The sequence below is a fragment of the Anser brachyrhynchus genome (assembly GCF_964034855.1).
Source record: "Anser brachyrhynchus genome assembly, chromosome: 1".
Classification (NCBI taxonomy): domain Eukaryota; kingdom Metazoa; phylum Chordata; class Aves; order Anseriformes; family Anatidae; genus Anser; species Anser brachyrhynchus.
Window position 1 is genome coordinate 34,278,626 of NC_137694.1, and position 251,739 is coordinate 34,530,364.

Below are 251,739 nucleotides of genomic sequence, written 5' to 3' on the forward strand. Positions count from 1 at the left end.
AGGAGGCTACCTCAGAGCCTGACTTCTAAAGCTGCCAACTTTTGAGGACTTCCTTGAATGACATATCCTGTAAAAGCCACAGGCATGAGCAACTTTGAGGTCAGGCAACAGTCAGAAATCCTCTTCAGAAAAAATATAAGGATACCTTTACTCTTATTACAACATCAGTTTTTTGGTTGCCTTCTCTGAATCCTGTCACTCTGAACTGAGTGCTCCAGTGCTACAATCAATCCTTTTTGTTTCCCCTCCCCTTTTTCCTCCTGAACTAGCTGCTGTGAGCCACTCTCATGACAAGACTCTCTTCCTTGCTGCTCTCTCCTGCCAAGTCAGTTGGCAGACGAGAAGAAGGAGAGGAAAGGAGACGATGTTCCCACACTTGCAGCCCCACAGGGCTGGGGCCAGCCATGGCAAGAGCTCCGCCAGCGTCGGAGACCAGCCCTCTCACACCCACCTTCCCGCAGCGTTGCCAAAATGCTTCAGTGCAGAGCCAACGTCCTGGGGAGAAGGCAGAGAAGCATCTAAATTATTTCCTTCAGAAAATATCCAAGAGGTTTAACTGCTGCAAATCAATTCTGATTGCCACCGGGTGGATTTCAGATGGAAATCTGCTCAGCTTTCTGCCAGTCTCTCTGCCTCCCAGATCCCAAGGCAACCCTGCCAGGGCTGCCAGAAACTCCCACCTCCTGGGATGCCTACCTGGCACATGGCCAAAGAAGTCCCTTTGACTCTGGCTTCCAGATTCCCCCGTTCTCCGGTTCCCAAGGCATTACAGCTCCTGTGCCGCCCGCTAGAAAAGCATCCCGCTGATGGACCACAAGGGAGACAAAAAAAACAAATGCATTGTAATTTACACCTTCCCAAATGGGATTTTCTTTTTTTCTTCCCTCTTCAATCTTCTCACTTGAATCTGAATGAAAATACAGTTAGAAATGAAAATTTCCCAGGGGCTGGAGATTCCAGATTTTGCACAGATTAAGTCAAAAGCTTGGTTTGGGGAAGGTACCGTAAAATATTCATTAGGTTAGCTACTGATCAGTTTGGCAGATGGAATGGTGCCATTTCCACAGGGAAGGAAATGCTGTGGAAAGACTAGAGAGACAGCCAAGAAAAACAAGAACAGGAGAGGCAGGAGGGTGGGGAATTAGAGGACAAATTCAAGGTGAGAGGAAGATGTAGTCTTTGAACAGTATTATGAACTAAAAAAAAAATACGTTTTATTATTGTTGTTATTGTTCTTATCTTTCACTTCCCACTACAGATCTTTTTTTTTGTTGTTACAAAAATAATAATAAAATTAAATTAAAATTAAAAACTTAAATAACTTTAAGATAGGTTTACAAGTTTTACTACAATGAACCAGCTCTAATTAAAGTCCCAGGGTGATGTTGAATGAGTCAATACAATCCTGAATAATAAATATATTAAAAAAAATAGATATTTGGGTGCTATTCAAAGACAATGGCCTTGATTGCTGCATGAGCCTTCTCTTGCTATCATTGGAAGAGATACAACAGGAGATCCGTGTTATTCTTGCATGTTTAGTTTATATCCTGCCTCCTGGATAATAATTGGTGATAGAATCCTGCCTTTCTGTGAAGTAATTTTAACTTTGCTTACATAAATAAAAGCATTTTAAAAATGCTTTTAAACAAAGACTTCATTTGTGATTGAAAACACAGGTGTGAAAAATGAGGCTGTTTAAATTTAAAAATCTATCTTTGTGCAGTCTTGGGGCCAAATTACAAACTGATTTACATTCTCTCCTAACCCTATGTCAGGAAACCACTTATAATTTGTGCAACTGTTTTTTTGTTTTGTTTTGTTTTGTTTTGTTTCTTTTCTCCCTCTGAGTAGCTCCAAGTGCTGTCTCTGATGATGTCACCCTCATCCTAGTTCTCCATCTGCAGAGTTCCAGGCAGAAAGAAACAGATTCAAAACAAATAGAGAAAATAAAATGTTCAGGCTTTCTTCATTCAGCAAAAATCAACATTGAGAAGGCTGGAGGGGCCTGGAGAAGAAAATATATATACATATATATATATATTTCTTGGAACATTTTTTAGTGTTTTCTGGTATAATGTATATAAATCATTTTAAATGTTCTCAGTACACAACACAGCTAAGCGTTTATTTCCAAGTAAAGCTAAATAGAAAACTAATTCAATCAGTTCAGCTTAAGGTACTTACAGCTCTTTGAAATGGTTTTGGAAACCTGAAAGTTGGCCAGACCCAGAATTTGAAAACTTAAAGGAAGTTTGATCAATTTCAGCAGAGCTGCACATATTTACACCAAATGAAGATCTGACCTACAGCAGCACCTAGCATGTTTTCTGAAACATTTTGCAAAGAAAGGTAGAAAGGTCTGGATTTCTCTAAGTAACTGTTCCCTTTTCTTGGCTTAATATTGCTCACATGTTTTCTCACTTAAACTTTGCCTCATTTGGCTTTGTGCTTTTTTTTTTTTTTTATGTAGCGTTTGAAACCATTTCTAAGAGAAAAATGCAGCTGTTAGCAAGATTTCCTAAAATGTACATGGAACTAATTTTCCAAGCATTTCTCTCAAGGACTCTGATGTATGTACAGAAGATATTCTGCCAAAATGACTTTCAGTATAACCAAATGAAGAAGGAGAAAATGACTTCTAGTAGTTCACATACTTGCCTTAAATAAAAGCTTGAAACCAGCAAGATTCCTTTACAGAAAGTCAGCGAATTTCTAGAGAATGAAAATTAAAATAAACTAATCAAAAATAAAAGGGTGCAGTAATGTAACATCTAGAACTGTATAAATATCATCACCACAGAACTTGATTTTATACATTGTCTCTCTTCATCAAGTTTTCAAAGGCACGAATAGTCAAGACTATAGAGTCCTCAACATATGACTCAATAAGAGTAAACAAGAAGGTCACAAAGTGCCATCTCCTCATCCTGCATGGCTGCACAATGCAAAGACATCAAAAAAAAAAATTGGTCTGGTGGGGAGGAGGTTCTCAAATAAAGGGGAAAATTCAGCTTGTGTTTTCTTCCTGTCACATTTTCTTCTCTTAGACACTGGTGCTGCAATGTTATTCACTCACACCTCCATACAGATAACAATATAAGCCTCAGTTATCACAGATGAAATTAAATAGCCAAATTATTAGGGGAAATAGACATATTTTTAAACAATACCCTTTGATAGAGACAATGTCATGCAATTAAATTTTGAAACCCCAGTCTACTCTTGGCTATGAACTGGATCAATAAAACTTAGGAATGTCTTAAACTTTCCAGGACAGATTTTTTGTTGTTCTTTTTCTGCATTGTAATTTACATCTGTTAACATTTCAAGCAAGTGAAAAGGGGAATTTAGACAGGAAGGCTCTAGTCCTTTCTTTGGATTAGTGACAGTCACACCCCAAAGTAAAAAATTGTGGAGAATCTACTGCTAATCCCAGCTGTAAAATATATTTAAGACATTGTCTGGCCTCTGTAACTGATATATATAAACACTTCATGAATTTTAATATGTTTATCCTCATAACAACATAGAAAGGAAAGTGTTATTATTCCCATTTTATCAATGAATAATTGAGGGCACAGATCATATCAACAGAAAGTCAATTCGCTGTTAAACTGCTGCCAAAAGACACAGTCCTATTCTACCTTCTGCACCAGCTCACTTTTTCTGCTTCTTCTCTTATTTAAGTCTAAGTGAGTAAGTCCCTTAGGCAGCTAAATCTGCAGGAAGCCTACCCAGAAAAGTAGGAAGGCTCAAGAAATTCTTTCAAATTAATCTAGTCAATAGATTACTTTAACACCATCCTAAATGCATTTCACCCAATGACAAGAAACTGTTTCAAAATCAAGAAACAAATTTCAGCTTGCCTCGAAATGAATGGGTCATTTGTGACTGAGCAAAAAATTAAACTTGAACTCTCACCATGCCACTTTTCTGATGGCTTGGTTCCCTGCTCTTGCTGTATCTGAACTGGAAACGTTTGATGGATTTAAAGGGAAGGCAAAAGATGATAATGAAAATCAGAATTATAAGAGTGATTATACTTCATTACAAGCAGGAACAATCCCACTTATCTCAGAAGTTAGACTGCAATTATAGTTTCATGATACTGGCACTCAAAAAAAGAGACCAGTTCATGGACTTCCTGCTTCCTTCCTGCCTCTGGAGACCTCTTCTCAATAGCTCTTTACTCTTCATTTTTACCAGTGCAACTGTTTGAGAGGTCATGCAGTAAATGGAATCAATGAAATGATCCAGATTAAAAAAGACCTTTTTCTATTTTGGAGGTCAGGAAAAGGTTACTTTTAAATGACTGCATTTACTGCATAGTCCACAGTCATCTGTGTCAAAATAACCTGGAGGGAGGAAGAATAGCAACACTGATCAGGTTGGGAGTTAGAAAGCAGTGGTACGGAAACTGTGTAAGTCATACTTCCATTAAAAACAGAATATTGTTAAATGATGGCTTTATACTACCAGAGGCAGACATGGTCAGAAGCACTTTTGGACTGTTTTAGATGACTGAAAGACTACATATTAACAAAAATCTTATATGTGTATTACATGTGAGTGCATCTAGTAATAAATCAGAATGATTGTTAGTAATAATGGTAAGTGCATTATAAATATAAAACTAAAATGCAGGGAAATGCTCTAAGAGATTATTGAACAAATAAAAATACTTAATTAGCCAACAATATAGACAGGAGCCAGAACATATTTGCTGTTAGATGGTGATCACATGCTAATAATGGTTTCCCAGTATTATTCTTGCTGTTCTGCTTACAGCGTTTCTAAATGACAACAGCTGGATGGCTGCTTAAATACAACAGAGAACAAGTCACAACATGCCACTCTCTTTTAAACATATCACAGAACACTCAGGTAGTTAAAGTATAAATTAATATTATGTACATTAGAGGAAAAGTCTGTACAAATTGTTTTCATGAATTAAATATGACTATATTACAAACCACTGATCCAAAGTTGTAACAATAAAATGAGATCAAAATGTATTAGAGCAAAAGCAACAACATTCATAGGTAATTAATATGATTCTGACTGAACAATCAAAAAAGTTTTAAGAAACTGTTTATTGAATGTTTGGAATATGCATTTATTATGTTTAGCTGAAACTTAAGCATAAGAAAACTCTGGTTTCTTCCTTCTCTAAGACGTAAGTTAGAAACATTTTATGGCTATCAGCGCTCCCTTACAAAAAAAAAATAAAAAAAACTACTTCGTGTTATCTCAAAAAGCAGTATATACTGTATTGTGTGGTTGGGAACAAGTAGTGGGTGTAGGGAGTGACGTAAGATTTTTTTATTGCCAGAAAGCAAATATTTCATTAATCTTCATCCTGAAGTTCATTTCTCTTCATTGAGAAAACTGTGATAAAACCTCTTAGAATCTCATTCCCATGAAATTTTACATCCTGATCTTGAATTTTTGTTAGTTGCTTTGTTATTAAAAAATGAAAAGAAAACAAAAAAAACACACAACAGAAACAAAGATTTATTTTAGGGATAAAGATTTCACTGAGCAGAATTGTTCACTGAGCATAGAACTGCAGTGGTTCAAGATGTTATTACTGTTTAGTGGTCTGTTGCAGTTCCTCTACTGGATGCTACTGGCCCATTAATAAAAAAACAAATTAATTGTAAAGAGCAAAAATGCACCTCTACTAGGGTTAACAAGGTTCATTCTTCCTCTTCTACTTAAAACTCAGTTCAGCCTCTTTATTATAAATGTTCTATTTTCCAAACAGTAGAGCAGAGGGCATTTTAACAGCATCAAATGAAAACAAGAACATCTTGAGTCTGAAAGAAATTACTTGGAAACAAAAATTTTGCTTTGGTTACCCTATAAGAGGGATCATTTATAAAATAGGCCTGGGTTATTTATGGCAGGTCTGAGAGGAGGCAGGTATTCAGATTACAAAAGGAAGTCATTTGGAAAACCATTATATTTATAGATATGTGTCCTCCTTAGAAGTGTCAATGCAGAGAGAGAACTGGCAGGGCTCTTGATTGGATTGTTTAAAACTTACGAATGCTTTGTCCATCAGGAAATAAATGTCATGCTCCCTGATTATTTTTTACAAAGAGTTTGAAACAGATTTCTAGACTTCTAATTGCACGGATTTTAACAGGTTACAGTCATATAAATGTATATTAGTGATTTTTTTTTTTTTACAAAAAAAAAAAAAGACCTTTTCAGGGAGACAGAAAAATCTAAAGCATTAGCTTTTGCATGGAATTTAAATCCATTCAATTCAGTAGTATCTGTGACAGGTGTGTGGTAAATCTGCAGTGCTGTAAGCCAGGCAAAATTTAAGGAAAATATATAATGATTAGATGAACTGGTAAAATTGAAAAGAAAAAAAAAAAAAAACTTTAGCAGAAAATTAATCACCTGGTAACTGATAAAGGATTTGTGTGTTCAACAGTTTGTCCATTTCTTCTACCTGTATCTCTTTGTCTCACAAACAAAAATATATCTTCTTCACAAATGCCTTCAGACAAAAGCTATTAACAACACATAGCAGCAGGTTAAACACGTTGTTCTGTGGTAAAGGGAAGATATTTAGTCTTCCTTGTCAGAAGACTTTGGAGGTATTGATGGAGATGGGGATGGATTCTGCAAGCCTCCTTTACCTGGCAAATAATTTAAAGTTTACCTGGCAAATAATTCCACATATTATCTCCAACTTTGTTTCTTAATTTTCCCATGTCCTGTTTAGTTCAATGAATTATTTTATTTTATTTTAATTTTATTTTATTTTTCAGTGATGTACAATCTACCTTAGGAAGATGAATTCATATCTCATTAGTTTAGACAACTGCAATACAGGAAACAGTATCTGATTTAGTCATTTGTGCTCCTTTTATAACAGAAGGAGTAAAATAGACTTTTACAGCAGATGAGTTATTTGATGTATTTTAGATGTCCACTTTGAAATTATATGAATGCCTTGAGATGCAGATGTCTGCCTTTGGGAGACTATCTGCTCACTGCTGAGACAATCCTACTCACTGCCTCCAGATGCTGACTTCATCTTTTCTTAAGCATACACCAAAGTAGTTTCTGAATTCACAGAATCACAGAATCATCTAGGTCTGTAATATACTCCCACAATGACATCCCCTTTATTTGTTCGCCCCTTAATCCTTATCCAGAGGCTCTCAACCTTGCCATTGCCAACTTGAAGTTCCACACAGTCCAGCCCCTGCTTCACGTACATCGCCACCCCCCCACTTTGCCTACCCTGCGTGTCCCTCCTGAAGAGCCTGTAACCATCTATTGCAGCACACCAGACACAGGACTCATCCCACCAGGTTTCACTTATGCCAATGATGTCATAGCTGTGGGACTGGACCAAGACTTCTAGCTCATCCATTTTATTCCTCATACTGCGTGCATTTGTGTAGAAGCACTTCAAATGTGCCTCCCTGCACGCAGCACCTTGTGGAGCAGACTGAAGGACCTCACTAGCACACAGTCCCTCTGATTCTAGCGCACCATCCCTTAGCTTATCACCGGCAGGCCTGGTTTTATCCCTTTCCCCCTTTGACTCTAGTTTAAAGCCCCATCTGTCAGTCCTGCTAACTCCTGAGCAAAAATCCTTTTCCCCCTCTGAGAGAGGTGCATCCCATCTGGTGCCAGCAGGCCTCGTGTCACATAGACCTTCCCATGATCAAAAAACCCAAAGTTCTGCTGGTTGCACCAGTCCCGAAGCCACGTATTAATGTGACGAGTCTGCTTGTCAACATCTATCCCCCCTATCAGAGGCAAACACAATCTGATGTCAACATCAGATCCCCCCAAGGACAGAGGCAAACACAACCTGTGCCCCTGAACCTTTAAACTATTCGCCCTAAAGCCCTAAAGTCCCTTTTGATCGCTCTCGGACTTCTCCTTGCTACCTCGTCATTACCAGCCTGAAAGACCAGTAGCGGGTAGTAGTTGCTGGGCCGTACCAGGCAAGTGACTTTCTTAGCAACGTCTCTCACCCGAGCCCCAGGGAGGCAGCAGACTTCCCTGTGGGTTGGGTCTGATCGGCATATCGGGCCCTCTGTCCCTTTCAAAAGGGAGTCCCCCATGACAATAACCCTTCTTTCTTTCTTGACAGAAGATGTAGTGATGCAGGGGGTAGGTTGCCTTGCCTTAGGCACCCTCTCCAACTGGGATGGGCTTTCGTCTGCATCGTTGTTTTGACTGTCATGTTCTAGAGGTTCATACCTGTTACATAAGGGTAGATGGGAAGGTGAGGTGGGCAGGGACCGGGCTCGCCTGCCACCCCGAGTAGGAACCTGCTTCCATTCCCCCCTCTTGCCCTAGGTCCCCTTCTACTGCCTGGTGGGATGAGCGAACTTTTGTCTTCTGCGTAGCAGGAGACACTTGTGTGTGCTGTGGCAGGCTCGTGAGTCTGTCTCAGAGAGAGTAGAGTACACTAACACCAGTCAGTTTCTGTCTCTCATTCCCTTATGCTCCTGAGCCTGCTCACCTCCTCCTGAAGCTCTGCTACCTGGCTGAGCAGCTCTTCAACCTGGTCACACCTCCCACAGGCATAACCCCCCGCTGCTGCTGTCAGACACTGACAGAAGACTCAGGCACACCCTGCAGCCCAAGACCTGGACGGCCGGGTGTTTCCCTGAGCCCTCTGTCTGAGCAGCCACATCAGTAACCGGGACTGTGGCAAGAGATGCGGAGGCCATGGCTTTCTGCCGGGTGGATACCATGGCTGGGCTCCTCACGAGCAGGTTACAAGCACCGTTGGGAAAAGACCGCTACAAAAGAGCGGCGACCGGCCCTCCCCGCTCGCCCTGCCTGCGCGCCCTACTGCCGCTCCCCGCCCTGTTTGCTCGTCCTGGCCGCCGCGCTCCCTAAGGGCTGCTTTTGAACGGCCGGGGAGGGGGCGCTGCTGGCTCCGCCTACGCCTCGTCAGCCTCTCTCGCGGGGGCTGCCGAGGACTGACGGCTCCCTCAGCTGCTTTGAGTGGCCTCGATGCCGAAAAAAAGCCCTGCCTGTCTCGATCCCCCGCCCCGCCGCAAAACACGTCTGCCCCGGGGCCGATGGCCTCGGCGAGTGGCTGCGAAATGGCGGCGAGGCCCCATTTAAAGGGCATGGCGCTGAGCCTGCTGGCTCTGCCTACGCCTCGTCAGCCTCCCTGCGGGGGCTGCAGGGCCTTGGCGGCTCCCTCGGCTGCTTCGAATGGCCTCGATGCCGAAAAAAAGCCCTGCCCTCCTCGAACACGTCTGCCCCGGAGCCGATCGCCTCAGCGAGTGTTGTCCTCTAGTTTGGAATATTTTTCTCTATAGCCGAAAGCAGTGTCTCAGATGCCAAATGCCTCAGTTAGGAAGGATGAAGGGGAGTCCACCCATATTTTAGCTTATATGTCAAAATCATTATTTTTTAGATCAAGGTTTTCTTTATTTGTTGTTTGTTTGTTTTTGATGCTCTGATGCAGCTTTTTTATATGCTTTTGGTGCAGACTGAACAGTCCTGACAGTTCAACGAAATTAAAGTAGAATAAGTAAAAATAGGATTTTATTAGTTTACATTTACCAGGTTAGGTTGTCTACTGGCATATTCTGAGGCAGCTTCGCTATTTGAGCTAAATCAATATACGTCCACTGAGGTATGAACTTACATTTTTAATAAACTATCTTGTTTTGTTTTTGAGAGAAATTGGAAATAATTGTAATAAAAACAGATGACATGAAAGTACATATTCGTATGTATAGTCAATTGTTATTTTAGTAGAATCTGCCTTCAACAAAGCATGTAAAAAATAAAATCTGGCCAACTGAAACACTGTGAATTCCTGGTTAGAAGATGAGATGCACAGCTCCTTTATCATATGGCCAGATGCAGGAGCGGTTATGAAGATCAATATGTCCCTGATATGTCCTTGCTCCATAACTTCTGGACTAAATCAATTACTGCTCTCAGCCTCCATGGAAATTCAGTATAAATATGTTTTGTTTGTTTGGTTTTTTGTTCGTTTTTCCCTTGGTCTTGGAAGAAAGTGTACCTGTGAAATTGAAATAGACCATGAAAAACCAAGTGTTAATGATTTCTGAATACTTTGTCAAAATGTTACCTGAAAATCACTCTAAAACTTAAAGCACAGAAAACTTGTACCTAGATGGCAGCTGTCAGCCTTAGAAATAAGTTTCATTCATATCATCTCTGTGAATGACATTTTTCTGCACAGCTTTTAAGATGCCATCTGCATTTTTGACTCCAATCTTCATCATTCAGAAACTTCTTATCTTTTTTTTTTTTTTTGGAAATAACCTCCTGTTTTTTCCTACTTTATCTGCCATAATTGTCAAAGTTTTTACCAATACTTTAAATAGATGTACACTGTTATTTTTATGGTAGATAAAATCAGAAAGAATAGACTTAAGTTGGTGATTCAGGAAATTAAAAAGCGCAGGAAGAACTAGCTGATCTTTTGTAGTCCTTCCTAGATCTAGATTTTTTCAACAGTGGTGTGTGGCCAAAGCTAAACCAAGACAGCTTGACCATGACAGAATTTATACCCTCAGAAGAAAAAAAATCCATCTTTCTGCAAAATAAATCATTTTAACAATGCAAGAACTGGCTGCTGGTCATTTGTTCAGTAGGTTTCCTTGTTCTCAGATACGCTGATTTTCAGGGGGACAAACTCCAGAAGAAATGTACGCTAATTTTCAGGGGACAAACTCCAGAAGAAATGTTTATGTGGACCTAGAATTGACGCCTTCCAACTGAGTCCATATATAATATAGGACAGTTGTGCACTTTTACCCCCAAAAAAGTAGTTTAGTGGAGACTTTGCATCAACTCTATTGCTCCATCTCTATGTTCTCTACAGTACAAGAGAGTACCCATCATCCTCAGGAACTGGTAGCATATATTTCGCTCTTTTCCCACCTTAAGACTGTAGCTGTGTGCTACCCACGCACAGTCTTTTAGGCAGGAGAGGGAATAGCAGTTTGCTGTCAACCTTTTTCTCTCCTCTCTGATGATTTGACAAGTCCATATAGGGGAAGAAAACGTTACCTTAATCTCCCTACAGCTCTCTGCATGTGGCACCATTCTGAACATAGAGAAACTCGTGTGTATTTGCAGGCACAAAAAGCTATGAACATTTTTTTTTCATTTGTGCTTTCTTTATAAAGCTTACTACCAGGGGCACTTCTCAGCTTCCAGCCGTGCATTGGGTTCTCCTGAAGGAAATTTTAAGGATATCTATCCTTTTCCTTTTTTCCCTTTCCCTTTCCCTTTTCCTTTCTTCTTTCTTTTTCTTTCTTCCTTTTTTCTTCCTTGTTTTTTTTTTTAAGCATGTGTAGAATTAAAGCGAGTTGCTGAAGGCTGACTGTTTTATTTCACATTTTAAATTTAAACTGAGTCATAGGTTAACCACATTTCCACATCTGTGAATTGTTTTTCTTGGATTTAGTTTATATCTTTAATAAGTGTTAGAGCAAATGTGCTAAGGAAATACTTTCCAGTTTTACTATTTTTATGTCATTATAGTGAACTTAGTTTCAATTTTTGTTTTGAAGTCCATATTATTTTCTTAACAAGTTCCTTTGAAAACAAAAACTTCAGTTTTACGGATTGAATTTTTTTTAAGTTTGGTAGTAATTAATGAATTCACACGCAGGTGGGCATAGAAAGTTAGCAGATCCCATGGTTTATTTTTAATGTGGTTAGAATTGTGTTTCTTATGCTCTTTCCAAGGTTGAGAGTGAAAGTGTTGGGATGATCTCATCCACAGAGAGGTGTATCTACATGCTCCCTTTCACAGGTGCAGCAACAGAAATCCTACCCGCTCAGTAACCGATAACCCATCCTGTTTGCTCAGTATATTGCAGGCTTGTTTCTCCAATGTGGGTGAGTACTGGAATTATCTCAAAAGCAACACCAAGATTTCTTTATTTTATTTTTTTAAAGTTAACAGACAACCCCAAAACATTGAGATATTGCTCCAAAGTTTCATTTAATATCTCCAGGAGGTTCCACACGGATGACAAAATTTGACACTTCCCAGTGACAATTTAACTTACTTTTATATTTTTATGTAATATAATATCATGTAGCTCATGGCTGTGCCATTTCAGGCTTACTTATTGTCCTGGTTCCAGTTAGGACAGAGTTAATTTTTCCTCATAGTAGCTGGTAGGGTGCTATGTTTTGGATTAGGATGAGAAGAGCGCTGATAACATGCTGATGTTTTAATTGTTGCAGAGCAGTGTTTACACCAGGCCAAGGACTTTTCGGCTTCTCGCTCTGTCCTGCCAGCGAGCAGGCTGGGGGTGCAGCAGGAGCTGGGAGGGGACAGACCCAGGACAGCTGACCCAAACTGGCCAAAGGGGTATTCCATACCATCTGACGTCATGCTAAACAATATATAGGGGTGGCTGGCCGGGGTGGGGGGCCGGCTGCTCGGGGATAGGCTGGGCATCGGTCAGCGGGTGGTGAGCAATTGCATTGTGCATCACTTGTTTTCTTACACATTATTATTATTAATACTATTATCATTATCACTATTATTATTATTATTGTTATTATTATATTCCTGTCTTAATAAACTGTCTTTATCTCAACTCACCGGCTTCACTTTCCCGTTTCTCTCCCCCATCCCAGAGAGGGAGAGGGGAGGGTAAGCGAACGGCTGTGTGGTGTTTAGCTGCCAGCCGGGTTAAACCACAACACTTATGACTGTATATTCAAGAAAAAGTTTGTTTTCAGTGTAAGTTGAAATGTACCAAATAACACCTCAGTGAGATGTTTCTAAGTTATGGATCATACTCAGATGAAAGTGATATATCTTCCTTACCTTGATCATATCCCTTCTAGTTAAAGCCTCATTAAGGATCATAGAATCATAGAATGGCTTGTGTTGGAAGAGTTAGGGTTAGGGGTAAGGGTAGGGGTTGGGGTTAGGATTGGGGTTAGGGTTAGGTTAAGTGTTAGGGTTAGGGCTAGGGTAAGGGTTAGGGTTAGTTACGGTTAGGGTTAGGATTAGGGTTCGGGGTGGGGTTAGGGATAGGGATAGGGTTTGGTTTAGGGTTAGGGTTAGGGTTCATGTTAGGGTTAGGGTAAGGGTTAGGGTTAATGTTAGGGTTAGGTTTAGGGTTAGGGTAAGGGTTAGGGCTGTGGTTTTGGTTGGGTTTAGGGTTACTGTTGGGGGTGCATTTAGGCATAGGGTTTAGTTTAGGTTTAGGTTTGGGTTAGTGTTCGTGTTTGGTTTGTGTTAGATTTAGGGTTAGGGAAAGAGTTAGGATTAAGGTTAGGTTCTGGGTGAGTGTTCGGGTTGTGGTAGGTGTTAGGGTTAGTTTTTCAGTTAGGGTTAGTTACACTTATAGTTAGGATTGGGGGTGGGGTTAAGGTTAGGGATAGGGTTTGGTTTAGGTTTCGGGTTGGGTTAGAGTTAGGGTTTGGTTTGGGGTTAGGGTTAGTGTTAGTATAACAGAGACAACATAACTTACTTTTATTTTTTTATGTAATATAATACCATGTAGTTCATGTTTGTGCCATTTCAGGCTTACTTATGACTGTATATTCAAGAAACAGTTTGTTTTCAGTGTAAATTGAAATGTACCAAATAACACCTCTGGGTGATGTTTCTAAGTTATGGATCATACTCAGATGAAAGTGATATATCTTCCTTACCTTGATCATATCCCTTCTAGTTAAAGCCTCATTAAGGATCAAAGAATCATAGAATGGCTTGGGTTAGGGTTAGGGTTAGGGTTAGGGTTGGGGTTGGCATTGGGGTTGGGGTTGGGGTTGGGGTTGGGTTTGGGGTTAGGGTTAGGGTTAGAGTTAGGGTTAGGGTTAGTTACAGTTAGGTTTAGGGTTGGGAGTGGGGTTAGGGTTAGGGATAGGGTTGGGTTTGGGTTAGGGTTAGGGTTTGGGGTTAGTTTTAGGGTTAGGGTTAGGATTAGTGTTATGGTTAGGGTGTGTTTCAGCATTAGTTACCATTAGGGTTGGTGTTAGGTTTGGGGTTAGGGTTCGGGTTTGGATTAGGGTTACGGTAAGGGTTAGGGTTGGGGTTGGGTTTAGGGTTAGGGGTAGGGTTGGGGTTGGGTTAGTGTTGGGGTTAGATTTAGATTTAGGGGTAAAGTTTCTGTTGGGGTTGGGCTTTGGGTTGTGGTTAGGGTGTGAGTTAGGGTTAGTTACGGTTAGGGTTAGGGTTAGGCTTGGGGTTGGGGTTAGGGTTAGGTTAAGGGATAGGGTTGGGGTTAGGGTTAGTGTTAGGGTTTGTTACGGTTAACGTTACGGTTGGAGTGGGGTTAGGGTCTGCGATAGGTTTTGATTGAGGTTTCGGGTTGGGTTAGGGTTATGTTTGTGGTTAGTGTTAGGATTAGTGTTAGTATTCAGGTTCAGTTTTGGTTTAGGGTTAGGGTTGGGTGTAGTTTTATGGTTAGGATTAGGGTTAGGGTTGCAGGTAGGTGTAGCATTGTGTTTAGGGATAAGGTTAGGGTTAGGGTTATTTCCGTAGGCACACAAGTAGAATTGTGTTGGTGTATTACCTAATTCATGCAGGTATGATGCTGTATATATATTCTTCCTTTTAATCAAGGGAAAGCTGAATTAGAAAATTTTCTTCCCAGTTTCACCTCTTGTCATCTACGATGCTCCTCCCAGTATTTTTGGGGAATACCTTAGAGAAGAACCAAAAGCAAAGTTAGACAGAGCCAACTGAAGAAGCCAGAGTAAATACTCAAGAGATGCACAAATGTTACAACTCAGAAACACAGATTTAGATCTCCATATTCAAGGCTTCTTTGTTCTTGCTAGAGCTCTCTCTTTCTCTGATATCTAGCAAAGGCTTAACCATTGAATTCCACTTCTAGATGCTGAATCACAGTACCACCCTAGAACTTTATCTGTGAGAAACAATATAGTACTTACCTAATCACATAGAGCTCAAAAGGTCAAAAGATGGTTTATATTAGTTTAATTTCAATTTTTATGTTTTTGCTTAAGGACAAAGGTAATATGATTTTGGCAGAGAACCATTATCTTAAATCTGCTAGCAAGCTGGAGGGGAAAAAACTTCAATAAATACTGCATTTTAAAATATGAAATAATATGAATAATAGCACATTAAATTTCTGTGTGCCCTGTTTACAGGAATAGGTAGGAGGGAATTAATCAAAGGGTATTGTGATCAACTGCACTTCATTAAAACATCTACTGCATAAACGTATTGGCCTACCTGTTCACCTGCGTCTTATCAACTGAAAGTTTGTATGCAGTGAAGGGGTGGGAAGGGGTGGGAGGGGAAGGGTAGGGGGTGGAAGTGGAAGCAGAAATTGTGTGATGGAAAATTGTTTCTGCATGAAATGTACACGCCAAAACACCTGATGATGAGCGGATCATCACCCCAGCACTACAGAGAGATTTATGAGACTTTTAAATACAGCTTTGCTCCAGGCCCTTAATTAGCACTCATTTCTGTCTGAAAGTAGAACTAAAATCTAATTAAACTTTGCATTTTAAAAGGTTTTACATTGAAAGCACAGAGCAACTGCAAGAGCAATTTTATGTATTGCCCTTGCAACAACCACAGTAAGTACATGCCAAAGTAAGGAACTAAAGTTCTGTTTCCTTTATGCAATGCTTCTTTCATCCATGTGCTCACACATACAGAAGACCCATCTAGGTTCCTCAGTATGGCTGTATTCTTGAAATAGAGGAAGTACAGATTCACCTGAACTCTAATTTCAAACATGGTTTCTGATGTCCACCTATTGTTATATAGCATTTACTTGCCATGATTTATTTTACTTAACTCAATCTGTCTGAAAACTTACTGTCTATACTGTCTAGCTTAGTTTGTTGTTGTTTTTGGTTTGAGTTCTCTTTATAGTCAACAAAAAGAGGCACCTCTGAATGGTAATTCATGCTGCTTATGTTAGACCCCTCTTTAGGACAACAACAATCTCATCATGGAGGTGCCAGTCTTCCTCTATTCACTAAAATGAAAGCTTAACGCAGCCTGCTTAGATTAAATTCCTCAGCCTTTGAGCTGATTAAGTTGAATCCCCAGGCATGAATTATGCACTTTCATATTTCTATCTGTATGTTGGGATAATATGGGGAGATAGTCTATAACAAATAAGTCTGGACATTTCCAAGGCTAGCAATTGTTTTCCAGAGGATCTTACTTTACAGTTAACTTTTTCCATGTGTTTTTCATTGGAAAAAGATTTTTCACCTGAGTCAGAGAAATCTTTAAAGGTTCTCAGTAAGAGGAGGTATTTGAGTTGTGAAGGTCTGCATGAAGGAATAGAAAATTTGGGTATCAGGCTGGATACAAATGAAGGGCCATAATTTGGGGTGCTAGGTTGAAAGCTTCAGGTGGTGATGGCCTAGGAGGGAAGTAGTTAGAAAAAAACAATTATTTCTGCATATAAATTTATATCTGTTCTTTTTGGTAGTAATTAGGTCTGAAATACGTAGGAGAACATATGAGGGCAGGTTAGTTTCTGCTGCCTAAAGATGTTGAAGACGTGAAAATGAAGCTTACTTTGGGATAATGAAAATTAAAAGGGTGTAAGCAGAAGAGGCAAGGCTCAGCTGTTCTCTTGAGTCTTCTGGACACTGGTTGACCTAAATATTCCCTGCTGTCCAGTATAACTTCTGCAGATACTGTTCTGAATTTCCATTGGTACAACAAGAAAGTGTTGAGGGGAAGGCAAACTGTTTGCCATCAATCAGCATTGTTTTCATTTAAATCAGTGATGAAAGAAGGGGAGAAACTTTCAGGCCTTGATTCTACTTATAAGATCTGCTAGATTAGTTGCATATTTAACAAGTAAGAAGGAAATTTCAAAAGGAGATACCACTGGTGTATGACCTTACTCTTCGAAAAATAGGCTTAGATAGTAGTATGAAATAATAATCCTCTAAAAACCTGAAATATATTTTTCCATGTAAAACTGTACCCATACCGATTTTTAAAGTTCCCATTGAAACACAGAGGCATTAGCACAGAAATTTTTCTATCCTTGGAGAGTTTTACTTGAATTGAGATGTACTTCTTGGAATGACTTCTCTAACTCACAACAGTGCATTTTCTGTAAATAAATAAATAAATAAATTTCCAGCCAAGACAAAGCATGGTCATTACATTGAGTATATGCAATGATCATTGGAGTGAGAGTCACATTAGGACAGGTGAATTCATTGCATCTACCTTTCAACACTTATGAGACGGATACCTAATATAAGCTGGTTGTTTAGTCTCTCCATTGGAGTTGTCCCACTCATCCTTTCTCACTCTCTGTCCCCCTCTGTTGACTGTGGAAATGACTATTTTAAAACTAGTTATATAACATATAGGCAGCTAACATACATGTAATGTGTTTCCGAGTCTGTGTATTTCCCTAGCCAACTGCAGACAAACTCACAACCTTAGAAATATTCTTAGTAAATAATACTAAGAATAAATACATTAGAGAATAATTGCCACACACCTTTTCATGATTTTGCAGCTTTCTTTTTCCTGTTTGTTTGTTTTAATCCTCCTAAACGGTCTGAACATGAAGTTCAATGTTTTATTATTTTAAATAAGATGACATAATTATTTAGAAGATTCTTTAGATAATAAACCTGTTTTCTTATACCTTTCAGGGTATTGTGTTACATTACTTTTTACTTTAGAACAGAATAAAGAAATTCTAGACAATATCACAATATGTAGCTGTGACAAAATTCCTATTTTATTTCTGGTGAAAAATGATTAGATCATTCTGCACTTTAAAAAAATTCAGTGATAAATTTTGTTGAGAGTCATACATCTTCCCGAAATGTTTATGCTTTACTAAAACAGACATCCTTCATCAAGAAGAGATTTTTTATTCCAACCAAATCTACCTGTAAACAAACGGGCTTTGTCTAAAAAGAATTTGACAAGAAAAAGAGGGGTTTGTTTAAGCAGTATGCAAAAATTTGGATGATTTCAATTAAATTGCCAAAACTAACACAGATTTGTGCATCCTTAGATGAGTCCCTAATTCAGATCCATAACAGCACTCTGTTGGTCTTCCAAACAATAGTACAAAATTCAAATTTGTAATGTAAAGATCCTTGGTGATTTAGATGATTTTGGAAATGTTTTTAAAGCATCAGGTAAGTGGGCTAATATGATATGCTAACATCCTTTTGTGAATTTGTGCAGATTAACATTGGTTGCAATAATAAAGCCACCAGAGCACAGGCTTCGACACATAAAGACAGCCAGAATACTTACTCTGGCCCTGGAAACTGTGTGCTCTAATTATGAGCTCATTGAAAAAGTGTATTGTCCCAGCTCAACTCTTGTTGCTTTCTGACCTGATTAAATGAATCTTTCACCAAGTAGCAACACATCTTCACATAAAAAATATCACACATCTTCATGCTTGGGGAAGTGTTTCCTATCTGTGCAGCTGTGAGCCTGTACAGGGCATGGGTTTGGTAACACTGACGGCACTTCTCTGCCCTCCCTTTCCTTCTCCAGAGCACACTGCTTTCCTCTCAGCAGTATGAATGTCATCTCTGCTGTCCTGGTTTTGGCTGGGACAGAGTAATTTTCTTCATAGCATCTGGTACAATGCTGTTTTTTGGATTTTCAGTGAAAATAGTGTTGATAACACACCAATGCTCAGTTGTTGCCTAGCAGTGCTCATGTGATGTCGTGCTCAGCAATAAAGCTAGGAGAAAGAAAGAGGAGCGGGAGATGTTTGGAGTGATGGCATTTGTCTTCCCAAGAAACAGTTCTGCAAGATGAGCCCCACTTTCCTGGAAATGGCCGAACATCTGCCTGCCAGTGGGAAGCAGTGAATGAATTTCTTGTTTTGCTTTGCTTGCATGTACAGCTTTTGCTTTTCCTAAAGTGTCTTAATCTCAACCCATGAGTTCTTGCACTTTTACCTCTCCAACACTATTTTTATCATAAAAACAAAACAAAATTTTCTCTCAAGAATCAGAAATTGTGGTGGGAGTAAGCAAGCAGCTGTATAGTGCTTAGCTGCCCACGGAGGTTAAACAACAGCAGGTTTTTTTTTTTTTTTGAGCTTTTATTGCTGAGCATGATGCCATGTGACATGGGATATCCCACTGGTCTGTCTGGGCCAGCTGTCCTGGCTGTGTCCCCTCCCAGCTCCTTGTGCACCCCCGGCCTCCTCACTGGCAGGGCAGCACAAGAAGCAGAAAAGTCCTTGGCTCTGTGTAAGCCCTGCTCAGCAACAGTAAAGGATCGGTGTGTTTTCAACACATCACAAATCCAAAACACAGCACCATTCAAGCTACTATGAAGAAAATTAACTCTATCCCAGCCCAAACCAGGGCATCTACCCAGGAGGAACAAATGGTCCTTAATATCATGACTCCATTTGCCCAGATCCAAGGGCCTAACTTGGCCAGTGACTCCATCTTGCAAGAAGCACAAGGTGACTCTGCTGGGCCCAGTTCCCCCAGTAGCATGGTGACTGGCCAGGAAGGCTCCAGGAAGTGTTCATGTGTGGAAGCAAGTCAGCAAAACCAACACAGTCTGGCAGTCTGGGGATGCAGACCATGAAATAGTCTCTTTAGGGAGTGCTCACCTGATGCAACCAGAAAATGGGTCAAACAGCCTGAATAGCATAAAGTATGTAAAAAAGTTCTATGTAATAATTATATTCTAATAATGTAATAATTATATTCTAATAAAGTTCTTATGATTTGGAGTAAATGTCTCTGCATATCAGCTAATTTCCAAATATCAAGGAAGTCTTTCATTGACATTTACCTCAGGTCTACCACAGGGTCCAAGTATTCACACGAGCACTTACAAGGGGGCATTTGACACCAGAACCTGTCAGACAGCATTACCTGTTCATTTGCCCTGTCTTTAGCAAAACACCATAATGAAAACTTTTCTTCTGTTTCACGTGTTTAATATTTATGGTGGATTGCTACAAGCTATAATGAAAATTCATTTTCACAATCAGTTTGAACCTGCTTATTTCAGCTTTTCTGAAAGGCAACAAGATGGAGAGATGAGACATATCTTGCACAGGAAGGTAAAAAAAAAAAAAAAAAAGGAGGACAACTAAGAGAGAAAAAAATGGAAGTGTTCTGCAGATAAAAACAATATGAGAGAAAGATTGATTTTTTTCTCTGAAATAAGACGTCCCCAAAGCACTCTCATTTATTTGTCTAATGGCAAGGTAGGCCCCTTGCTACCTTTCCTTTATATGTCACCTGTGCACATCCACAGGGACCTGTCAGCTTGATTAAAACACATCAATTAGTTTCAACAGGCTTTGAATCAACCCCTGCACTGCTTATGGGCTCTATTTCTCTTTCAGATCGGTGTGAAAAAGCCTCTTGCCAGTAGGGGGTGGATCTGTCCTGGAAACAAGGACAGACCAAGAATGCATCTTAATGCACCAGACACCACCCTGTTTTAATCATTATATTTATTTATAACAGTATAATAGGGAAAGTGCCAAGACATTATCTAATACACTGATGGTGCCTCAACAACTTTTCATCTTAGCCTGGGAACCATTAGGATATTCTGCTGCATAAATAACACAGTGAATTAAGTCTTCTCTGTGTATCAGCACCATATGTTAGTAACAAACATATTTATAATGTTTATTTGAATAGCTTCAAAAGGGGATATTAAAACAGATCAGTCGAATTGTAAACACTATTAAAACACTTTCTAAACTTTATCTCAAAAGCCTCTTAGTAGATGGCGAAATATGCTGGTGAGAAATTGAAAAAGTAGTGGGGAAAATGACATTTTTACAATGAACTTTGAATTTCTAACTACTTTAATTAGCTATGTGAATTAGTTGATCTCAGTAACCTGCATGCTTACAATTCTCCCTTAGATTAATAACAGTAAACGCTGGGCTGTGTTATTAGCCCACGGTCTTTCATCAGTAAAAACTTACGTTACAGGAAGCTGCACCACTGACATTTATAAGTTTCTGTGTGATGTATTAGAGTTAACATAAATACAGCTGATAGTAGCAGTTGCGTGGTCACAAATTAGACTAGTAAACAAAAGTAAGTATTTCCATGGCTATATTCGAGAAAAAGTAGCAAGTTAGTGAATTATTCTATGCAAGTTCACATTTCATAGAAAAATGTTTGTGAGTTCAATCCAAGAGACAATCTAATCTTTCCAGTCTTCCTGTTTGTTAGAAATACTGCCATCAGCATTTTTTTTCTCTTTTTCAAAGAAACACCATTCTTATATGAACCTGGCATCAAAGAACTAGTCAAGTACATTTTTGTGTACACTGTTTCCTTTAAATGCATTCTTCAATTAAACTTAGTAGTTGTTAAGACAGCAATGGGACTACCCAGTGGGAAAGAATATTTAGCCATCTGCAACACAGGGAGATGCTGATTTTTTGTATCTGTATCCAGCCAGGTTAGTCAGCAGAAAATCTGGCTGCACAATGAAAACATTTTCAAAGGTTTCCACAATGGGCTAGAAATAAATGCCAGACATCTGTACATCCTGAGTTAGTCTTCTAAAAGAAAAAAAACATTGATGCCAAAGTTTTGATTTAATGCAAGGAAACAAGGAAAATACTATATTGGCTGGGATTCACTTGCCTAAACATAGGCATCCAGTGTCATTTAAATTGTGTTAAGAGATTCAAGAGATGTGTGTGTGGCTGGTATATATGTTATAGGATATATGGAGATCTTTTCCACAAAATCAGTTTGAGATATGACAGGATACCACAGAGCATCCAAAATGACATTACATTCCTTTGCATAGGCAAGTTAATTCTATCCATACTTACAAAAGTCTCAGTTGCCATTAAGAGCAGTAAAAGGTCTAGGTAGGTTCAACAATTCCTTTCTGCTTACATCCTGGAGACGTACCTACTTCCTTGGCTATTTCCTGCAATTTCAGTCAGTCTGAGAAATTGGGATCTTCCTGGATAGTGAATAATCCCCTCACACAAGTGAATGGTCTAGCTATCTGTCCCAAATTCTAAAAATTAGGTTTTAGAATGAGAAACGTTTCTGGCTACGGGACTGCTAGTAAAGGAGCCCAGGAATAGTTTTATAGGCTGAGCACTTGCTTACATGTAGAAATGAACTCACTAACTCTACTGTTTCACTGCACCTCACACAAGTCATACATCAGCAAAGTTCTTTAAAACAGCTGAGCCTTTCTGCAGATTCCAATCTCCTACAATGCAGCTTGTGTACCAAAATGGTGAGCCAGCAGTGAAATAATTCAGCTAGATTTGGCAATCTTGAATGAAGTTGCACAAGTACAGTATTTTCCACCAACTCTCTGAAATTTCATGGTGTATAGGTAGATGCACACTGACTATTTCAGTATGTGCGGTTGGAACTAGGCTGCTGTGTTGTATGGACCTGGCTCTTAGTACCAATAATATGGCTTAGAAGCCAAACTTCTGAAGTCAGTGCAAAATTAGGATAACAGAAAAAATCATTTGGCCATATAAACCTCACAAACAAGAAGTCTGAAAGGCATTAGGAGAATATAATATTGCAAAGCCATATACTCCAAAAGGTAGAAAATACCAGAATTTATCTGGTAGTGACCACATACCACTCTAATTTCTTTTTCTTTAGGTATATGCATTACAGTATGGTGTGTGATTGTATTCTACCATGTCACAGAGAATGAGCAGTTTCAGTGCACAGGACAGCATAGTCTGAATAAGAAGAAGACCACTAGACAGCAACTCAGGCAGTAGGCACTGCTTCTCAGAGACTAGAAAATAAAAAGCAGTATACGGCTTTGTTTCAGTCTATTGGCTTGCTACATTCCTGGGGAATATATATATATATATTTAATACGCTATATGAGCTATGAAGGTGGAGTTGAAATGAAGTCAGTCACCCGCTGTATGGGGTAAGGGGTCACTGATCAGTGCTTGCAACTTGTCTCCTGACAAGCCCGTTATTGTACCACATACGTACTACCTTCAAATGTCTGTAAAAGGTCAGCTGTGTGCTCTGTCAAAGATCACAGAATCACAGAATCACAGAATGGCTGAGGTTGGAAGGGACCTCTGAAGATGATCTAGTCCAACCCCCCTGCCGAGCAGGATCACCTAGAGCACGTTGTGCAGGATGGCATCCAGGCGGGTTTTGAATATCTCCAGAGAAGGAGACTTCACAACCTCTGTGGGCAACCTGTTCCAGTTACTGTCACCCTCACAGTAAAGAAACGCCCTCTCATATTCAGCCATGTTAAGATGGGTTAAGATTAGTTTGAGTACTTTTTTTTAGTATTTTAGTTTCTGAGCAAGAAAAGCTAATACAAAATATTGTGGTTTCTATAGCATTTCATGTGGGCTTTGATCCATATTTCTCTTGTTGCAAAGAGTTTGCTGCTTTCAGAATAGCTCATATCTTATTTCTCTAACCAACAGAAGAATACTTCTGAATGTATTAAAGTCTAAACTAGCCTCTGAATTCTGACTCTCCTCTCCGCTCTCCCTTAGAGCAGCAGGAGTACATCTGCAAATGGCATTCTTGCTTCAGTGGCATTTGGTTAAGGGCTTCGACCAAACAACAGTAAGAACAAACATCCGTATTAATTTGAGATCCAGGAGTCTGCAGACTGAGACCTGAGATTCTGAGCTGTGCTGCCTACTTCTGACACTTAGCTGTGAATTCCTGCCTGACTTTTGGATCGTAGGATGGATCAGGGCAGGCTGGGTTGGAAGGGGTCTAAGTTCCTGAATTTGGCTCTTCCCATGTGCTGTTGGACAAGAGGGAGATTATGCTGCGACTACACTGGAATTATTCACTTAGCATGACAGGATCAAGTTGTTGTTTAGAAATAACCTTTCATGTATTAAACATTTTAACATGCCAGAAGGAAGAATTAGCTCATGGTCATCCTCCAAGATGCAGGAATAGCACTAGTCTTGACTTTGTTACTTTCTTCAGCATTACAGACCCTCACGCACTTTGGTCTGATTACCAAGAGAGCCTTGTTGAAGTCCACAGAGTACATAGCAAATCTCTACAATGGTAAACTGTATGCTAAATACTGCTCTTAAATGTGATATTATTTTAATATTTTTTTCATTATATTGTTTGAAGCGGAGCCGCTGAGTCTGCCTGATGAAGTCTGCCAATTTTTAAACATGGACTGAAATTTGAAATGCTTATTTTATTAAGGCAAAAAAATGCCAACATTGAAAATTTAATTATTAATTTAAAAAATGTTTTAGTTATTTTGCCTCAAAAAAAACACAAGTCTTCATTTCATAGATTTAGAAATGTATGTAACTTATGTTGATTGATTCTTTAAGCATGTAAGTGTGTTTCTGTAATAAAATCTTTAAGTGATTAGAGACAGAGTATCCAGTAAACATATTATATCCACAAACAAGATGAATATATGTGCTATTTAACCCATATTAACCCACTGTGTGAAAACATTTAACAGCTGCCTGCTCTTCGCTTTTGTTCTTCAGACAATTTAATGGAAATTATTTCCTCCTGCTAGATTCTTTGCTATACAGACTTTTTCCATTATACATTTTTCTGCCATTGCACTTTAAAAGGAATCTTTTTACCAGTACTTATTGACATTTAACGGCAGGCAAGCCACCACAAGTTCAAGTCTCAGAATGACCTCATTACTTAATTTTGGCTTCATTCTGCTTCCATATTTGAGGTTGGAAAAAAAGACAAGTGAATAAAGGACTCAGCTCCATTCAGTATGGATCACCATGACCTTGAAAGCTGTATTTTTCCCCTTTGTGTCCAACACCCATACTTTTCAGAAAAAATTAGACTGCTTTACTGACTTTGCTTGTTGTTTCTTCACCAAGACACTTGACTATCTCTATCTCTTTGTCACATTTTTTGCCACATTTAGGTCTACTGTTGTGACACTATGAATCAAATTTCTTCAGTAAAGCCTTAATGATCCTGGCAATTATATCGTAGGTTATACTACTGACAAGGCATATTCATTTAAACAACTTAAATATTTTAAGGGATCTCACAGAACTTTGCTACTGCCTGAAAGGCATTACTTATCTAATGATATAGAGCATATATTTTCATTATAACCACTTGAAGTTCTGGCTTACCATGAGAAATCTTCACTGAGGGTTAAGTGCAACCCATTACCTCAGCTCATTGCTATTCTTAACTCAGGATATGCCTAATGGAAGTCAAAGAAGTGATATACCCTTAGACTTTGTTATACATTTTCTTCTCAGTTCATCCAGACTTTGGCTAAAAAAACAAACACACAAAGAAAAACAAAAACAACAACAACAAAATGAGTGCACAGGTAGTATGTTGTAACTGATGCAGGTGAGAAAGATGGGTTTACAAGAAGCATCAGCCACTTTCATTTGAAATGTATATCTGTATAAAAAAAAAAAAAAAAAAGCTATTTTCAGCTGGATCCAACAGCGCTTACCATACCAACATATGTGGGTTAGTTCCTGCTGTGCTAACTTTCATGCCATACAGAATAGCCATACCAGGGCAGCCTCCCGTTCAAGTTTTGGTTGTAGAGAGAAATGGGCATCCCAGAGTGGGACTGACAACAGCAAGAAGCAGAGGAAGCACCCACCAGGAAGAAAACAGTAAAGAAATCTGTGCGTAGAGCTGTGTCACTAAGAACATATGCCAGAATTTCTCTAGGACTTGTCTACACAGGAGGCACCTTGGGACTCAGTCCAGCATTCTCTCTTGAGGTAAATCCTTGTCTGCTTCTTCCCATAAAATCAAACAGAACTTTTCTCAATTTAATGGAATAGCTAATGGATATCAACAGTGGATATTGGTAATCTGATTACATGAACCTTTTCATCAGCTTGAGGAGAGTCTGATTTACAATTCTCACCTTACCAAAAGGTACCATTTCTATTCTGGTAAGTCATGCTCTTCTTCCTCCAACTAAAAGCCTACTGCCGTGCAGTGAACTTGACAGTTACTGAGTTAAAAAGAAGGAATGGGGAGCACCTTGACCCAGCTTTCCATAATGGTGGCTGTTGGTTCTTCCACAAGAAAGTATAAAGACAGAAATAATACTGACGGTGTAGATCAGAAGCCAGGTTTTCCACCTGCCGACTCAATACTTTAGAGCAGCAAACTAGGAGAAGCAATCATATTCCAGTGTTTCTTTTCTGCCAGGACCATAGTCATTGGCTCAAGATATTTCACCTAACTGATTTAATTAGCTTGACAAGCCCTTACATTTTAGGCTTTGCAATCTTTTTACCCGCAGAACAAAAACCCAGAGTAAGATACCAACATTGGTGGAAATTTTATAAGAACTAACATTCTTTGGAAATCTAACCAGCTGAATGTGTCTGATACAGAACTGCACATTATAAGGGACACTAGAGGCAAAATCACCTTCAAAGTGCATTTAGCTTGTGCAGCGTGCAGTAAATATAATCCACAATTATGCTTCCATTTTTATCAAACACACAAGAATAACTTGCCAAAAACATATTTTTAAAGGTCTTTGCATGATTCTCTCATGGCTAATATATTCTTGACAACTGAGGGAAAAAAGGTATTTAAGTAGACATGGAAATTCAACTAGAAATGAAGAAGGTAATTTAGAACTCCAATCACAATTCCCTTTTGGGAGGAAAATTAAATGTTAGCCTGCTGAACTCAGAATTTTTGATTGATTAAAAAAAAAAAGAGAGGAAGAGAGAGAGAATTTCCTTATTTTCATGATTGATCCATTAGCTTGTTATTATGTTTTGTTGTTGTTTGTTTGTTTGTTTTTTACTTCTGAAGGTTTCTTCTCTCATTTCCAGCTCCTCCGTGAAGAACACCAGGTCCAGTGTTCCTGAGCTGTGCTGGAGACAGTTCAGCCTCATATAGCTGCTAATAGCTGTTTCTGTACCAATTTCTTCTGCTTCCTAACCTGGGAATTGATCCTTAATTCAAATGCAGAATAATATCCCTCGAAAGAATTTGGGGTAATCCTTGCTGCTTTCTCGCTTGGAGCCCTACAGTGGCTCCATTTCCTGTCAGGAAAAGGCTGATATTCAAAGGTCAGAACACTCCTGCCTTCTTTCTTTTGCTTCTGTTTCCCATATTAAAATAAATTGAAACCTTTTTCTTGTTTTGAGTTTATGATGTTGCCTGTGAATAAAGAATTTTGTTAAAAGAATTAGGAATGAGTAAGTGTTGAACTGTATGCTGAGACATGCTTTCTACCTTCCTCAAACTTGCAAAGAGCAATACTTAACCAGTTTGTTCTTTCTGGTCAGTCATTTTAATGATGTAAACAAGCGTTTCATATATGGAATGAGAAACAATGGGCCTACAATTTTGGCTCCTATAGTGTTGGCAAAGTCCAAAATTCATGGGTAATGATATCAAGTTTAAGTTTATGGACATCAACCCAAACTTGTTACTAGTTGATCGTAATTATGCTCTCACACGAATAATCCAGATGGTTCTTTGTTGTTTGCATAATTGCAGACTAAATTGTTGTCAGACACTGAAAATCTTTTGAAGTGCTCTTTTTTATCCAAACAATAAATCAAGATCAGGAATATAGAAAGCAGTAATCTGGGAAAACATATTCTATGAAAAATAACAAACGAAAAGATACTTGGAAAAGACAATTTCTAGTTGCTGAAAAAGCTCATGAATTGATGTTTAGATAATGGTTTAAGTTTCTTACTGATGGATGGATTTTTCTTTAAGGAATCCTCCCTACTTCAGTCTTTGAAACAGGTTGGGGCATTTCTACAGCTCATTGTCCATTCTAGATGCAAAGAGCGTACCAACACCACACCAGAGGGAAATTGACCTCAGGTTGCAGAAGTCCCTAGATGCAAGTATATCACAAATCGCAGAGTAGGAAAATTTCATCCAGAAATAAAGTACCAGACAAGTAGTAAAGGCACAAATCTGTCGTCCATGCCAGACGGGAAAGGCAACTAGGCAACTAAGCAAACTCTGAAACTTCAATCTATATGGGGTCCTGGGCCTTGGTTGGGGTGGAGGAAGGCCCAAGAGAAGGGTTCCCGCAGGGCCCTGACAACCCCAAGGACCATGGTCATAGAATAAAGCTGATGAAATTAAATGTCATGGCTATTAAATGACCTCACCAGCAATGCCCCAGACACAGTCATACTTCTACAGTACTAAGAAAAGCAGATCAGGATCCATAAAAGCACATTCAATGCACGTCGAAGTCTCTTTCAATAGCATTACTGTCCCTAGACTCCTGAACAATATTTGTAGTGCTGCAGCCACTCCACCAGCAAACTGGGCTCTGGAGAGTAGGTACTTCGTGCTGGCAAAACGCACTGCAAAATCAGCATGTCACACTCGTCACAGCGTTGCTGTAACAGAGACCTCTTCCTCTGGTGTTGCCTCTGCAGACACAGTAAATCATTTTCCCTGGCTACTGTTCATGAGAATGTAGCCAAGGGAAAACTTTAAGATGTTATGGGGGTGACAATTCCTGGCAAAGATAAGTTACAGTACAGTAGAAAGAGCCAAGGAGCTGCTTTATACTCTGTTCTGAACAATGATGGATATTCTGCACTAAGTTGCATTTAAGGAATACTTTAAGAGCTGAAGGAAAAGAAAGCATTTGCTATTTTCTCTTTTTATTCTATTTACTCTTTCGTCTTTTGAAAGTCTCTCCAAATTAAAATTAATGTATAACATGTATGAATTCTGTCCAGCACATATGTTATATGGCACAGAAAATCTTACTTTGTATGCATATTTCTTCCATTAGAATTAGATGATTTTTTTTTCTTTCCACAGTACCACATTGTTTTCAGTCTGATTTAAAGCTCCAGAAATGTTCAAGCAATTAGCAAAAGAGGACTTTTACTTCTTATTAGCTCATTACATTTGCATTTGTATAGGGGCTCTGGAGATACAAAACCACAACATACCTATTCTTACCAGGCAGTTAAGGATAAGGTAGAGGCCCCTTTTTGGAAGACCTAGCTATTATGATTCACCTTCTTAAGCATGTAACCTACTTTTCCTGTGCTCATCACGATGCATTGTACTCGCTTAGATCTAGAAGTCCCTTTCCCAGTTATTACTCTAGAACTGGTTGTCAGTAGTTTGACAGTACAGTCACAACTAAAGTCAAACTGTAAGAGTAGCACCCAAAATAGACATAGGGGAGAAAAAGTAAATGAGAGAAAATGCAATAAATTACTGACATATCTTCTATATGGCAACTAAGAAGTTAGTGAAGCAATTCAGTGGCTTTATTTTCAAGTATATTTTCTACCAAGCACCTCATCTCTTGAGCACCATCCAAATCAAGCATTCCAAACAGCCTAACTTGATTTCTCCGTAGCAGGACCTCTTCTCCTATTTTGATTTACTTTAGAACTAAAAAAAAATGCAGTTAAATCTTGGTTACTTGAAATTCAATAATGCAAAATCATTCCTTGCCTGAAACAGATTTCCACTGCCTGAATATAGCAGTGAACTGCTAAAGCTTTGTTTACCTGAACTTATGAAAATAACCAAGGTCACTGATAGTTCTAATACTAGCATAAGAAACATCTAGAAAAATGAATTTTAATAACAAAAACACTTAACAGTTTTTCCCAAATTCTCTGAAACAAAGTTCCACAGTTATTGCTAACTCCACACTTTGTCACTCACCCAGTCTTTGATATGGCAGGTGAAAATTTAATAGCTCATATTAAAAAACCTCTTTCTGATATTTTGGTGCCACTCACCTTACTTTGCACTTAACATCAAGAAGAAGAGTGTGTGGACTTTAAAATTTATCCAGCACAGAGTGAAAAATGTGATAAAAAGTCTTCTAGAGACTTCAAGTTCTTAAAGTAATTTACCTGTCCTTGAACAAACTGACTGTAAACCCTCACTTGGAGATTACATTACACAGATAAATTACCTTACATCACATGAACCCAGGGTTTTTGTCTGTTATAGGTTTGTGTATTGGTTTTTCTGTTTTAATAAAATCAATCACTTCTATCTGATTTCAGAAAATGGTAGCAACCCACCTGTGCTGGGAAATATCTGTACAATCACAGAGAGGAAGAAAAATGATCAAACAATAATTTAAGCTAGATATTGGTTTATTTAATTACTATTGATATAAAGAGAAACATGTTAGTTTTGTCACAAAAATCACAACTTGCTCAACTATCTGTACATTCATGAGTCTCAAAGAAAAAAATAAAAGTGAAAATAAAGCCACAGTAACAATTCTTCCAGCAAGCAGCTGTCAAAATGTGGGATAAAAATATGGACCTTAGTTTTGCAGAATAAGACTATATCCATTTTTAAAGATTATTTTGGGGATTTCTTTTTCTTTTATTTTATTTTTCCTCCTTTTTTTTCTGTAAATCGGATTAGTTGCTGTTTTCTTTACTATGTTGCCTTAATTCTAAAGCTCATTAAGCTAATTTTTATATTTTCAATTTACTTCCTAAATTTTCAACTGTGGAGTCACTGAAAGGGAATTAAAGAGAAAGGCAGTTGGTGAGTTTGTGCATTTTTTTTCTTGTTTTTCACTTTCTTGATGATCTGATGCAACTGCCCTCCCTTGGGTATTTGTCTCACAAATATCAGAAAAAGAATAAAAGAATAATCCTTTTTCTTTCCCTTTCAATCTCTCAAGAAATTGAATCAGCAAGCCCTAAATACTTAATAACTTTTTGATATCTCTATCAATCATTAAAAAATAAATAAAAAAATAAAAGAACAAAACACCACAAGCCCTCATGCTCACTTGTCACTGACAGTTTTGCCACTGCTGTCAAAAAAGGTAGGCTTGACTAACAATTACTCAAGGAAGTACAAATATAAATTTTGCTTTCTATTTCTTTCTTAGTCCATGTTGAATACACTTTCACCAGTTGTGTGGAAAACTCCTACAAATTTAATCTAATTCCCTAACCTCTAAGAAAATACCTTTGTTTGTCTTTATACTCGTATCTTCAGTAAGAGTACTATTGTATTCTTATATTCATAGTAAACATAGTATATAAGAGTACATATATATATAATATAGTGAATATGAAATAACCAGCATAACATGAACACATGGAACATGCTAATTCTAGTGACAAAAAGTGCCTGAAACTTACTCCCTCAACAAAAAGTCATTGTAACTGTTAGAATCATGTGACTCTTACCTAACATTTTCATGTTTACGTATCTTCTTTAACTTAATCGTATAGACTGATGAGATCAGTGGAGAGGCCAGTGGAGAGAAGCAGAACATGATTCATTCCTTTTTTTCAAATTTATTTTGTTTTGAAGAATCATGCTTTGAGAGTATTTATAAGACAGAAAGGCAGACTTTCACAGGAGTCTAGATAATCAGATAGACTCCTTTTTTATTTTATTTTATTTTATTTGTTTTTCAAAGGATTAACCTTAGGTGACATGGACTCTACCTTGCTTTTTTGAGTAACTCTTTGAAGCTTTTCTCGAGCATCCAGAATCATTCTAGAACCAATCATTATAGAGAGAGACAGATGGACAGAGATCTTTAGAATGTTTTTCTTTCTCTGTAGCAAGAAATATTTTGAACTATTTTCAACAGCTGAAATTTCTGTCACAACAGTGACCTAAGACAGAGGTTGTGTCCTTCTTGTTGACTTGTGTTTGAAATTTTTTTATGACATGGTTTCTAAATGTCTACAAACTCTGGGACCTGAACATGGTGTCACAGGCAGTGGTTTTGAGATTATTATAATTTTTTTAAGTCTATTGGATTATTGGAGTGATTGAGATTTACAAACAGGAAGATATTACATATTAGTCTTGAGGGACCAAATAAGTGCTCAGCCTAATCAGGACATGTATAAATATAAGTATGTATAGATATCAATTAAAGCCTGCTGGTTTTGTTGGCATTATCTTGTCAGAAGTTGTTTTTCATAGATACAATGTTTTTTTATCTACTGGAGAAGAAGGAAAGGACAAGAAAAACAGAAAACATGGAAGAGAAAGTCAAGGCTGGTATGACACATTATGGTCTCTGTTAAGTGGTCATGGTGAAAGATCAGAGACCAGAATCAAAACTTACAGGAAGCAGAAAAGTGGAACTGTAAAGGGCATTAGAAGTCAGTATTGGCGATATGAGTTCAGAAACCTTGAGAAAGAATGAAAATATAAGGAAAACAAATAGAAATGCCGGAAAGGTGATGAATTTAAGATGAAACCATATGCTGCATGTTCACTCTTTTACTCGTTAACAGGCAAGGAAAGAACAAGCAATAGAAATGGTCTTGTGAAGAAAGTAGAAAGCACCGAGCTGAGCCATTTTATGTGCAGTAAGTCAGAAGGATTTAGCAACAGACAGAATGTGGCAATGCCTGACTTGATTACTGGCTTGAATAAATCTAGTACGTTTGCTGGGGATTGCAGGATTGCACCCATAATCACAGGTTTCACCATCAGGATTACAGTCTAGAAACTGCTTCTCCAAATTAGTCTTACATTTATGTGGTCATGTTTGTTTTGGCACTGCAATATGTATACAGTGTACTACACATTGCTGTCTTTAATACTTTTTAACAAATACATTATTTGCGGCTTTTTGGAAACATTATTCTAATTGAGCCCAATTCTCAAACTGAACACTTCTTTATTATAAGCATATTTAGCTCTATGATTTATCTGTGCTGTAATTGTGTTGATGAAGGACAACTTCACTGTGTGGCAAAGGACAATGAAATTTTCATTTTGAATTCATTGATTTATTTCTGTTATTCTTCCAGGCATTTCATTTAGCCATTAAGACATTTGTTGTCTATTTTGTAGCTCTTGCACTTCATATTGATGCTGATATGTGCAATATTGTTGCATATTATAATTCTTACTAAATTATTATTTTTTTAATTGCAACTGGTAATAGGTAGAATATTGTCCATTCTACTTATAACTAATGAGCAAAGAAAATATGTTAAAACATGTATTTAGTACATAACCTGAAGTTCATCTTTGGTCTAAGTCTAATCTGTAGTTAATAAATGATGGTACATATGTTATGAAAACAGTAAAATATGCATTCAAAACCAGCTAGTATGTTCTTGTCTTGTCTTTTGTCTTGTTTCCCCTTTTCTTCCATCTATTCTGTTATAAAATATGTTGTTATGGATATGTACATATTTTTAATAGCTTGAGTGCATATAGCAGCTGATTCCCAATTAGAGTAGCTCTCATTTGTTCTGCTTTGCCATACCTTCACCTTTTTTCCTGACTTCTCCTGAACAGCACCCTTCTCATTCTCTGCCTTTTCTCACTTCCCTAGAATCATGATCTGGTCCATGTTACACCATTTTGTTTAACTGAATTGGCTCCCAGTGAAACCAGGTAAAAAGCAAAAATAGCTCATGAAAGCAGCAGAATAAATCCAGCAAGAGAGAGCAAAAGTAATCATCTTGGTCAGATGAGAGCTGGGAAGAGGATGTCATGTTCAAGTTAATGTTAGCTAACATATTCATAATTATTTATACAAGCTTTTACACTGAAAAACACATAGAGAATATTAATCATGTTGGAACCAGAAATTTAGGAGACTTAGTTAAAAGTTTATATATTTTTTATTTTTTTTTTTTTTTTACAATCCAAGAATAATTGCCCGAACCACTGATCCCTTCTCTTTTAAAGATGTCAGAAGATGGCAGGTTTGTCCTATTAAGGAAGAAGAAAGGAGTAAAAATATTAGAATGATTTAGTGAAATAGGAGAAAAAAAAATACCTTATTTTTCTCTATTAATAACACCTACACAACTTGTAATTTTTGCCATCTCAGACATACCAGATCTTGTAGGTAACGTTTTCTAGAGCATACATACATACATGAACTATGACTTGAGCACTGTAAAAAATATAAATCCCATGAGCTGACTGAAAGGGTCTCTAATCTGTTATTACTATTTTCAACAATTCTAGGAAGACTGGATGAATTCCAGAAACTGTACGAAAATTAACTTTGCACCAATATTTAAAAGGGATAAACAAGCTGACCTGCCTAAAGATACTCTGTCAGCTTTATCTTGATCTTAAAGAAAGTAGTAGAACAGATTGTGAAAGAATGCATTGTTAAATAATAAAATAATGTTAGTGCCACTCAGAACAGTCTTCTGGAAAATAAATTTTGTGAAACTAGTGGAATATTTCTTTCATTGTTTCCTTTTTTTTTTCTTTTTTTTTTTTTTCGGTTAGATTACAAATTGAAATTACAAGTTGACAAAGATACTAATATTAGAGTATATGATTAAACTTCAGTAAAGCCTTTGACTTTGTATATCAGGACATTTTAATTAAGAGTATATAATGCTACAGCGTTAACACAGTGAACAGTACATATATTATCCATTAGCTAAGTGACAGATGTCAGGGAAATCATCATCAAGCAGGTGTGCTTTTAGTGTGATCCCATAGGTAATGCATTGGTAATATATTTTAATGAGTTTTTATCAATGACCTGGAAGACAACATAAAAACATCATTAACAAAGTTTGCAGATATCAGGAAGAGTTAGAGCTTGGCATATAACAAAGAAATGTTTCTGACAAAGGGCAAACTTGATTGCTTAATAAACTAGAAGCTTATAAACAGCATGTGTTTTGATATGAACAAGCGAAAAAATCAAGTGAGAGAGAGAATAAGGAATAAAGGACATAAACCATACTAACAGGAGAGGAGATGTTAACATGGGAAACAGTAATTCTGGAAAGATCCAGGGTCATGGTCTTGCTCTAAATGGATTCATGTGAGATTCTGTTTGAAAAGGCTAAGATGACCCTTGAATTTAGTAACAGGGGGATTCTGGGAAAGTGTAAAGAGTCAATATCACTTTTGTACTTGTCCCAAAGTAAACATTACTGGAATACTCAATCAAATTCCTATGCTTGTAGTTCAAGAAAGATTGATAGAGTGCAGAGATGATTTGTAAGGATAATTAGTTTATAAGATATAACTTATAAATATATAATAAACAAAACAAAGTAAAATAAGATATAATTAAATGAAATAAATCCAGACATCTTAATCACTTTAACAAAGATAAAATGAAGGTATGAGTTGATCTTAGTGTACATATGCCTATGCGAGGAAGAAAAGTATTTAAAAGGGTTAGTCTATCAGTCATGGTCCATCTTCAGTAAGGTCTAATTCAGCCTAGCCCTATGTCCTGTGTCACAGGTCAAGGTAGTTAGCCACAGTGGTCCTTTCTGAGCATGTAATCTATGACTCATGTACAACTGCTCGTTTCAGACAAGCAGAATTACAAGTTGGATTTGAATAATTTGAAGTAAGGTTATATATGGCTACATTGCTGAGACAGACTTCTGTAAGAGATTGTATCTTAAACAACTTATCTTGACTGAGATAGGACTTACCAAGAAAGAATGAAAACTGAACCATTTGTTAGATTATGGAAATAATTCTTCTTAGTTATGGATTCCATACCTCAAATATATAGTGCAAAGGATTAAGCTCTTTATTTTTTTTCTTGAAACAGAAAAATATCCATGAAAGAGATAAAGAGATACAATGTTCATTTCTGGTTTTAATCAAACTCACTTTTTTTTTTTTTTTTTAAGTTAAGCCTTTAAGATAATTAGGGTTGAGAAAAGCAGTTCAGTTAACATATGAAATGAACCACACTCTGTCCCAGATGCTAACCAAACATGAATGACCATGTGAAGACTGAGGTTAGGGAGAATGCTCCCTTAGTTTAAAGAGGAGAAGTTATTCATATTATTAGTTCTAATCTGGAGAAAAAATAAAAAATAAAAAAATAACAATCAGCTACTTCCTAAACTACAAGTACAGCTGCAAGCAGATATACAGAGGGAACTTCAGAGAGAAGAAAAATGCAACACCACTTCTGCAACAACAGAAAATTACCTAGTTATATTACTCAAAAAGCTGTGATCCCCATGTCAAAGAGGGTACATATTGATTTTAAAAATGTTGCAGTGCACAAAAAGGAACAAGGGGAGGAAGGAAAATATCACCATCAGTGCTTGCTCAGTTATAGGGCACTGCTTAACATATTGCTTTACTTAACACACTTTGCTTTACAGTTAGAAAAACTAAAACATAGTGAACCAAGCTAAAACATGGTTGACTAAACTCATTTCTTTCAGCTGCCTGACCTGTATAAGTAGAGAACCAGTCAGAGATCCCTGCAGAAGAAAGTGCCACATCTACAGAGAGTTGAAGATGAGGCTCTCACAGAGGTGAGGAGAGACCAAAGCAAGAAGCAGCTGATAAGCGTTCAGACTTTTGAATGCCTTATCCAAGCCTCTCTGGTCTGGAAGCATGACTGGAAATAACTCAAACAGAATTTCTTGAAAGATTTCCAGAAGTACTTGGTTTTGGCTGGGTCAGTAGTACAGCAAGAATAGAGAATAGCCTTTCTGGGATATTTTGGTATTGCTGTTTCCTGTCTCAGACACAAACAGAACATTTGGTCTTTTTCTTTCTCCTCTCTTCTCTTCCTGCTTTCCTGACTTCCTTTCTGTCTCCCTTTCTCTTTCACAATTTACTTTCAACATTTCCACACAGTTTAGGCTGTGGTTCAGTTAGAGGTTAGGACAAAAGATGGGAACAATCCCACAGCTTTGGCCAGAACAATCACCAAGTGCCCTACATGCTTCCTGAAGAAGACTGCTATACACCAAAGCCCAGGGTTCTGCAGAGAAACTGAGAAATAAGAACATTTTGTACGGTATGGAAATGGGAAATTAATGGAAATTATCATTCAGGAAAAAAATATTTCTCTTTCTCTTTATTAGCACTATATATACAGAGAAGCATATGTACGCATATGTGTACACACATGCAGCCAGATTCTCTCCCCAGCTATGCGTGCACTGTTCCCATTGAAGCACGGAAGCCACACACATGCATCTGAGGGCAAAATGTGGATCCAACAGCTGCTTTTTTTAATGTAGCCACATTAATTACAGAGCTCATTGACCAATGCGTACAACTGAAACTCTGACCACACTGAGCAGAAGATCAGCCTTGCTGTGCCGCTTCTGAGAAACAGGCAGCGGTATCTAAGGGAAACACCCCAATTTTGAAGATTCTCATCTGTTTGTTCCTGCATTGCACATTAGCATCAGTACCCCTCCCTTCTTCACCAAAGACTCCTTGCTAGGTATGTGGCCACACACAAAGCCTGCCTGGCAGCCAAGGAGCTCATAAACCAAGCACTGTAATCTACTCTGCTGGCAGTACGTAGCACTATGGTCGCAACTGGGATAGTGTTGTTGCTGACTTGGCCAGACTTTCATTAGCTGTTTCTGTTAACTTTTCCAGGGTTGGCTGCCACAAGGCCTTCCCAGCTGTCGTCTTTCACTGGCTTGGTTCAAAAGCCCCAGTGACTTGCGTACATAGAGAATGGGTTTACTTCATTCTGGTATACACATGCACATACACCCAGCTGCGTTTATTGAGCTGGAAGTGGTCTCTCCATACATATACTCATTGACAGTTCAGCAAATGAAAATCAGTTTCCAACACCTGATAATAAAAAATAAAATATTTAAATGATAAAATGATAAAAATTATGGGCTTTGTGTTACTGCAAGGACCAGACAATAGGCAGAAAGACTATAATGAAAAACCCATGACATATAATGACTGTAATAAGTGTTCTGTATTTCTGGGTATTGTATGAGGCCTTAGGAAATGGTCACCTGAAAAAAAGGCAATGTGTTTTTTTGGCATAGAAAAGAATCTGACATCATATACCATATACTAGGTTCTAGCAGTACCTTTGGTGTCTTTGACAAAAAACATGCATCTTGGCCAGAAATTCTAGTGGAATTACAGCAGGACTGAGCTTTGCTCTCTGTGATTCATTAACTCTTTGTTTTCCTCTTCCTTTGTTTTAATGTTGAACAAAAAAAAAAAAAAAAAAAAAAAAGGCTCATTCTTTAGCTGCATCCCATCCTTAAATATAAAGGAAATACAAATTACTCTTTCCCCAAGAACCTACACCACTGCACAGCAGCAGAAGAGTTACTTTCTAACAATGCATTGCTAACTTTACTTTGTTTGCCCAATGCTGAATTACACAGTTCGAAAGGGGAAGCCAAGGTGAAAGTGCCTTTAGAATACAAAAGTAATTATGCTGGCTGATTTCTTTACAGAGACAATTAAGAGTCAGAAAGGCTGACTACATTTTACCAGCTGGAAATCCTGCCCTACAAGGTCAGAAAGTGGTAATGCTGCTAGCATCAAGAGGAATGAGACAGCAAGGTAAAGCATTGCCACCTCAAAAGTACACCTCATCAAGGGACATCTGCAGCTAATAACAGCTTTTGGGAGTAGTTAATTCAATAGTGCACTAGCTGATTTTGATTTTTCTTCCTGGAAGTATTTTATAGACTTATCATTTCTCCTGCATCAGAGATTTTCAACCTTTTTTGATTTATTGATGTTAAGAAATAACCATCCAGTATGTACAGACTCTGCCATGGGAGATTCTGTAGCCTCATATTGATTTTTTTTGCTCTGTTTTGTAAATTAAAAATAAAGTCTCATAATGTAACATGAAATTAAAAACAAAAACAAAAGCACACAGAAACAGTGGCATTCTAGTAAGGAAAGAAGCTGAGGTTTTCTCAGGAAGGAGAAGCACAATTAAGAAACAAAGAAAATGGTAAAATGATATAGGAGCCTATGAAGTACTTACAGCAGAGTTATTTCCATCTATTTGATGTAGACCTTGTATTTCAGATGCTCATTTAGCCCTCACCTTTAGTCTCCGCTCTTTCATGGGTGAGATTTGCTCGTTCACTTCTGTTCTTTCTGTTAACAGAACGTCATCCCTTGAACTCGGCTTTGTGTAGCGAAGGTTCTCTGATTTCTTTTTGCCTTCTTAATATAGCACTCAGACAGTGATAAGTACACTTGTATGCTTCATCTCTTCACACCTCCTTCACTGTTCTTTAGACAAGGTATTTGTCAATTCGAAAAGACAATGGGGAAAAAAAAAAAAAGAAAGAAAAAGAAAAAAGAACACTGAAAGACCATCTGTTGGGCAAATGGGTTTCGCAAAGCACCTTCCTTTTGCTGATATCCATTAAATAAAATGGAGATTTGTTTAAATAATGTTACTTTTTAAATATTTCTTAAATGTTTTCTCAGGTATGTAACAACACAGGTTTGTTAAAGACACAGTTCCCAAAATGTTAAGTGCCAAGATATGAGAACCTTTGTTCTGAGACTGTAATCTTTAGCACTAAAAACCCGATAATGAAGTGATGTTTGGTCCCTGATAGAGCTCTGTAAATTCTGAATAAATAGATAAATAAATAAATATAATTTCGTATTATTTTAAGAAAACATTTTAAAATATTTCAGTAATGACTCTTGTTAAGGAAAGGGTATTTTCAAGTGATGCATATAGATATCTTGAGTGTATACAGAAATACCAAGAAAATTCACTTAAAAAACAACGTCAGCAAGCTTTTTAATTTTGTTAGAGGAGGTCAGGTTAAAAATAGCAAGATGTGTGCAGATAAATTATTTTGCTTGTCTTTTTACTTTTTTTTTTTTTCTCCCCACAGAATATATTTCTGTTGCAGTGTTTTTACATGTATGTAAACATCCTCTACTACAGTTTGCATAAGTCTTCTGAAGACATGGCTACACTTCAGCAGAAAAAGGCATGTAGAAATACCCACGTTAACTTTAAATCAACTACCTTAGAGACTTGGAACATAGTAGTTTCTTTATTGGCATCAAAAACTATGGGAAAAAGCCCACATCACTGTCTTCCAATGCACAAATTAACTCATTTAGGACTAGTTCCTGTAGTTCCCTGCCTTCTCTGAGTCTAACTTTATTGAGTTCAATGGTTCAATGGACAACCTTTGAAGAATAACTTCCTATGGCTCAGTCCAAGTTTGTTCTATTTAATTTAGATTCAGAATGTGTGAAGCTTGGACTGTATCAAATACCTTGATGCAGAAGACAGCACATGTCACTTTTAATAGGACAAAAGGGAGGATGCTGTCTGCCTTGCAACCTGGTCAAGATACTGCAGGAGCAGATGGCAAAGAGATTTGCTGTACTATCTGCTCTAATCTCAGTTCCCAACAGTGATGGATTTATATTATACTTCTTTATGTTTTTACTACCTTAACTGCTTCTTTTATTTAGAAATTCCACATCTGGACGGACTTCAGGGATTTTCAGCTCAATATTTTAAATATTATTATTTTAGTTAAGTGAATTCTAATTCAACAGTTGAAATGGTCAGGATCAATACAAGTAACTCTTGACATTTCTCAGCAATTGACAATGTTCTCTTCACCTACTGATTTACAGCTCTAAGTCCGTATCTAAGATACACGCACATGTACATATATAAATACATTAGCTATTATTTTTGACTCCATTATAAAAAAAAAGGTATTTTTTCTTTGAAATCATTTTTATATCTTGCTACCTTTATTCATAATCTTCATTGATTCACTTAAATATTTGATATTTGGTATACTCAAATATATCATTAAATCTCATATTTGTATTGAAGCATACTGGTCAGTATTTGATTTTTATCCACTGCAGAGTTGTTAAAGATCCTGAATATAAAACATGTGCACCAGTTTCAGCATGAGGCATGTCATGTCTTGAAACACAACTCTATCAAAACATCAAAAATAGTGTAATACTCCAGCTTCAATAAGATCATCAGTGGGATTCATCTCAGTGAACTTTTAAGCATTGACGCAGCGGCCAACAGTATCATCTTAGATACTCAGCCAGATTCTTTTTACTGTTGTTGGAGAGAAAAAAAAAAAAAAAAAGCATTACTAAATCACATTTGATCTGATTAATTTTAAACCTGTTCCTCAGGATGAGAAGAGATGCTTTCTATGAGCAGCTGCTTCTTACAGCATTCTGCAAAAGGAGAAAGGAATATGCTGTTAGGTACAGTTTTCTACAGTACAGATATCTATCTACACTGGAGAGATTTTAAAAGCTAGCATTGTTGTCTTTGACCGTGACAGCCTCTTTTGAAATACAGCCCTTCAGAGAGAGACATACTGAACTCTTATGTACATACTGCATGTTGTTAAGTTTAATTACTGATTTTCCCAGTGATTTCCTTCAATTCACCAAACCCACCTCTTGTCCATACTTTTCCCTTATGAATAATGCAGATCACATCCCTCTTTCTTCTTCTCATGAAAAATACAAAAACAAAAACCAACCAACCACCACCAACAAAAAATATGACTATATCTCCATATGCAAGGACTAAAGGTAAGAAAACTATGTATAGTGAATTTTGTTTAGTAGAGGTGTTCTAGTAATACATGTAGGATAAATAACTAGATAGATAGATGAATGAACTTGATGCATCTATTACTCTTCTTCGAGCATAATCTATTGTTAGTATAGCATTGACTTCTGATAATAGTGTTTGCTGCCCGAGTAAGATAGGAGCTGAAAAAGAAAATAAGTTAATTAGATTTATGTTCTGAAGGCCAATTGCCAGCTCAAAATGTGTTATGCCAGTACCCAATGGTATGTGAAATGCTTGATGTTAATTGAACAGAAACTTAGTCCAAAGACCTTTGCCTGTATCTTTTCCAAGGTGCAGAACTAAACTATTCAGACCAAAATGAAAAAGGAAAATAGATCATAAAGGAATTACAATCCCAAAGGTAGTTTACTGAGGCTCAGATGTTCTTGGCAGCACTACAAATGATGCATATATGATCAGCAAAAAGCATAGAAAATATGCAAAAGATAATGACATATTTTACTATTATGTTTGTTTTTCTTCTATTTTGTTCATTATATACAAAATTAGAGGTGGGAGCCCCAGCCAGAAAGCAATAGCTCAGTACAAAGTAAAACATAAAGAATATCCAAATAGCTGGCTAAAATAAACCAGGAAAACAAGAAGATGAGCTGCAACAACACAGAAGAGAGGCCTAGGTAAAAAAATAAAATAAAATAAAATAAAATAAAATAAAATAAAATAAAATAAAATAAAATAAAATAAAATAAAATAAAATAAAATAAAATAAAATAAAATAAAATAAAATAAACAATAATAAAATGGAAGGGAGGAAGGAAGGAAGGAAGGAAGGAAGGAAGGAAGGAAGGAAGGAAGGAAGGAAGGAAGGAAGGAAGGAAGGAAGGAAGGAAGGAAGGAAGGAAGGAAGGAAGGAAGGAAGGAAGGAAGGAAGGAAGGAAGGAAGGAAGTCCTCATCTTTCCTTGGCTGTCATCAGTGATGACAAAGATTGTGAAAATGGATTTGAGAAAAGAAAAAAAAAAAGAAAGAAAGAAAGAATGTTTGTATTTCGGTGGTTAATTCTCATGTCAGCCTCAGGAGAAATTCCTAACAAAAGTCTCTAGAATACTGTAACTTCACTGCAGTCCTGCTGGTTCCCTCCTTCACTTGATTGCTCAGGTGTCCCTGCTATATCAACACTACCTGCTGAACACACTGTCAAGTCATGTCTAGGAACTGAAGCCAGGTTCATGTGTAGGATGAGAATTTCACCTCCTGTGTGGCAGCTGCTAGATGGTGGCTCCTGGTAAAGGTTACAAGGCAGCACATCACAGATTCTGAATACTGTATAGCATAATTTGACAGTGGAGATAACTAGGGTTAGGTAGAGATAGTAAAATCTCTTTGAGAGTTGAGAAGTCCTGCCTGTTCACTGGACATTTCTGTGGGCAGCTGATGACCGGGAGGAGCTTGGAAGGAAAGTAGCTTTTCCTGAAAGTACCTTGAAGAATGAGCTTCTTGGTGTCTCCTCTTTCTACTCAGATGCCAGTTTGAGTAATGACCCCAAAACAGACTATCCATATTATATCTTTAACCAAGCACTATTTGGCAGTCTTCTAGCCAGAATTTTGAAGTTGTTAAGGAAACAGAATTTTCATCCTTAAAAACAAAACTTACATGAAGCCTACAAAATTCTCTTCTACTTTTAGAAAAAGAATGTCTTTAAAAGGGGGGGAAAAATATCCAACAGTTCTAACTTATTGTTTCAGTGAGTACTTTATACTTCTCTTTCCAAGAACGTTCTGCTCTCTCTGTAAATTCACCTTACCATTTCTGTGGGTTGTGAGGGAGGATTTTGTGTGTACAGGAGCCTCATACAGCACTGTTCATGTCAGGAAGCTTTAGAGTTTTGATTCCAAGGAGATATCTTGATAGCCATGCTTTTGATAAAGGCCTGAAGACAGGCTTTTGCACAAATTAATTAATAAAAAGCTGAAAACAAGCATTGCTTTGCCTTATTCCTGTGAGCCCCTGAAAAATAACAGCTTCAAGAGCTATCATTCAGATGAACCCAGGAAATACACAGCACAGTAAGCACTCAGGTACTTTTCATTGTCTACACTTCTACTTTGTCTTCTGAGTTTCTCTCCCTATTTCAAAGCATGAGTGCCATCCAGCATATTAAATAGGGAGTGAAAATAATGCAATCATGCTATTTTTAATGCCTTTTGTATCTTAGAGAATCATTTTAATCTGTCTTTTTGTTATTCATTCCCCTCAGCTGGATTATGTTACAGTGAAATTCTGCGCACTCCCCTCTGTATTCAAATCCAGCCTATCCCAATACAGAGAAAGAAAGAAGATTCTTGGGGTTTCTGGCTCTGACTTTCTACATGACCTTGGACAACTCAGCACACAGTTGACTAATTTATTTTTCCCACCATCACAAATTTTAAAGACTTTTTTTTTTTCTCTGATGTGTTGATATCATGAACTGAAATTATGTTATTGCCAGAAAGCCTGTCACAGGAATTTGGCAAAGCAGCGGAAATGCATGAGACTGAATTGTTATAAAAATCCCTTAAAACAGCATTGGGGGCTATTCCAGTTTAGGGAAGATTGTTTTACCAGTTCTCATCACATCCCTACTATGCATATAAGGAGGGAACATTGTTCTCCAGAATTGACAAAGTCACAAACCATAAATTCACTAACATAAACAGATAAAATGTTAAAGCTTTTTAAAACTCGTATCTCAATATAGATTGCACTTGTAGCTTTCTTTTATCAGCTCAGCACTTTCCACATATACACACAAAATTAAGGTGATTGTTAAAGACTTACAGGTTAAAACCATAAATTAAAAAAAAAAAAGTCAGTAGATAACAGTAATGTATCCCATCTTTTTCTTTTATCAGCCAAGTGCAAAACATTGGAACAGCCATTGAACATGGGTTTAATTGAATCACAGTTGCTTAAGCAGTCTCAAGAGGTGATAAGTGAAAAAGTGTTATGCATGAAAGAAATAGGTTTCTGCAAGCCGGAAAAGCAATATGGCATGAGCCTAGTAATAAATTGTAGGTTATCTACTAACACCAAATTGCTACCAATGAAAATTATCTGTGAACATTTTAACAAGGAAGAGTAAATAAAATAGAAGATTTTACAACAAGCATGATTTAGTTGTTTTTTTTTTTTTTTTTTAATTAGTGTCAGATTACCTGGAGATCTGGTCAAATTATTTACTGAAGATGATAGTTCAGTGAATCCATTGTATTTCATCTTGAATAATTGTTTCCTGGTAGATTGCTGCTTAGATGTTTTTATGGCTGCTTTCCAAATTTTCGGGTTATGAACTTTGCTTTTCTGTAAATTTATTTTTCTTCTGCAAAAATTTTTGCAAATTTTAAAAGTATTGAAATTCAAAACTCAAGCTAGTACATTTGCTTTCCTAAATCACATGGTACTCATTATGTAAAGTCATTGAATCTGACTAAAAGTTTATAAGTTTACCTGCAAAAATCTTTTCTATACTTTAAGGTATTTTATTCTTTGACTTAGTTTCTGGATTAAATCCTGACCTCTCTAAAGCTAGTTGATTACAGCAAGAGCAAGGCATCGTATTACATATCTTACAAATAATTTAGAAATGCAATTGAATAAAACAGGAACACTTTGGAAATATCCAGAAAAGGATGGCAGCAGGTAAATCTGGCAATATTCCCCATTTGTGATCTCACATTGCCATTTATCCACCAAAACATGAAGCATTAAGGATCCAGCATATCTGGCCAAGAGTATCATAAGTATCCAAAGTGGCCAAAATATCAGAAGTAATTCAATTCTGATGGAATTGAATAGGAAAGCATTCCAAAAATATCCCTGTGATCCCCAGGATGCTGTAGAAATACTATACAAGTCAGAACATGACTTCTCCTTTGATCTGGAGATTCTTCCTTCCTTCCTTCCTTCCTTTCTTTCTTCTTTCTTTCTTTTCTTTCTTTCTTTCTTTCTTTCTTTCTTTCTTTCTTTCTTTCTTTCTTTCTTTCTTTCTCTTTCTTTCTTTCTTTCTTTCTTCTTTCTTCTTCTTTCTTTCTTTCTTTCTTTTTCTCTTTCTTTCTTTCTTTCTCTTTCTCTCTCTCTCTTTCTCTCTTTCTCTCTTTCTCTCTTTCTCTCTTTCTCTCTTTCTCTCTTTCTCTCTCTTTTTTCTTTCTTTCTTTCTTTCTTTCTTTCTTTCTGTCTTTCTGTCTTTCTGTCTTTCTGTCTTTCTGTCTTTCTCTCTCTCTCTCTCTCTTCTCTCTCCTCCTTCCTTCCTTCTTCCTTCTTTCCTTCCTTCCTTCCTTCTTCCTTCCTTCCTTCCTTCCTTCCTTCTTCTCTCTTTCCTTCTTTCCTTTCCTTTCCTTTCCTTTCACTTTCTTCCTTTCCTTTTCCTTTCCTTTCCTTTCCTTTCCTTTCCTTTCCTTTCCTTTCCTTTCCTTTCCTTTCTCTTCCTTTCCTTTCCTTTCCTTTCCTTTCCTTTCCTTTCCTTTCCTTTCCTTTCCTTTCCTTTCCTTTTCCTTTCCTTTTCCTTTCCTTTCCTTTCCTTTCCTTTCCTTCTTCCTTTCCTTTCCTTTCCTTTCCTTTTTCCTTTCCTTTCCTTTCCTTTCCTTCCTCCTTCCCTTCCCTTCCCTTCCCTTCCCTTCCTTCCCTTCCCTTCCCTTCCCTTCCCTTCCCTTCCCTTCCCTTCCCTTCCCTTCCCTTCCCTTCCCTTCCCCTTCCCTTCCCTTCCTTCCTCCTTCCCTTCCTTCCCTTCCCTTCCCTTCCTTCCCTTCCCTTCCTTTCCTTTCCCTAAAATATATATATATATATATATATACGTTTTAATCTCTATTTTCATTCTGTATCTTGAGACTCACCTTATCCTTTGTTTACGTATCTGGGTGGTGTATTAAATTTTTAAGAATTTCCTCAGAGAAATGTATATTTACTATTCAGACTTACAAAATAAATACTTACATAATGCAACATTTTATAACAAAACAGTAAATTAAATATAATACTCCTCCATGTTCCTTGGACCCACCTCTCAGGATTCATAACCAGAGTGAATATATTAGGTCTTTGGGGAGCATGAGATAAAAACTGTGCCTGTTTTCACATTTATGTATTTATAAAAAGTTTGTAGTTCCATTCAATTTAATGATGAATAGCTAGTTGTTATAACCTCATGTGTAAAAATATAACATTTCTGAATGTGTGTGTGTTAGTGATAGTCTCTCCATCACATGTGGAAAAAGCAAGGCAAAGCAAAATCATAGGCATGATTCTTGCTAACGCAGGTTGTTTCCCTCGATCCTATCCATCCTCCCCAAGTATACTTCGTTGTATTTGATGAAACACAGGCACTTCCAGAAGGCTACCTGGTCCTGATGTGATCAGCCAGCCTCTGCAAGGCAAGGATGGCCATGCTTCCCTTAAAGCACTCTGATCACGTTTCAAGAGTGATAAGATGAATTTTAAAAAAATAAAATAAAATTTTCATTCTTGATCTGTACAATTTCTTTTATCTCTAGGTGGTTTTGTGTGCTCAGCTAACAAGGGACTTGAATGATCTTTTCAATTTAGGAAGTATTAATAAGAGATACAAATCATTCTGTTGTAAGAAAACTGATTCTTTTTAGATGACAACCTGGAAGGACAATACCCTCAATACCCTTCACCAAATACACAAAACTAAACAGGGAAACCAAACTCAAAAGTTGAAAGTAAACACCTATTAAGTACTAATTAACTTATTAATTAAGATTAATCAGCCAGCTGCAGAGCAAAGCCAACTACCTTGTGTATGAAATTATGATGAGTGTGAGGAAAACAGAAATATGAGATATCTGGTGCACAAAGGTGGACCTCAGGTTTGAAATAACCGGGAGCTGGGGAATGCTCTGCAGGCAGATGTGGAGCTGCCTCTTCTTTTCAAAGGAATGACCCTTTCAAAGAATGACTTGCTTTTGCCTGCTTATATTAGAATACAAATATCCGAGCATGGCAAAGTGGTAACCATTTCCACTTGAGGTTTATAACCCAGATGATTATAATATCGGAGAAAAGATCATGCTTATCTTATAAATACGTATCCATATATTTATGAATCTCAGATGAAGGTGAAAAGGAGATAAATATGAAAAACAAGACCACTAGGCTTTGAAGGTACTTTATCTCTGTGTATATATGTTGAAAAAAAAAATCCTTTTTTTCCAAACAAAACTAGGACTCAGGCTAATGCATCTCTCAAGCCATAAGCAGTATGTACTAATTTCAGGGCTTTTTCAACTGTCTACCACCTGTCTGGGAATTTGTTTCACCCAGTTTTGCCATCTAACAGTTAAACACCTGCTCTCTGTGGTCTCTATGGAGGTTCCCTATGAAGAGAGAGAGACTGATCAGTCACATCTCCTCCTGGAAATGTTGTTTCTGGGAATTGTCAAGGAGCATACCAATGATTCCTTCTTTGCCTCCAGGAAAGGCTGGATGGTTACAAAGATGTCTTACTTTTAGGTGATGGAAGCACCATGAGGTAACTTCCAACAACCGGCAAGTTTAGGGTCAGAAATGTCATCCAGCCATATATTACTTGTATGGAGATAAAGGTTCCTGCACCTCTGGATTGTCTGCAGTACAAGTGTTTTGTTACATTCCTGAACTGAGATGCAGGAGTTACTGCAACAACAACTTTGGACATGTAGGTGGTCTGAATATGAATTTATTTAATTTATTATGTTCTGGGAAAAGTTAAAGCTTCTCTTGTTTTTCTTTCAGTGCCTTCTCCTACATACACTGTTTCAGGTTTAAGGCTAGAATATTAAAATGGTACAGTGTAATTAAAATTATACACGTGTTTTAAAGAACTAACATATTCAGTGTGAATAGAATGGAGATCAGACAAGTTCAAGTGTCAGAGTATGTTATTACTTTTCATTAAAATTCAGGTTTCTGAGAAATGACACATTTTGAACATTGATTCAATTGATTTATTTCCATCACTTATTGGTGCCAATTAATTGCTGGCTGTATTAATGAGAAATTAGATCATTTTAATAGAAAGATCTAAACCCAGTGTTCCATTGCGCTGTTACAAGCCCTTCCAGTAGTTCTGTACTTAACTGTTAGAACACTAAAATAATCTTAATGGGAATATTATCACTGACTTCAAACAAGGCCAGCTGGTACTCAGTTGTAACAGAACTGGCCTCAGAACAAGAAAATATTTTTTCATGATTCTGCTCAACAGAAATTCATTTTTTTTTTTTACTTCCTTTGACTATCCCAGTTCTTGAAGATCTGCGGTTTTGTTAGGGTTGTACTATAAGTTTTGTGGACTCCAGAAGGGTGGTTTAATTAAACATAAAGGATACACTTAAAGATTAAATTTTTTTGTTCTTCTACTAAAGGTGCTTCAATATTTAACTCAATTTTCAAAATAAAGGTAATTGTTCATAATTGCCATTGTTGATTTATCCTTGGTTGGATGGGTTTAGAAGAAGGTGATGCCAGAAATGGATGCTAAATTGATTAAGGGAAAGTAAGCCATATTCAAAGGTAAATACAGAAGTTTGCCTTCTTTGCCCCTTTAGCCCTTTCATTCCTTTAGAGAAGGGATACACTTACTTGCTGATTCCAGATGTAATTCGAGGCTGGAGGCCTGTCTTTTGGTCATCTAAAATGAAGTGGGAAGAATCCCAGCCCTAACTACTACCTGCAAGAGTTAAAACCTCCACCAAAGTCATCAGGCTTCACAGTGTGGGCTCTTCACGGTGCACATGAGGAAATACAGATCTTTCAGGGCTGGGTGGTGAAGATGCCCAACATACAACTCTGTCATAAAAGACAATGAAAGTATTCTTCATAACAACCTATGGCAGAACAGTTTGATTTCATTTCATTCAACAGAGTTCAAAATGCGTAGAGTAGTCCCTCTTCTTTGAGACAGTAAGACAAAAGTCCAAATTTCCAGTCTCCTTCCCTCCACCCCAACCTCCAGCCTACAGGGACAGCTGCAGGGAGGAGCCAGCCAGATTCCTCTTGCTGTTTTGTTTGGACTTTCTTGGGATTTTTTGGTAGCTGATCATCCTCATTCCTCCCAGCCCATGAACAATTATACTGCCCAGTTTTTATATTCCTCCCACACACACTCCTCCCTGGATATTTTCTTTCTCTTCTCATATATTTCCTCTTGACAGTTATTGAGTCTTCCCACCATAACCTCCTGACAAAAATGAGCCATCACACAGGACCACTCCTATATTTTAGCCCTTGCCATCTCTGTGCAGGCTGGAGGTCTGCTCAAGGAGGAACCTTGCCAAGTGGGAGCTAGCCTGGTGTGGCTCCTTGGCACTGACCAGGAACAGCAACAGTAACAAGCAGCTACTGCTTAAAGGGAAAATCAACTCTTTTGGGTCACCTTTTTGACCAGTTCTTTTTCAGTTGTGCAGGGCATACATTTAGGTATGCTATTTTGCAAAATGCAGGGTAGTTATAATTTTTGCGCATAGACTGATTTTGAAGCATGCTGAGAATAAAATCATGAATGTTCCCTTAAATCAAACATTTTGCTGGCTACGAGGACTTTAGGTTTAAGTATGCTCTGTTTGGGAAATGCTGGTATAAATACTGATAACTTTACAAGAGTAGATAACAGAAAAAAAAAAAAAGAAGAAAAAAAACTTACTGTTCGTATTTCTAATTTAGTTGATTTATTATGAAAACTTTACAGTTTAATAATCCTTCTTGGTTCACAACCCTATTACACATTAGTAGGTAGATTATATCTGAAATAAATTTAAGTAGTGAAAATACAGTATTCATACATCACCATATCTAAGAAATTGCGTGTTTCCAGGCAGCTGAAGACAGAAAGCACATGAAGATATTGAAAAGGTTAAATACTCTTGTTTAACTTTAGTAATACCATCTGATTTTAAAGACTACAGCTTTGAAAAAAAAAAAAAAAAAAACATTCTTTTAACACCAGTTTTGCATGCAGATCTGTTAGTCACGATATCTGTGGACTATAGATGTTATTGTGTACTGTAACTTGGTGTTTTGTTCTAAATCATGTTTCTGTAGTGATGATTGAAATAATAGCTAAGAAAGAGGTTCTTAGGCTGAGCTTATTATTTGATTGTTAAGCAATAATATTTTCTGGCAGTGATTGTAAGAGAGGTGATATTCATAGAATCAGTGTTCTTAGAGCACAGCAGAAACAGCTCATCAAATTCTAAGGTATCTCAGTGTTTCACCCTCAGCTATTGTGTAACAACTCTGGAGTAGTCCTGCGCACGTGAATTCAAATGGAACAGCCAGAAACTACTTATTTTGGGCAGAAGGATTGTCTGACTCCTTGATAGGCTCAGCACACGTTCAGGTGAAGGCCAGCTCCTGCAGGAAAGGCAGAAGAAAGGGCATGCTCAGGGAGCCCGGACGGGGCCACCTCCTCAGCACAGGCCACTCAAGCAGATGAGCCATATTCCTAAATATAACCATACCTTGAAGTGGCCTAAAAGGATGTGGGATTAGAAGCTGATTAACTTGGACAAGGAGGAAACTGCCAAACGTCTTGCTTCTGGGACTTGATCCCGCAAGGAAACAGGAAAGAAAAAGATGTTTGGATAAGGCATATCCCAACCCTTGTGGGGCACTGCAGACCATCGGGATAGAGCTCCAGCTCACTGCTGGTTGCTCTTGAAGATAATCAGGGGTGGCTTGGCTCAGCCCTTGGAGAAGCAGCTGCTCTCAGTGGGTTACTGGAAAGGTTCTTTTGTCGCTACTTGAATCAATGCCATGAAGCCTGGCATGGCTCACCAGGGCTGGCTCCTACCATGGCTGCAGCAGCCTGCTTGCTTCAATTTGCACTTAATTCTCACTGAAACTTAGTTAGCAAGATTATTTTGATTTTAATGAAGGGATTTCTTTTCTAATTTGGTACAAGTAGCTGAATTAAATCATGGATGCGGTGAAACACCCAGGGAACTCTTTAGGAAGAATGAGTACGTGAGAACCTCCACTGCCCACCCTCCCCACATACACGTGTGTACACACACACACACTTTATTTATGACTTTGTTTCCACCTGCGCTGACATGGCTGGGAATTTACAACGACATTGAAAATGTTACAAGCAGTAACCTCATGAATTCCACATTTTACTGAGCTGCATTATTATGGAACATTTGTCACCCAGCCAAATGCTATGTCAGCCCCATAATTGATTTACAGCAACATCTGTAAGAACATTTGAAGAAGAGGAGGCAACTAATGTGCACACTTGAATTCAGTCTTTCAGTGAAACTAATGATGGTAGGAGATTCACAAACAAACAGAAAACACTAGAAATAAACAACATGTTTAAAAATGTATATGCTAAACGTTACAAGAAATAAAAAAATGCATTACTTTTCAGACAGAAGAATAACCACAGCTGTTCTAGGCATGTTTTAACTTAGCTATATAAAACACCTGGCCCTAAAAATGCAGACCTTTTTTTTTTTTTTTTTTTTTTCCCTGAGGAAAATTTGAAGCTTAAACAGGAAGCCCACATAGGCTCAAAACTCCTTTGTGAAAGACCTCATTAAAAGAAAATATATATAAAAAAAAAATCCGCCAAATTTATATAATAGTCATTTTGTAATTGCTATGAACTATATGAACAAATCTCTGCTTTTCTATTTTAGAATGTTTTGTGAGGAGGAAAGAGGTCCAACACTACTGGAGAGTTGGAAAGGTTGGGTTGGAAGGAGGAGTGCCTTTCCCTGATCACTCTTCCCAGCCTCTGTGCCTAAAATAATTTTTCTGTTTTCTTATCAAACATTTCTTCTATAAAGATAGTAAAGAAAACAGGGAAGACAGTTGATAATATTTAGGAATGCTGGATATGATTTCCATCATCCTGCAATACAGTGATACTTAACGAAAAAAAAAAAAAAAAAAGGTTGATCAAATGTCATAGACTTTAGAAAGTTTGCCCAGAATCATTGCAGGAGGGAGACCTGTGTGATACAGCCTCTTGTTTGCACTTCACTTTAATGGGAGTGCTGATGTGGGCAGTGCTCATGCAGCTCCTGAATGCTGCTAAATGCTGCTGGGGGTTTGCTGCAGCAAGACAAGCAGGGGTGGTGATGTGTCCAGAGAGGCCACCTGGTGCTGGGAGTAAAACCATGCTAGGTTACACAGGAAGATCAGGTACTACCTTTCTGCAATTCTCCAGACGTATGGAGACTGAAAATAATTCTAATCGCACAGAAAAATATTAAGCCTGACTCTACGGCCATAGAAACTTGTTGAGTCAGAACTGTTAGGAAGAAATCAGGACAAGAAACATGCTCTAGCAGCAAAGAGAATCAATCCACAGGGACCTGCCGAAGTCAGATCAAATGGATTTGGAAAGAGGGATGTGTAGTGGGGAAAAAACAGGTGACAGCTCTGCCCACAGAAGCACTGCACCTGCACTGTGCTGTGCCGATAACCTGCAGGGCTCTGTGTTCTGTACGGAAAGGTGAGAGCTTCTTAGGAATTTAAAAATAAAAATAATTTTGCAACAGCAAGTAATTTCAAAGTGAAAAGTCAAAGCATTTCCATTTTCCAGAACTTTTTTCATGCTCTGATTTAATCAATTTAGCAAAAAGAGTTCTGTGGCTCAGTGTCACAGAGTTTCTCTTTTCAATTTCATCCCTTTTTCTAAAGAAAAAAAAAAACTTACTTTTTTGAGTGAAAATGCTATTTCTTATGAAATTGCTACAGTGTGCTGGTAGGTGAAAGAAGCAGAGTTGTTACAAGCTACAGAGCAATAAACAAACACATTTTTAAAATGAGGCACTTCAGAACCTTCGTTCACATTAAAGCATAATTTTATTCATTAAGTTAATACAGCTTTCTGATTAGTCATATTTTCCATCATTGCCATCATTTTACTACTCTACCTACTGTGTGGTCACAGTTATGTGAAATTTAATTCATCCTAAGTACTATTTTACACATAGGTTTTGTCCTCGTGCCAAAATCCGCAAGCAGATTAACTTTTCCCTGCTTACAGCAAATACCTGCGAAGCCGCTGCGAGTGCCCCTGACACTTTCCATTCTTCAGCTTACACAGAGGGCTGTGTGAGCTAATTATGATGAGGGCCATGCTTCCCCTTTCCTGAGGGAAGGTTAATAGCAGAAAGAAGTTTACGCTAATAAAGAATACGATCAGTGCGTGGCAGAAGCCAGGCTCTGGGCAGTTGGCTGCTGTAGCACTGATGCTCTCTAAATGCTGCTGGCATACAAACCCACAGCAGGTAGCAGTACAAGTACACCGTGTTTTAAGCCAGCAGAGGAACTAGTTTCAGTTATAAGAGCTGGCTTGTTTATGTCTTCTACCACTTACTCAAGCAGTAGCTTCTTCATAGCTGCAGTAGTGACCCCCAGCTGTACAAAGTTACTGATCAATAGTCTTCTTGGGAGATGTGTTACACTTATTATGCGGTACCAGTGGACCAAGTTCTTTTTTGTGCTGGCTCTCTGGTTTTCAGCTTTGTCAGTCAATAGTTCACAATATCTTTCTGCTTGTAGTCAGGTAAGCCACGAGCAGAGTGAGGGAACTCTTGATACAAAATGAAGGAATAGGTCTTCCTGGTTATTTGTAAGAGTATAAAATCAAAATGAGATTGAAAAGCAGAATCAAAAACTCCTAACCTGTCTGGAAAAGGTGTGCATCTCTCTTCATATGCAATTCTCCCTTCCATCTGGAGGGCCTTTTGTCACCAGCCATTCTGCCATATGTGGACTAAGCATCAGAAAAGGTTCTCACCAAGTATCTCCAGCTCAAACATATTCTGTGTCCTGCAGAAAATGATATAGTTGCCCTGTTCAATAGCTGACAGAGCAGCTCTAGCTTCTTGATAAACATATTGAACTCTGTTTTGAGGGAATGAATGGTAAAATCTGCATAAATTATTCCCTTGGAATAAAAGGATTATTCAAAACCACTTCATGATACAACAGGAACATGTATTCCTCTCCTACATTCACTGTAGATCTCTGTAGATCTGACTTACAGCACTGTGGCATGCCAACACATTGGCGGCAGGGCAGAATTAGATACTACTGTGAGCACCTACAAAAATGAGCATAAAACCCCACCACTGTTGATGAATGGAGGATGGGACCCTGAATTCTCCATGTTATAGTAATGCAAACTTGAAGACAGAAGCATAAACAAAACCTGAACATCAATGTCCATTCCTCCGTTACAGTCTTTTTCAGTAGTTTCTAAAATAAGCAGACTGGACACCAGGATTAGAGCCAAAGGTAGTTTCTTTAACTATATAGGAACTTATGTTTTTGCATGCTTTTGCTTCAAATGAAGCCAAAGCCTCACTGTTTGAGGAGACGTTCAGTTGGACTCAATGATCTTTCTAGGTCCCTTCCAAATGAAATCATTCTTTCTATTTTATATTGCTTCAAATGGCTGTATAATCAACACCTGAATTTTGATTATCCAGCAGTGGACCCAGAACATAAATCACAGCTTCTACATGCACATCGACAAAGGAAGAGCTGACAATAATTAAGGTGGATTATACATTGCTATGGCAAACAAGGGGCTCTTCAGACCATGCTGCATACAAGTCTTTCAGAGTAATAGCATCACAGCCTACACAATCTCAAAGCCTGATTTATATTCAGGTGATCTGATTACCTTGGTCAAGCAAGTAAAATCCTAATTTCCAGTGTGAAAAATTCACATTTGAAATTTGCAGGGCTTAAAGTTATTCACCATCCATTTCAGAACATAGTTTATACAGGTGTTCGGACTGCAAGGTCCTGTATTGCATTTGTTGGTGAAGAGCCCACAGTCAACAATCAAGCTGAATGGATATAACAAGCAAGCGCTTTGAAGTGACTGTACTGATGTCTGTGGAAAACTGAAGTACTGTAACTGAAGTCTATAACCTAGAATAATTTGTGCTTCTGTTCTCTGTTGTGTGGGAAATAAAATCCTGGAGTTGAGTCACAATGCCTAAATTTGTTTTACAAGCAGTGAACTTAAATTACTACCGATTTTACTTTCAGGTCCTGTTATTCCATGACATTCTTTAGACACATTGACCATCAGTCAGTGGACCCCACGGAGCACATGACTCTGGGAAACTATGCATTGCACCAGCAATATTTAGTCTCGAACACACACACACAGAGGGAATAACAAATGGATCGTGTTTCTTGTGGACCAGAAAAGGAGAATTTAGATGCAGTAAGACATAACTCTCCAGATGACACGCCCTTTGGTACATAGCTGCCTTTGGCATTTTAGAGCACAGAGAATTAGTAGAACTAAATACACAAAAAGTAGTGTAAAGAATAAGGAAATGCATGCATTATATTATAAATATTTTATATTCTATCTCTTCAATTATGCATTTACTGCATATTCAGACAAAAAGTTTTCTAAAGCTGTGACTAGCCTGCCTCCCCATGCTTCCTCTTGTCTCCTCAGCACTGCTGACTTCTTGCCTTGAACTACACTGTGCTCTGTAAACCGAATACATTTGCCCTAGCTTGCAACCACAGTGACAGGGCAAGACAAGAAAATGGAAACAGAGTAGTGTGGGTTATCAAAGAGGGTCCCTGAAGGACATGCAAGCAGTACTGAACTGCAGAAGAAAAGGCAGCCTGGGAAATTGGAGAGACCTCCTGTATCTTTCAGTAAGATAGGATAGGACCATATCCTGTGTCAGTGGAACAACTGAGTCCTAATCCTTAGGCACAACCACCCTCATAAGCACTTTTTGCCACACATAACTGCACAAAGACACTATATGGCTTTAGTTCCCAGGTGTAATACTTCCACAAAATATAATAAAGGAAGGTATCTGGTAAGCTCCTCTTCTAAGTAAAACTGTATGTACAAGAAGTGCACCTTGTAGTACATGGATTTCCTCTCTTCACTAAAGAGACTGCGGCTCTCCCCATCACTTTTCAGATAAAGAAATTTCATACAGCTACTTAATAAAAATATTAAATTAGTCAGACACATTCTCTGCAATAAGAGTTTGCATAGCTTCTGAACCGAAGGCTGGATGCTACAATTTTGAACATATAAAACCTTAAGAAACTCTACAGTAATTCAGGACACAATGCTGTGGCTTAGATTTTTTTTTTTTCTGTAGTCAACTCTAAATGGATCGTGACAGTGCCACAATGAAAACTAGTTAGGCCCAAACTTTCTTCTGAACAGTATGGCTGCTTTTCTAATTGTGGACTCATTAGATTTGTTTAGTTAGGAAATGCTTGCTCCAGAGAGATTCCAGTAAACAGATCATTCCAGTTCTCTCTTTAAAGTGATTATTCAGAGCTTGCAGAAATCTATACCTCATCAATTGTTTGTATGAGTTTATTGGGTAGAACATTTTGTGTAATATATTAAGAGCATACTGCCCCTAAAGAGCATTTTACAGGTATTATGTGACAAAATTTCAGTTACTGCTGGTGAAAAAGCTGCAAAATGTCTGTTCTGTCATTCAGCAACACTTCTCATTCTAAGGCTCTTCTAAGATTCAGTGTAAGCTTTATTCAGTGTTGGCTGCAATTTATTTTCCTATCACATCAGCTTATGATTTAGCTTTCAGCTGTGTAAACACCAATCTACCAGCTCCCTAACCTCTGGATCTTCAGAGGAAAGAGAATGAAGGTAACACTTCCCAGTTTTTAAAAACAGATGTTTGGTTATATCAACAGTTTTTAAAAGAACTAGTAAGTCATCACAGCTATCTTGCAGTTTACAATTACCACTGTATTTAAGCACAATAAACATGAAAACTCAAACTAGCAAAATGACTTATGAGCATTCATTCCTGAGTATTTAAGGCATCAAATAAAATTGCAGTCATTTGTATTTTTAGGCTGCTAAAAGAAATCTGATGGGAAGGGTCTAAAATTCAAGCATTGACCCTGAACCTCTACTTGGGTACAGGGATCCACGTCCCTGGAAAATCAGGATCTTTATACTCTCTAACATAAAGTCCAAAAAGAAAGTATTTAAGGGGGAAGATGAAAGAGGGATAAACAAGTGACACTGTCTCCGTTCCCAACCTTACCCTGGCTACATAAAACAAACTTAAAGCTTGTTTTTCATGATGGACCTTTAACATGGAGTCATAAGTATAAACATTAATGCTGAAATGAAAGATGTGCTTACTTTTTAAAACTTTTTTTTTTAGATATGTCAAAAAGCAAAGCAAACACGCACCCCTCCAGCTCTCCTCCCCTTAAAAAAAAAAAAAAAAAAAAAAAACTGGGATCAGTGGTGGGAAGAAATGATCTTGAGTTACTGACTGAATCAAATTTAAGATTTCTTGCCTTATTGACTTACAGCTTTGTGCTTAACTTGGGAAAAATTAATCTCTTTCAAAATGCACTTAATTATAATCAAATACCCATGTCAACGTATGTCACCACATCAGCACATCTGGCAGCAATGAAGACAAATTAACAATAAGAGTCAGAAAATCTGGCAATATGATAAACTAAGGCACGCAAAATCCATTCTCTCCACTTAGACCACCAGTGACTAAGGATGGATTAACTTCCTGTCTCTAATACTGGCGCCTAAATTAAAGGAAAATTGCATCGCAATCTGGGTACCAGGTTTCTGGCTGCAAACAACAAAAAGCCCTTAGCTCAGCTACACTAGGCAGTGAAACCTTTGCTCTAGCTTTAGCTATGTCTGTGATGGTCTCCTCTAACAGCTGCTTTTAATTTAGTTTAAAAGAAGTGATTTGGCAACCATGTAAGTTTGCACCTTCAAAGCAGATAGATTTAAAAAGCCAGTGTCCTGTAATATTAAACATTTTGGAGTCTCGCTGTTTTAATGCAGTGATGACAACAGGATTCACAGCTTTTTTAAATAGTAGGCATCTGTAAATAGAAATCCAAAATAGAGTGTTTTCACTTAGTTTTAATTACCTTTTTAGAGTAAGCAACCTCTTTCTCTGACTTCGTATAAAGGCATTGGGTTCATTACTGCAAATTTAATCCAGCAACAATTTACAATTGCTCAACTTGACTGAGCAATTGAATGAAGCACAGATCCCATCTATAACCAGAAAAGGGCTGTTGAATAAGGAACAGAAGCATGAGTTAAACCAAAGAAAACATTATCTTGTACTTGGATTACCTTTTCATGTTGGGCATGGAAGTGGTAGCAGAAGCAAAAAATAGGGAGAAAGGGTATGGGAAAGCAAAGACTCAGACATGCACTGCGTATTTGGCAAACATTTAACAGTACACCACTTAGAAAAGAGTGATGGTACCAGGCAGACTTCCAGCACCTTTCCTCTTTTTTTTTTTTCTTCTAAGTAGCTTGACATGGATTTGTGCGTATCCTCCACCAGATGCATGCACGCTAGCTGCAGGCACAAGCAGACAGTGTTACAGTCTTGTGTGCATGAAAACTGAGAATGTGTGCATACATAGTTGATTGTGGGAATGCAGAAAGTGGAAGATTTGCATATTTATTTTGGCACAAATAGATTGAAGCTATCTTACCAGCCACCAGGAATTGTGGCAGGACCACACCCACTCTTAGAAGCTGAACACATTTAACACAGTAAATCCAGAAACACAAGTTTCAGGCAAATCAAGGTGAAAACATGCAACAGAAGGTACCTACAGATGCAATACTCCTTTTCTCTATCTACAAACACAATTCACACTCCTCATTCTTCATACAGTAATGTATGGTCAGAGACCACATGGCAGCATAGTTTATTAAAAGTAATGTGCAAATAAGATGCATGATACCTGCAAACAGCATGGAGTTTCCATTTATAAAAAAAGGTACAAGTAACAGTACAAAATTAGAATGCTTACTACTCATTTCAATAAAATGAAGTCTGACATAGAAATACATATGCTGTATTATTTACACCATTAATTTACAAGATATTATTTGCATAAAACAAAGCTATAAAATAATTAGAAATATAGTATTTTTTTTATAAGGAATGCTTTCCCTGTATAAAAACTTAGAGCATTTTGGCAATTTTGTTTTATTTGAATAAAAATGCATTTATTTGTTCTGAGTTCATAGCATCATGTGGTTTCTTTCTTCCCTTCTTCCTTTCCTTATTCCCTTTTTAAATAACATTCCACACTGAGGTAGTAGTATGTCAAAGTATTTCTTTGGTTCCAGAAATCAATGGCAGGTCCGAAAGGAGCTATGTATCCAAATCACAGGATTGAAAAGTAGAAGTCCTGAAGTTTTCAAAGCACTGTTTGTAAGTATAAATGTTATCTTCTCCTCTAGAAACTGTCCTTTCCTTTCCATCTTCATCTGCCTCTGAATCAAAGTCCAATGAGGCATGAGGATTATTATGGGAGGTTTTTGGTTGGCGACTTGCTGGCTGTCTACGACTTGAAAGAGAGTCCAGCTGAGGCCTCCATAAAGGCTTTCCAAATGTTCCTGAAAGATAGCAAATGTGTAAGTACAGAAATACTGATGCAGACGGATTTGTGTTTCACTGAGGGCTTCACATTAGAATGAAAGCCAAGGACTGACACAAGCAAAAGTTCACAAAGGTGAGATTTTACGTAACTATTATTCTTCCTGTTAAAAGAAAACCTAAGTGTGATCACAGCTATATGGCAAGATTCTGCCACCTGAGACATTATAAACATTTCCAACGTAAATGGCTTGACAGCCACACATGACATAACTTCATTACCTTTGTTTTCATGACTACTCCCATGCCTGTTTTCTTTGGGGAAGGGCAGAGACCAAACTATAAACAAATCACAAGACCTGTTCTAATGCAGAACTGTTCTAAGTCAGAACAGTCACTCTGTCCTGTGGCTGTGTGTCCTGTGAAGTGGCTCACTTCAGTGAGCCAATGACACATGAAATCTGCAATGCAGTTCAGCACAAATTAAAAGAATAATTAGAATATGGTTATACAACACCCACCACTGTGCAATCTGAATGCTAAAACAGTCTTTCTTCTGGCTAACATTTCCTATTAGTAATAAAGGTCCTGTCAGCCAAACTATGCTTTCATTCGCACCTGTTCGTTTCTCTGCCTGCAACTGGCTAGAACAAATATAAACCACAGGAGAATGTGGCATTTTAGTTGAACGTCTATTTATAAATATCTGTATTCACTAGCCAGAAAATAATCGGTGTTCCCCTCACTCTTCACTATTGGTGAGGTGCTAGTGTTAACACAAGAAGGGCTTTCTCTGATGCCCTGATACAGCTGACACAAAGTGTAGTATCTGTGATACTTGAAACACTTTCTGAGGAGAATGTGTTACAGGCTCATTTTTGAAGCCATACTTCTAGTTTTGGCTGTTTGCTAAAAGCAAAAGTTTCAACTAAAATTGTAATTTGAGATGTTACTAAAAATGGATTTGGACAAGATCCGTATTTGTATCAATGATTTGCCAAGCAATTTTGCTCCTAATACAACATAAAAGGCTGTGCCTCAGCACCAAAGCCACAAATGAACCAGCTGTCTTCAAAAAAAAAAAATGCAAGCTGTGAACTTTCTGCCTCACACATCAGCAGTGATGTTAATACCAACTGCCTTTCTTCATTGTGATTGTAGGGGCAAAAAGGGGGCTGGATTTGAAGACAATAATGCTGAAAGAAGCAAGTCCAAACCTAAAGGCAGGAAAAGTATCAAGATCTCTTCCGCATCCATCTCCAGGATCTAACCACAGGCTCTTCTGAGTCAAGAGTTCTAATGACAATTAATGTCCAAGACAGTGATAATGCAACTTGGGTTGGAAGTAGCTGAGAAAACTGACAAGTAAGCAGCTCTGCGTAGGTTTTTAGGGCAGAAAGGGGAGTATGAACCCTCAAGGCTGTATCCTCTCACAGCAGAGCCACTTTCTTTCTGCAGGAGACGTGTGGTAAAGCCCTATCTGCACAGTCCTACCACTGCAACAGTGGCAGGCAGCCAGGAGGCTGTGTGCAGTCCCAGGGCCTCTGCCAGATGTTGTGGCATCTGCAATGTTTTATGTTCTGAACATCTGGCTTTTGAAGGGGTAAAGCTTCAGAACTTCTACCTCCTTCCCTACCCCTGGAGGACAAAGAGCCCAGTGATAGACATTCCCACAGGTTCCCTCGCCTCAGCAGGCAGATCCAGGCCCTGAACAAGTCTGCTGACACACGAGTCAGGAAAGAGTCAACAGTATCTGAGTGCACTTGGCACTCAGATACCACAGGCATGAAAGCAGTACGTGTGTTTATATGCATTTTAAATAAGCCAACCAAACCAACCCAAAAAATTAGTGAGCTTCAAAATTAAAGCAACCGTTTTCCCCTTCAGGAATTCTTCTGTCATTCACACCAAGAAAAAAGAAGAGACAGGAGGGGTGGACAGAGCGTTTTTCTACAGTGCCGTACTTTGAACAGTAAATAGTTGTGGCTGACAGCGTTACCATATATCCTCATACAGTAGAGTCAGTCTCCTCACCTGCCCCAGCCCTCCTGTGCACCTTTTGCCTGGTAGGCAAAACTTCTGGTATGCCTGAAGTTTGAGAAGATGTACCTAAGAACCCTAGCGTTTATGGAAATCTGCCAGCTACGTTAAGATAAAAATCACACCGCTGAAGAGATGTGTAAATGTGAGCTATTAAGACCTTCTGGTAATCTAAAATCTGCTCATTACGCAGTTTTACTGCAATCAGTTTTCTGTTCCCGAGCTTCAAACGTTCACTTTGCTGTACCTAACGCTCCTTAGGAGAGGGTTACACCCAGGGGTGAATCACCTCACTGGGCTACCACGTCTGTGGTACAAGTCCATGTATCTGAGGACTTCTTTGATGCAGGTCAATTCTGCTTCTGAATAAGCCCCGAGCCGTGCTCTGTGTAACACAGAAGAGGGCCCATATCCTGCCTAACCCCCAGTCCGATCCAGAGGGCACACCCAGTTCGGGAGCATCCAACTGTCCTGGTGCACTGCCGTGGAGATACAGCTTATACATACAGTTCTGTATCTCATCGTGTTGGGCATGCCTTAAAAATAGACACTGCCATATCATAAATTACTTGGGAAGGAAGGGGGGAAGACACAAGAACACATGCAAAACGTCAAGTACAACTCTCCAACTGCCTTTCTTCAGCTACTTCCCATCTCTCCTCTCCTCCTTTCAATAGTACTTGTATTCCACATGCTGTATTATCTTACTGAATTCACTGACACCTGCTGAAAGAAACCCAAACAACATTGAACAAAACCATTTATTCACAACACTAGTTATATGAACAAAACACTGTTAAAGAGTTACTTATTGTAGGAGGGGGAAACAAAAAGCTGAGAAATCAGATTTGTTTAGTGTTGCAAATAGGCAATGGCAGACAATAAGGACACCAACAGCTTGAGTAAAAACAGTGAGAAACATACCCATGAAAGTGCTGTTACTGGTAATAGATGAGGGTTCCAAACTTCTGTTTAAATCACATTTGTCTGAGTTAAGACTTCTGCTTTTTAGTCCAGTTCCTTCATTTTGAGTATAAATGGAGGTCATCAATTTGCTATTTGTAGCCTGCATTCCAACAATGCCTACACATTGGTCAAAGGGATCTTCCAGCGGAGGAGAGTATTGATAACATTCCTTTCTCTTTAAATATCCAGACTCATATGGGTCCAGGCTTACTGTTCTTTGGTCAGGGCTGCAACCTAAAGAAGACGACAAATTGTTTTTATATAGATTTATCATCACGTAAAATTGAATTAGAATTTTTTTTTTCTAACTTACTTGTGCTGCAGGCTTCAAAGGCCTCAGAACCACATGTGTTTCCTTTTAAATACAAAGTCCCTGAAGTCCCCAGATAGTGGCATAGGAATGGATCTGCAACACCCTCCATGTCTGTTTCACTGCCGTTATCTAGGTGGCAAATACCTTAAAAATATAATCGATATTTCAGCATATGGTCTTTTATTAAGCTTCAATTTATGCTTTTTTGAGTAAATTCCGCTAAAAACCTCGTCTTTTCAATTAAATTTCACAGTATATTCAGAGCTTGCTTAAGCTTAACCTAACCTTTTGATGAAAAGGCTAATTCTAGAAAGCATTCAACTAATTAGCTTGACTGAGAACATGTCACACTTTGCTTCATTATATGATCAGAACCAAGGACTTGTTTCCTCTAAAGTACTGGAAGCCAGGCTCATTTTCCGTTGCATAGCAGAGCGCACTGCTCCTTTTGGAGCAGACAGAGGTAATGAGAAATTTATGGGTGGAAAAGTCAGAGGGAGTCACTGGCTGCTCAAACAGCTCTTCTGACTTTCAGCTTAGCAGCACCTGAAAGCTATGGACTTGCTCCATGGTCCTTGCTCTGCAAAGAGGCAGCTCCTCTCGCTACCTCACAACTGCAGGACTTTCTCACGACTGCTCCATTGACATCAGCCCCAGCTGCTGACGGCATCTCCATTCTTAACTCCTTCCCAGTAAGATGTATTTTCCTCCCAAACTGAGGTTTGTTTTGGATTCTTAGGGGCCAAATATGTAAAAATACTGCAGCTTTAAATCTGCACTCACCTTAAATTGTTTATTGACTTTGACCCTAACAACTTTTCTAACAGGAAACTTTATCAGTTATATTATACTAAAGTTACTCTGGTATTAGCACCCATCTGTACATTGCATTATAAGCATCCTTTTCAAGCTACATCAGAGGAAGACACAATTCTTTTTGGACACTCTTGTTTTGGAAATGTGATCATCAGTTTAAAGTTACCCTTGAGACTACAGAAAAAGATTTAAGCAAAGCCATAGTGTCATTTGGATGCACAGAACCAAGTTTCTGCAATTAGCTTGTTGATGCAATCACATGCAATAAATCTTATGCCCTCTCTTCAACTTTAGTGAAGATGTTTCACTAGTGCTATTTCAATAAATTAGAAAGACAATAGCCAAACTGTAGCTACTCAATTGAACTGGAAAATCTGCTTTACATTTCATACCTACCATTACTGTCCCTCTGCTGTAAGAAATACCCTCCCACAGAAGAGGTGAGAAACTGATGATGACTGCCATTTTCAGATGAACCATATCCATCCTGCCTTTCAGCCAGCGTGCCCTGGGATGACAGGTAACTTGGAATGTCAGCAGGCAAATTTGTTTCATCTGTGGTGAAGCAAAACATGCACAAAAGGCATCAGCATACTTCAGGGTTTGTAGAGCATTTTTAAATTTGTCAGCACAGTGCTGAAAGTAACAAGCAATTTATTCTTCTGAATGAGTAAAAGCACATAGATGTTCCTACAAGAAAGCCATTGGAAAGTAACCACAAACTTTTTTTTTTTTCTCTTCCAAGGCTAACCTTCAGTTTACACACCTGTATTTGTGATGCTGCAATCTTCATTTCTCCTTCTGGTGTGGTAGATGATGACCACCCACACCAAGGAAGTGCCCACCACGCAGCAAACCACAGCTATGATCACAATGCCAACCGTGGCCCATCCATCATCATCAAGTGATGGAGCGATGTTTTGAGGAGAATCACAGGTGGGAGTAGGAATTACGTTAAGACGAATGTTGCCTCGTTCTGTTCCAAGTGTATTAGACATTTCACAAGTGTACTTCCCAGCATCTTCTACATCTGTATCTACAATAATCAGTAACTGATTGCTTGCAGCAAAGAAATGTCTTTCTGTTACCACGAGAGGGCTGTCATCCTTAGTCCAGTTCAGTCGGGGTGGAGGGCTACCACCAGCAATACACTGCAAGACTGCAGTTTCACCTTTTGTTACAGTTCGATCCAGCAAAGGCCGCAAAAACGATGGTGTTTCTGAAAAGAAAGAATAGGCTTTATATGACCTTGAAAGAATGGGAATATGCTCCTTTCCTTCACAGCTCAAGAGGAAAAGCTAAATTAAATGCATCAGTAAGGCCTAATGAAGCCTACTGTCGTTCTCAGAGAAAACACTTTCAAGGAATTTGAACTAAGAGCCTGCAGTTTGCTTGTTAGTTGATCAGATTTAGATGCTTGCTTTCCTTACTAAGATAAAAGGCCGAATCACACACACTTAAGAGTGTAAAGAAAAAGGTCAAAGATGGTTAACAAAACATCAGGAAATTAAAAGTTAAAAAAAATTCCTATCTGTAAAGAAAGACATCAGCCCATTTTTCTTTTTCGACGTATTAAAGTTGTTTCATCTACACCTGAGAAATGAAGCATAACTATCCTTTATTACTGTGCATTATAATAGTGACTGTGTGCTGGAATACATATTTCTAATCTATAATTAGGTGTCAATACATAATATTTCAGAATATTATAATTACTATTCAGCACTTTGAAAATAATGCTATTTTTAGTCAGCATATGATTTTAAAACTGCTCAGCAATAGTTCTGATCTTCAAGAAGATTTATGTCATTAAGGATTGCCAATTTTTTACCTAGTACTGTTAACGTTGCATTAGCTGAAATGCTTCCAGCAGTGTTTTGAGCTGTACAGCTATAAACGCCTGTGTCCTCGATTTTCACATCAACAATAAAGAATACGTCATCTTCAGGCATGACATGCATACGCCTCTTGCGTGCTGCAGGAAAATCTGTTCCACCATCTTTCTGCCAAGCAATCTGGGGGACAGGATGCCCAACTGCAGCACATTCCAAACGTGCCATTGCCCCAGCACGAATAGTTAAGTCCATGGGAATCTTCGTAAACGAAGGCAGCACTAAAGGAAAATTAGTGATACCAAAATGAATAAAAAATCATATATGAAAGACAGATTTATTTTTTAGCACAGCGTATTCATTATTTTAACACTCTTCTTAGGCCTAAAAATGCACTAAAACCCATACAACCTGAATTTATCAATAGACAGCTAACAGAAAAGGAGGGAGATATGAAGTCTGCAAGACTACCAAGATCAAAATCTAATTTCTGCTAACAGCTTCCTTCATGACCTTGCCACAGAAACTGTCTTTAAACAGTATAGACTTACCCCCTGTGAAGAAAAGATTAGTATTTAGATTAGTATTTTCCTGTTGTGTTGCACAGACTTTGTCACATTTACTAAAAATTTGGTTTGTTTTTTTTCGCTATACTAGTTCAGCACAGTGGGGCCAGATGTAAAACTGGACGGTGATCCTGGAACCAGATACATTTCAAGAAGAAATCTCAGCTTATTAAGGGATCTTCTAAAAGATGCAGATGATGAGAATGGAAAGAAATATGTTTACATATCTTGATTAAAATGATTATACTTCAAATCCACAAGCAACAAGTAACATACTTACTGTTTACTGTAAGTTTGGCTTTAACAGAGTAGGATGAACCAAAGTGATTTGAAATAACACACTGGTATTTCCCTTCATTGCTGAATTCAACGTTGCGTAGCCGAAGGATGGTAGTATACTCCATCACTTCACCACCCTGTGCCCGGAGGTGTGCATAATTCTCCATTTCAGCATCATGCAGTAATTCATTGTCTTTCTTCCATGCAAAAGTCATTGGGGAATCACTACTGCTGGCTGCCGAACATACAAAACTCAAATTGGAGCCTTTAATTGCTGACTGGGTTTCTGGCTGGACAGTTATCTGCGGCTTAGGAAAATCATCTGCACAGAGGGGAGAAGGGAGAAAAACAAAAGGTAACACTGAGGAAGAGAAAAATATATGTGAGCCCTGAGGACTCTTTTTAGAAAGAGTTTGTACGACTTGTTTTTATAGGTTTGAGAGAAGAGTCAAATAAGTATTTATAAAATGGATACACAATGCTTTCATTTTAAGTTTTGTCAGCCTTAGGGCATTTAAAGATGCCATATTTATGATTTTTTTTGTGCCAAGTCATCTCTTATTGAAGAGAAAGCACATTTAAAAGCAGACTGCATGTACAGTTTGTTCAACAGAAGCACTGAAAAGAACTACCCCTTGATATCTGTAAGAACTATTCCAAATGTCAGTCATGAAGCCTACCCTTCATCTTTACAACGCCTGAGGTTGCTATGATTTTTTCTTTATTGAAAGCATAGTTCTATCAGAAACAGCAAGTTAAAAGTCCAGGGTTTTCCCCAAACCCATACACACAAAAAAAATCACGTACAAAAGTAATTTTTCAAATTATTTGCAGCTGTTTGGTACACCTTGCAAATGCAGCAGTGCTGAATCCCTTAAGAAGACACCACACAAAAATATCAAGCGGTTATTTTCTGGAGGTCCTTTCACTGTAAGTTACCCTAACAAGACTGTTACTTCACATGGTTAGTCGCCTTCTGAACTAGTTATTTTGTCAAATGCATGTAGACTGCGTGTACAAAAGGAGTAGGCAATTAAATGCTTGGTCTCCCAGAAGCAGAAAGCTTAGAGTATTCCCAGCTCTCATGATGTCTCCTACCTACCGACAAAGGCTCAAGCCCAAACTTTGCATGTACTGAAGGAAAAGCCTTCCTGAATCCAAACTCAGGCCACTTAGTTTTACCTCCTTCATATCCGTGTATTAAGTCCTCCAAGACCGATTATAGCGTTTGCAAGAACAGTTGATACTTGCATTGACTTTGCCCAAAGATAACTAAGAAAACATAGTATATACTTAAATGAGCCACATGAAACGATAGCAGGACATATTTCACTCTGTTTCAGTTGTATTATCAATGGAATAACAACATACTTTAATGTGGCAATTATTTGGGGGAAGCTGTGAGAAAGTCACTCAAATAAGCAGATATTACAGAATACAAAAGAACGTCTCAGGATAAAACCAGCAAACCTGTTTTTTTTTTCAGTACAGCATGTTTATTTGAGTACATGTATCACACAAACACATAGATACACAGACGTATCACAAACATAGAGACACACACACACTCTCACTTTTGAGGAATATATTTCTTACTTTATAGAAGCCACTTGACTATTACATAATGGAAAACGATTCCTCGCCTAGGCTATACTCTTTTAGCAACATTATGTTAAACTGAATTAATTCAGGTCACAAAAGCATCTCTTCTACTTTTCTTCCACAGGTATCTTTGGTACAGAAATGTTTCATGATTTGTTTCAGCTTGAAATACATGCTTTTAGAAAACTTAAATTATATGGATTTCCTACTTTTTTAGCTTCACAGAAGCTTGTCTAACATGTGCCTTCCTTTAACAAATACAGGGTGACTCCCTCCTGTCTCCTGTTTTCGAAAGTGTAACTTCACATGGTTTGAAGAATTTATACACTTACACAAATAATATGTAATAGATTATTTATTTTAGTTTCAGATAAGGCATAATCTGTTCCTCCTGAAAATTCTATAAAAGCAGAAGTGATCATTTTAAACTTATAAGGCAAGGTATGCATGTATATCCAAAGGTCTAATGATAGCACACTTTTAAAGTTTTAATAAAGCAAGCAGTGAAACACCCACTGATTTCATTAACAGGTTCTAGTTACTTCTGCATCAGTTACTTTATGTGTTAAATGTATATACTTACTCTTAATACATCCCTTTTTGTCAACACATTTTAAATGTTTTAAAATTAATTCATTACAAATGGCATTCAGCAGCTAAAAGAAAGATCACTGTCCCCTGTGGTTTAACAAATAAGAGATATATATTTAAATCCCCCAACTGAATATATTGCCTGAGTTTCTCACAAATAATGATATATTATTCATATGTACTTCATTAGCTATCGAACAATCAGTAATTTCCTGCACTATGTCAACTTCTACTTTTCAGCACTAGCTAAATTATGCACCATCTACTCATTATTTAACATTAATATATTAAAACATTTGACTGCTAACATGAAGGGATAAATTTTTTTACGTGTTATTTTATATTCAGTGCCTGCTTTGCCACTGAAAACAGGATATGATTAAAAACAGTAAAAATTAAGCAATCCAGTTTGCAACAAAATGAAAGTTATTGAGAAGACAAATATGACAACTGTTGTCTCCAAAGAATATAAAGTTTGAATTGCTTTATTAAGAGAAAAATCAAATGCGCACAACAAAAAAATATGACATCCTGTTAGCTTTCAATTTCCTGTGATTTTCCAAGTTCTCACTTAACGTGTAAGAGTACTCAAATACACTTGCATCTTTGCTCTGAACTCCTAGTGTATGTTCACTATTCTCCCTCACGTACATCAAGGTGATAATGAATGCTACTAAACACATGAAGAGAGATGTTATTTTAAGGCAAATGCTATCACCTCAAATTCTCACGCTGTAAAGTAAGAATATTTTATTAGCATTCACTATCTGGCATAATGAAATACAAAATATTAGTAGCACAACTGTGGAAATTGGATGTTTCAAAATACAGTTGAAATACAAACAACAACTTGGTGATCCCAAACATTTTTAAAGTAGACTTCAAGCACACACAAAACAAGGTCAGAATATGTCTATTTTACCTTCAAATTTTCTCAGCTTTGGAATAACATCAAATCTGATGAAGTATGAAAGTAATTTACAAATAAACAGAACCACAAACAGCATCTTAAGTTTGCCAAAATACGTCTCACTTAAAAATGATAGTTATTTAAACAATATAAATCCTTTAAATCTAGAAGCATATACATTTACCACCACAAACTGTTGAGCTTTCGCTTGCATACTATGCTATGTACTATATAAGCTGTACATGAAACAAAAGTCAGAAAAATGTCAGTTCCCATCTTGTAGAAAGCCACAAACTTTTTTTCTACATCAAAGTTTGGGAACATAGAAGAAAATGTTAACAAATATTAAACCCTTTCCATTTTACTAGTGAAATAAAAACATATCAGAGAAACCACAACAAAAAAATCAATTCATTCAGCAAAATTTTTTTCTATGAAATGAGGAGTAGAGAATAGACTCACCACAGACAAATCCATCAAGGCTGACAGCAAAAATACTTCTCCCTTTTAGCAGCTGAGGATGGGCACAACTGGCATTTACAAAGCTCTGAAAGTTGTTCTCTGATAACCACTGTGGTAGCCATTTTAACTGGCAGTCACACAAGAGACTCGATGTGTTTAAGTGCCTAAGAAAAAGCAATTCCATTCAAAGATAGTTTGCCTTTTTTTCTTTTAAACAGATCCTTATGAACACAAGTCAGTAACAAAGCTAAGCTTCAACCTAAATACATACATTATACGAGAAAGACACCAATACTATTTAGTTCAAATCTGATGACAGTATTGTCAGGACTTCTATATTTTACAAAGCAGACATGTTATCCTCAACTCCTTGTTTCTGCTACATACATGATTCCAGGCAATTAGGCATATTTCTAGTGTCCCAGGTACAAAACTACCATCAGCAGTGGAAGACACAGAATGGGCACTTAGGACAACAGTCCAGAAGGCTCTCTGAAAGCTAACATCAAAAAAAATCTGAGACAATTCCCTCATTTTCCATTTTAGTCAAAATTTACCTTGGGGAAGGATGGTTAAAAAGAGAAGCGTGGTGATGAAGAATAGTCAGTGGTGCAATAACAAGTGTAAGAATGATTAGCAGCTTACCTAACTTATGTGAATAGCTACATTCATAAAGAAAAAAATAAAAGAATAAGCCAAAGGTATATTCTGTGTATATACAGTCAATAGGTGAAGTAGGAAGAGTTTCAGTTTTGGCTGAAAATTTAGAATCACCTTTTCAAAAAAATAATTAAAAAACAGTCAGTAATGAAACTCTTATCAAAGTTGGCAATATTACCTACTCTTGGAGAAAAAGGAAAAGTAATTTATGGATCCAGTGAGAAAAATAACTTTAAAGGTAAATGGAGACATACTAATTAGCATAAAAATTCTTGAATTTTTCTTGAAAAGGAAGAAGCCCTGTGCTATCTTTTCACCCTAACAGTGCAGAGATAAAAATCCAGGGATGGCAGCTGACCATTTCACATCTAAATGAAACAGGTCATATTTCACTGAAGTTCTAAGGGCATTCTTGTTTTTCTTAGGAGGCAGCAAAAGCACAGCAGTTTTAGCTACCCTGATGCACAGGATACGTCATATTGTTTTCAAATTTACTCTCTAGAGGCCTTAGAATAGAACAACTAGATGGGAATTTTTATTAAATAATTTTACTTCTGGGAAAGTAAACAGACACCTGTAGACACCTGCCTACATCTTGTTCAACATAACGGAGGTGTACTACATGTTTCAGGAGAAGTAGAGAAAAAACAGCAACTTCTGAGTAGTTACTTCACTGAAGTGTTCTTGGACTGGTATCTTGTAGCATCTTACATCTCCTGGAGTAGTGTTTTAGCCTGTCATTCCATCACATCTGATCACTCTTCAAATCATCTCTATCAAAACCTGTCAGTCCTGGGCTCCCACAGCTTCTCTTTTGCCAAATCTAGCAATTGCCCTGCAACTGGCTGGCTGAGTTCAGCAAACTAATCAAGTAATACAACCAGATCCAAACTAAGGAAGTGGAAAGGCAGAAAATGGCTGGCTATGTGTAGGAACATGGCTGCTGCTTTCTACAGCTATGCCAGAATATGGGTCAAACTGAACTTTAAATGAATCAAATATGTATGGTTTCTTGATACCCTCTCTACTGAGCCCAACACGGTAATACTGGAGAACACAAGTGAGAAGCTCCAAGTACTCAAAATAAGAGCTGTATCTTTTTGCTATTCTTTAGTTTGTTGTTGCACTACACAATAGAGAAACTCAGAACAACAGATCTGACTACAGAAGACAGATAAGAATAGAGGAGAAATAAGGAAGTATTAACTGTGCTCAAAACACCAGGAACAATGACTAAATTTTTCTCTTCAGCAAAATGCAGCTATAAAATCTAATGCCCCAATCAAGAGAAAAAGAGGAAAAATAAAAGCTCACTAAAAAAAAATACATTCTTCCCATTGACCGCTTCACAACTTTTGTGAAGATCTGTCCCTTTGCTACTACAGGATAGAAGGACCCAATTATAAGCACTGACAACCAGGTCTTTACAAAAGAATTACGTTACTTCATTTCACTGGTCCAGTAAGCTTCAGCTCAACGATAGCATTGCTGATGTTATAGCACATTACATCAAAGTCTCCCTTACCTAATATCTATTAGAGATCAGCCAATTTAAAATTAGGACCCCAGACACCAAATGTAGCAGAAAATGAACATTTCCTACCCTACGCTATCTTACTTAAATACACTCATCACTTAAAAAGTAAAAAGTAAGAAAACTTTGACACCTTCAGAGATGTTAAAACGAGAGTTTATCACTGCATCAGGCAACATCTCACAAGGCTCTTATTTATGTATTTATATGGATATACACATTTAATAGAGGTGACATTTTTGGACAGAAACTTACAGTTCTTTGAGTTTCTTCATTTGTGAGAATGCATTTCCTTGAACTGACATAATTGCATTGTTACTTAGATCTCTACAAAAAAAAAAAAAAGTAAAAATCATTAGGGGAGGAAAGAGTAATTTATTAAATTGAATGTATTTAGCATGATGACTCCAGGAATAGTTTGCTACATTACTGATATACAAATGATTCCCTAGCTCAAAAACCAAAGCAATAATATTGAAGAGTTTTATAGCATGCTTAATACACATAACACTTTCTGCATTAATACCAAAGCTCATATTCAGCAGATTTCCAAATTAGAAGAACCCTCTTAAGAATACTCCATCATCCAGGGTAAGAGTGTTCCATTCAAAGTTATGAGTAAAGCTTGTCAGTCCTATTGTTGTTTCAATTAGTATCAAAATTCATTTTTTTCCAATGTTGGCTTAAATGTGAATTTCTACTACTTACAGGTGTTCAAGTGCATCCAAGCCAGAAAATGCTTTCTTCGTAATGGATCTAATCCTGTTTCCTTGCAGTACCCTGAAAAATATTAAGAATATAATGCAAAAAAAGATGGGAGCATTTTTGGAGCTAAACAATTGCATTTGTAGCATTTGCTTCTAAACTTGGACTAATAATCACCATTCAATCTTCCCCAATGCAGGCAAATGTCTCACCCTTAAAATATACCCATTTATTGTACTTGAATCAACATCTCAATCTTACAATGATTTTAAAATATGTTAAAAGTATAGAATTCAGTGATGTGGATTACTTAAATGTATACACATAAGCATCTTTTTTTTTTTTTTCTAGATGTGCATTTGCAAATTATATCTTTTCTGCATGGAAGCCTTTTCCATTGGATGCTGCATTACTTTACCAAAGACTATTCCTATCACTATGCCTCTGTAATATTTGATAATACACTTATCACTTCCTGTATTATAGGATACCCTCATTCTTTCTAAAAGGTTTCTATCAATAGAACCACATTTAAAATCTGAATGCATATTTCAGATTAATTTGACTTGAAAAGTCTGAAAGTTCTGTTTATAGAAAGGAATATTTTATAGCAAACAAAATGCTAAGGGAGAAAAATCATCTCAGCTATGGAAAATATAACATCATGTTGGACTGGCCTCTTGAAACAGGCATAATATAAGCTAATATAAGCTAATATTTTTTTTAAGGAATCAGACAAAATATTGTAGCAGTACTCACAGCTTCGTAAGTTTATCCAGACCAGAGAAGGCACCATTCATATCTTCAATAGTCCATGATATTTCATTGTTTTTCAGATCCCTGTTTAAAGGGAAAGGGTGTAGGGAGAGAAATCAAACCACAAGAGCTATTAGGAAGAACAAGGTATGCTCTTAAGCATATTATTTAAAACGGTTTCTAAAATAGCTGTCTGGTAGCACAACCCCCCCCTTCCCCATTAGCTACTTCATAGCTACTTCATTCTATGTATTTACTTACTTACTTTTATATATATATATATATTTATTTATTTATTTTTTAACTGGGAGACTTTGAGAACTATCAGTTATGTCTTTTTCCACTGAGAATTAGAAAGATCACAAAAACAAAGGTTTGAGAACTGTCAGAAAACAAACCCACATTCCCCCATTCCCCTGCAAGGTTTTTCAGATACAGGACTATCACAGAAGGAACATCAGAGGGAGGGATCAACTGTTGCCCCCTTTGAATGAAAACACATTTGCGCCTTTGTAAGTTCATAACATTAACACACAGAGAACACAGAGATTTATTAATAAGTCAATCATTTTTATATCCTGTAATGTCCACAGTAGTAGTTAAATTATCTATGAAGCACAAAGATTAGAGAGATTTGTGAAAAGATGGTGTCTCAGCAAAGAATCAACAGGGTAGAGCTACAGGAGAACAAGTCTAGGAGAAGTCTACCACCTAATTCCTACCATGTAAATGTAGGCAACTGACAAATCTCTGACTTCCTCTTTTTATGACCCATATCTCTCCACATACTTAAAAAAAAGAAACAACAACAAAAAAACATAGCATACACCAAATGTCTAAGGAATGAATATACCTCTGAATGTTAACAACTATTTCAAAGCCTAGAGGGAACAGTAACTATTTCATTCATCTAGGTAACAGATGAATTGGTGATACAGAATTGGAAGAATCTAATGAAGTAGAATATTTTTAATTAATTTACTTCTTTATTCTCCTTCCTTTAAAAAAAGCTATTTCAAAAAAAAAAAGATCAAATGCTAAAACAATTGCTCAATCAGTATAAGCATCAACATAAGCAGTGTTGAGTTGTGTCATCCTAATTCTACCACGATGGAAAACTTTGATCCAGTTAAGACACAACTGTGACCCAGATCCCAAAAGCTGTGGGTAGCAGTGCTGCCTGCTGCCTTTGAATTTGCCTTTACCCTAACAATGCCACAGGAAGTTTGTCTTATAATTACCAGCATCCATTGTGCACAACCTGAAAGAAAGAAGTCTTCCCTTTCACAACTACTCTGAAAAGAATAACTTACTGAAAGAAAAATGCTTACCTAGGAAAATATGCTTACCTAGGAAAATTAAGAAAAAGTTTGTGCATATTTTCATTAAAAAACACACAAAAACAAAACAACCAAACCCTTCTGTGCACTGTTTTTTTTTTTAATCTGTTTGTTTCCTTTTCATTTTGTTTGTTTGTTTGTTTTTACATCAAAAATCAAGTCTGTCAACTTACAAAGTCTGTAGACTGGAAAGTCCCCGGAAGGCACAATCAGCAATGTAGTTTACTTTGTTGTTTCCAATATATAGTCCAACCAGCACGCTTAAGCCAACAAAGCTTGAATCATCTAACCTTGCTAAGTGATTGAACGTCAAATCTCTGCAAGTTCAAGGAAAAATGGACTTTAATGTTCATGTTGCAGTACTTATTACTCAGTTCAACCCAGGTGATTTTTTCAGGCAGGGATAATGTTCTTTCCCTTACAACTATCACAAAATCCACTACACTATTTTTGACCATACAGCTTATGTAGCGTTTCTGATTATTCACAAATTACTGCAGGATGAATTTCTTTTATTTGAAAATGAGTGTGTTACAGCTTTCATACAACTGCCACAGTGAAATGAAGCAGTCATGGCTGGCTTCAATTTCTTCCAACAAAATGTAACTGTCTTACACACAAAAAAGTTGCTGTCACCTTGGAAACTTTGTTATGAAAAATTCACAGATCAGTGGTAAGAAGCTCATGCTTTGGCATGCACCCAGGTTTCAAAACTGGAATAGAATAAAAGCTACTCACAGCTCACTGAGTTTTTGGCAAAATTCCCAGGCATCAGGACTGATCCTGCTGATGGCATTTTGGCTGAGATGGAGCTGCTGCAGCATCAGCAAGCCGTAAAGCCAGCCTTTGGTCACCTCTGTTAAGTTGTTATGGTCCAGCTGCCTGTACACACACAAACAGACAGAAGTCCTAAGACTCAGAAACTCAGTGCTGTGCGTGCTTTGCCATGGGTCCACATCTGACTTCATGACACCAGCTAGATAGCTGTAGGCTCTGTTTACATTTAGAGTTGTATGCATGCATTCAGAATATGTTATTTTATACGCGTAGTGATTAATACTAGCTGCTTTTCAAACCACACCAGAACAGTTTATTTCAAAAACATCTTTAAATCTTAGCAAGCAATTCTGTTCTTTATGTGCTATTCTGCTTAATATGTTATCAGCACAATCTATGAAAGTTGGTACTTACAAGACTTCCATGTTGGTTAATCCCCAGAAAGCACCATCCATGAGCCTAGTAACACCATTTCTCTGTATTTTTAATGACTTCAAAGCTGGAAGTCCTTGGAAAGTAAGTCCATCTATTTTTTTAATTTTGTTGCGATTCAGCTCCCTGCATCGATAAATTTTACAGTTACAGCAGAGTAAGTTTACCTGCATACCAACAACCTTTCCTGCCTCCTTGGAAACAAAGCTTATTTAAATACATGTCTTGCACATAAAACAACAGAAACAAGATGCAATAAAAATCGAACATGTTACTGTAATAGGTTGTGTTTAACTATTTTAATACCGTTCTACCTTTCTGATACTGAGAACAAGTACTTGATAGGTCCTTGATGTTCAGATATAAAGAGTACTTGTAGATGTAGAATGTCATGATTAATCCTCTTCTCAAAAGTGAAAGTAAGTTCCCAGTGTCTATCCAGGAGTAGAGTTGTAAATTTGGGCTTGTAATTGCAATCAATAATCCAACCTACACAGAATTAAATACGCTGCACAATTTTTCTCACTCTTAATCTGGAGTCAAGCATTCTTCCCTCACTCTCCACAACTAGTTATGGACAGTTGCTTCCCTCTTTCCCAGTGGTTTTGGCACTCACCCTGACACCACTATACACACACCACTTTTAAGTCAGAGACGGGGACGTAAATGTACCCAAGTTAGTTATAAGTCATAACTAGCTGGAGAACTAGCTGCAGTGACGGTAGCACTCTGTATTTTCCATTTTCCTGCTCTTCACAACGTTTTCTTGGTTTTGGTCCTTTTCAGCCACAACACCTGCACCAACCCCAAGCAGATATCTGAGCTACATGAAAAAGGAAATCCACCCCTGTGCAATCACAGAGAACATTAACTACTTTTATAATGGTGAATTTTAAACTAGCTACTCTTTGCCAAATTAACAGGTTTTTTTGTGATTCTTTTTTTCTTAGCAGCAATTGATATATGAAGAGACAGGACTGTACAATACTAAGAAAAGGCCCTCATATAGTAGTGAGTGATCGTTTGCCTCTTCAAGATAGTCTTTGATCTATCGACCTGCATCCCATCAAACCAAGAAGAATCCTCTTCTTCCCTCCAGGACATGAAGACCTCAATAATTCTCTCTATATACTTATCATTATACAGTTACTATACAGTTATTTTATTATATAACTATATTATTACACAGCTATTTTGCAGAGTCTCAGTCCTGGAATAATTCAACTTTCCTCTCATGTATATAGAAGCTCTCTCTGATAACAAATACCCAATATAAAACCCTACTCTGTGTCTGACTGTCCATAAGCTGTAAAGAACATTCAGTAAGAATAGCCTTCAGCTCTTCCCGGCTCCTCCTCTGAATACCTCTTTCAGGTGATAATATACTTTTTCTGCCTTCATTGCAAATTAGCTACCTGAGATAACTAGGTCTGCCTACTGACTGAATTGTGAATGAGTAGAAGTTTTGGAAGTAAGAACATTACCAACTTACAACATTTCAGTTGAATCTGAACATCAGAAGTTCTACTGAGATCATTATCATATCATGAGCTTTTCAGGACTGTTTTCACACACTTCTTCAGAAGCTTAAGTCAAACAAAACTTTAACTTTAAAAAAAAATTTGACTGTGTCTTTCCTGGGTGCAAATGCAGTCACAGTTTCCAGTTTTGTCAAGCATCCTAACAATTCACCGTTCTTGTGACCTTTTACTTTCAAACTTATTATAAACTAACAGAGTTTATAATTTTCAACTCTTGACTATCTTATATGGAAAATAATAATTCAGGATTTAACAAAGCACAGTTCTAGCTCATCCTCGTCAACTTACTGCATTCAGGTTTTCGAAAAATGGAAAAAAAAGTTTCCCCAGCCTCTTTCATATTCAATAGATTTATCTGTTATTTATTAAGTAAAATATTAATAGAGAGCGTTATATCAGTGAAATTGACGGAGGTCTATTTGCTCGAGCATATTGCTTATTGTCCTACTTTCTGAAAGCAAATTAATTCCCTCCATTTAACCATAATGGTTGGACTTGATGATCTTAAAGGTCTTTTCCAACCTAAATGATCCTACAATTCTAAATGTTTCTATAAAAATACAAACAGACTGATGTAGTGAATGAAATAAGCTTATTTCACTTACTATTTTTCCAATGTTTTCTTACGAAAATACTGCTATTACCCTTTCTCCATTTTGTCTCACCTTTTTTTTTTCTTTTAATAGGCAAAAACAATTTTAACACAAAGACTATTCACATCTCACCAATATATAAGACTAGTTTTGTTCAGTACAAAGCTGTGGTTAGCAAGGGTTGTAGTAATATGTTTTCTGTGTCTGTCTCACTCTGCATCTGGTTAAATTAAAGGCTAAAGTTCAAGCACTGCCAGTGCTTTGGAAAATCTGAAAACAATTAGCCAATTGTAGGTTGCACTTACAGGTGCTGCAGATGGGAGAGTTTAAACATCTTTTGAGGGATTGCTGAAATTTTGTTCCTGTTCAGTTTCAATACTTGAAGTGTGGTAGACAAATTGTCAAAGGTACCAGGCTCCAGGGAGGTTATTCGGTTACTGTTAATGTACCTGTTGAAACAATGTCTAGAAGGTTAAATTTACAGGTATTTAATTTTTTAATATCTAGTAGTGAAACACAAAGCTCTTACACTACCTATTCCACGATAAATGAAATTTCATTAATCAGAGCTCTTGACAACTTAATCCACAGTCAAATAGTATTTCACCACCAATATTTTTGCTCCACTCTGCAAGAGTGTATTATTGGCAGAAGATAACATGTTGCCAAAATATATTATGTTGCAACCCCATTACTTTATTCTCAGCATAGCTTTGGCTTTGCTGCATTACTATAAAAAGCATTAACATGAATTCAAAGAGTCCATAAGACCCCATGTAACTCAAGACTTGACCAGCCCCCACAACTTAAGTTCACTTTGCTACATAATTATTTTTCTCTCTCCAGACACATCTATTTGTTTCATCTTAAGATAACGACCTTCACTATGGACTAGAACACTTCATGCACCAACAGATGTATTCGAATTTGCAACTGATAGTAAGATCAGTGCGTGAAAGTAGGAATATTTAGTGGGTATCTAATTAAAAAATATTTAGTGCCTCAAAATACAGCCAAAAATTTCTATCAAGTTTTTTTTGAAAGTAACCTGAAAAGAAAAAATGCAATACTAGGTTTTACTTACAGATACTTGAGCTGTAAAGAAGGAAATGAAGATATCTTTAGCTCTGATATGTTGTTGTTGCTCAAATCCAAAGTTTCTAGACTCTGAAATGGCTTCAGATGTTCAGATAAAATGTTGGCAATCTTGTTACTGGTCCTGAAATTTAAGGACAGTAGTTGAAAATCTCTTGTCATTTCCAGAGTAAAACTTGTTAACTATGCACCACTTACAAAAGTTGGTATTTAATTTCCCTGGTTGTTCTCTAAGCAGACCATTAATTTCTAGTCATCCCAAATTCCAAACCAGAATGGTATAAATAAATGTGTTCATCAACAGTTCTTAAAATATATTCCCAGGAAACTGGATGTAAAATGTACTTTCATCCAATTACTGCATTTCACAACTTTTAAAACAAGACATGAAACTTTATGATCACTTATTTCTGAACTATGCAGAAATATCTGGTATTTGCACTGAACAATATGTCACAATATTGCAATGAAATTAGATTACGTTTTTTTTTAACCAAACTAACATCACAGTAGCCATATATTCTCCTTCTTTGTTCTGAAAATTCCTACAGCATGAAAATCAGTCTGAATTTCCATAAAAATAGAACTAGATGAGATGAATGACAGCATGCCCCCCCCCCCCCGAAAGACATTCTACAATTTTGCAAATAGACCTAGTATTTCATCCTGCAATTTCTTCTAGTGTTAGCAAAGAATAAAATTTGTGCTTCTCACAGCTCTTCACAGAGGGTCTGGACTTCATGTCTGGTCAGGCTTCAGCAAAGCATCACACCCAATTCCACAACAAAAACTGCAACTACTTAAAGACATGGGTATCCTGGTCTACTATAAGGAACACGCCTACTTTTACTTCCAATAAAATGTACTTTTTCCAGCAATCCTGTTTTGTGTTCATACACAGCAACTACCAGGCTTTTCGTTCCAGTTGCATAATGTGCAGAATTGTATGCATACATCAGCAACGTGAACAGGGTTACTCGTTTGGGGTTAATGGTACATAGAGGAAAAGTAATCATGATTAATTAAGCGAGCATAACCCAAAATGATCCTTGTTACCTTGTAAGTTCAAGTCAGTTCTGGCTGCAGTACACTCTGTACCTAGTATAATGAATGACCAAAATTTAGGCACTCTCCCCAGCTTCTAGAGATCACAGGCGAATGCAATTTCAGGTTAAATTATCAACAAAAACATTGATTCTGGAAAGTGCCTTTATTGGAAATAATTGCTCTGGATCAAATAGTAAGCCACACATTTAGGATAGCATGGACAATCCTCACATATGCAAGGGAGGGATTACTACTTAAGACAAAAAAATCCTGACTCAAAAATTAAACCATAAGTTAGATTAATGGGCCTTCTGACCACATGTGGGAATGGGTAAGTGATCTTGCAGCCCCTCCAATGCTGCCCTTGTATCGTGTTTCATTCCTCAGGCTGTCTGGTAGAGCTACCCTTTTTTTTTTTTTCTTTTAGCTTTTTTTTTTTTAACTCTTAACTGAAAGTATTTATAATAAATGGAAACAAATTACTTTAATAAAAAACAACAAACACCACCACCATGTGTCAGTTCCACTGGCCAAATGAGACTGTGAGCTAGATAACAGGTCATAGAGAGTTGCCTTTATGCATTAGTTTGTTTATAAGGTAATTACTAACAAGGTATTAAAACTGCCAATTACTTGAGTGACGAATAAAATTTTCCTTGCAGTAAAAGTGTGCTCCAGCAGAAGCCAGCAATTTCCTGAACTGCACGCCTCCTAAATTGCAGTGTGAAAGTGTTCAGTTATAGACATGGCTTACACAGTGCTGTCTTTGTGTCAGCATTGCTTCATAAAACAGAAATTCCTTACAGCTGGCAGGATAATAGCCCCTGTATTACAAAGTTTAGTTGGACCTAATGGAACTGAATAAAACTCTTATACAGCCTTCAGATTAGCACTTAAACTAACTGGCAAATTACCTGACACAGGCCAGGTTACAACAAAAATAAACAAAACAAAACAAAAAATACAGCTTATTTGTTTCAGGGAATGTTCTTTATCAGTGATGACAAGGTCATATCATGAGGAAAAAGTAACTTATTTTGTTCACCGAAACAGAGCTACACATCAAAGTTCTTGTCCATCTCACAGTGAAAATCCAATGAGCCCCCACTGTACCCCACTAGTAAAAAATACTAAAATGCAAAATATCTAAGTGCTTCACTGCTTATTGCCCCCGCCTGTTTTCTCTTGAAAAAAATTCAAACACCCTAATTCACACTTAGGAGATTACCCAGCACTGAACACATCCAAGGCAGTTCTACCTTAAGGTCCAACTTTAGTTAAAATGAGAATTTAATTCTAATTTAATTTTTCTTCACAACATCATTTAAGTAAATCAAATAAAATTTGTATCAGCTTCCTCATCAGTGCCAAATAAATGTCAAAATTAGTCAAGAAGGACATGTTTGAAAATGCAAGCATGTTTAATTGTCACAACACAACCAAACAGTATCCTCCTGTCTTGTCACAATGATGTACATATTTGCTCACCCTACAAAAAATTTCCAGTGAAATTTCCAGTTGCTGTAACTACTGTGCTCAGACAAAAGGAGCTGCACATACTGCACTGGTTTCATTTTTCAGATCCTCAAGGGAAGATGAGAGCAGACAGAGATCCCCCTCCAACAAGCAAACCAGTGCACCAAGTTCTCACGGAAGCATGCCTGTGGCAGTCAGATCAGTTTCTTCATATGCACAAGAAACAACAACATGCTGCAACTTCCTCACAACTTTTCCTGATTCTGACGAAGAGGCAGGAGCACTGAGGAATACAGACAAAACCACCAACATACCTGCATGAATTTGGATATATGTCTCGACATTTGAGTGTCTACACTCCAACTTCCAGGAGAAAAAAATAAGTGCATGCAGACTGATTTAATTATTTTCACACAAGTCCATGTGAATAGCATCTTAAGACAGAATATCAGTTTTTCATTAGGGATATGAGAAACCCTAGCTTTTCCTCTCTGCATTCATGACTTTAGCCATACCACTAGGCCAAAACATTTATAACAGCCCTATCAATCATGATCTCAAGATTCATTCCATATAAACAACAGCTACAACACATTTGACATATTGACTTGTACTTTCCTTGCCTCTAGGGAAATATAAAGCAAGACAGCAACTGCTGTATCCATTTTGTTAAGGATCTAGTTAACACTACTTCAACACAGTTCTTATTTGCTGAAAAAAAAATTAAGATCTGAGATAGTATGACTAAGTATCTTTTGATAAAGATTGTCAAAATCCAATGTGTTCTATTTCAGCGAACTATGTAAGCCTACAAATGAGACTGCTCGTTGCTCTCACTCTATAACATGGAAGCTGCAACTCTGAAATAGATTAAGACCTGAAGCCCTATCTTTTCTTTCTAAACAAAACCTCAGCACAAATATATATATATATTTTAATATATATTTATATTTATACATTTATTTATATATATTTATATATATTCATATGTATATATCACATATATATATATATATATATATATATTCCTGCACTTCCTGCTCAACCATACCTTTCTTCCAGGTAGATCTTGACCTGCTGTGTTCTGAGAATCTCTTAGACTTCTTATCCTACACCACGATCCTGACAAGGAGCAAGTGTGTGAGTCTGGAGGTGGAGCAAACTGGTAAAACTGCAATTGTCTAGAACAATAATTTTGGAGAGCTGTGTCTATGCAGTCTGTTTTCCAAAGTTGTTAGGTGTAAAACAACTCTGTTTTAACACCTTTATAATTCTGGACTAAGACGTCTTAACTCCTGCCCCCCAACTAATCCCTGGCTGAAAGGATATATTAAATTTGCCTTAGGAACATGCAAATGCAATGATGCTGGAGTCTCTTGTTAAAGACTAAGAGCATATATAAAGAGAAAAAAAATGTTCTGCTAGGACTAGATATGTCTTTCTGAACATTGCTGAAGCCAAGACACTGGGGTTCATAGATGTTTAGTTTGACGATCTTGTGTTTACACAGCTTCCAAACTACATCTGGCTTGGAGGCAGCCATGTCAGCACAGGCAAAGCAGACATGACTGTCCACATCCGAGCACGTACAGGGTGGTCTCCATTACATTACAGCACAAAGCCTCCTTTTTCACATTTCTTTAAATCTTTGTGGTTGCTCCAACCTGTCTTCCTTCAATTCACCCACTGATGTCACACAACTGCTGTCACATCTATTGCTTCCTTCACTTTTTTTCCCCCAAACTCCTCCAGACTTTCGGAGCTCTCACAAGAAACAATGATGTGAAGACAATGAGTGGAAGAAAACTTAGCCAAAAGATAAAAAATAATCTTCTACTACTTCATCTTGTAAAGATGAAAGATCAAGATTGTAATAAACTTCCTTAGAAAGTGCTGGAAGATTCATGTTTTGTGGCTTTTAGAATGAGGTTGGAAAACTTTAAGGAACGCATACCACAAAAAAAGTCTCAGTAACTCTCCTACAAGAAGAAAGAGAGAGAAAAGATTAAATTTTTCGTCTGATTTCTACACAGTTGACTAATAAAATTAGCTAGAACTTAATGAACAATTGCATTACTTATAATATCATAGTTATAATTTCAAGCTTAACACTCCCCTTACAAAAATTTCCTGATGTGAGTGAATGGGACTACAAACTTCTCATCATCAGATATCCGATTAATTGCATTGAATTAAGACCCTTCATTTTTTAAAATCTTTGCAACAGTTAGAAATGGTGAAAAAAAGGTTTCACGTGAAATATTTCTGAGATGATGATGCCAGAAATAGAGCCAGGAGCTGGCTCACTTCCAGTCCTACTTTTAAGTCTACAAGTCTGCCGTCCAGTTGACGCACAGGCTCCACATGTTCCTTGAAGCAAGCAGGTCTTTCTTCTGAAGGCCTCCTTCATTCCACATTCCTTGTCTGTCATTGTTCTTTCATGTCAGATGTCTGCAAGTCTCTGGTCTTATTTTTTTGTGCTTTTTCTGGTATGTAGTCATAGCTTTATAGGATAAAACCAAAACTCAGAAGCCTATTGATTCCCTGTGCCAAACTTGATACCAAAGGTTTACTAATTCCCAAACCAAATTGAGAAAAGGGGTAGAGAAAGATGCAGAATGAAACTGCTCTGGGATTCAGAGATGATTTCATCATCAAAAAGAAAACAGAAGCAAATACAAACTTCCAAACACTTGATACTTCACAGCAGTTCTCTCCTGATTCCAGTCATAATATCAGTACATAATGAAAGTTTCCTTCCAAACTCTTCTCTTGATACACTGGACTCTTCCCATTCCACTTCTTGGCCTTTCCAAAATAACCATGTTACTTAGCATGTGATAGCCAAATGAATGCATAAGCTCATCACTTTATTTTAATGAAGGTAAACAAAAGCAATGAAAACACAGCTATTACAGCAGGAGCTGACAACAGAAATAATAACCCATTGCAGACTCGCTGCACTCCATGATTGTTAATTAATGCTAAAATCTTACACAGCTCTAAGTATGACCTAGATTAAACCCAGCGTAACACCCTCCAATGTTATAAATCACATTCTTAATCTGATTTATGGGCTCATTAAGAAAAACATCTATCCTTTACTTTCAGAGACTATTCTCCCTTTCGCAGAGTGCAGACTGAAGCGTAGGCACTTCAGATTGGGTGCCCTTCTAGGTCTACCCCAAATCTCAACTGTTGAGGGACCTTCTCCTTGTCTACTTCTATTTCATTCAAGGCACTGAGTCACCACATACCACTCTTTCTTGCAATAACCATCTACCACATCTCTATGATATAAACCCACTACTTACGCTTGGCATCTCAGTTCATTCCAACTTTTCATGGTAAAATTTCCTGCCATTCTTCCATTTTGTCACATGAGAATAGCGTTCTGTTTTTCTGATCCATTATTCTTTTTAATTCATCTTTTTCTTTAACGCTGTTTATCAGAAAATCATGCCAGTTTTTCCACTGCAAATAGCTCATAAAATTTGCATTCTTTTCCATTCTCATTGCAAAAGCATTCGTCTAGGCTCTCACTACTTTATATTTCTGCTACAGCAAACTCTGGGTTTCTAGATTCTTCTTCCCTTTCCCATCATTCAATCTAATTGCTGTCATAAAAATCTAGTTTCCATGTCTGCAGGTCTGACTAAGACAGGTTCCTTTTCAAATTCTTTCATTTACTTCCTCTTAGTCTCCACACCAAATGTCAAAGACTGCAAAAACTAATTCCAGTAAGTTTCTTTGCTCTAGCTTTTTGCTCACAACTTCAGCCCAAGTCACACATGGTTTACCACCACTCTCATTTTTGGGACTTCCTCCAAGTTGCCTTATGCCTGAAGCCCAGTCTGGCATTCCTCTATCCTTTTTTTCAATCCTTCTTCAAAACAAACTCTTCCAGGCAGCATCCAAATCTTAATCCTTCCCATAATAAAGTGGTAACTGAAGAGATGACAAGGATGTAAAATATTTGACCAAAATTTTCTTAATATTGGGAGCCAGACTTCAGTTCAGTATGCTAGATTTATAAACACACAATACCACTTTCTCTGGCAAGCATAGAAGGGAAAGGCATCCACTCCTACTGAATGCAAGCTTTCATTTTCAAGACTTGCATCTAAACTTCTTTCTTGTGACTGCAGCTTTCTAAATATGAACTGAGATAGCATTCTTCTGGGTTGCACATACAGCTGCCTTTCTCAGCCTACTGCAAAATGGCAGTCAGATTTGTCATTCCTACTCTTATTCCAAATAATCCTGCAAACAAGGACTATGAAAAAATATGTCTTTACTGAAGGCACTTTGCAAAAACTTTCCTTACTGAGATACTGCCAGTGAAAATTATCACTCTTATTTCCACATTGCCAGTTGAGCAGATGTATAAACTATTTTACATATTTGCTTCAGCTAATTGAATTCTACTTCTCAAAATGACTGTTTGAAGCATGATCTGAAATGCCAATATTTAGATATACATTTCCTTATTTTAAACGGAAAAGGGCACACAATATTGCCCAGGGAAGTGGTGGAGTCACTGTCACTGGGGGGTGTTTAAGGAAAGGTTGGATGTGGTGCTTAGGGACATGGATTAGCAGGTGACATTGCTAGTAGGATGATGGTTGGACCAAATGATCTTGAAGGTCTTTTCCAACCTTAATGATTCTATGATTAAAATAAGATCACTTCTGAATAGTACAAAGGATTAATCACCATTTTTTCCAGTAACTACATTTGTGCATAAAATTAGATAGGTATTTTTGCTGCACGTTGATTAATCAAACTAGGATGAGATAGCACACATATTAAGAATGAAAAACAGTGATCAGTACATGTTCAAGTACTGCCCCCCCCCAAAAAATTGGGTGCAACACCCTCTTCTTCTCATGGTATAAAAAGAATGGAAGAAAACAGGAAGATGCCAAAAATACAGATGAATTTACAAATCTTTCATCATAGTTCACCATCTTATTTAGCAAAGATCTGTGAGAAGCCACTTTCAACTTAAGAGTTAGTTTAGTTACTTGTAAGAGTGAAAAAGAAAACTCAGATACGTAGTCTGAAAATGTTAAGTGGTACGGAACACTCCCATTTTTATTACTTATTTACTGTAAGAACCTGACATTGCAATACCATAAGCTACACAAAGTAAAGGTTTGTAACACAACGGAGTTAGCTCTGCCTCCACTGCCTGAAAGCATAAGGCTTTACCAATCTCAGGGAACAACCATGTTGTAACTGGAGCAAAGTGTGCTGTCCACAGAGGAAATTTTACTGACGACTGAAATCATGATTAATGAGCAACTAAGCAAGATAAAGGGAAGAAGCTAATATAGTAAGACACAAAGATAAAGCTAGGGTATTGAGATAATATAGCTTTAAAATTTCAGAGCTTGTTTATGCAACCTAGTATATTAAACTTGCAGATCTTCTGCAGTAAGTTCACCGCAGCCTCTGCACAGATTAGATGAGCAACAAGCAGAACCAGCCTTTCAGAGCAAACACCAGTCTGCACCTGAAAAAACTTTCTAGGCATTCCCTGTTGCCTTTTTTTTTTTTAAACTTTGTTTTGTTGTTTTTGGTCACTAAAAAAAGCAAAACAACCTTTTTTTCTTCAAATCTTTGTTCTTGACTTAGATAACTTTGCTGATTTATTTTCCGTTTAAACATGATGACCTGGCACTTTTTCAATATAACAAGTGACTTTTAGCTTTGCTTTTCAGAAGTGCTCCTTGAACACCAAAGGCTTGAAATTAAAAATTGAATAATCAGTCATTTTAGAGTGGCTGATAAGAAAACTACATTTAAAGTTGGAATAACTTTGCTTACTATGAAAACCTGTGACCCCTACAGTTAACTGACTGCCTACTTCCTAGTCCTTTGGGCCCATTTTATCTCCTGACCAATATTTTAATTTTTTTGGTCATTTACTTTTTAAGCATCCAGGATATAAAACTTCATGTGTCTTCAGAGCATTTAAACTCAGCATATACCAACAAAACGATGTTACAAACTGAATGCTGTACAAAGTCTACTGAAAACCAACCCATGGATTCAGTCTACCACCTAACAGACAAGTGTACACATTTCAAGAAACCTCATATTTCAAGATACTGTCAATGTTTTTATCATCTTAGAACTCGAAACTGAACAGCCATGTGGTTCCTTGTTTCAACTGCCCTTAAGGCTTCCCGTGCAGATTGGTTTGAAGAATCCTCCCAGGTAGCAGAAAAAAAAAAAAAAACCATCTACAGTATTGCATATTCTATACGCCTCTTTTTAGGTATTAGTGTAAAACTTCAAAAAATACTGTTTAATCATTGTTCCTTTTGTTCTGCATCATGAACTTTGTATTTTCTACTATGGCTTACTAAAACTATTTATGTTCTAGATTAATATGATCAGTTTTTACAACATAAACTACAAGAATACTTCTATCTAAATCACCTGTTCCACATATATTAGTGCTTTTAAATCAAAAACAAAATCTGTTCATCAAGATGGAAAATCTCTTGATTATTTAAAACATTTCATTTAATGCTAGCCTAATGTCAGAATTTCCCTATACACGTGTTGTGGCTTAACCCAGTCGACAGCTAAGCACCACACAGCCACGGACAACACAATAGAGACTTTGGCATGTACGTCTTTTCAAGTTCCTATTGCTGAGATGATTATCACACAGCATAACCTGGGTGTAGGTAATAAGAAACATGCTTTTATAAAATATTAATTCTAGTTCTTATATTTTGATAAGAACAATAAAATTTATTTGGGGAGGCAGAATTCTCTAATGCTTGAAGTTAGTCCATCTCTCTGAAGTCACTGACTGCTGTCTTCCATTTTCCAAATCACTCAAAATACAGTACATTGACGATGCTGGATGATGTTCACAATTTTTTTTTATTATTTATTTTTATTTTTTTTTAAGTTCCACATGTGAAGGAGCATGAATTTACCACTGAAACTGTATATCCTTAAACAAAATCTTAAACAATGTTATAGAATTTGCAAACCAGTGGGTGTTCTTCCTTCTTCACAAAGCATAAATCCATAAACTAAAAATCTTCAGAAGGTATTAACTGGACTCTGCAGACAAATGATAGTTGGCAGTTAAATGCCATACAGGACTTTCATATAAGGAGGGTGTACTTATTTTACTCAGTTTCAATCAATATCTTCAGCTTTAGTTGCACTGCTTTGCCCTTAGGTTAAATCACAACCCAAAGCATCTTTAAATGCCCTTCGTCGCTGACTGTTGGGAGATTCCCAATTATTCTGAATGTAACCCAATTTAATTCCAAGTTATCTTTTATTAATCCAAATAATTTCTTGAGCTCTTAACATACCACGACAACATATGCTAGACCTACAGGCGTTTTTTGTATGACATACATTATGCTTATGCATGCATACACAAAGATGACAACACTGAACAAAGCCTCAACCTTGCATGAAATCATACCTTGATTCTGGTATGTAGTAACAGCATTACGTATTTCAAATTAATCAAAGTTGAAGGATAAAAGTCACACTCAAACAACATTTGTTTGTTTTACTTATGTGGGTTAAATATCTCTTCCCAAAAGTGGAATCAAGACTTCTTCAGTGCTTGGAGAAGGCATCAAGTCTACTATAATAAGCTCAGATCCTGTGTGCTAGCATGTTTTTTTTGTTTGTTTGTTTTTTCTCTCCAGGGAATCGTGAAAGAGCTTATCTATACTATAGAGACACTATGGAAAAGTTCTGGTAAGAACTTTTGAACATTACTAGCTTACAACCAAAGCAGTCGTGCTGAAACATACTTGATTTTAGTATATACTACCTTTATACCAGTACATATAATGGACATCTGAAATAAAAAAAAATAATAAAAAAATCACTTCCACTCTTCAGAGTATGAATGTAAGGAATCTGGATTCAAACTAGGTTCAAAACTTTACAGCAATGACAGACCTAAGAGGCAAGGTTTTCTTCCCACGTATCAATGTCATGAATTCTAGCAGGTTTTCATGATCAATAGGACAGGACTAGTATATCTTGGTTAAGGAATACCATTAGAATAGGAAACTACTTGAGAATTTTGCTTATTTTCCTAGAACTAGAATATCTGTGTCTGTTAGAGGAACGGGCACTAAAGAGATCCACCTATCCAGAAATAATGGAGAATAACTCATTTATTCTCCTGTAAGTACAGAATTTTCAAATCTGACTCCCTGCCCATGGCGGGGGGGGGTGGAACTAGATGATCTTTAAGGTCCCTTCTAACCCGAGCCATTCTATGATTCAGAACAATTTCTATATCAATTTAACCAATTTTAAAAGCACTTCAGGAATGCAAATTAGGAAACATCTAACATATTTCAGGTTCTATAGGTAAGTATGGCTACATTAATACAGCTACATTACTGTGGATGGCATCCATACTCTATATATTTGTGGTAATCAGTTAGCAAATCTAGTATTCTCTCTAAAACCTGGTGTTGACCAGCACTTGGAGCGACCTAGCAGCTACTGTTCTGACTGGGGAGCTGGAAGTCCATGGAAGCAAATGGCTCAACTTCTCTCTTTCTGCCTTCTCTGCCAGAAGATAGTGAAAGGCTTGGTGTCTAGGCAGAAAGAAAGCCTGACATTTCAGTTTCAAATAATTGACTTAAATGGTCAATCATGCTGAAAGATGTTATCAGACTTTTACAAGTAACAATCACTGTAAAACAGGCAATGCCTAAGTACATTTGCTAGATGTTTCAAAAGGAACCTAATTTCAGACACCTAAAAAGTAGTTTAAAGTAGATACCTGGATGGGCTTTAGTGGACAAGTCATCTGAACTTAGAAAAGACTTCAGGAAGAGCAGTTTTCTCCATTCATTCTGAAGAGGATCTACAGCTCCCAACTCATCCTTACCGTGTTGAACTCTCAGGAATTTAGGATAGGGAAGATAAGTCCTACTTTTTGCTCTGTCCAGCAGATATTACATCTATTAATGTCCGAGAAACCATGACAGCTTCACAGCCAAAGGCCTCCAGAACAGATTTAGCTCTAAGTACCACCCATTTAGTTCACAAGAGTTTCCAGATTCCCAGAAGGCTCAGCAGCTCTCCTATGAAGTTTGATATGATACATATTCATCACATTTTATCTATGCGATGAGTATGTTAGATGCACCTCCAGCCATATAATGAGCCTACCTCCATTTGCTTGTATATTCCTTCACACAGACATATGGTCTTTCCAGGGAAGTGGTGGGGGTGTGCGTGCCCAATACCTTGTTCAACTCTCAGTTGGCATCCATACAAAACGAGATGTTGGCATCAATGTTTAATATTACCAACAGACTTTGACCATGAGACTGGGAACATCTATTGCTCCAGGTATGTTTACCCTGCATAATTCAGCAGTATGAAAATATCTGAGCTAGATAAATATCAATTAGATAGCTAGAAATGAGGTAGCTCCAGAAATAGAAACTACACTAACATGATAATCCACTCATGCTTGTTGATACTGCTAAAAGAATTCAGACATTCAGCACTGTATGGAGATACCTGCAGAATCATTCACTGTAGACATACCATGAGTGCAATCCCTTCTGCAAGGCAAAAAAATTCTTGCAGAACAGGTAAAATTAAGTCTCCACTGTTGAGTTGACAAGTACTTGGAAGAATTTTATCCGCTTCATAGAAGAAAGTTTCTTGACCAGTAAAGATTTTGGCCAGAAAGGAAGGCACCACTTTCACAGCATTCCTTGAGGACTCCTTGGAAGGAACAGCTGGCTTTTCACTGACAGTAATGTATGGACTTATATGTATCTTATAAGGAACATAATCAAATCAAATTTCAGAAGACTAACCACCTCTTTTCCACTACTAGGTGAAGCGGGAACAAAGACTCAGCAAAGAAACAGTGCTTTGTTTTGGAAAGGTTCCACAAGCTCCTTTCATTTTTAAAGTTGAAAACTGCAGAAAGTCATCAGAAGTATATTTCAAGCAGTTATTCTTTGAAGAGCATAAAAATTATATTCTAATTGTTCCCTATGCGTTTCCTTCGCTTGAATTAGGTATCATATTAACTCAGTTTGATACAACCCCTCCCATAACTGAATACATTTTTTTTAAACCTCTAAAAAAAGTATTAGAAACATTTGCAGATTTATGAAACTGGTTTATTACAGGTATTTTTATGCCAGACAACTGCTGCATACTTATTCTTCTTTACTTATACCCTTTTTTGTAAAATGAGACTTACCATCTTTCTACAGGAATAATTTTTAACCTGTAAGAAGTTTGAAAAAGAAACCTTTGCTAAATGAACAAAATGCTTTATTTTTTATTTTTATTATAAATGCTCTAATTATCCATGCCATATGCAAGCGTATGTAGAAAGAACAAGCAATTGTTTTTAACTATTACATACTGACAGTTGTTAGTCAATGTAAAACTTTAATGTGGTTGAAATAGTTCTTTAAGTACTTAATCTCAATGAATCTTTACAGTGGTCATACAACTGGTATTAAATCTCAGCTTGGGCATACCTATATTCTCTCAAAACCATACAGAAGTAATTGAAACTAGAATAAGAACAAGCTATCACCCAGCCAGACCAACTTTAACCGCACTGGTTGTATGAAAACAACTTTTAGAATCTTCCCCTCCCCCCTTGTATGTGTCATAGTACAGAAAACAGATCTAATAAAGTTTGTTGTTTTTTTTTTTCCATGTTTTACCACCTGGGCAAAAGAACCAAGCTAGTAACCTATGGATATGGAACAACCAATCCAGCAGCACCTGATTTTCATTCTCTCAGAGGAAAACAAAAATCTTTGCACAGCTTCAGAAGGGTGATTTTAGGTTCATCTAAACTAGTTAAGTTTCTATGAAAAGGACTAGAGGTGATGTTAAGACAAATTCTCAAGTTTGTATTCATCACAAGTAAGGCAAGACAGTATAAAACTTTATTAAGTTAATATTTCCAACCTTGTGGTGGTAAAAAGAACCTTAACAAGGTAAAAAAAAATAAACAGAAATACATTCTTTAGATCAATGAAATGCTTAAACTACAGAATGCTATGCCAGTGTAAAAATAACGTCAACACTAATGCAAAATTGAAATAGATGATATGCTTAAATTCAATAGTTATTTGTCAGACACCATCTGCTTTTTCTTTCATTCTTTTCTGATTCTGATCTGTAAGAAACCACATCAGTATCAAATGTCACTTAGTTCTTATTCAAACAGAGCAGTCCAGACACAGCGGCTGCACCAGCTGACTTAGCTGACCTGGGCCTAGAGTAAAAACAAACCCCTATAAATCACCAGATGTAAGCAATTGAATAGTGATCAATTTAATTAGCTGAACAGCTTTCTGAAGTTTACTGTATTGTTTTAACCCTTCAGGCTTCTTCAAAAAAGGTAACTTGCAATTTGTATTCATGAGTGGGATTTGGCCAGAGGGCTACATATTACTAGGCTTAAACACTTTAGATTCCCATTGATAAAACTCAAACCCCACACATGAAAACACGTTGGCTTTTTTTCTCCACTTAACAGTAGGATACAAACTTCTTTTTTAAGCATTACCCTCAACATTTTGGAGAAATTAGAACACAAGAAAAACAATTGAACTTATTTCAGGTGAAATGCTCAGGAATAAGATTTCCTCTAAAATCAGGAAATTTGGTTTGGGGTCCTATTTACCTTTTACAATTTTATGCCTGTATGATAGATACCACATCAGGTAACCTATTATTTTTTTCAAACGAAGCAATGAACGTGTACATAATTGTGTCACAACCGTATGTATTAACCACAACTGGAAAAATTTTATGCCACACATTAAAATGTCTTTCTGCGACCATTTTTAAGACATTGACACAACATCTTCTAACCTAGATATTTGTCCTAAAGCTGTGTGTCAAGGGGATTTCCCCACACTGCCCACTGAAATTAATGGATTTCTGCCATGATTTAACGCAACTGGGATTTCAGCCAAGACGTGTAATAATAGAGTGTAACTCTTGTTTTAAAGTCTGCATTGTATGAGTTTACGTAACATTTACTAATGTTTGTTCAGTGCCTAGCACAACAGGGCTGAGGCTTCTGGGCACTACCACAACATAAATTTATTCTAATGCAGTCTTTGTATCTGAGGGAAGCATAAAAACTACAAGGATTAAGCTCAATTATACACATTTTAAACAACCTGCTAAATAATATGACATAATCAACTTCCTAACCACAAGCCGCTCTATTTCCAATTATTTTACTTTAATCTCTGCAATGCACATATTTCCACTAACCCTACAGAGTTAGCTCCACTAAGCAGGGACAAGAGATAGATCTACTTACAAAGACAGAAGAGTTATATTTGCAGATACTGGCCCCAAATTTGGAATCATCTCCAGTTCATTGTTGTTCAACTTCCTATTAATATTTAAAAAATTGAGAGTTAGCTTTAACGTAAATCAGAAGTATATACATTGGATTTATTAAATTGCTGGTGTCAACCCAAAATTTGAAATTAATTCCAGTTTCACTTAATGTAAAATATCAGAACATAACTGTCAACCTATTATCCCAAGTTATTGATATCCCAGTGATACAATTAACATATACAAACCACTTAAAAAAAAAAAAAAGGCAAACTGACTTACACTTCCCGAAGACTATGGAGGTGATCCAAGAAACTGGTCTTGATTGAAGATAATTTGTTGTGACTTAAGTCCCTATGAGGTTACAAAAATAAACAACCTGTCAGTTTTGCCATGAAATATTGCATAAAGCAAGACAATTACAATTGAAAATATGTTATCATTTGTTTCCAAGTACATAAAAAGTTATGTTTTATGTTAGTAGAACTAGAATAGAAACGCATTTAACTTTACAAGGTATATAAGTGCTAACAGCTTGATCACTGCCGACAGTGTCAAAGAATTTCCTGAACCATTTAAAAGAATTGCTCATTTTGTGTTCTGTGTGTGCCTGCGTGTCTATGTATCAAAGACACATGAAAAAACACCTCAAAATGTTGACTTATACACATCAAAAAACCCTCTCTTCCCAGCAAAATATCTGGCTAAAGCAACCTGTTGGCTACAAGGAAAATTCATAAAAACTCATTGCCATTTCAACCTTGAGTCAATTATTATACTTGCACCATCTACTCTCCTCACTTGCTTCTGCAAAGCAACTCACAAATCTTCAGTACATAGTGAGGACTGTACATAAATCTCAGTTCCATTTTCATGCTTTCACACAATTCAGGGCTCTATTCTTACATAACCAAATTCAGTTGGGACCTTAAACAAGAAAATATATACAGGAAGGCCTAACTCTATCTTGAATTTTAAGATGTCTCTGCACTATTCACATTATCATCGCCTTACTTGCCCTTGAAGTAGCTCGAGCTCAGCTTGTGCCACTCCACACTGAAGATCCCAAAATACAAATTGATGCAGTTTTACGAGAGCCCATGTTAGAGCCTTTGCAAACAACAGTGTTTGCTGTTAAACAGGCTAGGGTACTAAGAGTGCAACACACCTTCTTGACCATTGTCAGGAAATTATCTTCCCTACAGACATGTAGGGAATTCTTCACCATATGGCCTCTTGACCATTTGAAAACCATCATAAAACAGAGTCCTAAGAAACATTTGCTGTGGTCTCAGAAGTACTGGAAACATCACAGATATAAAAGAATGGCTATACAGTAGAAGACAGAAAAGTTAACTACAGAAATTCAAACTTGCAAGTCTATAGAGATCTGCACAAGCAGTACAAGATTTACATCTGGCCATGTTACCACTGCTAGCCCTGCTTGAAGACCTCCCTCTTTTTAGTCATCCATTCCCACAACCTGCAAGTTCCTGCTCCCATACTACAGCCTGTCATTACCTTATCTGCACTGATAGAGCTGTCTGCAAAGTGCTTGCTGTACATCGTAACACTCAGTTTTTAACACAAGCCAGGAAACAAAAGTTTCACTATTCTGAAGGAGTTCTTAACCTCACTTCAGTGAGACCCTCAAAGAATTGCATCAGCACACTTTTTCCCTGTGCTAATTGAGCACTGCATCTGGAGCACTCAGCAACACGCCTGGTTGTGATAAAACTGGAAAGGGCTTGGAAATGAGGGTGCTGAGCATCACTAGAAGGGCCTGGAAGTCAATGCCTAGGCCAATACCAAGACAGATCCTCATCAGACCATGTAGAAGTGAAGCATATTTCCATTTGATTCTTGAGTAAACTCCCGTAATCCATACTTTTTCTGAAGAATATAATTCAGTACATGGTCACCTACACTAAGCACGCCAGGCACAGGTTTGTGACTGTCACAGACGTGTCTGTTCTCCTTCTATAGTCTTCAAAGTAATGATTCCTGATAACCAGCATATCCATGCTGCACATGGATCAAAACTGGCTTAAATCAAGCCAGCTTTACAGTTTGTGCTAGGCGTGCTATACAACTAAGCCCTGAGCAACTGTGGATCTACAGAATGGGTTTCTCTTCACCCAATACCACAGGTCCTTGGACACAGAGGAGAAGTCCTGAGACCCAGCCAGCCACTTATGCTTCTTAAACTGTGCAGGGGGACAGCACAACCATGCTTTAGCCTCTCCCGTTTGCTGCTTTACACAGTACTTTTCCAGTGTTGCCAGGACTAAGTATCTGCTTTACAAGACTCTTAAACAGCATCTTCCCTGCTACGCACAGGATACAGGCAGCCACCCCCACCCACCCCAGTCCTCACCTGCAGCACCAGCACAGCCCCAGCAGGAGGCTCAGTGACTGCCCACCGAAACCCCAGCACAAGGGAGGACTCAGGTCACCAAGCAAAGGACAGGCAATGTCACCCGTCCCCCCCTTTTTGAACCATACTAAGTTAAAAAAAAAAATTACACTCAACAACCCCCAGCATTACAAACCATCCCGGCCACATGCACACATTACCAAGGGTACCCCAGCACTCAGCCACTCAGTGCAGCAACGGATCAGGCCCAGAGGGCCGGGGTGCAGCCGCCCCAGCCTGACTCTGTCGGGCACAGGGAGGAGATGAACGTCACCTTTCCCCAGTTGGGGCACTTCAGGAATGCACACAGGGCAGAGCTGCAGGTGTGTAAGCGATTTTTCAGCACAAACAAAGTGGGGCAGGTGCCGGGGGGAGCCACCTAGAGAAGAGGCACACCCTTCACCGCATTCAGGTGGCCACGGAAGGATGTCTTCTGCGATGCAGCTCTGGACTCACACACCTAAAATACACCTGTGTCTTCTTCTTCCAGGTGTCTAAAACCCTCAAGATTTTCCTCTTAAAAAAAGGGAAAACCAATATAGTGTTAAACGTTTTCAAAAAAGCCACAAATGTTAGTTTCATCACTATGATTTTGAGTTCTCCTGTAAATGAGGTTAACCACACTTGAGTTAGAGGACTGCATCTTTCACTGCTTAAAAGTCTAGTGCAAACATTTGTCTGGCCATAGACTTGAGAAAAATCCATTTGTTTAACATTTGAACACATCAGCTGTACAGGTTTGATATTCTCATACTGCCTTCTTACATGTAAATACTGAAAAAATACTCTGTTACAAAAGATCTAGGTTGTAACAGCGATGGGAATCTAACTTGTTCCTTTAAAGCAGCCAAAGCAGAGACAATTTTTACCCTTAAACTTAACTCGGTATTTGGCTTTAGACTGTACGGATTATAAGAACTATGCAAATAAACAGCCAAAATTCAGTGAAGCCATGGCTGTTAGTGCCTAATTTGTTACTGCTCTTCATACTTTAGACAAGACTTCGGGATCAGTAATTATTTCAACAAAGAGCTTTCAACATTAGTGCTAAAAACCTGCATTTCTTCATTTCATCTAAAAACCCTGCAAAAGGTTTATTTAAAACGTTTGCCTAAAGGACCCACCAGACAGTAACAGACGTGAGTAGATTTGTTCTGCTGGAGTTATAACATGTTTAAAAAAAAAAGAAAAAAATCTGGCAGAGTCCTTAAACTATAAAAATCCTGCAATTACAACCACTGCTGTGCATGATCACCACACTGGAGCCAGACACTTTCACTCATAGCTCAAGCTCACATCCATCTGGAGTCTATCAAGGCAACCGTGAGCGTAACAACTTGCACTAGGTTTCAAACTATTCTTTCGTGTTTGCCTTTTAACACTAAAGATTTTAACACTCTCAGATTTTCCATGTAGCACCTACTTTAAAAAACACATCCATACAAATTCTTATTCCTGGTTTACTCACAACAGGTTGTCAAACACAAACTGCACCCAAAAAAAAGCCAAAGCAAAACGGTAACAACAAACTCCAGACAATACTGAACTTCGTGTTTCACATAGCTGTATACATGTTTGTCTACCAATTGTTGCATAAAGTATGAATTGATGTATTTTTGTAAATATTATTTCAGTACTGCTGACATGAGAAGCTTCAGGAAAAAAAAAAAAAGCCTTGCAAGTTACATTTGTAAGTTAAATCAGAAAGGCTGAAAGTGAACCAAGAGTTAGAACATTAGTAAAAGACATGTATTATAAGTGAAGCTGAAGCCTAAAGAAGTTTCTGAGACTTACAAACAATGGATCTGAGGCATTTTTAAAATATAAAACTCTAGCATCCCTGTCCAAAGCTACAAGTGCATTTCAATTCAATGCATTTCTCCATGTGCCTTAAAACACATACAAGGAAAAGATTTGAAAATGAATCAGTATTTTTCCCTTGCTTAGAAATGAACACTGACAAAGTACTAAGATTATTACCACGCATTTTCCATTTCTGAATTTTCCTTGTCTGTTGAAACCACATTACAAGTGAGGAGAAAACCTCCTCCGTGATTTCTTCTACTTCTAGAATTTCAAGAGCCATTACAGATGTAATAGTGAATACCCTCAGAAACTATATTTTTATTAAGAAATTCTTTATAACAATAAAAAAAATGTATGCTTGTTCTTCACCTCAGATTCTAATGAAAGTGATCAAGCTTTTAAGGGATTCTACCTACTTTAAAAAGAATGCCACAGTTTGAGGCCCTTTAAGAACCTGTTTAATGAAAGAAAATATTTTCTATACGTCATTCCTTTCATATGAACACCTTTCACAACTCAGTTTCTGCATTCAAAAACTAAAACATAACTCTGAACATCAATCTTTATATGATAAAAAACGGAAAGGAAGGCCTAATGCATAAAGGGAGAGGGTGAGTGTTTCTTCACATATTTTATAAATATAACTTTTAGACTAACTTAATTTACAACACTTAGTTACAATTATCATCTTCTTCCTTAGAGAACTCCGAAACCTGAGCCCCAAGTCAAATTTTAAAATGCAAATCCAGCAACAGCTTCTTAATCAGTCCCACTGGGGCCTATAGAGCTGCTAATTCAGCAGAAATCAGGAGAGCTGAAAAACAAAAAGCCAGGCTGTAGCTGTTTTAAGACACTGATCCAAAGTGACTCATAAATCAGCTTGCTATGTTCAAGTTTTAGTCTGGAAAATATTGAAAAACAGCTGTGAAAACCATACGGCCCTTTTTTCTGGCAATTCTGGTAAAGAACTAGAGGATTTATAAAATGTAAATACTAAAGATGTAATACAAACACAAGTGAAAGCCATCTTTCAGATTTTCCCTTCTGTCTTGCTGACAGTTTTTAGCATTCCTAGGTGAACCTGGCAAGGCATACTCGACAATGCCTCTGAGAATTTGCAAACATTGAGGACACTGGCCAGTGTTCAAACTCTCTTCCTCCCTCCACTTCTGGCTATGAAACATCAGCAGCTCTAACACAGCAAAACGTTCTCTCCATCTCGGGACACACATACTAGAAGTAAATTGAAATCTGACTTTAAAACCATTTGTACACAAAGTCACTACAAATATTTATCTGTGGATTGTTATCATCTGTGAAGGCCGCATTACAAAAGATGGTATTTACGGCTAAAGTCACAGCAAAGCTGGCAATTATACCCTGTTTACACCCCATTTCATAAAGCCATTTATGTAGAAAGCAGTAGTCTCACATTTGCTATGAAAACGGGGAACATAACTCAGTATTCAGGTTCATCTCCTGATTTCCCCCTTCACCCACTAGAATGTCACACAGCATTTTCCACATCATAAACTCTTGGTTTATTTCACCAGAGGTTATGAATACAAAAGGAAGGGGAGATTCAAACAGAGCTTGCTTCAAAAGCCGACTTCATCAGATGTACTTTCTGTCTGGATGTGTAGACAGCTGGTCAGAGGAAGGTGTTAAGCCCAACATGGGCCTACACCTTTTCAAGCACAAGAGCTTTCACTACTCTGCCTGGGAGACCTTGTCTGCCTGTGCTGAGAACATGGTGTAAGAGTTGTTTTCTGAGGAGTATTGGAAATAATGCAATTAAACTACTAGCCTTTGGCTATAAATGCTATGGACTCCCATGGAAAACACAGTCACCATATACCAATAAAATTCATAAACAGTCTTTTACAATTTGTAAATGCATAGTTTGTTGCAACAATAATCCAGGCTATTCAAACCTTTTTTGCGTATGTAAAAAAGAAGAGCGTTATAACTGTACACATTGTGCAATCAAAGCTCCAAGCAGCTGAGTAGCTGGAGGTAACAGACAACGCCACGCTCCCCCTGGTCCCCTTATTCAGAAGAGGGGAAGGAAGAAAGAGCAGGGTACTTCTAAGGCATTTGACACAAACAAAAACCACAAAAGCAGCCAGACCACATGGCTTGGTGACACCTACAAAGATGTACTCCTGTGAGTTTAAGACCAAGTGACACAGCTGTCCAATGAGTAATCACAGCGGGGTTTCTTACAACAGACCAAAGCTTATTTATACAAGTGGAACTTATTTTCTCACACTTTTAAAGGAATGTGAACTTACATAAGGACAATTTACACTACCAAGGGAATTCTAATTAGAAAAACCTCCCTTGTGCTAACAAAAAAGCTCTGCAATGTGTTTTATTGTCTCTCGGTAAAGTAAGTGGAATAGACAAATTTAATTACTGCTAATGCAAAATACTTTTTAAAACAGCTCTACAAATGAAAGTTCTGTGATTTTTCCATTTGCTTTTTGTTTAGTGACCGTCACATCTGAATTTTATCTTAGCAGCACTAAACTAGACTGAGCTATGAAATTAAGCTGTGAAGCTTAGCTTAGTATCAAAAATACCTTAAGTTTTGTCAGAAAACTTCAGTTTTTAGTTTAACTCAGTTACGTTAGGTAACTGAAATAGTTCAAAAGAACAGGAGGGATGAAATTTAATAAGAAGCAAAACCAGTTGTTGAATGTAAAGCAGATCCGGTATTTGATTCATATGCTTCAAACACATAAGCCAAAAGGAAAAAAAAAAAAGTTTCTTTCCCCTCACACTTTCCTACGCTGCTCATGGAAATATTCACCTCCTGGAGTCATTCGTATGTTCAGTTCCATATGGTGTCAATACAGCCATCCACATTTCATGAGTAAAGCAGCATGACCTCCAGACGAGGCAATTGAACAGAATTAGCCACAGCTAATTGAAAGTCTTCCTGTTTACTTTAAAGTCCTTATCTCGATCTGCTTTGGAAATGTAATAGAAAATTAATACGACTAGTATGGAAGATACCAGAGTGACAAGAGATTAAAAACAAATGTGCGAAGTCCCTCAGCACTTTTCAAGCTTTTAGAAAGCTTTCGTGATTTATGCTTTGTCCATAAAAGTTTGTCACTGCAGGTAAGTTTTCTACACATGGCATTTCACTACGTGCTAGTAAGTTTCATAAACCCGTGTCACCGAACCAAACTTGGCGAGGTCCAGCCCTAGTAAAGTTGTTTAAACCAAAACCATCAGTGAACGAAGCCCAAGAGCTGCACAAATAAAACCCAGGCCAATATGAAAGTTTGGTTTTTATTTCCTGACTCAGAAATCGAATTTAACTTGGCGATTTTTGCACGTTCCCCGAGAAAGTCAGTAAAACAACTCTGCTCCCCCTCCTTCACGGGGTCCAGGGCGAGCGCCGTCGGCCAGGCGCGGAGGGCACGCGCTGCTCGGTGCTCGCTGACAGCCGGCCCCCTCCTTCCCTCCCTCCCTCCCTCCCTCCCTCCCTCCATCCATCCCTCCCCACACTCGCCCCGCTCGGCCACAAACCCGACATTTCCCCCCCGACCCCCTGCCCTCCTCGGCCGCGGACCGAGGCACCCCGAGGGGCAGAAGATGGCGGACGGGCACCCCCCCACGCCAGCACCGAGCCCCCCATACTCACAGCTGCACCGCCCCCCGCGGCAGCCGCTCGGGCACTCGGCTCAGCTCCAGGCGGCTGCAGGCGACGAGGTGCCCGGCGCAGCGGCAGGGCACGGGGCAGCGGGCGGCGGGGCTGCCCCCCAGCACCGGCAGCAGGAGGAGGACGAGGAAGAGGAGGAGGAGGAAGAGGGCGGCGGGCGCGGCGCGGTGCCGGCGGGGCATGGCGGGCTCGGAGCCGCTGCCCGCGCTGCTCCCGTCCGTCGAGCAGCCCGGCTGACACAGCCTCTCAGCGCGGGTGCATGCCCCGGAGCCACCGCCGAGGGAGGGAAGGCAGTGAGGGTGGAAAGAAGAAGAAAAAAAGAAAAAAAAAAAAAAAGTGAAGGGAAGAAGGGGGGAGTGGGGGGCACGCAGCGCCGCCAGCCACTCGGCAAACTTTGCAGCGCCTCAGCCCGCCTCCGCCCGGCCGGGGGAGCCCCGAGCACGGCGCGGCCCGCCCCGCCCGCAGCCCCCTCCCCCTGCCGTGTGACAGCAACAGCCCCGGGCCGCCCCCCGGCCTCGCCCCGGCTCCGGGCGGCGGGGGCAGGCGGGTCCCGCCGGGGGTGCCCGGGCCCCGCTTCCAGCCCCGGGAGGCGGCTGAGGGCCGGGCCTGGCAGCGCGGCGGGCCCCGGGGCCTGAGGGGGAGCGCGGCGGGGCCGTGCTGCGCCCGGGATTCCCAGCGAGCCCGCTTAGCGCCGGTCGGAGCGGTCCCGGAGCTGCTCCGGAGGCCCCGGCAGGTTCCCAGCCAAGGCTGGGGTCACTGGCATGTAAAAGGTGAGGTGAGGTTAACTCCTGCCTTCCGGGTCCTGCGCGGCTAGTCCAGACACAGTAATTAAGCCCATTATGTTCCCCACAGGATCCCAGCTCCAGAGGTTCAGGGAAGTAGGCAGGGCGTACAGATTCCACATCTCTGAGGTAATCTATGTAATTTAAGTAAATACCTATTGTTCAAGTTCCATATGGAAGCCCGGACCCTGGAGTGGATGCAGTTACTGGAGACGTCACATGCCCCTGCTCAGCAGCAGCAGAGCATCAAAGTGCATGGACCCAGCACTTTGTGTCCCACCTTTACATATGTACATTTCACCTAAGAAGTGGGAGATGGCCTGGGCACTCGTGTCCTGCAGCACTGAGAGACCCTTCCCTCCATTACTGAGATATGTAAGGCTGAAACTTTTTTATTGTTCCCATATGTATCCCAGGGAACAGGTTAGATTACAGAAACGAAACTACGTTTTATTTTAAATCACAAATCCCGAATTTGCAAACCAAGCAGGCATGCCATAACTAAGAACACTCACGTGCCGCTGTCAACGCAACTGTTTCAGGTGCACAGGGTTTACAGAGTGATGTGGTATTTTCTCAGCCTCTGATCAGTTGACCACTGGTGGTCCTTAAGGAAATCACTGCAGAAAAGCAAACAAACACTGCAGAAATAAACATTTTTCTACATGTAAAAGCAAACAAGCAAACAAATGAAACATAGGACAAAAACTAGTGTATATTTGCAAGTTACTCTTATTTCTCGCAAATGAAAACTATCTTGGGAAGATTGGCATGCCATAATTATTCATTCTTTTTAAAGCCTTTTTCTTCCCTTCAAAGCCATTAGGTTGACATTAGATTAACAAAGCCTGTGAAACAGTGAGCTGTTCCACATCCAGTAGGAAAAATGTGTACAGTGCCAAATTCAGATTTTCAAAACTATACATCATTAGCAATCTTCTGTTTCAAAAGTGCTAGCATTTGTTCTAGCTGTGCAGTTGTCTCACACCATTATACAGGAGACACTTGAACGTGTTGCATTCATTGCTTAGGCAAAATAGGCTGTATTTGCTAGTTCTGCAGAGTAATCAAAATTCAAGATGATGATCCTTATGTCGCACCAGAGAATTATTGCACACCTTACTAAAATTAAAATTGATTTAAAGTAACCAAGCTCTGTACTACAGTTCCCGGAGTACACAGCAAAGTGCCTCTTACTTGGGAAAAGCGAGCTTGTCTTATCTTGAGTGTTGGCAAGGGCAGTGATTCACTGGTAAGTGGCAACAGGGCCATTAAACTGTCAGTTTTAACATACAAGGGTAAGAAAAAATACAAGCAAAGCATTCTGTACTTAGTTTATGATAGCAGTGAATAATATATCTGGTATATATGTGAAGTATGGAACAAGAAAAAATCAGAGAAAAAGCGGGGGAAAAAGTGAAAATACTGAAAAGGGCAAGAACTGTTTTGTTATTTTGAAAACCATTCATGCATTCATGGAATACCGTGCCCTTATAACACACAACCTAATGCATATTTAGTGCTAGTAATATATGAAGCTGTTTTAAATTAAGAAAGGTAAATCAATTCAGAAAATTAACACATTTGTCTTTGCAGCTTCTTTTCTCTGAATACTCAGAAAAGCATTTTAAAACTGATTATATTATGAATTTTGAAATGCCTGTATGCCTTCAGAGCCCATGAGAGGAAGTCTTTCTTCCCACAGGGAGATTTGTTCTCTCCAGAAATCTCAGGAACCAATTCTGCAACTGATATGAACGCTGCAAGGGTGGCAGCCCCCAAACCCAGGGGTCTCTTCATCATTACTTTTAGGCTGAGAGTGCACCATGATTGTACGTAAGTAAATACTAATGGGAGACTTCCCATATGTCTTCTTCATGGGTTTGGCTGGACTATATCTGCCCTAAGTAAGCTTCTATCAAAATGAAAGGTCTCACATTCCCTCACACTGTTACCTCTACGTGTAACAAGGCTTCCTAGCGACCCTTGTTTGTCATTGGCATTAGTGTAACTGCAAAGTCAACATGACGAAGAGAATGATTTGGCTACAAACCCATCAAAAAAAAAAAAAACAATCTCCCACCTCCACCACTTTTCATTCTGAGCTGGAATAATTCCTTCTTCCAGTTTTCCATGTAACTGTACATGGAAGCTTATCAGTGGTGATGGTTGTTTAGGCAAAGACAGGCCCTCTCCCTGGCAGCCAGAATATAGATCAGCCTGAGGGGACAATGCTGAAAAAGGGGAAGCATGGCTGCAGAGAAAAAATCTTGTAAAACTAGACCCTCAAGCTCTCTGTTTGGCTAATGAGATTTGTTTTCTCCACAAGACTACCAGCGTGGTAGCCTGAGTGAGTTGGGAGTGGAGGAAAGGAAGTTACACAGTGAACTGTAGACCGTTCATTGGGATGTTATGGGTGTTACGGGATGAGACTAATGGTGTCTTTTTCTTTCCTTGATTATTTTAAATCAGATAAACGAGCATTTACAGATTCAAGTCCAAACATGCTTTGTTTAAAAGATGCATTAACTTCAGGCAAAAGACACACCCATAAGCTAAGTATGATTTTTTTTACATATCATTAACACATTGAAAATAAGCACTGCTTTCAAGTAACCTACCTCTGGAAGAAGTCTGCCTCAAATCAGGCTGGTTTAGCAGATGACTGAAAGTAAAACCAACTAAGATCCTATACATTTTCTGTTATGTCTTAAAGTTAGAATGTCTTTTACTAGTACTAGGAACTTTAACAATGTGATTAATCTAAATTCAGTTTGTTTAGTCAGTTTTCAAAGGAGTCAAGCCACTTCAAGAGACAATTACATATAGTTCTATTTGGTTATATGCAGTTAAATTTGCAGAATTTATGTCAGAAGGTCAAAAGGAGTGAGTGGTTACATCCACTAAATGATTGTGTCCATTAAGGACATCATAGTGTCCTTGTGTACTCCTTGATTACCAGGTAATCCAAAACTGTGTCTACTATTTGTTTCAGATTTTCTACTTTTCATGGGTAAATAAAGTGAGTTAGGTAGTATTCAGCAGCAAGAAGCAGAAGCAAAACAGAACAACATTACTTATGCTTTGACACATCTCAGTTCAGATAAAGTGAGATAGAAATCAGTGGCCCATCTATCCACCTTCCTATCCATAAATGCCCCTGCAGGAGTACTGGCAGAATTAACGTCCTGTCTATTCATTCCTAAATCTTCCTAGTGACATTTTATTTCTAGCTGAAGATGTTTATGACTGACTATTTGGGAGAAGGAAGTAAGAATTCATCCTCAGACAATCACCACTCTCTGTTGCAGGTTCCCCCTACTTAACCCATTTTAAAAAAATAAATGAAATCATAAGGCTAGTAAAACTTTTTCTAAGGCCACAGCTGGAGGGAGAGATTGACTGTTGAGATCGTACTGCTTTGGAAAAAAAAGAAAAAAAAAGTAGAGCAGAACACAGTTTTTGTTTTTTTTTTTGTGAAGACTGCTTGCGTACATGAAATAGCTTGCAATAGGCAATAGAAGGTTTTGCCGCAGGCACCTGTCTGGAAGTTGCTAGAGAGTCCCACGAAGAGTCCCTCCCCTGTTGGAGCAGAAGACCTTTTTCACTTTTTCCCTTTGTGTATATAAACAAGAATCTCACCCCACATCATGTGATATTTTTCATGGAAATGTTTCTAAATACAGAGGTTTCCCACCCTCCTTTTCGTCTGCCAATTTGGTATAGGAATTGATATTCCTTTTAGTTAATAATAGCATTAAAACTTCATGACCATTTATTTCAATTCCTCTGATTAACCACTGCAGTTTCACTTGCATTTGCGGAAAAGCAATACACTGTTCTTAAATAATTTCCTAGCAATTGTGAATCTCCTACTAGTGCATCATAAGTCCACAGTGAATATCCCAAGGTGCATAAAGGAATTTATTTTTGGTAGTAATTAAACTTGACTTTATGTGATCCAACACTGAAACCATGAAAACCAAATTATGCATAATTTGAATGTACTGATTACAACCAGAAAAACCGTATGAACTCTTACTGAAAACTTTGCCTAAGGCAGAAAATGTTCAACATTTATAGAATTCATCCAAACACTGTTTGCCTCCATTACAAATAAACTTAAACATCCTAAGGCAATCCACATTAGTGACGACTGTTAATGTCTTCAAGTCATGTCCTGCATGGGGCTAAGTGGGAAGTTAAGTGCATGATTGGAAGGACAATTAAACAATCAACATCTACAATGATGTGACTTCAAAGAGGAAAAAAGAAGAGTTAGTTTTATGTCATTAAGGAGCACTCAAGTTGAGATGTTGTCAATTTGAATAAAAATAAGTAGAAGTAATTTCAGGATAGTGCTACTGTAGTAAAACACCTGCCAGGTCTGTTCTACTAGTTGTTTTAGTACGTTGGTTTTTTTTTTAATAATCTTTTAAGATAAATAAACGTTTTGTGGTAAGAAAGATCAAGAAGTGGCCAAAAGGGGAATCTGAAAGACACGTTGAGTCAACTGTAGCTGTGGCTCTCCAAGATACAACCACCTCCAGTTCTTCTCTCCTCCCCTCCTTACAGTGAGTGGGTTACTGCAGCTGAAGCACTAATGCGTTCCCTTCTGCAGTGGGGATGGAAACGTCTGCCAGAGGAGATGCATGGATGTTTGAAGGCAGTATTTGTTTAAATCATCATGGGCAGATTTGGTACGATTCTTGTCAGTGTTCTGAGGCCTCCAAAATTAAGTATGCACTGTGTTTAGGTGTGTGACTCTCATTGAAGTCAGTGGCTGTAAGAATTTCACAGTGTGAAATCAGTGGGACTTAAGGCCTAAATCTTTGAAGAATTTAGATTTAATTGACTGTTCCAGAGGGAATGAGCTGCAGCTGGGATTCATCTTGTGTAATTTTAGCAATTTAGAAGTTTGGTATCTATTCTAAAGCAGTTGTCTTGGCTCCTTCTGTAGTCAGCGGATAGAGGAAGACACCTCCAGAGAGTGATTACTACCTTTCTAAAATGAGCAATCAAGGCATTTTGAATGAATCAGCCTCTGGAGGTTTCTCTCCCTCTCCACTGAGTGGAAAGAGCCTTATGACTAGCTGAGATTAGATCCTGTATTTTTAGATGATTCCCATTGTATGCATTTACACATAAAAATTAAATAGCTAAATAGACTAATATGTATATATATTTCTTAAACCTTTTAAATTGTAGGTATCTTAAGTGTCATTATAATAGTAACAAGCAAAATTTCTCACAAATATGAATTGGTGTAGTTTTCAATTTTTTTATACCCATATAATAGTTTGCTTGTTGTCTACTGATGTAACAAGTTCTATTAAGGATTTATTAACATTAAATCAAATGAGATTTAGTAAAACTAGGGGGCAGTGCTATACTTAAGAGAAGTATCAACAAAATACAAAATGGGCACCCTGTGAAAAGGATCTAGTCACGTATCACAAACTAAACAAGTATGTGTCGACAATGAAACATCACAGAAGGCATTTAGGATATATCAGTTGGAGTTTTCTATGTGAGGGAACTAAATAATGACAGCTGGGCTGGTGAGGGCTGAGGTGAAGTATCATACGCCATTTGGGGTCAGATATAAGGGGAGGGGAGGAAAGGAAAGGAGTGGACTGGAGAGGGCTACAGAAAGCTGATAACAGGCTCAGGAGGACATGGTTTAAAGCTCTCAAAAAATGAATACCCAGTGTTGCAGCACAGCAAGTAGCACTTGAGATTTTGCACAGCTATCCCGTTGCTATCACTGGGAAGCTGGTGAGTTATAGCAGACTGTGTGTCATCTGGCCTTGCTCCCCCCTTTCTGCTGTCTGCTGCCTGTTGCTTTGCAATTATTATATAAAGCAAAATAAGCAAGCATTGACCTGGTAAGAAGTAGGCCAAGCAGACATTGCAGCACTTACTCAGATGCTCAAGCAGTTACTTGCAATAGCCATGTTTACCAATAAAGTCTGGCTTTGTGAGCCAGAGCATCAAAGAGCAGGCTGGATCAGACAGCAGCAAATACTGCGTGCTGATCTGCACGGGCCAGACGCCAGCTAGAGCCCAGCAGGAGCTGCAGAAAACACCAGCACTGTGCACCAGCTGGCCAGATTGGTGAACAACCATCTGCAAAACTCTCTTTGTGTTGATCTTCTTAGTATTAAATGGGGAGAAACTGCAAAGGATACCATTTTCATCACTCTGACACCTTTTATGAATCTTACACAAGCAAAACTTTCTATGACCTCTTTGACATCTCTCACATTAGGGCAACATGGTTTGAGAATCTTCTGAAATGCAGATGATACCTTCCAAATAGCCATGCTAGCTGTCAGCTTTCCAATCCTAGGTGCACTGCACTGACTAATGGCCATGGCACTTCTCTTGGCTTGGGCCCTCTGTGACATTCTCAGATGGGTTTTCTTCCAGGGCAAGCAAAGAGAACAGTTACCAAACATTTACATAAATGTTTTCTGTTGTGAATTTTGCCTTTGTTTTCCATCCTAGGTCTGCAGCCTAGGCAGCTCCTCTCACTCACTGTTCCCTTTCCTAGGCCTCTTTGTACTCTCTGATCTATCAAAGGAAATATTTAGGAGTGCGGAGAGTTGCACATGTTGAATCTCAAAGTCCTTTTCTGGTTATGTGCTGTCATTGCCAGACAAGAAACTTCTGGTTCAGGGACTGTCTGTGCAGTTTTGTCATCTGTGGCTGTTGCTGGCTATGGGGAAGAACTAAATAGCCTAAAAGGGTGCAATACTTTAGCACTGTTACAAGCCAAATAGGTCAGTGTCTTACTGGACTGTTCTTTTTGGACTGTACCTGACCTGAGCAGTAGAAAAAGCAACCTTCCAGACAAAAAACAACAGCATCCTACCACATCCTAAGTGGAAAAGAAGACACAATACAGGTTTTTAGGTGCCTTTGTCAACGTGTGCCATGTCAAAATCAAAGCGATACTAACATCTGATCAGGCTGGGCATAAATCAGGCAACAGTGTTGAAGAAACCATGGCTTTGGCTTTCATTGAATTGCAGATACTCTATAATTGAGTTATCCTTTCAATGATTTATAAATCAGAAAATGTCTTCTTAAGCTTGGCTAAGTTAATTCTACAGTACAATTTTCTCATTTTTGTGAAACAAAAGCTAAAAACAAAAGTAAACAGGAAGAGGCTTGCTGATCATTTTAAACGTAGGGAAAATTACATCTTATTTTAATCATAATGTAAAAAAATCCACTGCACTATTATTTTTCATTCTGATTTTTTGTTGTTGGAAAACGACTGCTAAGGATAAACACGAAATTACTTTCCTAGAATTTTGATAATTTCATACACACACTCCCTGAATACCACATGTGAGTAATATTTCAGTTATCCGACTGATGTCACTGAGATGGAATTAGAAGTGCTGAAATTTTCAATGATGGATATTTCACTGCAGCTGCGAGCAATGTGTTCCTCAGAGACTAATTCTCCTGAGGCAATGTTAAACCTTTGGACTTGCATATTATTAGTAAAATAATACAACTTTAAAATAGTATCAAAAGAGATCTAGCCAAGAAACTTAGTCTTGTGTATATTTCAGCTCGTATATAAATTAATCTCTTAAATTATAAATGTATGCTTTATACCCATATATATGGCTACGTGTCATAAAAAATAAACCATAAATTATGTTAAAATGCAATCAACAAAAAAGGGTATTCAGAGTTAAGACTAAACCCATAATCTCTTGCACAGCTTTTGAATGTATGTTGTTATTTTAAAAAAGGGCAACAGTTAAAGATTAAGTGGTAGGATTTTTTTTTTTAATTTTTAAGTATAGCTGTCTGACTTTTTTTGCATTTTATGTCTCTTAAACGTACTGCAATGCTTTTCAAATACTTCATTCTCTAATTCACTTTCTTAAACAGATTTTTAAAAAATGAATTATATATATCTACTTAATTTTAAAATGTGTTAGAGAAGCTCACACAAATGAATAATTCTACCAAAGAAGCCATTACTGACTACTTTGCAAATGCAAAAAAAACTTTTTTGCTGTCGTTATTTAATGGCACACACTGATCCCCAGAGCTGTCTGAGTTCCAGACTATTGTAAAAAGCCCTGATTCAGAAAAGGATTTGAGCATGTATTTAAGAATGAGTCTTGGATACAAAACTGAAAGCCTGTTGGGATGGATGGTGAGCATGCCTCCTTACCAGAACTCTTTCATGAACTAGGATCTAAGCATGCAGATTTCTGGCGGAATAGATCTGACTACAGTTGACAGGAAAATGATCATAGCTGCAGCTGTTCAGTAAGCATGGGAAGTCCGAAGCTGTCTCCAGCATCTCTTCTCCAGCAAATTGCACATCTGATACACCAGAGGACTTTTCTACATCCATGGACAACTTTTCAAGTTGGGAGGATGCGGGAATGCTGTGCAAACAGAGTATCCCTGTGAGCAGTTCCTCATAACCATTTTCTCAAGCAGTTGTGGCTGCAGATTTTCCCATTCAGCACCACTGCCTGCTCAGACCTGCCCCTGCCACCCTTTCCACGGTGTGAGCACAGCTGCCTGTGGTGCCTTGCAGGAAGCCAGATATTGCTTTTTTTTTTTTTTTTCTGAAGTTATTTTTAACCTGGCTCTGTTCATTCATGTAGCTTGTCATGTGGCGCCACAAAAAGTGCCAGGCACTGTGATATGGAACAGGGAGCCAGTGGCAAGGGGTCCTGGGTGTACCTTAGGCTGTTGTTACTGCTGAAAACAGCATATCAAATCAACTGTGGCCTGAAGAATCTGATTTATTATGGTGGTAAATCCAGGTTTTGGGCACCGAGTCTGAAATTAGAAACAGCATAGTCCTTTTAAGCTACAAAGCTCACTCTGCTTCTTAAATGCATTCAATTTCTTTCCATGAGTATCATTGCCCTTGAAAAGGTGCTGGCTCAGATATTGTCCCCCTCCATTGGTTTAACTTAGTGCTGGATCACATCTGATCTATCCATAGCTCACACAAATCTAGCATAAAATCCTAAAGATAGCATTAAACAGTATATTGTCCAGTTTTGCAGAACACAATTACATGGTCACACCTGATCTGGTTCCGTTGTGCACTTCCATTTACTCCAGAAATGCAGAGGTCGGGTATTACTGATCATGGAACCAGAATTACAAGAAAAACAAGCTCATTTTCATAAACCTGATAGGCATTCATATTGCCAGCAAAAAATGTATAGGGGCTCAAAAACTGCAAAATAGTTGAAAAGAGTCCAGACAACGTACATCAGTGCTTGTACTGTAAGTTCTTCTTCCATTTCTAGTGTTGCAGAAGCTTGTCTAAGCCACAAAGTTTGCATGTATGCTACAGTTCTCTAAGGCACATTTTTAATCCTACTTTCTTGACTTGAATTATATGCAGATAAAAGCTCAGACCCCCGTTTGTATATTATACCTGTAAATTCATATATAACACACATATTTATATACATATACAAATATGTTTTATATGTACTTAAACTTTCTGCACATGTGATCACACATATTTAACTTCATACGCTGCGTGTGTTTTTGTTAGAAGAAGGAGCACAGTCAGTTCCCAGCACAGGTAGTGCAGCCTTCAGCTGAGACTGTATAGCAGCCTCAGGCTCAACAGCCTGGCAGGAAAACCTGAAAATCCTGCTGCATCCCACAGGTTTCTGTGACTGATAGAAACACCATCTCTGCTGGGGCGTTAGAAGTTCCCAAAGAAGGAACCTTTCCTTCACTCTTTTAAACTCACTAAATCGTTACACAACTGAATTTTCAGTCTTTTTGATGCTAAACTTGAAATATGTTATTGCCACACACAGACCAAACGAGCTTCAAATAAGGGGTATGAAACTGAAACTGATGGGAGTTTTATTACCTGGCTTTAAAGAGGCTGACATTTCTCCCCAAGGTTGCTAAACCATCGGCTTTTATAAATTTTATTCTAAAAGAATGTTTATATAAAGTCCAAGTTTGTAGGTAAGGGAGCTAGTGAGAATGATGCTGTTGTGTCCCATAGTTAACAGTACAGTGATATCGTATCTAGCAGTGACTTTAAAAACAGTCCTACTGCTGCCTTAAATTCGGTGAATTGTTTTGTATTTGGTCTATTCTGGGAGCAAAGTAGAACAGTCAATACATATGTGCCATGAAATCTAATTTTTTGTTTTGTTTTGTAATTGATCTGTTGATTTGATCTGTTTTGTAATTGATCTGTCGCAGCAGCTGGAAACTTCAGAAAAGAACAACAAAGGGACTGGAGACACCAGAGAGAAATGTCCTGTAGGATGTCAAGGCTTACATTTATTGTTCTCACTGGTGATCTCAAAGAATGGACAAAAATTAGAGGACAGCAAATAATAAACGCAGCCTGGAGATATTAGAAACAGAGACAGGAGGTAATTTCAGGCTCTGTTCTGCAAACAGTTATGCGCATACTTAATTTTAGACGTGTGAATGATATTTTAATTCCAAAGGCAGACATAAGAGCTTTGGGTTTGTTTTCAGAAGAAAATTAATCTAAATAGCCAAATCGATATAAATAGAGAATTGTACCCTGAAATGCAGATTGCAGTAAAGGAGAATAATTGGAAGGCGGGAAAGTTAACACAAAAGTAGGTTTAAAAGTGAAAGATCAAGTAAGTATATTTCTGAGCTTACCAGGAAGCACAGACAAAAGACTCAGTCCTGGTTCACCCAGAACATTTGACATTTTCCCCTTGGTAAATACTTGCAAAGATGTGGGTGGGAGTGGCCTGCTACTTAAAAGTTTAGAAGTCTTTACAAGTGATTATGTTTCCTTGTAAAGAAGCGGTAGAATATTCCTACATTACATTGAATAATAATTATAACTGGTCTTTAAAAAAATAATCATCTGCTATTTATTTGCTTTTTGAGGTTACCTTTGCCTGGGAGATCATAAGTAGCTTTCAGAAGCCATTTACAATGCATAGCACTAATTAGAGCTCGAAAGAGCAGGACTGTTATCACTTACTTTCTCAAAGTGCCAAGTAATTTGAGATGCTGAATGCCCTCAATAACTAGTTGTTTAGGTCCATTATTGAGCTGGTGGAGTTAAGAGGATCCAAGTGCAAACACAAAGCAGCCCTCACGATGTGTAGAATAACTGTGGATGGAGTCTGAGACAATCAGCTACCTGGCAGGGCTTGAAGTCAGCGGGATGCTTGTTGCCTACTCCTGGAAGAAAAAGAAATTCCCTGAATAAAGCATCAGCCAGGCAGTACAAATAAACAGTAAATATGTTACTAAACACTTTTTCCTTTCTGAAAATAATTATATTTGTACACTTAATGCATTTCAGGTATTAATCACTATTGATTTTTCAAATAGCATTATCATATACCAGCAAGTAAAGACATTTCATTTACTTGGAAAGGATTACTCAAGGGTATTCATTATTTAAAAGCTGATTAATCAGCATATTAAAGGGTTCTAATCCTTATAGAAAGCCCTTTGGTAATTACTTTGTCAGCCCATCGCTGACAGCTTCGCTTCACACGAAAAAGCCTTTAGTCTGCTGAAAAGTTTGCACCTTTTGGGCATCAGCTGAAAGAGGTCACAAAGATGTTAAAGATGTTAGCTAAACAAAGGAGAGACTCGATGTGAAGTCTAAAGCTGTTTATTGTATTAAAAAATGTAATTTAACAATTTGTTTTGTCTCTTTAGAAGTTATTTCCGCTTTAAATAATTTTTTTATAACTATAAACTATGTAACGGTGTAGTTGCAACTATAAAATATTTAAAGCAAATAGAATGAGGAAATTGAACCCAGAGAAATTCCAACAACAATAGAATGATTTTCTCTGTTAAAATTTATAAAAGTGTTAAATTTTTTAAGAAACTTTTTTTTTCTCCATAAGGAATAGAGCAAAATTGAGTGAAAACCACTTACTTGCTGAAGAGAGGGAAGCATGATTAAAACAATTGTACTTGAGGACTACAAGGGCTTGACCCTGATTGGTTTAAAGGGAAGCAAGAATTATTGAGGGAAAATACTATTGTTACAAAAAGCAATCCTATCCCTGGTCGCAATGGTGGGAACCTACTGTTGCATGGTTTACTTTCCTCCGTTCTACCACTAAAAGGGGAGGACCTTGTTTAGGGGGACACAGATTTGTGTTTAAATAATGAGAAAAGAGGGCGCTTTCGGTAATAGAATCTATTATTAAAAAAAAAAAAAAAAAAAAACCACACACACCACACAAAACTGTTTAAATGCAACAATAGGTACCAGTAAGGGACTTAAAATTTTTCAATTCAAACTGAAGGTAGTTTATTTCCTTGTCTCATGACCAAATATGCTATTGATCTGACAGAGGATGATGCATGGGAAAAATGGAAAACAGATCATAAACTCCTGAATCTGGAGGATGAATTGTGATTAGGTGGACACCTGTTTGCTTTACTCACTCAGTTTTTGTGGATGTTCAGACTGATCAGACTAGTGAAAAGCTGGAACTCATGGCAGGACTAAGGCCCATGTGCTTTAGAGACAGCAGTTTCATAATGAACTTGTCAAAGTCGAACAAAATAGATGTAATTCCTCCATCAAACATACCCTTCACCTTTTTAATGAAATATGCAAGAAAAATAACTTTGCTGTTTCTGAATTGAAATCCAGTAACTGAAGCAGTAGGTCATACTCATTTTTCAAACTAAACAAGACCCTTTCCCCACCGCCTACAGAATAAATGTGGTAAATTTCAAGCTAAGGCAAGTCAAAGGTACAAAGCAGCTTAAAATAGGGCTTCATAATGGGTGCAGGCCTAATTACTGAAAGTCTATTGCCTCTCCAAAATAAACACATAGTAAAATAATAAGTAATAAATATGTAATAATTAGCTCACACCTGTGTATAATAAATCAGGTGTTTCAGTTCAGTGAATGATGGCACTTTCTGGGAATCACGTAGCCTGTGGAGGTGTGAGGTTATTTCTGGAATAATTTTGTTAAATTTCAGTAACAACAGAAGTCTGTGCTTTGTTCCTCCCTAAATGTAGGTGGGTATTTTGTGATTCTTGGATTCACAGACATGAGGAAAGCTAGGGTCCAGTTTAGAGCCTGTTCTTTAATGTGCCCAGTGCAGTCCCTGCAGTGTGACCACCCAAGGTGGCTGCCAGGAGCCAAGGCCCCCAGCAGCTCTCAGCTACAGCCAGGTAGGACAGGGGGGAAGCTATTTGTGCCTCAGGCTTTGCAGCAGGTGCTAACTCTTGCTTGGATCTCCAATGGGAAATACATGGGGATAGCAGGGGAAGTTCCTGTGGCTAGCAGATGGGCTCCCTCACCTTTTGCTTTCCATCTCTTAAATGTGTTATCCAAAGCCAGCAGCTTCCACAGAGTGAAGAGTCATAAGGTGCTGGAGAGACTCGAGATATCTGTAGACAGGTCCAATAGGTCTCCATTCTCTCCCTTACATAAGCAATGAAGACTGTCTTAGCCTTGGGCAAAATGTGTGTTAAAAGTTTATCAAACTTCTCTGTAGAAAAAATGAAAATCTATATTTGCAGTTGTTTTTTTTTTAAGGAAACTGCCAATGTCATCATCCCTCCTGCCCCCCTTCACCCAAAATAAAATAAATTCAAGTCTATACTTAAATTTGCTTCATCTCAGGAAAAAAAAAAAAAAAGTTTATCTCTGCTTTGATTTTAAATGAGCAAGGACAGTGCTCCACATATATTTTCTTGATTATGAACCTGGTAAGTACAGCTTCTATCCAGTCACATAAGAGTAGCCTCAGCACAGAGTTCATAAAATCATAGAATATCCTGAGTTGGAAGGGGCCCACAAAGATCATTGAGTCCAACTCCTGGCTCTGCACAGGACCACCCAAAAATCAGGCCGTATGTCTGAGAGTGTTGTCCAAATGTTTCTTGAACGCCAGCAGGCTCGGTGCCATGACCACTGTCCTGGGCAGCCTGTCCCAGTGCCCGACCACCCTCTGGGAGCAGAACCTTTCCCTAACACCCAGCCTGACCCTCCCCTGTCCCAGCCCCATGCCGTTCCCTCGGGTCCTGTCGCTGTCCCCAGAGAGCAGAGCTCAGCGCCTGCCCCTCCGCTCCCCTCGTGAGGGAGCTGCAGGCCGCCATGAGGCCTCCCCTCAGCCTCCTCTGCTCTGGGCTCAGCAAACCAAGGGACCTCAGCTGCTCCTCATATGTCTTGCCCTCCAGATCCTTCACCATCTTTGTAGCCCTCCTTTGGACACTCTCTGATAGTTTTATGTCCTTCTTATGCTGTGGTGTCTCAAACTGCACACAGTACTTGAGGTAAGGCCTCACCAGCACAGAGCAGAGTGGGATAGTCACTTCCCTTGACCAGCTAGCAATGTTGTTCTTGATGCACCCTAGGATATGGTTGGCCCTTTTGGCTGCCCAGGCACACTGCTGGCTCATGTTCAGCTTGCTGTCGACCAGAACCCCCAGATCCCTTACTGTGGGGATGCTCTCCAGCCTTTCGTACCCCAGACTGTACGTATATCTAGGGTTGCCCTGTCCCAGGTGCAGAATCCGGCACTTGCTCTTGTTAAACTTCATGTTTTTGGTGATTGCTCAGCCCTGTAATTTGTCAAGATCTCTCCGCAATGTTCCTCTACCCCCAAGAGTGTCAACAGCTTCTAACAATTTAGTGTCATCCTCAAGCTTACATAGTATACCTTCAAGTCCTGCATCCAAGTCATTTATGGAAACATTAAATTGATCTGGCCCTAAAATGGAGCCCTGCAGAACCCCACTAGTGACGGGCCGCCAGCGTGATGTAACCCCATTTACTGTAACAACTTTGAGCCCAATCCATCAGCCAATTGTTTACCCATAGTATTATGCATTGTCTAGCTGTATGCGGGACATTTTGTCCAGAAGCGTACTGGGAGAAGCAGTATCAAAATATTTGCTGAAATCCAAAAGAATACATCAACTGTCTTCCGCTGGTCAATCAGGTGGGTGACCTTGTCATAAAAGGAAATTAAGTTTGTTAAACAGGACTTTCCCCTTGTGACCCCCATGTTGGTTGTCACCAGTGACTGCATTGTCTTTTAGGTGTTTTTCAATAACTCCCAAAATAATTTTCTCCATAATTTTACCAAGCACTGAAGTGCGACTGACAGGCCTGTTATTACCAGGGTTTTCTTTCTTGCCCTTCTTGAAAATTGTAACAATGTTTGCCAGCTTCCAGCCCACTTGGGACCTCTTCAGATTCCCACAACTGTTGAAAAATAATTGAGAGAGGTCTTGCGATATCAGCCAGCTCTGAGTACCTTGGGATGAATCCTATCAGGCCCCATAAAACTATATGCATCCAGGTGGAGCAGCAAATCCTGCACAAGTTTGGGGTTGACTGGGAGTTATCATTACCGCAGTAACATTCCTTCAACTCAGGGCCCCAGGGATCCCAGAGCTGTCTTCAACATTGTCTTCATCAGTGTTGAAGACAGAGGCAATGAAGGCATTAAACTTCTCTGCTTTATCTATGTCCCTATTTGTGAGGTGATCATCCTCATCGAGTAATGGACCAATGTCATCTCTGGTCCTCCTTTTGCTGTTAATAAATAAATAAACAAATAAAGTATTGTCCCCCACAGTGTTGGCCAGCTTCACCTCTAATTGAGCTTTGGCCACACAAATTTTCTCCCTAAAATGGCGAACAGCATCAGGATCCAACAGGGGACTGTTGGACCCACAAGATCCTCTCTGTTTACAAGCAACAAATCAGTAAGACACCTTTCCTCATCTCCCTTAGTATCTGTACCAAGTAGTTATATCATCAAGATGTTTTAGGAATCTCCTGGACCTGTTTGTATCAGCTGTGTGATATTCCCAGTTAACATACGGCAAGTTGAAGTCACACATAAGGACAAGGGTGGCTGATCTAAAGCTTGTTCTTAGTTCCTTAAAGAATAATTCATTAGTGTTGTCATCCTGGCTGAGTAGTCTACAGTAGACTCTCAAAGCGACATCCCCTTTATTTGCTTGTTCCTTAATCCTTATCCAGCGTCTCTCAACTGTGTCATTACCAACTGCGAGCTCCATACAGTCCAGCCCCTCCTCGCCTTCCCTGCCTATCCCTCCTGAAGAGCCTGTAACTATCCATTGTAACAGACCAGTCACAGAACTCATCCTACCATGTTTTTCTTACACCAATGATGTTGTAGCTCTGGGACTGACCCAAGGCTTCTAGCTCCTCTTGCTTGTTCCTCATGCTTATTCATTGGTATAGAAACATTTCAATGTGCTTCATTGTACCCAGCACCTCATGGAGCAGACCGAAGGATCTCACTAGCACACAGACCCTCACATTTTGACATGCTATCTCATAACTTATTACTGGTGAACCTGGTTTTATATCTTTACCCTTTGAATCTAGTTTGAAGCTGTATCGACCAGCCCTGCTAAGTCTTGCACAAAAATCCTTTTCTCCTGAGCTTGATGTTGTGCAGACCATCTTACAATCAAGAAACCCCAAATTCTGCCAGTGACACCAGCTTTGGAGACATATATTGATCATCTGGGTCTGCCTGTTCCTTTCAATATTGTTCTCTGCTACTGGAAGGACAGGGGACAGCACTACCTGTGCCTCTGATCCTTGAACCAATTGCCCCAGGACCCTGAAGTCCCTTTTGATTGCCCTTGGACTTTTCTTTGCTGCTTCATCACTGCCAATATGATGAACCAATAATGGATAATAATCAGAGGGCAGTATGAGGCTAGTGAGTTTTCTAGTAACATCTCTCACCCAGGCCCGGGGAGGCAGCAGACTTCCCTGTGTGTGGGGTCTGGTCGGCATGTCAGGCCCTCAGTTCCCCTCAGAAGGGAGTCCCCTATGACAACCATTCTTTTGTTATTACTATTATTTTTTATTATTATTTATATATATATATATATTGTGTGTGTGTGTGTGTGTGATGGAGGTGCTCATGATAACAGGAGTAGGCTGACTTGCCCTAAGCAACACTCCAGCCTGGATGGACCTTCATCCACATCACCATTTGCCTGTCCATCAAGTTCCAGATCCGCATATCTGTTGTGTAAGGGCACTTGGGAAGGTGAGGTGGGCAGGGATGGGGTTTGCCTCCTGCCCTGAGCAGAAACCTGTTTCCATTCCCCCGTCTCTTAGGTCCCCATCTACTGCCTGGTGGCAAGAGGGTAGGGGATACTTTATGTCTTGTGTTGTGCCTGGCTGGCGCATCAGTTTCAAGGACACTAGAGTATGATTCTACCAGTCGATCCCCTTCTCAGACTCACTGATGCTCCTCAGCCTGCCAACCTCTTCCCAAAGCTCTGTGACCATGCTGAGTAGTTCTTCTACCTGTGCACACATCCTACAGGTGTGCTTGCTGCTGCCATCAGACACTGGCGGAAAGCTCAGGCACACTCTACAGCCTGAGACCTAGATGGCCATGTGTTCCCTTGGGAGCTCTGTCTGGGCATCTGCATCACTTCTTGTGGCTGGAGAGGCCACAGGGTACACAGAGGACATAGTTTTCTGCTGGGCAGATACCATGACTGGAGCTGCTTGTGAGCGGGTTCCTTGTGAGCTGTTGGAAGTGGCAGTAAGAGTGCTCTCCCTGTGCTGTTCCAGAGTTCTGGCATATAAGGCAAAACTCAGTTTCCAACTCTGCCATTGACTCCCAATGCACATTTGAATAAGTGACTTTGGCCCATGGAAGCAGTCAGGTTCTGGTTAAAAATAAATTCCTGATTCCAAGACTGCAATTATCAAAATCCTGTCTCTGTGTTGGTTGCTGGAGCTCCCTAGGGCACACTGCACAGAGTGCACTGCATATTGCCAGGAACTGCATGCTAAGAGCTCTTACTTATTTTCCAAGCAGTTCACTAACCAAGCACGGATTCATAGATTTTTAAAGAACATGGTTATTTGTAGACTTAACATCTGCAGCCAGCATTTGAAAAAAAAAACTTGTGATGATTTTCTTAACCATTTCACTGCAGCAATCAGCACTCCCTTCACTGATTTCCTCATTTGGTTGCTGTAAATCTGCTTCAATGTAAAGTAAATCCTAATATTAACTTTTTTTTTAAAATTATTTTTATTATAAAATTAATAATGGTGCTCTCACACTGTTTGTTGTCACTTCTGGATGGAAAAGGTAGTGACTGCCTTCAGCTCCCTCTGAACATAGCCATCAGAACTGTCTAGAGATTTTCATGGCAGACCCAGAGAAAATCCTCTCTTAGCGGTAGCGCAGAGCATGAGCTCTGGATTGGAGGTGCTTTTGAGATGGTGTTTTTGGAGAAAACACATCTTAATTGTGATCCTTTTTTTCAGAGACAGTCCTCATTTCAAACAGTTTATAGCTTATCCCCACTGAGTATGAGCTTAGCACTTACATGGTGGGCATACAGTTCTTTAACAGCTGTGCCATAACTTTTGTGTGTGCTCAGTGAAAGCCTTTCTTGACTTACTGGGGCCAGACAGTAGTGTGCAGATGTTTGATGAACCTCTTCTTTCCTTTCATGTCATCATGGATTTGCTAGTGTTTTTCTGCGTTCCTGTTTGCTTTCTAGTTCATGTAGCTTTTACTGCATTTTCCTCCAGCTTGCTCCTGATGTTGCTTGCTATTATCTGATGTTTGCAAGTCCTGCGGGAAAATCGGAAGTGTTTGGTGTCACTGATGGTCCAGATTCTTATTTAGTCCAGATACTGGCCTCAGCTTATCTACATAAATTAGGACCAATCACTGGCAACTCTCCAGTGCTTGTCGGCCTATTGCAGGGCTCTTGCATTTTCCCAGTTCTTGAGAGCTGTACCCAGATCTGCTGACCTGTGTATATTGGCTTTGGATCTTCAGATCGTTATTGTGCCCTATCATTTACTGCTTTTTTGTTCTGTCATTCATTCTTCTGTTAGAGTGTGAAACAGAAACATTGTTCTCTGATGCATCCTTTTTTAAGGCCCCTTCTTGTATGGTTGATAACTACTGTGACACTCAAGGATGTCTTGCAGCTCTGTCTTCATCTGCTTTCAAAGCACTTATTCCATGATAACTTGTGCTTAAGCTCCCAATTGACACAGACTGATTTGTGTTCTACTGCAGGGCATGGAGGCCTGTTGTCTCAACAAGTTGGGTTTGCCACACATCTTCCAAAGATCAAAAAGGGAGTCCCTGCGTGAATTTACGTGTAAGCTGAGAATCCGTGCACACAAGTAGAAATGGTGATAGAGTAGTGCAAAGAAGCAATAAGAAGCTCTTGGTCAGCATGATGTTAGCAGTCCCAGCACAATCAGAGCAACTTGTTGACAGGCTTTATAGGCACCACAGACATTTTGGCTGTGACCTTAGCTTTGCCTTCCATTCAGCCCACTTCCTAGTAAGTGGAGTGCTAATCTGTTGCTATCTTTTAATTTCTGTATTTTTTTTTTATAATGAAAAAATGTATTACAGATCTCATTTTTTGTTGTTGTTGACTGATGGACTATGAATATTTTTTACAGAACCATGTATGCTACTGATTTAGCATTTCTGCTTGTGAAGTAGCTGTTCCTCCAGCTCATCTCAAACATCCCTTCCTCCACATGTGATGAATGTATTTTTGCCAACTGCCAAATCCTCTGGAACTGCTGCTTTATCCCTGCCTTTCAAACAGAAGTCCATCTTGTAGCTTTGCCTATAATAGGGACTAACTTCCTGAGACATTTTCTCCTTGATATATGGCTAGCTCTGGAGTATGAACTTTTCTACTGTCTGCCATCCTCAGTACTCTCAAAAGAGAAAAAAGGAAATTGCATTTTGCATATACTTTCTGTTTCATAGAGCTGGCAGAATACTTACCTCCAGAAGGCATGCTTTGATGTGTATCTCTGTCACTAGCAATGCTGTTACTGAATTCTTCCTTATCCTTGCAGTACAATAGTGTCTGAGTAACATGAACTGTGCTTAGTCTTGCAGCATGCAGTGTTTTCTTTGAAATGGTTACCAGTGCTTGCAGTGAGGCACCACATCCCACTAACTCATTCTTTTCTAGAGAACATGGCCTGGGAGTTTCATTAGGTGTTAGTGCTGCTCTGGACAGTGCAGTTCTAGCTGTTCTGTAGGTATCATGCACCTTGGGACTAATACTTTTCCTTATGTTCTCTTCTTGTGTCTCTAGGTGCTTTTATACTGCATAATTAATTGCCTGAAGGATGCATCAGTTTCTCACAGCATCTGAAAAGGTATATCACCACAGTCTCCTTTCATTTTTTTCTTCTGGTCAGTACACTCATTCTATGATTCTATGTTTCATGGCTTTCAGTGTCTCACTGTCTAACTGGAATCTGATTTCTAAATAGAGAACACTAATTTTACCCCAGTCTGCTTTCAGCTCAATATTCCTGTCTTAGCACCTGTGTAGGCATGTGCTGCAGCTTGATCATGGGCTGTCATCATGGGCTGCTTCTCTCCAGATCTCTTGTTATCCAGGAATGAAAATGTTTCCAGCTTCTGTCTTGATTCATGGGAGTCCCCTTAGTGCCTGCTTCAGTTTACAGTGAACACATTCTGGCCTCAGGATGATGCCCGTTGGCATTTGTACCAAGTGCTACCTGCCAAAAAGTGTGGGAAAGGTTGTCAGGTGGTGGGATGTCTCATTGGGCCCGACAAAAAAGAGCCCATTCTTGATGAAAGCTGGTTGGGAATTTTCCAGTGAAACTTGCTTTATTGGGAAATGTGGAAACTGTTATGTGTTGACCAGGTGGAATGTCTGGTCAAAACCAAAGGCAAGAGACCCACCACAGAACAGTCTGGCAGTTAATGCAGCAATGTGGAAGAATATCATTCATATCCATGCTTTGCACAACTAGTTCTTTGCACAACCCAGTGGATGTCTTAACCACAAGATCACCGAGTACTCAGTCACACCTCTCAGCTCCTCATGGTGCAGCTGCTCAAATTTGTATAAGCAATTCAGGAACCTACATCCATCCTCTTATTCCATACACACCTCTTTCAGCTGCTGGCTGCTCTGCAATCTTTTTTATGCTTATTTTGATAAAAAACTCCGTGTTGAAAATCCCCTCATTAAAAGCTATTCATTAGATCTTCATTTTCAATCTCAAGGAAGACCTGAAACTGTATGATATTTTCTGATAGAAAAATGTTAGATCTAAAATTCCAGATGATGTCTATCAGTGTCCTCATTGCTGGATGCATTGCTGATTTCTAAATTTTTAATGTACAATTAAGTAATAGCAGAGTTCTGTTTTTCATACTTTTAGTATGAAAAGTAGTATATGAGAAAAGTAGTATACAAAATTGTAACATACAACAGTAATGATTCTATTTTCCATACCAAATATGTTTCAGTTTCCAGGACTTCGCTTTCTCCGGGGGCAGCTGCTGTTCTCAGATGGAGCTGCACTTTCATGACAATTAGATTTTTTTTATTTATTTTTCTGGTTTTGTTGTTTCATTTAATGTAAAATGACTTATTCCAGAAAAGAAAATATTGTCTCATTTTCTCTGTGGAAAACATTACACTTCGCATTTTCTTTAAGTTTGGAAAAACTGAGCTGTTATTTGAACTTGTTTAATAAAGGGGAATTTCTGATACTGGCAGAGAATAACTCTGTGGAAATATCTTTTTCTCTGCAGTAATCTATAAGGGTTTAAACACGCCAAGATACTCAGAACTTTCAACATACCAATAGTTTTTCACTTTTCAGATTTCCATTTCTACAAATATGAGAAAAAGAAGGAATGCCTTTTTCTGGTTTGTTCCTTTGCAGAATTTCAGTGACTCTTTGCTTCAGCTCTGTTCTTTTAGCTCTGTTTGCCCAGTGTAACTTAAAACCAAAATGGAAGTGAATGGTTTGTAAGAAAGATATTTGCTTAACAGCTAGTGGCTCCAGCTAAAAAATCTGCAGTGTTGCATTGCTCTCACACACTGGGTAAGGCAGCCCTACTTTGACTGCAAAGCTTATAAAGTATTGGCTCCTTTTTTTATATGAAGTGGCAGGTTTTTGAGTCTTCTGGTGTGATTTTGTTAATGTTTTCAATGTTTCAGCCTTTTTTTTTTCTTCCTAAAGAAATTAAGTGTATAGGAGTGAACAGTGTTTCAGCATTCATGACTGTCAGGTCATGCCCCGTCATTTTGGAATCTACTACCAGTTTTAACTGAGACAGAGAACCAGCAGGTTATGTGCTACCAATTACCAGAAAATAGATAGAAGAGGAGGAGAGGGAACATGCTGCGTGGAGTGAAGAGTGGGTTGAGAGAGTAGTTTACATTTAGTAGATATGTAAGAACTCCCATAAGGTCATGCTGTTAGAAATGTCCTATTCACGCAGCATTCTCTTCTTCTGGGATGGACAATGTGTCATTTGTTTTCCACAGTGTAGAGAGTTATAATAAGCTCATCATGTCAAGCTCTCACTACAGTCAACAGAGAAACATAAGCACTTACGGAACTAGATTCCATCAATTTTATTGACTAGATCCCCAGTAGTCATAAGGAGGGCATTTTGGCCCCTTTTTCCCTGCTTTAGCTCACATTGTTGAGTAGTCTCAGAGATCATGAATGCAGATATATTCCAGGAATGCACTTGGGAGTCTCCAACTGTTTAATGGGCATTCAGTCCACAGGACCAGACTAGAAGTAGTCCAAAATAAACACATCTGAAATATGTACAGCACCAAGTAGGTTGCATCCACTGGTCCGTGCTACTTGCTGATGTAGTGTGAACTTAGAACAATGTGTAAAAATTCACTGCAGTATTCGTTTTACTTAGCATCAGGCAAATAAATTATGGGCAAACTCTCAGTATTGGGGTATTTTCCCATTTTCCATTGCTCTGCTGCTCTTGCTATAGCAACAGAGAGTATGTTAATGTAATCTGATTACAAAGATTTTAGCCACCCCCTTGTGTCTAAATAAATTTAATGGTAACAAAATTGAGATCAATTTATTATAATTCTAACACTATTGGTACAGCAACAGAATCAAAACAAATTATTAAGAGTGTCAACAGTCTTTGGTTATGACGTGGAGACATTTCCACCATAAAAAGTCTGAGATTTGTTATCTCTTCCATTGGAAAAGAAATCCTGGGGGTGTCTGCAGAGCTGATTTTTGACTGTTTGAAATATCTAACTTGGGTGTGATTCAGAATAACTGAAAGTAGAAGTCTAAATCTGTTACAGTTAAAATAACATCTTAAAAGAGTTATTCAAATCACTTATATTAGACTCCATTCTCATACAAGGAACATGACTGGGAAGGACCATCTGGCTCCTAAAGTCCATTCCCTTCCAAGCAGCTGAAGACAGATTTACTCAGTCCCTACTTTCTTAGTCCCAAACTAAATTTTCATTGAGTTGAACGTTTAGGCTCTTGAAAAAAAAAAGGTGACCTGGACTTTCTCTGCTTTCTGTGAAGGAGATGGAGGTGAATAGTTCTCTATGTATATGTTTACAAGTCTTGCACTATCCAGGCATGGGTTACCCAAGTGTTTCCAGTTAGCTGCTGTCCCTGGCAACGTGATTGTAAGGGTATATCAGAAGGGGCAGTGGCAGCTCTGTGCTCTATACCTGCAAGTATACTATCTTCAACGTGTGACTCATGGATTATGTCCATACTGTAATTTGATTTATACATGACAGTGGGAAAAGCCCTATCTTTAGGTTTTCTGGTGCAAACGTGTAACAACTCTGCGTGTTTCAAAAGAGGAAAAGAGCTGCCAATGTAATTTTGAGCAAAATCTGTTTCTTTGCCCTTGGAATAACAATAAAATGGCTGATGTTTATAAACTATTCCTTGGAAAATTCTGTCATGTTAGAGATTAAATTGCAAACTGTGTGAGTAATATTTTGTGAATACCAAATACCTCTGTGGTCTACTTAAGGAAAGCTAGTCAGCAATTCAAGAAATGCATTATTTTGACATAGAAGATCCATTGGTAGGAATGCCAAAGAGGTAAATACCTACCAAATGCATTTGTTTCATCATAGAGCTATGGAATTTCTCTTGATTAAAATGGAAGGGTTAAATCACTAGCCTTGAAAAGTGATTAGAATGTAGAATGAAGAAGAATTTAGGTAGAAAATTATGAAAAGATGTTATTTCAATTATCTCTTCTGAAATCTTTGTACATTTCCCTATTTAATATTTTCCAGTTTTCAAAGCTACTTTTTTTCCTGGAATGAGTTGACTTGACTGCATACCTCTGATGAACCTATATAGCTCCCACTGATATAATAGAAAGTCACAAACATCCAAGTCCACATTCATCATTTAGACTGTCCTCTTCATTTCCTCATTTCATTTATGTGGCACTCTTACCACCTGGATTTTGTATGGTTACAGGTAAACAAAACAAGCAAGTTCCTCTCTAGGTCAAAACATATGGTCAATTTAAGCTCGCATAAGCTTTGTATACTGCAAAATAAATCATTTATTAATCCTATATAGCTTTTTAATTTAATGTACTTATAATTAGTTAGTAGTTTCAATGGTGAAAAAGGAGAGAAATATACAAAGCAAAAATGGTTAATGTGAAGCCATGAATACTTTTGGTAACTGGATTTAGATACACAGTTCCTCTTACCTTAAATTGTTCTTGTGTCACTCAAGTCATTTTTTCTGAAAATGAAAACTTTAACACCCCCACCCCCACCACTACCCCCACTCCCCAGACCTAGTAGTTCCTGCTGTCTGAATTAAAGTAGACTTAATTTTAATCTCTGAACATTCTTTGTTTGGAACAGGCCTAAGAAAATGGTCTGTGAGGCTATTCCCATATTCTCCATCTCAGGAAGCATTATAGTTGTGATGAGGTAGAGTCAGCTCTGCCATTGAAATGCTTTGGGGGCTCTGCATTGTGAACTGGAGAAAAGGAAACTGGAAACCACTAGAAAAAAAAATATGAAAAAGGTAAAATAAAATACTTCTCCTCACTTGTTAACCAGAAGTAATTCTGTATTGTCTTTGCCTCTTAATTTCTAGCCTGCAATCTACCAAATTTCCCCTGCCCTGATCTCTCCTAAAATCCATCTCCCACTCAAAGCATGACCATATCTCTGCATGCCATTACTATGCTTCTTTACTTCCATCAAGAAAATAGCACTGTGGTTAGCTTCCGAAGGGTGGAACCTCTTAAGACATTCTCTGTACGCATTTCATACAAGATGCTGCTTGTGGGCTCCCTTGCATTCTTTTTGGTTTCAGCTACTGACTGTGCTGTTTTCTTTCAGAATATTGAAAGATAATGTCTCATTCCAGCCCTCTTCACTTGGGGAAAAAAAAAAAAAAGTAGTAAGTGGAGTTTCCTTGTTTCTCCAGATCCAATCTCAGAGCAGCACTTAAGTCACAAGTTCTTCAGGAACTAAACATTGCCAATCCCATTCACAGATAGTTAATGGAACATTAAGTGAGAATAAAATAGGCTGGATTTATCCTTTTGATTAGCACACACTGGCATAAGAAACTGGATTGAAAGATCATTCACTATATCAGATGGATTTTCACATCTAGCACTTCTCATTTCAGAGTGTATAGAAGTACCTGGATTATTAAAGATTTCCACATGCCAAAGACCTTACTGATGATAATGACAACGGGTAGGCACTAACCTATCTTGAGAACCTTTTATCTTCCTCTCAGAGCCTTACGATTTTTAAAATCTGAAATAAGATCTTCCAGTAAGGCATATTTGTCCATATGGCTGTTGGCATATGGACATGTCATATATCTTTGTAAACTAGCAAAAATATTTTAAATAGTTTGCATTCTTTTGAAGGGAAATATAATGCATAAAGCAACATTTCAATGCTTAGTGTTTTCAATGTTTGGAATTATTTCCAGGACCAGAAAGTTACACTTATAGGTTCAACCCTAGATTCATATCGGAGTCTAGACTGCATGTCAAATATTCTGAGCACTTGTAGAAGATTGAAAATATTTTATTGTTTTTATAGTAATGAAGATTTACATTTCTTTCCAATGCAATACAATAAACATGTACGTATGTATATATAAAGGAAGAAGAAACAAAGATTCACTAATATTGAAAATGAATACTGAAATATGAACTGGCAAAGTCTGTTAAACAGATGATAGAATAACCATATATTTTACTTAAAATACTGTACATACTAGACCCCCATGTTTAATTCATGGAAACATTAATTATAGTGCTAAACTTCTCCTGACAGGCAAAGTATAACAAGTCTTTAAATAATAAAACACACCTAATTTCTTCTCAACCCCTTCCCTATAAACAAACGCCTGAGTGTGTCTCCAGAAGTACACAGTCTCATCTACATGGAAACCTAAATATTTAAAATTAGAATCTCTATTGAGGGGGAGAGTTACTATGGGGGGACTTGATCTACAGCTGCTGGTTAATACCAGCCAACTTAAATCTTGTGCCAAAAATGTCTAGTGTTTGTTTTCTTTTGTGAAGAAGCAGATGATTATCCAGATGACATCCAGATGATTAAAAGGAAGCTGAATCTGTATCCTATCAAAACCCCTCTGAAGATCATCCATAATTTCTCCTTTCTCCCACTACATATACTTCTTTCATGTGCAAAAAGTTACAAGAGTTTCAGACAAACCAGGAACTACTTATTACACGAAAAAATAATACTGTAGTGTAGCAAAACTAAATCTCTATAGTACATTGCAAGGTGATTGCTATTCAATACAGTAAATATCTTAACCTCCAATGATAGTTGTCCTGTGTTCTATCCTACTTCATAAATGACCTCAGAAACAGTGACTGGTGTAGATATCGTTATGGTCTAGGCCAACATTTATAATATTTTACCATTAACCAAATAATAGTGCATTTACATTAAATTTGTTTGCCAGAGAAAGTATTTTTTTGTGAGTCTTGTTTTCAAAAAACAAAAGCTTCTAATATTTTTCTGCCAACTACATGAGACTTCTGCAGTCAAGAACAGATTTAAAAAAGAAAAGTTTTAAAATTATTTTTAGGGACAATGACACTAATTTAGCACCTTAGCATACCCCTTGAATTCCTCTTACAGAGGTATTCTGTGTGATTATTCTGTGCATCTGTCTAGATTCTGTGTGGTCAACAGTACTGATGGCAGCATATGGATCTAGCAAATGAGTATCAGCATTTTACCATATGCACTGGTAAAAGTCCATGAGGTGCTTGGGATCAGTGCTGTCTTGGTCTAACACCATGGTCTGGACCTATGTACTCCTATCTCAACTCAGGTTGACTGGAAACTTCTTATAAACCTCATTGTGTAATTTGATTCATTACCTGCTCTAAAAATAATGTCTGGTTTTGCATGATTTCAGCATGAAACCAAGTGAAACTCAATGGTTTCTGTTTTGTTTTGCTTAGAACTCCTGGGCACATTTGAATCTGTAACGTGGAGCTGGGGACTGGAGACTCAGGAAGCCACACAGAGCAGAGCAGGACAGAGCGGAACAAGCAAATGAACCAAATAGGCAGCTCCAGTCTTGCAAAGGAAAACTGCAACTTCACAGGCAATTTAGCTAGTACAATTTATTTTAATTTATTACAGTAAACTACATATTAGCAAACATTAACAAATCAGGGGCAGATTTATGGCAGAGAAGGCTACTGTGCTAATGAGTGGCCCCTTCATTAGCATTGCCTGGAGCAGCATATGCTCTCTCTCAGCCTATCCTTACCACATTTTCCCATTACCGTAACAGCAGAAACAAACCTTTCATATCCTGTAATCTCTGACCAGGAGGAACCTTGTTTGGGAGCTGACGATTTAAGCTGAAAGACAGTTATTTGTATGAACTACAACTCCAGCTGGTTTTATGTGGACAGGCATGGGAGTTACGGGGTACTGGGCGCCTCTCAAAATACTGGTCCCATTTGTGATGCCTGCTTCAGTGGTTGTACCTTTTTTGTGCTGTATTGCTGCTAGCTGGCCATGACTATCAACTTCTTGGCTGTTCTATTCCCCCGTATACAAAACAGGATTCATAACACTTACCTATCAAAGAGAACGATTCTTATTTTTAAATTATTTTTTTCATTGTTATGTATCAAATATTTGCATTTTCATCATTAATGTATTTGGCTTGCTGAGCATCTGTGGGTTTCACTGATTAATTATTGTAAAGCATTTGAGATCTTGTATTGGCAGGTGCTGTCAAAGTGTAAAGTAATATCAACATACCTTTAAATCAATGAAAGACCCAAAGTATCACAATTCAGAGAGCAAACAAACCTAATTGTTTACTCTCCACTCTGCTGCAGTCTGCAAGAGCAGACTTAAAATTAATGTAGTATACTTTGGCCACCCAGTTAAAAACCACAAAAATCCATATAAAACACCTTCCAAATTCCTCAACTCCAGATTGTACTAGTTTAAGAAAACTCTTTCTATGATATCTTTTCTCCATTTAAAGGATTGGTCTTTTATTAAGTACATAGCAATTTGAAAAGATTGGAGTGATTTTTCTGTCACAGATTTGCAATCCAGCAGTTGATAAAACTACTTCTCGATGTCTCTAATGGTAAACTTTGCAACCCCTCCGCCTTCTTTGCTGGAACAACTCTAAAGAAAAACTTTCCATACTGAATATCAGCAAACTGTCTAAAGGCAACACTGTAACCCGTGAGAACATGATTAAGTCCTGATTTGTAATAATCTTTTAATTAATTGCTGGCCCTTTCATCAGGCAGTCTGGATTTCATTCTATGTACATCTGCAATGTTCCTATTTTTTATTTTTTGCTCGAGACAATTTACATTTACAATGTAACACTTCATTGAAGACAGGGAAAAGGAGGGCAATGCAAATGTCCTGATTTTCCAAACGTCTCTGGCCACTTTGAATCACCCCATAAAACTTCCAGATCCGTCTTCCTTGGGGAAAACTGCAGGTGGTGGTGGGTTGCAGGAGGAGCTCGCGAGCTGAGCTCCCCCCCGGCCACCAGCAGAGAGGGTGCAGAGGGGAGGGAGAAGGTGTTGGTGAGACTGTGGGTGTCTGGCTGCCACTCGCTGGCCATTACCCCATGTGGGTCTTGGCAGATGGTGAGATGGAGTTGCTGGGAGAAAACAGCCAGTGCCTGCCAGAGGGGAGACCATCAGTTTTCTTTTAATAACTCCATAACGTTTTCAAGCCTGAGGAATTCCTGAGAATAACAGAGAGGGAGGGGAAAAAAAAAAAAAAAAAAGACTTCAAACGGAGTGAACACTATTCACTGGCGATTGGAGGGGGTAAGGGAAAACAAGGGAATGCAAAGTTTTAAAAAGATGACATTTTGAAATGTCTGGTTTGGGAAACCTTGAATTATCTGAAGAATTGTTGAGAGTTGTTTGCATTTTTTTTTTTGTTAAAATAATAACCAGAAACTTGATTACTATTCCTTGTATGCTCCACTGATCCTCTCAGGATGGATAAAGCTTTAGTGAGGGTAATTTTTTTCCCATACATAAATTAATATATTTTAAGACCAGAAGGGACTGTTCATCTGACCTCATACATAACAAAGGCAACTGATTTGCTGTATTATTAATATCAAGTCAGATATCTCTGATTCAACTTCTGCATACCGCTGAGAAATCTTCCCACTTCAAACTATTATCACCCTGTTTACACTTCAGTGAGCTGCACTATCCTTTTCAGTACCACCATCATTTTGCGAAGTCTAATCCACCAGGGACTCTGAGACCCGGTGCAAGTCCCCTTGTCTTGGTTCACATCCCTCAGTCTTGGTAGAATGGTCCTTAGTCTTTGTGGTAAAGTACATGACTTCCGATCATGACAAAAGTCGTATCATTACCTAAGCAACCAAGATAAAACGATGTCAGTATATAAGCCTTTTTTTTTTTTTTTTTTTTTTCCCCAGCACTCTTCTCAAATTTGTGCTACAAGCAAGCTATGGTGATGTCTGTGGTGTGTTGGTTTTTTTTTTTTTTTCCCCTTTAATTCATTAATTAAAATGTCAAGTAATATTAGGGTCAAAGATTAGCCCTTTCAGAACTTTACTCAAGAATTACTCTGTATTTATAGTTGGCATTTTGAGACGTGCCAGTTAGCTAGTATCTAATCCATTCAGTGTGGGTCCTGGTGACTTTACATCATTCTAGTTTATTGCGTGGTGTCCTGCCAAAAGATATTTGCTTCATTTACATGGTTACATTTATCAAATCTATAATTTCACTTGCTATTAAATGATTAATCTCCCTTGCAGACAGAACACTGCTTGGCATTTTTTCTATAGAGAGCAAGGAAAGAGTTCAGCTCTTCAGCTCTGGGGTCCCCAACATAAGAAGGACATGGGCCTACTAGAATAAGTCCAGGGCCAAAGGACGATCAGAGGGCTGGAGCACCTCTCCTATGAAGACAGGCTGAGGGAGTTGGGGTTGCTCAGCCTGAAAAAGAGAAGGCTCCAGGGAGACCTTATAAGCAGCCTTCTGCTACCTAAAGGGGGCCTGCAGGAAAGCTGGGGAGGGACTTTTTGTCAGGGAGTGTAGTGACAGGACAAGGGGGAATGGTTTTAAACTGAAAGACGGTAGGTTTAGATTAGATATAAGGAAGAAATTCTGTACTATGAGGGTGGTGAGGCACTGCAACAAGTTGCCCAGAGAAGTTGTGGATGCCCCATCCCTGCAGGTGCTCAAGGCCAGGCTGGATGGGGCTTTGGGCAACCTGGTCTGGTGGGAGGTGTCCCTGCACATGGCAGGGGGCTGGAACTAAATGGTCTTTAAGGTCACTTCCATCCCAAACTATTCTGTGATTCTGTGATTCTATGATTACAGAATAACCATAAAGATTTCTTCAGTTTCATATTTACTGTAAGTTATCACATCTACCATGGGATCAGATTATATAGCTTCATATTTTCTACATGCACAGCATATTCAGGTCACAAACTCTATTTGTGCTCTTGGAACAGCAAATGTATCAGCTTCTCCAACAATACATTCCTCTTCCAGCCTAGAAAAAACATAAGAAATCAAGAATGCCATTTATGTTTTATCAAAATCAACACCCCCTGATTTCATGAACTTTTGATAATGTTCTCAGTAAGATATCCTGCTGTTTTTTTGAAAATTACATTTTGAAAATCCCTACTAACAGTAACTAAACAGAAATCATCCACACAGATTCTTTTATTAGGTGGAAACTCTGATATAAATCTGTATTTAACCACTAACCTCAAATGAATACAGCTCACTGGAAAAAAATCTAACTATTTTCTGTGAGTGGGTTGCTTTTACTGGCTTCGCTCATGTCCTTCAATACATATTCTCTGCTCAGTTTACCCACAAGCAACGTTTGGTGTATTTAGTCTTTTCTGCGAATACAGAAGTGATCAGAACCCACAGCAGTAGGGCCTTGAAGTTTGTCTCACTTTGATTAGCTTCATCTAGAATGGAGCAGATCCAGTGGCGCACCAGCCTAAGGCACTTTCCAAGTTGTGCATATTAGAAATTACACCACAGTACTGGAATATGCATTGGCTTCCCGAATCATAAGAAAGGTCCTAGAATGTATTTGTGTGGAGAGAGGACGAAAGAGAGGAAGGAGATGAGGTATTGTCCTACCACTGTGAGAAGCCTGCTGAGAAAATAAGGGGATTTTCTGAACAAATGGACCAAGACTCTAAAGAATTTACAAAAAAAAAAAAAAAAGCTACATAGAGTAAGGAAAAACATTCATTCTGCCAGTGTAGAGTCAATACTAAAAGGATAACTATGAATTCCCCTCTCCCTCCTCATTATCCCCTCTTTTTTAAGGGAGGAAGGGGTATTTTTCTTCCAGCTTGTAGCTAGTGAAATAACACATGCCTATCCACCCATGCGAAGAGCATGTGAAGAGCAAATAAATCTTGCAGGCATATCACACAGTGCTCTGTGCAAGTGGTAACTCCAGGGTGCAAAGGCCTGTGCTCCTGTTCTGAGATGATCCTCAGAGTCAGCATGTGGTAGTCCACTGCCAGACAAGCTGAGTCAGACAGTCATGGCACAGCAAGACTGGCGCTTTGGACCCTCTGTGCATGTAGATGGTGGTTAGGCTATGTATGTACCAGACGTATATTAAGTGCAATCGCATTGAGTGAACATATTTGTAAAGATGTGTCTAGTATCCTTAAGCTCCTGAACTTTATATAATTATTTTCTGTTTTAGTTAAACTCCATTGTATTTCCTCTCCATTCCTTTGCTAGGCAAATAAGATTTTGCTTTCTTGATTGCTTTTACAGAGTCTCTGCTATACCAGGTGATTCAACAGTACAAATACTATACAGATTATATACGGGCAGATGAACACATTTATGCTGAATTACCCAGAGCACACAACAGAACAATTATGTTGGCTTTCTGTTTCTGTGCTGGTTTTCCAGCAGCTGCAAGTGCTGCAGATGCTACCTGATCTGGCACAAAGTTAGAGTGGGGTGAAAGACAATACCTGGTCCTGCATAAGGCCTAGCAACACAAAAAGAACCCCAGGTTATTGTTTTTCAACAAGTTTGCATTGGAATGAGCTCAGGCTATATTAGAGTTGTGTTTTGTTCTGTTTTAATATTATTTATTTTAATTTTTATTCTGTGGCCAAGATATTTTTAGGACAAACTACTGAAATCCATAATCTGGATTTACTGTAACATCAAACAACAGCCTGAATTTAATGAAAAGATTTGTTGCGACAATGTATTTCAATGTATTTATAGCATTATTTAAGGCTACCCGCTTTTTAAATATGCGGTTCACAAACAATGCCAAGGATGGCTTTATACCTACAGATGACTGAATCATTGAGGCTTATACGACTTCCCTTGAACTTGCCTCTGTTTTGGAGGACATTGCTGGCACTGACAGTTCAAATCATCTGGCTTTATTTTTTTCCTCCCTGTATCTCACGAAGTGAGAGAGTGGCCAACTCCATCAAATTAATTGCTGTGACTTATATTCTTAGCTCTGTCCTGATTCTCTGAAATACCAATGTTTCAAACACTAGATATCCACTAGAAGAGGACAGAGTTCAAGAAAGTAGGTATTTATTTATAAATGAGGCACTACAGCATTAACTGTTCTGTGTCAAAACTTTAGAGTGAAATCCAAAAGTTTTGCATTATTTCTTGTGCTTCCTCTACAGGCCTGGGCAAACAGACACATTACATGAATCCTCTAAGCTGTGCAGACATCTGCTCAGGGTCTGTAGAGAAGTCAGGTATACATATTAAGCCCACATACTTTGAGGTGCTCAATGCACGTCTGCCAAAACTTGCTTCTGTCTTTTCAAGGTCTGGCTCTTGATCCCCTTCCCCCAGCGGCAGAAACTTGAAACCATCCTCTGAAGTAATGGAGCAGGGTTCATGCTTTTCTTCTGAAAGTTGTTGACTGGACAAGGACCTTTTTTTTTTTTTTTTTTTTTTTTTTTTTGTACAACAGCCTGGGGATTACAGCAGTTGCAAAGGAAGCACTCAATTAATTTTGCTCTCTGCCTGAAAATTCACGTGCACATCTGCCACCTCTGAGGGAAATGCGAGCCCTCAGCCACACGCTGGTGGAGGATGAAGAGTGGGGCAGCAAGAAGGTGCACAAAGTGCTCACCGAGCCTCCTGTTGGAGCCAGACCATGCAATTTCACAAGTCAGTGAGCCACACTAACCTGCCTTTATAGTCCAGTAGTTAATCACTCACATGGAAAAGAGGCACCCTGGATTTTGACTCCTCTATCTTATACTAAATAACAAGACTTAGACTGTCCGTATAAGTGTGTATCCAACCCTGCCTCCCCACTTCCAGCCACAGTGCTTATGGCTGAGATGTTCACAGGTCAGTGCCAGCACTGATACTGCAGCTTCATTTTCACTGCAGATAAGAGCTTGTTTCATGGAGTCCTGCATGAGGGAGGGAGCTGTGACTCTGCAGCTAATCTTAGGCTTCCCAGGACCCTCATGCTCAAAGATGCCCAGTTTCAAAACTTTTCCATCTAGAATAACAGATCCTATTCTCCCCTGTCCTGTGATCAAGGATGCTCATCAAGTGAATGTCTTCCTGTCAAGTACGTCGTTTTCTTTATTTCTATAGAGGCTGCTGCTGCAGTGAGTTCTGGGATCTGGTGGTTTGGATTGATGTGGCCTATTCTCCCCTGAAGTTTCTTTAGGAGTATAAATTGTGCATCCATGTGCTTGGATCTAGTACACGGATGAACAACTTATGCTCCTAAAGGAAACCAATTTTTGGTCTGAAAACCACTCTCTGTAAAATGCAATGGTTTGTAGGAGTGTTCATGTGTGTGTCAAATATTTTGAAAGCAGATAATATTATGTAAGTATTAAATCTATTTTATTTTATTTATTTTTGCCATTTACATAGTGCAAAAGATTCCTGTGACACAGTAAAAGCAGTTATGCTGCTCCCTGTCTGAGCTGTCTGAGGAGTGATCTAAGCGGGTAAATGTACTAGTGAGAGGAGATAGTTGCAGTCAGACATGAGAAGTGAAAAAAAAAACACCACTGTTTACAATGACATTGGTGTTTCAGGATTAACGAACCTTTAGTTCTTTTTAAAGCATCCTACCCAGGTTTCAACCTCTACCTCTACCTCTGTGGCCTCTACCAAACTCAGAAAATATGTTTTTTTAGAAACTTTAGAAATATGGCTTTAGCTCTTCCAGTTGTCCTGTGTCATTTTAATCTATCTAAGCTTTACTTAAGCAGTTACGTCTCAGAAACATGATTGACATGTCCATTTTTAAATCCTGCCAACAACTCCTCCATTCTAATCTCGCTTTTGTCACTAATTTCTGTTGTGGGTTGGAGTTCATCATTTAAGTTTAATTGCTGATCTTACTGGTGTTGGAGCTCTGCCACTGAATTCAGCGGAAGTAATGCAGGCCTTGCTTCCTTGTCTCCCTATTTCCGAGAACAAACGAGAAATCATAGAGCCTGGTGCTAAAACAGCAGTCAGACCAGTTCGGGTATTATGCAGCTGCATCCTGAAACGTGTAGGTGTTTTATATTAATCTGTCACTGCCCGATGAACAAACACAGTGCTGGAAGTGGGGGCTAGATGCCTAGCCCTGCCCCTACAGGCTGAGGGCCTTGGCCTGCGGCCTGCAGCAGGGCAGCCTCTGCTCTGCTCTTCTCTTAGCCCTGCCGTTCCCACCTGCCCAGCAGTTTATCTTCCCCAGGGGATGTTGTCTCCTCAGATTTATCCTCCCTCTTGGTACTTTGCCACTAGTGTGCTGGAGATGCATGTTTGCTTCTCTGTGCCAGTTAAGACCTAAATTTCAGTTACCTTGCTTCCTGGGTGAATATTCCAGCAACTAAATAATTATGCCTAGTGCATAGCATCAGGCGTGCTTAGTTGTAGTCCTGGCCACAATTAACAATTCAGTATTCTCCAGGGACTTTTAACTGAGTTCAAGTACCCATCCAAGCAACCCATTAAATGAGAAGTGTAGGAAGGAGATAAGCAGCCATCTTTCCACTTCTGAGTATATGTGGGAGACTAAAGGCAAATACCTCAGAAGATTTCAAGCTAAGAAGGGAGTTACCTAATGAATTTATGTAGCCATACATGAGATAGTCCTGGAAAGTAGGACAGACTGTATTGCTCTGTGAGACTGAGGGAAAATTTGGGCACCTGTTTCCCATTTTAGACAGAACTTGCTTAAACTGGATCTAAGACAATCAATGGAAAAATTAAAATTATATATTTTTTATTTTTATTTTTTAGCTCAAGATTTACAAATTTATGATAGCCATAATAACATGGTCTTTTTAAATATTGTTCCTTCCTGAAGTTTCTCCAATGCTTAGGTCTCCTTCATATGTGTGAGTTATGTCCACTGGCTGTATCACTTGCTTCCTCACCAAAGAACAGGTACTAGTGAGACAGGAACTCTCCTCAGCCTTACAGGGTTTCTATACAATCTATAATAAATGGTAATAACATATGACAGGCAGGATGTCTCGGAAGCCTGGAAACTTCAAAAACAATTATACTGAGATGTCTTATGTCTTAGATGCTAGAACAGGGAATGCTTAAAAAAAATGCTGTATTATGTATTATATTCCCAGTTCACTGGAGAGAGAGATTAATGCAAATTCCCCAGACAGGTAAACAAGTCTGGGAAAGCACCACCCTCTGGGAAAGTTGCACTAGTTCGAAAAGGCATATAAACACAGAGGTTTTTTTTTTTTTTTTTTTTTTTTAAGAGACAGGCTGGAGGCAGGACCCCAGCCTAGAGTGCAATAGACACGCAAAGACACAGACTAGAACAGTTTTATAAACTTATGTTTATAGCTTCTGGCACACCTAACAGCAAACTGAAGATGTGTGCAGATTGCTGACTGTCTTATGGCTTGTCTTCTCTGTACTTGTTTGTCCTAAACCAAAAGAGACTAGCATGAAAGCTACTCATGGTCGATACGCTCACTATACCATGGGAGAATAACAGGAGTAATCCTGCTGAATTTGGTCAGGCCTGCTAGATTATAAACACAAAGAGCTGCAACGGTTTAGGGTAAGAACCCAATCCAAGCAAGAAACAGCCATTTTAACATCGAGCAGAGGAGTGGAGACGACTGCTGACAGCCACGGTTTAACTGACTGCAGTTAGGACTGCCAGAAGCTGTTGACCCCTAATACTATCCCACTCTTCCCCTGTTTGCCCTTCTGCAATTCATATGGCTTTTGGATATTCACTAGCTTATATGATGCAAAGTATTCAGAGTTTGGCATGTCTGCAGGAATAATATTTGAGAAACCCTAATCTGAATTTCCCATTACTTTTGCCAAATGAGAATTATTGTCTTAGCTGAGCATTCCTCAGTGTCTTCTAAATCACCATGCCTTTGTATAGTATGTATGACAGAGTGCTTTGTAAATAGCTTTATGTTTAATAAGATTTTACAAAGCAGGACTTCTGATGAATTAGGTGTCTTTTCAGGGGTCATAAAGTATTTCCTACCCTGTTTGGAATGCATTTTGTTCCTTATGATGCATTCAGTTAAAGTACTGGTATATCTGTGAAGAATTACAGTAAGGTTATAAGGCAGTGGCTACATTCACCGTACAGTAATATTAGCAGCTCCTGTACAGTTCGCGTGGCTTTATAATTTTGCATAGGATAATTGTCTCTCTAAGGTGAAGGACCTAAGTAAAGTCTATTACATCTAAAAGGGATAATCAGTAGAGTATACTGTTACTAAATCTTATTTACCATAAGAATATACAAGAAGTCATAGGATATGTTACTCTCAGCCATTTTTTTTTTTTACAGGATATAGATCACTTACAAGATAACAAATTCCAAAATTCTTAGAAGTTTTATATGAACTTAAAGGGCCAGCTCCTTCAACACTACCCATGAAGTCTTTACAGCAATACCTTGGTAAACAGACACCAACTACCCTTACTGATGTCAGCTGATTCAGATGTTGCTGCGTGAAGTGCTTTGTAGGTCAGAACACGAGATTCCAGGGTTCCTGAAGAAGTGCTGTGCAGTGGTGCTCGGCTCATGAGATGGTAGGAAAAGTACAGCACACAATGGACACTCAGTCACAGGGCCTGAAGACAAGACTGGGTCAACATTTTTCTCCACAGTTGTCAACGTGAAAGGTATTAGTCTGCACTAGAGAGTAGACAGCTGTCTCTCAAATTATAGGAAAGGTGTTTTTTTGTGTGTTGTTTTTTTGATTGTTTGGGAGGGGGCTTGCATGATTTTTCTTTACTGTTAAGTCTTATATTGTACTTGTAGGAAATTAAATAGAGGTTATATAGTATAACTCATGAAGTCTGATTTTTCTAAGGGAAAGCTAATGCTGAAACTCTATAGTCTCCTTGCATACACATATGTTGTAAGAATGAATCCATATGGAGTGGCCTCTTTACCTACGCAGATCTGATAAGTCTGGCGGTATGACTGTGGCAATAACTCTAGGAAACAACCTGGCTTAAATGTTACTCCTTTGTTAATAAGAGCAGTGTACAGAATGTCCTCAGTGGAGTAATCAACTCAATAACAAGTGGCAAAGCTCCCAGATGAGAAAAAGACCAATGCTAATTTTTTGTGGGAAAGCATTGTACCATTTGAGACACAATGTAGTTCTGCCCACACTTAGTAATAAGAAAGCAATGTAGTAAAATGTTATGATAATGGTTGCTCAGAACTAACAGTGAAGTAGAAGCACCTGCATATTCCAGTTCCCTGTCTTTAAATCAATTGTCAAAAAGCCCATCCCTTTTTAACGACTTAACAACATTTAACCACACAGAAATCAATGAGAATTTTGTCACTGACTTCTAAAAGGGCCCCAAGGAGAGCTTTCTCAAGCATGTCCAGCCTTTTAGCAGTACCATCTGTCTCCTTCAGTCCAAGAAATATGATGAAAATCAAAAGATTCTCAGAGTATTGTTTAAAAGAGTCTGATACATCAGCTGTTGCATACAGTGTAAAGCTGTCATGGATGACAATCCCCTGGAATGCCTAATTTGATTCTTGGAAATAGGTATACTGTTTATCTGTTCAACAATAAGCTGCAGTGTACATCCCTTATGAGATCCATATGCAGAGACCTCATTACAGCTAGTATTTCCTTTATCTCTGTTTGTCTTTTCTTTTTACTCTGTCATCAAAGCCTACCCATATTTGCCTTTGGAGGTCAGACTAAAATATCTTGTCTCTCACCAGGGAGAGCAGTGGGTGCCTCAGGAAGAGACAGCCATACTTTGATCCTTCCTCTGCCTTTTCTTCCAGCATTCTGCAGTCCATAGGTTTCCTGAACTCCGAGTGGTATCTTTGTAACTTAAAGCCCCAAATACATTATTTTTCTATAAATGCTTATGTTGCTTTTTAACCATTTCAGATTTTGGCCTCTATACCATTTTTTGTAGTGAATTCTATGATTTAATTAGATAAAATGACTGCACCCCTCTCTCTATTTGCTTTCGAATTATTGTCTAATAACTTCATTTGTTGTCCTTTAATTTTGACCACAAACGTCTGAATCATCATATCCTATTCATCTTCCACCACTTATGGTTAACACCAGTGATTTCTAGCATAATCTTTTGAGTCTTCTCTCTTCCAAACTAAAAAAATCAAGTGTATTAATACCTATTGTTCATATAATTCACCTGTTCATATGATGACATATTTTTTGACATGCATGTCATCAGAACAGCAAATAATACTAAAAATCTGGACCTGTCATAGCTTAATAGTGACATAATAACAGTGATTTCTCTTTTGTTCTCTATTCCTTTTCTGACACTTTCTCTCTTTACCTTTCTAACTAGCATTGAGCACTGAATGGATTTTTATGGGGACTTAAAAATATTAACTTAATACTTAGTTAACCATAGTAACTTAAAAATATTTTTCATAGAATTAATACTCAATATTGAGGCTACCATTTTAGAGATCTAGTTAGGACTGGTTTTGTTTATGATCCTGCATTTAGGAGCATTAGATTTCCCCTGCTAGTTTACTAGCACACCAGTAAATAACATGAATATTCATTTTTAAAACCTTGAATTATCAGAGAATGTCATTGCCTTACAATCTGCTTCCTTTTCTAGGTCATTTATTATTATTATATTGAACACCACAAGCCTCAGCACAGATCCCCAGTGAACTCTCTTTCTTGTAAATCAGCTCATTATTTCTACCTTTTGTTTCTATAATTTGATCAGATCTGAAATTTTGAGGGATCTTCCCTGCTGCAATGGCAGCTTTTTTTTTTTTTTTTTTTTTTCCTCCCCAGAGGAATGTTGATTGAAAATTGGACTGAAAATCTACCATGATTACCCACATCTGCCTACTCTTGAGTACCTTTGAAAAACTTTGGTAAATTTGCAAGGTATGACTTCCCTGTGCAAATGCAGTATCCACTCTTCCCTATTAGAAAATGTTTATCACATTTTGATTGATTCTGGGATATTTTTATTACAAGTTTCTACCAGCTTTCCTAATTTGAACAAAAGATTTCCTAGCCTGCAGTTCTTTCAATCCCACTTGGAAGATTTTTAAAAGTCTTCATCCCTTAGATCATATCTCATTACTATGTTGTTGAGACCATTTCGAATGTCAGCTTCCCCTGTTTCATAAAGGGATTCCAGCACGCTTTGCACAAACATGGATACGTTTTTAAGTGAACTGTGTAATTCAAAACAGAATGCAGTTTTCTAGATGTCCTCTTTGTAGTAAAAACGATCACAAAATTCTGCTTTGCTTAGGACACCTTGTTGCACTGAACAGCCACTGAACGGTTTCCCCTTCATGACTGAAACAAACAGGTATTAGTAATGCAGTTAGTCATTGCAGTCACATCCTTGCAATCTGTAGACTGAGGCAAGCTGAGAACCCAGCTGAATCAACGGCTTCACTTCTGTTTACTTCAGTGGACAGGAATTAAGGACTCGCATAATTGTACTGGGAGTTGAATACCTGCATGCTCACAGACTATGTTGAGAAGGATTGAGGTTTGCCAAAATAAATTCAGTTTTCAGCCAGGCAAGATTTTTATTTGCCATGTTTATTGCCACTGATTCCTATTTCACCTTTGAATAAGGCCTGAAGGGTTTTGGTTCACTGATTCTTATGAAAAGCAAGCTAATTTTGGGATCACAGAGTTAGGATCTAGATTTATAAGGCCAGAAATTTTGGTCATCTTGGACCAAAACTGTATATATATTTACAGCTTCTTTTTTTCTTTAATTTTTATTTTTTCCCTGTGGCTGTGTTTTTATGGTAGGGAGTTTTTTCCCCCCATTGTTTTGATTTTAGAAAGGACTAGCTGCTATCATCTTCTGCCTTATTAAAGTGTGTGTGTGCTCCCATCAGCGTCTTAGGAAAATTTAACTGCATAAACAGATACCTCTGGCCAAGACAGCTCAGAAAGGCTACAGCACAGAGCGCTGCCATCGGGAAAACAAGGTTTGGAATTGAGAATGTTTTTGCTGGGCTGATGGAAACTTGGCACATTGCATGATAACTTAAAGTTAATGAATGCTGGTGGAAAACAGGCCCCAAACTCCTGGCAGTGGAAAGTAAGCCAGGATCGGAGGTTTAGTAAACAAGCTGCTCACACACAACCCCAGCTCCAGAAGGTGGGATTAGTGCTGGTCATTGCACCTTCAAGCGCTGGCCTTGGAGGTGGAGAGGACCAAGCCAGACAGGAGCTGTGCAGGCGGTCCGCCTGCTAGAGGGCAGCTGTTGTGCAACCACCATCCTTTATGGCAGTGAAACCATGCTGTAGGCCAGGGGAGACATTCTGGATTATATCCTCAATATACAAAATAGATTCAGGTATCTGAGTGCCATTCAAGTTTGCTAAATCTAAAATACATAGCCTCAAAATGACTACTTGGCTGCCACTTAACTCTGGGGAGGCTGGTTATTATAAGTACTGAAGTTTCTGTCACTAAATTTTTTGTATGTCTAAATGTTTGCAACTGTTCATACGCTGGAGTTGTCAAAACATCATCATGTGAGCATCTTTAATCTGGGTTTCAAACATATTTGGGGTATATAAATTAGACATTGTGATAGCTGGCTGGCTGGCTGGCAGGGCCTAATCCAGTCAGCAGACTCACAGGAGTTCTTCATTTCTGCTCTTCATTTAAAGTGCAGCCAGATGGTGTAATGCCCCTTTTACTTTTCTGGCAATGTCATTATAGTATAGTTAATTTCCTCCTCTGCTTGGTCAAATGGTGCACTTATCTCAGGTGTGTCTTCTGACAGGAAGCTTTGTCCAACAGCAGTTATGTGGAGGCACATTTTAAACACCGAAGAGGGATAATCAATAGGATAAGACGACACATGTTTCAGCTAAATGGGGAGTACTCACCGGAGAAGCCTTGGCTCCTGATCTTTCTCATCCTATGATCTGTAGGCAAGAGTGTCACTAGGTAATGAGAGCATCTGTTATCTTATTTCAGAGTTCATTGCAGAAGCCTCCTATTGGAAGAACAAAGTATCCAGTTCTGAAATGCTAAGTAATCTGAAAACTGGACATCCAGAGCATGTGGATTCAAGTTCCCTTGAGCAGGAAAAATGTTAAAACTCCGTCTCTCCAGCCTGAGGTAAAGGCTTTAATCCTTACGCTATAGAGCAAGAGAGAGAATGCTGTGTTTTGTGAGAAGGGGGTTGGCATAGGGATCTGTGATCAAGGACAGACACTTTCTCCTGGATCCAGGAGTGCCAGCTCTGGTTCACAGTAGTTGCTCATACCTACCTCATACCTTTTTTTTTCTGCAGGTTGTGCATTAACACATGCATGCCCTAATTTGCTTCAGGCTCAATAAAAGGAGATTAGCTCAATAGTGCAGATTGTTGGCATGAGCCTGGCTGAATCTCCTTGGGGTGAATTAGGGAGTTGCCCCACATACTGACTCAGTCACAGGTGGGCTGGGGCAGGATTCTCCAGCCAGGAAAAGAGAAAACATCTGCTTCTGCCCTAACTTTAGGAAGCAGTTCAAAGCTAAAATTACTTCAGGCAGGAGGTTCTTCTTTTTATTCCATACTTCCATGCTGAAAACTCTATCAAAATGGATTTAAAAGGTCTAGATGTTCCTAAATCCCTCTGTGGCCTAAGCCACTACCTCATCTTGTTTTTCTACAAGTATGCCCTGTTTATTGCTCACTTGGAGTCCAGTTCTGGTTTCCTCAAAGCTATTACCAAGATGCATTTAATATGGCAACAACAAGATTAAGCAATGCAGGGTAGTCTCTTCTGTCATTCTGGATTCTACCAGGCTGGATGAAGAGGTCCTAGCTTCTTAACCCTCACCTCCTCTCTCCCCAGTACTGGTTGCTTTTTTTTGTCACCTCCCTTTTACCAGCTCAGGTCTTTGTCTAATCCCATACTGGGCAATTTGCTGGACATTTAGGAGTTCCAACAAGTTCTCTCATGGCCCCTGCGAAGAGGAGAGTAGAGGGACGGGGATGGGTTGGTCTATATCAGGACTGCAGCAGCCAGCAGTCAGCCAGATATGGAACCACAACCCTAGATCCTCTGGCACAACTTCTTGTGTAACTGCTCCTTAACCCAGTTGGGTCAGACAGGCATCCGTTTCAACCGATTAAATACCACATGGCTCCAATTGTTTTGACCAAACTGAGTAAGAAATAAATTGTTAGCACTTTATCTTGGCAGATCTGAAGGGTGCAATTAAAAGAGGAGGTGGAGCTTAGAGTAAAATGAGTTATAAATTCTGACCAAGATCAACTTTGGCCAGAAGAGAAAGTCAGCTGGGGCTTCATGTGCCAACAAGGTCATTGCTGACATGAAACTAAACCTTGCTAATATTAAGCTATTTCAGAAGAAGGTCTTATACTGGAGTAAATTCTAAGGATGTATTTTTGGTTTTGTAACATCTAAGTTAAACAGTTCATCAAAATTATACATAAAGATTCCTTAGCATGTTTACTAGGGGGCACCTGATATATACTTATTTTGTAGAGGTAAAATTGTTCTTCCAGATTGCTAAAGTCATTTCAGCTTTCATATGTTTTTTTCTATTCTGTGCTAAGAAGGAAAGACATTACTAATATAAATCTTATAAGAGAAGGAGAGAAAGAGAGAAAAAATATTCACAAAAATTTATCTTTGATATCAACAATGAAAAAGTAGGAGTGAAGTTTTCTATGTGGTCTGATAGAGTCACAGGCTGTGATCTTCCCAGATAGTAAAATTAGCATCTATATTGGTAGGACAAAGCTCAAGATTATCTCTGTTAAGAAAACAAAGGAGAAGGTAAATAGGGCTTTAAGGTATGCTTATTTCCTTTCAGACTGGAGTCATCAAAAGACAGTTTAATTTAATTTCATTTGGGAGGTTAGACCAATTACTGTGTGGCAGAAGAGAGCTAACGCATGCTTTAGACTTCGGTTTTCATTTAACTAGAAAGTGACTATGCAACCATGTGAAAAGAGCTTTAAAGCATTTAATATCTTTTGTATACTGAATGAGTGAAAGTTGGCAAAAAGACAATTTCCCTCTTCATATCATCAGTAGAAATAAAACTGTATTTATCACATTAATGAGGCTACTTTCTTTAGATTTAAAGACTACTGTATGTCTACCTCTAAAAACCTGGTAGCATATGGGTACCATTAACTCCCAAATTAAATAAATAATCTTACTGGTAAACCCAAGAAATTTTCTTTAACCTGATATTGTTTAAATATTATTCAGATTATTTTGGCTTTAATCAGGGTTGAATAAAATACTTATGATAGACTCATAGAATGGTTTGGGTTGGAAGGGACCTTAAAGACCATTTAGTTCCAACCCCCCTGCCATGGGCAGGGATACCTTCCATAAGACCAGGTTGCCTAAAGCCCCATCCAGCCTGGCCTTGAACACTTCCAGGGATGGGGCATCCACAGCTTTTCTGGGCAACTTGTTCTAGTGCCTCACCACTCTCACAATAAAGAATTTCTTCCATGTATCTAATCTGAATCTACCATTTTGTAGCTTAAAGCCATTCCCCCTTGTCCTATCTGACAAAAATGTCACTCCCTGACAAAAATTCCCTCCCCAGCTTTTCTGTAGGTTCCCTTTAGGTACTAGAAGGCTGCTATAAGGTCTACCTGGAGCCTTCTCTTTTTCAGGCTGAACAACCCCAACTCCCTCAGCCTGTCTTCATAGGAGAGGTGCTCCAGCCCTCTGATCGTCCTTTGGCCCTGGACTTATTCTAGTAGGTCCATGTCCTTCTTATGTTGGGTACCCCAGAGATGAAGGTTGTACTGTAGATGGGGTCTCACGAGAGCAGAGTAGAGGAGGAAAATCACCTCCTTCGTCCTGCTGGCCATGTTGCTTTTGATGCAGCCCAGGATATGGTTGGGTTTCTGCACTGCAGGTGCACATTGCTGGCTCATGTTGAGCTTCTCATCAACCGACACCTGAAGGCCTTTCTCCTCAGGGCTGTTCTCAATCCATTCTCTGTCCAGCCTGTTTTTGTGCTTGGGATTTTGCCTCAGCCCTGGTGCAGGTCCTTGCACTTGGCCTTGTTGAACCTCATGAGGTTTGCAGAAGCCCTTATAATGCTATACATCAGATTTAATATAATTTAGAATACATGCTCCTTATGAATATCACAGTGAGGTTTTTTAGATATTGCCTTGTATATGTGTAACATAAATTTTAAAATAAATTGTTTTTTTATAATTCTTCCCTTCTATAATTGTATTCGTAATTCTCTTCTAAGGATTAAACAGGCTGTGCATAATTTAGAGTTGCCATTTATTCTAATTATTTACAATATTATTTTCTGTAGAAGTAAACATGTATGCCAATCATCATCATCATCATATCATAAACCTCTGACATGTAATGATTGTTAATCTGCTGTATCCTTTAGTTTGCCACAGTTCATTGGCACCATTGTTGATATTGATAGCTTTATGTTTTCTAGACACTAAGCAAGCAATTCATCAAGAGAACAACAAAGGCTGGAACCGAAAGATAAAACATCCAGGTCAGTAACTCATCAAGTGTCTTACACCTGAAAATGTGCTGGAACATACAAAAGCTACAGGGTATTTTGGTGTCTAGATGTGCCAGGTTAGCAGTGGGAGTGTCAGTGCACACAAGGGTGTGGGTGCCTTGGAGTGCCTGCTGTGAACCAACACACACAATTATATATTTCAGTAAAAAAAAAATAAAATAAAAATGCTGTCAAAAGATCTGAGGAAAAAAAAAAAGACCTGCTAATAAATTATATCAAGTAATTTCCAAATTCACTTTTCTGTAATACATTTCTAAATACATTTAGGAACTTTCCAAACAAGCATGCCAAGTGTGGGTAGTATTCAGCCATCTAAAGATGCAGACTGAGAGAGATTTACAGAATCAAATTGGGTCCGTACTTCCCCATGTATTTACCTCAGATGATGGTTCAGGCCTTTTTTAAAAATAGGAATCTAAGAAGATTGGGTGATGTGCCCGAGCTCATCATATGGCCAGTAGAGAGTGTTAGCAAAACCACAGAAATCTTCCTTTCCACTGATTATAAAATGCCCCTATATGCATTTTTAGTGTCCACATGCTGGAGCAAGCTGATGGGAAGTGGGCTTTGCATTGAAAATCCCATTATATATGCTCACCCCACACTTTTCAATGTCTAAATACATATGTAAGTCTACCTCTAAGTACAGTGGTGCACTGGTTTTATAACTGAAAATGTTAGGACTAAAAATACTACTAAAAATACTACTCTTCCATTGAGAAAAAAGAAAAAAAAAAAAGAGACTTAAGGAAGTTGATTCTATTTCAAAGGCTTCCATGCAGAAGAAAATAACCGTGCTTTGCTTTAATTAATGTAACTGGCAACGATGATACAATCCTGAAATAGCAGAATAATATTTTGTTGATGTTTAAGATAAGAGGATGAATACCTGGCATGGCATTTTGATTTTGTTCACAGAAGCATGAAAATACAAACCATATGAGGAACTGCTAGTCTAATTTCCAGAGTATATTTTATGTATTTGTCCTTTTATATCTTTAAACATGTTAAAAAAATCTAGTTATCAGTTTTCCCCATTGACAGCTAAGGTAAATGTTGAACAGCTCAAGGAGGAGAACCTAAGCCAGAGCTCATTCTCTGTTTTTTCCAGTAGTCCTTCATAGACTTTGAGCATCATCCTATTATTGTGACATCAGTCTATTTCTTAAAACAAACAAAACAAAACAAAACAGTAGTACAGGAAAAGCATGTGTCTTTTCTAACATATTACCACACCAGTCATGTCTTCTTCAATGTAATTGAATGTCCAGTTTACTTCATGTCCTGAATTTTTCAATGTGCTTCTATTCCTCCCTACTCCTCCGTTCTACAGAATATAAGTACTACTTCAAGGTTAGGCTTCATTCCTTTTCAGGTCAGGCCAACATAATAGCCAGGGCAGGGATCTTGAATTGTTAATGCTATCTAACCACATTTTTCCAGTAGTAAGTTGTTGCCTAGGAGTTTGGTTGCTTTTATTCTCCCCAGAATTTCTCTGATTGGAGGAAAAAAAAAAAGGGGGGGGGGGATATAATCTGCTTTGGATGTGCAACTGTCAGAAGAGACTTTTTTTTGTTTGTTTTCTGCCAGCTTTGAATTTTGCTTAATCATGTTAACAGAACAAGGTTTTTTAATATTTATCTTTTTTTCTCTAGTATTATCAGGCCTTTGAGTAAACAAACAAACCAAGAAACCCCCCCAAAAAAACCTGAAGAACAACAAATTTCAAAAGCTTTGTACATGACTTCGGACTCCTGAGCTTGGATTACTTGTGAAAATCTAATACTACTTAGAAGGGAAAAAAAAAAAGTGGCTGTTCCAGCTACTAAATGGATTGTTTTGAAAAAAACAAACAAACAAAAAATAAGAGTAAGAGTTAAGGAGATAAAAAGATAAAAGACAGTTTACCTTTCTTACTAATTTCATTTCCGATTTCAGATGACTCATAAGGGCTCTATTATGTACTAGAGTAAACACAATGGTGGAGCACTGTTTCCATAGTGGAATGTGACATCTTGTAGTCATTGGTATCATATCTATTTTTAGGTAGGAATCTGTAACTCAACTATTGGCTACTTAAATCTCTGTGTAGGTTTTTTTTTTTTTAATTATTATTTATTTATTTATTTAATTAATTTCTTTTTCTCCCTCTGACTGTATGTGAGGTGCTGGTTTCCTTGCTGTAACCTGAATTTGTCTGAATACCCATATATCTTTCACCCATTTTTTGCCTTCTCAGTGTATTTATTGTTAGGAAATTTGAAAAGGTGGTTCTTGCTTGCTTATAAAAAACATGGATTAACTTCTGTTTTGGGAACTCCGGGGCCAGGGCACAACAGAGACTACAGTGGTTATGGCAGGACCACATGTAGTTTTCTGTACATTGTGTGCTTTTCCTGACTCCCTCTCCTGTTTTCTTGTAGGTGCTCTTTAGGTGCTAGAAGGTAGTTAGGTACAAGGTCTCCCCGGGGTCCTCTTTTCTCCAGGCTTAACCATCCCAGCTCCCTCAGCCTGCCTTCATAGGAGAGGTGCTCCAGCCCTCTGAGCATCCTCGTGGCCCTCCTCTGTACCTGTTCCAATACATCCATGTCCTTTTTGTGCTGAGGGCCCCAGAGCTGAATGCAGGGCTGCAGGTGGGGTCTCATGAGATCAGAGTAGGGGGGGAGAATCACCTCCCTTGACCTGCTGGCCACACTTTTGATGCAGCCCAGGACACTGTTGGCTTTCTGGGATGCAAATGCACATTTCTCACTCATGTTGAGCTTCTCATTAACCAACACCTCCAGGTCCTTCTCCTCAGGGCTGCTTTCAATCTGTATTTGTGCTTGGGATTGCCCCATCCCAGATACAGGAACTTACACTTGGCCTTGTTGAACTTCATGAGGATTGCACAGGCCCACATCTCAAGCCTGTCCAGGTCCCTCTGGATGGCATCCTTTCCCTCCAGCATGTTGACTGCACCACACAGCTTGGTGTCATTGGCAAACTTGCTGAGGGTGCCCTCAACCCCACTGTCCATGTCACCAACAAAGATGTTAAACGGCGCTGGTCCCAATGTTGACCCCTGAGGATCACCACTTGTTACTGGTCTCCACCTGGGCATCAAACCACTGACTTAAATTCTTTGAGCATGACCACACAGCCAATTCATTATTTGCCAAGTGATCCCATCTGTCAAATCTACGTCTCTCCAATTTAGAGACAAGGATGATCCAACTTGCCCACAAGTCACCATATAACCTGCTCCAATTAACCTAGATCTTCCTGATTGGAGTGGGATAAAAATCAGGGCTAGAAAAAGTACAGGAAGTTCCTGCAGTAAGGGAGAGTTATGAGCAGCTGGAAAGAGACAGATAGAGGGAGAAAAAAGATAACCTGCCACCAAACTGTTTTGAAGAAATTAGTGTGTGTGATTCCAAGGCTGACAGCTACCTTGCAGTGAAATGCTGCCATGAATACTGTTTTGCTTTCTCTGCTGTGATCAGGATATCATAGTGCTAGGATCTATTTCTATAGCATATCTACAAGCTATGAACTGACAGGACTTAGCTGTTTTATAGTTGTTCATAAGGCATAGTGCAATATAGTGTTGACATATAAAACTACTCTACTTTAGAGCAATGAGCAGACTGTAGCCAGGATATTCTGGAAGAATGTCTGTTTAGTTTGATAATTGCTATTTTATCAACGAAAGATGATTGAAATGTGATCAGGAATGCAACTTAAATTCTGAAACATAATCCACTGCTATTTATATATTTGTGACATGGGGAATAGGACATTTTTTGTATTTTAGCATGGCAGCCAAGTGAACCTATCTTCTGGAACAGCAAATCATATGAAGTCATTCCATCTTTGGTCTCAAACATCACAGAATCTGTAATGACCAGAATGTCTAAATTCAGACCGTTTTTCACAAGCAGTTTATTTCTCATTCGTTAGGTAGTGAAGAAAATACATATTCTTTTCTAATTTACCCATTCTCTTAGAGAATCCACAAATGATCCACAATTTAATCATCTGTTTCAGGGTATCATGGATAACCCAATAAATCATACTGTTTTTCTACCAGTGCATAGAGAAGGACCCAGTTATTCTGATATATACCCTTATACAACTTGTTTTTGGAAAATAGTATATTTCTGGTATAACCCTAACAATAAAATAACAAATACAGCATGCTGCAAATCAATAGTAAATCAATCAGCAACAAAGCAAATGATCAGTTGAGGTGTGCTAATACACCAGTGCATGTGACCGTGCATGTATGTGCTTATGCGCAAATGCCAACAACGTGGTTGTATGACAATTTCCAAGCCTCTTCAAATGCTTTCTTCCAAGTTGGGCATGATGCCAGTTTGAAAAAGAAGACCTTTCAAGCAACTTACCTTATAGATAAAGGCTGAAGCACAGCCAATGCTAATTCTTTCTTTAGGAAAACTCCACACTATTAAAACACTGTTTAAGATCACATATAAGCCTATCAGCAGTTTTCACTGTGGGAACTTCATGCCAAAACCTGATGATAATAATTACACAGAGCTGTGAAGTTCAGGTCACTTAGGGGCAAATCAAGCAAATTTTGTACAATCATTTTAGCAGCTTTGCTGAGCTGATCTTCTAGTTAAAACTGCACTGCAGTTGTGGGAACTAAAGCTATTATTACATAATTTCCAAGGAATTTAAAGTAAGTCTGAAGCTAGCAGGGACTTGTCTGAACATGAAGGAAGAAGAAATCATCCATCTCCTAACAAGAAGACTTTTTTTTTTTTTTTTAACCTGCACAATTCTGAATTTGCATTATTTTTATTCTTGTACCAGCTACTGAAAGAAATATATCAGCCGCATGGAGACATGCCTTTCTCTGTAAGCTTCAGTTACTGCTAGCAGCTAACCAGGAATTCTGTCTCTAGTCTTTCTGAATTCCATATTTTAAATCCAGAAAAATTACTACTTATGTTCATCTATAAAATTAGGATACAAAACAGGACTGAGAGTTGCTATCAGTAGCTGTTCATTTAGTTACATTAATATTGAAAGCACTTGGGAGTTACATAATTTCTAGTCCTTCAGATGCAGAGTAATAGGATATTTACATTGCTGACACATACTGGGATATAATTTTCATCTGGACCATAATGGTAAATTTACTTGATAAGAAAGGGGAATATTTGTTTCCTTTGATTACTATGCAATTGATAAGCAGAAAAGTATGTTTGACAAATACTGCTTTTCCGCATTTGGGGAAAAAAAAAAAAAAGGAAAAGCAACAGTTCATATATTTCTTCCATATAATTATTAAATTCTTTTAATTTCCAGCTGTATATAAAGACATTATTAAACAAGTCCTATTATAGATTTTTAATTATCAATTAAAATGTTATAGGTAGTTGGCATCTTAGATCTTTTCAAGTGATACCTATAGTCTGCTTGTTTCTTTCTAATAAGTCTGAGAAAACATGAAGTTTTTCAGAAATTGCAATAAAGTTGGTGTTTCTAGCTATGTTCTCTTAATTCTTAAATAAGCAGCTAGACATCTGACAGACTAAATAAAATGTTCAATGATGAATACTGATCATTAAACAATCAAAAGAGTATCAAGAGGATCATTTGATCTTGTCAAAATAGCATAGTCCATTTGTTTTAATGAGGTCATAAATTTAATCAAAACAAATATTATGAAGTTTTGGACCTCTGTGATATATCACTCAGTATCACATAATATTACATTTTTGTTAAGAAACTTGAATGAGAAAATATTAATATAGGGTATGTGCAATGGATTAAAACAGTAAGTACAATATAAATTTGTTCTTTGTCTGTCTGTACTGAAACAAGATCCCTCAGGAATCATAACTTGGCCTTATATGACTCACTTCTTACTAGGCACTTACCTAGGCCTGTATTCACTTGTACACTGTGTGATCTCAGACAAATATTATAATACAATCCCATGTATGGAAGCTAAATCCAAGTAAAATCAAATTAGATTTGTAGACACAATAGTTAAGAATGAGGACAATTAGTCACTGGAGATACTTCCCAAGGTACACAGTCAACAACACTTCAACCAATATTTTTAAATCAATACTTGGTATTTTTCTAAAATAATTGTGGAAGTTCAAATAAAGATATCTCGTGGGAATCAGTCCAATGAACTACACAGGAGAAAGATTGAAAAATCACAATATGTTATTAATCTTCTAGTGACAGTTTACCCACTAGTGGCATCTATATGTTGGGTTCTGTGCTTGTGTCAATCTCACAGTTTCAAACATCTATTATTTTAGATAACACTTTCCAGACCTTTTTTTCCCCTAAAGTATTATTTATTTTCTTTATTTTTAAAGCATTCAGCTACTTCTAAGAGAAGACACTGGAAAATGGATATTTTCTGCAGTATTTCTGGAATTATTGGTTATCTTAGATACTGAAAAAAATGATTAAAGAATGGACATTGATGACAATGTGAGTGTTATTTTTTGATTTGGCTATGTCTTTGAGTTTTAAAAATTTGAGGTATAGTGCTGTGAGAACAGCCTTTTTTTACCCCCTATTCGCATCTGGAAGAAAATAACTTTGAGATGCATGCTGCTGCTTTTAATTGTGGAAGTCTGCTGTTGGTAGTGTATATATATATATATATATACACATATATATGTATATACACACATATATATATGTAACATCAATGGCAAGATTTCCAAGATCAAATACAAGATTTGGTCCTTTATATACAAAATCCTGGATACAGGATTTTACATGTTGCAAAAATCATTCATCTTTGAAAGTAGAAAGTTATCCACTGAACACAAGATTGAACAATATGCAAGATAAGCGTTTGTGTACTTAACATGAATTCACCTCTGCTTAGAAGTGACAATTCTCAGGTCAGTCAGTTTTTTATGAAAAATAATACTGTCTACACTTAGAAAATATAAAAGCAGCCCTGACTGGTTACACCATTGTAAAGCATGGAAAAAAAACAAAGCCAAAAGCTTTATTTTAAGCAACCAGACATAAACCGTAAAAACAGAACATTAAAGTTGTACTGCTAAGTTTTCAAAAACTGAGACAAAGGTAGTCAAGTATGCATATTAAGTCTTAATTTTGCCCCTTGTGAATATGCATTATTAAACATTTTTTAATGTTCTTGCAATGTACCGTATCTTGCATGCGAATTTGCATTTTCTGGAAGTCATTTGAAATGAGTGAAATAAAGCTTTGAAAAGCTGTTTACTAAGTATGCCACATTCTAATTGTAAAATTGGGTATCTTAATTATGCCATTATGGTATATACATGTAATTAGGCAATATGGATATTTAATTTTGTGTTGATTATCATGTGCAATTATGAACTGAGTAATCTTAGGAAATTGTGGCCAAGATTGGCACATTGAGCAGTTTGAAAGTTCTCCATCCTACTTTTTGTTTTTCTGTAAACGTGCCCTAGAATATAAACTGTGTTAATATGCTAATGTCTCACCTCAGATCATGTACTGTATAAACAGCGGCATGCAATGGGCAGCATGGAGTTAGGACGACGGTTCCTTCTCATGCTATACGGCAACAGTTCACAATCCAGTGCTGAAATTTGTATTGCATAGGGTTTCCTCATACATCCTGAACATGGCCTGACTGTATCGAAGCTTTTTTACACTTTTTTATATAGTAATCTTGCTATCACTCATACCCATTGACTTGATCTTTGAATGTAAACCCCTCTTAAAAATTTGGCCCAAGTAGTGGCAATAGAAATATAAAGGTGTACATCAATATTTGCTGACAAATTAGCACTCAAACTAGTCCTGAAAATATCCTAAGTGAAAATATCTTCAGACCAACATGAGGACCAATAGATTCTCTAGCTTTACCAGTTCAGATAAAATTAAGGAAGGCAGACATCTGCCTGACACTGACTGAAACACCTGGTTTAGACTACAGTGACTTAGATACAAGACAAAGTTTAACAGCCTATAGCTTTCATATGGGTCTTTATCTGAGCCCTGTGTAGATGCAGTCTAAGCTGCAGTTACTGCAGTGTCAATAGAGCTCCACAAAGAGCAGATGCAAGACAGTGCAGCACCTTAGAAAGAGCAGATAAAGGCTGACCTGTGGTGGTGGTACCAGGAGGCATCTGTGTATTATGACACCACTCAAAATTCCCTTTGCCTACTAACTGCAAACCATGGTCTGCTGGGCCACAACATTCAACCTGCTGGAGAAAGGACATATCTGAAAATTCGCTAATTAGCTTGTATTCATATGCATTCTTTACATAATTCATCACCTGCCTGATCGCAGACTGCAAGAAATTATAATTAGAAATTATAATTAGAAATTTAGATCATTTTAGTTAATAATAATCTTGGATAGGAGATGTATGCCTGTCCTACCCAAATAGGGTACATCATCAATAGGTATGTATGGCAGCTGAAATTGAGTGGCCAGGAACATGAACTGAGGTGCCTACAAAGCAAATAATCCCAGAAAGAAAGTAGGCAAAACTGTTGCCTGTGAATGTTGTGGGCTCTGGATGAACTGTAGCCCATGTGAATATATGGGGTGTCTGCATTCTTCCCCATTCTTGATAAGCATTAGTATTTAGCGTGGAAGAAGAGGTGGGTGGTTAATCTTATTTCCTACTGCATGCATAAGAGATGAGTCCAAACAATTCTCATCATTTTGTGTCAGTGCATCATTTAACTTTTAACCAAAAAAAAAGGGCGAGTGGGAGGGTTAGTGTTTTCACCTATGGTTTATTGACCATGGGTTGAGAACTAATATCTGTAACAGCTCTAATGCATATATAAATATATATATATATTTTTTTCAGTGGCAGTGAAAACAATTTTCCTGCAAATAATTTAATACCAGATAATTGTTCCTACTCACTACTCAGTCTGTGTCTGTTTTGCTGCTAATTAGCAGATCACGCTTTTTTGAAGATATATCACCTTTGGTTACAGTTATGAGCATCACTCAGAGGGGTGCTGTCTTCTGCATCTATCTCAAACCAGGCACTGGCAGGAAAGCAAACATATGATTTGCTAGGCTCATGATCCCAGATAAGAGCAGAAAAAAGCAAATTTCTATTAGTGTCTCACACTTGCAAGTGCCACAGCTTCTGGCTTGGGAGCTACCAGCTGAAACATCACTTTATGGTGATGATATGTCAAAAGAGAAGAATTAGTATTTGCAACAAGAGAACAGGGGTTGGCATGTGTTACTGTTATAATTCAGGACTGCAGCATGGCACAAAATTCAGTCTGACATTGAATTGTTCTTTTTAAGAAAGACCTCATATCGCAAGCAACCTCACCTTGCAAGCAACCAGACAGAATGTAGAGTGTTTTCGCACTCTCTCGTGAATTTCTAGTTGGTGGCTAATGATGAATTGTTACCTGTACATAATGAAGTTATTTTCAGCAGGGTGAATAGTATGAGTAAACATCTAGTAAGGTGTATGTATAAGTCAAATGGAGTCATAACAATTAGTGTTAGCTTATAGGATTATTTTAGGTCAAAAAATTATCTTTCCTAATGATAATTTTGTTTGTATTCAATTTTGAACAAATAACAAAAATCAGTCCTGTTGGAAACAAGATGTTTGGGACATGTTTCTTGTTTACACTATGTATGACACCAACAATGCAAATTGTATTTAAAGGGAATGAATATTCTATATGCCTCTGCTTTAAGTCTACTTTATACTACCAGACTGGTATTAAGGGGCGTTTGGGAATCATTGAAGAAATCTCGAAAGTTGCTAAGGGAAAATATATCATATTCACTTTGGTTTTCATAAGATATGAAGCCAAACTTAACAAGCATTATCTTTAATCTTCTCTTCCCCAAGGTAACGTATAGGAAGTACAACACAAACAAAATTCAAAACCAAAATGGGTTTGGACACAAAATGTTACCCAAGTGCATAGTCAAGAACATCACTGTAAACTTCTGCATGAAAAGTGCATTTGCTTTTCTGCTGTAAATGGTTATCAGAGAAGAGCAAGTGCCTAAATGCAGAAAGTATGTGTCATATTGTCTATTTTGATGCTGTAATGACATGTTCTAATGACTACGGAGCATGTACCTGAAGACATTTTATCTAAATATATGAATCCATTCAATCTTATAAGAAAAGTTTCTAGCGGATCAAGAGGCAAAATTACTTATTTCAGTAAGAACTGGTTAGAATAAAAAAATGTGTTAAAACAGATATCAATGAAAATGAAAATTCAATGAAAATGAGAAGTAAATAAGTCTGCCTTTTAAAAAAAAAAATCACTACTAAATCACTCATATTTGATTTAAATGGCGAACTAAGTAAAAAAAAATGATATCCTTTTTGGAGTTTGTAAGAATTTTGCTTTTTGTTAAGAAAAACAAAATCACCTTTGGAAAGCAAACATTTTATTTCAGAATTTTCATTCCCACAAAAGATCAAATGCATTAAAATTATGCCTCCCTTCTCCCCCAATTAAAATGTTTCTCTCTTTTCTTCTCACAAAAAGCTATAAACCAACAAATATCTGTAATTCAACTCAGCAATTGAGAATTAGGAAGTGCAGTACAAGAGATACCATAATTTGCACTGCAGCACAAAACCAAAATCCTTTTTGCAGGTGAAATTTTAAAATGCCATCATTTTATGATAACTGTATCAGGCAAAGTGTGTCAGATAAATTCCATCTTTGGTTATTATTCCGCGTTTAGCTGTTTAGCTAAGTTGCACTTTTTTTTTTTTAAAGAATAAAACATTATTTATTTCTAAATTAATATGTATTATTTTTGAATATCATTATTAGGTAATTGATTTTATGTTCACCTGAGGTGACTGATGGCATTACAGATGAATATGAAGTGCTCATTAAGTAAACAGCATATTAGTTCTTTTACAAGCATTGAGGACAAAATATATACTGTGCTCTGTAAAGTTTGAGTAACACATAGCCTGAAAATGTGGTAGTATTTATCTTGTTTAAAAGAAACGTAGAACCTACGATAGTGTAACAATTTGCATAGATTACTAGTATGTCTTTTAAGACCTATATTTAAAATATATATATATTTGCATGTATAAACCACTTCCTTCTATTCACATAACATGCCATCGTTTTGTTGCCATTACTGCACAATGTTGAAAAAATCAGCCCCAAACAACCTACTTCTGAATTATGGAATTTAATTTCCAACTAAAATCATGTCAAGTCATGTCAGACACTGCAGAGAAACAGCAAGAGATGCCTCTTTCTCTGTTTTGTGTTAGTCTCTCTCTCTCTCTTCATCTATCTAATATACAATACGTATTCTAATATTTTCTGCACATTAACGGGAGTTTTACTGGACTTGTAATGATTTGATCATGAAATATTCACCAACATATGTAGATAACTTCTTGAATGCTCAATATTAAGACAAGTCCAGCGGAATCAAAAAGAACTGAGGACAGATCCCACCAATGCTTAGAAGAATTCTAGATCAAGCCCTGTTTAAAACAAAACCAAAATCTATTTGCAGATATGATGCTCACTCAGAAATTAGTGAAACGAGCACCCTTAGCATAAGATTCAAATAAATGCCTCATCTTGTACAACCATATACAACTAACATGACCTAACATGTTAGAAAATAATAAATGTGATTTGGTAAGTTATTTTGTAAGAGCACAGATCTGGATTTTCAGATGCTCACTTTGTATTTTACTTGGCTCAGACCACTCTGCTTTAAAGTCTTGTGCCATGATGGAATGATAATTGGGCGTTGATGAAAAACATCAATCATCATTGTATTGTGATTCGAGTTATATTTGTTTTAAAGTTGAGCAGTAAGATGTTGTGAAATAAACCATATGGGTTTGGTGATTGCACTTTAAAAGCTCCTTCATTTCCAGTCCAAGTGTGAATCATTCCTTAAATCAATAGAGCTTATTGAAACTCTAGGATTACCTGAAAGGGTTTTGAAGAGTTTGTCAGTAAAGGAAAAATATTCTGACTCTTTTCTAGTACATATCTCTTTGTGCTCCATATCCTCCCTAATACTTCTGAACCCTTACTGTGGACATTTTCCCAACATTCCTGCTGGGACAAGCCAGACTGATTTTGAAGTTTTGTTTAGCAAAGTCATTCAGAGGAAGTGTTCTGTTATCAGTAATTTAAATGATTCATCCAAAAAGAAATGAAAATAAACACAAAATGCCCAAAGTTTCGTTGATCTTTTAGGCATATTTATATCAGTTACTTCAGATTACTGGGAGGAGATTAATTTTTGCCTGTGGTTGAAAACAAGTATCTAATTACATAAAAGGGATTATATAAAGCTGGCGCTGTTTTATATATGAAACTATTTTGGGTGTTACATACATGATAACCAGACATTAACATCACAAGTGATTGATTGCTAGGACAGGGCTGAGGCTTGTTAGTTGCTTAGATGACCCAGAAAGTCCAGAGTAAATGAGAGCCTTACAAATGGTGGTTACAGATGATGTAACTAATATGTAATGCAGCTGGTGTAGAAACCTATAGCTTCAATGAGGGATACAGGTGCTCTCTTCCTTCTTTAACCACAAAGAGCGCAGACTTAAAATTAATTAAAAATTGTTTTCTACTGTTGCTATGTGTAGGTTTCAATGTAAGAAACTTACACTAATATGAAGTTATTTCACTTCAGTGCCTGGCAGGAGCCCATCCTCTTTTTCTGCTTTTTCATATCTAGCATGCTAAAACTTCTGAGGCTAATACCAGTAAACACCCAGTGATCTGGAGTTTCTGAGATTGGGGTGGGATTCTTAGGTCAAGTAGATCATACATATATGATGATCTTAAATAGACGTTTATGTAGGTTGAAAGGCATTAGTTTCAGAGCTGAAGAGCTTCACGGAGAAGTGTGAAGAGGAGGGATTATCAATTTAGGCTTTTGTTCTGTGGTGTGCCTACACTATAGAAACTAAGCTGATGTGTGAAAGTGAGTCAGGAAGTTTTGACTAGGGAGCTTGGCTGATCAGAGCCAAATGCAAAGAGAGCTAAGTAAAGCGACAAATGAGCTGGAGAAGTGTGTTGCAACTGGTAAGTGAACAAATGCATTTGAAGAAGGTGTTGAGAGAGAAGTAAACAGAGTGATTCAGCAGGAATCTTTCCTATTCTTTACTGCAAAATGTCTTCAATCTTCACTCACCTTTTTTCATCCACTTGTCATCCATCTTCCCTTGTTCTCACTAAAACACTTCTCTTTAACCTCCTCCTCCTTGATTACAGTGTCCTTGTTTTCCATTCTGAAGCTACAATAAACATGCATGGGAATGTGTGGTTCAGACTATTGGCTACAGCCCCTCACTTATTTTGGCTACAGAAACTACTGTTAATTTTTACGTTCCTCTAACTGCTATCTCGTAATGAACAAAAAGCACTTTCAAAAGTATGAAATTAATTAATGATCCCTCATGAGACTTTTGCCTATTTTTGCTTTAAAGTTTACACTAATTTCAGCTCGGGTCAGAAGGCTGAAATTATCTGTAAGGGTCATACGAGTCAAAATTCTCAGCTTTTAGAATTCAAGAATCACCTGCATTTGCAGGGAAAAAAAAAAAAAGGCAACTTGTACAATGTTGACAATTGTGTTTTCGTGGATAAGCAAATAACAATGAGGCTTAACTTCTGGTATTCATATATTACTTCAGATTTCCCCAATTGTCTCAGAGCTTTCCTGCATGAGTGAGAAGGGGTGTGCACATGTTCTAGGTCCTTTAGAAATTCAGCAAACACCTAACGTGCAGCGAAGTTCTGAATACTGTCAATAAGTGTGTAAGATCCTCAGAATGATAAAGGTAGTTCTCAGTCACTTCAAACCAGCTTTTCAGAAGAGCTTGGCTCTTACCTAACCTTAACTACAGTTAAGATTTTGAGTAGTGTTAAGAAGCAAGAAACTCCGACTGACCAGGCTTTCAAAAAGACTTACCAAGACCTAAGCTTTTCATATAATGCCCACTTAAACTGATCCTAAGCAGAGGTTGAGCTTGTCTTGAGTACATGACAGTAAGTATGACTTCTGTTTCATAGATATGTCGACCTTCAAGATGTCTTTGACAAGAGGGGGAAATTTCTTCATTAAAAATAAGTTTTGACTTTGAATACTAGGCTTCCTTCCATGTCTTTGCATGAACTTGAAATTTTAACTTGAAAATAACTCTCTTGAGGCATAAGTGTATAGTTTCTATGCCTAGGCATGCTAAGCCTTGGCAATTCTGTTTTTATTTATCTGGACTGGATTTTATTGTGTTCATTTATGTCATATTATCCACCTTGTATATTGCATGTACGTTTTTATTATTATTATTATTATTTTCAAGTGGTATGGTAAACCAGGCTAGCAGAGACATGATTTCTATTACCTCCTTCATATGAAAGAGGAACAGACCTAACCAAAATCACCAACTGTGGTTTGTTGCAGTGACATTACAAATCATGGTGATGACCTCTAAAAGAGTTTGCTCTACTTTAATCAATAATCAGTATACCCTCATTATGTTTACCTTTTTATGCTATAGACAGTAAGAGGATTAGTCACTCCTTAATCACTCTGAAGCATATTTTTAAAGGATTTCAGGGTAGATATTCAGTCCAGAAAACTGGTTCTAAAAATACCTTTCAGTATTTAAGAAATTCTGTTGTTTTTACAAAGTCTAAACAAATGACATCTCTATGTTTTCCAAAATATAATAAACCAAACTAAAATATCCACAAACTTTCCCCATATCCTGTTAAGCAATCTTCATTTTCTTGAAACATAACCTCATAATGAAAAACTGAGTCTGAAAAGGCAGGGTGGGGGAGGGAAAAAAAAGACATTCAGTTTAAGAAACATTTGCTTCTGTGTATTCAGGCCTGCAGAAAGTGCTTGGCCTCTTTACCTATCTGTAAACACAGTCAAAATGCCCCAAGGTATTAAAACCCAACGTGTCAGCAAATACTAGGAGTCAGGTGTTTAGTGCTCTGGATGCATGGATGCTTGAGATTTTGCCAGGCACCACTGAACAGCTTTCATCTGTGCATAGTTTATAATGTGACAAAATATGCTGAATAAGAACAACGGTGGAAGCAAGACAATAAATAGTCTCTCACTTAGCTGGGATTCAGTAATTTTTACTGCCCACAGCACAGTGGTCTCAAAATATCTTTTTTTTTCCAGTGTGATTGGTTCAGCCTACATAAGCTGTAAGCATTGATCTTACAGCTGAGTTTGGAGAACTTACACTGTAGGGACCATTAGCAATTTTTGTTCTTCCATTAACGAAGTGCAAACATCCTCATAGTTCTTAGTTTTCTCCAGCTTCCCAAATAGTCTTCACTATCCCAAGCTCTTTGGGGTTTATTGCTCTTGTCCTCCATATACACTCTTGCTATTTTCAAGGGTCCTGAAAATTTCTTTCTCAGCTTCCTCTCTTAATTGTAGAAACCAGGTGCAGTCAAACGATCATGGCTGAGGCTACTTTGAGCATCACAGAAGGAATGAGGGGAAGTGAAATGTTTGTGAACAAGTGTCAAGAAAACTTAACAACTAATGTGTAAATGAAGTTATAGAGATGCTAAGTGCAAACCACTGTCATTCTAAAAAGAATTATACCCTCCTTGAGATAAGTATCACTGTATATCTCCCTTTTCTTTTAGTCTTCCCTTGGTATCTTCTACTAGCTGAAGCATCAGAAAAAGGAAATAAAAACTAAATCTATCTGAAAATACTATAATTTTTCCCAAGAATCAGGGGAAGAGACCACAGAACCGAGAACGAAAATGGGTATAGCAGACAGCTAACCACAGAGTAAGATGAAAGAGAGTCTTACGGATTTGTGGGGGAGCAACATCAATCAGGCCATTTTTGTTAGACCACAGGAGCCCAACTGACCTTTGCTGGACACAGCATTGCAGATCAGGTGGAGTTTAGGTATGATTTAGTCTGTTGAAAGAGTTGTTTATAAAACTTGTTTTTATATCTAAGTTGTGTGGTTTTGGGGGGAAACATTTTTCATAATGGGTAGCAGCTTTTGTGCATGGACCCTCTTTTGCTCATTTAAAAGCCATGCACCAATTCAGCATACATCTTTGAAGAGTAGTTGATGCAGACACATCCTCATCTGCCAATTCTGCTACAGGTGTTACTGCTGGAAGAAAAGTGGGACTGGCAACTGGCATCAATAACATCTTAAACTACTGAGAACAGAGCCACCAGCGGTGACTGGTCAAAACCCTGTGACACACGAAGAATTGCAGTGGAAGCAACTAAAACCCAACAAGTATAATGTGGACAACCCTATTCCAGTTCTGTGTGCCTTTCGGTAAAAATTTATATCAGCTTGAGGTAACTGATAGGAAGCCAATAAGAATGACTAGAGGGTTAGAACACAAAAGTTCTCCCCATGTTTCAGAGGAAAATTTGAACAAAGTAAATTTTCTAGTTTGAAAAATTAAGGAGGTACCCATGTGTATGTTTGAAAATCTTTTAACGCAGCTGCAAAAGGGAAGAAGAGCAACATTTCTCTGCATACCTGCATAGGTATATAGACTTTCATTTTAGCAAGAACTATTTAGACTAGAGGCAAGGGGATGTGAATGGGACACTTTTGTCTTGAGGTACAGAAGTAGATTGTCTGGAGGAGCTGTGAAATCTTCATCACTGGAGATCCTTAAAGACAAACTAAGCCACCTTCTACTCAGAAATTTTTACCTATAGCTCATCCCTAAGGTTGGATCAATTCCTATGAAACCTGTATTTGATGGAACATGTAAATCCTCTAACAGACTTGGTTACATCATGCTTAGTCTTTGCTTCAATTTATTTTTATTATTATTATTATTATTTCTTATTTTGAAAAATGTTTTGGTAAAAATGTCCATTGCCAATGATAAAACTAGCAGGGAAAATAAAGTAATAAAAAAATCCAAGGAGTGTAGCCAGTGTGGCTGTAATTTTTCCCAGTGTCTACTTTGAAGGGCTTTGCTGAGCTCCATAAAAAGATTGAAGTGAAACTGGACTGACATAGAAAATTCTTCCCACAAGGGTAATGGACAGTTTTGAGGATACTGAGATTTGGAAATCAGAGTTAGATGTGAGTGTGATGCTTGTGCAGTACAATGTTTACATTTGTAGTCATTCAAGCAACGAGAAGAAACCACTTACAGTCATGAACTGCTTTTTCAACCTACCATTTTTGTATTTATGTTTAGTATAGTTGGTAGACTTGTAATCATACATGGTTCAGACATCCTGTATTTTCAGATATTCACTTTTCAGATTTTCAGATTGTCACTTTGTCTGATTTCTGTATAATGCAGGTCAAAAAAGTTTACCATGCAATCAACTTCATATAGCATAAAATTTCTTATGCAATGCCTTGGAAAATTATCAAAATCAGATTTTAAGAAGTCATATGATAGAAATACCCTACTATACTTTACTAGTGATCTATCAGCCTTACTGTTAAAGAAGAACAGTACTGAATAAGCCTTTACAGCCACAAGACTCACACTTAAAGTGGTTTCATTGCTTTGCAAAGTCAATACTAATATCTTTCTCAAATGTACCTCCTAAGTTCCTATGGCAATCAACAGTGTTAGAACTAAAGTAAGTCTCCCACCTGGATTTATGTTCCTTGTCATCACTGGTATATAATCCCATGTGCTGCTTGTTAATTTTTTCCAATTTGATAGTCTTTAAGGAGAAATATGTTCACCCACTTAAATATCTTAAAAATACAAATGCAATGTCCTGCCAAAATAAACAACAGATGCTCAAGCATACCTTGGGGTGAATACTTCAGTCAGAATAATCATTATCACATAATACACAACCACATTATCTTCATCTGTTTCTGTGGTGTATTCCCAGGAAACCTTGGCAACATATTTCATTGTACCAGGAGACAGTTGGGTTCAAGGCACGCTCGTCAAATCTTCTCATTCCCTTTTTGAAGAGATGAAAGATATGCGTAAACATTTATAGATAAAGCAAAAACAAACAACATGTGCAGCATATGAAATAAATTCTAGCATAATTTTACAATCATTTTTTCTACTACCACAAAGAGGACCTTAAAATGGCAAAGCCAGATGGGGATTTTGAAAAATAACCTATTAAAAAATGTGAGGATTTCAGGGTGTGTATTCAGAATATTTGAGATAACAATCATTATTGTGAAATTCAGATGCTGACATAGAACTTGGATCCCGAATAAACTTGATGTTTTTGTCTTCTTTTTCCTCATTACAGTTCACTTTCTACATATGAATCTTAAGACTTAATTATTAGTTTATGTAATTCTGTGCTGTATAATACCAAGTCCCATAACACATGAAGACTAGATTATATTGGAGAAAATGTGGGTTTCTGGACAGTGAACACTACACAATTTTTTGTGTATTGAACAGAAAATCCTTGCATTAGCTCTAAATGTTTCTTATTTTACTTATAATGCAGTGGTTTAGTAATTTTATATTATCTGTGGCACCTTCATGCCTATACTTTGAACAACCTAACAGATTTTTTTTTTCCTTACAGGTTTTAGCTGTAATATTTGGTTTATCTACCCACTATTTTAAAGGTGCTAAGGATTTGAGTCTGAGCACTGAGAAGTTTACGGTGGGTGTTGTACCAAATGCAGGTAGGTGCAACTTAATATAGGGTAGCAAATTATAGCTATGCAGAATCTAATTATCAGGTGAAAACATTTGTTGCTGAAAAAACTTACAAGAAGGTGACTAAAAGTGGCTTAGATGGTAAGATGTTTATGGCACTAACCTAATCTGTGCCTCTGGGGGAGTGGGTTATTTATAAAGTGATGCAGCTCATTCTCTTGGTTTTGAGATAGATGTGATTTCAGGGCTAAAGTATATTAAATTTACAATCTCCTTAAAATATCAAGATACAGCCCAACTAAGGTCCAGACAGAAATCTAGTCCACTTACTGCCACCACTGCTTAACCCAATTGCTAGGAATTAGTGCAAATGCTGCAGAGATCAAACCACTCACAGAAAGGCTAAGAAGTTCTAGGCTCTGCTTAGGCTGTGTTTTGTTTTTGTTGTTTTTTTTTTTTTTTTTTTTTTTTGAACTCACTGTAATTCCTAGCCATAGGGATACTTAGACTCAAGGAAATGGAGAAGGAACCTGAGTGGAGTTTCACAACCGATGCTCAGGCTGTGATTGTCACAATTTCAGCTGCTTCTTGGTTCACTTGGAAGTAACACTGAGCCAGATCATTCCATGGCCTGATCATCTCTTTGGCATGTGTCCAAGATGCCACATAAACAGCCTGAAAAAAAACTGTAGTCTCCTGCTCCCATGAGTGTACGCTTTGAGCATACATTACGCAGAGGCTGGATGGTGCCCCCAATATGCTGTTTGCAGTAGATATTCAGTTTATTAAGACTAGGCTCCAAATAGGGTCCCTACCTACTTTTTCCTATTTCTTGCCACTTGTCTCTTTGGAAAATGCAAATGTATCACTTAATGAGATTATAGTGCTATCTGGACAGGCCTGATTATGTTTGCCTGTATTTCCCTCTGTGTATTTTCAGAAATATTGGTTAGACTGTATTCTACCCAAAGTTTTATTGTTACAGCTAGGCCCATGTACATACTTTGTGCCAGATTCTATTCTCATACTTGTCACTGAAGTCTATGAAGTTATTTTAGATTTGTACAAATATGATTCAGAACCAGAAATTATAGATCACTCCAGGCTGTCGGTGGTGATACACATTCAGATTCAGATTGTAAATATCTAGGGTGTTTTCACCCAAGGTTGACTTTGAATACAGAAGCCTTTGTAGAACTCTGACTGACACATTGATTTTAGAATTATTTTAGACAGAATAAGGAGTCAATTGGATCCAAACTTTGGTTATCACAAAATCATTTAACTGAATGAAATCAGTAGTGGGTATTGCAGGGATCAGCTCTTGGTATAAAGGACATGCATTATTTATTATTATTATTATTATTATTATTACGTTATTATTTATTATTATTATTTATCATTATTATTTATTATTTTGGTTATCAAGAAGATAATCATAATTTTCATGGTAAACAGTAGGTGCAGAAGAGTTTGTAAGATGAAAAATAATGAGGAGCTAGGGCAAGTTACTATTACAGAGAATTATGTATAATTTAAATGTTTGTGTTTCAGCCAAAAGCTTTTCTGTGTATCAAAATGCAATAGAGGTTATTTGGGAACCAAGATTGCAGATGAGCGTAACGGGACAGGAAACAGCCTTGGGAAGCAATGAAACACATAAGAATTGAGCATTCAGAGCAATTAATGTCCCTCAGTATGAGTGAATTGTTAATGAAAAACTATGACGAAAAAGGATCCATGTGATTCTTGGTTATTTAAGAGAGAGTACCAGGTGGAAGCAGACAAACAATATTACTTCTAGTATAGCACTGTTATATTAGATTAGTGTATCAGTGCTATCAGAATCTAGAAGAATGCAGATATATTAAAAATATCAAACACTCCTGAAGAGAAACTTGAGAATATAAAGTCTATAATATAAGTTAAAAGGAGCACAGTTTCTGTGAACTTCTTAGTTCATAGAAGACATTCCCTGTGTTCAGGTGATACTGAGGAGAACTTTGATACTGAAAGAGAAGAAAAATGTAACAAGGATTAGCAAAGTAAGGCTCAGTCAAACTGAACTTCAAAGGAAGGTGCCCTCCTAACAGTAGTTAAACATGGAAATAGCTTACAGCAAAAAGGCTGCAGACACTAGATTACTTGGAATCATTAGAACAAGATTGTAGTTTGTTTTTAAGGACAAGAAGTTAAACTTCTTGAAGAAAATCTATGTCAGGAAAAGTCAGAGGGGTTAGGGGAGTGAGGTGATCACAATGGTTCTTTTGGCCTTGACATCTCATTTTGCACTTCAGGGAACTTCCTTCTTCTTTCCATTCTTCTAGCAGTCAAAAGAGAACATACAGTTGGCGTTGTCCACAGAAAACACATGACAATAATTACGATCAAGCATAGCATGCTTCAGTATTTCAGGCAGTAATATGCAAGAGGAAATTCATCATTTTTTTTACTTGTATTTTTGAGTTGCTTTGTCAGGCCACATTTTAGTTTGAATCTGCAAGATAGGTCAGATTAAAATTCAGAGAATGTATAAGGAATCTTTCTAGTTTGCTGGGCAATGCTGGTGTCCATCCATATGTCAGAGCTCAAACTGATTGTCCTGTCTTGAACCAGTACTACATTCTGGTTTTACAGACTAGATTGGCCTATTGGTTTTTGTTATTGCTGTTTCACGGTTTTGTGTTTGTTATTGAGGAGGAGAGGTTGTTTATTTACTTGTAATTTTCTTTCCTTTGTGGCATGGGATATGAATCATCCCGATCAGATCATCTGTACATCCCTTACTTAATGAGCTCCTTGCTGTTCAGAAGCCTCAGGCCTTGGTGGAACCTGCATCTTTCCTTTTCACCGCTGGGAGATCACACTTGTTTCAGCTCTCAAAAGTAAAAATGTTTTTGTTTAACTCCGTTTGTTGGCCTTAGCATAAACTATCCGGGTAAAACTTAATGGGTTGCAAATGCAGGAAGCTGGAATGCATGATATAAAGGTCTCAACTGGTCTTAAAACTTGCAGACTGTCTTGCAGTTATATGTCTAGTCCCTCTTAGAAATGTGTTTTTCTTGTGTATTTATGTGATACCTCAATTATTTTATTAAAAGGAAGAAGAAATTGTAATACACTGCCTGTGAAGGCTGTGAAAATATTGGTAATATTAAGAGTTTCAAAGAACTTTTTAATTCATTCTTTAGGACACAAACTAAATCTGTCAGCAACTTAATAGCCATCCTGCTTTCACATTATGTCATCCCATACGGCACATGAATTATATATTTGCATTATGCAACTCTAACATATAATATTTATACAATCTGTTTCCCCCACTGGTTACTTAGTTTTATAGTCCCCTATTTAAATTAAATTTAGCTGTTAAATACATGTTACTGAATTTCTTACTATCACTTCATCTGTGGCATGGAAAAACAATAATGGATCTTTTTTAAAAAACAACAAATATATACAAAAAAAGAAAAACTTAAACAGGAAGCTCACTACCTGTTTAGGAATCTAAAACACTCCCTGCTCCAAAGCCAAAATATTAATATTCATAGCTCTTACAGGTAAGATTTTTGTCAGTAGGCTGTGTTTGCCCACATTGATTAAGCCCCTTCCTCAATACCATACATTTTGAATTTGTTTATACTTATTAAACTCTTTCCCCCGTATCATACATATAGAGTTTGCCCATATTTATTAAACACTTTCCACAATACCATATATTTTGAGTAAAAAAGATTTAAATGTGACTTTTAAATAAAAAATGAATGCATGGATTAAAATGTATGCAGTATTTCTTGTCTTTTAAGGCCTATACAGAAAGTTCTATATATTCCCAACTAAGATGGAATGAACACGTAACAGATCAAGAATGTATCACATGAATGTGTCTCTCTAAGCAAAGTATGAAATTATGTGCTCAGTAAATACAGAAATAAAATTAATTTTATTTAAATTTATTGCTGCAAAAGGTGTCAGTATCTATAATCCATATACAATATACATCCATCCATACCTATTCAAACACATACTTATATATAACTCATGGTAATAACAGATATTTTCCCATTGGGTTTCTAATTTCTTTCATTGCTGTAGGCATCTTTTTTTAAAAAACAAGTATTCTGCAGGTGCACACAGCCATAAAGAATCTTAGTCAAACGTGTTTCTTTGAGTGGCTACTTTATTCTAAACAATTTTGGTAACCAAACTTCTCAAAAGTAAACAGAAAACCAAATCCATCTTTTTCTTTCATATCATTTTGTAGCTAGGTGGTAGAAATGCAGAATGCAAAAACTTTTTTGAAATTGAAAAAGTTATATAATTACAGGAAAGAAAATCTTTGGATTTTACTTTGCTTTTTTAGTCTTGATGTTTTCTGAAATGGCCAAGTCATTAAAACCCTTCAAGTGAGAGATTGCTGAGGATGTAGCAGCCTTGATGAGACTTAGTACTATTCTACAACACACAGGTATATTATTTTGAACACGCTTCTTTATTTTCAATTCTCTCCACAGCAGCAAGAAATAGAAAATATCAGCATGGGAAACTTTGTGTAGCATGAAATTCTGGCAATATATTGATGAGTCAGAAGATTCAATTTGCTGTAGCCAAGGCGAATATAATTTGTGGGACTACTTTCAATTTATGCTTCATTGCATTATTCCTTCCTTGATAGATAATAAAGCTGTTTTTATTTATTTTTTAAGAAATATTACAGATCTGTAAAAACATAACACTCTCTTCTGTTCTTTATCTGCACTGAGATCCCTTTACGCTTCCTTGGCTATAAATGTCATTTACAGCCTACACTGCCAAAGTGTTTTAATGGATTTTGGAAGTAAGTGAGGATAAGGCTCATCCTGCTAAACATAGATAGAGTGTAAAATGATGAACTATGAGACCACCCACCTCCACTTACTGACAGGCATAGTCTAAATGAGCCTATAGAGAATCAAAACTATTGGAATTTACAAGCTGGGAAAAAAAGGAAGAATGTGTAAGGAGGTGGAAATTAAAGCCAATTTACACTTTCCCTACTCCTCATGCTAGTTATTTTTCCCGTTACTACCTTGTCTTCCAAACCCTTGGCATGCAGGCTACATCATCGTATACTGAGATTCACACACTTTTTTCCTGATACATTTTCTCCCTCATATACATTTATCTTTCATTTGGGACCGAATTTTTAAGATTTCTGTCCTTCCCCTGCTTTCAAATGACACTGACAACAGCGGAATCAAAGGACACGTCTTCCCTCAGAATGCTACCCCAATGCCATTATAGGTTTATTTAATCTGGTAGTAGAGTTGAGACCATATGAGGCTCTTACTCTATTCAGGAAAAGTTAACGGTTCCCTGCAGGACTATATAACTCTTCTTTACTTACATTAGGAATAGTTTGATTCTAGTAATACCATGGCACAGCAGCTCTGGAAAAGACATTCATCATGTCTTTCTGCTTCTTGTTCAGTGGAATTATGCAAAAATGGTGTGTGAGAAGAGATTTGAAATGCACTTTTAAAGTTATATGTTACAGAAATTCTGAGAATTCACAGAGGATTCTTCTGAATTAGCTTTCTTATTGAAATATGCAGTTTATTACAGTGAGAAGGGGCTCTAAAGAGCAAATAAAAAAAGTCTGGGTGTAGTGACTTAGTGTTTACAGAATATAACTGTTACAAGACTGATTGCATGATATATTACTTCTTTCATTGTGAGCCACAAAACAGGTAGAGGCATGGTAGACTAATTTGGTTTATATATTCAGCTGTAGGGCTAGACACTGCATCATTCTTTTCATAAAGCAGGGGCTGGAGGCATGTGGAGCCTGTAGCCATGACAACAATAAACCAGCTGAGAGCCTGAGCTGCAAGTAAGAAACTCAGCCTTGTTTCCATCCCTTCCTGCTCATGACCCGACTCTCCTTGCTCTCCGGACGGGGGGCTGGGTGCTCATGAATGATCTATTGAACAGAGGTACGGTACGGAGCAGTGTGTCCACAACGAGGCCTTTAGTGGAATTTCTCACCATTACACTAACACTAGCACAGCTCTGCTCTTGCTGGTGGTGACTTCAGCTAAAGTATACAAAACCTCTTGGCAGCCACTCTACTTCGCTGTATATATTTAATGCTGTATAGTAAACATTGGTGATAAAAAGACAAACAGCTTGTCTGCATTGGGACTCCAATTGTTGCCAGTACTGATGGAGATGCCGGGGGTGGGGAACGGTGAATACCTACAACTCCTGCTAGAATACAGATTGCACATACTCAAAAGTCACTCAGAGGGTAGTTTTCTTCACTCTGAGGGTGGTGAGGCACTGGAACAGGTTGCCCAGAGAAGCTGTAGATGCCCCACCCGTGGAGGTGTTCAAGGCCAGGTTAGATGAGGCCCTGAGCAACCTGATCTAGTGGGTGGCGTCCCTGCCTGTGGCAGGGGGGTTGGAACTGGGTGGTCTTTAAGGTCCCTTCCAACCCAAGCCATTCTATGATTCTATGAAAATTCCTTAAAGATTGGACCCAAATTGCCTAAACTGACATTTTATTGTCATGAACAGGCAATATGAAAGCCGTATAGGAACTTCTAATGTGCTAAATGATAAAAACGGATTATCTGTACACTTCACATGAAATGAGCAAATGAGCACTAGTGATAAAAGAAGAGATCCATTTCAGACAGCAGATCTCTTTTCACACTGTAGTTCTTTGTTGCTGATGGTTTGTAGTGCATTTTGTCATGGTCCATAAAGACATAGGTAATCACATGGTGATAACTTGTTCCCTTTTCTTATGCTCATTAGTATTAAATGTCAGTTCTTCACATGAAGTAATACAGGAATGACAAGAGATGGTAGTTGGCAAGGAAACAGGGAGAAACTCGGGAAATAATTCAGCAGTTTATCCTCATCATATTTTATTCCAAATGAGAATTTCTACAAATCCTATGTGGAATCATTGCAGTGCTTTCTGCATTCCTTACTCCATGAAGATGAAAACCTTGGTATTTTATACATCTGTTTTCTGCCTTTTTTTTTTTTTTCTCCTGTCACAAAGGATGTTGAAGTTCACATCACTACGTTTGCATTCTTCAACCCATGTATGACTATGCCAGGACCTCTTTTCAATAGGATCTCAAAGCTATAAAAAGCAAATGAGCAGGGACTCTGGAATATTATCTTGAGGAAAAGTGAAGATTCATTTAGCAATGGAGTTAATGAGATCTGTGATCATCTTTATCTAGACTCTATAATGACAGGGAACAGTACTGAGAAGGAAGAACTGTGATGATGCAGTCATTTTGGAGTGGTTTAACTCTGAGTCTGTTAATTAGTTTCATTTTCATCAGTTTTGCAGCAATGGTAGTTTCTGGTTTTAGATACAAAAATGCACAATCTACATTTTGTTAGTGTACATTTACAATTTTGCTAGTGCTGGAGTCATCACTCGATTCATCAAGAAACTTTTTTGACTAGCTACAGATGTCAGTGGTTCATCCATTGTGTTTGCCTCACTAGATGACAGTGTCTCAGTGGATCATTAAAATCTGGCTTGATATTTTAGTATGAATTCACAGAAACACAAAAGCACAAGGCTGGTTGATCGGGAGGTCATCTGGTCCAAACCCCTGCTCAAGCAGGGACACCCAGAGCGGGTTATCCAGGACCACGTCCAGGCTGCGTCTGAAGATCTCTAGAGAAGGAGACTCCACAGCCTCTCTGGACAACCTCTGCCAGTGCTCAGTTACCCACACAGTAAAGAAGTATTTCCTGATGCTCAGAGGGAACCTCCTGTGTTTCAGTTTGTGCCCATTGTCTCTTGTCCAGGCACAGGGCACCACTGAAAAGAGCCTGGTTCTGTCTTCTTTGCATCCTCCCTTCAGGTATTTGTGGACGTTGATAAGATCTGAGCCTCTTCTTCTCCAGGCTGAACAGACCCAGCTCTCTCAGCCTTTCCTCACATGAGAGGTGCTCCAATCCCTTCATCATCCTCATGGCCCTGTGCTGGACTCTCTCCAGTATGTCCATGTCTCTCAAACTGAGGGGCCTGAACTCCACATATAGCCTCACCAATTCCAAATACAGTGGAATTCTTGTGCTCTCATGAACACAAGAAGTCCAGAACATCCACTGACATGTCGTACCTAGTCATATACCACTGTTATGTCAAGGAACTTCTATAATCAGTGCCCAGAAAGTTAGTTGTTACAAGTTTGTTAACTGCTGGTGAATAATTATAAGACACAATTTGTGCCACACTCACTGGCAGCAGATTAGGCCATAAGACCTTAGTGGTACTTTTCTATACATTTTTCTTCTACTTCTTACTTGCTTCTGTATCTTTTTCATTCACATTCACTCAAACTGTTCAGAAAAATGCTATGAACTTAAAAATGCTTCCTACTGCTAAGTATGTCAGGGAATGAAAGTAAATTAAGTAGCTTTCATTTTGCTAAGGTAGTGATTTTCATTATTAATCTAGGCAATGCATAGTAGAATTTTAGAAAGAGAGGCTGTGAATTTCTGTGTACAAACAAATATAAGCAAAAGTTGGAAAAATAAAACAATATATAACATGCCTTGGAACAGCACTCCAAAGATGAAAACCAAATATGCCATCCCCACAATCATTTTGCTGTTGTTACTCAGCTATACAATTTTGATTAGGTAGCAAACTCTATCTGGTGTTTAATGGACCTTTTACCTGGTAAGAAATAAATGTATTGTTTTTATAATTGAAACAAAGAAAAAATACATTTGACTTTTGTATTACTAGTTATTTTGGAAACATTGCAATCTTTCAACTGTAAACATAAACATAAAAAGTACCAGCATTTTACTTACTTGACAAAAAAGTGTTTTATTTTAATTTAATAAACAAACAAACTACCTGTGCAAGTTAGTGTCAGCAATTTCAATCACAAAGGCTTAATCCTTCACAAAAATAAGCAAAAAATAAACACTGTGTAAGACAATGAATGATTTCTTATGTAATAGTATTTCTGGAGGGCAATTTTTCTTTAGGACAGAAAAAGATTAAATGTACTGGATATGTTCAGTTTGAAGTATTATAACTGGGCCTCTTTTATAGCTTGTCTTTATAGTCTTGAAAAGATGCAATTTGGAGAAGTCTACGATTTTTACCTTGCTGCCTCCAGCACCAAGCTAACATAGAATCACAGAATCATAGAATGGTTTGGGTTGGAAGGGACCTTAAAGACCATTTAGTTCCAACCTCTCTGCCATGGTCAGGGATACCTCCCACCAGACCAGGTTCCCCAAAGCCCCATCCAGCCTGGCCCTGAACACTTCCAGGGATGGGGCATCCACAGCTTCTCTGGGCAGCCTGTGCCAGTGCCTCCCCACCCTCACAGTAAAGAAATCTTCCTTATATTTAACCTAAATCTACCCTTTTTTAGCTTAAAGCCTTACTCCTTGTCCTAGCACTATACTCCCTGACAAAGAATCCCCCCCCAGCTTTCCTGTAGACCCTCTTTAGGTATTGGAAGACTGCTAAAAGGTCTCCCCAGAGCCTTTTCTTATTTAAGGTGAACATCCCCAGCTCTCTCAGCCTTTATAGGAGAGGTGCTCCAGTCCTCTGATCATCAATTAAAGAAATCTGCTAAATCTGATCATCAGTTATAAAAATGTTCATTCAAAAAATGTCATCCAGGTATCTTACAGTAGCTTAGAAGGAATTCTTGACAGTAACATTGAATTGTTTTTCCAAGTTTTGTATGCCTCTGTGTGATACAGGACGCCTTCTCATTCCTTTCTTTATTCTGTTCTATTCCAGCAATGCTTTCCAAAATCCATTTATTTATTTATTTATTTATGGTACAGTTGGTCAAACAATGATGTTAGAAGTTCATCCGCAAGGACAGAAAGTAGGAATGCTGGCTGTGTGACATCTGGCACATATACACTGCTGAATGACTGGAAATCCTCCTTGGTATTCCTATTTCATCTGAGCGTCTTCGAAAGACACTTCAGGTGCTGAAGTCAGCCAGAGGTTCCAGGAAGGAAACCCTTCACTCTGCGCTGAAATCACTTCCCATGTGCACTGCGCACCTGAGGAGAGCCCTGTAACATCCTGTATTTCCCTGCACACTCCTTGTGATGGGGGCACAGGACAAAACTACAGGCAGAGGGATGCTCTGGGCCTATGTGTACTCCTCCTGTCCTGAGGCTCCTGGTGCCCAAAATGTGTCAATGGAGAGCTGGGGAGAAACTATGATGCTGGGCTGGGAATATCTAATTTACCCTTTCTGTGACAGGGAGGGTCAGGTGCAAGCCTGAAAAACAGAAAAGTTCACTTTTAGTGCATGGTTCTCTACATGAGCATCTGAATTGAGGCAGAGGAATAAGAAGGAGAAAAAAACCCCACACTAATAACTACAAGAACAGGAGTATTAAAGAAATGAGATGTGTCTAAGGCAGAGTTGGGGATAAAAAGCATGTTAAAATTGATTGTCTTTAAAATCAAAGACAAAACAACATGGTTTGGTTTGCCAGAGGAATACATTTATTAAATAAATAACACTTTATGGTTAGTCTTTTGATGAAATGTATACTAAAATGAAAAGTACTAAAAAAGCACCAGCAAAACAATATGTTTCTGCTCATGCAGTGGTACTATCTGTTAATTAAATTTAAGTTAGCATGCTAGCAAAGGCAGAGAAAAGTATTCAGGAATTTAACTGATTCTGCAAAACAGAACATAATTTTAAATATACATTGATAGACATTTTGAAGATTTTTATACAGTTTTACAAGAAGAAATTACTTCCTATTAAGTCAAAATCTTTGATATTTGTATTATATAGTCTATTAATTTTCTTTTAAAATGAACACAGGAGAAACTGTGCATGTCTGTGCATGTATTTGTGTACATGCTGAGAATGTACAGTCTATAAAAATATTTTTTGTATTTTGTCGTTCACAGACTTTTAAATGTAACACAAGCAAGGAAAATTAATATAATAAACCTCAATTTGTCCTCAATTGGAAATGTCCAGTTATTTTAATCAGAGTTGTACAACATGAATGTGTTATAGTTTATGTACTTTACCTAAAAGACTGAATTTCAAAGTTATTCTTTTTCAGAGAAGAAAATACTACAACATTTTTCTACAGTGTCATCCTACAGGGACCTCTGAGTGCTTTGTAACTATTAATTGAGCTTCACTACACTTCTCTGAGGTAGATATTTGTGGATAAAATGAGGATCAGAGTGACTAAGTGATCTGTCAAAGTCAAAAGAAGCCTTAACTTTCAGTGGTTTTACTGGAAAAAAAGGAATGTTTTTTTTTACTACAGAGTAAATAAAGGCAGCAGAAGTGCAGCAATTACCTGTAAGCTTCAAGTGCAAGATTGGCCCACAAGCAAGGCAGAGTGTGCTGGAACTTCCTTAGCTTAGCTACCTGTTGCTACAACCTATAACTGAATTATTTATGCTAAGACTTTTAAAAACAAGTGATTACTTTTTTTTTTTTTTTTTAATATTCTATCTTTCTTCTAATTTAGCATGAACTTGAGGGCCTTTAAGATATTTAAGATATTTAAGATAATAAGGAGAAGATTTAGCAGTCTCCATTGAATGCCATGTTCTGAGCCTTGGACAAACAATCTGTTTTCATACATCACTGCAAAAATTAATGATCTTATGTACAAGTACAGGTCTTTTTATTGGTTCATGTCTGTCCAGAACTGTACGGAAAAATAATCAAGTATACACTGGCCTTTTTTGCAATGTGCCAGCTTGAATTATTATGTGGTCATTGTGCATTTAACAATGGAGCTCCCTAGTGCTGTTGCTTAGAATGATTGCTTTGTCTCTATCAGGTACAGATAGCTTTTATAAAACCTCGGTTTCAAAGAACAAATCATAATGAAGTACAGGATTTTGTAATTCATGGACACATGCTTCACAGATCTGTACACAAGTAGTATTTTCTTGTGAATACTTATTCACAGATACTTTCAAAAGGCTCTGCAGTTTATTAATTGCTTTCCTTTATGTACCCTTAAAGATTTTATGTAACTTGCCTTCCCTCTAGTTCCCTTTCATTACTCTGTTGTGTTCCCATTATTATAGCTGTTGTAGAGTACTGCAGCTTTCCGCATTGACTTTATCTTTATTCACATTCTTATTTAGTCTTGATCTGGTAGCTGAGGGATAGATGCAAAAGTGATGAGAGTTTGGTTTATCCTTAGCCTTTATTATCGGGTACCCACAAGGAAATAAAGCTTTGATCTACTTCCTTAGAAAGCTAATCCTGGTGATTATGTGGAGATATGTGCAGTGGTAGCTACAGGGATATACATCTTTAATCTCTTGGTGTTGAATACTTAATCCAGTAAAGATTCTTGGCAAGAAGATTTAAGAAAGAACAAAATAATTAAACTGTTCACAGGCATTGTTTTCAGGAATGCAGATTTGGTAGCTTACTACTGCAGGATCTCATTCTTATGCTTTTATTTTTATTTTTTTATTTTTTATTTTTTATTTCGTAAAGAGACAAAAAATAAACTTGTTTCATTCCAGAGGAATGTATTGCAAAACATAATATTTTCATTGTTGCAAACTGCTAAACACTTAAAAGTCCAGCTTCCACACTGCGGAAAACAGAAATTGGTGTGTGCAGATATGACTAGACCAAGAGAAATTTTATTTCACTTTATTCAACCTTAGCCCCATTTTTTTTTTGTTGCAAAATGAGTATGATGAGCTATAAAAACAGCATATAATTACTTGTCCAGCTAATTGAAACTGAAGCCTTTATCCCAGATCTAAATGTTGGTCACTGACAACATATCTGCATACCTGCATACACACCTCTTCAGTTAGTATCTGGGGGAAACAGAATTATACTATACATATTTTAAGGAAAGAACATAATCCTGATTACCTGTATTTTCTTTCTTTCTCCTTCCTTCCTTCCTTCCTTCCTTCCTTCCTTCCTTCCTTCCTTCCTTCCTTCCTTCCTTCCTTCCTTCCTTCCTTCCTTCCTTCCTTTTTTTTTTTTTTCAGACTGATTTTCTTTTTACACCACCTATAGACAATTTGCCAACTTAATTTTTTTCTGGGATTGAAAATCTCTGTGTATGTGTGCGTGCACGTGTGTGTGTTTGTATTCAAGTTCCTGGGATGCACAGGAGTACTTATTTTGTTCCTTAAAATGCTGAATACCTTATTTGAGAAAAGTGTCTTTTTCTTTTCCTCTGCTGTTGATTTTTGTTATTATTTTTTAAATGCCAACATCAAATTCTCCCTGGTATAAGACAGACTTTTAAATACCTATTACCCATGTGGCTTTTCTTCACAGTAACATTTGTAATTAAGAAGAAATAGAATGATTGATTTAAAAAAAAAAAAATTACAAATCTTCCTTTATTGCAAGATGTTTGTGCTTAGTTTGAACAAAAAGAATCTATGAAAAAAGGCTTGCTGCTTCTCAGTAACATTTTAATAGTTAGTATTTTACTAAAAGTGCAGCAATTTCAAAAGGGCATTTTCTTACAAGTCGAATGGTTTGAAATTATTCAGTTTAATTACAAATGGCAACAATTCTGAATATATACGCTTTAACAACAGGGGAGAATGAAGAATGTATCTGTTAATGTGACAGTAATGGAATTCCTTCATTTCTCAAAACCAAGATTGCTTTTTACACAAAATTAGTTTCGTGCTTTACAGTGATGACACAGTGATTTAATGTATACTATGCTGTATAACTTAAATTGACAAACACATTAGATGAAGTTCCTGTGCACACACGCAACTGGCTGAAGTGAACAAACTTATGCAGACCATAAGTAGGGATCAGGCTTGCAGAAAATTACTTATTGCTTATTACTTATTATTACTTATTACTTATGTTCTACTAGGAAGAAAGTACATGAAGACTGTATAATTTATGGCCAACCAATTATCTTCCAATATATATTTCATGAATTCAACCAAACATTTTGATTTTTTAATCATCTAAAGTTAGTATTTTTCCCCCTAAATCCTATGGTTGAAGAGGAGTTGCACAGCATCATGTGACATTTAAGCTTGATTACAAAGAATTATAATAATCATAAAAGAGATAATATATTATTAAATAATATTTCCCAAAAGATAGAAATAAGCTAGAAAATATATTAATATAAGCTAGAATATAAGCTAGAAATATATTGTAATGAATCCCCATCTATCTAAGGTTTTCCCAGTTGTCACTACGGTGTGCATCACAGTCACTCAAATTTGTATCAGCAACAACAAAATTCACAGGTTTTATAGTTGTTTCCTTGTTTGTTTTCTGTTCTAACAACTCTGCTACTACAATTAAAGGGAACTTCTCTCATGCATAAAGTCTATGGGTTCTGATTCACCTGAACTGAAGCAAACAGCATGATGTTTGAAAACATTACCATTACACAGCTGTTCACTGAGGTCTGGGACAGAGACCTTAATTCAGATAGATTACACTTACAGACCATGGAATTCCTCATAATATCTATAAACTGCAAAAATGCAAACAAGTTATATTCCTGTTTAAGTATAAATCTAAGAACAGCTTGGGTAGATATGAAAGAAAACCTTTGTTTTAATTTCATTCCTTGTTGCAATCAGGTATTGGTTTTAAAGAAAATGAAAAGAAATGCTTTTTCGCACAAGGTATAATTTTGTGTAACTCATTGTCACAGGTTATCATTTATGATAAATATATGAACATGAGTTCAAAAAAGAGTTAGAGAAATTTTCAGGCTACAGCTTACTGGGGAGGATGATCCAGACATTGCCTGTGGCTCAGGCAGTTGCAAAACCACTGGCTGCCAGATGCTGACAATATCCAAACAAGGGATCACACTATAGAAAAGGGAGAATGAATCACTCTCTTTGTGCATTGATTCCTATGCTCTTTTGTTAACTATCATCTACTGGAGACAAGATCTGCACCTAGGGTGATGTTTCATGTTCAGTTCAAACTAGCCACCTAAACTTTTCCTTAGCAGGAAGAGACTCAAGAGAGAGAAAGAGAAGAACTTCCTGAAGCTATTTTACTACTTTCATTTTAACATGTACATGTATCAAATGAAATGCCTCCTGGAGGTGTCCATTCCTTCACCAATTGTTAAAGAAGACAGAATAGCTTATGCAAAGGTCCTAAGTTTTAGACAAACTACAACAACAACAACAAACTAGGCTGGATAAGCCCCGATCTAAATGATTTTCCATTGTTTGTCTATGGAACTTGAAACAAATACCATGGGGAAAAAAAAAAAAAAAAAGACATAGCAGATCTCTCAAGGCAGTTAGATGTTTATGCAACAAAATAATAATAACAAAAAAAATTTTAGAAAGTCTCTAATGATCACAGTTAAAGTGCAAGACAGCCTCTCATAACAGGGAGAAGGACACTGCAGAGAAACTCCTTGCAAATAAATTATCCAGTAGGTCTTATTACAGATTTTCTTGCCTGTTTCAGTGAAACATGTGGTACTTTCAGTTATCACATTCCTCTTTGGAAGCTGCTGGGTCTGCACTGTGCTTGAGCCTCTCCCTGTTATCTGCCACTTATGTGGAAGGGAGGTCTATAGGGAGACCATAGTTTCTTCTACCCCCTTCTTCCTTCATCAAGAGAATCATTTGCAGGAGTTGTGCAGAGAGGAGAATTCTTTAGTGGAAAGACTGAAACAAGAAATTGAGAAGTTAGAAGAGTACGATGTTTGGGATCAGCCTGAAATTATTATTATTATTATTTTTTGTCACTCAAGTCCAAGCAATGCACTTTTTGATTTGTTTTGGGTTGTTTACCTCTCAAAAATTCAATTCAATCCTGTAACCTCATATGGAAATTAAGGTTCTAAATACAATTATTCTCCTTCTCAAACTACAAGTTGCTGTGGCTTATATATTGCACATCAAATTCATATCTTGACTCCATGGTCTTGTATCAATACTTTCAAAAGCTCCTTTATAACAACTCAGACTTTATTTTCTTCCCTGTGGCTACAATTCCCCACATGAAGTTTGTGTGCTACTTAAGAGCCAATCTTTTGACTGTGAGATAATGGGGTGACATCCAGTACTATACTTTTGTTTTCATTTTCCTTGGTACAGTACTCATATACATTCACTTGTGCAGCTTAATCCATTCTTAGTCGCATATCTCCCAGATTGAAAAGATTATAAATCTTCTCCAGGCTGAAGAGAAACATAAGTGAGAGACTGTGAAAGTTACATGAGTTCAAATGCTGGGAGATGCTCAAATAGAAATGATATATTTAAGTCATAGGAATACATAAAGAGCACTCTAGTACCATAATAAAGAAGGGGACTTTTCTAATTTCTGTCCTTTTATGTTATCTTGTTAAAAAAACATTAAGGTGTAAATCTTATGGTAATTTAGGACCCAACATTATTAAATTATTAAATAACCTTATTTTTTTCTTGCTGATTTTCCTTCATTGAAATGTATGGTTTTCTTTATCAGGTTTATGAAATATCAGTGAAATAAAATTAAGAAATTGAGAGTGTTTCCAAAGTACTTAAATTATAACAGTCAGTTTTATATAAGTGGGAACAATGATGCACATTTTAGCCTGCCCTGCTAACAGGATTCAAGCTAATTTCCTTCACAGGTCCGCACTGGTTCTGTGCCATTCATTCTAGTGGAAGTTATTACTTTTATTTGAACTGGAATGGGATCTAACTCCTGCTTAATGAAGAAAGTGTTTACTAATTCTCTTTGAGAATAAATAATTTCTTTGAGAATGTCCTCAAAACTCATCTTGAGAATTTGGCCAGGAAACTGCTAAATGGTTTGCATTGTAGGTAGCACAGCAGCTGATTTCTGGATAACTCAGGATATTCTCTTATTAACAATACAGATGGCAAAAAGCAATTCTTTCCTGTGATTTTTTTTCCTGTGAAGAACTATAACACATAAAGATATTTTTGATTTTTTTTTTGACGGAAAACAATTTGTGGATACAGAAATATGGGCCAGTCAGTACCACTACACCAAATCTATATGATAATATGTATCAGATCCCCCTCCACAGCTGGACTTCAGACTATGCTAAGGTTTGCCATGATTCGCTTCCCTTCCACACACTTAATTTTCCTTTTCTGTGAAAGCAGAAAGAAAAGACGGTTCAGACACTGGTCTTGTCCTAACACAGACTGGGTATTCAACTGGACCTGAGAGGAAAGATGTCATCCAAGGTCTTCCTTTTAAGGGCTTGTAGTTGAGACACAGACCATGAGATCACCTGTTCCTGTTTACTGCTCTTTAATGTAATTCCAGTTTTATTACTGACCAATTTACTGCTGAGTCAGACTGGCAAGTGAAATATAATTACCTTCACTCAACGTGTGAAATGTCGACAATAAATGTCTAACCTTGAAGTCTGTTGAACCTGAATGCATTCCTCCTCTTTTAATTTATAACTGTGAGTGATTAAAAATTGTCTCCCATGTATACAGGAAAGATTTTTTCAAACTAGGCTGAAAAAGGTGTGACTTTAAGACAAAATTCTCCCCCTACTCTGAAAGAGTCCTCTTATTTGGAAAGTGAAAACAGGCATTTACTTTCCTTCTTCACTTTTTTTTTTTTTCCATTTTCATCCATATTATATGAAAAGAGATTTCAATTAAACCACCATTTACAAGAAATGGTGATATCTAGATGATGGCATATATGTTATCTGTTTGAAATGACACTTTGATTTATACTGAGGAAACCCCATAGATTTTTTTTTCTTTTTTTCCCAACTTATGAGTGTATTTCACTCTTATTTCTGGATCACAAAGTCTAGGTATTCTCCACATTGTTGTGGAGAATATGGTCATGGTAGAAGAAAAAAAAAAGAGAGTGAGAGAATGTACAAATCAGCAAAGTTAAGTTTATTTTGTGCAGACTACTAGAGAATGACACCCATTAAGGACTCTGCTAGCTAGTAAATATATTAGAATTATTTTCAGCTGATTCCACGATGAAGTTAGCAACAATGTGGTTACAATGATTACTTCTGACTACCTGTTTCACTCTCATTTCCATATGTGTGTGTCAGGATCCTGAGGGCACTAGTAAGTCTTAGCGGCCCTGACCAGCCTCACCTAGAACATCCACCCACACCCATGATCCCAGGAGAGCTATTTAAGCTCAGCCCAAGGTATCTTGCAGTAGTTTAAGCTGTGTTGGATGAGTGCTGATCTATAGGGTAATGTTGGGTTTTGTCTCAGCACATGGGGGATGGCTTGCCTTTTGCTCTGTCACTACAGCCCTGCCTGATAATCATTAGACTCGATCCTAACCCTGATCTACAAAATGACTTCCCAGGTTGATCTCAGACCTGCCTTATTACCACACTATTGCCTTATGACTTGTGTTCCTTGTTGGACCTGGATGTTGTCCCTTGGCCTGCCTTGATTCCTCACTGTGGGATGTGCCCTGGCTGGTGGGTCCCATGTGGTTCCCAGATTTCTACCCTTAGAGAGCAGCCCTGCTTTTGCTGCTTGCTGACAAGTCAGGTCTCTCTAATCCCTAAGCTGAGCACCATGGAATCTCTTTTCTCACCATGTGTGGTCTTGTCCCTATAAACCTCCCTGAGGGGACAAGTATTTCCCTGGACCCAGTCTCCCCACAGTGCTGCTCTACCTGTCCCAGGCTCCTAAATGAGCTCCTGTCCTGCTTAGCCCGCCCAGCCTTGAGGGCTTACAAAAGGCATCTTGGACCTCCTTCTTCCCTCTGGGGTTTGCCACTGATGGCCTGAACATCCCAACCCTGTGCGTTATGCTGCATCCATTTCCAGTTTGCTGTCCCTGCTGCCATTTTCTCCCGGCTGTATCCCATGGGTGCCACACTGTAATTAAATCACTGAGCAGCATGGCCCTTCTGTGCCCAGAAATGCAGGACGGGGAGATGCTTTGGGGGTCCTGAGGGTGACAACAGGCCTGCCCGGTCCTGACTACTTCCCCCAGCCCTGCCCATGGCCCTCTCTTGGGCTGTCAGTCCCTGCTGCAGCAGTTCCAGTCTCCAGGCCCCAGCAGCCCTGCCATTAGCCCCACCAGACTGGGCTGATGGACTGTTCTTGGCCTGTCCCCGGGGAGATGCCCGATGGCTGGGGCTGCCCCCCAAACCGCCCTGCTCCTGGCTAGGGTGGTGGGGTGGGCCCTTGCTGTGGGAGTCCTGCTGCCCCTATGGTCAGCCCCCACCAGGCCCAGCTCGCATCCCCTTGGGGAGCTGTCTTTCTTTTGCTACTTCTGACAATCACTCCAATTTCTTTGGAGGAGAAGATTGAGCAATTAAAAAAACCCTTTCAGAGCCCCTCATGAAACCATAGACATTAGGTGTTGTTTACATATAGTATTCTCATGAGATATCTAATTGTTTCTTGAACAATTGCAACTTCACTGATGCTGCTTTCATTGTAACCCCACACTATTTCCAAACTCTTATTCATCTTTTACCTGCCCAACATGTGATGTTTCAGTTTAAGGCTGTTTTTCCTTTTTCCTGAGGTTTTGTTCATCCCTTTGTGTCAGGGGTGCCCTGAGGGTACCTGTAGGCCTGGATGGCCTTGACCAGCCCGTGGTGAATCACATTGGGCCCATTTCCTCTCATCTCTGAATCTATCTCAGTACTCATGCTGTGCTCTGTCAGGTGGAGAATACCTGGTTGCTGCTGCATAGCTGGTAAGGAGCTGTTTGGTGATGCCTGACATAAAAAACTATCTTGTAAATTGTATAAGAAGACTTTTCGCCCCTGTGTTGCTTTTTGTCTCTTTTGGCTCTCTTGGTACAAGATGACCGTAACTGATGATTCAACACAGTCACACAGGTTATGTGATTTCCTTATCCATAGTCCCCTATTAACAGACTAGGGCACACGTTTTAAAAATATAAATGCATATAACAAAGCTGTCACTGTTATTCAGAGCAAACAAGTTACTGACTGAGAACTGAGACCCTAACACAATACTTAAGTTCATAACTGGACAGACAACTCAACCTGCACTAATACCACTGTGTAAGGAAGCAGTTTCATCCTAATTAAGCTCTTAACCCCTGTAACTTCACATGGAATCAAATCAAGAGATGATATGGTGGAAATGTAGTCCTCTAAATTTAGATTGTTCTTCATGGCTAGCCAGAGCAGTTTCCCGATTTCACAATACTGATTTATGCTGGCCAGGTGGTGGTGGGCGGGGGAACAACTCCTTTCAATTGCAGTGCTAGTTTGTGTTATCTTAAAGCATTTGTTAAACCACAGCTTAGATGTGCAGTTTTTTGACTGACTTAACCTTATCGTTATTTTGACTTTAGCCAAGTTTGTGACAAGTCTGCCATAGTATTTTTTGTAGCCAGATTGGGAAATATGGCCCAGATGGGTGGATTAGAAGGTGGATGAAAAAGAGATTTGTATTTTTTTTCAGCTTAAAGGGTAGCTGCCAATAGCTCTAAGTCAAAGTGGCAACTAGTTACAAATGGCCCCACTCAGGTTGATACCTGGGCCCTCCCGAGGCCCCTTACAACTTAAATGGTTCTGTGTTTCTAATCCTACGGGATGTTAACATCCAGAAAGGCAGCCCCCTTTCCTCTATATGCACATGCTAGGATTTGTTAGACTCATTTTTCAGATAAGAGTTGGTTTAATAGTTACATAGCTTCCCAGTCACGATTACAGATACAAGAGGAAGGGCAAGAAAGGGTGAGCGGAGATAGCAATAAGGACAAGTCTGCCCTTCATGTCAGCAGCTTGAATTTAAGTCTGGCTACTCTGACCAGAACCTCAGCCTACATGGCAGCAAACTGGGTCAGTTACAGAACACAGAGGGAAGTGAAGGTTAGGCTAACACCACAGGTGATTAGAGTCTGCTATGCTGAGTTGCTTCAGTTCACAGGGTGAATGAACACTTCTCAAGTCCTGGTTGGCAACATCTGAGAGGTTTTTAGATCAAAGCTGATACTCTGTATAGCATGTGGAAGTGAGGAAGTTAGCGCAGTTGTCAAATAATTGGTGTCCCTTTTGTTCCCTCTTCCCTTTTGGTAGTAATCTCCAAGAAGCAAATCACAAGCTTACTTAGATTGCCATTTCCCAAATTCCATTCAGTAGAAGTCAAGCAAATGGGTCTCTGTAAGCAGATGGCTAAACCAAAACACAGTTTCTAAAGATAATTTAGACTTGAAGTGCCACCAGGAAATAAAAGTAAGGAGGTTTCTATCCATACTCCATACTGGCAACAAATTGGGAAAACAAAAACAAAAACAAACAAACAAAACCCCTCAATAACAAGAAAAAAAAAACACCACATGTTCATCAGAGACCTACCATTCAATAAGCCAGGAAAAGATCTGACTTCATCACTGAGAAGTTGGGCGCTGCAAACATAATTGTTCTGTACTGATGACTCCAATGAGGACTGGCAGACACTGAGAGCCATAAATACCATGAGTTCATAATATTTCTTGTGGGATGAAACACTGTCTGCTTAAAGAAATTAGCAGAACTGTTCCAAAAACCCCTTCCCAGAGCTCAAAAATCTGACCACACCCTGATTACTGGGACCACACATGAACATGTAGCTCTACTCTCTCAAAACAAGACAAAATTACACTCGAATCATCACCAGACCAATACATCTTACTGTCAGACAGGTTTTCTTGTTGGTTTGGTTTTTGTTTGTTTCTGTTTGTTTTATCCCCACATACTGTCTCAGGTAACTGTATTAGGCTGATAACCTTATTTTTCAGCTTGTCCTGGTTTAAGCTGGGGTACAGTTAATTTCTTCACAGTAGACAGTTTGGGCAGGACAAGGTGTAAAAAATGTGCTCCACACTGCAGCTGGGGAGAATGGCCCTACCTGGAGTGTCTGGCTGAAAGCAGCAGGGGAGACTTGAAGTCCACCCCTAAGGTTTTGGAGTCAGGGATACAGAGAATTCAAGACCCACTGTATTCCAAGTAAAAAGGAGATATTGGCAGCATATGAAGGGGTTTGAGCTGCTTCAGAAGTGGCTGGTACTGAAGCACAGCTCCTCCTGGCACCCTGACTGCCAGTGCTGGCCTGGATGTTTGTTCAAAGGGAGGGTCCCTGTTACACATCATGCGACTGATGCGACGCGGAGTGAGTGAGTCGCACTCATTATGCAATGGGCTCGAATAAGAAACCCCAGTTGCCCAGGAATCTTGGAAGTGACCATGGACTGGTGAGAAGGCAAAGATTTTCGCATAGCATCAGAGGAGGTGACACCAGAGGAGGAGGTGATACATGCTGAAGAGGCCCTATTTTACAGGGTACCAGAAAGTGAGAAGCAATATGCCCTGTTCACTGATGGGTCCTGTTATATTTTGCGAAAACATTGGAGGTAGAAGGCTGTTGTATGGACTCCTACATGACAAGTTGCAGAAACTGGCAAAGGAGGTGAACTGAGACAATTTGCAGAAGTGAAGGCCATCCAGCTTGTTTGAGGTATTGCTGAATGAGAAAAGTGGCCAGTGCTTGATCTCTGTACTGATTCATGGATGATGGCAAATGCCCTGTGGGGGTGGTTACAGCAATGCGAGCAGAGCAACTGGTAGTGCAGAGGCAAACCCATCTGGGCTGCTGCACTGTGGCAAGATATTTCTGCCCAGGTAGAGAACCTGGTTGTAAAAGTACACCATGTAGATGCTCACATGCCCAATAATTGGGCCACTGAATAATGTCAAAACAACCAGCAAGTGGATCAGGCTTCTATGATTGAAGTGGCTCAGGTGGACCTGGACTGGCAACATAAGGGTGAATTATCTGTAGCTCGATGGGCCCATGACACTTCAGGCCATCAAGGCAGAGATGCAACATACAGATGGACTCATGATCGAGGGGTGGACCTGACCATGGACATTATAGCACAGGTTATTTACGATTGTGAAGCATGTGCTGCAATCAAGCAAGCCAGAAAGCTGGCAGACTGATTACATCACACTCCCTCAAACCTGCAACAGCAAATGCCACGTACTTGCAATGGTGGAAGCAACCACTGGATGGCTGGAAACATATCCTGGGCCCCATATCACCACCTGGAACACTATCCTGGGCCTTGAAAAGCAAATCCTATGGTGACATGGCACTCAGAATGAATTGAGTCAGACAATGAGACTCATTTCCGAAAGAACCTTATAGACACTTGGGCCAAAGAACATGGCATTGAGTGGGCATATCACATCCCTTATCATGCATCAGTCTCCAGGAAGATCAAGCAATACAATGGCCTGTTAAAGACTATACTGAAGGAAATGGGTGCTGGGACATTCAAACATTGGGATACAATGTAAGTACACTAAGGGATCTGTCAACCGAGCCAGGCCTGCCCATTCAAAACTTTTATGTACTGTAGAAGGTGATAAAGTCCCTGTAGTGCACATAAAAATAATAATAATAATAAAAATATTCTGGGGAAGACAGTCTGGGCTATCTCTACCTCAGACAAAGGCAAATCCATCTGTGGATTTGCTCCAGGACCAGGATGCACTTGGTGGATAATGGGGAAGGATGGGGAAGTCCTATGTATACCTCAAGGGGATTTGGTGTTGGGTGAGAATAACCAATGATTTGAATTGTATGATGTTAATTGCTATGTAATGCTGTATGTCACCACTACTATGGTTTCTACATGCCATATCAATGGTATCACAGTAAGAATCATCCAGATTAATGATGAATGAATTTTGATGGAACCAAACAAAATGGAATCAGAACTGGCTTCAATATGCAACAATCCAACAGCACACACAATCTCTTCTGCCCTGAAAGACAGTTATGACAACTGGAGTCCAAAGACATGGACTAAATGAACTCTTTGGACATTTGAGAGGGATGGTCCATAGACTAAGAGAATTATATCTGCGTATGTGTATGTATTAAAGGACAGGAAAGGTGGTGATTATTTGGGATATATTGGAAAGTGCGGGACCTGAGCAAGACACAGATGGCATGGAATTAAGGGATGGATGTTGTTCTGGTTTCAGCTGGGATAGAGTATGTTTTTTTCCTAGTAGGTGGTATGGTACCATCTTTTGGATTTAATAATGTTGATAACACGATGATGTTTTAGTTGTTGCACACAGCCAAGGACTTTTCAGCTTCTCATGCTGCCCTGCCAACTGGAAGGAGACACAGGACAGCTGACCCAAACTGGCCAAAGTCATCATTCCATACCATGTGATGTCAAGCTGAACAGTAAAATTGGGTGGTTGGCTGGGGTGGGGAGGCCTCTGTCGGGGTCAGGCTTGGCATCAGTCAGTGGGTGGTGAGCAACTGCATTGTGCATCACTTGCTTTGTATATTCTTTTATCATTATTATCATTTTCCCTCCCCTTTCTGTCCTATTAAACTATCTTTATCTCAACCCATGAGTTTTTACTTTTGTTTCCAATCCTATCCCCCATCCCGCTGTGAGTAGGGGGCGAATGAGCAAATGGCTGTGTGGTGCTTAGCTGCCTGCCGGGTTAAACCACAACAGTCTTTAAAAACTTTTTTGTTCTCCCATGTGTCTGTGAACAGTGGGCATGTGCAGAAGCTGGGGGAAGGAATGAAGGATATTGCTCTTGTCACCCTGTTCATTTATCATGAATGACTTGAACATATTTGTTCCCTCTGTGTTATGTGTATATCCACTGCCTTGAAATCTCTCAAATATAAGAGTGAAACTCTGTTTATGGGATCAGGAGAAGAAAATAGAAACATTGTCAGGCTCTTTGGCATTGCTTATTATCTCTGATGAACCACACTCAGTATGTTAGACTGTCTGGCATGGGAGAGTTTGTCCATTCAGTAAATTTACCATAAGTGCAGCTACATCTGGTGTGTATTGAGTAAACTAGTTCTAATAACAGAAATCTGCATGGAACTGGTGTAAGTTGTACTGGTGCAAATCACAGTTCAGAGCAGCTTTGTCTGGCTCTGCTAGAGGCTGGCAGTGATACAGCCGCTCTGATGGAGAGCAAGCAAAAGCAGAAATTGCAGGAAATCCACAGGGTAGTTAATGTCCTTGCCTGAGACACTGTAAATGACAAGCCTTTTGCAGCAGACACAGAAGACAGCAATGCAGCATTAACGTGTGATGTGGCTTTCCTCAATTTGTTTTTCACATACCTTTTCCATAAAACAGAAAAAGAACTTTCAAATTAACACATTTTCATAAGGTGTGTTTGTTTTATGAGACCCTTTCTTGAGTGAATTTCTTACCCTCCGTCTTTAAAAAAAAAAAAAAAATCACTTGAGAAGAGAGGGAAAAATCTCTGTGTCTCAGAGTAAACATTCCCTGCTGGGCTCCTGGCAGGCACTGAGCCCACCCCTTCAGAAAGAAATTGGATCCTGAAGCAAACTAGGTAAAGAAAAAAAAAAAAAAAAAAGCAGCTGTTAAAACATTTGGACTCTTCCCCCAGCCTAGTGCTACAGATGTGATCATTTCAGTTGTTTGGCTTGTGTGCTGGAAGCCTCAGACCCTCTACAAGGGGACGTTAAAGAGGATAAGATGTAACATTCCCATCTTCTTCCTCACCACTGTCCTCTTCATCACTGCCTTCCTTTCCACATTCTTGGAGGACAGTCAGAAGATTTATTGCATAATTTCTTTGGCGGCTGTTAACCAAGTGTGCAGATACAGCTTGGTTTAATTAAGAAATCAGAGTGATTCTTTTATGTAGGTCACATCAGTTTTTGATTCTGAATCTCATAAAGTTTTAACCTTTCTGAAAAGTCAGAAGCGTGTATATGGCTTTTCAAAAAATTACTTTCTTACATGCTTCTAAGTTGTTTATGCCAGCAAATGCCATTGCCCCTTTACCAGATAAATAGTCAGAGACCTTTGTCTGAATGTGGCATTTGGTGAAATCTAACTTTTTCCATCAAAGTGCTTTCAGATAGGATTCATACATACGATATGAGCTCCCAATTGTCCAAAACATGGCTACACTGGAAAAGGAGCAATGGATGATTTGAGTTTTCTTTCTTTATCTCACCACTATTCATATCAATTGGAAATGCCTAAAAATAAAATATTCACAACCCATCAGAGAACAGGGGTATGCTGGCTCAGAGACATTGAATTATTTTTTAATTATCTAAATCACTGACTTCACTCAAAGGGAGGAGCCTTTAAGTCTATAATACTTACACATTTATTTCTTTTATTGGTAACCAGACAGCATACAAGTGCATGGACATTGTCTACTGCTTCCAGAACAACACATCTATATGACCACGACAAACACAGTTGCTCAGTGCCTCACTCCCTCATTATATCAGACTGTCAACCACCAGTTTTTTCATGGTTCATCCCTGCCTCTCTTTATTTCTGAAGAAATCATTGTTCCCACACGTGATATTTTAAATCAATTTCTATTCATTTTAGAAAACTTCCTGTTCTTTCTCTGACTCCATATCGACAGAGTTAATGTAGTATTTGACTAATACTCCTTAGAGCACAATTTTAGATATGAAATGAAAAGATCAGTCATTTCTTGAGAGTACAGTGTTTCAGCCTTTAGCCTCAAAGTGCTTCGTGTCCTTGACACAAGTTATTTAAAGAACTTTGTAACCCTCTGAGAAGATTACATCATCTTCAACAACATCTTTATTGCTCAAGGACAATGAGCAAGGTACGACATCTTCACTGCTCAAACACAGGGGATCTCTGTACCAAAGCATAATGCTAAGTTGTGCAGGAACGGTAGCTTTCTCAGGGTTGGCCCAAAGCTTTGAAATGAACTCCTTCAGGGACTTGAGACCATCATAGGCTGCATTCCCTTCTACTCTGCAAGGCCTAAATCCACTAAATCCTTGATTCCTCTAACTTATAAAAGCGTATCAACATTAAATGCTTTATATTAAAACAAAACAATAAAAATCCCAAATATCCCTGTACACAAACATTCTCTCACACACACACAAAAATAAATAAATAAAAAACAACAAACAAAACAAAAAAAACCACAATACTGAAACAAAGCCTTTACTAAGGTCTGTTTTTCTTTTTTGAGATCGGTGAGAAGACAAAGAATGTGGGACAAGTGTTAGTTACACATATTACTTCTATATTAATATACAAAAATAGCCAAAGCCTGATGTCTGTCCGCAGGTGTGAGTGGCATGGCTGGCATTCCTACAGTTAAACTTCTCCCCACTCCCCTCCTTGCTGCCTTTTGGAGAGCAGCCTGACCTCTGTGATCCACCAGACTGTGACTGGAAGAGGCTAGGACAGTGCTCAGAGATTAACATTGTTCAAGGGAGCATGCTAACGATTAAACAGATGGGTAGTCACATGCCAAGGCCCTGGATGTATGTAATTTCATTGTGAATATGTAGGCATGGCATAGACTAGGATCCAATGCAGTCTGTTAGAAAATAAGATGCAACAGAAATGAGAAAGGAGGATAGACTCACAGGAAAAAAAAAAAAAGTGAGTTCAGCAGAGTTTACAGTGTGTTACAGAGACAGGAATTTTTATCTAGGTGTTTAATATCACACTGCAGGCTATACAGTGCTATCTGTATCATCTGAAGGTAGGATGCCAACATAATGAAGCTTTGTTTATGAAAACGTTTTGAAGGAGAGTTGGAAGGAATGTTATTCCTCTACATCTGTCCAGGGAAACACTGCAAAAATAGAGTTAAAGGCTGCATGGAAGGTTCCTTTTCTCCTGAGCTCAGCAAAGAAGTGTGCTTTTCTTCACCCTGGATGAGGCATATCCTCTCCTCCCCAAGTCCCGGACTGCCTTCCCCCATATTCCCCTTTTTCTAGGCTGGCCCTGGCAGTAAATGCCTGTAAGACTAGGACCACACCAAGCAACAGTTCAAAACTGGATTCACGAGTTGCATTAAAGTTGCGCATTTATCAGATACAGGATTCAGCATGATACCTAACATTAGTTTCTCCGGCTCAACCAGGAACAGATGATAGCAAACCAATATTATAAAACTGAAAGGTAACAGCAGAATCAATATTAAGTATTCATAAAATAGCATTGCCTCTGGAGCTGATGCAAAAATCATGCCTCAACACAGCTGTTAAAGGGTCCTGGATAGCCCACCAGCATTGAGGGAGAACCTGCCCCATACCTGAAGCTCCAGCAGTGCTACCTCATGGAAGCGCTCCCTCATGCTAGCCAAACTCGAATATCAAAAATTACCTTTGCCAAACTTTCCCTACCAATGTGTTTCTTAATTCTTTTGTAATGTCTCTATGCCATTAGCATGTCTGCAAAACACAGATACGAATTTACTGGGCAAAATAAGGAAGTCCAAATGTTTTTCTTGCAGTACCAACAGCACATGTATAGGTTTTTTTTAGTCACACGACTATGTTGCCATAAAGCAGCTATACAGTTCCTTCCCCCCCACATTGAGGCCCAGTGTGTCCCCATTCCTCAGGCTGAAGCTGCATTTTCTAAAGGCACCCACAAAGTTTTTCCTCAATTACAAGCAATTAGTTAGTACCTCAGTTTCCTTAACTGAACTTTTGTGAGTCAGGACCATGTGAATTCATTATTTCAGAGGGAAACAGGAAAATCTGTCCTTACAAGTACTGAAAATAAAATAACCTCCTCACTGTTTTTTTCTTGAGTCAGTAAATCTGAAAGGCAGTTTTGACTGGAACTTTTATTTTGTATTTTTTTGCTTGAGATTGGGTACTAAGACAGTTGGTTTACAATTTTGTTCCAGAATGTTTCTCTCCCTCCCCCCACATTTCTGCTGGAGTAATCTGTATTTTCCGGCAGCAGTAGTGAAGCTTTGCCCTGGAGCAATCCCATAAATACTTGCAAAAAGCATAATTTTTCACAGTCAGATATTCATGAGGCAAAAACTGGGTAGCTTCATGCAGCAATAGCAAAGTGCTGCAGACAGGCTGTCTAGTGGATTGTGCGCTAGGCTGGGATCCAGGAATGCTTGAATGCTAGTGCTGGCTCTTCCACCAGCTTGCTGTGTGGTCTTGGGCCTGGGCAAGCCGCAGCCTCTGTCTCACAAGTTGCCCATGTATAAAAGGAGGACAATAATATTTGCCTGCTTTGCAGGAGTCAACACTCTTGTGCTAATGTTTTTGCAGGACTCTGAAAAGCTAAAGAGCTGCCAAAGTGTTAAATCTTTCTACCAAGCAAAGCATTTGTCTTTAAATTTAGAATGCAACTTTCTTCAGTGAGAAAAAAACATTTCAGCCACCTGCAAGGTTTTACAGACACAGTTAGATATCCAGTGATGTTTTCCATTTATATAAGTCAAATCAGACATGATTCTTTAGAAGACAAAGAAGCTGTTTTGCACATTCTATGCACTTTAGTTGACTTTCTTATCCCCTTACCCTGTGCTCTGTGCTTTATGTTGTACACCAGCCAACTCCTAGATTCCCAGATCCACTACTGAATTTAGACAAGTGCAATCTATTGAACTCATATTGCCTTTTTGTTTCCACATCTGGCATTTATGCAGTCAGTCCTTTTAAGTAGAATTAAACTAGATGACATTACAATGTATGCAAAAGAAAATCAAGATAATCCATGATAAAATTACCAGACAAGGGCAATAATAATTCTATCCTCTTGAGCTATCAAAGCACAAAGCCTTTCAGATGCAGAGGGTGTCTGCTGTCTTGCTGGGAATCCTGCATTTAATGTGTCACAGACTTTATGTCTAGGTTCACTAGATTCACTTCTAGAGAAATTTTTTGCCCAAATTGTATTGACGACACACTGTGGAGCTCTGGGAGAAGAGTAAAGCAAATTCTCAATTTCTTACAGAAAGCACTCTTTTTTTTCTTAGCCCCAAAATACAGCCCCAGGGGCAGATGAAACCATATGTGAACTGAGGTTGAATTTCAAGAGCCATTTTGGTCAACATGACAAATGTTTCAGAAACCATGAGGCAGTTTGCTTAGCTGTTTCTGTTATGTTGTTTTAAAGCACCACTTGTGGTTCAAACACCAGAAGGCAGTAACTAGTGATGAGAAGTCAATGCCCAACAACTTTCAGATAAAGCAGCATCTGCTTCTGTGAATTCTCTCTCTGCTTCATTTCAGTGAAGCCTTTGATGCTCTTAAGACTCTTCTCTGATGCAACTCAACTCAGCAATGCAAAGGAAAAGCCATTTTTTACAGGTTAAGCTTGGCGACCTTGTGAGATGAACTGCCTTACAAAAGGGTCTGGTGAATGCTTTGCAGGAGCTCAGGCAAGCCTTGGGAGCATACAATGGGAATGCGGGACAGCTGGAGGAGTGGAGAATAAGAGAAAAAGTATTGCTATTTTTTTTTTTTTTAGGGATCAATAAGCCTGTACTTCAGCTCAGCTAGGTATCTAGAGGCTTAACAGGGCTATGACCAGATATGAAGGTATTTTCCAAGCTGCAGCCTGAGTATCAAGCAAGTCAACATTCTTTTCTGATCAACTTAAAGAGTAAGGGTGCAGCTTCATGTTATGTTTTAAGTAATCATCAAATATCGTCCCCACCCCAGGTACAGTTTTACCTGCTGCTTTGGTCAGATGTAGAATCTGCAGTTTTGATGAACTTTTGAGTTTGGAGGTATCTTGAACAAATAAATCAATGTTTCGATGAGACCAGCTAGTTGAGCCAGCCCATCTTGTAACTGCACAAATATTAAATCCAATGTGAGGGAAAGACAGAAACCCATAGCCTGGGGTCAGAGAAAAGAGGAAAGCCGTGACTTTTTTTTTTTTTTTCACAGACACCAGTTAGATCTGATTATGTGTAATCTGAGATTTCAGCAAATTCCAAAGAGAGGCCTATGGCATACAGGTAAGAAAAAAATTAAAAAAAAAGATGCTAGTGTTTCATATGAGATTATGACCTTGTGGCAGTCAAGATACTCAGCTAAGAGCTATACTCTGGCTTAAGATCTGAGCCACAAAAGGTAGAATTAAAAATTATACTTAATCTAAATACTAATTGAAACAGATTTGTTTGTTTGGTTTTGGGATGCCTATGTATTTAGATGTCTTGTTTGCTCTTTAGCCTATTTCAGCTAAGCAAATATATGCTTTTATCTTTATGGTATTTAAGTTCTGAATGGTCTCACTGTGACTGGGTAGTGATAAGGTCTTCCATCTCTTGGAAGGAACCATTCCCTAAACCTGAGTGCATTTATCAGTGCCTTCCTCCCCAGATCATTCCACCAGTTCTACCTTGTCTATGAAAACCAGCTGTATATTAGGCTATATCAAAAGATGCATGGCCAGCAGGTCGAAGGAGATGATTCTCTCTCTCTCTGCTCTGCTCTCATGAGGCCCCACCTAGAGCACTGCATTCAGCTCTGGGGCTCCCAATTTAAGAAGGACATGGTCCTGGTCGAGTAAGTCCAGAGGAGTGTCACAAGGATGATCAGAGGGCTGAAGCACCTCTCCTATGAAGAAAGGCTAAGGGAATTGGGAATGTACAGCCTGGGGAAGAGAAGGCTCTGAAGAGGCCTTCCAGTACTTAAAGAGGGTCTGCAGAAAAGATGAGGAGGGACTCTTTATCAGGGAGTGCAGTGATAGGACAAGGGAGAGTGGTTCTAAACTAAAAGAGGGTAGATTTAGATTAGATATAAGGAAGAAATTCTTTACTGTGAGGGTGGTGAGGCACTGGAACAGGATGCCCAGAGAAGCTGTGGGTCCCCCATTCCTGGAACTGTTTAAGGCCAGATTGGATGGGTTTTGAGCAACCGGGTTTAGTGGGAAGTGTCCTTGCCCACGGCAGGGGGCTTGGTACTAGGTGATTTTTAAGGTTCCTTCCAACACAAGTTGTTCTATGATTCTATGATAAAAAGACAATACATGGAAAAACATGTCTATGACAACATCCTGCACTGTGAATGAGAAAAAAATAAATGGGTCTGAGTGTATTTTTTGCCACTATTTTTTTTCATTCTCTAAATTCTTCAATAGTATCTAAAGATCAGTAATACAATTGTCACCAACTGAGAAAACGATAGAAGTAACAGCTACTGTATTCAGGGCCTGTTTCACACATAATGCTTTATCTGTGGCAACAAATAATTCAGGTAATCAGGAAAGGAAGTCAGTCTCACCTTGTAAAAATGTGAGATCTTTGTGTTAATTCCAATACAAAACAGAAATTTCACAATTCAGAAGATTTTGCAGAAATTAACAGTGATTGGTAGAGATGGACACCTGCAGATAATTTCCACCACTCCCTCATCATTCTCCAACAGTTATCATTTGATCTGTCTGTGCTACCTAAGTGTAGGGGTTTCTGTTAAGCAAATTCCAGCGAGACTACCTAGAATTTTTAAAGAATGTTTAAAAAAGGTGCTCAAAAATGATTTCGTGTGTGTGCTCATTCTTGTAGCTTAAACAAGACAGATTTGGTTTGTCCCTTCTGCCAATTATGCCAGTAAAATAATATTGGCCTGGAGATAAAAGAAAGGAAACAGATTTGGGGTATGGGAAGCTGTAGAATGCCCTATCATTTGAGTTTCTATTTTGTAACAGAGAAGTTTTCTTAAAAAAAAAAAAAAAATTTTTTTTTTTTTACATTTGAAAATATCTTTTCTCTGAGGAAGTTGGATATTTAAATATTCATTAGATCTCTTATCTACATCTCTATGTTCTTTTTCAGCCTTGTCACTGGTCACAAAAGGTCAAAAATGTGTGGCTAAAAATTCAGCTACACATTGTCTACATCTGACATGAGTTGCTATAGCAAAGGGTAATTTTTTTGTTTCTATGTGAATGCTATTGAAAGACCCTAGGGGAATATTGGCAAGAAAGAATATCTTTTCCCAGTGTCCTATAAATAGCTGGAGATTTAGCTAATTCATCAACAAAATCAGAATATTAAGAGTTCAGTGTTCCTTTTTAGGTTTACCCATAGGTGTTATTCAAAACATGAAGATAATTCCATGGAGGCAGAGATGACATGGAAGGCAAGTTCCTGTTTTCTTTTGGGTTTAATTATCTCTGTTATCAAAACAACAAATTTGTTGTTAGAAGGTGAGGCTTTTGACACTGCTGGGGGTCAGCTTAGTAAGAAATGATATAGCTTTCATCTCCAAGAACAGATGTTGTCAAGATAAAAGAAAGATTAAAACATACTTCTCTACATAAAAACTAAATATAAATATATAGACAACATAGAATATTATAACTATGCATAAATTATTATATTGATCAATATTTGTTATTATATAATGTATGTATAATATATATTTATACACAATTAAATATAAATTATACATAAACATAATGCTATATATGCATCCAATGTTATAAAATATTAACGAACAAAAATTATTTGTTCATACTCCCTTCTTACAGATAATACCCAAGGAAGGTGGCTGTAATGTATCTCCCTGGGGTCTGTCAGTACCATGATATAAATAGTTGCTTAACAGAGCTTTGGATCCATAACTGGTGTCAACAGGTTTACTGCACTCTGAAGCAGATGGCTATATTTGCAAGAGGAACTCCTCTGCCCATCAGCACGGCCAATAAGCAGCCATGCTAGTAGCCCGCTGGGATCTTTAAAACATGTTACGTGTCACATAACCGCAAGCCAGAAAGTGTTCTTGGCTCACTGTCACTAGCATTCGTAGAATCGTAGAATGGTTTAGGTTGGAAAGGACCTTAAAAATCACCTAGCTCCAACCCCCATGCAATAGGCAGGGACACCTCCCACTGGACCAGGTTGCCAAGGGCCCCATCCAACCTGGCTTTGAACACTTCCAGGAATGGGGCATCAACAATTTCTCTGGGCAAGTTGTTCCAGTGTCTCACTACCCTCTGAGTGAAGAATTTCCTCCAAACCTCTAATCTAAATCTCCCCTCTTTTAGTTAAAAACCATTCCCCATTGTCCTGTCATTATCTGCCCAACCAAAAAGTTGTTCTCCATTTTTTTTATAAGCCCCCTTTAAGTACTGCAAAGCTGCAATAAGGTCACCCTTGAGCCTTTTCTTCTTCAGGCTGAACAGCCCCACCTCTCTCAGCCTTTCTTCAAAGGAGAGGTGCTCCAGCCCTCTGATCATCTTTGTGGCTCTCCTCTGGACCTGTTCTAACAGATCAACATTATTCTTGTGCTGGAGAACCTAGACCTGGACACAGTACTCCAAGTGGGTCCAAGGACATAATAGAGGGGCACAGTCACCTCCCTCAACATGCTGGTCACTCCTCTGTCGATGCAGCCCAGGATGCAGTTGGCCTTCTAAGCTGCAAGCATGCACTGCTTGCTCATGTCAAGCTTTTGGTCCACCAGAACTCCCAAGTCCTTCTCTGCAGGGCTATTCTCAATGAGTTCTCCCAGTCTGTGCTCACGTCTGGTATTGCCCCAACCCAGGTGCAGCACCTTACAGTTGGACTTGTTGAACCTCATTTGGTTAATGTGGGTCCAATTCTCAAGCTTGTCCAAGTCCCTTTGGATGGCATCCCTTCCTTCTGGTTTATCAACTGCACCACTCATCTTGGTGTCATCTGCAAACTTTCTGAGGGTTCACTCCATCCTGTTGCCTATGCCATAATTTTACATTTTAAAAATTCCACACCAAAAGTCCTTACCACTTTCCTCAGAAAAACAACAACAACAAACCAAAACAAACAAACAGAAACAAACAAAAACCCAAAAAACATTCTAAAAGATCATCAAGATCAGGAGACAGTTTCATATATTTGGCCTATATTAGATATTTCTGCATTTTTTAATATGTATTTTCCCTCTTTATTCTCTAAATAGTGATTTCCTTCATTGGTATTCATAGCAATCAGAGATTTTTAGGTCATTCTTGAATTAGGTAGACAGGAAATTGAGGTGGATTTACAGTGTGCTCAACTCTATATTAACCATCCAAACCCATAATAATAGGAACCGACTTCTAACTCCACTTCTGCCCTTTTTATGTTCCAGCTGCACTTGGAAAACTTTAGTAGCACATAGCCATATATATAACCCACTGTGTACAACTATATAGTTGTTATTACTCTTAGCAGATAATCTTGCAAGGAATAAAACTCCTAGGAATTTTTTGTGCTGTCAAAATATACATTCAATATACTATGCATGTATAATAACCTAAGTGGAGGACCTGTATTTAGTACACAACACTACATACATCCTTCACTAAACCACAGTCTCTACTGCAATAATTGAACTTGAGGCTTAGCAAGACAGCTGTACACATGTGGAAGATTTATAAAGGCTTTAGAATGTTAAAATAATAATTTAAAAGCTGTAATGTGAGATGGACTTGGCTAGACTGGAACCTTTTTATTTTGCTGGTACTTTATTCTCAAATTAAAAAAGAGTAGTTTGATTTTTTTTTCTGTTCTTTCCTGTGTAACTGAAATGAGGTCTATTACAGGAGAAGACAGGGAAAGACGCTGAATCTTTTCACACACATTTTACTGATCATTGGGCTGGAAAAAAAAACAAAACAACAACAAAAAAAAACCCACCAACTCACAATAGCCATATGATATGCCTGTTTTGAGTTTGTATGACTCCCTACATTCCGTTACTATTTTTTTTTTCCCTTACCTTCTGGCAGAATAACATTTGCACTCACTGGTTCCTTGTATTTGAAATATCTTTAGAGCAGGGTAATCTCTGGGTTTCTGTTACTTTCAACCTCCTGATATTACATGGACAGTCTGTCACTGAAACTTGCTTTCATCTTTGAAAACCACTAAAATAAATTGCCCCTCTGCTGTGGAGACAGACTGTTTATTTGATGCTGCCTGCCTTTATTATTTTATAAAGCTTTGATTTGCCCATCTCCAGTTCTTTGACTGTCTGTGGGAAGTGTAAGGGTCACATTCAGCAATATTGCAACAGCACAATAACATTAGGAACAGGTAACACCAACAAGTTTTATAGTGACCTACAGGAAAGAGCATTCACCTCTGAGAAGAACAATGGAGGAATAAGGACCTCTGATGAAATGACTTTAAAACAGCCCATTTGAATCATCCATGTAAATCTCATGAGTGGTAAGAACTTTTGTTTTGTCAAACTAAGAAATTCTGATTATTTCCAAAGTACGGATATTCTTTTGGAAGGTATGTAAACAAAACCTCACTGAAAGTGTGTAATAGCAGTAAGAAATAAGTGTTCATTTGTTTGTTTTATAATTATTATTTCCTAGTCATACTACGATCCCACATTGTTTGTAACTTTCTTAATAATTTTCTAACTAAATCTTATAATATGAATGTCTATGAAAAGTACATTTCAGGACTATAGTGGTAATTTATTTGATGAAGAAAATACATTTGATGAAACTTAAATTGAGATCTACATTATATTTGTTTCAAAAGGAAATGGATTTCCCTTATGCAATTATGCAAATAAAGAAAAAATCAAGGTAGATCAACACTGTCATATGACTTCAGAGACCAATAGCAGAAGAATTACCTGAAACTCCTGTGAATAGATTAGTGATAAATCTTGGGTTGAGGTCTGTTTAAACAGATGGTTTGCAAGATAGTTTCTAATAACATACATAACATTCACAAAAAACCTAATCAAATAAATTATTACATTGAAACAAATGCAGACTCACTGGAAAATATATCCACTAAAATTACTCAAGAAGTTTCGTCATTAAGTAATGATACAATCTGTTGAAAGAAGACAAAATGATAAAATGATCATAAACTTTTTTTTTTTTTTTTCCATTTGAAATGCAAGGAAACTGTCAGGACTGATATATTAGTTTGCTCTTCTAGTGATATATGGGAATCTCTGGCTTACATTCTACTCAGTATAACTGAGCTATTATTTTTTCTAATTGTGATTCATTATGAATGAAGAAATGAGTAGAATACCAACTGAGACTTTCTGACTTACAGACAGTAATTACATGTTCTGAAACAGTTTGAAACTTCTTCAGGGTGACACATAGAACCAGGAGCAGGATGCACATTGACAGGGACTCCCCTCATTTGTCTTGGGTTTTGCTCAAAAAATACCAAAACTTTTCTTTATTTTTAGGTATAGCTTAATATTTTTTAGTATTATCATCAGCCCAACGGATAAGAAACTCAGATTTTGGCCACATCTTTTCACAGAAATACAGGGGGAAATGGACCGAGAGAGCACAAGCATTTCCACCGTCTTGTAAATGACCTTGAATTCCAGTGACTACATCTTGATGTCTTTTAGCACTTAGCAAATTTTCATGAAAACCAGTGTTTTCTGTGTCTGTCATCTGGAGTTATGCTATCTCCTTCAGAAATTGTAGAATTTTTTATGTACCAGGATAAGTATTTTCCAGAGAAGTCAGTGAATATTTTGGGTCAATGACTCAGTCAGGTGGCAGAATGGCACTTACAGGTCCTGAAAATCCACTTCAAGATGCACGTCTTAGAGACTTGACATCGTCTTTTATGTTCTTTCTGTGTTCTCTCTTTGTAAACCCCTGGACAAAAAGCACAAGTTTTAATTTAACAAACAATTTCATTATATATATTTTAAATGTATTATTGTTGTTGTTAGCTCTTAAAATATGTTAATTTGTGATTTTTATATCATTTTGCTCTCATTTTCCCATGGTTGCTGCACAATGCATTTCTTTATACAGGTTAGTCTTTTTTATTGCAAACACAGTAGATGACTTATTTTTTTCCCTGAGTTTGTCATAAAGAAAGGTTTTTAGAATTCCATGATTTTACTTGTTTGTTAATGAAATGCTGCTTAAGTGTACTTAAATTAGTTTAAATGCACACATTTGTTTATAGCAAAGGAAACTTCAGAGCTCTTCTGTTTTACATCCCTGATGTATCATAGCTAAAAATTCTTTCTTCTTTTTCTTCTTTTTTGTATTTTTTTCCTCTTTTTCTTTTTCTTTCTTTTCTTTTTCTTTTTTCTTTTTTCTTTTTTTTTTCTTTCTTTTTCTTTTTTTTTCTCTTTTTCTTTTTCTTTTCTTCTTTTTTTCTTTTTCTTTTTCTTTTTCTTTTTCTTTTTCTTTTTCTTTTTCTTTTTCTTTTTCTTTTTCTTTTTCTTTTTCTTTTTCTTTTTCTTTTTCTTTTTCTTTTTCTTTTTTTCTTTTTCTTTTTCTTTTTCTTTTTCTTTTTCTTTTTCTTTTTCCTTTTTTCTTTTTTTCTTCTTTTTCTTTTTTTTTCTTTTTCTTTCTTGTTCTCCCTTTCCCTTTCCTTTCCTTTTTTTCTTTCCTTTTCCCTTTTCCATTTCAATTTTAAATGTATTTTATAATATACAATTATAAATGTATTTCTTAATTAAAAGACTTGATTCAAAATAAAGAAATTACACATTCGAGGCAAATTCAGAGGGAAAAAAAAATAGGAAATTGTCCTTAAGATGATCTCTCTGGTTCTTTACTTAGAAAAGGATAATATATGTAGTCCATTTTTGATAACAGTTTAAAATTAAACTGGATAAAATGCAGCAGAATAACACAGAAGAAATCATGTCTGATCACTGCATCAGCAGAAATTACTCATTATATTGGACTTTTTATCTCTAATTTCTACAGTTTTGCTAGGGAATTTATTCTGCAATATGCTTGATATAATAATATAGAGCTCCTTTACTCATGGATGTGAAAAGGAATGGCAAAGAAAATAATAATAATAAATGTTCTTGTGGAAGTCCTGAAGCAATTGAAGAAGATCAGTGCAATATATTCCCACCAAATGTTCACTATCTTTATCCTGATAACAAGTTGCAGAACTGTTTTATTTCTCACTGCTGATGCATTATTTTCTTTTCTCCCATGCTGTGTCACAGCATGCCATCTTGTTTTGCAACATTTGAAGTCATGAGACAAATCTCTAAAACACAAGAAAAATGTATGTAGAATTTTCTTGTTGTTATTGCTTAAGAAGCAACGTACCTCCATTGGTGACCAGGTATCTTGCAGGTGGATTGTCATTCTGAAAACATAAAATTTACATAATTACTGGTTCTAGGATTATATTTGTAAACATTTCAGCTTCTGCCTGCAGAATTTTAAGTATAAGAACAGCTGTCTCAAAAAATTCTGTGATTATCACTGTTAATTAATTTACGTAAACCAGCAAGATAAAACAACCACCACAAATTAATTCCTGTCTCAGAGCTTGCAAACCTATATTGTATGTACTGCAAGGTGATGATGATATACAAAGGTTTGACTGTTGCAGTCATTATACAGTCCTAATTTTGAGCATAAGTAATATTATGTCTCAGACTGAAGAACTGACTTTAATGAGAGCATAACAACCATATTTGCTGAGATCAGTATTTTTACATCAATTCTTCTTAGTCAGAATAGGGCAAGATTTGCATTCCTTTGGGTATCTGGGTGGTTGATAACTGTAACTGTGTTTTTGTTATTTTTAACATTTCCTCCTCCTTCTCTCAGCTCCCCAAGTAATAACAACATATTCATGCACACAAACCCATTCAGCATACAATGGCATTTTTTTTTTATTTCTAGAAACAAATTCTATACTATCAACTGTATCCTACTTCCCCAGAGAAGGGTTTAGAAGTCTTTGAAAGAAAGCATGCGTCCTAGGAAAGGTTCATTCATGACTGCCAAGAGGAAAATATTCCTGCTTTCTCATATCCTGTACTCTTACCAAGTATCTAGCTGCCAAGCAACAGCATGTAGGAGACATAATGCAATGTGGATGATTTGGAAAGAAAAAAAGTCTTGTAATTAGCATAGATGACCATATTTAGAAATCAGGAAGCACAAGAATGTTGTAGGTTCTGGGATCAGAATATTTTTCTCTGCCTGCTCTAGTATTTAAATAGCATCCAGTCAAAGTCCATTTTTCCCTCTCACAGTCTGGAAACAGGACAGGCTAGTACGAGAAGGATCATATGGAAGACTCCCTGTTGATTTCAATTTGTTTCTTTTCCCAAGTCTTATGTAATTCCAATTGAATCAGCAAGTCCTGCCACAATTAACCTATCTACATATCTATGTGAAATTTAACTCCCCAAAGAAGCAAGTCAAATGAAGCATTTTGTTTTGGTTTACTTTGTTTTTAAATCAGTCAGGTATCTATTAGCAAACACGCTGCATCCAAAAATGGAACAACAGTCTGCCACGCTGAATTGCTATTGTACCTGAGGCACCTCACTGAGTTTCAAAACTCTGGTTTTCTCAGTGCTTTTTAAAATCGCACAAACTTCAACACAGATGTGCATCTTATACCACTCCCTGAAGAAAATATGAGTTCTTTGGTGATAAAACCTGTGAGGTCTGTTCATGCACTTACTCAGTTGCTTGGTGCCAACCTTGTTATTGTTGATTGATATTGACTGCAGGGAAGTTCTCAGCCAGCACAGTCCTATCCCCTCTCAGAAAGGCTGCTGTAGGCATTGCTACCCAGGCAGCACCTACTCTGGGATCTCTGGAGAGTGAAAATGATGTATAAATCTAAGAGAGAATAATTTATAACAATTCACACTCTAAAAAGCATTACAAATGAGTGTAGACAAAGTCTGGGTAAAGACTAAATAGGAAAGAATCAAACAAAGATATATTTTTGTAATGATTTTTTAAATGTTTACCTCTTTCAGAGGTAAAATAGCTCTTAAATTTTTAGGACCCTAGGCTATATCCATAGCTATATGTAAATAGCTAAAGGTTTTAAAATGAAATAAAATGTAGAGCTCCTTGTTGGTTATACTAAATACTAGTTAGGATAGGGCTTCAATAGGTTGCAATAGGATTTAGTGGGTAAAAATATTAATATTACATTTTTTTAATAATTACATTCATCTCTAAGATGTACTGTTGCTTTGTTCATTGCTAGTATGAAATTGATAAAACTGATTCAAACTGATAAAGGAACAGGAGGATCAGAGATAATTAAAAGGAAATAAAGTATTCCTGAGCTTCTGATCTTTATATTATATTAAATAATAATAAGTTCAGCCAGGATAATTGAAAGCGTCACTAACCTCACATGTTTTTGGATGTATCAATTAAAAGTAAAATAAAATGCCTCGTGGAAAATAAAAGCAAATCAGATATCAAAGAAAAAAAGAGAAAAGTTCAACGAAAGACTAAATGTAAGTTCTTGGCAGAAGACGGGAGAAAAGATCTGTCCTTACCCCCACTAAATGAAAAGGGAAATTCTTTTGTATAAACCATCTTCTTGGGAGATAATTATAACCTGTTGAGCTCAAATTTCAAGGACTTATAGTGAATTCTCATCCTGGTTTGGTGAGAGAGATTGTTCTTATCCTCTGCTGAAGAGCTTATTTATGCAATGATAAAACCACATGAGCACGGGTCTCCATCAGCAGGGGTCAAGATACAGGTAAGTAAGTGGACTGATATCCGTTGGGTATGCTTAATGAAGGACAGGAACAAAGTTGAGTATTGCCAAATTGCAAGAAGCTTCTTTCCTTCCTTATTTGCATATATTAGTGCTTTGTTTCCTCCTTTTCTCTATAGAGGTTTCCTTATCTATGCCAAGCATCAGGGTGCTTTGAATGACTGAGTAATTCAGACTGGAAATGACCAAAAGAGGTCATCTCATTCAGATCCCTAGTCAAAGCAGGGCTAACTTCAAAGTCAGGAAAGAGTTCTCTGGGTCCTGCCCAGTCAAGTTTTGAGTTTCTCCAAGGCTAGATATTCCACTGCTTCCCCAGGCACCTAGTCCAGTGCTTGGCCACACCCACAGTGAATTTATAGCTAGTTTGAATTTCCCCTCCTTCAGCTTGTGACCACTGCAGCTTGTCCTTTCACTGTGTACTAATTTGAAAAGTCCATCTCGTCTCCATAAAATCCTTCTGGTGATTGAAGACTGAAATCAGATCAGCTTTCTTTTTTCCAGGCTGAACAAACCCAGCTTCCTCATCCCTTCTTCATATAACATGTACTTCACCCCCCTCATCATTTTGGTGCCTCTGTGACAGGTTCTTGACACTTGGTTGATCTCTCTTGCATGGAGAGGTGAACCTTAACACAATATTTCAGTTGCAGCACCGTAAGTGCCGGGTAGAGAGAAACAACCAGTTCCTTCAACCTGCTGGCTATGAATTTGCTATCGCAGCCCAATATGCAGGAGGCCTTCAGCACTCACAAGCCACACTCATTTTCTGTCAAGTAGATTCTCTGTCACCCTTGCAGTTATCACAGCAGACTTCTGGAGCTGTTACCTATGAACATGTCTTTCTGTAAAAGTAAAGGGGCTAAAGAAGTATAGGTAACAGTATTCACATGCTTCCTACTAAAAACAGGGGAAAACGGAGACAACATTTTATTTTCTTGTTGCTTGAAGAACCATTAAAATTAATAAGCTTAACAATCAGATCTTAATTTATAGAAATAAAAGATATGCTTACATTCCTTTATGGAATCAGGTGACTGAAACAAGAAGAGTCTCCAACCAGAGCACAGACATCTACCAAGATGTGAAATCATTTGTAATTCTGAGCTGTGCTGGTAGATAATAAGTACTTGGAAGAGAAGGAGCAGGAGTGAGAGAGCAGTTGTGGTGAAGTTCAGCTGCCTAGCAAGGTAAAACCAACACAGTCATATAGATGAGTGAAGTCAAAAGAGAAATAGCAGAAAAAAAAAGGAAAGATCCAGTGGTTATATATCCCAGAGTAAGACCTGTATGGAGAGGTTTTGGACTCTTTGTCTTGAGAGAAATTAAAATATAAATAAATAGTGAGAGTAAAACATTTAGAAGGTACTGAAAGGATACTGCTAGCATGGCTTTTTCCAACTGTTAGCCCTTGGTGCTAAATACACCCCTATTTGTATGTTATTGCTATTAATACAATATGACTTTTACAGAAATAAAAAATATTTCTTTTTGTAGTGTAAAGCTTCTCAAGTGTCTAATTTGGTTGAATGGCAAATAGTTTTACAGCCTTACAGATGGCAATCTTCAGGGAGCTTGTACACACCAAAAAAGTACAAATTTAAGTATTGTATAAATACATCACTCTAAGGAACTTGATTTTAATCTAATGGAATTTGATTATTTTAATACCCTTCAAATGGCAGTCTGAAATTGATCTATGTGGTTAATACAGATTGGTTAAAATTTATAAAGTGTATACATAGAAAATGAGAATACTGAACCAAAGCCCAAATGCCCCTTCTCTATATTCCCTCTCCTTTCCATAATATACCATGCTGCAGGAATGAAGGAAGTATGAGATTGTTTAAAGTTTTCATAGAATTAAAATATTTCAGTTATAATTTCTTCCCTTCCCAGCATGCCCTCTCCATTCCCAGAAGGGCCCTGTTTATGTCACATACATATACGTTTATGTCACATACATATACGTGTCTGTAAGTAAAATATCTTTGTTCTGAGAATGCACCCAGTAAAGAATAAAGCTTTGTTTAACCGTATTATGAACACACAGTGTTATGACTTCAAATTATGGACTCAAGCTGAAGGTATATTGCAGGGCAATTTTAAAAAGAAATTTAAAAACAATTACAGCCTATTTTGTACCATTTCATCAACTATTTAAAAGTTTTTTTTTTTTCCTTCTAGGAGTAGTTTGGGAAAAGGGTGTCTCTCCAGATCTGACAGAGTTCAGCTTTACTGAATGTATCACATACACCCAATTTCATTTTGTGAACACAACAGAAACAAATGATGTAAGAGATGGCTGAGTAATTCCTTATGCGTCATATGTATGATGTATGTATGCCCACTATCCTCTTTCTTCTACATTGCAAATTAAAGGATGGGCAGCAGTGGAAAACACTGTGCCAACACACACGTATGCACATGTGTGCAGAAGACACGCTGCACTCCGTGGGCACTAAGGCTGTGCCTGTGCTAAGCAACACTGCATTCTTCATCTGAGTGAGGAGGCATCTCTGTCTCAGGCAGTATAGAAGCACAGGGTTTGCTTTCATAGCCACGTGGGAAGGGGTCCCACCCTTCTGGTAAATGCAGAGGGAGAGAGAACACCTATTCACTGATACTCTGAAAGGCAGACAGGCTTTAGTCCCTGCCTTGTGCCTGCTCCCTCATCACATAAAAAAGGCATGCTGGTGCAAGCCCTGGACAAGTAGCTCAGGGCTGCGTATGCACTGCTAACTGCTCTTGTCCCTCACCTCCTTCATGGAAAGTTTCTGTGTTGGGGAACATGACCCCAGCCATTCTGCACATCTCATGCGTAAGGGAAAACATGCAGAATTCCTTTATTCCACTGTATGGGAAGAAGCAGGATCAGCTCCAACAATAAGATACAGTTTCAACAGAAAGAGAGTTTGTTCATGCCCTGTTTTGTGGGTGCTCTGAAAGGGGACAGGCAAGGTAGTGCCCAGGGTAGATATTTAAATTGAGCCCCAGAAGATAGAAGTCAGCTATATTTTATACAGCTTTTCAGGCCAGAGTGACTACCCATTTGTGTACAGTCACCTGGGTGGGCATACGGTTGTAGCAGAAATTTAAGGTGCCTCATTTCAGATAAACAGGAATAAAGATTTATCCAGCTCTACACAGTGCCTCTGCCTTCTGGTCTGATACTCCGGTTGTTGAGGCAGAGGTATCAAATACACCTGGTGTGATACTCACCACACAAATCCCACTGACTGCACAGGCTGGTATGCTCCAACCACACTAGCTGATGATCTTGACATCCTTTCCTTTTCCGTACCGCCTCTCTGGCACATGCACACATTCTTGCTGCAGACACAGGACCACCCAGCCAGGACTGGTACACTGATTCCAGTGTATCAGTATTTGAGGCACTGAGGTCCACAGCAGAAGTATTTCCAGACAGACAGCTTAGTACAGAATCTGAGACATTGCCTTCAAGAGTAAGCAGAGGAAATATTGAAGTATCAGCTGGCTCATATACAGCATGCTCTTTAAATTGAGCTTGGTGGCATGAGCAATATTCTGTGTTTTTAATCCCAAACAGAAAAAGATTACAATGAACTAGATGTTAATATCCTAGTGGCAAATGTTAATGCATTATGTTATACTGGATGGTGATATTTTATTTTATACATCCATAAAACATGAAACTGCCACCATCCCGCAGTATGTTCTGGATGTGTTCCTTGGGATTTTGAGTTCTCTTTTTTCCCTGCTCAGTATGAAATTGTTAATGAAAATGATGGAAGAGGAAACACCTGACAAGTATTAGACAAACTGTTTATCACATTTGGGCTATAGATTGAAGCCCAAATGGAAAATATATTATGGTCCCTTTCCCATGCATAATCTTGCAAAGTATAAATTTAATAATGGAATCTGCAGGGTGCTTCTTCCTTTTCAGCTGGCATGTGTAGGGTAGGCTGGAAAGAAAATAATTTACAGAGGACTATGGTGACATGCAGACATTTCTTACCACAGGTTCCTGAGTAAGTTTTGTCCACAGAAGAGTTAAAATAGGATTGGGAAAGAAGGTTTTGGAAGTGGCCCTGAGCCACATAAAAAAAAGACAAACATTTCTTCCTTTTCACTCACACAACTTTTGTGTTTCCAAAGCATTACCCAATGTTCATCAGAGCTGCAGTCAACAGTTTGCCAGAAATTCAGAATTCAAAGTCAAGCTTAATTTGAAAAGGCTACTGGCTAATCACTTTTTGGCTTCAGCTGACAAATGAAGTATGAAAACTGCCAGCAGCTGTGTATTTTATTCAATTGTTTGATCTGAAAGCTAGACAGAACAGAGTAGGGGGTAGAGAGGAAAGGGTGAGCATAACAAAGTGGAAAAGGGGAACATGTTGTCCTCACAACAAACAATTGTGTGCTAAAGTGACTAATTAATCATTCTGATGGATTTCTCCATTGACCCAAATTAAGCCTTTGCTAGTTTCACATACATATTAGAAATTAGTTGTCACATGGAGTTTGTTAGCATACTGCTACTCCAGTTCTTGAAGGCAGTATGAACAATGCAGCCTTGATCAGTCACAGGGCTGTGAGTTACTAGTATGACTCCATTCTCTCACTGGACCGTGTCTAACAAGTCAAAAATATACCTGTTTCCTCCTGTTTGTACTTTACCCTTTGCCTCTTGACCTTAAACAGCCAGGACATTCCACTAAAAAGGACATGGAGAAGCAGGAAGGGTGGTATAATACAGTCATAGAAAGGGGTACTATTGTTACACTGGCTGGTAAATCTTCAACAAGCATCAGAATATCCAGAGTAAATAAGAGACTGCAAAAAAATAAAAATAAAAATGTGTGCTACTGCCCAGGGTCAAATGACAAGATCAGTCAACATGCAACAAATTTTATGGAAGGAGGTTTCAATGTAAGGTCATAAGCTTCCACAGCATCTGGTAAAGTTCCATACACTAAGAGTAGATGTGACTGGAAAGTGAAGAGAAGGTCAGAAAAGCAAAGAGAACTTAATTTTGTAAGAGTGAAGAGAGAAAACAAAAGTGAGCAAATTATTTCTTCAGAGAAGTCTTAAAATTATTTTATCTGTCCCTTGTTCAGGAAAAAATGTTGTTTTAAACTTTTTTTTTTTTCAGTAAACAAGATTGTGTTAAAGTACCTACCTACAAAATCAGTGTCCCCCCAAATAACAACAACAAAGCACACACACAAACACACACACTAAATTAAGACATTACGGGAAGTGACAAATCCCACTCTATCCATAAACTCCTCAGGAGCCCCAACACAGACATGCAGAAGAGAAGCTTCTTTCCTTCCTCTGCACACCATGGGCTGTGCCACTGCACTGTAACACAATGCCCATATATAACATATGTTGGTGCCACATCCTTATTCCACAATGCACGACAGAAATAGGCTCACGTCAGTAACGGCAGAGCAGGGATACACCCTGGCAAACCTACAATCTTGTTCCTATTTGTAATTCATTTTATCTTCAACTTGAGAGAATCTGTGGCACTGTGCAGCACTGGGGAGTGTGTGATTGGCAGCTCCACAGGAGAAGCATAGTGATGGCAAGCGAGGCAGCAATGGAAGAGCAAACCCTTTTAGCCTGACCTTTTTCCCTCCTCAGTACAATCTGTGCCAGAAGAACTTGTTGGAATACTCACTTGGCATGTGGAGATCTGTCTTTACATTTAATAAGAAATTTAACAGTCAAATTCCCAAGCTAATGCCCCTGCCAGCATTGTGAGAGCTGGCATTCTGAACTCATTTGCTTTCTGTTCATGCGGTCCTACTCCACATTTGCCATCTGTTTAAAACACACATGAGAGATAACAAACTTTGTTTTAAATCCGTGCTCTGAATCAGACCTCTGCTTCAGACGTATATGAATGTTGATCTCCTACCTCCTAGGTGGTTATCCTAAAAACTGAGTGTTGCAGTAAAGAAACACCAGCAATTCGAATCGAATTCCTGCATTTTCATCATAGCTACCCTAAAAAAGACATTGCTGCATTGTCGAAGGAATTATATTGATATTTCAAAATCTGACTCTTGCTTTAAAAGTAGTCATTTTCATATTAAAACTGAAACAATTACCAAATTTTCCCCAAATTCAGAATTATTGTCAGTCACTCAAAATCTTTGTTTTTCCCTGACAGACAATTTTTCAAAGATTTCACTCAAATATATTGATATGGGAACTAATACCAGCCAATTTCTTGAGTGAAAATGATAATGCTATGATTTGACAAATCTAACCAGGAAACTAGCTTAAACTACAATTTGCACAGCAGATTGTAGCTGAGGTCAGGAGTTTCATACCATTTCTCCAAGTCCTGTAAACATGTGTAAATAATAATTAAAAAAATCCACTCACAAAATGAATCACATGGCACGGTCCAAACTCCGCTCTCATTTATGCATTTTTTGACACCAAGCAGGTCATAACTCGGCAAATACGAAGAAAATTTCAGTCCATGTCTTCACCTGCACTGAATTTGGCTTATTCTTTTCCAGAGGAAGATATAAAATAAGCTTTCAGGATATCCTTCTGAGTAGAAATGTTTTGGAGACTGTTCTTCCCATTTTTAGGGTCATGAAATCTCTTGATTTACTTTTCCCTGAGTTTATAGGTTCTGCAAAATAAGTATCTGAAAGTTAGCTGATTAATATATGACACTCTGGTTTTGCTATGGCTGAAAAAATGGAATCCCAAGCAACTCACATGCTCTAGCAACCTTTTATCCTATAACAAATGAACAGCTTTTGGAGTAGTTCTTAGTAATGTGGACTCCAGCACAAGTAAACCAAATCAAGCTGTAACACATTGTAAATAAGGTCGCGGGAAGCTGCAGAGAAGAGTTGTAAGAAACTAAAATATGGATTAATTTTTGTTATAAAACACTCACATTCCAGTTCATAAACATTTCTATGTTAGCATGGACATCTTTGTCTTCTGAACTGCAGGCAGTAATTACAGGATGAAGATTTCACAAATGAAGGGTTTCTCAGGGAAACTCAGGTTTCTCTCCTGACAAAGCCATCAACTGGCATTTCCTGTCAGTACAAGAGGAAAATTTTAAAAATGATTCAATGGAATTAAAAATTATTCATACAGTAGCTATTTGTACAACCAAACCAAGCCAGCAGCATAAGGTTCAAAATGAAAGGCTAAACTGAAATCTATAATTCCTTGAGTGCATCTATATCACAAAATGCAAGCATTTATGTGAAGTGACTCTAGTTAAATTGCTGCCGAAGAAGAGGACATTACCTGTTGATTGTTACTGCATTGATCATTGTTTAAAATCTTGACCTAAGAAAGATTTAGATTATCCTAGAAGAAACAGATGTTAAAACTCTGTGTCTTTCTCTCCACTGAAATTCAACATAAATTAAATGGTAAAATTGCATAAACAGTAGTGATTACACCTGATATTTGGTGAATTTTTTTGTGTAGACAAAAAGTATAAGGATTCTGCATCTGTAAGTAGTACAATTAGAGATGAGTTAGGTGTTGATCAGCTTCAGATTTGTGAGTTTCCAGGGTCTGTAAAAGTGAAGTGGACATGACAGAAAGACAAGTGTGTCTCCAAATGCAGGAACAAGTCCAGATGTTCAGATGCACAATAATGAGATATGGACTGTCTGAATATATTAATCAAATGTGAAGCTCAAAATATTTTTGTCTGAGGCTGGAGCTCTATGAACATAATTTTCATATTTTTTAAACAAGATAAACAAGTCATCTTCAAGGTCTTAGTGTCCAGTCATATATATATATATATATATATATACATATATATGTTTTATACTAAATTTAAATGATTCACTACTATGATAGCTTGATAACAAATATATACATATGAATACATATGTAGAAAAGAATGTAAAGCAAACATTTTATCACTCCTTTTTCAACCATAAAAAAACATTTCATATTGTTGCACTGTATTGAAAATGTATTTAAAGTGATTAAAACGTGTATAAATCTGGTGTCTACAAGTAGAATGCAAACGGAATCAACAGCTGTGACATAATATGAAGTAGTCTCTAAACAGGGACAAAAACCTATGGAAACTTCCTGGTAAAAATGAAATCTGTGTTTTCAAATAGTTTGCTCAACAATTTCTATACTGCTTAAGAGTGAGATTTTCAGAAGTGCTCTAGAATGAAGCTCTTTAAAAGCATTTTAGCCCTTCAATGACCGTAGTTAAAATCACTGTGGACAAAAGTATTAGTGCTGCTAAAATCTGGATCTCAGGTTTAAGCTCACAGGAGGTGAATACTGTAATGTACAGAGAATACTTCTGTTTGTACTTTGTTCAGTGTAGGAGCGCTTTTGCTGGACTGTTTCTTAAGCTGGCTTAAGCATCCCTGATACCGTCTCTAATCACAGCCTAACACTACTTCTTTAGTAAATGAAAAATGTTTTATCTGTAAGGTAAACTAGATCAATGAGCTAATGCAGCAAAGAAAGGGAAAGAGAGGAAGTAATGGAAGGAAATGGAGGAAATGAATGAAAGTGAGGAAAAAAGGGAGAAAGGAAGGAAAAAAAAAGAGAGAGAAAGAGAAGCAATACAAAAAAAAAAAAGAGAGAAGGAGAAGGAGAAGGAGAAGGAAAAAAGAGAAAAAAGATTAATTCTCAGTTGTCTCAGTTCCCAAGTTCAGTTCAGCACATGACCACCCAAGTAGCTGTGCCACCACACCTGAAGGGGCAATGTGAGGGCAGAAACAAATGACTGGAGTGCGAAAAGAGAGGAGGAGCATACTGAACCCACACTGCTGCCAGCAGAAATGCAGATCAGATCCGTTTTCAGGCTTTGAGCAATTTCTGACAAGAAGCAACACTGCCATGCTTGAGCTGGGTCTGCTCTTACTGAGCCCCAGCAAAAAACATGCATCCACCAGCTTCAACAGCAACTGAGTGGCCATTTTGAAGATGTGGGTGAAGCCTTAACAGAAGTGCCTAAAGCCAGAGACAGACTCTGAAGTTCTTTGAATGTCCATGACTTGGTGACTTTGGAGTACATAGGCATAAACATGACAGCTTTTAGTACCTGCACACAGGAGGTGCAGAGCTGTGCTGCTCTAAGTATGTCAGTACGACTGAGCAATACAAGTTTCCTAATGTACACTTTCCCCAGAAATATTCCAGAAGTAGAGGATTCATAGTTTATTTACAGCTACTCCTGTAAAAACACAATTTTGCTTGTGTGGCTTTGCTTGTCTGTTCTGGGGCTCCTCTCTGCAAAGCTTTTGGTCAGGGCACATCTCTGCTTGCCTCTCCTCTCATCTGAGACAACAAAAGCCTACAGCACACAGCCTAAGCACAGATATATTTTTATACGATTGTTTTTTATTTGTTCTGCAATGCTGTAAAGATGCATTTCACAAACTGGTTTGGGCAGCACTTAGCTTGGAGTTGTGAGAAAAAATACTTTACTTGGGATTTACATCATTGGAAATGCTAACTGTAGCTGGAGAAATTCACTGGAGAGGGAGCAAAGTCAGAGTTCACCAGGGGGGAGCTCAGCAGAAGCACTTGAGAAAACTTGCTGTAAGAGGTGAAGAATCTTTTTTGTCAATAAAACAGCTCCATCACTGGAGCTTCATAACAGTGGGAAGCAAAACATCATATTGTTTACCGGTACCATAAGAGCAACACACATTTTGCACACAGGCTGCATCTAAGCCATTGAAACATATTATGAGTATGGGTACTTGGGTAGTGATTTTTCTACAGTTTCCAGCTGAATAGGAAGAGATCATTAAAAAGGATTTTTTTTTTCCTGTCTGATTCTGTGCCCATATATATGTGTGTATATGTATGCGTGAAGATGCATAATAATAATATAATAATAATAAATATTATAATAATATGATATAATTAATAATATATAATAATAAATAATATATTTCAGTAGGAATCCAAAGGAAGTCAGGGGCTTTTACCTGGAATAGGGTGGAAACCCCGGCATTTGACTCTACTGGCCTGCCACTTCAGTTTTGCACTGCTCCCAGGGGCCCTGCAGCAGACAGAGGCAATGGATAGGAAGGGAAATTGCAGAGGGAAAGCTCAGCACCTGCCCCCTGGACCATGCACCTACCCTGCCACCCCACAAGGCCAGGGAAAACATCCTTCCCTGAAAAGCCTGTGGAAAAAACAGTGGAGGGAGAGGGTTTTGTCTCTTACCAAACCATCGTTGGGAGCAGCATTTGCAGGATGTGTCCATCTGGCCTCTCTGGCCACTGCAGCTGTGGTCGTTTGAAATGGGGCTGCTCTTTGCTGGATGTATGTATGCTGTGCAAAGTGCAGAGCAGATAGCTCAAAAAAAAAAAAAAAAGTTGGGGGCAGAGGAGAGTCTGTCACTGGAAGACAAGAAGCACCTTCCCCAGAATAAACCATATATATGTATATATTTTACTGTTGTTGTTCTTATCCTATTGCTGAATTTACCCCAGGGCATCTTTTGGCTCTGTAGTGGAGAGACATTAAAGGAAGCCTTGGAGCCTGCTGTGGTCTCTATTGGTTCTCCAGATGTGTCTCCTCACAAAGCCTTTCCTCTGCATGGGTACAGCATTGCTGAACTTCTGAGCCCCTTCACTGTTCGTTAACACTTAGCAAAACCTCTTTCCCACACCAAAGGTTTCCACAGCTTGTGAGCCAAAGGTACATTATCACATGGTTCCCCTTCCCAATAGCTCATGTTACTTGTACAGACTGCATATGGAGCTGTGGGTCTGGTTTTTAGCATTTTATAGCCCGTCTTCTGTTGGTTTAGTATGGTAATATGAGCATTGCTAAAGACTCTACTAGAGTGGCACTTACAGTATCCTGGAACCATGTCATGTCCATGAGACCATGTTCAGACACAGCCGCTTTGGCTGCAGCGAAGTTCTTATCATATTTGTCTCCTTTTAAGTGAAGACTTCAGATAAATAGAGCTTCTCTTGTAGGCTTGTTCAATGAATGTAGTTAATTAATGTGTTGGCCCTGACCATTGCTTTCAAGTTTTGGTTGCATTATTTCTGAGGGAAAATTAAGGAAAAAAATAATACATAGGTCTTAACCTTTGTATTTCTCCATAAATTTCCAAAATGTTTGGAGTAGCACACAACAGGAATAAACCACCTTTCTTCATTCTTCAGTAGAGAAAGGAGTGCGAGAGCTAAATTTAGATATTCTGCTCAGGATCTACAATATCCCTGCTATTCCTCAAAACACAGAAATATCTAGGAGCCTCTCTTTCAATTCTTCCCCATCCTTTTTACCATGAAGTTTTTACTAACATCTGGTCTGAATTTTCCTTGCTACATAAACCTCTCTATCGTATTTTCTAGCTCTCTGTTAATTCTATTGTTCTTTGCAGATTCTTTCAACAGGTTCTTCCAGCTTGGTACTGAAAAATGGATGTAATATTTCTTCTGAGCTCTCTACAGGCTTTCACGAGACAGAAAGATGAGTCTGCAGGCAATGTAATCATAGTTCTGTGATTAAAGAATTTGCCTGGAGGGGAAGAAAGTAGGGCTCAACTCCTCACATTATCACAGATCCTGCAATGCTGATGGTAAACTGTGTAGGCCCAGATCCAAAGAGGTTTTAGGGGCTCATTAAAGGTTTCTTGTTCCATTCAACTACAAGCCTACCCTCTCTCCTACATTTCTCCTTTCATGCTGGTAGGTTTGCTGAGAGAATGCTTTCAAGTTGAGGTACGCACTGGAAATGAACAGGGGAACCAAGTTCATTGCCGTTGATGACACTTAAATATGAGACAGAAGCCAAACCGTTGTTAGTCATGTCAACAGTGATTTACTTTTAAGCCTTTGCAGACCTAAAATTCAGGCATCTGAGGAAATGCAGCGTTGAAAAATGAGGTGCTGATAGAGTCTGGGCACCTCCAAAGATTAAGCAGGAGCTTTCAGGAGCTCAGTTTTAGGTTCTTAAATTTGAAGTCTCACTTAAAAACATCATCACCTTTCTTGATCCAGGCCTTGTGATATCTGTTTTTGTGACTCCCTGTTTGGAAAGAGATTTGGAAATACCTACTCTCCCAATTATCTCTGAAGTGAGATAATAGTACTTGAATTTTTTGTGGGGTATGAGGCTGAATGTTTTCATAGAAACTGAAGAAAGCTCAGATAACCAACAGTTTCAAACTGCAAGTTCAAATGAAAAAATATTGTAGACTTTTCTCATTTCTTAGTTAAACAGTCTAATCTCTAGACTTGTTATATAAGCAGAAAAAAATAAGGCTAAGCTACAGAATCCATATCTTTGTGGATGTGAGATTGTCATTAGGAAAACTGGGGTGTATATGAAGCTTATTTGTCCAGGAACAGGCATTTCAGTAGAATAGTTTCAAGATCACATTTTTGGATGTATTCTCTTTAATGTTGCTATGACTCATTTTACAAACCTTTGGTGTGCATTGGTTACATTACATATGCTGAAATACATTACCTGCTTTAATTTTGAGAAGATGTTAAAAAATGAAGAGATCAGATATAACAAAAGCAAAGGTTCCACTAAAGCACTGAGAAGCTTAAGTTTTTATGAAAACAATAGAAATATTTTTATTGCTAATCTGCAAAACTGAGCTAAATTTTTTGAACAGGTCTTTTTGAAAAGTCTGGCAATTGCATCCTGGAAATACCACAATCTCCTTCATATTGATCTCCTTGCAACTCTCTCTGTGGTGCCAGCTAAACTCCTCAGAAACTGTTTTGGTCTGAGATTCAAAAAAGATAGCTAGAGAAGTCAACTCTGATCTCAGTAAATATTATTGGATTATTATCTCCTGAATTTCTCTGAAAGTTTTCATTGAATGACATACCTACATTCTCTTTAATATAATAGATTTCCATGAGCTGATGAAGCATATTAACCCAGAAGAAAATGAATCTATCTGAAGAAAGGAAAGGTCTGAAGAATTTCTGCTGGATTCGCAAGCTGTGCTCTCTACTGTAAGGATGTAAAAAATGTCAGCTTGATGCTGGAGACAAAATGGGACCCTGCAGCCTGACAGATAAGAAATGGAAGAGTGCGGGCCAGTGGAAGAAACAGATAGGCGCTTTCAGTGGCACTGAACTCTTATTGATTGAAGAAGCAAATCCTGAGAAACTCACTCAAAATGTCAATAGAAGAACTGAAAGCAGTTACCATGAGCAGATGGTAAACACCCAAGAAATCTAAAGCAACTCAATATGAAACTGAGGAACTGCTTCATGGTAGTGTATAACATATGCCTTGGCAGCAGTGCCCAAAGAACAAGAAAATATGAAGGCTTGTCTTTTTAAAAAAGATGCTGAGAACAGCAGTTAATAAATTCTATGAAAGCTAATAGAAATAATAATAAAAATGAAGTTACAGACAAATAAATACGGACAAATAAATAACGGAAAAAATAACAGTTTTTGTGAAAAAAAACCCTCTGCCTTATAAATCTAGCTGTTAAACATATGAAGTGAATAAATATAGAACATTCACTGTGTTCCTATATTTTCACAAATGCTTATAGCAAGATCCATTATCAAAAGCTCTTAAAAGCTTATGACTGTAAAGCCATAAAAGGATCTCATAGTTATAATAAAATAGTAGATACTGCACTGTAATGCAGAAAGGAAACATTATTCATAACAAGGAAGCACAAAATTGAATTATATAAGAGCAACATCTGAAAATCATGGTTGATCACAGTTCTCTGAAAGTATCACCTCACCACTCATTCAGAAGTGAAATACTGGAAAATCTGAGGTAATACAAAATGTTACAGTATTGCTATATACATCTTGATCTGAAAACTTCTCTGTAAGATTGGATGTGAGGAACTGATATTTTCAGAAGTTACATTTGTGTTCTATTGTGTTATATTTGTCAAATTATAAACCAATATAGTTCTTTCAAAATAAGAAGTCATACACATTTAAGTTTAAAACAAACAAACAAAAAAACAGAACAACAAACAAAGACAAAACTTGTCAGTTTTTTCAGATTGCAGGTTAATAAATACTGTAAATTATTCTAAACCTGGTGCACTGCTGAAAGAGAAGTGCCATCATGTTGTCAGTCTTCTGCTGGTCCTCTCCTCTCCTCTCCATTCTGTTTGTTCAGTTAACTTTCAGCTGGTTCCAGTCTTGATTTTACTCACCATGTGGCCTCACCAGCACCAAAATAAGTGAGGGCTGAAATATATGGCAGAGACTAGGATTACATAGCATCCTCTTCAGTGCCACTTCAAGTCAGATTGTTTTTAACTACAGCTTCATAACACAAATCCTTGCTCAGATTTTGGTTTGATAGCAGACTGGGAGATGGTTAGTGTTTGTGTCTGCACCTGTGAACTTAAAAGCCTTCCTAAATCAACCACTTTATAAATATACATACAGACTGTATTAAGCCAGTCCTATGCAGCTGAGATAAAAAGCCTGCGGCATCTAAACTACTTCTAGCAGCTGACATAGTCAAAGGTAGATGATCTTCAGATACCTTCATGTTACAGAAAAATTGCTATTATTTTAGTAAGAAGACTAACTCCTCTTCAGGGAGCAGCACTCTGGAAGGACAATATTGAATTTCATAATCTCACATCATGTTTTTGCAAACTACGAAATTACGAAAAGGGTAGGAGTGAAGCTGATGTGGACAGCAATATTTAATTGGTGCTGCTGTCTCGATAAGTTCTCTGTTATGTCTGGTGTCTTCATTGGTCTGATAGTACGTAAGAATTTTAATAACATTAACTGTATGTGGCCCCACCTGACAAGAGTCTTTTTATAGCTGTTTTCCCCGTATAAGGTATCACCTGGTGATTGTCTGCTGGAGAATTTTCATCCTGTGAGATTATATTTGATCTCCCTAGAACAGCACTTAATGTGAAAGACACTGAGCAACAACTCAAGGTATGATTTCTATAGCCAGAGGGATGTAGCGGTGAGTAGATTCATTATGTGAATAAGGGTTCAGAGACAAGGCCATAAGTGTGCCCAGAATGTTGTCATTGTTCAAAAGGAAAAAGAAATGCCAGAACAAAAACAGTCTGCCTTTTCACTTGCTTTTGCAGTGTACTTCTTGAAATGAAACAGAGAAAACAGAGAACAGTAGCACACACTTTCTTCTGCCATTTCTTTGCTATATATCCTTAGCAGAAAGCAAAACCACCAGAGCAAACCCACAAGATTCACCCAGACCTGAGCATGGCACCTGTTATACTCCTATGTTATAGGAAATAGGAAAGAAAGGCAGTAAGTCATTCCTTCTGGTCTTTGATCAAAGCATGACAAAGGCTTTCCACATGTGTAACTCCATGAGGCCCTGGGCAAGATACCATGTGCATCACTCCTTTGGAAGTTAGTGTGTGATATTCTGCTATGGATGAACACTAGAAATCTTAAAACACAATCCTTCCTTTTTCAACAGATTAAAAATCTCTCCAAAGAAGGATATTGTATAATCCACCTGAACAGGGATTGTGTGGCTTCTCCAGGCATCCCGACTTGTGTTGATTTCTTTGTGAACTCCCAAAATACACACAAAACGGGATTTTTGCCCTTATGTCAATTGCCTATTTCAGTATAAGTGCATGCTGTCCAGGTAAGCCCTTTCCTTTTCCAGCACGAGTCCAGGTCTGTTGCTCAGCTGGGCTGAATCCCCCCTTGGCCATTGCTAAGTCTTTAAAAAGAGCTACACACCATGTGGGCTAGTTAAAAGCCCAAAGAAGAAAATGTTGAATGAAGTGATCTTGAGGGGTTTCTTACTTTTACGTGCATGTTGCCTAGTCACCCTGGTAGCATGCGGTTGCAGCATGGCTCTTGAAAACCTCTGAAGCACAGAGATCTGTTAAATGATACTGAGAATATAGATCTCCTAGCAGTCATGTAACCCTCTAAGTATAAGTCAAGAGCTTCTTATAGGAGACAGTAAAGCCACACAATAGGAAGTAATGCCCTTTTCTGCCTTATAGGTGGGGAAAACCCTTATTATTCTGATGGTAGAAGTTGTAAAAATTCTTATGACTTGCACAACTGATATTTTTATTGAAAATTGTTATTTTAGAAGAGGGCATGGTAAAAGCATAATTTAATTGGCCTAGCTAATGGAAAATAACTCATATACAATTTTTATCTCTGTGTCATTATTATGACTAAAGTAAGGTTATTTTTTCATCTTTTCTCTTTGTTCCCAATTAATATAGTTTATCCTGTCACTATCAGAACTCCACAGTTGTTTGTCTGCATGGTGAAAAATTTTACCATTTAAACCAAGAAAATACTTAATGTGACAGCAAAACAAGTGAAAGAAAGGATATTTCCACGTATGTTATTGAGCTTCATTTTAGCTGATTAAAATCTTACAACTCTGAGTGGCCTCACAGTAGATTTTTTTTTTTTTTTTCCAAAACATGGTTTGTGGAACAGTGAAACATTATATTTTGTTGGCAAACAGTTACAAGAATTTAAACCTTTAATCAAGCTCTGCTAAATGCTTCAGTTTATAAATTGTTTATGAGTTAACCAGGACTTTCCACACAAATCTGTTTCACTTTAATAATAGTCTGGAACTTTTCTACACAGTATTCTGTCTAGCACAGTCTTCTACTGTTCAGATCTGGCTACTGTTACAGTCTAATCAAAATTAGTCTCACTTACAGAAAAGCTTAAATACTGTTTGTGAATAAGTCATTGCTGTTAATAATAAGACTCTCTAAAGATCTTCCTTCTTGCTCTTGTTATGCACCATAAGGAAGAAAAGCAAGCACTGACTCATCTCTACTTACCCATTAGCCTTCCTTGGCAAGCATGATGCTTGGCACAGCTGTTTCTTCTTGCCAGGTTGTGAGTGAGAAGTTCTGATTGTGCTCTCAGCCTCACAGAGCTGCAGTTCAGCAGTTCCCCTGACCCTGTGACCATCCATGGGGATTAATCTGTCTTACAAACGACAGGTCAGTCTGTTGGGTCAAAGGATTTTGTCATGTTGTTAAGCACTCAGGGTACATGCTTCAACACATAATGCTATAGAGGGAAAACACGTTGGGGTCGCCGTCCTGACAAAGACGTTGTGAAACAACCAGTGGCAGACCTGTTTGATAAGCATTCCTGCCCTCTCGTGGTAAAACTGTGCTAAATTTAGTTACTACATGTCACGTAAGCTTGTACGCAGACCAGAAGAAAGTGATCCAATATTTATGCTAGTTTCTCCAAAAATCGGGACTCATATTCACTCACTTTCCTTTTGGTGCCTGAATTTCAAGAGGTCTTGCCGGTCTTTCAGCTTTTTCCTGCATTAGGTGAGATTCCTAGAGGTGTTGTAAGCTCTAGTTAAAAAAAGATCTGTATCATATTTAGCTGGATCTGTGAATAAATTCTTCACACAAATAAGAAATGGGATTTATTCCAGTTTTATGACTACTCAGAGCCTTTTTTTTTTTTTAATCTTTCTAACCTGAACCAATTTTTAGTAGGTGTAGGGAGCCTTTTAGCAATCATGAGAAGGTGAAATAGGGAAAGAAAAGTGTTTTGGTTGTGATTATACTACTTCTAAGTTTCTTCCTAACAGCAACATACATTACATCATGCTGAAAAACATTGCATTGTTGCCCTCTATTTTAAAAATAATTTGGAAACTATCTGAAAATGACAGCAACAAGGAATCCATGATTTTCTTCATGTCTTGCAAAAAATGACATGAATATTTAGAAGGAAAAAAATCACATCTTTCAGATAGCTCTAAAAAATGGTGACCTGAAGAAACAGAAATATTTTCTATTTGGGGCTCTAGATACAGTCACATCTACACCTCAAATGTATAGCTTACATTGTATTAGCTCACTCTCAGTCTTTACCAGGACTGGGTCATACTCATACCCAACCCTACTAGCTTGTGTTGCCTGATGTGGCAAAGGTGAATACAGGCTTAGACAGGCCTAGCAATGACTACATAGAAAGAGCAGATCAATTAATTTACCTGTTGTGAAGGTTCTTCTTAGGTCTTGTCACAGTGAAATATTATCTGAATAAAGTATGTACCTGTTCAAGAGGATGTGCAAAAATACAAGAACTAGCAAAGCAAATGGTAACACCTGGTATAAATGAAGTAATATAAAAGTGGATTAGAAGAGTCAGCTAGCAACACATATATCTTTATTTCACAAAGAATCTCTGATTATCTTTTCATCTTTCTTTTTATAAATAAAGATAGCAGCCTATAAAAAGCAACTAGGAAAGAAAGAAAGGAAGGAAGGAAGGAAAGAAAGAAAGAAAGAAAGAAAGAAAGAAAGAAAGAAAAAGAAAGAAAGAAAGAAAGAAAGAAAGAAAGAAAGAAAGAAAGAAAGAAAGAAAGAAAGAAAGAAAGAAAGAAAGAAAGAAAGAAAGAAAGAAAGAAAGAAAGAAAAAGAAAGAGAAAGAAAGAAAGAAGCAACAGGGTGGAAGAAGACAAGAAGGCTTCCCAGTTGCGCCTAGGAAAGAAAAATGGCTTCAGCTTGAATGTGACTGTAAAGTTTTCAAAGAATGAAAAAAAAAAAAGAAAAGAGACTATGAAAATATTATTTTTAGTAAACAATGTGAGAAGCACAGCAAAGAAAGTGAATGCAGAGACAGACGTACACATTGCAATGAAGAACACAATTTCTTCCAAGCTGGTTGCTGTGACTAGTCACACATCTGTAAGACACAGGTCTGGCTTTTCTTTGAGGGCAATGTATTCATGCATTTATATCCAAAGCTTTTTCATGCATGAGAAAAGGTTTAGGGCCAAGGTTTTCAATAAAGACTAATGATTTTGATATCCCAAGTCCAAACACCTCAAATGAATTTTATGTTCACTCATATAAATTGCCAGGTGGTGATGCTGGAAGTGAATGCGTGTAAAAGTCATGAGCAACTTGACCCAGGTAGTTGGTTTCTAGAAGATACCTAAGAATTTTACTAACCCTTGCAGTGTAAAAATGACTCTGTGAAACACCTATACCTGAGACTCATGCTTGCTGGCAATAACTATTTCTAAAATACAAGATTTTAAGTTTTGAGAAGCTTATTTTGTTTTGCTATTTTCTGTAATTGGATTTCATTTCCGGATTGTTAAGGTTTCTTTGTTTACTGCTCAACACATTCATCTGCGTAATTATTTAAAAGAAAGATACAGTTTAAAATAGCCTGCTACAGATGTTCTTTTTCTTTTTTTTTTAAAGTCATTAAGAGAGTGTGTTGTTCTTCATTTGTTGCATTATGGTGAGCCTCCAAGTATTGTTTACATCAAACAAATTAAAATTATTTAAAAGGGATTATTATTATAGTCATGTTGTTAAGTATTTCAGGTAGTAAATGTGTCATAATAATGTTTCTCAATTAATTGTTCTTTGTGCTGGAAATAACACCTACCATAATATATTGGTATTACATACAATTGTTTACTTGTGGGATGCAAGACATAACACCTACCATAATATATCAGTCCTATCATTCCTTATGTATATACCTATCATTCCTTACTCGTGGGATGCATCAGAATTCAGGCTACCAACCACTGCTTGAAAGAATGAATGAAAGAATTGTACTCTAATGGTTTATGAATATATCTTTTTCCTCACAATCAAATTAATTTTTGACAACAAAGTTGGAGTGAGCTTTTTTCCCTCTTCTCTGTGATGCATGTATGAGAATTAGGATATTCAAATATTTCATATGTATCATACATGTCTCTCATTTACCACAGCTTAGTATAACAGAAACTTAAGGGAAGAGCCCTTTCTCAGTTGCAGAGTATTTTGAGAAACTGTAGTTTATTCTGACTTAACTGGAGAATGTCACAAAGTTCCCACGGAAGTCTCCACATAACCTTAGATGTTTATTTAAGATATCTGCATTGGAAGCTTATTCACCTGAAGTTCCCTTAGTCACTGATGGTAGGTGATAGATGTCTTCAGACAGTGATTAGGATGGTGGGCTAAACTGCCTTTTTATCTCGTCTCCTCTGTTGATTGTGAAAAAAATGTTTTCTTGATGTTTTAGTTTTTAGTCTTATCATGGCCTTTCTAATAGATATGTGGACTGCAGTTTCTATTATTTAAACCTGCAAAAAATAAACTTGCTTTTCTTAGTTGTCGTCCTCAGACCTTTCAAGAGCTGACTGTGTGTACAGGGATCCATGGATCACAAGTTGAAAAACGTTCCCATACAGGCAGTAGTTGCTACAGCAACAAGGCTTCTACACTAGATAAGCAGTTAACAGTAGCTGGAATTAATCTGGGCTTTTATGAGAAGTAGTACCTTGACTGAATGGATATAGATTTCAGGGCATGAAGGTATGTGTGAAGGAAAGTATATAAAATGAAAATTTGTTCACTTTTACAGAATAAGGGAGAAATAACTTGCATTTCTTAAATATATGTCTTAAAGTAGGAGCCGTTAGAATGAATCAAGGCTGTCTAATATCTCTGGAATTACAACCTAATTGCCACGTCCCAAAAACCAGCAGTGTGCCAAAAATAGGCTCCATTTAGAAACAACAAGACAAAGAAAATATTACAAGTAGTAAATGTTTGAATCTTGGGGCCTAAATACTCATTAGAGCAAACAGGCTTATTAGCTTTAAAATGTAGAAATGTACATATTTCTGTTTCAAGGAAGAGTCAGCAGCTCTGTGGCACTCACTGGGATAAAGTTGCTTGGCAGAAAATAGAAATTGTTTGGAGATGCCAAATCTGGAAGCCCAGCAGGGGCAAGGTTGCTGCAGCTCGACCATGCCTGCAGGTCCCACTGGCAGCAAGGCTGAGCATCTGTTGTAGGCACATGCACACACATGGGTCTCTTGGCAGACCCCAGACCCCAGGGTCTCCCTGGGTCTGGCCAGGTCCCGCACTCACACTCTCCAGGTAGCCCAGGCCTCCATGTGCCCCAGTTCCAGGAACACCTGCCCAGGCACCTGCCCCAATCTCTGGCTGGTCTGGCTAACAGAAAACAACTGTAAATGAAAATTTTTAACCAACCATCATTGAACAGTCTTGGTCCTGCACCTCTTAGCTGCTATAATTGGAAGTTGGTAGTGACATTTCTATTGCACAGAAGAGGGAGCATGTGCTGGTATTGATTTCAGCTGGAAGAGGAGCATAGTGGAATCTTCAAGGAACATGTAGAAGAGATGTTTAAATTTTATGATTTTTGATGATATTACTCTTGTAACTTCCAGCCAAAAGTAAGACTATTAAAAAACTACAATAGGCTTTTTTGGCTTTTTTTTTTTTCTTTTCCCTTTAAATCCTCACTTAAAATGTTCATTGACTTCACAGACTTACTCTCTTTGGGGAGTTATACAATAAGTTGCACATACTTGTGAATATTTTTCCCCATTTAATTTTAAGAAAATGTGCCTCAGCACAGTGTCTTTTGATCTGCTACACACAATGTACGTGTTCACATTTTGACCATAAAGCACTGGTTATTTTTAAGAGATGTTATGCACAACAGATGCACTTTATCAAATAATTGTTTTTTTCAATTGCAGTCTAACTTATAAAGTGTCCTCCATGATACACATTACACAATTTTATTGAGACATGAAACTAATGTATTTCCCTTTTGCCTGTATTTTGCCTGAACCTATTAGTCTTCTTTGTATAGTGCATTTTATCAATCATGTTTAGCACTGATAACTAAATGGATTATTTCACCAGAGTCAGCATCTGTTCAGGTATACACACAGCAGAAGACAACCTCCCCTCGTGACTGATTGCCACCATGGACCTTAACTTAGGAAAACTCAAGATGGCTGAGATTTTACCAGTCAATTTTAATGATTGTTAGTAACGGCTTTAGAGTTACTATGTGGTTTAAAGTTTAGGTTTATTGCTATTTTTTAAACATACTTTTTTTTTTTTTTCAGAATAGGTTATAAGATGTTTAGTTTATTAGTTAATATTAACTTGTCTGGCTTTTCTTTTTGGCACAATAACCAATTGTTTTGAAATCACGACTATTGCTCTGATGGTCAATGGGACTTACAACTGGGATTAAGAAGTATAGTTTCATGAATCTAGATCTGCATTTGGTCAATGTCTTCTCATGAAGTACTGCAGTTACCCCTCATGATGACTTCTGGTTGTGATGGATTATAGTAGTGTTTTGACTAGGAGTCCAGCACCCAGTAGAGACAAAAAATACCTCGATTCAGATTTCCATGTGTCTTTACAGGAAGATAGCCAAAGCAAAATATTTAGTTTTCAGGCATGTGGTCTTTATGGAAAATGAAATAAAACAAAAGCAGTTTTCTGTGGAAAGCAGACAGTTTTTGGAAAAAAAAAGGGGGGGGGGAGGGGGGGGGGAATTGTCCAAAAGCCCAATTTTCCATTGAAAGAGAATTTCAATGCAAAATATTCACCAACAATAAAATACAGTAATAAACATAAATTAATGGAATGTAGTGTTTCAGGCTATCTCCTTACACTTACTCTGTCATACATAAACACACACACATCTGAAATGGACAGACTGCTAGCCTATTAGGGAGACTGTAATGTCCATTTTACTTGTAATTTAAAGAATCAGGAAGAAGATAGTGAAAAGATGTTTTCTGAATTATAATCCTTAAATAAGTTTAAAAAAAAATCTCCTGCAAGGTGTTTGGAAACCAACATCATTAACACAATACTTCACTGAGAAACTTCTTCCTACTCTTTAATGCAGACACCTGTAAAATATAACTGAGCTTAGATAAATATTTTAGAATATTAATTCACTGAATAAGTGTGGGGTCTCTAATTGTATTATTTTAAGAAGAAAGACAAATGTAGGATGATTATTGTCTCTACGCTGCTTAATGAGACAGAGAATTAGCTCGACTTCAGCTTTGTCATATCTGTTAAGTCAATGGATTATTAACTCTAATGCAGTAAAGGCATTGTCACTCTTACATTTTACAACATAAATGTCTAAGATAATGGTTGGGAAACTCATGAAATAATAATCTGTACATTACAGGTTCATAATAAAAATAGTGACCTGTATGTATATTTAAGGGGATAAAAGGTGGATGGTGAATAACAGCATCAGAAGGAGAGAAGAGAGATATGTAAGAGGGACCATTAAAAATGATATAATTCAGAAAGCAGTTCAAGCAGAGCAATAACCCATGTGGTTTCTATGTTCATCACTATCTAAAATCAAACTAAGTATTTATACTAATCTAAGCAAGAGCAGAAACGTGGTACCAGCTACTGGATAGGGCAGATGTACACTTGACTTTACCCAATCCATCAGGCTTGCACAGAAGAGAGATTGGTCTATGCTTGGATTATGGTTTATGTGTACTCAGTGTTTTGTTTTCCAGGCTGGAATCACACCCAGGATGCAGCATAGATGTACCCATACAACCTGGGCTTCCCAGTTGTGTCAGAGGTGCTTCTGAAGCTGCACAAGATCAGTTACTAACTGACGTCAGCACTGATGTATGCTGACCAGTTGCAGGATGTTCTGGGTGAGAAATCCATTTCATCTGTATACCTCAGGATTAAATCTTATGTATTTGGTTGTGAAGCCCTTTCAGAATCGATACTTTATTATTATTATTATTATTATTATTATTATTATTATTATTATTATTAATGTTTTATTTTATTTTTTTCAGGTGGGAAAAGGTGGCTGTATTAAAACTTCCAAGGAAAACAATTAGAATGTATGTTAATATGATAAAACAAGATTAGACTAGAGACTAGATTATAGTACCAGTTTGTAGTGGTCCCCAGGCAGAAGAAGAAGAAGAAAAAAAGCTGTTGTTCTGACAAGACAAGGGAAAATACAATAAACAAGTATGCAAACTACTTATTTTATTTTCAGATATCCTAGTACAATGGTAGCCCTCTGTAGCGGGTTTACATGGCAAAGTTTTGATAGCAGGGCGTCACAGGTGTGGCTTCTGTGTGAAGAATCCAGAAGCTGCTCCATGTTAGATAAGGGGCCTGCCACTGGCCAGAGCCAAGCCAGTAAGTGATGTTGTTTGTGCCTCTGGGAGAGCAGATTCAAGAAAAGAGAAAACAAACAAACAAACAAACAACAACAACAACAAAAAACAAACAAACAAACAAACCAAAAAAAAACCAAACTGCTGCACAACAGCAGCTGGGAGAGCCAGGAGCGAGAACCAGCCCTGCAGACCCCAGGTGAGTACAGGAGGTGCTCCAGGCACGCAGCACAAGTTCCCCTGAGGCCTGTGGAGAGGCCCCTGGTGGAGCAGGCTGTCCCCCTGCAGCCCATGGGTCCCACACGGAGCAGATCTCCACGCTGCAGCCCGTGGAGGAGCCCCCGGTGGAGCAGGTGGATGTGGCCTGGAGGAGGCTGCGGCCCATGGAGAGCCCCCGCAGGAGCAGGCCCCGGGCCGGAGCTGCAGCCCGTGGAGAGGAGCCCACGCAGGAGCAGGGGGTCTGGGGGGAGCTGCCGCCCATGGGGGACCCGTGCTGGAGCAGTTTGCTCCTGGGGGATGGACCCCGTGGTACGGAGCCATGTGGGAGCAGTTCTTGAAGAGCTGCTGCCTGCAGGAAGCTCCCGCAGTGTCAGTTAGGGAAGAACGGCATCCCGTGGGAGGGACCCCACGGGGAGCAGGGGCAGAGAGGGACCGTGAAGGAGCGGTGGAGATGAAGCGTTGGGGACTGACCGCAGCCCCCACTCCGTATTCCCCTGCACAAGGTGGAGGGAGGAGGTGAAAAAGGATGGATGGGAGGAAGGCGTTTTTGGTTTCTTTCCTTTATTTCTCACTTCTCTAATTTGTCAGTAATAGGCAATAAATTTTACTATCTCCCTACTCTGAGTCTGTTTTGCCTGTCACGATAATTGTTGAGTGATCTCCCTGTCCCTATCTCAACCTTTGAGCCCTTTGTGTCATATTTTCTACCCGTTTACCTTTGAGGAAGGGGAGTGAGAGAGCAGTTCTGGTGCAGCTCAGCTGCCCACCCGAGTAAAACCACCACGCCCTAAAAGACTTCAGAAACCAAAGATACTGTTTTGTGCTCATTTTCATGCAGACATCTTGAACATGCTGCCCTTGTACAAAGTCACAGTAGCTATATGCTGCAGTGAGGGATGGGACTCCTTTCCAGGCAGCTGCTAGCTGATCTTTGCTTTGATCTTATTTTTTTTTTTTTTTTTTTCCAGAAATTAGATGAAGTAATGGAAAGTCTCAAGGCAATGAAGCAAAGGGCTGGCTACAGATGCACATTTCTCATATAGACCAATTAGCCAGCAAACAGGGAATGAAGCAAAGTCAGGTTATCTCATTACATTTTTTGTACTTGGGATCAACAGAGATTATTCACAGATGCCTTGAAATGCTTTTGTGATAAGTTTAGGATAGTTTGTTTTATAAATAGTTGTTTATTGTCAGTCATTTTGTTCTGTGAAAAGGATCTTTAAAAATATTTTTTCTTTCTTGAAGGATGTTTGAAAATTTACATAAGCATGGGTCATAAATATTGTAGTTTTATTAAAAATGTCTTTATTTAAATCTGCAAATGTCAACGTCAGTAGTGAACTTCAGTTAGGTTATACATATGTAAGCATCTAAACACTCTAGGATCATAAGCAGTTAGGTGCCAAGGTGAGATTTTTGAACCAATATATTTTAATTTCAAACGACACTCTTTTCTTTTGTTAAACCCCCCCCCCCCCCATTACAGCTGTGTAAATTATAATTCCAAATATCACAGAATCACAGAATCACAGAATTGTATGGGTTGGAAGGGACCTCGAAAGATCATCGGGTCCAACCTCCCTGCCAAGGCAGGTTCCTTAGAGCAGGCTGCCCAGGTAGGCGTCCAGACGGGCCTTGAATATCTCCAGAGAAGGAGACTCCACAACCTCCCTGGGCAGCCTGTTCCAGTGCTCCGTCACCCTCACCCTTATCCTAGAGAAGGTTAGAAAAATTCATAATGGACTCAATTTCTCACTACAGTCTTCCTGAGACAGAAACATTTTGATACAAGCTTCAGTTTGCTTATTTGAGCTTACCGGGGGATTCAGAAATGGATTTATGTTCTCAGAAACTCTTTTATTTTAGGTAGACTCTGACACAATATCAAAGAGTCCAGGGCAGGTTTTTGTTTGTTTTTCTTGTTTGTTTGTTTTTTTGGTTGGAAAGGAGCAGACTGATTGGAAGGTCATGCAGATTTTAAAGCAAAATATTTAAATATTTTCAAGTTTTATTTTTTATTTTTTCCCCTTCTTTTACAGAATAAGATTTTCTTTTTACTAATCTGAATGTGCTAAAGATTCTCAAGACTTTCCCAAGTGGCAAAAAATTGATGAGCATAGTATAAGCTACAAAGGGCTTATTCCCTTTCTGCAAGGAAATACACTAAGCAACTTGCAAAAACAGAGAAATTTGAAGAATCATATAAACCACAACAACAAAATATTAAAAGTCTCATGAAAAAAAGATTTTGAAGTATCTTTTGAAATAAGAATTGAAGTATAATGACTGTAGAGATCACTCCTAAAACAAGGTCATCTGTAACTGAATTATTATTATTATTATTATTTTTTGTGTAGATACAGCTGAAGAGAAAGTCACAAACATTTTATTGTCTCTCTCCAAGGTTATAAAGTTCTCATTTGCAACAATTTTTCTTGTTGATATCTGAACCTGTTCTACCATGTCTGAAGAAAGACTGTTGTCATTAGTACAAAAGACCATGAAGTATAAGCTCTAGCATGAACCCTGCTTCCTCCCAAACAGCACCATTTTATCCAGCAAACCTCCTTTCTGCATGGATTTTGTAATAGCTGTCTGTACCAGTAATATAAATAAGCTTTCTCTCCTGCAGAGCCAACACAGCTAGGAAATACTAAGCTGCAAATTTTGTTCCATCTTCTTTATCATCAACAGAGTTGTTTAATAACTTTCAGCTGGATACACCTGTTGAGGGAAATAGGGTGATAGCTATCATCCATAGAGGGCTTAATTTGGAATTTAGTGTTGCACAGAGCTCATTTGGTTTGCAGAACATTTATAACTAGCAATGATATGTGACATAAAAAAAAAAGGAAGAAAAAAAAAAGAACAGCAGAACAAAAAACCAACCCTAAGATATCTAGCTTGATTCTAAGGAATAGAGAGAGAACATTTAGAATAAGCAAATAGGCAAAACACAAAAGAAGAACCTCCATACATAAAACAACAGCAACAACAACAAAACCCATGACATTTAATTTGTAAACTAAACACGTTTGATACAGAAATTCTTGAGTGAAAATGATGTGAAACCCACAATGGGATTTTTCAGGACATGACAATGTTTATATTAAGAAATCAAAATCTACAGACTAAACTGCTGGTTAGTTTGTACCAGACCATTTTTCACCACTGGGAAAACAGACTTATTTAAAATTTGCAAGTCTAAATTCATCTTGAGGGATGTCTTGACCAATATATCCAACATGACGAAAATTTGGAACTAATGTTACTTTAATTTTATGAGTGTGGTCACTGCAAACACCTAGAAACATTCATTAAAATGGTTAATCCAAAGCGTATTTTCAGGGGAAATTTTGCTTGAAAATGAACTATATGTTTAGTACAAAAAATGATTTGTGTGCTCCTGTGAGTAACTACTGCAGAGCCATAGGGTAAAGAAAACTGGTTCTTCTAAAATAACTACAAAGTTATGTTCATTAATTGCCTTAGGCAGTGTGGTCCTGAGCAGTCTTATATCTGTGTAGGTTATAAAATGTGGTCAGAGCATTTGATTTGCATCTGTCTGTATAAGCATGCCCACAGCTTCATCAAGAAGCTGCACAGGGTTTTGTAGAGTCTGCATTGCAGCTAATTTATGAGTTAAATCTACCAAGCCAAATATTTGCCTTGGAAGTAGTCATGAATACAATTGTACTTATTTAGATCAAATTAAATTTTAATAACTTTTCATTTATTCGTGAGGAAAGGCAGGTATTCTGTCACTGTGTTTCATGGGCTTTTTAGGAGATTTTTCTTAAGAAAAATCATGAAAACATTTGTGTGCATACAGAGTAACAGAAAACCTTATACTTTTACAATTGTAGAATTTCATGAGTACTAATAGAGCTGTATCACATACAATGTTATCAATGTCATTAAATCCTTCAATCTATAAGACAGTCTTCCTATGACTTTTGTAGGCATGATACCAATTCTAAAAGCCCAAGTTCATTACAGTTGTGTATAAACTGCAATCAGATTTGCAAATGTCAGAATTGTCAAGGCATTTCATATAGTATGAAGTCCTCTGCTGCTTTGGTAAAAGGAGAAAGGTAAAAGGTTTTCGATAGATGGAAAATATCTCATTTCCAAATAATTATAATAATAATTATTTTCCAAACAATTATAATTTTCATTATTTATGCAATATGCTAGCTTTTCATAGAAAAGTATGAAGTAATTGCTGTAATTGTCCCCAGATAAAAAAGTTGGTTGAAATATAGAGGTTTTCAATGTACTTTTGCTTATCTATCTATTTTCCCTGGGGAAAAAAATAAATAAATAAATAAATAAATAAATAAATCATACTCGTAAGGACTTTCCTTGCCTTCTTTGATTTGTGTTACTATGATCTTTTTATATATACTGACCTTTTTATTAAGACTTCCTTCAAACTGCATAGCCAGCATGATGTACTATCACTTGTTGCTTGTAGAGTAAGCTTTTGTTTTGTGCCCAATAAGAGCTAACTTGCTTTGTGCATAAGCACAATCTCTGATCCTTAATTTCAAATACAACGGTGTGAATTTGCTTTCCTACCAGATCCACGATTAAAGTAACCATATGGAAACTACAGAGACATCACTGGCACTGGCTCTCAGAGTGATATCGAAGCCTTGAGACAATTTTCTTAAGGTCCCAGCTTCTGGAGACGTGTAACTTTTCATAACAATTTGTAAAAAATTTGCAGAATTCCTATGACCATAGAAACAAATTAAATGAAAATCAGTTTTAATTCCACAGTTTTAAAGATTTTTCAGGATTTGATGGTCTGACTCATGATTTTTGGTACTGATTTGGCAATACTGATATACTCACAATCCTTTTAGCCAGATCTTACAAAAGATTTAGAAGCTCAGTGATGCAGACAAACACTTCTAAAACCACAGTCTATCTGAAGATAGAAACAAAGAAAGATTGGGGCATGAACAGACAGAAACAATAACTCTTCCAGACAAAAACAAATAAATAAAAATGAGGAACCTTATATATTGCCCAATGATAGATGTGCCTCCAGTTCCTGGCTACATTTCCAGTGTTGAAATTCCGTAAATGCCAGTGCTGAGCAACCATCTAAATTGCAGCAGTGTTCAGACACGAATATATCCCACCCTGGTTAGACATCAGATTGAGATGTCTCAGTGAAGAGAGTAAGTTCTTTATCTTCCCTCTTTTGGCTAAAGGTAAGAAGCATCTGCAGAAAACACACAGGAAAAGCTAAGATCTCATTGGGAAACCAAAGCTGCTGAAATCAGAGCAGACCAGACAGATGGCTGAGATATCTGTTCTCCAGACCCTTGTGTGGTACAGTCCTGTGATTCCTGGTCACCCCGAGTGAGTTGCTTGGCTTTCTCTAAAAGAAAGGTGATTCAACCTTTCCGCATTAGTCCTGACATTTGCGATATATAGTCACAATAAAATAGTCAATGAATGTTCTACAGTTAGCATTCACCTAGTCCTACTCTGCTGCTAGCAGGAAACCTGTCTGGAAAAAAATATCAGTGAAATGGCAAGCTGTAAAGAGGAACATTAGTAAATCTCATGTAAAGAAAATATTGTAACAGGGAATCACTGCCAAGAAATTCAGGAAAGTGATTCTCAGCAGATGTAATTTTAATTCCTGATTTTGCATATATATCCAGATGCGATTATAATCGGTCTACAGTGTATGTAAAATCAATCATGTACACGTTTTTTAAGATAAAGACATTCTTCTGTAAATATTTATATAACTTTGGAAGATCCCAATTCTGCACACACTTACTAATAAGTGGAGTGTTTATGACAAGTATAACCCTTCATAAGAGTCGTCTAAAATTTATACTACAGTAGCAATGAATCTATGTGAAGTAAAATGGTGCTAATTCAGGGATGTGTTGAAACACAAACTTAAACATTTTTATTCAGAAATATGCCTCACAGAGCAATATTTAGGACTAAACTATCTAGATCCTCTTGGCCAATTGTTTTCTGAGAAAGCTTCCATTTCCTTCTCCTTCCCCAGCTATGGATATTATGTCTGTAGTCTGTAATCACACCCTACTTTTACTCCATGGCATAGCTTCTCCTTTTATAAAATCAAGTTTGGGAACTATCACCTTAGAGAAGACAATCTCTAAAACCTCTCTAAGCTGTATCTTTTCCATTTCTATTGAACTGTTGTTAAAAAACTGTAATTTGTTGTAGTTTGATACGTATATCACAAAACAGTAATTTGTGGCCAACATTGTCTCATGATTTAAGATATCAACAAACAGTCCAGAGTTTCCTAGAATGGAAACAAAAAGCTTGCTACAAAGCTTGCTCCTGTGATTTTCTTAGTCTTTTTCCCTTTTGTTACTAAACCTATTTTATTCTGTTTATTATTTTCACAGCATGATGTGAAAATAGCTAGTGAAAATAAAACAATATTATATGTCCATGCAGTCAGGGAAGTTTTGGTTCATTCAGGTAGGGTCTTAGTCTGATGGCTGCCTCAATCTAAGTGCAGGTATTTTTCAGAATAAATTTAAAAATAATACTGTTAAGAACTGAATTGAGAAAATATTGCAGCTAAAATATTTAGTTGATTTTCTGTTGTTATGTTTTCTATGCCAGGTATTCTCTTAAACTGTTAGCTGCTTCAGGTGTTTCATGTTGACCCTGATAAAAGATATCACGCATCTTCCTTTGCATAGAATTTTGCATGTATATTCTGAGGGCTATAATGTTGTTGTCATTTTGGTACAGAGATTCTAGCAGTTTTCTGATTTAAGTCTGAATCACGGATAGCTGGGAAGTTTTGAGAAGCGTTTGTGTAGTGGAGGACTGAAGTGATTTCAAAATCCTGGGACAGCATTGTCATCTGTCATGACCAGCCTTAATCTGTGTGATTTGGCCCAAGAAGTTTACTTACTGACTGTTGTTGCTCTCACTGTCCCATACTACTACCCAGCTGAGACTGGAGCCTGGCCAGATAGTTTTCTTCCTCTTATTTTCTGGCACACACATTCTGGGATGTTACATCTACCCAGAAAAGCAATGACAGAAATAAGTCATGCCACTTGTAACTCATTTTGCAGAGAAGAAAAACAAAACAAAAGCAAACAAAAAGAACAAAAAACACACACGTAGAATCAAATAATTCTTTTTTTCTCATTTGCCATTCGCTCTGCTTTAACATTAGTAAATGCCAGAGTCTCTGGGAAGTAGCCTGCGTCAGTCTTCTCTGCAGTACAGTAAAAGACAGAAGAGGGAAGCCACTAATTACTGCTAGTCATCACTGCAAATAGATGGTTTCTGATTCTCACTGATCTGATGGCCAGAAATCTTCTTCTAATTTTTAACCTAAAGTTACTCCTGATTATTTTGCCTATTCATTCTTAAAGCAGAAATGCCATTTATTTTACGTTGACAATTATCACTAGTTTAATCATAGAGAAAGTCTTTTTCTATCTTAGTTTTCATTCAGTGCTCCAAAAGAGCTAAGTTCTCGTAGTCTTCCTCCATAAGCTAGGTTGCACACTTGCTAATGTCTTCCTGGGAACCAAGTTTATGTTGACACCAATCACTGATGTTCACTGCTTAGATTCCTTTGCTCAGGGCTGCTTTACACGGATGTCTGTACGGTGACTGGCTGTGAGCAGCTGAGCAGCTGTGCTAGCACGTTACCTTAGGTTGTGTGCATGTGGCTGTGCTGCCTCTTCATGCAAATTGAGTTGTGAGGAATAAACTTGGATGTCTGTTTCCCATGTTTTCTCTTATTCAAGCATCAGACCTAGCTCGTGTGAACATGGTAGGTGTGGTGTTTTTGCCCTGTTGGACAGCTAAACACCAAAACTGGTCTCTCACTCCCCCTCCTCAGAGGAAGAGGGGGGAGAAGGATATATGCTGGAAAGAAAAAAAATGGCTCATGGGTTGAGATAAGGATAATTTAAGTAAAGGAAAAAGAAATAAAGAAAAATAAATAAATAAATAATAATACAATATTAAAAAACAAAACAAAACAAAACAAAACAAAAAAACACCAACAACCAGCTAACCAACCACCACTACCACCACCAAAACCACACAAGCAGAATCTGCATGGAATCAAAGAGAGTAGAAAAAAAAGTATACTTACTATCAACGAGCAATGTTTGGCCATGTCCTGGGAAGCAGGACCTCAGTATGCCCTATTTGGGAAGACAGATGTCTTCCTAACAAAAGCCACCCCTTTCCTCCCCCTTTCCCACCTTTTATAGCTGAGTGTGACACTGTATGGTATGGAATATCCCTTTGGTTGGTTTAGGTCAGCTGTCCTGTTGATGTCCCCTCTCCACTTCTTGCCCATCCCCAGCCTACTAGCTCTGGGGGTGGGGGTGTTAGAGGGAGTGTTGATGCTGTGCCAGTATTGCTCAGCAATAGACAAAATACTGGTGTGATACCAATGCTGCTCTAGCTAAAAGTGCAGAGCACAGCACTGTATGGGATGCTGCAGGGAAAGTTAACTCCTTCCCAGCCAGGCCCAGTAACGTAGGGTGCCTCTTCAATTTGCTTAAATTTTTCATTCTTGAATGTAGTGTAGGCATAACTTTCCTTGCCCTCATCTACTAAGCAAGATGAAATGTAACTGCCCAGTTATAGGGGAATGAAATCTGTCTTTGTCCCAAGGAAAAATTCTCCCATACAGTGAAAATATACTGCATCTTCCTCTGTGTTCATTAGACCTTCATGATATTAATACCTAAATCATTATTCCCATTGCCTTGATTTTTGTTTTCTTTAATGTATTGATTATAAAACGTATTACAAAGTGTCTCTAGGTCCTGTAATATTATATCCATGGTATCTGTATTAGTCTTCCAATAAATAACCATCACAACAAGATAATGGTGTAATTGCATAATTTAGATATATGACAGTAGAGATTTTTGTTTGGTTTTGTTTTAATTATGTGTTTATCTTTAAAGGATTTCTTCTCCTTTTCACTGTCTGATTTTCCAAAGGCAGTATATACTTTATCTTAACCACAAAGAATAAGGATCCATATAATAATAATAATAATAAAACATGCCTGAAATAATGAATTACATAGATTTCCTATATTCCTGAAATGTATGAGAAAAAATGTTCTATACATACAATTTAAAATGCTCCATCTATTTTTTCAGCATGAAATTAAACATAATGACTCATGGTTCTGTAATGGTTTCAGTTAACTGAGCTTGTGCCAGTAGAACACATGATACTCAGAGCTCTCATTGCACGTGAGCAAAACAATGAAGCGATCAGAGTATCCTCAGAGGGACAATCATGGCTCCACATTTTTTTTTAAACATTGCAAGAATTAAGTGTAAGTAAATGAGAGTATTCAGAATTTTGATTTTTAGACTTCAAATTGTTTTTAATGATGATTTCAAATAAAACTTAATTTGAAGGTGAAATTTCATCCAACTTTCGTTATTCATATTTTGGACTCCATTTGTGAAGTACTGCTTTCAAAAAAAAATAAAAAATCTACGACTAACTAACTTAAATAAATTTTATTCCCCCCTAAAAACAGGTTATATTCTAATATGTTCAATTCTTTGAGGTTTCCCAGCTGTGTCCTTTTCTTTCTTACACAGACTAAAAAAAAAAGTTAAGATTTTATTTTTTTTTTATTTTTATTTTTTTTAGGAAATGAAAGAAACTGACATTTCATGTTTAAATAAAGTTTTTGTGTATTACAAAGATCACTAGACATACATTATTGTTTTTTGGGAGTTACTGAAAAACACCTGAAGGACAACACGGTCATTGGTGATAGCCAACATGGGTTCACAAGGGAAAGGTCATGTCTAACAAACTTAATTTCCTTCTACGACAAGGTCACCCAGCTAGTTGACCAAAGGAAGTCAATGTAATCTTTCTGGATTTCAGTGAAGCTTTTGATACTGTCTCTCACAGTATCCCTCTGGGCAAAATGACCAGAATACAGTTAGATAAAAGCATAATAAGATGGGTGAACAATTGGCTGATGGGTTGGGCCCAAAGGGTTCTTGTAAAAGGGTTTACAACAGGATAGTGTCTAGTGGAGTTCCCCAGGGATCCATTTTAGGACCAGTCCTCTTCGATGTTTTCATAAACAATTCAGATTTAGGACTTGAAGGTTTTTTGAGCAAGTTCATGGTTAATACCAAATTGGGTGGAGCTGTTGACTCTGTCAAGGGTGGTGAGGCCTTGCAGAGAGTTCTAGACAGGTTGGAGAGTTGGGCAATAACCAACAAAATGGGGTTTAACAAGAGCAAATGCTGGATTCTGCACCTGGGAATGGGCAACCCTGGCTATACATACAGACTGGGGGACGAGATGCTGGAGAGCAGCCCCACAGAAAGGGATCTGGGGGGTTTTGGTTGACAGCAAGCTGAACATGAGCTAGCAGTGTGCCCTGGCAGCCAGGAGGGCCAACTGTATCCTGGGGTGCATCAAGAACGGCATTTTTAGCTGGTTGAGAGAATTGATTGTCCTTCTCTTCTCCGTGCTGGTGCAGCCTCAACTCAAGTACTGTCTGCAGTTTTGGGCACCACAGTATAAGAAAGAAATAAAACTGTTAGAGAGTGTCTAAAGGAGAGCGACAAAGATGGTGAAGGGTCTGGAGGGGAACATGGATGAAGAGCTGCTGAAGTCACTTGGATTGTTCAGCCTGGAGAAGAAAAGACCGAGGGAAGAACTCACTGCAGTCTACAGCTTCCTCACAAGGAGGAGTGGAGGGCAGGTGCTGATCTCTTTTCTGGTGACCAGTGATAGGACCCAAGGGATTGGTTTGAAGCTGCTGCGGGCGAGGTTCATACTGGCTATCTGAAAAAGGTTTCTCACCGAGAGTGTGGTCGAGCACTGGAACAGGCTCCCCAGGGGAGTGGTCACGGCACTGACCCTGATGGAGTTCAAGAAGTGTTTGGACAACACTCTCAGACACATGGTCTGATTTTTTGGGTGGTTCCATTGGGAACCCAGGAGTTGGACTCGATGATCCTTGTGGGTCCCTTTGAAGTTGGAATATTCTATGATTCTTCTGTTTATAAAGCTAAAAATTGCATTAATATGCTTGAAAAATTATGAAATTCAATTGAAACCTTTGTATAATTCTTCATCAGTAAAAGTAGTGATTAAAATATATGAAGTAAGAAGGTGACAATTTAATTTTTAAATGTCTCATTTTCAGTAATGTGTGACTTACACAAATAGGATAATATTATTGCAACTTTTACTTCTATAAGAACTGCTATTTGACTAACGGTATCCAAAATGAAGCACAGTGCCGAGTGGCAATGTTTTTCAGTCACCTTTTACAGTTACTGAAATAAATTCATGATTTTAAACTCAACAACACATCTTTAAACAGGAGAAAAAAGAAATGTTTAATTCTTTTTTAATTATTTTAGTGCTAGTGCACAACCCATCAGATTGTGCAGCATCTGTGTCTCTATGAATGAATGTGTAGTGTCTTCAGTGTATAAAGGTTTCCATCTGCTACTGGTTCTTAATCAAGAATTATTATTATTATTTTTAACAAATAGTCAAGTGCTTTATTTTTAACATGTTCTTGATAAGGTATTACCTTCTACCACAACTCCATCCTTAAAACTTAATTTTTAAACATTTATTTTTATTCCAAAACGTTATTTGAGTTGCTAAGACTGTTTAATTTTTTATTACCACTAAACTCACTTCAATGATATAGAGAAAATGAATTTTTGTTAAAATGTCTAAGTAACGTTTTTGATTTGTTCGTTATCATTCTGGCTTGGCAGCTAACCATTATGAGGTAGAAATTAATTTTATGTCCCCTTTTGTTATGCAAACCAGTCCAACAAACTGAAAAGAGCTGTGAACAATCCTGAAAACTAACTGAATGTGAAACCATGTAGAAAAGAGTTTTCACTTTTTAAATTGCAACTTGTTTTTCTCAGGCCTTATATTTGGTGTAGAATAGCACTTACTGTGCTAGAAAAACTGGGTAAGTGCTGAAGAGCCTCATGGTGAGTGCACTCAGAGGACACATTACATACTTCTCTCAGGAAATAATCCCTGAAAATATTTGCCAGGTCTATCCACTGCCCAGCTTTCCCCTGCAATAAGCTGTTGAGTCTCTTGCACTCCTGGTGAAGTTAATGTGCAGGATGCATACTATACGTGAGGATGTGCAGATCCAAGAAATGGGACCAAGAATTCATCCCATTGACAGCTAGGTTATGGTGACAGAGAATAAAGGACAATGAAGGCAGAGATTTCACCCAGGCAGACAGGTACTTCAGATCCGTCCATATTCAGTAATTCTGAATTGAATTACTGGATGAAAGTGAGGAGGGAGACTTTCAGGCTCTGTAAACTTCCGCCTTACACTTTTACTGTATATCTATGGAAATAGCCTCTGGGGATGCTTCCTGTAAGAGCCTGATGACACATTTCTGTAGGGTATTTCTGTAGCCTGAGTTTTCCCTGATCCAAGAGTCCGGTCAATACCTGGAACAAGAACAGGTAAATAAATGTGTACAAAGTAGGTAAGTATAATCAAGACATGTTGTTCCATAAACATAGCTTTTGGGAGATTAATACTGTCCATGATTTACTGTCATTCCTGAGAGCAGCTTCAAAAGTTCAGAGTAGCAGTTCTGATTTGCCTAATTTGCCTAAGCTTTGTCAGTTACTTAAAAGATGTAAAATGCTTGACGTGATCATCTGGAAGAGACATTACCTCAGTGATGGATATTAGGGTCTGCAATTAATGGGACCTTAGGTGAACAATCACGTTTTCTCATTCGACACTAAGCCTCTGATAAAATTAAAAGCAAGGTTAGGCTATAGTGCTGAAAAAACAAACAAGCAAACAAACAAACAAAAAAAGAACACAGTATTCTTTGGCCCTGAGGCCAAGTGACAGCATACAGCTCATACATCCAACTAAACACTTTTACACTTTCTATGGAAGAACTGGGGCTGCATTCAGACTGTCCTATTGGGAATGGTGTCTTAAATAGCAATGCTGAAAATTTAAACCAGGACAACAGGTGTGCTATAAATTAGTAGTATGTCATGTCATTGCTAAGGGCAGTGCTTCATTTTAATTTTTTCCATTAGTGTAGCCTATGAGAACATTGACTCCACTGTCAATGTATGATTATGTTATAGCTAACTCTGTGCTGTTCTGCCAGTGTACTTTTTTTTTTTTTCTTTTAATATATTGTGGGCTTGATTGAGATCATCTCTAAGTCAGTGGTTTTATTTTATTTTATTTTTTTCCATTTCATTTTCTACAAAGGCCATTAGATCACCTAGTCTGACCTCCTGTAAATCTCACAATTTTATTTCACCTGACTGTCCCTGTATCAAACTCCATTAGCTCTCATTTAGCTAAAGTAAATCTTTTCTCAAGGTATTCAGTCTTGATCTGAAGATACGTAAAGATATTACTTCCCTTGATATTTTCAGTTAGTGGAAAATTTTTTTTCCATATTAAGAACTCGTGCTTTACTTCTTATTTAAATATATCATCATTCAATTTCTAGCCAACAATACACTTTAGTCCACTATATTAAAGATTCCTTTAGCATAAGGTAGTTTATTGTCATTAATTAATTATGCATGGTAACTAAATAGTCATCTGTCTAATAATCATGTATTTACATACACACGAATACACATATTGCACTACTGCATGTATTTCATAGAATCATAGAATATCTGAGTTGGAAGGGACCCACAAAGATCATTGAGTCCTACTCCTGGGTCCCCAAAGGACCGCCCCCCCCCCAAAAAAAAAAAAATCAGACCATTTGATCCATTTGTAATCACAGTGTTGTCCAAACACTTCTTGAACTCCAGCAGGCTTGGTGCCATAATCACTGCCCTGGGGAATGTGTTCCAGTGCCCGATCACCTTCTTGGTGAAGAATCTTTTCCTTATAACCAGTATGAACCTCCCCTGTAGCAGCTTCAAACCATTCCCTCAGGTCCTATCACTGGTCACCAGAGAAAAGAGCTCAGATCCTGCTTCTCTGCTCTGCTTTGTGAGGAAGCTGTATACCGTACTTGTATTTCTATATATGGCTTTAATAAACATAATACAAAGTTTATCATACAGCACATGAAACGTCCTACTGTTGGTCTAAGTATTGTTGTGTTGTAGAGCTATTATGCTTCCCTGTATACACATATATCCCACAGAATTATTTTAACACATTTTGCTGACAGTAAAACTGGCTCCTACATTAGAGCTTAGAGTGAGGTAGGCTTGTACTAACTTTTTCTCATTATTTTGCATTAATGTTTTTCTAAGCATATTTTGTGAGAATGCTCTTGTTGATAATAAAAAGTAACCGGATTATACAGGATGGTTATCATTTTCTCTTACTTTTTTATCATCTAAGCACTCCTTCTTATCTATGTACTTTATTGGCTGTGATTTCATGTTTGTCTCAGTGTTATTAATGCAGATGTTGAATTCAACTCATAACGTAGTTAATCCCTGAAGAACCTACATGGAAACCCTCATATATGAAGATGATTTACCAATGACCTTTTCTCTTATGCCAGTTAATTCATTTATGCCTTATTAAGATTGCACAGTGTACGATTTTAAACAGAATGCCACAGTAGTTCAAAAAACATACAAAATCTTATGTCACTTCTAGACTACTTTTATTAGTCACCTTTACTAAAAAAATTGTAATCTCATCAAAGAATTACATCAATTTTCTTTGATAGCATCTCTGCTCTTTAAAATCCCACTCATGAGCATTAATAAAATTCTTGTTTGACAATCCTATACAAAATAAAAAATCCTGTCAGTTTTCCGATCATCTTCCCTTGGACTGATGTTAAAGAAGATAAGGCCTTTGCTGGGTTAAAATCTGTCTGGACGACTGGGCCCAGAGAGTGGTGGTGAATGGAGTGAAATCCAGCTGGCGACCAGTCACCAGTGGTGTTCCCCAGGGGTCGGTATCGGGACCCATCCTCTTAAATATTTTTATTGATGGCCTGGATGAGAGAATTAAGTGCACCCTCAGTAAGTTTGCAGACGACAACAAGCTGGGGGGAAGTGTTGATCTGCTGAAGGGTAGGAAGGCCCTGCAGAGGGACCTGGACAGGACGGGTCGATGGGCAGAGGCCAATGGGATGAGGTTCAACATGGCTAAGTGCTGCGTCCTGCACTGTGGCCACAACAACTCCATGCAGTGCTACAGGCTTGGGGCAGAGTGGCTCGAAAGCTGTGCAGAGGAAAGGGATCTGGGGGTGTTAATCGATGCTCTCCTGAACATGAGCTGGCAGTGTGCCCAGGTGGCCAAGAAGGCTGATGGCATCCTGGCGTGTATTAGGAATAGTGTAGCCAGCAGGACCAGGGAGATGATTGTCCCCCTGTACTCAGCTTTGGTGAGGACGCACCTTGAGTACTGTGTTCAGCTTTGGGCCCCTCACTACAAGAAGGACATCGAGGCCCTGGAATGTGTCCCGAGAAGGGCTACGAAGCTGGTGAAGGGCCTGAAACACAAGTCCTGTGAGGAACGGCTGAGGGAACTGGTGTTGTTTAGTCTGGAGAAGAGGAGGCTCAGGGGAGGCCTTATTGCTCTCCACAACTACCTGAAAGGAAGGTGTGGGGAGCTGGGGTTCGGCCTCTTCTCAAAGGTAACTAGTGACAGGACTAGAGAGAATGGCCTCAAGTTGCACCAGGGGAGCTTCAGGTTGGAAAATAGGAAACATTTCTTCTCAGAAAGAGCAGTCAGGCATTGGGACTGTTTGCCCAGGGAGGTGGTGGCGTCACTGTCCCTGGGGGTGTTCAAGGAAAGGCTGGATGTGGTACTTAGGGACATAGTTTAGTGGGTGACATTGGTAGTAGAGTGATGGTTGGACCAGATGATCTTGAAGGTAACTCTGAATCACTCTGCTGGCCTTTATTGACATTACTATAACTTGAGTGGATTTACAGTCTTTGGAACTGCCAAATGCTTTATGGCAATTAAAATTCATGGAGTTAGTTTTTCAGAGAACTCTTTAGGCTTTAAGTACAAGTTACCTGAACTTGAGATATCCAGTGCATATATCACCTTTCTTTCCTCATGGTGACCAAAGGTAGGATACTACTTCTTTATCCCACAAAGTAGTAGTATCTGATTTTTTTTTTGATACTGTTCAGAAATATAAATGTTCTCACATTTCCTCTTTTTATCAAATTAATTATCTTTATTCAGAAATGAATCGCAATCTCTAATGGGACATTTTGATGACAGGCACCAGTTATCAAACTGGTAATTTCTTCCCTTCATATTTTCTGTCTTCTTGCAGAACAGATCTCATATGGGATGTTACCTTTCATGTCCTTGAACCAAGCCCAGCTCAACATACTATCATATTCAGGTAATATTGTGCAGGACCTACCATTTATGTGACTGTATTCTTAACTCTCTTTAGGCTCACTGTTACAATGCTTCTGACAACTATCTTTGCAAATATTCCTTTTTTTTTCCTTTTTTTTTTTTTTTTTTCACACTATATGTTAAAAACCTTATTGGTTAGCCTTGCATTTTTTCTCCAGTCTTTATTTTCTCTAATAGACTTTCTATACTTCTTTCGCTTGAATTTCTGTAAGTATAGTATTAGTTTTTATTTGTATTTTCTGCTTTTATCCTTTTTTACCTAGAAAAGTATCTATTGAAAACTGTCCTTTATCAAAGAATTGTGGAAGAAACTGATTATTATGGATGCCTCTCAAAGAACTCCATCTTTTCTTCTCTCAAATGCAGAATAATTTTCTGATTGAGAATTGTAGTCTATCTGCAAAATGATTTTTTTTCCACTTTTATCTGTTAGCTTTGTGAAATCACTAAAAGACAAGCAAAGAGAAAAAATAAAAAGAAAAAAATAGGACAGAGATGGAGAAGGAGCAGTGAGGTTGTCTTTGAAGAAGCATAGGGGAAGGAAGGAACAGACTCAGTGCCCCCTTGTCGGTGGAGCTGGGAGTGGTTGAAGGGATGGGGAGCTCTAGTGCCTCTTGGCCAGACTGGTAGGACTCTATCAATTTGGTATGTTGTGGACAGTTGAGTTTTCTAGAAAAGAAAACCAGTTAGGTTGCTAGCCTGGGACAGACAAAGGGCCATTTTCCCTCTCACAAAATGGAACTTTTCTAGAAAAAAGAAACACTACTCCACTTAAATGCATTCACTTGACAGTAAAATATTTTGGCTTTTCATTGGAAAGGATTTCCATTTCAGAGTCAGCCAATGTTCTGTATAAAAACCATACGTGAATGTGTAAATCTCTATGTGTTACTTTGAGGTAAGATTAGGTCCTATAAAAAAAAAAAAATATATATATATATATATATTCCCCAAGCTTTGTTATCCCTTCTGCAGATCAGTTTTATTTCTGACCGGTATGAGCTGCAATTTTAATTTCAGCTTATACAGCTCCTCACTTAAGCTATTACATTTTCCAGTACTTCAGGAACCTGACAACTGGAATGCAACCTAAAATTTCAACAGAATTTTATGATTTTTTTTTTTCCTCTGACATGATTTGTTGCTCTAAAATATTTTCTAATACCTGGGGGTGGTGGTGGGGTAACAACAACAACAAATTTAAAATAAAATTACCTTTCTGAGACAAAGTAGGATACTGTAGGCCTTATTTCTGAATGGTATTACAGAAAAAAAATGGAATGATGAAATATTTTTTCTTCACCTTTAATGGGCCAAGTAATGGTAGGACACATGATGAAAATATGAATAATGTTTTCCCAGAACACATTTCCCTCTGATGTACAATGATCTATTTTCCTTTAACAAGAATTAGGTTGGCTTTACAGGGAAAATTCAAAGAGTTGAGAATAAGGTTTAAGTTACTGTTCAACAAATTGTATTTAGATTTAGCAATTTAATTTTCAAGCCCCATTTATTCCAGTCCTAAAAAATTGGTTTAACAATAAAAAAAAAAAATCAACATGTAAGATAAATTTTCTCCTATATATTATCTCCTTCAAAACATTGTGGTTAACAGCTCAAAGAAAAAAAAAAAAAAAAAAAAACAGAACTGAAAGTATTATAGAAATAATGTGACAGTAAATTTTAAACGATCTCTTGGTTCACATGAAAACAGGGCACTATACAAATATGTTATTGAAATTAATTTAAAACAGAGAAAAGCAGAACAGTATGTTATACAATAGCTAAAAACTTAATTTCAGAGTACCCATGCAAGTAGTTACATTCTCTATCTAGAAGGTCACAAATGTCTTGACGCATTACATTGGCTATCATTTGCATACATATCTTCTCAGCCCAAAGTCGGTATGACTTCAATAGCATGTCAGAGCTGGTTTTAATTCCCTTCACAGATAACATCAGACTGTAATGATGATTTGTCCCTGATCCTGTGAATGGTTAGCTACACAACAAGGAATAACATCAGCAGAGGAAAATGAATGATGGTATTTCCATTAGGACATGAATAAATCTAGTCTTCCACATTTAGGCACTTGACTGTATTAAGACGTAATGTTTTGAACTTGTATGTTCTTTGCTGTGTGTGAGTCAAGAGTATTAGATTTTGCTGGCAGCAATGGTACCTACCTCCTTGTAAACTTTACAGAACTTAATATCTATGTTTTCAGACAAGAGAATTCCTAGAGAATTTCTAACCAGTTCTGCCACTGAAAGGGCTTCAGCTGCTTCTTATACAGTCCAACAGTTCCAGTTTTCATTTGAAGTGTCCAAGAAATAGGATTAACAAGGTAAAATATTCCTTTCCCTGGTAGCTGCCATACTTTGGCATTCAGGGTACCCTAGGCCCTGAATAGAGGAATAAAGATGAGCATGTATGATGAGCATTGACAGGATGTTTGATTTTTTTTTTTTTTTTTTTTTTTTTTTACTCTCAGCTCTGAAGAGAAGAAATTCACAACTAGCAAAAAAAAGACAACTTTGCTTTTGGACCAAGTGTTCAGTGATGTTTGTGGTGTTCGTGACACTCCTACAGTGCAGATGACAGGCAGCCAGGGCAGAAATTCAGCTTGCCTTGTAGACTGTCTAGATCTGCTTGAGTACTTGATCTGTGCAAAGAGATTAATCTATAT

At 38.0% G+C, this 251,739-nt stretch overlaps 2 protein-coding genes and 1 long non-coding RNA gene across 5 annotated transcripts; 1 reads left to right on the forward strand and 2 right to left on the reverse strand.

Annotated features, from left to right (window-relative positions):
• Positions 1 to 29,732: 29,732 nt before the first annotated feature.
• Positions 29,733 to 49,473, reverse strand: LOC308188328. 2 transcript variants are annotated; one of them, XR_013945411.1, is made up of 3 exons: positions 48,894 to 49,473; positions 38,750 to 38,940; positions 29,733 to 33,660 (listed from the first exon to the last, which is right to left on the reverse strand). It is a non-coding gene; the product is annotated as an uncharacterized lncRNA (long non-coding RNA). The 2 variants fall into 2 exon arrangements; XR_013945412.1 differs by lacking the exon at positions 29,733 to 33,660 and having other exon boundaries at positions 37,847 to 38,940.
• A 9,508-nt stretch (positions 49,474 to 58,981) lies between these two features.
• LRIG3 (leucine rich repeats and immunoglobulin like domains 3) lies at positions 58,982 to 102,727 on the reverse strand. Of its 2 annotated transcripts, none has more exons than XM_080576965.1 (19): positions 102,290 to 102,727; positions 94,692 to 94,763; positions 94,387 to 94,461; positions 79,504 to 79,638; positions 78,725 to 78,868; positions 76,268 to 76,411; positions 75,815 to 75,958; positions 75,250 to 75,393; positions 73,740 to 73,820; positions 72,984 to 73,055; positions 72,531 to 72,602; positions 70,082 to 70,245; positions 66,518 to 66,838; positions 65,671 to 65,952; positions 64,606 to 65,058; positions 64,236 to 64,394; positions 63,024 to 63,167; positions 62,669 to 62,944; positions 58,982 to 59,724 (listed from the first exon to the last, which is right to left on the reverse strand). In XM_080576965.1, the coding sequence occupies exons 1-19, from the start codon at positions 102,487 to 102,489 to the stop codon at positions 59,480 to 59,482; spliced, it is 3,327 nt and encodes a 1,108-aa protein (XP_080433091.1). In that variant the 5' UTR covers positions 102,490 to 102,727; the 3' UTR covers positions 58,982 to 59,479. The 2 variants fall into 2 exon arrangements, with proteins under 2 accessions (XP_080433091.1, XP_080433092.1); XM_080576966.1 differs by lacking the exon at positions 102,290 to 102,727 and adding an exon at positions 101,447 to 101,581.
• LOC308188292 (uncharacterized protein) lies at positions 102,488 to 171,415 on the forward strand (the record flags this gene model as incomplete). The annotated part of the gene is made up of 14 exons (XM_080577169.1): positions 102,488 to 102,522; positions 102,650 to 103,077; positions 103,160 to 103,218; positions 104,795 to 104,921; positions 105,562 to 105,648; positions 113,329 to 123,291; positions 127,230 to 127,419; positions 128,602 to 128,672; positions 140,322 to 140,659; positions 144,983 to 145,126; positions 148,463 to 148,525; positions 164,707 to 164,912; positions 167,109 to 167,211; positions 169,953 to 171,415. The coding sequence occupies 6 exons, from the start codon at positions 102,488 to 102,490 to the stop codon at positions 113,487 to 113,489; spliced, it is 897 nt and encodes a 298-aa protein (XP_080433295.1). The 3' UTR covers positions 113,490 to 123,291; positions 127,230 to 127,419; positions 128,602 to 128,672; positions 140,322 to 140,659; positions 144,983 to 145,126; positions 148,463 to 148,525; positions 164,707 to 164,912; positions 167,109 to 167,211; positions 169,953 to 171,415.
• Positions 171,416 to 251,739: the final 80,324 nt, after the last annotated feature.

Excerpts from the sequence above, each read along its gene's own strand:
- LRIG3 (XM_080576965.1), bottom strand. The coding sequence starts at position 102,489 with ATGCCCCGCCGGCACCGCGCCGCGCCCGCCGCCCTCTTCCTCCTCCTC. Across the intron at positions 73,821-75,249 it reads CTTTCCAGTCTACAGACTTT|GGATCTGAAAAACAATGAAA; the intron begins GTAAGTTGACAG and ends CCCTTTAAACAG. Across the intron at positions 72,603-72,983 it reads TTGGATGCACTTGAACACCT|AGATCTAAGTAACAATGCAA; the intron begins GTAAGTAGTAGA and ends TTTTTTTTGTAG.